At 41.9% G+C, this 288,358-nt stretch overlaps 1 protein-coding gene across 17 annotated transcripts; it reads right to left on the reverse strand.

Annotated features, from left to right (window-relative positions):
• Positions 1 to 22,324: 22,324 nt before the first annotated feature.
• On the reverse strand, positions 22,325 to 240,935 carry EYA1 (EYA transcriptional coactivator and phosphatase 1). Of its 17 annotated transcripts, none has more exons than XM_069220338.1 (18): positions 240,370 to 240,935; positions 215,857 to 215,906; positions 214,224 to 214,351; positions 190,953 to 191,027; positions 179,063 to 179,129; positions 176,630 to 176,772; positions 171,691 to 171,813; positions 155,103 to 155,185; positions 147,425 to 147,611; positions 132,739 to 132,878; positions 132,244 to 132,327; positions 109,481 to 109,570; positions 80,422 to 80,480; positions 80,137 to 80,297; positions 71,485 to 71,599; positions 70,759 to 70,880; positions 41,898 to 41,998; positions 22,325 to 25,697 (listed from the first exon to the last, which is right to left on the reverse strand). In XM_069220338.1, exons 3-18 carry the CDS (start codon positions 214,345 to 214,347, stop codon positions 25,617 to 25,619), a joined length of 1,755 nt encoding a protein of 584 aa, XP_069076439.1. In that variant the 5' UTR covers positions 214,348 to 214,351; positions 215,857 to 215,906; positions 240,370 to 240,935; the 3' UTR covers positions 22,325 to 25,616. The 17 variants fall into 17 exon arrangements, with proteins under 17 accessions (XP_069076439.1, XP_069076437.1, XP_069076434.1 ...); XM_069220336.1 differs by having other exon boundaries at positions 132,739 to 132,881; XM_069220333.1 differs by having other exon boundaries at positions 171,691 to 171,828.
• Positions 240,936 to 288,358: the final 47,423 nt, after the last annotated feature.

The following is a 288,358-nucleotide window of genomic DNA, read 5'->3' on the forward strand; positions in this document are numbered from 1 at the left end:
TGTGGCTGCTCCATGTTTGGTGCAACCCATGCGTCAGGTCTTCCAATGGGAAGCCTTTCAGCCGCTGGCTCCTGCACCATTGGCACATCACTGTCCTCCTCTAAAACAGGCCCTTCATCAGCACTGAGAGTGGCTTCATCATCAGATGATTCATCTCTGACAGAAAATTCACTTCCAGAATCCTGCACTTCCTCCTCTGCCTCAGATGCAGAGTCAGTCTCATATTCATGGTCAGAAGATGACTCAAAAAGCACACTAACAACCTGCTGAGCGGTCATCCTACGGCTGGCCATGATCCTTCCTACTAAAATTAACTGGACAAATACACCACCAACAACCAGCACTGTGTAAGATAAGTAACAAAGTATAGGTTTATCACTAAGAATTATAAACTCAAAAACTATACTGCTCACTTGCCTGAAAAAGCTTGACTCACCAGCAACTACTCTGCACAGCCACAGCAATCACCAACGATATCCCACTAAAAAGAGAAAAAAAAAAGCAAATTAGACATAAGACAACACAATAATCATTGTGCATAACTCTAAGGACAATTTCACACACAATCCTGCATTCAGTACACCACCTACAAACATGTCATTCATGCATTGCAACAATACTCACTTGGAGTAAATTTATTTACTTACCTAAAACATGCAACTACGCAAACCGCAGGACAACTACTGCCAAAACTGCAACAAGCCACAGCAAAGTCAGCAAAAGCTTAGAACTAAAACAAAAAGGAGAAAAACTGTTATTATCATAAAAGTAAATACTTCGCCAGTTGACAAACACTCCGCCACTAACCATTTTTTCATTTTCCCGAGTCTAGTCTTCTCTGCTTGGGGGAAGATGGGCCTAAAAAAAAAATAGGCCAATCTACCCCCAAGGGGAGGGGGCAGAAATCACCCAGATTACATTGCACCCTTTGGGGGGGGGGCGACCCTTGCCCAAGGTGCCACACCCCCACACAAAGCACACACACACATACATAGTATCCCTGGCGCTATGGGGATTCTGCCCCCCTTGGGGACAGAAAGGCCTAAAAAATAGGCATATCTGCCCCCTAGGGGGGCAGAACTGCCCAAAAATACATGTGGGACCCTGGGGGCGACCCTTGCCCAAGGGGCCACCCCCCAACACAAAAAATAAAAATCAACAATAAAATCCCTGGTGTCTAGTGGCTTTCTGCCCCCCTTGGGGGCAGATCGGCCTAAAAATAGGGCCAATCTGCCCCCAAGGGGGGCAGAAACGACAATAAATACATTGCGCCCCTTGGGGGAGCGACCCTTGCCCAAGGGGCCACCCCCCAACACAAAGCACACATACATACATACTATTTCTGGCGCTATTGGGATTCTGCCCCCCTTGGGGGCAGAAAGGCCTAAAAAAAATAGGCCTCTCTGCCCCCAAGGGGGGCAGAACTGCCCAAAAATACATGAGGGCCCCTGGGGGCGACCCTTGCCCAAGGGGCCGCCCCCCAACACAAAAAATACACATCAACAATAAAATCCCTGGTGTCTAGTGGCTTTCTGCCCCCCTTGGGGGCAGATCGGCCTAAAAATAGGGCCAATCTGCCCCCAAGGGGGGCAGAAACGACAATAAATACATTGCGCCCCTGGGGGGAGCGACCCTTGCCCAAGGGGCCACCCCCCAACACAAAGCACACATACATACATACTATTTCTGGCGCTATTGGGATTCTGCCCCCCTTGGGGGCAGAAAGGCCTAAAAAAAATAGGCCTCTCTGCCCCCAAGGGGGGCAGAACTGCCCAAAAATACATGAGGGCCCCTGGGGGCGACCCTTGCCCAAGGGGCCGCCCCCCAACACAAAAAATACACATCAACAATAAAATCCCTAGTGTCTAGTGGCTTTCTGCCCCCCTTGGGGGCAGATCGGCCTAAAAATAGGGCTAATCTGCCCCCAAGGGGGGCAGAAACGACAATAAATACATTGCGCCCCTGGGGGGAGCGACCCTTGCCCAAGGGGCCACCCCCCAACACAAAGCACACATACATACATACTATTTCTGGCGCTATTGGGATTCTGCCCCCCTTGGGGGCAGAAAGGCCTAAAAAAAATAGGCCTCTCTGCCCCCAAGGGGGGCAGAACTGCCCAAGAATACATGAGGGCCCCTGGGGGCGACCCTTGCCCAAGGGGCCGCCCCCCAACACAAAAAATACACATCAACAATAAAATCCCTGGTGTCTAGTGGCTTTCTGCCCCCCTTGGGGGCAGATCGGCCTAAAAATAGGGCCAATCTGCCCCCAGGGAGGGCAGAAACGACGTAAAATACATTTGCCCCCAAAGGGGAGCGACCCTTGCCAAAGGGGCCGCCCCCCAACACAAAAAATACAAATCAACAATAAAATCCCTGGTGTCTAGTGGCTTTCTGCCCCCCTTGGGGGCAGATCGGCCTAAAAATAGGGCCAATCTGCCCCCAGGGGGGGCAGAAACGACGTAAATTACATGTGCCCCCAAAGGGGAGCGACCCTTGCCCAAGGGGCCGCCCCCCAACACAAAAAATACACAGCAACAATAAAATCCCTGGTGTCTAGTGGCTTTCTGCCCCCCTTGGGGGCAGATCGGCCTAAAAATAGGGCCAATCTGCCCCCAGGGGGGGCAGAAACGACGTAAAAAGCATGTGCCCCCAAAGGGGAGCGACCCTTGCCCAAGGGGTCGCTCCCCTACACTAATATTCACTCACACACACACACATACAGAAATCCCTGGTGTCTAGTGGGCATTCCTGCTGCCCGATCGCATCGCGATCGGGCAGCAGGAATGCTCAAAGAGACATCGAGGGAAAGGAAAACCCTTTCCTTTCCCTCGATGCCTCTCTGAGAGCACCCCCACCCCGCACGAAGGTGAAATACTCACCTTCTCCCTTGACGCGCTGGAAGCAAATGGCTTCCAGCGCGTCATTCCCCGTTTCCATGAAATCAGCGCGCGATCGCGCGCTGACGTCATGGGGGGGGCGGGGGGGGTGGGCGTGAAAGGGGAAGGGATTCCCCTTTCAGCCCTGGCCTGGGGGTGTTGGGGGGCAGCCCTCGGGGGAAGCGCTAGCGCTTCCCCCGACTGCCAGTCCCTGGACGTAATGGTTACGTCCATGGCGCCACACGGGCGCTGCCATGGACGTAACCATTACGTCCGTGGCGGGGAAGGGGTTAAAGACATTTTCTAAGCCACATGTATTTTCTGAACTATTGGGACAAAATACCTTCCTTCACTCTCTCCCCAGTGCACACAATGTGCCTTCTGTTTCCATGTAGAAACCCTGTTTCACAAGACCACCTGTCTCGAATTACCGCTTCAGTCTTACCACCTTGTTTGCCGTGGATCCCAACTATCCAAGTACCGTGTCGCTATTGACCTGTTGTACAATTTGTAAAATGAATTCATGCAATGGGCTACAGTGCATAACACACTTTTCATCCGGAATGCCTGTAACTAGCATGTGAGAGTCTGTTTCTAGATACCAAACATGGTTCCAATAATACATGGCAAAGACTATTGAAGTTGGAGTCCACTGCTAATGTATGCTCTATGTACAATGCGCAGCAATTTGCTTCTGAGGTGCAATATTTTAAATTCAAGCACTGAAAGGTAAACATTCACGTTTGACGTAGTTTAAAACCACATTTTGATCAAAATATGAACAGACATGATTTTTTTAAGGACAAAAGATAAAACAAATAACTGCACTGTGAAATAAGTCACAAATTAGTGTATTTGACAATAAATATGTTCGACTTATTTTCCTAACAGGCTCTCTGGCAGAGAGGCTTGTGCTTTTGAAAACTTCAACAGAAACTGCTGCTCCAGTTATGTAGTTTGTTGTATTACTAGCCAGAATTTCCTTATATATTTAATTTCAATCCTGCTATGGATTCAAATTCCATTAGAAAATGCTTCACTCACTTCATGGGTGCCAGCACCATTAAAGGAGGAACTTCCTGTCTAACAGTTGTGATTGTCTCCAGCTGTATATGAGCCCTCCAGCTCATCTTACAGTCCACTTTAGGAGAGAGTAAACCTACGTATCTGAGAAATATACATGTTAATCGTTTTCAATGCATTAATGTAACATTTTACCATCAGAAGGATGCATTATTAATGCCTCAGTCATTCATACATTTTAGCCCTCCTACTTGCACAGTAATCAATTGCATCTTCTAGGGAAAACATTCCAAACTCCCTGCTCTTTCAACTCCGGTAGGCCCTTATCTACCAGCATCAAATGTTAGTCAGTTGCATTATATGGAACAGTTCATGGTTTTAATTAAGACACACGACGAGGGAGAACAGGTAAGTGTCTTTATTAACAACCTAGCCATAAACTGATTCCCACCTGTCACTCCTCTACAATCTATGATCTCTACAGCATCATAAGATTCTAGGACAGACTCCTATGATGCACAGGTCTTCTTACACAATATCACACATCTCCCTTCTTTACAACAAATAATAATACCTTTGAAACAACCACGATGATACATGTTCATTCTATGCAATAAGAATACAACTACATACTCTAAAATTACATACTATAAAAATCTAATAATGATGCCTTGAATCATTTACAAATGATATACAAATGAATGTAGACAACAGTTTAAAAATCTAACAAATATATTCTTTATTGACATATGCATCTTAATAGACTGGTCTCCTATGTATCCTGGTTATTCTCATTGCCACACCCTTCATTTTTCTCTCTTACATGTTTTCCTACATTATCTCTCAACCCATCATCTCTAGACCCATCACAATTGAGTACAAAACATTATGGGGGTCATTCCAACCCTGGCGGTCAATGACCGCCGGGTTGGAGGACCGTGGGAGCACCGCCGACAGGCCGGCGGTGCTCCCAAGGGCATTCCGACCGCGGCGGTAAAGCCGCGGTCGGACCGGCAACACTGGCGGTCTCCCGCCAGTGTACCGCCGCCCTTTGGAATCCTCCAAGGCGGCGCAGCTAGCTGCGCCGCCGAGGGGATTCCGACCCCCCCTACCGCCATCCAGTTCCCGGCGGTCCGCCCGCCGGGAACCGGATGGCGGTAGGGGGGGTCGCGGGGCCCCTGGGGGCCCCTGCAGTGCCCATGCCACTGGCATGGGCACTGCAGGGGCCCCCGTAAGAGGGCCCCTACAAGTATTTCACTGTCTGCTTGGCAGACAGTGAAATACGCGACGGGTGCAACAGCACCCGTCGCACCTTCCCACTCCGCCGGCTCGAATACGAGCCGGCATCCTCGTGGGAAGGGAGTTTTTCCCTGGGCTGGCGGGCGGTCTTTTGGCGACCGCCCGCCAGCCCAGGGAAAAACTTAGAATACCCTCTGCGGTCTTTCGACCGCGGAGCGGTATTTCGGAGGGGGGAACTCTGGCGGACGGCCTCCGCCGCCCGTCAGGGTCAGAATGACCCCCTATGTTTTTTTTCTCCATATTTTGAGCATTAGTAAACCTTGACCATTGGGCACACCCAACGGGAGCTCTTAGTTTCACTGAATCTCCAACTTGAACATCCAACTCGTTGACATTTTTTTAATCAAAATAGACCTTTCGCCTATATTGCAAAACCTTTTCATGCTCCTTCCAGGCACCTATTCCCTGCTTTTTCACACCTTTTCTACAGTTTCTCCACCCAGGACATTACACTGTTTTAGAAGTCCCATCCTTGAATAATTAAAATGGACTTTTACCCATGGAAGAATGCTTGGTCATACGATAGGCAGAAATCCTAATTTGTAACTTCTCTCTCCAATTAAGACTGTTCATGTTAGCAAGCTGGATTCCTTTTTACAAAGTTCTTATACAGCCTTAGATCCCGCGATATACGGTATACCGGCCATTAAAGGCCCACTCAAGGGTTAAAGGTCTGAGCCAAAGGCAGGACTATAATTGCCAGTATAGACCAGGACTTAGCGTGCTTTAATTGCTGGTATAGCCCAGCTACAAAGGGCTATAAGGCTATTAGAACATTCCACCACTAAAGCGTAGAATGTTCTAACAAATGAAACAAAGTCCTTACGGAGCCTGAGGGGATTTTAATCCCCTCTGGCTCTGTGAGGCCTTTGTTCACAGCTGTTGCTGTGAATAAAGAACATTGGAATGTTGACGTTCCAGGGCTTTTACTTTTACCAGCCAGCAAAAGCCCAGAGCACTCCATTGTCTCCAATGGAGCTCCCAACATTCCAGTGTTCTAATTATCCTTACAACAGCACCATTTGTTTTAGTGTGATAAATCAAAATTCTCTTTTAGAGAAAACCCTTCCCAGAAAATAATATCTCAATTTCAAAAGAACAAAATTGAGGCCCGTTGTCTGAGAAAAATCACTTGAGAAATCATTCTCTCTTAAGCACCTCCTCCCCCCACCTCACCCCAGAGGAAGAAATATCCTGCACACATGCCACTTCAACCCATCTTGAAGAAAGCTCCAGCAACACTATGATACATGGCTACTATGTTCTCCCCTAAAGGGTCCAACTATACCTATAGCAGGTGCCTGCATACCATACGCACCTGTTTAGTAGTTACAATTTTATCATTATTTTTTAATTCTCAACAGTCGCGAACCATCCTATATTATCCACCTGGATAGCCATCCCTGGTCATCAAAAGCCCACACACAAACTTTCTTTGGTCTTGCTTATAAGTGGCCAAGATGAGCTTGTGTTATCAATTTACCCCTCACACTCAGTGGTGGCACCAACTAAGTGTCTCTTAGCACCATACTTCTGTCCACTGACAACTCATGTTTATCCATACTCCTTGGTTATTCCAGCATACTGAAACAATCATCCTCACACCTTGCCATCACCTCCATTAACTCTGAATTCTTAGACATCTCATCCTTCCACTCCTCTGTTATTACCCTCAATGTGACCTTAAAGACATTGACTTCCTCCACCTCCACAAATTTGTTCTGAAAATCCTTCACCTCTGCTTCATTAACTAGTATCAACAGATAATCAATATTCTTGCATTGCTATCACCCATCTTTGAATTCTTGATTAAATGGAATCTAAAGCTTTCTTCATATAAACCTCCTTTAATGGGTTATGGTCTGAACAAACCTTACATTTGGTACATCAAATACATTTTTTGAAATGTTTAATGCCCAGAATATGGCCAGTGACTCTTTTTCAATCAAGGAGTAATTCATTTCTGATCCACACATACAACTGGATGACATGCTATCAAGCACTCAACTCCATCTCTTTCTTGAGAAAGGACCAACCCAAACCTTTAGATGTATCATCCGTTACTATCAGGGTCTCCTCACCCAGAACATATGCCAGTAAACACAAGGCCTCCTTCAACTCCATCTTGAGTCCCTCAAAGTCCTCCAGACATTCTTGACTCAACTTGAATTCCACATTCTTCTCAACCAGAGATCTCAACTGCACCAATTTATTTGCATAGTTTCTTATAAACTTTCCACAACACTCAACTATTCCCACAAACAACATTACAACTTCCCTAGAGAAAGGTTCTTTCAGTCCTACAATTGTTTCAATCAATCCATTCTTTGGTGCAATCTCTTTCTCAGAAATGTCATGTTCCAAATAAGTCACTCTATGTACATTAAACTTACATTTCTAGTTTTTAACACGTGCTCACTCACTTATGATATTCACTCACTGTGCTTCCATTGATTAATATGTTATCTTAGTAGCACTTCAAGACTCTGGACATTATGACCCTCATTTCAACATTGGCGGTATCGACTGCCTACCACCGCTGCGACGGACGTCAACACACTGCCGCTGTGGCTACCAGCCGTCTACCGGTATCATGACCGGCAACAGTATTCCGCCAGAATGGCGGTGGACGGCGGCAAGGCAGTGCTGCTGACAGCAGCACCGCCACGCCAGCAAAACACTGCCAACCGTTTCAGGAGCAAGGTTACGAGCTGGCGGTGTTTTGCTGGTGGACGCTGCTGCTGACAGCAGCACCACAGACCATCTCCAGCTGGAGGACCCCCTGCAAGCAGGTAAGTAGGCTTCTCAGACCGGAGAGGGGGCTGGGGAGTGTTGTGTGTATGTGGGTGTGTGTGTGTGTGTATGTAGTGGTATGTGTGCATGCAGGTGTGAGTCGCGTAGGATGCATGCATGAATGAGTGATTGTGAGTGTTGTGTGTTGTGAATGCATGTGTGTGACAAGGTATGCTGGTGTGTGTTGCGGTGTGTGCATATGTATGTGAGCATGCATGGGTGGTGGTGGGTATGCGTGTGTGCATGTGTGTATATGGGTGCATATGTGTGTGTGAATATGTGTGGGGAGGCAGGAGCGGGAGGGGGAAGGTGGGGGAGGACTCTGGGGAGGGAAGGGGGCCGGGGGAGACTCATATCAGTGCCAGGGAAGGGATTCCCTGGCACTGATAGTGCCTCCGCCATGGTTTTCGTGGTGGTATGTTTGTCACGAAAACCATGGCGGTAGGCCAGGTCGTAATCCCAAGGGTGGGATTGTGGCGCCCGCCGGGCTGGAGACCAAAGTCTCCAGCCCTGCGCCCGTTACCACCCTGGCGGCCAGGGTCGTAATCCCAAGGGTGGGATGGTGGCGCCCGCTTGGCTGGAGACCAAAGTCTCCAGCCCAGCGCCCGTTACCACCCTGGCGGTAGGCGTGTTAAAGTGGCGGTTTTGGATGGCGGTAACCGCCATGGTCAAAATCCAGTTTTTTTTTACCGCCGGCCTGTTGGAGGTATTACCGCTGCTTTAACACCGACCGCCTTGTTGTAATGAGGGCCAATATGTTGAAAAACACAAGGCAGCAGAAACAAGCCCAAAGGGTATTCTCTTAAACTTGCAGTCTCCCATAAGTATTATAAATTACGTAAACTCTTGCAAGTTAGAGTCTAATTAAAGTTGGTGATATGCCGCTGCCAGATCTAAATTTGAAAAAGATTTTGCACCATCCAGTTTTGATTAGATTTCATCTATGTTGGGTAATAGAGACTGATCTACTATCACCTTCCTATTCAATGCTCTTACATCTACACATTACCGTATACTCTCATTAACCTTCTTAGCAACAACTATGGACGCAAGCCACTCTGTAGCTTCAACTGGCTCAAGTCACTCCAAAGTCCATTCCTTTTTGTAATTCAGATTCAACACATCCCTGTATGCTAATTTCAATTCATCTGACTTTTGCTGCTATAGGTGTGGCATCTCTCTTAAGCTTATTGTGGTATTTATATCCTTTTAAAGATTCTTGCCTGGTTGCTTATACTCCTTAACAAAATTTGTAGTAGATGGTCTCACTTCTTGTATCTGAACCTGAGGATTGAAATTAGGGTTCAGCATTACACACTGGTGTTTCTGATAAGGCCAACCTAATATCTTGTCTCCATTTTTTGGTAGGTACACTTTCCCCACCATGTACTTATTTTCCACTTCTATGCATGCCTCAAAGAACCCAAACATTTTATTCAGTTCTCCTTCATACCCTCCAGGTTGCACATCCATGTTTCTCAACTTGACCTTGTTCTGAAATTTTTCATCAAGTCTTAGAAATAATAGTTGAATGAGAACAAAAGTCAAATTTCAGAAGAATTTCCTTATCATCAACCCTCATCATCCTGCTTGGATGATCATCATTTTTTCCATTTATCTGGAAAATGATTGATTGGGACACCTCTTTCTTCTTTTCCTTTCTTCCTGCACCATTTGAAATAATTGCCCTTTCCCACTACTGTACAATAAGAATTTAAAGCAGGGCATTCTCTAGCATTTGCGCTATGTCCACTCATACCACTCTTGAAACAGTCGCCTGTAAATTTACTTCTCATATCTTTATTTACAACTTCACTTTTAACCTCACATACAACCTCTTCAACTTTCTCAGGTTGTGACAATTTCTTCTCCTCTCTCTGTTCAACTCACTTACACATATTAATATGTGCATGACTCTTTTTGCTATTATTAATACTTCTTTGGCCATGAATAACCACAACTTTTAGTATCAAGTAAAATGTTTTTTTCTTATATTAACAATGCTAAGGTCACAGAAATTCATCTCAACACTAAATGGTACAAGTAAAGAAACATCACAGGCTGACCAAACCTCCTAAAGAATTTCAATTTAAACAAAGCAATAAGAAGGATAATTTCAATAGGGAAAACACTAATCAATAGCAACAATATATGAGTAAGAGAAATAACATCCATTTGTTCAACAATGGAGTGATGATATCAGATCATAGGTATATGCAGAACACCTCACTAGCTTCAGATTAGCATTATCATGCTGGGCATCATACAAACGTTTTAGTAACACTAATTTAGGAAACATCTATCAAAACTGCAGCAGTATTAGAACAGAGGCAGTTAGTACCTGAAAAACAAAAGACAAATAATGCACAGATCATTTATTTTTACCTATCCCTAAGGAATCAGCAATACAACTTCAGCTTCATCAGGGGGACCTCAGCGTCAGCATCAGGACAGGAACAGGAACAGGGAAAGGGGAATGGTTTAGAATTTGGACTATAAGATCCCTAAACCATGAGAGCATTATTTCAGCACTGAACAGGCAAAGTAAACTTGGAAAATAATAAAGTACCAGAATGTCAGTAAACTATGTGATAAGGCATGAAGTGACTAACATAGTAAAAAACAAAGAATGGCTTTGTAAGAAAAATATCAAAGAATGGCAAAGAATGACATACAGTTTTTCAGTGCACCAACATTAAATTAAAACTACTACACATTTGGTATTGTTCACAAGCATCAGGCAGAGAAAGAAAATCCAATTACAAAAACATTAGATATCAGCATTGTAATAGAAGAGATACCATAAGAATTGGCAAAGTTTTGATTCGTTCTTCTCCATTTACATAACTCCAAACTATACTAAATGTATCTTCCCATTCTTCCTTCTGTCTACGATCAGTAGGCCATTTTGTTTGGCACTTTCCAAGAAAGTTTCTGCTAGACAGTGGTTACAAAGATGTGGAAACATTCTTGTGCTGCATCATTTTCCTCAAAATAAATACATTTCATTAATACATTCACTGAACAAGTTTATGACTTGAACAAAAGAAGTTTGTTATACAACGGACATGAGCTCACACAATTGATACTTTAGCTAGAACATTGGCAGTTAGATAACTTCTCGCTGTGGCCTCATCTGCCTGAGGCCCAGCAGAAAACAATAAATCCTCATATTTTTTCAGATATTAAACTTTAACAGGAAAACACTCTTAAAGAGACATGGTTCTTAATACAACATTAGTACATTGTTTTCAAAGTGCCTGTGCAGGCCTTGCACTCAGTGGTGGCCAATAAAGAAGGCACATGTTGTGTCACACATTAATTTCAATGTTAATACATTATTATATATATTCAACAAATGCAAAAATAATTATTAATGTTAATGTAATCGCTCACAACATCACATAACATCAAATTCTTCAACTGATCTGGCTTGTTTTTATTACAATCTGCAGATAGACAGATATGGCAGATAGGTCTGGTAACAACCCATAAAAGCATGCGGAGTAGGAAGATTTTTCTACCTCCAATCGAGCCTGTTCTCCACCAACTTGCTTGTTTCTAGGTCTGATAGGCATTACAGCCTACACCACCAGGGTCAGCTCCTCCACTGATAAATAGTATCAAACAACTTCATAGCGGGGAGCCCGGCTGCTCACTACACTCCGCCCAGTTCCTTCACTTCAATTGCTCATCACCTCCAGCGCCATACAGCTTAGGGGCTCCTGCTAGGTTTTCTCACAATAGCTCCTCATCTCTTGCTACCTGAGGTATGTATCTCCATGTTGAGGTGTTCCTCTGTTAGGGAAGACATCCCATCCCTGTCACCAGTTTAACAAAGTGCCCCACAAGAAGATACACGGCTAGGAAGAACAGGTAAGTGCCTTTACCTGAGCCATAAACTGATTTGCCACTGTCACTCGTCTACATTCCATGATCTCAACAGCATCATACGATTCAAGGAGATGTCTCACCTTATCACCTCAATTTATGATTTTTCCCAATTTATTATTTTTATGTTTTCATTTATTGTTTTTGTATGACACTGAAAGTGCTTTATGGTGTTGATATGTAGCTACCTGGAGAGTGTATAGACATCGAATGTCATGTCAGGATCTATAACATTTTTGTTATTATCCTTCTGACTGATAAATTCAGCCATTCACTAGCTGCTGGAGCAATGTGATTTACTTTCGAAGTTTGAAAATAGAACTGTAAACCTCTAAATAATAAATAACCAGTTTAGGGTCTCCCTTGGTGGACTTTTGGACAAACTGATCAATTACCCTAGTGATTTGAATAGGCAATTCGCCACAGAAGGAAATAAATATATTTAAAAAATATTGTTGTAGCTGTACTTAAACAATTGAGTGTGTTTCTTATTTTTGAAGTGTGCGCCTACAGTCAGGCTTAGCAGCTGCAACCTCGTCTTGATTCATTTCAATCTTGGTGTTATGGTACTTGAAGTCACCAGTTTTCAATCACTGCATTTTTTCATTTTAGTTCAGGGGAGTATATCATCTAGGTAAACTGACATGCATGCATCAGATTTTTTCAAATGGCAAGTGCCAGTGCTAAGCGATTGAGTGGTGCCAGGAAGCAATCACTTTTGTCAGTAGGTGCATTATACACAAAGTAGACATGAGAAAAAATAAACATTAACTCGGCAAAGCAGTCCCTCTTCCGTCACCCTCCAGCTTCGGTCTCTATCAGTTTATTTGGTCCTCTTCTAGAAAGTTTGGATTTGCATTTATTTCCTTTTTGATAACCTTCGTGCAAATAATCACTACTATATTTTCAAAGGTTTTATATTCCTATCATATAGAACGAAACAATAGGGTTTACTCGCACATATTTAAATATAATTAATATTCGCATGAGGATTCACTTAAATTAATGAAGTCCCATATGGTATCAAAACCTCACAAGTTCTTCGAAGCCTTGTGAGGCAGGTAAGAAATAATGGCAGCATATACATGTGAAAGACATCCGTTAGAGTTGTTTTTGTTTTTTTCTATTGCATTTTTCAATAACAGATAACATTCAGGGTATTGTGGCGTATTAGATATTATATTTTCATCAACACTGCACATAATGGGTTATGGAGGATGCACATCCATATGTTAGCAAAGCAGAGTCGCAGACCAGAATTATACTAGCAGTTATTGCTGCATATAGAACATAAATGTAACAATAACAATTAACTTAACGGGATAAGGCAATCATTTATCAATTTTTGAAGAAGGAAGCCATCACCAAGAGTACTTATAGCTCTTTTCTGTAAACATTGTGGATCAGTTTAAGAAGTTAAACACATACAATAGCGCATTTACCCACGTAACAAGGGGAGCAATTTGGGGTAGACTGTTTGTCAGTTGTGGTCTCGCATGAAGGGGGGCCATGAGCTATCATCCTTGATCAGTGGTGGCTGGTGAAATTAAAGTGTTGAGCCAGAAACAACTGAGAAATACTGTCTCAAACAACCCCTGATTCTTTACAATCACAAGCCCAGGTGTGCAGGACTTCTTTATATCGTGCTTTATGTTAGTCATTTCTAAGTGCTGTAAATAACAGATGTTACTAATCTCAAATAGAATTGTACTCAATGCATAACCAACTAATGCTGATTTGGCCTTGCGTTGATTCCAAATCATGATCTCCCATGTCACACCAGATGTAAGCAGTGCCTTTTCTAACTTCTTGCTGCTGTTTCTAAGAAGTAGGTAGGTTTTATGCAGTGATGGGGGGGCTCCCTTTCGGTAATGTGACAAACACTGATCTTCTACAACAAACGTTTTCCTTTCTTGTCATTTAGTGAACGATGCATCTGAGCAGGTTTCACGTGTTTCATGCACAATTGCCAGATACTCTGACATCATGTGTGACACCTTCAACCAGTTCTGTATCTTTAGCTAAAAAGCAAGTTGCATTCTGGGACGTGTAGCTTCACATTTCAACATTACAAGTATAGTATTCAGAATTCACAACATGCAAAGTGACAATCATGACATGGGGCTCATTGTCAGCTGTGCAGCTATGTATGAATGCAGGGATCAGGCAAATTGGCCCCTTTGTAAAGGATATCGTTTTGAGGGTAACACAGCAGCATGTATCTCGAAATTGGAAAACGTGCAGCGTCAACAACATGACAGTAGTGCACAGATGCAGTTGTTAATTCAAAAACCTAGAAAGATCAGACCATGATGATTCTTGTAATGCATTAATTACTGCCACTTTTATGATGCCCCCTTTCCCGCTACAGCCTGCCAAAAGCCTTACTGACTACAGCACTGTCAGTGTACAAACATCACATCAATAAGGTTGAGATTAAATAAGCAGCATCACTTGCATGAGGCCCAGTTTCTTCTGTTATGAGACTGCTGTCAAATTGTTGCAGTATGCAGTTGTGACGCACGGGGAGGGGGCGGGGATGGGAGGCACATGAAAAACATTTAAAAAGAATCAATTTTAAAAAACTTACCTTCGCTCCGCGCGCCCCTCCTCTGTCTCCTCATGGCTGCAGGCACCAGCTCTCAGCCTGCCCTGTGGCCATTCCTGACGCTGCTTAAGGCAGCGTCAGGATTGTCTGGGAGTGCCTAGCCAGGGCACTCCCAGGTAGACTTGGAGCCTGTGCTGGCTCTCTCCAGCCCAGCAACCGTGTTGCTGGGCTAGAGAGAGCCCTGTGCGCATGTGTGTTTGGCCGGCCTGAGACGACCAGCCAAGCATACATGCGCAGTGAGGAGAGTGCACAGTGCACTCCCCTCACTACTCGTCACCCCATATGCCCCACCCTTTAACAAGGAAAGGATAATAAACCTAGTTTATTATCCTTTCCTTGTTAAAGATTTGCAGTAGTTGCTGCTGGCGGGGGCGATGCACCTCCTCCCAAGCGGAGGAGCTGCAACTGGCAGTATGTCACACAGAGTAACTTGTGGGCAGACTCCCTTTCGAAGGAAAATGTCCCACTCTGATAGGCTGGGTGTAGTTCTGGTGACCTGGGGTCTAACACAAAGGGCTTTGACATGCAACCCCTGAAGATGTTTATATTTTATCAACACCACTTACAAATATGGCACTGCTTATCATCATGGGAATGGAGGGCTGTTAAAAGGAAATCCCTGTGTAATGATGGCATAGCTACGCCTAAGAAATTCCATACAGACGCACATGCGCAAGAATGATAGGAGTATGAGTGCCTGGCTGCCTGACCCTCAGTCAGACCTTGGAGTAAGGGTTAGAAATCCAGGCACTTATATACTGCAGAACCTTGCATTTATAATTAAACAAACCTCAAAGGGAGCCTGCAGACAACAGGGGGCAGTCCCAAAACCCTAATACAGAAGCCCCTGCTGTCCTTGATAATAGATTTCAGTCAGTATTCTACCCCATCCCGGCGATAGTAGGCACTTGCAAAGAATGTTCATTGCCCTCGATGTCTCCCCAAATGAGCACCTTGCGGTGTCATTGCTGTATGCTGTAGGTGGGGAGATGGCTTTATAGCAGTACGTCATTGAAAGCTTTGCAAGTTTTAGTGTCAGACCAAGAGATCTGCTATTATTTTATGTTTCCTGGCATGGCGAAAAACATCCAGTGTGCCATCTCACACGTGTTTAGTGCTGCGTATCCTATTAGCTGTGTAAGATACAATGTGAGTGTCGACCAGTAGTGGGACAAAGAAGGACACAACAACAGCATGTGCATGAGGTTAGCTCCTTTATCTCTATTGCATCATGCAGGTAGCATGCATCCACATTTGGAAATAATTCATTTATTTTTATTGATGAAAGATAGGCCCTTTGCAGAATTTCGAATTTTATGAATTAAAACCTGGTATTTGTGGATTTTTCTCAGTGATTTGTCAGGATTCTCTCCCCTTCCTTGTCACGGAATGCCCTGCCCAACCCCATCTTCTATCTGCTTCATAAGGTCGTGAGAGGGGTGTGCGTGTGTTCTCCTATAGCTTTGGCCACCCAGCTGACTAGTCTACTCTTGTTTCCTGTAATATGGAGATATTGTAGGAGGGAGGGTGCTTGTGGTTCAGCAGCTGTTATGTTGCAGTAAACATGGAGGGAGTGAGACACTGCTCTGTAAGATAAGAATTGACCCTCCTGTATACCAAATTGAAAAAACCATTCATTAGTGTTAAGAAGTTGACTGGTGCACTTCCACGTTTTTCAACATTGAGACACTCTTCAGAGAGTGGGCCTTCTCCATAAAGATAAATTTAGTTTTGAGCATACGTTTTTGACCATATGTAACTTTTTTAGTCCAGCCATGAATCTGCAAGAGGATTCCTGGCAGATGCAAATGTATTTATGAATGCTGATTTCTCTCCTAAAAGTGTGCAGGAATGTGGACCCCCTTTCCACCCTGGACATGTTTTGTGATTTAAACCAGAAAAGGCTGGAATAACTGCCCTTCAAGGATTTACCTGGGTGAAGGAAAAATGTTTTTAAATGAAAACAAAGGAATAGTTTGCAAATGCATAATGGGTTCCATTTTCCCATGCAGGTTTTTCTTCAAAGGTGATCTCCATATAAAGGGAATATATTTACATTATTATACATTAACGTAGTGCTTATATATATTTTTAAAATAATTATTTATATGTTTTCCTATATTTTCATAGGGAGATCTCCTTTATGGTTGATGGGTATCTCCACCTGCATGTAGAACATTACTTGTCATAATTGTACACTCATAAATCCTGTTGTAGGATGATCCAACCCATGATTTGAGGAAGTGTACATCTAAGTGTAAATTTACATTCAGGAGTGGTGTATATCAAACAAGTATAGAACTACTCATAGGTGAAGTAGTAAATATAAATGTGACTAAATATACGTGTGATATTAACCTTTGTGAAAAGGTCTCTCAGGGTTAAATCAAGCATATAACTACAGTTAATAAATCATTGTCATAACAGTACTGCTAATTGACAAAGAAAAATTACTTTACCACAAATAATCTAAAATTTACCAGAAATTAGAGACAATAAAAGTATACATAATTTACAGGGGGAGGTTTAGGGACGGGAGTTAGTCACTTCCAAGTGTAGACTATTCCCTATTTTTTTAAGTGATAAGACAAAGTCAAAGCATATCTATTTTAGGCCATTCTAACGATGAAGAGTACACTCTCATTTTTTTCTTCCAAATACATGGGTATTGTCTAGAGTGGTGAGCTACTGTTGTTTTTACACCACCCATATCATTTCCACCTCATCTGAAATAATTATAGCCCCAACAACCTTGGTTGTGCACAGTACCCTGAATGGAAAAAATGCAGCGTTACTCCACTGCACATGGCTGGTTGAGAGGTGCTGCCCCACTGGTGTACATGTTCTGGGAAGCAGATGTGCTGTTCCGAACCCAGGACAGCTGCCTCCACTGACATAGTTCCATACAGGTGCCTGCCTTTAAATCTAAAGGACAGGCCTGCATAGGCCAAGCTATACAGAGGGTGCACTCACATGCTATGCAAACCACACCACCCAAAAAAGTAAATTGCTCACTATAGGTAGCAAAGTTGATCCTTCTCAATGGTTTGCAATGAACAACCACCAATGCAATTTCCTCTAGCATCAAGCTATCCCAAGAGTTTTGTACTTGTAAATACTGATCTCAGGCATGATACCAACCCAGTTTGCCTAATGTAGTCAATTTGTCTGTGGCCACATGTATTCTCAAATAAACCAAAGTGAAAACTGTAGCGCCAACATAAAAGCACATATACGGGGAGGAAGCCACATTTCTCCTGATACACTGTAGGGGACCGGGGTCACAAAGCCGCTCTTTGTAGTGCTGGGGTAGAGATACTTCCCTGAGCTCTAATTGTCCAGTGTCAGTTATTCCTGTACAACTCCTCACCCTTCCCCATTCTCTGCAAGATTTCCTGTATAAATAGGTGTCTCCATCACCACTTAACAAGAATCAGAGGGCCTCTTCCTTCAAATTGATGTCAAGGTAGAGCTTCCTGGAAGAAAGTAGGACACCAAGTTCCTGTTCTGGAAATGGCAAAGGGGAATTGGAAGTCAGCAAATGCAAACTAGGACCTCAGATAACTTACTCTGCCACTATTCCTAAAGAACTGGTCAATGACAAATCCTGGCACACTGAGTGTGGGTTTATCCTTCATACTTAAGCAGTGTTTGCTGACATAGATTGTTTACTCCATAGGTAAAGTCTTGGGACTAGATAGACAGGTCTTCCAGACTGGTCAAGTCACAGTCTTTGTCCTTTAGTATTAGCAAGGAGGAAGGGTGACACAGAAAGCTCTCTATCGGGGAGCCAACAATAAAAGCATAAAAGAGTACATTTTTCAGTACAGAGCTACCTCCCAATCTGTTGGGGGGTTACACCTCTAAGACAGAATGGCACAGGAAGAGGCTAGCTACACTTCTAAAGGGCGTTCTACCTCCTGCCCCCAACATCCTCAATAGCCTAGAATCACAGTTAATGGAAGCCAGTTGATATTAATTTTAAAGCTTTCAAAATAAAGTAGCCATCTAAAACAACTGTTAACGGCTGACCAGGACTTCCATGTGATTTGAGGTCCACTGCAATGGAATGGAGATCAGCCACATGAAGATGGTGAACTAAGTCAAATATTTTATTTTGGGAATTAAACTTAAGGTCCAAATCTTCCTGTGGGGCAAGGTCCAAGGATGTGGCCAGAGTGGATTCCATGAAGTGAGATACATCATTGTTGAGCTCCCATTGATGCCATTTGGTTTGGCACCAAAAGCGCTGAGAGGGACAAACTTGAACTTCGTAGCCACTGAAGCCAATTTATGAATAGATTTGGCCCTCATCCAGGTTCAAGATTTTACCTTCAGATTGAGACACTCTTTGGAAATCAAATCCTCCAGTGAGGCAAGCCTGAAAGCAGTAGTCGACCAGATACCTTCACTGTGAGGTTCTGCTGAACCAGTGTTCAGTGTGCAACAAGTTCCAAATGGGACAAATCTGGTTTTCATGCCCATCTTGTGAGCGACCTGTCAAAATAGTCTAAGTCCTAACTTTTTCCAAATGCTGGAAAAGTTTCTACTGTCTAACCCTGAAGACTCTAGCTCCTCAGGGTAAGCAAATTAGAACCAGGTCTCTCTTCAGCCAGTGAGGGCCATCTTAGAATTAGGAGTCTTTTTTGGATCATTGAAGCAGCCAAACTGGAGGCTTACAACTTAACCCATTGATGGAGGTTCCATGCCCTTGGACAATGAGTCAGGAGTCTTTTTCCTATCAGAGCCTTATTCCTAAGGTAGAGTCTACACAGGTTCATGGATGTTCTGATGAGATGGTGGGTGAAGATTTATTTATCCTGTGCACTAGCAAGTGATTGGAAGAGTTCTACCACTCAGTATTAACTATTTTCTCATAGTCTCTCTTCTTCCTTTTGCAGAATTTCCTCTTAATATTATTGTATAATTACCAAGGAACCCCTGTTTTTTTGTGGCACAGCCCAGTTGTCACCAGGCAGGCCTGCTGTCTTCAGCACCTTTGTCACTCCCTATTAAGATTAGCCCTCTGCCTATTTGAAAGGGCTGAAAATGGTTATCTGTCTGCCACCCACCCCCCCAAATTGTGGTGGGAGCCTGGCTGACTGGGTCACAGGAATGAATAGAGGAAGCTCTTCCAGACAACTCTAAGTCAAAAGAGTTAAAGCTAAAGTTGCCATTTTTCTGCCAACTGTTCCTGATCACTCCAGAATAACTTATTGCTGCTAGGTGGTCAGCAGGCAATACAGTTAATACTTCTTGGGATCAGAGGCAAGTTATTGTCTTCAGAGCCGGAGTTGTTAACTCTCCCAGCTAAGGATATGGATTCCAGCTCTGGAGGTGCAATGAGTGAGAGAACTGGGTGTGAGCATTTCTGTATCTGGCAACCTAAAATACATTTTTACAAAGTTACTTTTCCACTTAGTTTATCACAATTCAGACTTCACTATTAACTCAGAATTTGAAAATTAAGAAGGAAATAGCATTTTACCTGCATTTTCTCCAGTGGAGATGGGAAATAAAGAATTTTAATCCCATTTAGGCCTGTTTACAGACAATCCTAGCAAGGACTTCACAGTGAAATGGCCTTGGGATTTATTTCACTGGCATATCATACTAAACGTTACTTTTGTTGTGATCTAGCTTGAACTATAACACACTGCCTTCTAGGCTCACAATGTATGTGTGTACGAATGCATGTATGTATGTATGCATGTATGTATGTTGTGTATGGATAAATGTATGCACATATGTATGTACGTATGTATGTATTTGTGTGGTATTTTTACAGTGTAAACCTTGAGAAGAGGCAGCAGAGTAAATTGTAGGGTCAAAGATAAACCCAAAATTAACAATTGATAGGAGGGGTAGCTGGGTGTGGATCATTCTGCATTGTGATGTAGTGTTCTTTAAAGAGGTGAACCTTCAAATCTTTCCTACATTGGAGCAGAATCTGGGTGGTCCAGCACCAGGCCATTAGCAAATGTATTAATTTTTAGCACAATTCAGTGCAGCAGCCAAAGTTGCTATGACCAATGGTACTTGTGCTGATCCTTGCAAGTTACACTCAAATAATGCCTGCTTTATGGAAAGTGCCACAAAGCAGCCTACCGAGCTATTTACACCCTCGAAAAGGAGATATTTCCAGAGCAAAGTACATATTCCATTTTAAAGTGAATATCCTAGCAAGAGCTTGCACCACTGTCACTGTGCATGATTTTGCCCTGGTACAAACCCTTAGAAAAATCTGGTCCACCTTGTCAAAGTCAGTTCTGAGTCAGGGTGTAAACTTTGAGGTAAATTGAAACAATGACTGAATCTCTGAGTGTAATTGAATCAAGAAAGTAGGCCCTGGAGACACACTGAGCTCTAGCAATATCTCTGGAGCAGTGCATGGCACTATAGTGAACAAGGTTTCAGAAAATGACAGGAAATTGTCACCCTGTTACAACCCATAAATTAGGGTGATGTCAGCATCTCTCATGCTGACCAGTAAAATTGTATTCCAACGTGTTTCTGGACAGAACACTCTCAGAAGACCCTACTCCTGTCACCAAGCAAATAACTGCCTGAGAGGCAGATGTTCAGGTATGAAGTCTAATTCCAGTCTCTTCTTTGAGGTTTGCTTTGACCTGAAATAAACAAGACACTGGGAGGGAGATTTACAAACATTTTGTGCTGGGTTAGCGTCAAGATGTTAACCAGCCCACAATATGTTTTTTACTAATTTACTTTCCAGTGCAAAACTCGTTTGGTGCTGGAAAGTACCCTAAAAGTAATGCAAAGCAGTGCAAAGCACTTCTTTATGTTACTTAACACCAAGAGGGTGCTACAGGGGTGTTCCCATGCAACCACCCATGCCTTTTGCTGTGAAGCCATACCTATAACCAATAGTAGACAGGGGTTTGCACCAAAGTTAACACCTTTTAAAAGCAAGAATTAAAAGGAGAAATGTTTTCAGCACACATACAACATTTGAAAAGTTTTAATGTGTCTCTGAGCATAGTATTTTGTGCTGGGAGGGTAGCCTTCCAGTACAAAACCCATGCTAGACTCACGCACACACACTTGCACTATGGTGCAAAGGTGTGTGTATAGCACACAGCAGCTAAAATTAGTACCAGCATTAGGGAGGGGAGGAGAAAGCCATATCTCTGTAAATATAGTGCTCTCCTACACCCTCCCTGTCATGAAGTGCAGTGCAGCATTTTTCGATGATGCACTGCACTGCGTGATTACTTGGTAAATCTGGGCCTTATTCTGCCAAGCAAAACTTCAAAACCGAGAGACCTAAAGAGTGGTTACTGAAATGTTCACACATAAAAGAGTAAAGGTGCCTAAGAGGCTCACTACACTAGATTCCTTAGGATCAAATTTATTGTGGCTTTAAGTGGACCAGGGAATATGTGACAAGAGGAGAACATCTGAATTATATACAAAATGATGCCACAATTTTAAAATGCTATGTCTCAGTAGGGGCACTGACTACAAGGACATACATGTACATAGGAACACAGAATAATAGTATTTTTAAAAATGCATCTTCAACAATTGTTTAACAACGCTAAAGAAAAGTTTAAATAAGGAAGGCTACTGAGAAAGAAAACTGGGAAAATTGAATATTGAACAGATTTTACAGTTCACTTCTAAGTAGCTTGCACATGTGGCCCTGTGCAATATTGAGGAACCTTGAGCCTCTGTCTAAAGACATAAGATGACAGCAAAGTAAGAACAAATAAATATATTTTTTTTGTAAAAGAGAAAGACCAGTGACATTTTACAGCCAATGCATATTATCTAGAGGGTTTTATAGATAATGCATATTAGCAAAAATCAAGAAAAGTATTGTGTGATAATTCTCAAATATCTTTTATTAATTTACACACAAACTGAATGAAGAAATATTATTATGTACATGTGTGGATGCAACATACTTTTTTTCACAATCAGGCCAAGATAAACTGCTGTTGTGTATTTTTACAGTCTCCAATTCACTATATACATTGTAAAAATGCAAAATAAAACCCCAAATAATTGGTTATATGGACAGTGCTTTGCTTGAAGAAAAGTAGAGAAATCATTTGAGTGTTTGAGATGGAGTAAGACGTTTCACATTCACAAATGACCAATTAGCAGCAACATCAATCACTCATCACAGAGAGCAGTAATGTTAAACCACTGCTTTCCTTTTGTAGGTGTGTGAACGCTAGAACTGAGGGGCATATTTACTATAAATTGGCATAGGGCAGCACCACAAGTCTTTTTGCTGTGCAGCCCTATGCCAATCTGAAAGGGCAGGAATGCACCGTATTTGCGAGATATAGTGCATTCCTGACCTTTTAGCCAGTATACAATTTGGTGCCTAGCGCCAATGCAGGCACCCTTGCACCATGGTGCATTGTTGCCAGGACTGTTTTTGTGCTGGAAGGGGCATGTTCCCGCACATGAAAAATCCATAGAGGCTTTTTACTCTGTGTGGTGCAGAATGAAACACACATAGAAAGAGGAAAAAAACAAAGAGAATTAAAGATATCTCTCCTTGTTACACCTCCCCTGGGGGGGGGTGGCATTCGTTTTTGCCACATTCCCAGGGTTGCAGAGCCCTTGTAAATCTGGGAATGCATCAAAACCCATAGATGTTGCAAGTGAAAACCCACTGCATCGCCATTGGAATGCCTCCCTGATGCAGTCTAAGGCAACGCAGTGACTTGTGTTGCGTTGCCTTACACCATATCTACCAGGCCATGAAAAGCCATGTGAAGTGGCTTTGTGTAGCCTTGAAGATATGAGGCTGCACTCTGCACTGCCAGAGCACCACAAAAAGTGATGCACCTGCGGCCCAAGGGGCTTCTAAATATGCCCCTGAATGTACATGCAAAATGGTTAAGAATGAGTGGAATTGTCTCATAGCTATTTGCATTGGCATTAACAATAGGATTCAAAACCCAAGTAAAAGATCACATTCACAAAATACCTGACCAATATTAGTAATCTGTTTTCAAGTTTGTTAAAGGCTTCATTTGGTGTTTGAGGTTTGTCCTGTGTTGAGGAAAATAGAGATGCATACATTGCAGTACTGTTCAAATTATATAATGTGATTTTACTTGTACAATTTTATTTTCGCAGGAAACAGAAAGCGGTAAACGAGCCAACAGATTAACAGGGTAAGCTGAGTCATAGCTGAACCAAGGGTCTAGCTTGGCTCTTAGAGCCCATGCACACAATGAGCCATGAAAATGTCTGCCATGGAAATCATATGACAAGCATCATGTAAAATGTAATAAAGTATCTTCAAAATTCCAAAAAGTGTATTTCTTTAACATGCGGAAGCTTTGTCATTAATACATCTCATTATAGCATGGCACTAAAAAGTACTTCTTAAAGGTGATAGTTTTTAAACATGAACTTAGAATAATTTCTTCCCCAGCCCCCCATTTAGGTGACAATGCTATTAGTGAACTAAGAGGCAAGACAATTAGCATGTGAACCCTGTGTGTGGCTCAGACTGTAATAGATAGTGCAACAATATAGCCTATTAAATGAAACACAATAGGTTTACGTAAAACTGCTATGCTGAAGTCACATATTTGAAGGTGCTTTCATTTATGATAGTGAGGAAAAAGGAGGATCAGTAAATAAAATATTTGCCGCCGATCACAGACTTTTGTTATGGGGGCTGCGATTAATTCAGGTTTTCTGGTCTCACTTTTTACAAATCAGCCACTAAATGGGTTTCTCTTTGCATTTCTTTTTATCTCAAATGTCAATGCTTTGTTTTTACCTGTTTGTGCACAATGATAGACCGAGTGTGGAAGGCCTAGGGTAGAAGGTCAAAGCCATGTGAAAGATGTGTTTTTTTATGGGCTCAAGGTTTCAACAGGACCTCAAGCTGGGCCAGGCTTCAGGCTCGAGCCTGGTTCAAGCTTTCAGTGCCTCGCACACCTTTAAGAACAGGGATTGCAGTACAAGTACAGTATATCTTTCTTTAAATAGGTTTTCTAATCTTCAACTCAAGAAGCCGCTTTATAATAAAAAATATAAGTTCTATCATCTACATTCTTTCTGTAGGAAATGATGTTTATTCAAGGCCTGTTTCTTTTTTTCAAGTAGCTATAGTACATAGGCTTTAATATAAAAAAGTAAATGTCTCAAAGGGCTCCTCAACTAATCTAAGAGGTCACTCATTCATGTATAGTGGGGCATCTTCAAACGATGCATTTTATCCAGAAGATCTGCGCAAAAAAGCATTTGAAAAAGAACAAAAAGGAAATCATTATTGACATTTGACTTCCGATTTTGGTCTTAACAAATGCATCTTAAAAAACTTGTATCTACATATTTATACCTAACACTTTTTTAAGGCACAGCACAATATTGTGCAAATGTTGCCTCTTCCACTTCACCTAACAAGGCGCAATGCTCTTAACTAAACAGTAGGTAAAATAATGAGCAATTATTACAAATTTACATAAAAATTCTTCCTGTACATGATTGTCTCAGTGATGTACACATTTTGTTTAAATTAGGCATTACTTTAGGCTTCTTTTCACGATGTGCTAAAGATCAGTCTATTGTTGATGAGTCCCGGTGAAGGCCAGTAAACGCCAATATGTACCATCCTGTTGAACTTCATTTAGTATGCCTTGGAACAGTCTGTTCATAAATAAGTAAAGGTGAAGGCTGGGCGCGATAAATGAAAAAATAAATTTTTACAAGAACATTTAAAGAGGTTGTTTTTTTCTTCTTTATGTCTTAGTGATCAGTGTGCAATCAGGCTTGCTGTGTTGAAGGACTTGTCCTGATTGATGGAAATCCCAAAAATATGGAGAGCATGTGCAAGTCCGTCCTTTCTTCACAGGTGTGAACCTTTTCTGGGGTTATTTGGTAAAGACGGGCACTGAATTCTTCGGCTGCCTCGTTTTCTTCTACTTCACAGTACAGGAGTCAACAGCTGCTCTGATGCAGGCTCCTCCATTTACTGAAAAGTCAAAGGTTAAGACAAATTGCAGCAGTATGTCAACATGCTGTTTAAGTTCAGTAGTCCAATGCTGACAGCAGACAAAAGGCGTACTGTACATAGTCCAGGGGCAGGGGAAGGTTATGTGGATTCAAAGTGCTTCAAAGCTGCTATAAGTACTCCAATTCTAAGGCGTGATGTAGGGCCATGAGGTCAGAGTGGCTTGAGATCCTCCAAAAAGGCATAGAATGCTGTCAACATAAAACAGAAAAAACGATTAAATGCCGTTGGAAATCCTGTGCACTATTTATATTAAAAGACATGCATGTAGATGAAGAAGGAGGTTCTGATTTATTGTATACAAAACCATTCACATTAAAAAACAGTATCAAGAGGATGTTCATCTTTGCAGGAAGGAGTGCAGCTGGATAAAGCATTGTAATACCCCAAAAAATCATTTATTGTGTGTTACTACATGCTACAAAGAACACCTAGGCATAAAATCTTTTACAATCATTGTTTTGCGTGACACTCAGCTGTTCCCTATAGCCCAAAGGCAAGTCAGCATGTCTACCTTAAGATTTATACTGGAGGTGCAGATTCAGTACAAATTCCTACATACAAATAACCGCATAAGGGTCAGCCTGTAAGATATATTCCATGAAACACAAGGTGCATTGAAAACACAACACAAGATACATGTAAGTATATCAGCAATAGACCACTTGAACAGTTGCTTGCCTTTGGTTTCACTTGGCATAAGGATTTGGTGCATACTCTTTACGTATTTATAACATTCAGCCAAACCCTAGGGTTATTTGCACTGTTCTAACCCAGACATACTCACTTTGAAAGAATTAAGAGGTGATGGACCGTCAGTACAAAAGAGTTTTGGTGCTGCACGAGGGTCAACTTTTCACACCAAAAATCTTAAATGCTGGAAAATTGGTAAATTCTGCATTCTGGACTACTTGACCCGGCAAAGTATTGCTTTGCTTCTTATGAGTAACCACAAAATCTTTAAATTGGTCTGGACCAAAATGTGCAGATACCGATCCAGTTTCTTCACATTCTCAAGGGAGTATTTCTACAATATTCAATGGGTTAATTCAATGGAAATATGTCAATCAATTTTTAAGCTGCATATGCTTCCACTCTGAAAGCATGTACAGAGGGGTAGAGGCTGCTGTGCGAGAGACGCTCAGGGTCTGTCACCAAAGGCAGTGGAGATATTTAGCTTCAATATAAGTAGCAATCCTTTTTAAAATCAGGCGGGGATGTCATACACAAAATCTGTCAATGCATCCTGTGTCATGTGGATGGAATCTGTGCATGAGCACCATAAAATTTGCCTTTGGTATAAGGCTTGCATGCCTGTTGCAGAGGCAGATCAGACAGGTCTGCAGCCCAAATGTACAGAGTGATGGTAAACCTGCCACTTGTGCTGGAGCAATGCACTCAGTGGCATACAAATATACAATATGAAAGAAAGTGTGCGTCCTTCCAGCAAAAGCTGGATTTCTTGTGTAATTGGACATCTGGCACTGATTTCCAGGTTATCTCCAGGTATTACCACTGTAAGTCTTGGTTAATTACTAGAGACTCTTGGAAGTGCGCAAAGACAAGTAAACTGATTATTCCTCTCTACCTTGCCAGATAATCAGGTGCTAGGGCTACATGTTAATAAATGAGTCGTCAAATGTAGCGTGTAAGTATAGAAATTACACTGTAACTTGAGTAAAGGTATACTAGAGCCAGTTAGTTTTAGCCTTTTAAGTTGTAAGTGTACGTCTGTGCTTTATTGCTTCTTGTTACCAACAGTGCAAAAGGGATTTCCTTAAGGAGTAAAGCTTGATGGTGTCTGGAGTGTCTGCAAGTAAGGACTGTGTAGGTGGGCAGGCTGCCTTAGTATCCAGAGAGATGGACAACCGAGTAAGAGCAGATGACCCCAAGAAGCATCAACGTGTAAGAATGAATACCCCGACCTCATGACAAGCCAATAGTCATCAAACACTGCCAGAGGCACTGCATTATCATTCATTCTCTGAAGTCACCACTATCAAAGAATGCCGGGAAGGTGGGTCAGTGAGCTCAATGTGGTGTTCTGGAGGTCATGAGACTGCGAGGCCGACTCAGCTTTCTATTCTTTGAGCTCAGCAAAGCCAGTTCCATGCACTGAAAATTAGCAAGGTGTGTTACTTACAGCACTTGATGGCAGAAGTGCAATATTTAGCACTGTTTTAAAAACATCGAGTTTTGTTACAACATTATTCTCTGCCTCTGAGACTACACCTATGAAAAGGCTGAATGAATTAAGCATTACAATGGGTCTATAACCTCCCTTTCCTGTTTCTTGAACCTTCATTTTTTGCTCTCTTTTGGTAATCACGCTAGTAAATCTTAGAAAAATAAACGTGTATTATGGCACATCTCACTAGGCAGGGCCCATCTGGCAGCCCAGAATGCCTTGGGTCTGGAGTGCTTGCTCAGGTGCGGGACTGGGCGCTGGCAGATGGCTCTTTGCTGATAAAAGTCTCCTTAACTATGTTTATTTTTTCAAGCCTTTCCAGTTTGACTGATAGACAAGAGTGCACTCTCTTACTCTAATGTATTTTCCTTGCCCATCTTTTCTTATTTTCAACGGTACTAGCAGCTGTTTAGCAATCAAAAACATACATACATAACAAGCATTTGCATTGCAGTGGGTCTCGCGTTTGCTCGAATTAGAGCTGTTTGCGTTGTAAATCCCTAACTGGACTTTTCTTGCCACATAAATTGAAAATGAAAAGTAAAACAGGTAACGAAAGCGAGCCTATTCAAAGCGCCAGACCATCTATAAGCATGACGGAGAAGAGACGCAAAAGGAAAAAGAAGTTCACTCGCCGTCAAACGTATGGGCAAACCTGCAATTATCCATGTAACAAGGTCGATGGCTAAGGCAGTAACAAAACAGTCCCAAAGAGGGACAACCGTAAAGCATTTACCAATCATAACAAAGGTTTTTTTGAAAGGCAAGCCCATGAACGAGTTATAGTGACGGGCTTGCAGTGGGTGTGGTTAAAAGCCCACAGATAGATTACAGAAGACCAGAGTGCTTGCACACTCGACCTAAAAATTACAGGGAATGCCCCTTCATCTAGGTTAGAGGTTAATTATGGTACATGCCATCTTTGAGGAGGCATTAACCTAAGAATGACTTTGTGCTGCAAAAGAAAACACTTTTCCATGGAGAATATCACTCAATGAGAATTAGCCGCAGAAATAATGTTAAAAGGGGCAGATTGTAATAACTGTAATCCTTTTTGTGATGTGCCCCATCAGAGTGATGGAAAACACTATGGGGGTCATTCCGACCCTGGCGGTAAATACCGCCAGGGCCGGGGACCGCGGGAGCACCGCCAACAGGCTGGCGGTGCTCCCTTGGGCATTCTGACCGCGGCGGTTCGGCCGCGGTCAGAACAGGAAAACCGGCGGTCTCCCGCCGGTTTTCCGCTGCCCTGGAAATCCCCCATGGCGGCGCAGCAAGGATTCCGACCCCCTCACCGCCATCCTGTTCCTGGCGGTTCCGCCCGCCAGGAACAGGATGGCGGGGAGGGGTGTTGTGGGGCCCCTGGGGGCCCCACTTTGTATTTCAGTGTCTGCATTGCAGACACTGAAATACGCGACGGGTGCCACTGCACCCGTCGCACATCCTCCACTCCGCCGGCTCCATTCGGAGCCGGCATCCTCATGGAGGGCTGTTTCCCACTGGGCTGGCGGGCGGCCTTTTGGCGGTTGCCCGCCGGCCCAGTGGGAAACCCAGAATGACCGCCGCGGTCTTTTGACCGCGGTACGGTCTTCTGGCGGTTCCCTCCAGGCCCACCGGGGTCAGAATGACCTCCTATATGGCTAGGCTCAATCACAACACCATGTGTGTCTAGCGTCTTCCATGTGACCCACTCAGTTTAAAAATATATATTTTTATTGGTTTTCAGAAATATAAAAAGAAGGTACAGTTAACAGTGGAGCATGGTGGAAATACAGCTTTTCATACTGGACCAAGGCGGCATATGCCATTTGGTGAGTAACATGTAAGTCCAACACATAAGTACAGTGAGGGCAATAGCTGAAGCTGTTATGTATGTGTATGCACCTGTTGAACTATAGTAGCCAAAGGTTTGACAAGTGAACTGGGAGAGAGGTAAACGTATGAGGGGAATTGGAGGGGTATGGCTGAATTCGTCTGAAAAAAAGAGAGTACAGAAGCAACAGGAGGCAGGTCTTCCAGTGAGGAGAGAATAATAAAGCATGGAATAAATATGCAAGGATGAGGGGCTAACAGTGGATATTGGCGGGCAGGTAGTGTGCACCAGATTTTTAGGGAGGGAGGTCATCATTCCCAGTGAGTTGCAAAAACTGTGAGAAAAGGGTATCCCAGTGACGGGAAATTGATTGTTTGCGAAGACTCAGGATTTCTCCACAGGTGAGGGTGCCTTCTTCTGCTGCTACCGTACCAGGCTTTAAAAGGGGTAGTTTTAGGGATCACCAGTGCAGGGTCAGGGTTCGTTTGGCAAGGAGAAGCACTAGGGAGGTGAAACATGAGTGTATTTTATGTGGTTTGCGTTGTGTGAAAATACCAAGTGAGCACGCCTTCCATGTGTTGTTATCGGTGAGCTCCGTAACTTGACGTAATATGTTGTGTATCTTTCCCTAGAAATGGTGCAGGGTTGGGCAGGACCAGATCATGTGTTGTAAATCTGAGCTGGTAGCCTGGCATCAGGGACAGCCTGCGCCTGCCTGTGGGCAGAATTGGTTTATTTGGGCTGGGGTGAGGTATGTGTGATGCAACATGAAGAATTGTACGTTTTTAAAGCGAGAGTTATGGGATACCTGTTGAGGGAATTTTAAGGCAATCACTCCTTATCTTGTAGTGTGCACCCAAATTCTTCCTCCCACCTATGGCGGAGGGCATCTAGGGAAAGCCTATTTAATTTGTGAATGGCTTTATAGAGCCAGGTAATGAGATAGCAGCTGGGGCCCATCTAAAACATAGTCTGCAGTACTGGGTGAAGTGGAGGCTTTGTCTCCGCAGCTTTTCAGAGGGTATGATATGAATGGGTGAGTCAATGGTGAAAGAGGAATTGCCCTGGGGTAAATCATAGTCTGTTACTAACTGATCAAATGAGAGGAACTGCCCATTGAGATAAAGATCTCCAACTGTGGGGATTGAGCGTTCTATCCAGGGGGAGAGGTCGTGTCATGAGTATGACCCAGGGAATTTAGGGAGGCCAACCAAGGGCAGTACAGGAGCGTACACAGTTGTTTTTTTGGATATGGTATGTATTCGAGCCATGCAGGCTCGGGCTACTGCTACTTGTATAGGTGGCAAGGAAAGGGGTGCTGTTCCGCGAAGGAGGAGACAATGTATCACTGGGGAGGGCAGTACACCATCCTTTGCAGGTCTGCCCAACGTATCTCTTACCTGACCAGTGCAACAGCCATTGTAACAGCACCGCAAGAATGTACGCTTCAAATGAGAGGGCACCTAACCCTCCCCGGTGCATCGGGAGCTGTAATTTGCAGATTGCTACTCAATGTTTTCCGTTGCCGCACAGAAGATCGCCCAACAATGAGTCTGTCTCTTTGAAGAATCAGTGGGGTGGGATTACAGGAAGGTTAGTAAAATGATAAAACAGACAAGGTAATATAATTATTTTTGCCAGAGCAATTTTGCCTATTGGGACCCTGTAATGCCACTCAAAGTTTCCCATCAAATATGTCTTAAAGAGTATGGGAGAGACAGACCGCCAAAAGAGCGAGTAGCTGCTTCCTGCCAATGTAGAGGGATATTGCCTAAGTGTATGGATCCTAGTGGTTGGTCAGGGTGAAGTGGGTGTATTGCTACTTTATCACAGTTGACTCAGAATCCAGCAGCTTCTGCGAAATCATGCAGTGTAGCGTGAAGTGGGGTAAGGTCAGATGTGATTTCTTTTAAATAGATGAGGAGATCGTCGGCATATAGGGATGCCTTGTGTGTCCTGTACTCCAGGAGTATCCCCAGTCAGCTCCCTCGTGGTGCAAGCATAATGCGAGGGGCTCTATCTCAAGAGCAAAGAGCAATAATGAGAGGGGGAAGCCCTGTCTGGTTCCCCTGCTCACTCGGAATGAGTCGAAGACAAGGAGTTCTAGGAGGACCCAGAAAGTCGAGTTGGTGTAGAGGAGTCAAGTGTATCCAAGAAGCCATGGACTGAGTTCAAGCTGGGTTACGACCTAGAAAAGGTAGTCCCACATCAATGACTCATCTGCCTTCTCAAGGTCCAATATAAAACAAGCCGCCCATGGGTAGCGTCCCCTAACCCAATCCTGTATGTGAAACAACAGGCAAATATTTTGTGATGAGCTTCTTTCAGGGACAAATGCATTCTGGTGTATATGAATGATATCTGGGAGTATCTGAGAATAAGGTTCTGCTAGTATTGTGCCCAGTAACCGACAGCATGGGGGTCGCCCAGCGGAGATCTATGAAGTGGGCATCGTGATCTCAAATCAGTCTGCCTAGATAGTTGGGAGTGATGTATAAGAAGAGTTAATGAGATCGAGCACAGGTAGTGATCAAGGTGCACGTGGAGCTCGTGGGGTATAGAGTAGAATAAATAGAGTTTGTTAGTGGGATTGTGTAGGTGCCAGATGTCCACCATTGCTGGGTCCAATTGTAAGTGTGCTGTTTCTGCATAAGGAGGGGAACTGGGAAGGAGGGGTGGGTCCTTCTGAGATGGGGATCTAGAGCACAATTGGAATCGCCACCCAGTATCCAAGGGAATGCAGTTTTATGAGCGAGCATGGAGGACAGGGTGTCTGCTTGACCTGAGTTAGGAAAGAACACACTGCAAAGGAGTAGGGGTGGCCACTGAGGCATCCCTTCAGGGGAACATAGTGGCTGTCAGCATCTATGGTGGTGTCTAGGACCTGGTCTGGGATAATGGGTCTGATCCAGATCAGAACCCCACAGCCATATGCTAAATAGGTAGTGGCATAAATGTGTCATCTCCAGTACCTGCACAAAGAGTATCCCTAGCCTTTGGTGACGTGGGTCTCTTGTAAGAGGACTATATGTGCATGTTGTCTTTTGACATAGGAGTATACCACACATCTGTTATGGGCAGTGTGCATTCCGCACACATTCAGTGTAAGCAGGCGGAGCCCGTCATAAGATCTATGCATTTTGAGTGGGCTATACATAGGAATCACTGGGAGGGGGGCTTTTTGCTTTGCTCATCATAAGCGTGATCCCCCTTACTGGATGTGAGTGGAGTTGGTACTGAGGATCTGCAGTATTTTGGATGGAGTATAGGGGTAGGGCTGGGTGAGGAATCCTCTGAAACTGGGTAAGTAGAACAGGTGGGGCCTACTGTAACTACAGTACACACAAACAACATCATGATTGAAAACTTTAAAAGTGTGGGGGAGCGAACAACTATTGAGATGTCTTGCCAGGTTGAGAGTGCCTAGATGCAAGAATTATGAAGGCCCGTGGGACCCACTGTGAGTAACGGAGAGGTGAGAAAATTGCATGCGAGGAAAGTGTACTTGGTCTGGGTATGTTAAGTTTGATGCACCGAGGGTCCACGGGGACTCCATCCAGGTGGGCCCAAATAGGTTGTTGCATCATGTTGTCGAGGCAATGTATCATTAGAGTGAATTTGATAGACCTGGGCCAGTTGGGAGAGCTCAGCTGAGAGTCCTCTGATGGGAGGGCATCATCATCAGTTGTGAAAAGATGGAGCCCTCTTTCATCGTCAGTAATGACATTGTTAGGTACAATATATACTGCTGTTCGCAGGGCTCATCATTTGTCTTCAATGAACCTGTTCAAGATTGAGGGTTGTCACTGTATATGATCATTGGGTACTTCCGAATGTCAGTTAGGTTGCGTTTCATCCGTCTTGATTTAGGCAGGCACAAGAGAGTTTTATTGTGGGCTACCAGTGGGGGACCATAATGATTGTCTGCCCAGTCTAAGGCTTCCTTTGGGTTGTTGAAAAACAGCATGGTGTAATTCGCAATGACCTTCAAGTGAGCAAGGAAAAGGAGTGAGTACATGGCTCCCTGCTGGTGTAGACGGCATTTAACCCCCAGAAAGGATTAACTTTGCTATTGAACTTCTGTAGTATAATCGGGAAAAAGCATCACCACCTTATCCTTCACCTTGAGTGGCCTCGCATTGCAACTCAGACTTGAAATGAAGGAGTTTTGCAAGCATAGGTCTGGGAGGAGCTCCTAGGAGGGAGCAACGGGCAGGCACTCAATGTGCCATCTCCAACGTGAAAAACGGAGTGAGGTCCAAGGCTGAGATGGAGGACTTGAACCAAGTCTCTATGTGCCAGATGGGGTCTCGGCCTTCAACCTCCTCTGGCAGGCCCAGTATATGCATGTTGCTTCTGCGGGCTCTGCCCTCAATGTCATCAGCCCTGTCCTCTAGCTGGTGGACCCGGTCTTGCAGTTCACGGACTGGTTGTCAGTCACAATGGGCTAAAGGGTGGCTAGCTGTTTCTCCCCGTCTGTCACCTTGTCAGTGACTTTGTGATTAACATTGTGGAGGAAGCTGAGGTTGGTGGCTAGAGCACTCAAGCGTGTCTCCATCAAAACTTGCGAGTGCTCTGTGGAGGCCAGCACCAAGTCTAGTTTGTCTGTCGTGGGTGCCAGTTCAAAGGGGCCTCCGAGGGGGGCAGTCAGGAATGGCACTTGGTGGAGAGTTTGGTGTCTGGGTCTGGCCCGGCGTGGTCACTGGGGCCGACCTGAGTCTGCCTATGCCGTGTGATATCAAGGATATTTGTATCAGGGGCATGTAGGTAGGCAAAGAGGGGCAGGGATGCACCTTGGTGTCGAAAGTCCAGATTGTAGGAGTGGGTGTCCAGGCATTACCCTCAGGGGGAGATCGTAAGTCGCATTGAGCGACCCTTTGTGCATGTGCAAAACCTTCCTACCCGCGCCAAGATTAGCGTTGTCATGCATGGCAGTGAGAAGAACCCCCCACAAGCAGGGAAGAGTGATTGGTGGTAGAATGGGAAGCCTCAGTTAGTATGCAGGTTACCTCCTTGAGGAATTACCTAGCTCATGTGGTGTGCAGGCAACAGGGGAATTAGAAGTCACAAAGAACCAAAGTGACAGGGGGACACCAAGTCACAGTCAGAAGCAGGAGTGCGGGGAGGTTGCCAGTGAGTCCTCAGAGGCAGCCCCACCATAAGGCACAGAAAGAAGTGCCACCAGTGGTGGTAGATGAGGTGGGGGGCAGGCGGTGTCTTGCAAAGCCCAAAGAGCTTTAGAACAACTTGTCACAGGTATCTCGATCACAAGCTCCAGGTGCGTCCTTCAGTGTCTGCAATGGCTCAGCACCTTACAAGGTAAAAGTTGGATCTAAGGCTCAGATGATATGAGAGAGCTCTCGGGTCCCACTCCGTGGCTCTGTCTCACAGGCAGAGAAGAGTAGAGTGGCCACTAGAATTGAGTGGTACGGTGGGCAGTGCGCAGGGTCTTCATGATGATGTAGGACCAGTAATTTTAGCGAGGAGCCCTGGTCACGCATGCGTCCCAAAGTGAATGCTGAAGGTGGGGACCAGGGGCCTGCGCAGGCAGGAGTCAACTGGCAGAGTCAAGAAGAGGCAGTCCCAGTGTGAGTTGAACTTTGGCGGGCCCTCTAAGGGCTGTGGCCACGGTGTTCGTGTGATATGCGATGTCCCTCCTGGTGCATTCCGACAGGATATGCAAAGCGAGCTGTGATGGGCCCAATGTGGTGGGAGAGACCCAGCAGTGGAAGTAGGTTGGCGTGGGGCTAACACTTGGGGGCACTCCCTCTGCGGCTCACCTGTGGTACACATGCCACATTTGGGCCTCAAGGAGTCCTTTGCTGCAATCTGTTACTCTGGGGTGCGGTCCATGAGGGGGCTGAAGTGAGGGGTCACTGGGGCGGGCTGCAGTAGTTTTGATGAGTAGGAGCAGGGCGTTACATCACCCTGAGCTCCACTGCTGGCAACTGAGCCCTGGCCCATTTAGCCTGACCGCAAGCAGGCCCCGTCATCTGCAAATTTGTTTATACCACTCACGGGGGCCGTGACAGGACAGCGGTGAGGGGCGCAATTGACAGCTGGGGCTTCAGGTAGCTGTGGGCATCCCTGATGACTGCCAAGCGGGGCTCCAGGGCAGGATGGATTATGATGTGCAGGCTGGCAGACAGAGCTTCAGTAACTCAGGTCCGCCATCTTGGCTGGCTCAGCCACACCCCTGTGACCCACTCAGTTGTTTGCGCTGTGTTGGGTGTCACAATCAGGCACAGTTGAAAGAATCAGGTCGCAAGGATTTATATCAATCTGACCTCGTCAATATTCTTGAGGCAAGTTTCCTTCGGTGAGCCCTTCTGAACCAATACAACTGCAGAGGCAGAGGATACAAGATAGTACCAATTTTATCTTTAGTGCTCTACAGTGTAGTGAATGGAATAGACAACATTTTAACGTGTCCAAGCATTTTTTGGGGGGGCAGTTTTATATAGCGCACACTCGATCCGAAGTTATTGGAGCACTTTACATGAGCACCAGTTACCTTACACAAGGACACATTTATTTTTGATGGCACAGGGAGATTAAGTGATTTGCCCAGAATCACAGGATGTTGAGCCAATGCCGAGACTTGAACCTGGTTCCCCAGCTCTAAAGTCACCAGCCCACAATCTCTCCCAGTGCCTCAGCACAGGGTTTAAAGCCACTCAGAATACCTCTCACCTCTATTTAGTGTTTTTTTTTCTCTTTATTGGACTGCTTTGTCTTTATTTCCGCTCTACTTATACAGCTATCTTCAATGGGTACATACTAATATGTGGTGCTCAAGAAATACTTCACAACCTACGATTACGCTGATTTTGAGGGAAACGCTACAAAACGTGCTATAAACCCTGCGTTTGGGGAAAAGCAGGATAACAACTTGTATTATTTTTGTCACATGGGCTTAACACGAGTAAATGTTCTTCAGGTTTCAGCAAAGTGTGTAGCATCCAGCAGATACACCGCAGCATTGAGTAGGTACAATTCTAGCTCGGTTAAAGATAACTTGGCCACCCGACTCCCACAACGCCTACATGATCGTCCGGATTTTCATCTGTTTCGTGCAACCCTTTTAGTTTTGATCTATGAACTTGAACATTCTATGAAAAGCAAGCTAACTGTGAAAAACACTCAAAACATGATTCTCACTTGCTCGACAACTTTCTCCCTCCATCTGCATGTGTGGTTTTACTTTAAATGTACGGGGCAGTCCATCAGTGTAGGAAGTTGGCTCTGTATGTGCTATTTCAAAGTAAGGAATAGCATGCACAGAGTTCAAGGGTTCCCCTTAGAGGTAAAATAGTGGTAAAAATAGATAATACTAATGCTCTATTTTGTGGTAGTGTGGTCGAGCAGTAGGCTTATCCAAGGAGTAGTGTTAAGCATTTGTTGTACATACACAAGACAATAAATGAGGTACACACACTCAGAGACAAATCCAGCCAATAGGTTTTTATATAGAAAAATATCTTTTCTTAGTTTATTTTAAGAACCACAGGTTCAAATTCTACATGTAATATCTCATTCGAAAGGTATTGCAGGTAAGTACTTTAGGAACTTCAAATCATCAAAATTGCATGTATACTTTTCAAGTTATTGACAAATAGCTGTTTTAAAAGTGGACACAGTGCAATTTTCACAGTTCCTGGGGGAGGTAAGTTTTTGTTAGTTTTACCAGGTAAGTAGGACACTTACAGGGTTCAGTTCTTGGTCCAAGGTAGCCCACCGTTGGGGGTTCAGAGCAACCCCAAAGTCACCACACCAGCAGCTCAGGGCCGGTCAGGTGCAGAGTTCAAAGTGGTGCCCAAAACACATAGGCTAGAATGGAGAGAAGGGGGTGCCCCGGTTCCGGTCTGCTTGCAGGTAAGTACCCGCGTCTTCGGAGGGCAGACCAGGGGGGTTTTGTAGGGCACCGGGGGGGACACAAGCCCACACAGAAATTTCACCCTCAGCGGCGCGGGGGCGGCCGGGTGCAGTGTAGAAACAAGCGTCGGGTTCGCAATGTTAGTCTATGAGAGATCTCGGGATCTCTTCAGCGCTGCAGGCAGGCAAGGGGGGGATTCCTCGGGGAAACCTCCACTTGGGTAAGGGAGAGGGACTCCTGGGGGTCACTTCTCCGGTGAAAGTCCGGTCCTTCGGGTCCTGGGGGCTGCGGATGCAGGGTCTCTCCCAGGCGTCGGGACTTTAGGTTCAAGGAGTCGCGGTCAGGGGAAGCCTCGGGATTCCCTCTGCAGGCGGTGCTGTGGGGGCTCAGGGGGGACAGGTTTTGGTACTCACAGTATCAGAGTAGTCCTGGGGTCCCTCCTGAGGCGTCGGATCTCCACCAGCCGAGTCGGGGTCGCCGGGTGCAGTGTTGCAAGTCTCACGCTTCTTGCGGGGAGCTTGCAGGGTTCTTTAAAGCTGCTGGAAACAAAGTTGCAGCTTTTCTTGGAGCAGGTCCGCTGTCCTCGGGAGTTTCTTGTCTTTTCGAAGCAGGGGCAGTCCTCAGAGGATGTCGAGGTCGCTGGTCCCTTCGGAAGGCGTCGCTGGAGCAGGATCTTTGGAAGGCAGGAGACAGGCCGGTGAGTTTCTGGAGCCAAGGCAGTTGTGGTCTTCTGGTCTTCCGCTGCAGGGGTTTTCAGCTGGGCAGTCCTTCTTCTTGTTGCAGGAATCTAATTTTCTAGGGTTCAGGGTAGCCCTTAAATACTAAATTTAAGGGCGTGTTTAGGTCTGGGGGGTTAGTAGCCAATGGCTACTAGCCCTGAGGGTGGGTACACCCTCTTTGTGCCTCCTCCCAAGGGGAGGGGGTCACAATCCTAACCCTATTGGGGGAATCCTCCATCTGCAAGATGGAGGATTTCTAAAAGTTGGAGTCACTTCAGCTCAGGACACCTTAGGGGCTGTCCTGACTGGCCAGTGACTCCTCCTTGTTGCTTTCTTTGTTCCCTCCAGCCTTGCCGCCAAAAGTGGGGGCCGTGGCCGGAGGGGGCGGGCAACTCCACTAAGCTGCAGTGCCCTGCTGGGCTGTGACAAAGGGGTGAGCCTTTGAGGCTCACCGCCAGGTGTTACAGCTCCTGCCTGGGGGAGGTGTTCGCATCTCCACCCAGTGCAGGCTTTGTTACTGGCCTCAGAGTGACAAAGGCACTCTCCCCATGGGGCCAGCAACATGTCTCTGGTGTGGCAGGCAGCCTACACAGACAGTCGGTTAAGTTTCAGGGGGCACCTCTAAGGTGCCCTCTGGGGTGTGTTTTGCAATAAAATGTACACTGGCATCAGTGTGCATTTATTGTGCTGAGAAGTTTGATACCAAACTTCCCAGTTTTCAGTGTAGCCATTATGGTGCTGTGGAGTTCGTGTAAAACAGACTCCCAGACCATATACTCTTATGGCTACCCTGCACTTACAATGTCTAAGGTTTTGTTTAGACACTGTAGGGGCACAGTGCTCATGCACTGGTACCCTCACCTATGGTATAGTGCACCCTGCCTTAGGGCTGTAAGGCCTGCTAGAGGGGTGTCTTACCTATACTGCATAGGCAGTGAGAGGCTGGCATGGCACCCTGAGGGGAGTGCCATGTCGACTTACTCATTTTGTTCTCACTAGCACACACAGGCTTGTAAGCAGTGTGTCTGTGCTGAGTGAGGGGTCTCTAGGGTGGCATAAGACATGCTGCAGCCCTTAGAGACCTTCCTTGGCATCAGGGCCCTTGGTACTAGAAGTACCAGTTACAAGGGACTTATCTGAATGCCAGGGTGTGCCAATTGTGGATACAATGGTACATTTTAGGTGAAGGAACACTGGTGCTGGGGCCTGGTTAGCAGGGTCCCAGCACTCTTCTCAGTCAAGTCAGCATCAGTATCAGGCAAAAAGTGGGGGGTAACTGCAACAGGGAGCCATTTCTTTACAATCAGTGAAGAAAATTATGCTGAGTACCTCTTATTCGAAATACACTCCAAGTACAAACCAAGTTCTATCACTTACTTAAAACAGTTATGTTTAATTAAATGCGATGCAAAATTCCTAATCCACAAAGCAAGTTGTGGCCAATTTTCACAACAATGCTATCTGGTTAAGAGTTCGTATTGGAAATGCTGATACTTCCCCATGAAGGGTACAATGAAAAATTTTCACATTTTAATATCACATTTGCTGCAAATGGAGAGAGGTCAATACCAACGCTATGTGACACTAACTTTTTTAGGTCAGCTGGATTTACATCTGTCAGTGACCTGCCTAACTGGATAGTGTCATGTATCACTCATTGTGTGAGTAAAGGTAGTTAGATGCAGAATTTGCAGCTGCATTGTGCATAATTTGGAACTGTTTAACATCACACTTAAATCACACATTGAATGCTGATGCGGGTACTTTGGGAAACAATTTACACACATAATCTGCAATAGAGCACAATGCAGTGTCAGATATGCATAGGAAGCTGAAAGAAACTCTTCAGTACACTACTGTGGAAGGTTTAGACTGATTCAGAAAAATAAAACAGCAAACAATTGCAAGTTAATGTTTAAAAATCAAACTAAACTTTATAAGTACATACAACGAATATTTAAATACATGCATCTCTGCCCACGCCATAAACACAGGAGAAACTAGCCATAGTGATATAATTGGATGGGCCACACAAACGTCAATGAAGCAAGAAGAACTAAAATAACAGCAAAGAAAAAGAAGGCCGCAGTCACACTTTAGATCGTTTGCACTACTGCTACAACAGACAAGCGAGACCGCAAGATCCTGAAGTATCCCCCGGGAAAACTGAAAGATGTTGATAAACACATTATTTTCTGCGTTCCAAATGTTGTGCTAAAGACTACATATATACTACTGTATAAAAAGTGACAACAACCCCATTATGAGTGGCCTCTTCTTTCTGATGGGGTCGGTAACCCAAGCCCTACTCGAATTAGGGGATTCACAGGACTACCACAGAACGGTTTTGTTTTACCTTTACTCCCTGCTAACTCAGCTGTCCACCAAAGATATTGGTATTAGTAATTCTGGGGGTGAAGGAGAAGACTAACTAGGGTCAAATGAGGGCATAATGAAGGCCAAACTGTCTTCCCTGTTACCACTTGTACAGTTATCTTCCCATATATAGGCATTTTCAGTCTATGAGAATCACAGAAAAGGAAAGCAATTGAGACATTGATCCAGTGAATGTCTCCGATTTCATGAAGTCAAAAAGTTAAAGAGCTGATATCAAGGCATAATTGTGTGGAGTGTGTATGGACAGTGACTGCTATTTCTTCATATGCATAGTGAAGCTATTTTACTCCGGTAAGACAACAAACCTAACATATTGTGGTCATTATATCCTATGGAACTCGTAATACGGCTGGTGGTATATCCGTCACTTTACCGTCACTTTTGGGACGGATTAACACCTCCTCCAAAGTTGTAATAACCGCCTATGTGTCATAAGTTTCCTCCTATGGTTTGCATACTTTGTAAAGTACTGACTATGTAACATGAAGTGTGTTGCACACTCATGCTCACCCCGGAAACCAATCTGTTCTTTCTGTTTGTTGGAATTACTTCATGTATGTTCCCATGGTGGGAGTCACACCTGAAAAATGTTTTTAGTATCCACACAGTTCCAACTTTGTAGGTGTTGGAAACATTTTACACAACCACTGCATGCTCCTTCCCTACGATCACCTTCATTTTATTCCCACCTCATACTACATACATTACTGCAAATAATCGGTCATGTGACTGGATTTCCAATGAAGTAGGTGATACTTGAAATCGAAAAAAAAGTTCAAATTGTAATTTTGGGAATCAGACTTTGGAAATTCAAAAGCCAAATTCATATTTTTGCACACCTGCGTTGAACTGTTGTGTATAAAAGGCTTGCAAATTGGACTCACAGTGCCCTGTTTCACTATGTGGTACTCTTTGAATTGTTTCTTCCCAAATTCAACACCTACGTCCTCCTACAGCTAAAATACCTTCTGACATGTTTTTTTTTTTTTAAATAAAAAATATGTCAGTGATCCGTTCTTAGTAAATCAAATGCATATCAACATTATCAAGGCAGTCAACACAAAGGAAGTGTCTGTCAACTGTATTATAAAGCATTTTGCATACATCAAGTAAAAATAATCAAAAGCAACAAAAAGATACATGGGAAATAAAAACGTAAGCCCGCCTTCACTCAAGCACAGTCAGCTTTGAGCTCATCAAGCCACTAAAATGTAAGATGCTGATATGTCTCTGAGATATCTACAATAGAAATGTATATGGAAAATATATATAGAATTCATTTTAGTCAAGACTATTTGAATATTTTTGGTGACTGCATTTTTATGATGAGTGACTTGACCGTGTACAGCCCACTTCATAACTAAAGTAAGACAACTTAAGACAAGAAAAAACAATTACCTTTTTTGCTCCCTGTTCTTCTTCCACCCCATCACCTATAACAACGTAAACCACTTTTCTTCCAAATCTTTGAATTATTCGTTCAAAGCAACTTTCCTTTCCTGAAAAGAAATGTGACAATTTAAAAGGACAACCCATTTCACTGGTAAAAAACTTTGTTGATGACTATAATGTGTACATGATTATTGGCTTCTTCAGTTCAGGTACCCTCATTGCAAAATTCACTATCTCTCTTGCCTTGACTTATTGTTGTACTAGGGATAACTATACCACATATCTGTTCCTTGGTAATTGATTGCTTCTCACCACACTCATTCATTTCATAATTGGACAACACATATTTAAAACAGAGATTGTGTGATGTATTACATAGCATGGTAAAAAGTTTTGTTGAACAAGCATGCAATTTCAATTTTGTTTGATAGCAACCCATTAAGCACGAATCCTATAAACATTTGCTGTACAAAGCTGTGGCAAGGTCCATCATTGATTTGTATGTCCCATGTTGGTACAATTTGTAATTAGTTTTTTGGTATAGCATTCCCTACTGCAATTCTGCCATTTCTAAGCACTGTAAATAAGATATGTTACTATGACATACTCATGGTATTCAATTTACCTACCTTTGGGAGAATGGACACTTGGGCTGGCCTTGCTGGGATGCAAACTCCAACTTTCTGATAACCGCTTTGCTCCAGGAGCCGAGGTTCAGCACATTGAGCTACACCTACAGCTTAATTTGCTCTCCTTGGATAGGCTGCTCTATGTTTCCCTTAACTCGATGCCTCTATTTGGAAAGATGTGTTTTAAGTTGGAATGTAGTGAGAACTTCATGAAACTTTCCATCACTCTACACTTCTGCTGATTCCAAGCAGGTTATGTTATGGCAGAGCATAAGGAACGACCCTCCCTTGGAATGGCATGGCCTTCTTCAGCACTAGACAGCCAGTTAATGGACACACTAAGGGCCAGATGTCTCAAGCTCTTTTACCAGACACAAACAGCCTATTGGGTCGTTTGCAAATGGTAAAAAGCTTTTTGCCATGTACCATTTCTATTTTGCGAGTAAGTATCCTGTCACTGACTCACAAAATAGGGGTTGTGACTCCTATTAAGAAGAGGCATGCCAAGGGCGTCCCTTAGTATCATAGAGTCACAGGGCCATGCATGATTGTTTTGTGACCATGAATGCAAGCACCAAACAATCGCAGTTAACCTATTTGCAAACGGAGAGGGTCCCTAAAAGACCCCTTCCCCTTTGTAAAAGGTGGTGCAAACATGTTTTCAGAGCTGTCAGTGGTCCCAGGGACCACTGCCTACTCTGAATAAATGAAATTGAAAATGTTTCATTTTTATTTTTCCTTAAAGAAAATGGGCTGCATTTTTAAAAAATTGCTTTATTTAAAAAGTAGTCACAGACACGGGGTCTGCTGACATGAGCAGATCACCATCCCTGTGAGTGTAGCCATTCCCAAATCAGTCTCAGATTGCGACCTGCCTCATGAATATAAATGAAGCAGGTCTCTTGCGGCCTATTTGGGAATCGCAAAGTGTTAAATACACTGTTGTACATAGCAGTTTGCGATTTCCTAATAGTGAATCGCAAATATTCACTCTTAGGAAATCACAAACCTTAAGCTACATACATCTGGCCCTTGGTGAACATCTTAGCATTCTATAAGTAGGCATCCACTGCAGTGTGTGGGCATCTGAAACTTAGGCACAACGCTATACAGAAGGAATTGGTAACATGAGCCGTTCCTTAGGCATGTGTTCATTGTTCAAGTACACATTAGTTTGGCCACTTATATGAGTACAACCGAAGTAATAAGCTTTATACTGGCTTTTAAAGGGTGGGTATGTTTCCCAATCTTCCACTTTGTTGTTTAGTGGAATGTGATTGCCAACTCATTCCATTTGCTGCATAACGTTTATTAAGGATACATCCACTGTTTGCAATCAGTTGAGACTATACATACGTCCTTTTAAGTGTCAGTTCAGCACCCGCCAACGTACAACTGTACTGTTTGGCAGCTACCCTCAGCTGACAATATGTCAATACACACTATGAGATAGGGGTTTTCACTCATTTTACTGGGACATTCATAGCTACCTCTTCTATAGTAAACAGCAACAATGGGTGACAGTTAGTGAATCCTTCTCTTTATCTAGACCTCGTTGCATGAACAATGGCCCTATCTATCCTACCTTAAAAAATGAAAAGCCACACACACTGTTTAGTAATGCCTGCTATTTAATAAGCATGAATCTGAAAGTGCATGATCACAAGTTGTACTTGATTTCTCACTACAGTTAAAGTAAACTTTGCATTCCACTGGTGTCATCTAAATACAGGGCACGTAGTCCTCAATTTGTTGCTCTTAATTTGTGAATGGCATCACCCTTAGTCTCACAACACCATATGGGAATAATCTTAATCATGAAAAGAATGTGTGTTCATCAACTTTCATTGGTTGGCCAGCCTTTTCATGTAGTGCTTGAGCGAGAGAACGAGTGAATGCACCAAAACACAAACGTGGGTAAGTAGAAAGGTCGAATTCAAAAATGAAAAGGCTAGAAACTTTAACAGGTTACCTGCTATTGATACTCTAGCATGAAACACGCAGAAAGGTACACAAGTCTGAGTAATTTATTGTGACCTTTTGGTTTCAAATAACCCTGACATATAGTGCACTGCACTCACATATCACTGCAAACCACTGTATGCACTGGCATATGTGCTCTAAGGAGCCTTCACTGTTACTTGAGGGGATTGCAGACCCTGTGTTAAAGCTGAATACTTTGATGGAAATTCTCTAGGAATGTAATCAGTAGAGGGGTTCAGAATATGTGTCAGGGAATCACTTGTTCCTAAGCCCATTCATACTACATACCTACATGGATGTTGTAATATTCTTAGGCGCTTTGGTCAGAAACTAGTGGTGGCACCCAGAGGAGCTCCTAACCCTTTGCCAAAGACGAGCCTGTGCTGTCTGGTCACAGATATAGCTAAGATGGGGCAATGCTGTGTGCTATGATGCGTCCTCCGATGCCCATCATAGCAGGACAAGAAGGTCAGCAGTATTCACTAACAAAGAGGATCTCACACTGCTCCTCTCATTAACTGAAGAGCACTGGAAGACATACATATAATGTACATCTACTGTAAAGAACAGCTTTGTAAACAATGGGTACCAAGCACGTATCTGATGATACTCAGCAGCGTCATCAGATTTATTTTTACATACTCTAGTGTGCCAATAATATGTAGGTCAGTTGTATTGTTCTGTACTGCAGCATTTATATAGCATTTTTTACCGCTACATAAGGCACTAAAGCACTTGCTTACATGAGTAGCAAGCTACACCAAGTAGGAAGTGTGGTTGGAATGATGCTGGTTTTGATCCTCTGTGGGAAGTATTTCCAGCTGTGAGTGATGACCACTGAGGCTCGGTTATCGTGTTATGAGACACAGTGCATAGCAGCGTGTTGGACGATGCAGTGTGAGAGATAGACATGCAGCTTTATAGTTTTCACTATGCTGGTGGCTTTAAACAGCTCTGCAGGTACCTTTATGGTGTTTCATATGATAAAGTGTGCTTAGCTGGTTACTGCATTGGGGTGTTGCTTTGCCTGTAAGCCCAGAATAGTGACAGTATCTTTCTTCAAGATGTCAAACCATGTGATTGTATGATGGGACAACGAATGCTGGAACCAGACATGCCTGAACAACGCGGTCGGAACAACAACCATGTTGTTTCCATGCATGCCTTTATCACGCATGCTTTTACAATTACTTTTCATTGTAAAAGCATGCCTAGTAAAGGCATGTGTGGGAATGGCATGTGTGGTTCTAGCATGCCACCCCACCACCCATCCTAAAAACAATACAACCCTGACCCCCCACCCCAGCCCTAACACACTACTACCCTGCCGCATCCCTAAAAACAAAACTAACCGGCCCCCCACCCGGCCCCTAAAAACAAAATTAACCTGACCCCCAACCCCTAAAACCAAAACTACCCCAACCCCGGCCCTTAAAAACCAAACTACCCCGACTCCCACCCCTAAAAACTACCCCAACCCTGTCCCAGCCCCACTTACCTACCCTGACCCCCACACCTAAAAAACAAACTACCCACGGCCCTACTAACCAAACTATCCCCACCCCTAAAAATTAACCCCCAACCCTGCCCTAGCCCCACTTACCTGACCGCTTCTCTCCCAATGCATTCTCCCTTTTTCTCTGCCTTAACCACGCATATGCGTTGTTCAGAACATGCGTGGTTAAGGCAGGGAAAAAGGGAGTCATTGTTCATGCAAGCATGCTTACACTTGCGTTGTTAACGTATGCATTGTTCCGGACTCGTTCCAGACGTTTCCCCACAATGTCTGTGTGTGAAAATACATCTGAGCCAGTTAAGGTGTCTAGAAAATGCAACATTTTAGTTGTCTATTAGCAGTGTGTGTTTGACAATGTAGATCAGCGAATTTTTGTCCTAGCTGCAATTTACAGCACAGAAGGCTTCGGAAAAGCGATAATTTCTTTGAGCCTTGTCATAGCAAGGCTGGGTTTATACTTTATTAATGAACTGCAATATGTACATGCAACGTTTGGACAGCTGGAACATATGCAATGGTATTCATGCTAAGCAGCCAATAATCTCGTGCATATTTCACCGATTTCCTAAGAAAAACTAAAACAAAAGTGACTGGCACATAAAAGAGCATCTTCGGCATAGTGGCAATTATTGAAATCATGGCACAAAAAAATTCTTCACAGTTTCCTCACAACCAAACACTTACCATCTTTATAGAGAGGGGGTCCCGATTTGTGGAAATTACAACTATTTTCACAAACTGTACCGAAATATTACAAATTTTAACTAGGAGGATACCACTTGGGGTTTCTTACGTGGTAAAATTAGTTTAGTCAGGAGGCCCTTGGCCTGGTAGCCAGTGCAATTTGGCTCATCAATCTAAACGTCTCACTACTAATACATGCAAAAGAGTTATGCGGTTATTTCATTTCAGGGCAACTTTTGGTGCCGAGAAAACAGCATTGTTGTGTAAAGTTTTCGACAATATTTCAACATCGCAGCAAATAAAAGCGTCCTTTAAGAGCTTGTTTCCCACAGTTATTGGTACTGTGGTTATGAATAAATACGACACCAGTGGGACATTACAGCTAATTGCCAGTAGAATAAAATACAATAGAAGTTAAAAGACGAGCCGATAATCGTTGCATCTTAGAATAGAATTGCTTAGACGTTAAAGTAATGTATGCATTCCAGTGCAACTTTCTATATTCTTCGATCAGCAGATGTATTGATATATATATATATATATATATATATGTGTGTGTGTATATATAATATAATTATATATATATTATATTATATTATATATTATATATAACATGATGTAATATTATATTACATATAATATAATATTAATAATATAAATATAAATAAACGATAAATGCTATATTATGTATTATAATATTACATATTATAATATATTATATTATAATATATATTATTATATAATATATATATATTATATTATATATAGTATATATTATATGTGATAATATAATATATTATATATAATAAAATATTAATAATGAAATACAAATATTATAAATAAATTATACATGATATAATATATATATGTGTGTATATAATATATTATAAATAATATAAATAATATATTAAATATAATATATTATAAATAATATATTATAAATACTATATAATACTAATAATATAATATATTGTATATAATAGTATATATTATATATTCTAATAAATATTATATTATAATGTATTTTATTATATTATAATATATATATATATATTATATATATTATATTATGTATTATATATTATATATATTATATATAAATATATAAGATATATATGTATTGATTTATATATCTATCTATCTATCTATCTATCTATCTATATATATGTATATATATATAGATAGACATAGAGATTGATATTTGATATACATTCGTTCATCAGCAGATGTATTGGTGCATCTAAGAAAAAGACTGGACCCCCGCTGCAGGGGCTAGAAGTTCAGTCAAAGTCCATCAAATCAATCACCAGTGACAGATTCCAGAGTAGGTATCATCTCATGCTTTGAACGATCATGGGATCAACTTCTAGCCATCACCACATCGCAACAGATAAAGATGCAGCACACACTGGATGCCATAGTATGTTTCCTTGACTGATCTGCCATCCACATTAATAGATTACCCATGTTTTGCAAAATGATCTCTTTTACAATTATCACAGGATGGTTAGCATCTTTCAAAGGCTGTTTGTGTTGATCATACATTCTGACTTCGCCCATCAGTGGTAGAGTTAGAAGATACTTGCATGATCGGAAGAAAAAAACACTACAACATGTGAAGAATAATCCCTCTTTTATAGTGACCATAAGCATTTCTACAGAAACAAACTCACAAGAACAAGTAGACAGAAAGTGCAATACAAGACTTAGAGGGCAATTCCTTAGATAATTCGGGCCTCATCTGCACAGTGAAGATCTTTGCAGAACTAGTTCTGAGGCAAGATAAAAACACCCATAAATGAATGAAATAGGAACTATGGGTACAAACTGTCTCTTTGCCTAGAACAGCAATGTAGTTGCACTTGTCCTAGATCCGGGATGTGGAGGTATGCTCTGACGGAAGACAATGCACAAGGTCTTTGTTCGTGAATGTGTATCTTATAACCTGAGGAATGCAGTTGTAGTTATCACAGCTGCATAGCAAGCCTAGTAATGAATATACAAAAGCGAGACTATTATCAATTTCCTGCTGATTAGTTTGCCTTCATCCTCCTGTTTTCTGAACCAATTTTTGTTGGCTTTTAGGACTCTGCATACTTTACCACTGTTAACCAGTGCTTAAGTGCTTGTGCTCTGTCCCTAGTGTAACATTGGCTTCCACCCTGTTGGCATATTTAATTTACTTGTAAGTCTGTAGTGAATGGTACTACATGTGCCCAGGGCCTTTAAATTAAAGGCTACTAGTGGGCAGCACTGATTGTGCCACCCACTTATGTAGCCTTAGAAATGTATCAGGCCTGCCATTGCAGCCTGTGTGTGCAGGTTTAATCTGAGATTTTGCCTTTTGCCAGGCCTAAACCTTCCTTTTTAGTAAATATATGTCACCCCTAGGGTAGCCCCTAAACAGCATACAGGGCATGGTGCAGTGCATTTAAAAATTTGAACATGTAGTTTTCAGAAAATTCTACATTTAGAAAGTTGGCATTTTCCGCTCCCATTTTGTGCCTGTAGTCTGTATCCCAGATCACATGTGTAGGTGTAGCAGGCAGCTGGTCTTTTGGTATTGCTCCCAGAAAGCGAGACAAAGGGGGAAAATGTGTTGGCAGTATGGTCCATCTCTGACTTGATGGGGGGCGGCGGTGTCACCTACCACACTTGCACATCACAAAGACTCTCCCTCAGCATCCTCACAAAGGATTTCATGCTAGTGTTTTATGCCTCCAGAAAAGCTGGGGCCAGGGCAGGGAAGCAAGAAGTTCCAGACACCTCTGTAGGGGAAGGACTCTAGAAACAGCTCTCACTTCAAAGCTAGCACCATGTATAAATATTGGCAGATCTCAGACCCTCAGAGGCAACTCTTCAGTACACCCTGGACCCGTGGAAGACTCAGAAGGACTGCTATGCTGCAAGACGAACTGCTACTCAGCTCCCCTGCTACTATGCTGTCCTGCCGCCTGAGTGAGAAGGGCTGAGTCTGCACCCTGAACTCAAAGGGCCAGTTGGCTGGCCTCCTAATCAGTGCCTCAGGGACAGAAAAAACTCCAACCACCTCAAAACATGCACCAGAACTCTGGCTGCTGTGAGCCCTACCCCCCAGTGTTGCCATCCCAATCCTGGAACTTTGAAAGTGGACTTGAAGGTTCTTTGCCAGCACAGCGGTACTCTGATGGAGCACAATGCATCACGATGGAGCACGATGCATTACCTCGCACCTTTATGTTGGAAATGCTGCTGCATCCCCAACACAGGACCCTGCAGCTGTTTGGAACCGCCACTGCATAATGTATCCTCGATACAGGACCCTGCATCACAGCCCATATCTCCTTCAAATGACCACTGCATGATGCGTTGTCAATGCATGACATTACATCGCAGCCTGTAGCTCACTGGAACTGCCACTGTGCAACGCATGCTTAATGTGGGACCTTGCTATGCTCCGCAAACAGGATTTCAGGTACTTTGTTCAGAGGGTCTAACTTGGGCCCTGTATCTGGCCTGTGTTCCATCTTGGTCTGCCTGAACTTGGGAACTTTGTCCCAGCCTGGCATGATCAGATATCCCCAGTTGACACTTTTGTTCCGGCCTGGCGTGACCAAATAACCACAGTTGGCACTTTGTACATTTAGGTACCTTTTTTAACTGAATCTTTAAAATCGCATGTCTCTGGTTCTGCTGGTTGGATTTTTGTCATTTTGGTGTCAAATAATTTATGTTTTACTATATTTTTCTAAGTTGATGTGTGATATCTTCTAGTGATGTGTTTCCACTTTATCACTGTTTGAAGTGCTGCATAAATGCGTTACAAATAGCCTCTAAGTTAAGCCTGACTGTGATGTACCGAAATACCACACGGTTAGGCAGAGGTTAATTTTGTGTCTGCTTGTGTTTCATCCCAACAACAATTGTGGTTGTTGCTTGAATAGAGTTTCATCCCCCACAAACATTAGCCCAATTTCCTACAGTAGGCCTCTGTCAGAGTAGACTGGTACCTGAAAACAAAAGGACAACTCTTACTGGGAAGGTTCTCAGCATTTTGGGGAAGGAAGATTTTGTTTCCATCTTGTAGAAGGAAACTTAGACAAATATTGTCAAGAAATGGCCATATGTAGCAAGAGGGCAGTCCCGTACCTGCAATGTACACATACATAGATAATGACTCGGATGAACGATGGTTGCTTTGTACATCATTTAAATGAATATAGATTGCCAGTAGGTCACAAATTATCAGATTGAAACTATTTCTCCAGTGGGAGGCTTATTTGCCTGATTTGCATCCAGTATTCCGATCAAGCACGCCATTTCCTTATGGCTGCAAATATGCATTTGCTCCTGCTGAGAAATAATGCTCCTGCTAATGTTTGTGGTAGCTCTTGAAGCTTTGGATTTTTTAAAAAGTTTTCTTCAGAACTCATCCAAAATATATACAAATGCACTGAATTAATCAATGTTTTGAGATCGCTATTTCTCCTCCGATTCTCTCTTATAAGAAGAGGCTAGCTTGTTCTTCTTTGCTGTAAAAACCTCAAAACATTTGTGCTGCAATATACAGTGAGCCACAAAACAAAGAGCATGATTATAGTCCTAACAAAATTATTGTCAAAATTGAAAATAAGGGCGAGCTATATGGTATGGGTTTTAAGAGGCGTATTTGCTGCCCGACTGCTTGGAACACATAATGGAGACAACTGCAATTGCAGTTTATTTTATACTCTCCTGCCTCTGGGACACATTCAGCATATTCTACTACATTTTTCTATGTGTATCCTCCAGCATCTAGGCGATATAACCCCATTGTTGGGATTTTGCCACACGTGAGTGATTTAGAACTGAATGTGTACGTGTCCTTAGTAATCTTCTTGAGAACGAAGCTCTATTGGATCACCTGGCAGGCTTCAGGACATAGACACAGCAGAACTGGTTAAGCTGGGACCAGGCATCACGCTCACGTCCCCAAAAACCTTTACACCAGCACAAGATTTTATTTATGAATAGATTTGTTTCATGGGTACCACCACAGGCAAAAAAATTCAGATTACGATATTATTTCATTCAAACTGCCATTCCATAAGAGTCTTGTGACAAAACTCATCTCTTTTATCATTCTCAACTTTCACAACAAGAATTAGTCCTTTCATAAATTTGGGGTTGAATTACTTCAATTCCTCAAATATATCTTAACAAAATACTACTGTAAAGCTCAGGGGAAGGACACTCCACTTAAACCCACTCCGGCATAGAAGGAGGGTCGGGTACCAAATAAGTCATGTGCTGATGGCATTACAATTCATTTGTACATATCCTTAAATGTCCTACATATGTTTAAGTTTTTTTTTAAAGTACTTTGTGGACTTGGAGCACTTGGTGCTAAGATTAAGAAATGCTGGGCTAGATGTTTCAAGCTCCTGGTATGCATTTCTTAAACAGCAAATTTTCAGAAATCGCTACTTAAGAAATGCACAATGGGATGTATGAAAATCGTGATTCAGTAATAGCGATTTCTTCGAATTTGCAATCGCTATTAGTGAATCGCAAGTGGGGAATGGGACTCCATTCAGTCCTATGGGCCTACAGGCCCATACGTGCAAATGGTTTTGCATTTCCAAACTTGAAAATTCATGTTAGGAATTCGCAAATAAGGTAATGCAAATCCCAGGGTGCTGGGGGACTAAGGCCCCTTTTGATGCACCCCAAAAAAATATTTGTGGACATGTAAAGTGCACAATGCCCTTTTAAAAAGCATTTTTAATGCATTTTTAAAAATCGCACATGCTTACCACAAACCTTCAATTCGTGGTAATTGCATTTCCCAAATGCCAAATTTGCATTTAGGAAATACCTGATACTTGTGCACTGGTAATCGCAAATAGGTATTCCCTATTTGCAATTCCCTATTTAGGGAATCGCAATTTGTGATTCCCTAAATGGAGTCGCAATTTCAGGGAATCGCTATTTTAGCAATTCATGAAATTGCACTACGAATGCCTTTCATACATTCTGAAAGGCGATTTTGCATTCGCAAATGGTGGAATTTCACGATTCGCATCGTTTGTGAATGCTAAATCCTTTGTTACACCTAGGCCGTGAAGTGTTCCCTAGCATTGTTTTTTATCACAGTTCTACTTCATATAATGAAAGACACTTCTTTGGGAAATTCAGGAAGACAAGGTGGTGACGGTGAGTATGCTACTAGGCATCACCCACATGAGTTTACACTGCCTTGTCGTCATGAAGTATTCACTTCACCAAAATGTTAATTCAGAAAACAAATTCAGAGGAAAAACTGCAGGTTGTATTTGTAATTTCATACATAAAATCCCTTTCAATTAAATCTCATTTAAATAAAACAACACAGAGATAATTTTCTCATACTATGTTGGTTTATCTGTTTACTTTCTCAAATGAAACACTGCTATTTCAAGTTTCAGACTGTTGTGAAATCCAGCCATGTGTTTTACCTCACACAGGGTTCATTTTATTGACACAACCAATATACATCTGACTCAAGACAAGGACATAACAGATGAATCTAAAATTCACTCCTTCCTTTATTATGAGTCACTGTAGAAACATCAGAGCACGTATGTTGTGTTCATGTTCCAAAAGTTCCAACAGGTGATGTACAGCATGGTTTTGCGCTCTTTTGAATTTGGAAATTGATTTTCTTGAGTAGGCCAACATAGAGGATTTTGCAATAATGAAGTAGGTCTTAGTCACAGTGAGTACTAAAGCAGTTTTGTGAGAAAGCAAAATGAAATAAGAAAGCCTCCAAGCAGAATTATGTGGTGTAATTCAGATATTGAGGTAGCACTTATTTGGATTTTGAGGATGACATGCTATCAATCGTTATGCCAAGTTTTTCATTTTTTATCTCTTGATGTTGGTGTGATTTCAGGGATTCATGCTAAATCATAATCAGTGGAGTATTGGATTGACAGGCGTACAATTAGGATTTCTATTTCCTTGCTGTTTAGGCACAACTCATTTTTCTGTTCTGGGGTGAATGCACTTTAGGCAATCCAACTCAGTCAGAAGGATGCCATAGTCATCTTAAAGTTTGTGATAGAGTTGGTGTCATTCATGTGCCTATAATAGCCATTAGTGTGGGAGTCCATGATGTTTGAAACTGGAGAATTGGTTCCAGCGCCTTGGGGTAACATGATGTTACAAATCTGATAATAAAAAGACCCAGCTTGAGCAATTAGGTACAGTGATGGTGAAAGGGGTTAAACCAATAAAATACTGTGTTGCTGAGGGATGGCAAATGTGACAGGCTGTGGAAGAGACAGTGGTCAATGGTATCAAATGTGGCAGAGGTGTAATAAAATCAGGCATGGGATATGTCCAAGTTCCCGATAGTGAGTAGTCCTTCATTGATATTCAGTAGTATTGGCTCTGTGTTGCTGAAAGGTTTTAAATTAATTTGATAGTTGCTGAGAAAGCTGTTCAAGTATGAGGATAGATGTGAAGTGACGGTAGCTGTAGGGGTCTTTGCACATCAAGATATGACTGAAAAAAGGAAAGTAGCTAGAAAGGATGTCAGGGATCAGTGAACGTTTCTTTAGGATAGATTTATTGTTAGTGTGCTTGTGAGCTAAGGGTGTATCCTCTCTAGAGGTTAGACTGGGTATGAGAAGCAACATTGCAGTGAGACCCAGGTTATCCACATTAGCATTAAGATGCATCCCATAACATGAAGACATTTTTGAAGGACCTCAGAATTTTTTCTCATGTTATCTTCAGTGATTGAGGGAACACAAGAGATGTATAGAATAGATGGTTTCTGGTGTTTGTATCCATGCTATAATCTGTAGTGTGGTGGCAGTTATGTTTTCTATTGAGGCAGTAATTGTGCTGGTGAAGTAGTAAATTAGTTTATTGTAAGGTTTTATTGAGAGCATCATGAGCTTGGTGGTATTCTATTGGACAACTTAGTCTTAGAGCAAGGAATTAACTATTAGTTATACTGCCTGTCAGGAAGAAGAAAGTCAGTGTGTCTGGATTTTCTCTGGTGTTTCTAAATGGGGATCTTGTTAATCAAGAACGCAAGATGTTCCTACCACAATAAAAATGTCCTCTCTAAAGGGTCCCATTGCTTGTAAAAACGATTATGAGGGTGTTATAAATATATGTTTTCAAATTGACTGCATCTAAATGACGTTTTTGTGTTGTTATATTGCCTCATTTTGGAGAAGGAGAAAAAATATGTTATCCAGCAGTGAGTAGATGTTTAGTTGCTCGACCGTGGGCAAAGAGTGACTTAGTGCTGACTTGTTCTGAAATGTATTGGCTACGTCACTATCCTTGTTAATGTGATAACAGCATGAAGAAATCATGTTCCAATCAACGTCAGCCAAAACTGGGACAAAACATAATGCCACTGCAACTCTCCATTTTGGTATGGCAGCAAACGCGTGAGACATAACGCATGGCCTCATCTCATGGTTGTCAATGCTTCACATTATGAAATGCCTGGCAAAGGCAGCTGTTTAAAGCTTGGTGGATTGCCATCGATATTAATTCTTGAGCAGTTAGAACTCTGACTTCGCCAAGGCACATGCGTGATGCTTTTCAAAAATATGTTTTTGTTATTAAAACAAATATTTTTATTTCGTGGCTCTTGGTTTTAACACGAAGTTTAAAACAGCTAAATGTTGTGCCAAAAATGTAGATGTTCTGATAGAAACAATTCAAGCATGCAGTCAAGTACGTTTAAAACAGTAATGCTAAGAGAATAATATGTTTGACAAGCTCTGAAAATGTTTGCCTTGTTGTTGTTTCAAGTAATTAACTTCTGTCCATATTTCCATTCTTTGACAGCAATTTCCTTTCATAACCAAAGCAAAATGAAACACCTGTGCATCATGATTTATACTGTAATATTCACGACAGTAACATATATGTTCATTATAAAAACAGATTTATACGTTCCAGCCAAGAAGCCTTTATTATTAAACAATATAATTTTCTATATTTTTCGAAAACAAGTCGTGAATTTTGTTCCCATTAACCCGCTCTGTAACTCCCCAAAACTCATACGTGAAGAAGTGTGCATTTAGAAATATTCATCAAAACAAATGAAAACAAATTCACTTGTGAACATTAAACCCAGTTTAGAGAGTGGATAATGTGCCGCCTTCTAGGTCAGAGCTCTAATGTAAATAATTCCGATAAACGTACTTGTACAGCTTTGTAGCACTAACATTATAGCACAAGGCGTTAGTGTTTCATTTAGATGTCATCAATGAAGTTATATGAGATGTCATCAGTAACTCATCTATAAGGCCATTTAACATATCATATAGGTATATTTCATTGGCTTTTAGGTTTTTGTCGCCATAACTTCACTTTTACAGTGTTTGGTCAGTGAATTTGTAAGGATTTTTTTTAGTTTACATTACTTTTTTTATTGACAGTTCCCTGCACCAGTACTGCCGCCATAGTTTCCTGTAGGGGTTAGTTATTGGGCCTGCCAGATTAACTGAATTTACGCGAAACCAAGGAAAGACACTTCTCATTTGAAAAATAATATTGGAAAACGTAGTTCAAAAATATGCTGCAATTGTTTTGTTTTTGAATATCGTTTTAATTTATTTAGCAAGGTTCAATACAACTACAGTATTCAACAAACTTCAATAAAGGCGGAGTACAGGACATTTACAAGTGCTACAGTAATTAAAGATACATTATAGACATTTGCGAAGTAACAGTGCTTGGGAGTGTTAGCAGTGCCATTAAGTTAATCCACTCCCCTTTTGTCCCAGGCCTTCACGACTCAAACATTTGGTCCCCATGTCCTCTTGAGTAGTTTTATGACTCTAGGTCTGGCACTTCATCTATCAGACCAAGCCCGTAGTAGCTGAGCCACCGTCCCCATATCCTGCGGAACTTCCTTGGACAACACCTGTTGGCCTATGTAACATTCTCTGCCGCCATGTAGAGGTCCATCCACCTCTTCCATTCTTGCAGGGTAGGTCTGTGACCCCCCAACTTCTTCGCTATATCTCGTTTTGCCACCACCTGGCCTAGTGCACTAAAAAGTAATTGGAAGCGTGAGACATCTATATCGTTCGGGATCCCTAGCAATGCACAGGCAGGTTCAGCTGGGAATGTTACCTCAAGCACTCTGCCCAGTTCACTCAGGATCGCCGTACAGTACTCCTGGATAAGAGGGCGATGCCATAGAGTGTGTAAAAAATCCCCTCTGTCAACCTTACATATCGGTGAAGCCGCCCTGTCCATCGTGTGCAGTTTAGCCCTGTCGTAGTACATGCTGTGGAGGATTTTATATTGGACTAAGCGTAACCAGGATTTGATGGCCACCTCTTTGGGATGAATGAGTGCCGCCTCCCAAATTATGTCATCTAGTTCACCTATGTCCCTCATACAGCAGTCCATGAGGTTTGTCAGATTATCGGGTATGGTATTATTCAGAGTTCGGTAGGTGAGCGATATGGCCCCCTTGGTGAGTTCCTCCTGTAATCCCCTCCCGTACAGTGGGGCATACTCCGAAATTTCACTGTTGAATAGACCTTCAGTGATCCAGGCATGTTTTAGTTGCACATATTTAAGGAATTGTGACATATGTAGTTGGTACCCAGAGCTGAGAGTCGTCAGCGACTTGATTTCTCCATTTTCCAGGATATCCCCAACAATGGAAATCCCAATCATGTCCCTTGCCTTAAAGTCCTGTAGTTTGTTAATTTCACTAAGCGATGAAGCCCTCCAGATCAGTGACGCCCTCATGAACCTCCGGGCCCATCCCATTCTTCGTGTCACTCTTTCCCAGACCACCAATGTCACTTAGGTGGTGGGGAGCTTACTCCGCGACCCTCTGGTTCCATATAGGTAGGAGTGCTTCACAAGAGTGCCCTACTCTAGTTTATATGTTGGGTGGTCTTGTGGTGCAAATATCCAGTTGTTGATCAGGATTAAGTGTGTCACCCAGTAGTAGGCCTCTATATCAGGAAAGGCTATTCCACTATTATAGGGGTTACCCTGCAGGGTTTTCAGTGCTATCCTTGGGTGTCTACCATGCCACAAGAAAGTTCTGACAATTCCCTCGATATGTATAAATATTTCTTTTGGCAGTGGGAAATATGTATTTTGCAAAACATATAGAAGGTGTGGCCCTGTAATCATCTTAAAAAGGGCTGCATGCCATAGGGGCAATAGTGGCAAATCTTTCCATCTATCTGTGTCGCTCTGGAATCTGGACACCACCCTCCCCAGATTGTGGCAATAACAGGTGTCGCTATTGGATGTTATGAAGATGCCCAGTTATTAGAAGCCAAGAGTGATCGTTAGGTCTGTCGGCAGAGGGGGCCATTCCTGTATCAGCCATGAAGAAAATATGGTAGATTTATCCCAATTTATTTTATAGCAGGAACACAGGCCATAGTTTTCCAATATGTGCAATAGCGTGGGGATGGTAGTTGAGGGTTCAGTAATGTATAACAGGATGTTGTGGGTGTATAGGGATATTTTTTCCCCTACGTCCTCTGTCTCTGTGGCTCAGAAGCCATGGACGTCTGGATGCAGCCTGATCTGGCACACTAGGGGATCCACTGTGAGAGGGGGAAAAAGGCATCCTTGTTGAGTCCCCTGGTTAATGGAGAACTCTGGGAATTGCACCCAGTCAATAAAACTGCTGCCTTTGGATCTCAATATGGAATTGATATCAAATGTCTGAATTTAGGTCCAAAGCCAAACTTGACTAACGTGCTTCCCAGGAAGGGCCAATGTACAGCATCAAACATTTTTTCAGCATCCAGTGACAGAATTATGTTGGGCGAAGTTCTGAGTGCCACCTCCAATTATGGGTGTGCCAGTTGGGTTGAACACCAAGGCATAAACCCAGACTGGTCTCTATGTATGTGGGGTGTTATGACATGCAGCAACGGTGTTGCCAGTACTTTGGCTAGGATTTTGACCTTAATATGAAGCAGTGATATTGGGTGGTAGGATGCACACCTATCACGTGCTTTCCCTCCCTTTAGTATAACTGTTATGGTGGCAGTGCGAATGTCTGGGGGTAGCATATCAGTCTGGTTTATATAGGTAAAAAGGTTTAGCAGATGGGGACCCAGGATGTCAAGGTATTGTTTGAAGAGCTCAGCGGGAATGCCTTTGGGCCCTGGGGTCTTCCTCATCTTAAGTTTAGAAACCGCAGTCTCGACCTCAGTGAGCCTTAAATCACCCTCAAGGGCCTCGATCTCAGCTGACATCAAAACAGGAGTTAAGGTGTTATTTAAATATTGAGTGATGGCTTCTTGGTCACTTGATGGGCAAGCCTCTTAGAGGGCTATATAGTAAGTTGCAAATGTCTGGGCTATCTGGGCATCTGTAGTGTGTGTAATTCCTGTATCATCCCTGATATCGCTGACCCATCTAGCCTCCAGTTCTTTTTTACTTATCCAGGCCAGAAGCTTCCAGGCCTTAACCCCTACTTCATATAATCTATGCAGGGTCATTAACCTTTGCTATCTAGCTGTGTCTTGGGTTAGGTCACGTCATTCTGTGTGCAAGCCCCCCAGGGTGAAGCCCCCTAGTTGCCACAGTAGAAGGGGATTCAGTGAGGCAATCCACTTCTCCTTTAACCTAAGGATCTGACGTTCTAGGTGCTCCTGCTCTGCCACTTCTTACCTCTTTCTTTGGACTACCAGATTTTGTGCCCTATACCTTAGGGCGTTTTTGTATGGTTCCCATAGTGCTATGTTTGAGTCGACTGAGCCCTCATTTTCCTCAAAATAGAGTTGAGTGTCAGCCCGAAGGCCCTTGTCCACTTCTTTGTTTCAAAGTTCCCTGCATTCAATTTCCACTCCTGACCTAGAGCATATATTGCAATATTTATTCATCCCAAATTACGGTGCAGTAAAGCTTCCTGCTATAACTGAAGTATATAATAATGCATAGTCTGTTTTTTAATTGCTTTACATATGCATACCTATTAAGCCAGTTGACGGAAGTGTTTCCACCTAAATGGCTTAATGGCTAATTCTATACCAGAAAAATAGATAAATGTACTGCACCACCAATGGATTTGAGCTTGCGATTGGCAAAGATGCAGCTGGATTAGATGCCCAATTCAGATATCCACTAAAATATACCTTTAAAGTCAAGTAATAAATGATCCATTACACACAGCATTACAATCTTTGCCAAAGGAGTAATTTCAACCCCAGATGTTATCCTGAGCTGCATTAAAAATCCTGACCAAAATAGCTCCAAATACACCCTGTTGCAAGCATTTGAACTATATTTGCATCTAATGGTCCACAAAGCAGATAGGAATAATCAGAATGAAGTCCCTGGATGCAGAAATTCCTGCAAGTGTAATAGATAAACTTTTAAAGTATTGCACTTTTAATTTAGCAGTAGTGATAAGCCTATGTCTGCCAATTACTGAGTTCAAAAATAGTTCGGTATCCAATGGACAACTTACTTACCTTTGGTAATGCCCTATCTGGTAGAGACAATATCCAGTTGCAGATTCCTTACCTTAGAATGTCCCCAGGCATCAGTCTGAATCCTGAGATTTTTCTCAACAGTACCCCTGCACACCGTTAGGTGGCATCAATCAGCTCTGCGTCCATCATCGGCGGCGTCCGCACCATTATGACGTTGCGTATCCTATATAGGTGCCATCCCGGTATGCTGATGTCAGTTTTTTTTCACGACTTTCCATGCCAGAAGCGCAGAGCCATGAAGAACACTGATCACTGGTGTGTCAAACCTAGGGCCCTGAAAGGAAGTCTCTATCCCTAGAAATCAGTTTACAGAGTAAGGAGGATGGGTGGGTCAGTAAGGAAGCTGCAACTAAATACTGTCTCTACCAGATAAGGCATTACCAAAGGTAAGTAACTTGTCCATCTGATAGAGACATCTAGATGCAGATTCCTTACCTTAGAATAGATACTTAAGCAATACCATCCCCTGAGGCGGGTCAAAGAACTAAGACATTATTAGAAAGTCCTGTGGGACTGAAGGAGCAAAGTGCCCATCCCTACAGACCTGAGTGTTCAGGCAGTCGTGTTTGGTAAAGGTGTGCAGAGATACCCACGTTGCTGCCTGACAGATGTCAAGGACTGAAACTTTGCGTGGTAACGCAGTCTTGCAACTTTTGCTCTGGTAGAATGAGCATGCAAACCCTCAGGAGGTTGCTTCTTAGCCAGTGCGTAGCACATTTTAATGCAGAGTATGCCCCATCTGGAGATGGCTCTCTTCTACACAACCTGACCTTTCTTCACACCCACATAATCAACAAAGAGTAGGTCATCTACCCGAAACTCTTCTGTATGATCCAGGTAGAATGCCAATGCTCTTTTTGGGTTTAGGCGGAAGAGTCTTTCCTCTTCCTTTCAAGGATACGGGGGTACATAAAAAGTAGACAAGGTGATGGATTGGCCTACATGGAAGGGCGTAACCACTTTTGGTAGAAAGGAAGCCCAAGTGCAGAGCATCACTTTGTCAGGATAGATGGAAAGGTAAGGTGGCTTAGATGAGAATGCCTACACCTCACTCATCCTGCGAGCAAATGTGATGGCCACAAGGAGGGCTGTCTTCAGAGTAAGAAGCCAGAGACAACCATTGTGGAGAAGCTCGAAAGGAGTGCACATCAGAAATATTAAAACTAAATTCAAGTCCTATTAGGGCATAATGAATGCCGATGGAGGAAACATGTGAGTAAGGCCTTTAAGGAACCTATTTACAATTGGAGACTTTTAACAAGGAAGGTTGATCAGGCAACCACCAAAAAGCAGTAATGGCAGACGGATAACCTTTGAGCGTGCCCATAGCAGACCCCTGCTGGGCCAGAGAAAGAATACACAAAAAAACCTCAGAAAGAGAGGCAAAAAGGGGGTCAACAGGCTTGTCTGTGGACGATGCCACAAATTTCTTCTGATGACAGGAGTATACCATTTTGGTGGAGGGACGCCTGGCTGTCAAGATTACATTACAGACCTTGGGCGGAAAGTCAAAAGCTGTCAACTGCCGCCACTCAGTCTCCACTTAAGAAGCCGGATACTGGACAGGTTTGAGTGCAGAACCCTCCCCTGCTGCTGCAACAGAAGATCCTCTCGAAGGGGCAGGGGCAGGGTCTGTTTGGAGGATCGATGCCCCCCTCCCACCCAGGAAGGATTTTCATGAAACTCAAAATGTCAAATGTAGGATAACCACATTAGGGTCTGTCACGTATGGTGCACATATGGTAAACCATGCAAACCTTACTAGAAAATCAATAATTTGTTAACTTTCCTCGTAACTTTGCCCCAACCCTGTTTGATCTGCATGAAAAAACAGCCAGCAAAATTTAATGCAGGTTCATTAGAGAACAACAAAGATATTAGCATATGAATGTGTGTGTTGTTGTACCCCTCTTTTAACTTTGTTGACATTGATAGATCTGCATAAAATCTGCATAGAATCTGACACACCAAACATACTAAATATCTGTAAACTTATATGGGGATTTGTTAGATTATGCTACAGTTACTACCACATTAACATTTTGATCCAATTTAACTTCTTCCCTTGGCAAATCTACACAAATATAAAAGTACCAAGGTTAAACTAAACATGTTAAGCATCGGTCAAATGTTCTGCTAATTTGTCAGTTCTAAAGCCATAGGTAATTTTAAAAAATCAACTTTCAAGATATCTATTTTTGATTTACAGTTCAGCTCAATTTAGGAACACTTTTCTAAGGCTAATTGCTCAAACACTACCCCAAACCAACCAAAGGCAATTCTGTGAGAAGCTTTCTAATTTAATCCTAAATTTAGTGTAATTTCATTCAACCTTATTTTTTTTTCCTGTACCAGAAAACAAACAATCCTATGGTATTTAAAACAGGAGATGTCACTTTTTGACCCATACCTTTATTTTACCCTTTCCCCCACTTTAACAGATATTCATAAAACGTGCCATGTGAAAGCCAAATTGAATGAACATTTTCATTGATTTATATATTACCTACTGGCAGTCACCAGCAAGTAGTTATGTTGAGGACCTAGTTTATATAGAAAAAGTGTTTTTTTACTTGCCTATATCTTTAGTGACAGTTGACAAAGCTTCATAAAATTATCCCCAAACACTGTCTGGAAAGTTTCAGGGTGATCCACTAAACAGGGGCCGAGAAAAAGGGAGGATCAAAAAAGTTGTTTCCCATGTTAATTCCCATAGGGATTTTGAACAGGAATGGTGCCCGAAGTACTGGACAGAATTACACCAAGTTTGGCAGAAAGGTAGCTCCTGGTCCGGAAAGCACCTTTTTTGTTATTTGGTGTAAATCCCTTTAGTACTTTAAATGCAAACCTCAGGTGGGCCAGGTCCTGGGGCACTGAAATTTTGAATGTGGGGGTGTGTCCCCCCGCAGCCCAGTGGACAGCCACCTCCCCGGAGCTAATGCTTTTTAAAATGTTGGGGGTCACCCAGCCCCCCAAAACCCCACAGACTTCCACCTCCCCGGAGCTAATGCTGTTTTAATAGGGGAGATGCCCATCCCCCCTTTGCCCCGGGGACCGCCATCTCACTGGGGCTAATGTTTTTTTAAATGCTGGGGGGCTGCTTGGCCACCCCACAGACCCAGGAACCCCACCTCCTTGGGGAGCAATTAGAAATAAAATGAAGGGGGGTGCCGACCCCACTCTGAAGCTCAGGGACCACCACCTCCCCAGGACTCAATTTAGATAATGAAGGGGGTCTGTTATAGATCCCCAGCCCCATGGACCACCACCTACCCGGGGCTATTTAAGTTGGAGGGGGGCCATGTGGCCCCCCTCGTGAAGCCAGTAATAGCCCTGGGGACCACCACACCCCAGGGCCGGCTCCTGCTATGTTCTGGAATGCCCATTCCAGGGACATAGCTGTTTGCTCTGACTTGATGGAAGCTGGCAGCTCCCGCTAAGCCAGAACAAACACTCCAGTTCCAGCAAGTGAGAGCTGTCAAACTGCTCTCATTTTCTGGTAGTGGAGGTTTCCTCTGTTTCCCTGCCTACATACATGCAGGCAGGGAAACAGAGGAAACAATTGTTCTCACAGAGAGGGAGCTACATGTGCAGCAGCTCCCTCTATGTGACAGCAATGCTGGGGATGATGTTCCCGGGGCCTAATGTGGCTCCCCTTCGTACAAAAAGAAATAAAATGTTTACGCAGGGCCCTGGGGGATGGGGTCTATGGGGCCCAGATAGGCCTGGAGGAGGGGGGCCACGTTCCCCCATCCCTGAAAAAAGAAAATGTTAGAAGGCCAGGCCTCGGGGGATGAGGTCCCCGGGGCTGAGATAGACCAGGGTGTGGGGCCATGCGGCCTCTTCCCCCCAAAAAATAAATATGTTAATGCTGGGCCCTGGGGGATGGGTCCCCAGGGCCTAAGTCAGCCATGCGGCCCCCATTTCCTAAAAATATATTTTAGAAGGTTTGGACCCGGAGGATGGGGTCCCAGGGGCCAAGTGGGCCAAGGTATCTGGGTCGCCTGGCCCCCTTCCTTCATTTATTGAAGGCCAGGGCCCAGGGGCCATGCACATCTCGACCCAACTCCCACTGGACAGGGTCAAAGGTCATGCGCAGTGTCGTGTTGGGTGGTTAGGGGCCCTGCGGCCAATCTTATTGCGCACAGCCAACTTTCATGCACACTGTAAGGATAGGTGGGTATAGGGGTGGCCGCAGGGCCTGGCCTGTGGTTTGATTAATGTATAGTAATGAAAATTACTTTACGTTGAAAAAACATAGACATTCACTGGACAAAACAAAGGTTACAGGAAAGTTCTAGTGAAGAAATAGAATTTTTTTTAAACATAGAAATTCAATCAAAAAACAAAGGTTACAGGGATGTTATAGTTAGGCTCCCATTTTAAACGTAAAAACCCATAGAAATTCACATGTTATAATTAGAGTTATCTCAAGTAACTATAACTTGTGCCTTAAGGTAACTAAAACTCACGCCCTCGCCAAAATTGACAAAAAAACTGTGCATGGCAGGGGCGCTAGTTTTATATATATATATATATATATATATATATATATATATATATATTTGAGATACAGATTCACAATTTTGCATTCTTACCTTCTGTTTGCTGACTTCGTTTTTGCTGGCTTTGGGACTTTGGGCAGTTTATCACTGCTCACCAGTGCTAAAGTGCATGTGGTATTTCACTAAAACATGATACTGTTGTCTTATCCACAACTGGCAAATCTAATTTACTTATAAGTCCCTAGTAAAGTGCACTACATGTGCCCAGGTCCTGTAAATCTAATGCTACTAGTGGGCCTGCAGCACTGATTGTACCACCCATGCTAGAAACCATTTAAACATAGCTCAGACCTGTCATTGTAAATCCTGTGTGTACAGTTTTAAACTGTCATGTTAACCTGGCAAGTTAACCCACTTGCTAGGCCTAAAACAGCCTTTTTAATACACATAAGTCACCCCGAAGGTAAGCCCTGGACAGCCCCAAGGGCAGGGTGCAGTGTATTTAGAAAGTTGAACATGCACTTTTAAGTTAAGACAACTGTTAAATGTGTGTTTCACTACTGCAAGGTATATTTCTCCCATATATAACACTGGGATTACCAATTATTTTTTATAAGTGCCATTTCCAATTGGAAAGAGATGGGACACTCCCAAGTTTGCTGTCTCTGGAATAACAATGTAAAATCACAACTTATGATGAAGTCAGTTTTTAAATTGTAATTCTGAAGATGGTATTTTTCAAAAGTTGGCATTTTCTTACCTTAAATCATCTAGTGCCTTCTGCCTGTCTCTGAATACACATCTGGGTGGGTGACAGATGGGCTCTTGCCCACTCACTCCAGACAGCCACACACATAAGGAACTTAGGTGTGACTCAGTGGCCATCTGCATGTTGATGGCCCATCCTGGGCAAGAGGGAAGGGAGGAGCTGACACTGACACCTGAATGGGCTGTGTCTTGAGCCCTCACAAAGGGCTGCATAACCCCCTGTAGTGTGTCTAGAGACAGGGAGGAAGTGCAGGGACTGTGTGCCCTTCAAATGCCTCTCTTTGAAGTGTCCCCCACTTCAAAAACTCCCCTGGGAATAAAAGCTGGAGTTCTAACCCTACCAAATCAATGCCTTTCTGGACCCTAGGACATTCTGCCAAGAAAAAGGACTGCTGGGCTGCTGAAGTGACAGCTACTCTGTTGGACTTTTATGGGCTCCTGCTCTGCTGTGCCTGCCCTGCAGCTTGTTGCCCTCTTGCCTGGGAGTGATAAGGGCTAGACCTGCATCTCTTCATCCCCAGAAACAAAGTGACTCAAAGGGCTTGCTAGCTTGCCTCATTTTCTGACTTCTCGGAAACACCAAAGACTTCACTTCATCTGGGCAACAGCACCTGGACTTTGGTTGCTGTAGGTCTTGCCCTGCCAAGTGGTGCCAATCCAGTCAATGCAAGTGGGTATAAAGTGCTGCAACTGTAAAACTCATGCTTCACTGTCGCTACACCACCAATTTATGCTTCTAAGCACTATATTAGCAGATATTCTTTAAAAATTCATATCTCGACTTCTACTTATTGGATTTGTGTTGTTTTTGGTCTTACTTTGTCCATTAAATTAAGCTCTAGTTTTGTAACCTGGTGTGGTTTTGTTTTATTGTGGTATTTTCACTGTTTTAAGTGTTGTACGCATACTTTACACATTGCCTCCTAAGTTAAGCCTGCTTGTCTGTGCCAAGCTACCGAAGGATGAGCACAGGTTAATTTATGGTATGTTAACTGATTTACCCTTATTAGGATTGTGATTCCATACTTGGACAGGGTGCACACCTCTCCCAACTAGAGGCTCAGTTTCTAACAGATAGATAGATAGATAGATAGATAGATAGATAGATAGATAGATAGATAGAGAGAGAGAGATAGACATGACATACAATGCTGGAGAAAATAAATGTGGCTTAATTACAATAACCAATTATTTGACAAAGGGAATCCAATTCTGGAAATGGTTAAATGGTCAATTCTGTGTGATTTTACATCATTGCAAGAAGGATTTAGGCCCTCATTATGACTTCAGCGGTCTTGGTGCTGGCGGTATGCTTGGCCCCCTTTTATGACTTTTTCGCTGGCCCAGCACATGGGCAGTGCAGGGGCTCCCAGGGGCACCCCGAGTCCCCCTTACCGCCAGCCTTTCCATGGCGGTGTTTACCGCCATGGAAAGGCTAGCGGTTGGGGACTCATAATCCCCAGGGCAGCGCTGACCTGGGGATTATAACCACCCAGCTGAATCCTCTCGGTATACTGGAGGGACCAGCGGTATGACCGTGGCGAATGAGTCATGGTCATAATACGATGCCGGAACAGGACAACAGCGAAAGTGCGTCCTTCATCCTCCTGGACCTCTCAACCACATTCGACACCATCTGCCACATTACCCTACACACACACCTCAGCAATGCACGAATCTGCGACAGAGCCCTGGACTGGATCACCTCCTTTCTCACCAGCAGAACTCAGGGAGTCCGCCTCCCTCCATTCCACTCTGAAGCCACCAAAATCATCAGCGGCATACCCCAAGGTTCGTCCCTCAGCCCCACCCTCTTCAACATCTACATGGCTCCGCTCGCTAACATCATCTGATCTCACATCCTCAACATCATCTCATATGCCGCTGACACCCAGCTGATCCTCTCCCTCACCAAGGACACAGCCAAGACCAACCTCCACGAAAGAATGAAGGCCATTGCCAAATGGATGAAGAACAGCTGCCTCAAACTCAATTCCGACAAGACTGAGGTCCTCATCTTTGGCTCCACCCCCTCTGCATGGGATGACCCATGGTGGCCTACCACACTCAGATCCGCTCCGACTCCCACAGCCACGCACGCAACCTAGGATTCATCCTGGACTCCTCACTATCCTTGACCCGGCAAGTCAATGCCATCTCCTCCTCCTGCTTCAACACCCTCTGCATGCTCCGAAAGATCTGCAAATGGATCCCATGGAAAAAAGAGGAACAATCGCCCAAGCCCTCGTAAGAAGCAAACGGGACTACGGCAATGCCCTCTACGCAGGAACCACGGGCAAACTCCAGAAAAGTCTGCAATGCATCCAGAACACCTCCGCACACCTCATCCCGGACACCCCCCACCACTGCCACTTCACAGGCCACCTGAGAGACCTGCACTGGCTCCCCGTCAACAGGAGAACCACCTTCAAACTCCTCACCCACATTCACAAGGCACTGCACAGCACCAGACCAGAACACCTCAACAGACGGCTCTCCTTCTACACCCTGACCCGACAGCTCCACTCCGCTGACCTCGCACTCGCAAACGTCCCACGTATCCACAGAACTACAACCGACAGCATATCATCATCGCATCTCGCCTCTTCCCACCCACCTGCATCAGACCAAGGACCTCCTTACCTTCAGGAGACTTCTCAAGACTTGGCTGTTCGAGCAGTAGTATCACCCCCCCACCTACCCCTTCAGTGCCTTGAGACCCTCACGGGTGAGTAGTGCGCTCCTCTAAACCTAGATTGATTGATTGATTGATTGTGACAGGTTTCGTTAAATTGTATAGCAAGGAAAGGAAAACTAAGTGGCACTTTCTTTGGTAGTATTATTTTGAATCATTTCAGCTACAAATATGTTTGTTGAAAGCTGGATATTATGCAACAAATTATGTAGCAAGTGTGATAGATCCATACTTATACAGCTAATGCCATAGCACAGAATCCCATAATTCCATTTGCCCTGACTATTGTTGATTGTTTTATCAAAACTCTATTTACAAAAGATAAATATTCTAGTTCCAGTCATGTCCATTGTTAGCTGCACCTTCATGAAAGCAACTTCAACCATCTCTTCCTTCTACAGACAGAATATGTTTTTAACAACACAAGGAGAGTTTTGTTTTCTCTATTACCTTGGTCCACACCACTGGAATAGACTGCCTTTTTACATTTGAACTTGCTTGGACTTTGCCTGTTTCAAAACGCTTCTTAAGATCTGGCTCTTCTTAATCTCTGTCTCCTCTCTTCTACTTATTTTGCACTCTAGCTTTGAGACACCCCTTTGGGGTGATTTGTTGTGTAATACTAAGTGTTTCTAATATATAACATGAACGTATACCTTCCTAATTACACCATTAACTTATTTTTACCTGCAGGCCACCAAGCAGTATTTCACTCACTGTTATACTTGGCATCCTTGATGTGTTATTACCCCAAACATATAGCCTTCACTTCATGATTTTTCCTGAACTCATTTTTATTAGAATGAGGACTCTGTGCACTTTACCCCTCCTATCCTGTGTGAAAGTGCGTGTGCTCTCCCCTTTAAACATGGTATAATTATCCTTCACTTAATTGGCACATATAATTTACTTGTAAGCCCTTAGTACATGGTACTAGAAACACCCAAGGCCAGTAAATTAAATGCTACTAGTGTGCTGCAGCACTTATTGTGCCATCAACTAAAGTAGCCTGTAACAACATGACTCAGGTCTGCCACTACAGAAGTGCAGTTCTAAACTTCTATTCCAATGTGGCAAAATAGAGCTTTTTGTTATGCCTAAATTTTCATTTTTTCAAACTTGTAAGCAACCCCTAAGGTAGGCCGCTAAGGCATTTAAAAAGTAAGACATGCGTGTTTCAGTTTTATAGGTCCTGGCAGTGAAAAACTCCTTCGTCATTTTCTACTGTTGTAAAAGCCTATCTTTCTCATCTTTCTCATAGACACTGGATTGCCTTATTACACATACTAAGTGCTAACTTCATATTAACAGATAGAGATATGCTGTTTACACTTAAATGATTTGCAATTTACAAGCCTCTTTAGTGTCAAAGTCAGCTTATAAGTTACAATTTTGAAAGTGCCACTGAAAACTTGGCATTTTCTTGTTCAAATCAACAGTGTCTTTCTGCAAGTGTCCCTTGTTATCTGTCAAAGCCTCTGCTGTTGGGGTTTGTGTATTGCTTCCAGACAGTGAGACAAATGCAACCTAGTTGTGAATGGAGAGGGTCTTCCTGGCAGAATGGCCGAGGAGGAGCTGCCCCACCCCGTCCTGATTACATTGCCAAGGGTCCTACCTGCAGCATACAGAAAGGAATCTCACGCCAGGCCTGCCCTGTCTTTTGTCACCTTAGACAGCTTGAAAGCAGTACCAAGGGAAGAGGAGGGGCAGAACAGAACCAGTTTGGGGGTAAGTCAGTGAACTTCCCCATACAAATGTTGGTACCAATAAAAAAATAGGACCTTTGGAACCACTCGTCATAACACTCGTGGATCAGTAGAAGATTCAGAAGAAGGACTGGCCTGCTGCCAGAAGGGCTGCCTTGCTGTCTGAAGAAATAGGATTGGACCTACTTGCCTTGATTCTAAACTACCCAGAGCTAACATCCTGTGTGAGCTCCTGGAACACACCAAGATTCTGGAGGTCTCCTTGCAACTGCCCAGCTGATCAGCACTGGGAAGAATCCCCCCGGGCCCCAAACTAGAACTAGCAAATGACCTAATGTTTCACTAATACTTTATACAAACAATTTTTATCAGTTCGCTTGTGGGTGCCATTAAGGGACAAGAATTAGTCGTAGAAACAAAAGAGAGAAGCAACTCTTGAGACATCTAATCCCTGATTGGTGCTATTTAAAAATGATCTTTATCACACTGTTAGGGATCCAATCATTTCCACTGTTGTTCCTGGTTGTTTTTTCATAATGCAGAGCTTTATAGTTTTTATTACATATCTAATCGTGGCTTGCCCCATTCGCACATTAGCAATTTGATAACAGCCAATCAATGATGTGCAAAGGAGAAATAAAATCCTTTGAGGACAATTTTTATATATTATACTTACCTGCCGATATTTTGATCCTTGATATCTTGGTCACGAAATTAATATAACTTAATATTTAATACATGATATTCTGTAACTACACAGTAAATGGGTGCATTGACAAATAGGCAGTTGACGTTTGAGAATTCATGTGAACAAATAATTAGTTCTGTGCAGCTGAGCACTGAAACATGAAAATAAGTAGTGTGTCATTTCTTCACAGCAGAAACATTTAATTACAAGTGGCAATGGCTACTCACCTATTTTTGTTGCACTATAAATATTTTCAATTGGAAAAACAATCCCTAATCCATACAGCAAAACTTTTGCCAAGGCCGGGATAAGCTGTGTTGTTGTGACTAGTATATTCACACAGTTTGCCCTGTTAATAAACAAATTGATAGTTAAATATGCATACGGTATAGTCGTTTTGCTTGAAAAGTAAAATCAGTGGGCCATATGCAACATGCAAGTCTTAACACACAATTGTGCATTGAGCAAATGCACACTAACATCCCAGTTCATAAGGAGACTTAGCAATTGTGCATAAAAATGTCTCTAACTGTAGTTTTCAGCATATGTGAAATTTTAAATTGGAAAATTAGTGTTATTTCCACCGTTTCACCACATGGTGATTGGTAAAGTGCTTTGGCACAAGATCACAGCACTACTTATAGCATTCAACGTTCTGTATTCTGCCACACTGCAAAGCCCATGCCTTTAGACATACCAATAAACAATAAAAGCGAGCATTGGACAACTCCCCAATAATGGTGGAATGGCAGCACTTGTCTGCGCAGCCTACATATGAAAAATCACACTAATCCCGATGTCAATCTGAATGTGGAATGTTTATCTGGAAGCTATATGTGTGCACTAAGTTCAATTTAGTTGTGCAAAACATGTATGAATTAGACCAATTAAGTTCGTACAATGCTTGCTTTTTCTCTTATTTTACAAAAGTACGCATAAACTTGTTTATTTACCTAGAATGAATCAGTGTTAGTGCTTTAAGTGCTAACGTTAACCACGAATCTGTAAGAGCCTCTATTTCTGCTCTTAGCTGCAACCATGCTTCTCTTTTTGCAGGACCAAGCAGACCTGTGGAGAATTTAAAAAAAGGCATAGTTACTGATGCATTGCTTAGGTTAGGGTTAGTTTAACACAGTCAGGCGAGCATACATGTACCAAACTTTGAAATTAGGATTAAAATGTGTTTTTATTGAAAATTAATTCAGATATGATATTATTAGGGCCCAGTGTTAATAATACTAATTGTGCATACCACCTTTTTATCTGTATAACAAATCTGATTGTGAAAAGACCCTTTCTCTAAAATAAAGGTTGCATTAGGAGGACAATCAAAGGTGCCTGGGAATTGATTAAAGAAATATGGTAAATGTTTGACATTTTGTTGTAACCATTAAAGATAGTAAATACAAAAATATAGTCCTGCAATATTGATTGGAGCTACCATGTTGAGAAATAATATGTTTAATTGACGATTTCTAAATTAGATTTTATCAAACAGCTCACAAATATAGCACAATACAAGACACACATTCATTTGAGAATGACTGAATCTCATACAATGTTGATAAACATTTTTTGGAGAACATAAACTCTTCATTTGCAACAAGCATAAACTCTTAATTTGCAACATTGCAAATATACACCAGGTTTCTTGCCTCGTCATTATATGTATAAAATTATTACTACTAAAGCATTTACCCAAATATTGAGTAGAATTGGTGCACTTGCCCAGCATGATTGGCAAAGGAAGAAGCATTTGCTGTCATAACTTCAGTGGCTGTCCTTAGGGTGAAGGGGCCTTTCCCCTCCCCACTGTTTGACCCCTATAAAGAGTGTATGTCGGGCTGAGCAAAGGCCACCATGACAGACATTCTTTATTTTCAGCTCAGGCAGTCAGGACTTAGACATTTGCTAAATGTTCAGGTGCCTGGCTTTCTGAGCTGTACTTTGTCCGGCTGAAGATGTCACAGCCCTGCGAGCATGACATCTTCAGCCTGGCAAAGTGTCTCAAGACACTCCCCTCTCGTGATGAGGGGAAGCATTACTGATACCCTCAGACCTTGGAGCTCCAGTTTTAAACTCTGAAGTGCCCAGGGCCAAGTTTCTATCACTGGCAACTCGTCACGTAGTGAGGTGGGGGCAGCAATCTCACAGACCCCATCCCCCACTGTGGTGAGGTAGGGACTGATGTCTCCCTTCACAGAATGACCAAATGTCAGCCAATAAGAGGCGGCAGCAGTCACAAGCCTCCTAGAACATCCGAGGCTTTCCTCCCCAAGACACTGCAGAAGGTAAGCTGCATGTGTTATATATTTTAATGTTTTTTTGCATGCGTGTATGTATGAATGTACGTGAATTTGTGAGTGTGTGCTGTGAATGTGTGTGTGTGTGCTTGTGGATGTATGAATGTATTTGTATTTGTGAGTGTGTGCTGTGAATGGGTGCATGAGTGTGTTTTCAGATGGAGGCTGTATTTATGCGTGATTGGCAATGCATGGGGTGAAAGTGAGTTTACATGTAGATGAGTGAGTGTGTGTGTGTGCGTGTGTGTGTGAGATTCTGCTTGAATTATTGACAGCCAGAGATGACCACTGGAAAACTTAAAGCTGTGGCTTAAGTATGATATAGCCTAAAGGCATACCATGATAGCCAAGAGGTGGCACATTGCTACATTGCCTCTGAGGTGCGTGGTATATTGAAAGAGTCTCATACTGTGGATGAGAGCCAGCCATTTTGACTGATTCTTTGAAAAAAAAAAACTGAAATCTACTTCTGTAGCGTCACTCCTGCACTGCACTTTAAGTCAATGTCAAACATTTTGACTTCACAGAAAATTCTAAGAGTAGTCCCAGGAATCAGTGACCTTCCAAACATTTCAGAAGTAGCTCTGGAAAAAAAAGTACAATGTAGAAGGCAGCCTATGGTGTAAGCTTTTTCACATGTGTAAATGTAATATATGTGCATGTGTAATTATGGGTTGTATGATACAACCACGCATGCCTGAACCACGCATGCCTAAACAACGTGGTTTACATAATGACTGCATCTTTACCATGCATGCTTTACCATGCATGCCTTTACAACAACTTTCTTTGTAAAAGTATGATTGGTAAAGGAGTATGCATGGTAAATTGCACACCGCATCCCCCCCTCTGTGCCTAACACCTGATACTCCAGTCCTGCAATCCACCTCGCCCAACTCTTAAAACCACCCCTTTCCCCTGCCCTGAATCCTAAAACTCAGCCTCAGTCTTTAAAACTACCCCTTCCCCTCCCCTTGCCCTAAGGCCTAAAACTCTGCTTCCTGTCAAATACTCCCCTGAGCCCTAAAACTCCAATCCCTGAAAACCTCCTCTTACCCCCCCACCCTGAGCCCTAAAACTGACCCTGCCATTAAAACTACCCTGACTCCCCACACTAAGCCCAAAAACCGACCCCGCCCTGCCCCTAAAACTACCCATTCCCCTCCCTCACCCAAGACCTAAAACCATGGCCACAGCTAAAAACTACCCCGACTCCAGCCCTCCCACCCTCAGTCCTAAAACTGACCCCCACCCCTTAAAACTGCCCCTTCACCCACCACGCCCAGAGCCCTAAAACCCAGCCCCACCTCTTAAAACTACCCTGAACCCCCTGCCCTGAGCCCCAACACACTGCTTCCCTGCCAAGAAAACAACCCCAGCCTCCCTGCCCTGAGTCCTAAAACTGACCCCACCTATAAAAACTACTCCCCAAAAAACCCGGACACAGCCCCACTCACCTCTCCCAATCCTTCCTGTTCTTGAGCCGACCATTCGCACAACTAGACCGCTCTCTGCCTTAACCATGCATATGTGTGGTTAAGGCATATGCATGGTTAAAGCAGACTCCAGGAGGAGTCGTGGTTCAGGCAAGCATTGTTCTGTTTGCGGGGAAATAGCAAACGTTGCTCAGCCCGCGTTGTAAAGGTTGTTTACCATAAATATGCAGCTCACTTACACTTGCACTAATTAACACTATTTTCTGTATCTCTGTGGGACAAATATTTGTACTCCATAGAGAATTTTGCACTTCCACTATGTTGGGGGGTGCTCCCTTCCCCATCCTACCCTACATAGAGGTTTACCTGTAATTCTGACAGGAATACATCTCCAATCATATTGAGATTAAGAATGTGCCTTCCAAAGGTTTGTGAATTCTCTCATACTAGCCCATTTATGGGTCTGCCTAGCTACGTAGGCAGGCATCTCCACCATGACCCTCGCCCAAACCCACTACATCAAATTACACTCTAACCAGTGCTTGAAATGGAAAAATAGAAGTGCAGGTACTCTGTATCAGAGTACCTGCTTGTTTCTGAGAAGTGCTGGTACTCTCCAATTAAAAGTATTATGTTTATCTTGGGAAGTGTAGGTACTCTCCCTCTGAAAATAAAAAAAAGTGCCTGTACTCAGCACCGGACAGTACGGGCCCATTTAAAGCACTGACTATAACATTGTCCAATTTGTGTGAGTACATTCCTATCATAGATCAGACAGGACAACGAGCAGAGGAGGGGGGCTGGCCATTCTTTGTAGATCGGATCTCACCTGGACCTGGACGGTTAAGAGCACTACTTCAGATGTATGTGAAACGATGGGTTTTAAACTTCTCTACGGCAATTCCGTTATTTCCGAAGGCCTCTTAATTTACCGTCCCCCGGGTCCCCTCCCTAAGTTCCTTTTGGAATGTACTGATTTGCTGGAACCTCTTGTTATGGCCTCGAAAGCAATCATATTAGGAGATTTTAACATTCATTTTGATGACAGGAGTAACCCGTTGGTCACCGAATTTCTCAATCTCATGGCTTCTTTAGATTGGGTTCTAAAGGATGGTCCGGCTACCTATATAGCTGGTCATACCCTCGACTGGATTTTTACTCGTCCAGAGGAAGATTTAAAGCTCACTACTGCCCCACTAAATTGGACAGACCTTGCACTTTTGACCTTTAAGTTTACTGAGAAACAATCTCTTTCTATACACATACCTCCAAGTAGACCACTAAGACAATGGAAAACCATCAAGGCCAAAACCCTGGAAACAGCATTAAAACTCAGCTGGATGGATCCTAAATTGTCTGTCTTACCGCCACTGGCTGGCTTTAACCAGGGAATCACTCTGGCAATTGACTCACTAGCCCCTCTGAAGGCTTATGCACCACGCATAGGCAAAAAAACCCAGCCAACCTTGGTTTTCCCAGGACCTTAAAATACTCCAGAGAAAATACAGACAGCAGGAGGCCGCTGGAGACTCAACTCTGGAGCCAGCGAGAAATTTCATTTAAAATTAGCTTTAAATAATTATAAGGAGGCTTGTTTCAGAGCTAAAGCAGACTACTTCACGCTAAAAATTAGAAAAGCTACTAACTCTCCTAGAGAATTATTTAGAGTGATTAATGCTCTGACCACCCCCCCCCCCTGTAAGACAAAGCTGGAGAACTCTCAAGATCTCTGCAATAAAATAGCAAAGTTCTTTGAAAGTAAAATTTAAAATATTTACTCCAGCTTTATTTCAGACAAGTCTCAGGGGCACCCCCCTCTCACCGACATGTCGGCATTGCTTGCTTCCACCTTACCTAGCGCTACGCTCAATAATGGTAGCTTACTTCCTAAATTTAATGCACCATCCCAAAACATAATTTGCAAATTGCTTCAGGAATGTAAATCTGGTTCTCCGCTAGATCCCTACCCTCCGACTATCCTGCAAGTGGTTCCGGAGTTGGTGGCAACTGCACTGGTCCCCATATTTCAGGAGGTCCTCACTTCCAGTATTTACCCTTCTGCCTGGAAAGAAACTATCATTATTCCCCTAAAGAAGAAGGAAACGGGGAAACACAATGATTTGACTAATCTTCCCCTCATAGCCTTGCTCCCTTTTCTGGCCAAAATGTTTGAAAACTACATTAACAGAGAATTGGTCAGCTTTTTGTCGGACTCAGAGGGGCTCGATCTCTCTCAACATGGATTACGTAAATTTCATAGTACGGAATCTGCCCTCAACTCCTCTTCAGACACTATTCGTAGGCTGGTTGATGAGGGTCAGGGGGTCTTTTTGGTCCTGTTGGAGCTATCTGCAGCATTTGACACCATTGCTCCCCACATTTTGCTCGAACGCCTACATCAGGTAGGCATCAGGGATCAAGCCCTGAAGCTTATTGAATCCTTTCTCACTAACAGGTGGTCCACGGTAAGCTGTGGAGATTTTATATCCCCTGCTTACCTTTTGCCCTGTGGGGTCCCTCAGGGCTCGTCGCTTAGCCCCACTTTATTTAACATCTATGTGGCTCCCCGGGCAGCACTAATACGCTCGTTTGGCTTCATCCCTACCTCATACGCGGATGATACGCAACTTATCATCTCAATAAACAAAGACGCAGAGGTAGTTGCTGCCCGTTTCAACGCTTGTAAGTTGGCAGTTAGCAACTGGATGAAGACTAATTGGCTAAAACTAAATTGGGATAAGACCGAGGTTCTTTGCTTTGGGATAAGTAGGGCACAATGGTCCCCCAACTGGTGGCTTAAAGAGTGTGGCACTCTGCCTCTCAGACCTGGTTCCACGTCTAGGAATCTAGGATTTCTCTTTGATGATCATTTATCTTTTCAAGCTCAGGTTAACCAGACCACAAAATCCTGTTTGTGGATTTTGAGGAAATTGAAGAAAGTTTTTCCTTATCTTTTAAAAGAATGGAGAATTACGGCCACTCTGGCCCTTGTTCTGTCCAGATTGGATTATGGCAATTCTCTCTTACTCAATTTGTATAAAGGATCTCTAAAAAAACTTCAGCTGATGCAGAACACGGCGGCCAGACTAATATTGAATTTGCCACAATCAGCCTCTGCTACGGAGAGCCTTAGGAATCTGCATTGGCTTCCGATAGCCCAGAGGATCTCTTTTAAGGCACTCTGTATTGTACATAAGGCCACCCACGGGATCGGTTCCAAGTACTTGACGACCAATTTACAGTGGCACCAACCGGCACGCCTGCTGCGCTCTGCCAGCACCTTTCAAATTTTTGTCCCCCGTACCAAGAAAGTGAAGTGGGGGGACAAAGCTTTTACTGTCGCCGCGGCTAGGATCCGGAACTCTCTTCCGCTCAAACTCAGGAAAGAGCACAATTATCTTGTCTTCAGGAAACGGATTAAGACCTGGCTCTTTCTTCAATAGCCGGATCTCTTCTCTTTCTCTATAGATAGTACATTGCCTCACCTTAGTTAGCGCTTCGATGCCCTCGGGCCGGAGTGCGCTCTATAAATACTCCATACATACATACATACATTCATTTGCAAGTATGCATTTACACTATGTAAATACCACAAACAGTATACAGTTGGGCATATATGGACCCATGAGTTCTGTTTAATTGTGCAAAAATGCCTCTATCAATTGGGATTATTGGGGAGTAGGTCAGATAGAAAGAAATAGTCAACTGTAAGCATTGTTGTAAGGTTAGAGAGTTGACTCAGCACTAACACGACTTGGACATCAAGGCATAAATAAAGCAATAGATAGGAAAGCTGATTATTTTGGGTGGGGATAGACACATTTTGAAAGCACTATAGAATAAATGGTGGTCATCAAATTTTAGAGGCACTTAGTGATAAAGACACTAAGATGAGCCTTGTTAAAATGGAGAAGTTCAATCCTCAGTTGAATCTTGGAAAGGTAGCAGCACAACATTTCTTGTAGAACCATTGGTATTATTTATAGGGAGCACAGTGTACAATATAAGCTCATTGGGCTTGAAAGAGATTAGGCTGGTCACTGGTAGTGGAGCACCAAGAATGAGTACACCGGTATAATTAAGGTGTGATAGAACAAGACCTGCTGTGGAGGTGGAACCCCAATGTGAGAATCCTAGATAAGGAAGTGTTCATATGAGGAGTCTTAGGATAAAGATGTGGGGTTCAAAACTTAATTTATCAACAGTTCCATTAGCTATTTAGTATACAAAACATAATATCTCGCTATGGGGCCAGACAGAAAAAACAGAACAGTGCCTCAATTGTACCACCATGGAAAATGAGTTATGATACAAGATGGAAGGCCATTCTCCCAGGGAGGTGTGGCTCATGGGAGGCAAAGATATGTACTTTAAAGTGGCACCCTCCCACAGACTGCAACGAAGGAGGATAGTGCAAGTTGAAATTGGGGTTTGGATTATTGTATTGTAAATCCCAATCCATATATGCTATGTTGGCTGACAATATAGAAAGTTGGTATCTGTACCCCATACTGAGCCATGAAATGGTGAGTAAAGCTATGGGTAGCATGCAGCTAATCTCGTTAATGTTCTTCTGTATTAGGGCCTGGTAAGTGCCTTAAGAGAATATTAACTGGCTGATTATCTGCATAGGTCATATGTATCTATAGGCATACATTTGACATGTTCAGCCATTGAAATATTGATATTTTCTGAGCTCCATGATGAGGTTAAAGTCCCATGTCTTATCTCAGATAAAGTCTGCTTTTTACCATAGTAAAAAAATACAGTGGATAAAACAGAATTAAGAACTTGAGTGACAGACTTAGGGCCTCCTTATGAGTTTGTGGGTCCCACCGTGGACCAACAAACTTGTGGGGAGGACACCACTGCCACAGCGGTGATGCCCCCCTCGAGCATATTACAATGCTTCTGCGGGCTGACCGGTGGGAACATTGTAGTATGCGGTCCCTGTTGGGCCGCCCAGCGGGAACAGTGCTAAAGTATTGGTCTTGGCTCCTTTAAGGGAGCCGAGGCCAGTATTGTAGCACTTCAGCACCCTCGGAATGTGCACTGTCTGCATAGCAGTCAGTGCGCTTTCTGATGATGCAGCAGGGGGGCTCCCAGTGCATGGGCACCCTGGTTGCCCCGGCACTGGCTTTCCACCTGCCTTTCTATGGCTGGGTAACCGCCATGGAAAGGCTGGCAGAAAGCTGAGTTTGACGCCACCCTGGGTGAGTACAACACAGACAGCCGACAGCCCCTGGGGAACAATGTTTCTGGCAGGGACGGCGGTCCCCTGGTGGGTCTGCCTGCCATGGTTGTAATGTGGCAGCTCCACTGCCTGAATTGCGGCAGTCCGTCCGTCACCGCGAATGTACCATTCCTCAGACCGCCACAGTCATAAATGAGGCCCTTTGTCTGATGAACCTCAGTTACATCAGCCTAATTAGGAGTTAGAAGATGCGGACTCATGTAGCAGAGCTGATGCTTCTGTATTAAACCCTTTAAGAACTGCCTATTGTGCATCCCAACATCAATGACAGGAGGTGCAAGTTTCCAAGACGGGAGGAAACAGAAGGAAGCTCCTGGAATGTCCTTTTCTGCTACAGGAGAAAACATCACCAAAAGAAAGCAGCTAATATCATGCCTGTCAGTTGATAAATTTACATTGCCCACTCTGCTCCTCTAATTGCGAGAGGCAAGTATTTGTGAAGTACTAGAGCACTTACAAATATTGTTTCATATTTTTTTTTAAATCTGCAAAACCATTCACATCAAACCTAGCAGTTTTTATTTAAATACTTTTCACCCTTGTGATAACCTTTGACTTAATGACCACATACTACAATATACATTTCACAAAAAAATTGCACTAATTACTTGCCTCCAACATTGTTTTTGTAGGTGTTATACATTTCTTTTACTCGTCTGTACCGGAAAGCGAGTTTTCTCATCCAGTCCACACCTCCCCTAACACCGGTTGCCAAACACAGGTTTGCACTTGTCGCTGCTGCAGGAAAGCCATCAGTCCCAAAGTTGTATGTGCTGGTTTCATTAGACAAAAGGAAAAAAAGTAAGTTGCTATAAACAATTATTTTTAAAAAATTGCGATTGAATTAAGACAAATGTTACTTCTGAATGAAACTAATATTTGGGTTTGTTTGCTTACCTCAAATCCTGACCATTGTCATCTGACGAAACATCATCAATATGAACCTGGTCACATTCCTACAGGAGAGACAAAGGGATTCCGTGATACTTTTGAAATTCAGCTTTTAAGCAAACATGCATATAATCGCCTTTCAGTGGGAACCTTTAGATTATGCAAAGCTGTCAATTTGGCCAGAGCTAGCCCTGGTTTCAAGCCGATAGTACTATGCGTGTTCGAAGCTGCAGTTCTGGCATGCTTAGTGCTGTTCCTTGGAAAACCGCACTAACAGTAAGGCACCCTCTTGACAGGGCATGAGTTGACAGCCATGTTTATGACCCTAGGAGGCAGCCTCGCCATCTCCAGTCTCACTACCCCCTGCTTCTAATCTTGCGGTGTAAAAGAAATGTGTCTTGTCACAATAGACCTCTGTGATATGAGATTTCCCTGAGAGCACACTTAAGTGTTTGAAACGGAAAGTGATTGAAAACAATTAGCATATGTGTTCCATAAAGGCTTCTCCAGCCTTTCCAGGTACTTCAAAATATCGCCCGTCTGGGCTGCGCCCGTCAGCGCGCCACATAACCGAATCCAGACATTTTGGGAAATGTAACATGCGACAAAAATTAAACCCGATGCAACCGCCAATGAAATTATGACCTCTGATTGCTGTCGAGCCACACACCAACACAGCCGGAGGGCAGTGTTCCCGGGGAGCGCAGCGAAGAAATCTGTTCCTCGTTTGCCTCTCATTGAAGACTTGTATTTATTTTGTCTTCCTTCGAGAAAGCAGCATGCGCAGACTTTGCAAATGCCAAACAAAAATAGGCAAACCAAACATTGGTGGCCCTATGCGAAGGCGTTTTTTTTACAGCTTTGCTACTACACGTTCAGAAAATAAATAGTATGTTGTTGTGCGTTGCCATATTGACCACTAAAAATGCACTCCAGTTAGCATATTTTTGTTGGGAATGTGGAATAAAAACACACTTTTTTCATTTCATTTGCTTCTATTTTGTAAAAGAATTTTCAAACACCATTGTGCTCGGCGCTCACAGGGATAACATTTCAATACTAGATGACAAAGAACATCACGTGCATACTCAGGAAGCCTATTCATACACTCACATTTATCTATAGGGAACCGTTTACCACGTCACAATGAAAGAAAATGTAAGATTTTTCGTGTCATAAAGAATGTTGAAAATTGTAGAACACTCTCATGAGCTAGAAACAAAATATTTGGGGTAAAATCAGGAGATTATGTAGCATATGACGGATTAACTAGTAAATGTGTCAAATCTATAGTTAGCCAGAAAAAGTAGCATTCTCATAATTGCACCATTCTAGTGGCACTGGTTGTAGGATTTGAGTACCCACAACATGGCTTTGAGGCTGTTACCTTATGCTAGGACAGAGGGAAAGAAGGCATTAGACAGATTCATGAAGCAAAACAAATGGGGAGGAAGGCCATAAATCAGTGCTGTTCACCAGTCATGTCCATGGTCAAGAGAAACAGAGACTTCCTGCCATTTGATTTAGAGACCAGTGCAACCATTTATTTGCGCTATTTTTCTCAATTTAGAGGAATTATATGTAAATGTATTAATTTTGGTTTAGGCCGCTGAGATTTGGAAAACCTATTTATATTTTTAAAAGGAGAATGTTCTGGAGCTCAAGTCAATTACTGTCACAGAATCAATGGCTTTGTTATAAATTGGACAGCACACTTCTGATTAAAATTGAGAACTGAAGCAGTTCATGGTGCACTGAAAGAATCTTACGAACAGAGGAGATATCTTGATGCATTATGTAGCCAACGTAGAGAATGTATTGCCACAGACTCATACACTTGCTCCCTCCCATTATGTTAATATCATAAAAGATTTATAAAAAAAAAGCTTCATTAGGCATGATATTATTATTAAAATAAAATGATGATAATTTGAGAGACTAGTATTACAAAACTGTACTTTCGATATCTGTTATTGAAGTTAAATTTCTATTATTCATCATATGAAAAAAGAAACACTCCACAAATTCTCTGTTTTTAATCAGCTCGCAATCTCTGTCCTAAGCACAACATCATAATGCACTCTAAAGCATGAATATAGTGTGTAACGCAAGTCCATTTTAAAAATGTTCTGTGTATGAACACATTAAGTCTTGGGTCTAAATGTTATAGAACATGGTTTGGCCCAATGACGAGCAAAAGTTTTTCACAATGTTATATGCTAATGACAATTTATTTCTGTCCTTTTTTTGGAATTTCATCTTTTTGGAGAACTACTGCAGAAAAATGTGGTAATTAAACATTTTTGCTAACAATTTAAACAGTGGCTACGGAGAAATGATTAATTCTTAGTACCAGCAAATATTAATATCTAAATAATAGGAAAAATGCAGGGACTTTAAAAATAATGCCACAAAACAAAATGTGTACAGAGCACATTATAAACTGGATTGCATTGGTATTAATAGGCAGGTGTTACAATGAGGTACAATCCAGAGGTTGGTGTTTATATTAACTTCCAATGAGCAATTCTAGGAATATGGCACAAAACATTCAGGTATCTGCGTATGTTGAAAATATCAGGTCTGGGCATCAAAACTTTACAAAAGTTCAAAGAGGTAGAAGTGGGAGAAATCAAAAGCAATGCAGTTAGTGTTTTCATATTTCAAACTAATGTTCACAGCCCGTGACTACTGAGTGAATGGTGTGTTTCTACAATCTTTCAGAACATGGCACGCTTACATTTTTAAAAGTTACCAGGAGAAGGAGAAAACATGTGGAAATGAAGGCTAGAATGTACATCCTAGATACATAGGTAAACATAGCCAGCAAGTCATAGAATATGGCTATAGTTGTATATAGTGTTTAGTGTTTGGTCAGGCCTGACCTAAATCCCATGCCCATTCGGGGTAGAGGGCAGAGAAAATTAGAGATAAATACTACCATGAAAATATTAAATCTAATGTAGATATAATGAACATTGTAAAAATACTGAAAAGCAGACACCGAGATAAGCTGGTTGAAAAGCCAAAAAGTTGAAGAGGGTCATAACAGGAGGACGACAGAGGAAGTAAAATAAAATAGCTGCCAGAAATCCTGATGTAAACCTTGGCCTTTTATATAATCTTTGCAGCTATTGGTCAGAAGAAGACACTAAGAAACACAAATAAATACAAAGAGAACCATCCACGATGTTCCGGTTAATAAACTGTAGGGTGGAGGGTGTGTAAAGTGACTTTGATATTTCCATCTGTGGCAGTTGCAGGACTTGGGTTCAAGTATCACATGTTGGCGTTAAGTGTTGGTAAAGTGTTGAGTTGGTACTGAGTTGGTAAAGTTATAAGTATTGACAGAACGGCAGTCAAAACAATAAAAAAAATTCAATGAACATACCCAGACCTGGGTGTACTTTCTGGATAAAATCGGAGGGAGGGAAAATCATGTTTCCGAAAACGTGTATAAATGGTACCGATGCTCCTGATGCACTGCTTGGCATTATTCAAATCGTAAAGGAAAAAAAACATTGAAAATCTTGTATATTTGCATTCAGTTTGCTCAAATTTATCGCCTTAAAAATTCGTACTTCCTTCAAAAGAAAAGTAAGTAGTTAACTCTGATTGCCCCATAGAGCGGACTTCAGCTTTTTAAATGTATAGCATATCAATTTGGATGAAGCTTTCTAATGGCTGTAAAAATAAAATGGAACAAAAAGTAGAGGTTTTGAAAAGTATGCACAAACATAAACAATCCTGACAATATTGCAGACATCCCGGAGCAGGCTTTTCGCTCTACTTCTTGGATTTGCAAGGAAAGTGGGTGAAGATAGAAGTGCAAGGAAACTCAAAACAGCTGCTCCCTAACAGAATTAAAATCATGACCCCCAACCTCTGCTCTTAAACATCCATTTTCCAGCCATCCCTCTCCCAGCAAGCAGCAAGATCCAAGGAGGAAAAGACTTTGACCTTGTAACCTCCTCTGCCTCTCCTGAGGTCCAACGCTAAGATAAGAGGAAAATAAAGTAGTTGTGGCCTCAGCCGATGGCTGCAAATGTAATATTTGAAAACTCATTGTGTCATTCGAGGGTAAAGTTCAGGGAACCTTGAAGTCCGTTGTTATTTAAATGATATTTGGGATCCAAAGAGAAATATCACACTCCCTTTAGGTTTAGCACTGATATCCTTACGTATAATTTTGTTTATCTAAACTGCAAATCATCATAAAAGCTTCGACTCATAGCGTACACTAACTTGTGATCAGTGCCACAAAAATGTGCTTAGCTTCTAAAGGGCCACGTCCTGGGATTGATCTAAAAATATCATGTGAAAAAGCTAGCATAACTGACTGGCGCCAGAGCTCTTTAGGAGAGTTAGACGAACAACCCATGCAATGAAAATACTGCTCCACTTTAATCAAACATCGTTCAAACGTAGAGGTTTACGTATTTAACTGTAAGCAATCTTTAAAAAAAACGAGCTCTTAATATGGGGAAGCAAAAAAAATGCACTACGAAGGTGAATAATACACTTGTGCATTGTGTTCGACCTCCTTTCGAGTGTTCCCACAGCTACCTGGGTACATAAGGACGTTCTAAGTAAAAGTGATAAAAAATGTCAGTTCATTCGGGAAAAATCAACATTCTAATTGAAGTCTCAAAATTACCCCATAACAGGCTCTTAATTAATCTATTGTGCCCGGCCTTTTCAAACATCTTGTGTTTGCTTTTCTCTGTATGGATAGTTTTAGCGTCTTTGTTCAATTGTAGATGCGATTATCAGGAGCATTGCTCATTATCTCAGCTTTGCATAATTAAGTGTCAACAAGTTTCAAGTCTTCAAATCATACAATCCTGTCATTAGTGAACTTGAAGTTCGGGCACTGGCCGATTGGTGGTTGACAACGAGACCGATTGCAAAGCAATTTTCTTTCTCTAATGCCACTCACAAACATTTTTAAATGAAAGTCCCATGGCTTTAGCTGGAACACACACACGCAATTCAAAACACGCAATTATTTTGACTTTCTATAGTTGAGGCTGTTGCATGCAGCATCCATGCTTGATTTGAATACTGATGTGTTTTAAAATTGTACCAAAATTCGACCAATTTGGACGAAACTCATAGACTTAAGTGAAGCCATTAAATAAATAAATTAATGAATAAAAACTACTGTGCTGGTTGATATATTCAATTGTTATAGGAGCGGAGTGTAAAAAAAACATTGGCACTCAAAAGTGTTGGGCTGAATGTTTTTCTATTTTTATTCCTATGGATGTTCATTCTACACATTTTTGAGAAAGATGGTATGTACAAATTATCTCCTAGTTGTGGCAGAAAGAATACAAGAAAACTTACAATTCGTTCAAACGTTATACAAAGATAGAGATGGCTAGTAATCAGCCATGCACAGGGATAAGCAATTATACTGAAACACTACCCTCCCACATAATGTGAATTAAGTGTAGAAGTCTGCAAAGCAATGATATTTTACTGGTTTTAATTACACATTTTATTTCATTGAAGCTCCCCCTCCCCCAACTTCACAGATGTTATATTTTGCAGGGTTCGATCTGCTTGTTTTGAATCAGTGTGTATGCCCCACTCATGAACTGTTCTTTATGCCTGTAAAGAGATATGTACTTTAGTAATAACACAACCTTTTCTATACTGACAAGCAACATAAAGTAAGCACGTAGGGGGTCTATCACACAGTCTGCATCATAAATAACTACGTACAGGAGCATACTCAATACAGAGTACCTCACCCGTTTCTGTTCATTGCACAGTGCACTGTATTCTGTGCTAGCAAATAGACACTTGAGTAGTAGCACAAATGTCATATTGTTATTCTGAATGTTTGGACACCCTTGACATTGAAGGAAGGATTGCAATAACTGACTGCATCCTCCACAAAGGGGCTTGTGGTATTCACATTCAACAATTTTGGCCCTTACAAATGTGTCTTCTGCCCCCTAGAACATAGCATATCTTTATGGTTACCCAAGTGCACTCTTAATATACATGGAAATTCAGAGAGCAGGAGCAGGCTTGAAGCTTTATTTGATCCTGTACAATCCAGAACTGCACCAGTGTAAAGGAATGCATTTTAATGGGGCTCCATCAGCTACAATAATGTAGAACTGCCCTGAGTCAAGAGGTTTTTGTTCTGGATAACCAAGGAGGTAAAAAGCATTGCAGAGAAGGGGAATTGTGATACAGAAAACAGCCTTAATATATGATCATAAAAAATAGAGCCGGTAATTCAGAAATGCATTATCACTTTAAGTAAGAGTAGTGTTTTTTTAGGCTTTGGCTTCTCTCCCCTCAAAATCATTAAACTGATTAAGATTTTCAGAATACCCATAACATGTAATCATTTTAATTGGCAACTTCTGGAAAAATTACTAGTTATTCAGAAAACTTGATAAAATTAAAAAATGGGTCAGACTGACCAGCTAAGCCCTACTGATTTGGGTGCATGAAGTTAGCCTATTAGCTTACCATTCCACTAATAGGCACTTAAATGATGAATAACTTGGAATGGTCTGATTTAGCAACTAGTTCAGCCACTCACACTATTTTGCTGAGCATATCAGTGAACAAATGAGGGTCCAAGTCAAAAATGGGCCCTCCGTTATAGTCTGAAGAAGGCACCATGTCAAGTAAAATGTTTTTGGGTTTTAGCAGGGCAGATGGATTCATCACACTATTATTTTTATGGAATTAATAAGTCATTCTTATCCATGAAAAAAAGCAGTTGCATCTTTTTGATGAGTTCTAAAACGTGCAAAATGGGAACAAGTAACCAACAACAGCTAGCTATCCATTGCCTAGAAAGTGGTCAATTTTGTTTGAATAATGACTTTTCAGTGTGAGACCAATACTGTTTCCTCTTTCTATGAACCCATTCCTAACTTAAGACATACTTGACTTGTTCTGTTTTTATTTGCACTGGGACAGAAAACAAAGAGGTATGTTTTAACATAATGTAATAGTACTGTGACAGTACAACAGACAGTGTCAAATTTCATATGGAGGGCATAGAGTTTGAAGAACACAATGCTTGACATGGCACTTTGATGAAAATTTGTAAATCCAAAGTAGTTTTTTTTAAAGGGATATGTGATACCTGAAGGAAATACTGTTCATTTGCTTGCATTGTACATTAGAGAGGAGGACTGATTATCTAATGATTTCCAATTGAAAGTTGGCTATTAAAGTTTAAATGTAGGCACATACATTTCAGGGTGTTCATTACAGGGCGGGAAGCTTTGCACATTCATTTTATCTAATGGGCAATACATATAATTTGTGTTTTTGGCAAACTGATTTTAAAATATTGAATTATCCATTGTTTAAAACATGTGTGCCAAATGTATGCACAGTCAGTCACAAACTGAGTTATACAATTATAACACCTAATGGTTTGTGAATGAGTGTGTAATTGTGATTTAACCTTTGTACTAATAGTTCTCATTGAAAATTGATCATTTGCAGGGGTCAGTCACAAACTAGTCTGCCTATGAATTAGGCTGTTCACAATTTTCAATCCCATGTGACTTGCTGCTAATTCAGGGATGACGTCTTGCCAAAGCCAACAAACCTCTAGTCCTGAAACTGCATTTCCAATCAGGAAAGATTTTTTACAAAGCAGCACCTGTTCATTAAAGGGAAAGATGATGTTTTAACAAAAATGTTTCCTTTTGGGTAATACATTCAGGGAACAGACAGTGGTTCTCAAGACCACTGTCCATCCCCCGGGCCACCAGCATTGTTCCCAAAAAGGAAGCTATCCCCATGGGGACAGCTTCTCATTTATGAATCAGGTATCACTGCAATTTAACAATCGGTGGCTGATGAATGGTTTGCACACCATTGCTTCATACCTTTCTGACCCACAGAAAGGAGGGTGAGAGTACTTTCATTCCCCATCCTGTTTGCAATAGGGAAAGAAATGGAATAGCCTTTTGTGAGACCACAAATGGGCTTCTGTACAGTGTCCCTCCTGAGGAATAAGGATAATTTAGTGAATTGTAAGGTATGAAACGCTAAAAGGGGTTTGTACATTTGGCTCATGGTATGCTATTAATAAGTAATACGTTAACGTTGTAAAAGTTTTTTGTATATAAAAAAATACAAACACATTGGGTTTAATATGGACAATGACTGACAGACTTACCACACATCTTTATAGCACATTTAGATCTTCCACCACAACTACAATCTAGCAGTCACAAAGCATTTATGAATTTCCCTTTATCATAGTTATTTCTACCACTTCCCAAATATCAGTACAGATGGTATGACAATGGAGACGCACAAGATTCAGTTGTAAGACCATGATCCCTCTAATTATTGCCCTATGAAGAGGCATATCCTAAGCAGAAAGTTTTCTGCATTGGTGATTGTGCAAGGGCATCTATTGATGCTGAAGGAGTAAATATGAGGACGTTGGGACGGGAACCATGACACTACATACAGCCTTGAATGCTTTGGCTGCCTATGGCCCTGGCCTGGGGGTCGTTTTGGGCCTCTTGTGCACCAGTGTGCATAGTGAGAAAAAAAGAAGGACTTACTTGGGCTCTCTTCTCTTAGGGGGTCCTCATTGCCAGGCAGTGGCCTTACTCTCTGCCTCCGATGACGTCGCACTGCAGCCCAGCTATGGGCCACACAGCACAAGCGCAGACTGTCTGCATCTGTGCTGTGTGGCCCATTACTGGGCTGCAGTGTGTACGCAGTGCACTCCGCTGCACTGGCAGGGCTAGCAGAGTTTTGGACAAACTCAGTGCCCAAATCTCCATTAGCTCTGCCAGCAGAACTGAGCCCACCCCTTTCTTTTTTTTGGAAACTTTATTTCAGATTCCTCAAACGACGTTAAAGTTATTAACAAAACAATAAACCCTCTTCCTATGAAAAGTCTAACGGCAGAGAAAATGAGGGGGTCTAAAAACACTTTTCCCCCATTCTATGTCCATGGTATTTTTCAAATTTTAAACATGACTACAGCCCGAGCCACTGAACGGAATTACACCAAATTGTGCACAAAGCTAGATCTTGGGCCAGAAAGTATGCTTTTTATAATTTTGTGTAAATCCTTTAAATAGTTTTCGAGTTATTTAAGGTTAAAAAATATAGACAGATGTGGATCCTCCACAGATCCACCTGTAGAGGATCCACAGATCTGGGGGAAAAGTAAGGCCCTGATTGATTGGTCACAACCTGGCAGGTAAGATGTGGCCACCATTTTGTTTCTAACATCAGCTGGGGGGGTGGAAAAACAAAAGTGCAAAAACACATAAAGGATCAGGCTACAGATATCCCAACCCCATGGGACACATGACGGGTTAGGGTCCCCTCATAGGCAAAAAATTGGCAACATTTCTTTCAGCCGATCTGTGGTTCCACTGGGCACCACCATGCACAGTTTTCTCATCAATAACTTTATTATACATTTTCCAATTATATTATCAATAATGACATAAAAGATGTCATGACTGATGTAATATGTGGGGTAATTAACAGTGCATGACAAGGGCATGAGTTATAAATTAAATACTTGTTTTAACCATAAGTATAACTGCTGAATTTCTATGGTTATGTATGAGTAAATTCAGGACCTAACTATAACGCCCCGTAACCTTTGTTTTTTTCAGTGAATATATACATATATATGTATGTGTGTGTGTGTGTATATATATATGTATATATATGCATATGTACATATATATATATATATACACACACATAAACACACACACACAGTGATGAACAATTGGAGAGATCATTTCATGTGTCCATGTGACGTGTGTATATGGAGTTCATTACAAAAAAGAAATCCAGTAGTAACTGTTAGTTTATGTATCATAATGGTTGAGTACAGCACTACGCTTTACTCAAATGTAAGATTTAATAAAGAACTGTGGGACTAGGTTTGTGACAGTGTGCTCCCTCCTTAATGAGGTGCCACAGGCAACATCACCGTTTGTCTAAACAGAGGTTAGCAGCATGTCTGGAGAATTATGCATGAAGAAATGTGTTGCAGCTGGAAAGACGTATGTTGTCTGTGGTGCCACAATACCCTGAGGTGGAATTTAATAGACCTCTAGGGACAACTATTTGAACATTATGGAAATAAAAAATGGACACACCTTGTTGATGAACCAGACAAATACTGATTTGAATAGTTGGTCTATTTTGTTCCAATTTACTGTGAAGCATCTCAGCATCGACTTTGTCTAACAATCATGAAGGGCAATTTAAAGGTTGAAAAACATTGGCTTTCTAAAGGAAGCACATGGCTTAAATACTTCTGTCCCATAGACATTAATAATATGTTGTTCATTCTAATCTTAAATTAAGATATTAGGTAATTTGAAATATTTATTTTTTCTCTGCGCAGAGGCAATCACAATCACGACAGGCACACATATCTGCTGTACTTAAGTGCCATCACAGTTTCAAAACAGATATAGTATAACATGAAGTCCGGTACATGATTATTCTCATTGCGGACATGTACAGTGATAAGACCAAGATCACTTGGATGTAACAGCATTCCAAATCTCCTGCTTCCAGCTAAAAGCTCTTTTCGACATTTCTTTAGTTTGCCTAAATCACCGTGAGAAAATGAACACCGTGCTGTCAAGAAATCATTTCAATACCTCGTTTGAGAAAGCAAGGGTGGAAAAGAAGAAACTTCCCGAACCAGCAATTTTCATGTATTCTTTACCTCAGCTGGTCCATTGAGAGCAGCTGGAACCTTGCCAGCTCACAAGCAATGATCAGTACATTCTCTGTCTTCACAAATCTGTCATTAGGCAATTACTTCCAGTGCTTTGTTTTCAAGGCGGAACAAAGGAGAAATTCGGCCATATCGCTGTGAGAACCAGTACAGCATTGAATAAAGAATGAACTGCAGCCATTTATTATAAGGACAATTAGGCTGATGCTCAATTACTCAGAGTGTTCAGGATTCACAAAGTTTATTTAGCCTACCCTGCGGGATGCCAAAACACGAAAGAGGTGTAAGGCATGTATGGTTGACGTCTATTTCGTCCAGGTGTATTCTTGTAGAAGTGGATTCACCATGTAGTCATTAATTCTGGAATGCATAAAATACTCCTAGGCACTGAGGAGATCCATGTATATTCTCCTCACTCATAAGACACACAGGGATACATTTAGGCAATCTGCGAGTTACAGAACTTATGAGAGAACTGTAAGGTGTTCTCATAGGCATTCAGTTTATGCCTGGTTTCAACCAATTGCTGTTAAATCATGGAAGTGTGAGTAAGGCTTTTCCACAGGACACATTCATAGACAGAAAAAAACTCTGTGAACTTTGCCTTTGATATCTATCTCAGAAACTTGTGGTAATGCAGATATCTTATTAGTTGCTCTATTCGTGCAGGTTTAGAAGGTGCTCAGTTAATAAGTGCCACACAGACACCAAAATGGCAGCAGTTAATTTTAGACAACCTTTTTTTCTTCATTCATAATCTTCAACTTGGCCACAGCTAAAAATATATGAATACAATTGTATGTATGTCTACATTAAGACTCCTTCTCCTAAAGTGAGCTCCTTAAAATCACAACATAACTTGTGCTGTATGGGACAGATATACTAAGATTTGCTCTGTGCGCAATGGGCCAGATGTACTAAGCTTTGTTCTGTGCGCTAACGGCCCGAATCGCAGAATTGGGCAGTTTGTGAACAGAAAAAAGCATTTTGGGATGTACAAATGCTATTTTGTGATTTGGTAGTATATTACCGAATGACAAAATTGGTCTGCGAGTAGGTATTAGGAATGGGCCTGTCAAAGACGTCCCTTCCTAATAGCGAATTGCAGGGGGATGTAGAAGTGTTTTGCGGCCAGGAATGCGGTTGCAAAACATTCATAGTTACTGCCGACTTCAAGTTGGTGGTAGGCAATTCACATATGGGAAGGGGTCCCAAGGGACCCTTTCGTCTCTGTGAATGTGGGTTCAAACATTTTTTAAGAGCAGGAAGCCATCCCACTGACCACGTTAAGGATAATGGGCTGCATTACAAAAAAAATGCTTTATTTAAAAAGCAATCACAGACATGGTGGGCTGATGACCTCTGCAAGCCACCATCGCTGGGATTGTAGCCATTCACAGTGGGCCACAACTTGCGACCTGCCTCATGAATATTGATTGGGCAGGTCCATTTTGCAATTTCCTAATAGCGAATCGCTAACATTCGCTATTAGGAAAGCGCAAACCTACTATTTAGTACCTCTGGCACTATGTGTTTAAGTTTGGTGTATTCTTCCTTTGATTTCTCTGGTTTAAGTATCTTTATTTTTGAAGGAGATATGCAAAGTTGTAATGTTGTTGGTAAACTAATACACAAACATTTTTTACTGTCCAGTTACGTGGTTCTGATGAGAGCAAAACTGAATGCTGTTTGGCTATTATGCCTGGCTGCATTCTATAGACTCTACTGCGTTGAACTTTAGAATATGAATAGTGCTTTCCTATCTCTTAGCTGCACACAGCTAAATACACCTATTTTTTAGTCTGGGATAAAAGCTGTATATAAAACACTACTAATCTAAACGAAAGTCTGTCTGTAAATGTAACCTTCACAATTAGGTTTTCACCACTTTTGCTCGGTTTTATTTCACTAGTTTTTTTGATTACTATTAAATGTAGGCTGAGTGAAGTTACAGGAAGGCATTCTGCAAATATATGAAACAAGCTTCAGCTGCAGCAACCAATATGGTTTTTCTGCAAGCTAAGGCTCTGGTGCTTTTCTCCAAGGAGCAGTTGAGTCTAAAGTAGTCCCTAAACAACCAAACGTTCATCACGGGAAGCTACATTTGCGATGAATCCGTGCGAAAAGGCAAAGCTTCCAGTTCACAGGTTCTCCACAGTGCCAGTCAATTGGCAGAACCTGTCATCCCTGTCTGCCGTGCACTTTGTGACCTCCTCATTTCTACCGCTTTCCCACAACAATTATTCTGTGCAGAAGCAAAAAGGTGCAGATTACCTGTGGGCCAGGAACAGGATGTAGTGAACAAAGGGAGTTCTTAAATCCACTTCATTCCATCGGACTATTTGCGCATGAACAGCCAAGAAATTAAAAGCGGCCTTGCAGGGCTTGAAAAACAGCTTCCCAAACGACACTGAGCTCCTGTATGTTTATCAGTTGCACCCTTCATGGTTCAGTTCTTGTTAGTATGACTGTTGTATGCTTTATACTCCAACATTACAATTGTGGCTGTGGTGAAAAAGAGGACCATGGAAAATGTGCATTTTCACATAAAGTGAGATCTGTTATCTACTCCCTTTTCCTCCCTGAAGTAAGATCTAGTCTACAGAACATAATACGTATCCTGTTATTTTAAATTCTAGATATTATTAGTATTGGTCAGGTGTTGGCCTCTTGGATACAAATCACTTTTATGAAATATTTTTGGACCAAGCACCAGACATCTGAGGATATAAGCAAGGACTCATGTGGACCGTTGTATGTAAACACATTTTTAGAAATACTAAATGGAAATGTTTTCAAATATCTTAGTTAATCTCTTTGTCAGGGACATTGATTAAGCCGTGCTTACAGTGTGGGTGAAAATAGAGGTCACCACAGGTCTTAAATAATTGTGTGAGACTTGTTCTTGTTCGGTTGCCTTTCACCCTTTATTGACTAACAAGAGGTGTATGTTGATTCTTCCTGGTCTGCTTTGTACCCCAAAGCTCAGGTTTAATTGTTGATTTGTTCCATTTCTCATCTTCTGTGCATGCCCAAAGTGGGAGCTCTACTGTTTACTTTTTTCACTAACCCCAAATCTGCCTCATTACTTACTGGACCGTAATGGAAACGTTTGGCATTTATAAAGACTATCATATGCTTTAAAGACCACTAAGCATTTTGTAGAAATGTTTACAAAAGCTGATTTAATATTTTAGTCGCACACTTTCGGTTACACTCATAAAATGTTTAGACAACCAAGAAGAAACGATTATGTAACTAGATGTTGGCTTGAATTCTTTGTCTTAGTGGGTTTTTATTGGATTTTAAATCAGGTTCCTGCTTACTTTCTGAATAAACAAGTACAACATGTTCATAGCAATATATTTAATAACATTCCTAATTCTGCCTAGTTCTACAATGCTAGTCCACAAAACCCACCCCTTCAGAATACTGTCAATAAATTAGTACTGTATTGCTGGCAAGGCAAAGTGGGTCCAGGACGCCATCTGAACACAGACATTCGAAACAAAATAGCCAGCTGCACTAAAAATCTTAAGCTTGCAGTTGACATGTTTCATCAATAAACCATATAAGGATGACACTGGCACAGACCCTGGTCTGCTGAATCAGTTGAGGTGATTCATGATGAATTCATCTTATTTGAACTTTCCACCAATTAAATGTTATCTATTCATTAAGGTTTAGTATACACCTCAACTTGCTTTACTCTGACTTACAACCATTGAGCAGTTACAACCATCATAAAGCACCATTTTGTAACTAACCCAAAAAACAGTGTGAGTTAGTGCTCATGAAGACTTTGAGTCTGAGTGTTAGAGATAATGAAGACATTGAGTCTCAATGTCATTTGTTTGAAAGTCTAACCAGTGCTAATTTAAACCTATTTTCTTATGCCAATAGTTTTAAAGATGTATCCATTGCCTTCCTTTTCTTATAATATACACAGTTAGCTTTACTCTTGTGCGTGCAATTAAATATGTAAAAACATAAATATTTGGGCCTATTTTTGAAAAAAAAAACTCCTCTATCCTAGTTTGCATACAATCTAATCCACCCAACATTAAACATAGCATACACTTTCTTTCACTTATCTGCCAACACTTTTTGAAGTCAGTGTAAACATTATTACTTTTTTAATTTATAAAATTCTTTATTATTTTCTTTTTTGACATGCTAGCTTTTATATTAATATCTAAAAATATATGAATGGGTCAACGATAGCCAGAAAAGTGAATGTAGAACACTGCATTTTTGGACAAAGTTTCCTTGCGGAGATTAACTTTCTGGAGGACAAGGGGGATATTGTGAAACAAGAATGGGTGAAATAAGTCTAAAAACTGGTATTATCAAAACAACTTTCCCTGATGCTGTGTTATCACCACTGGGATAAGACGTCATTAGATGATATTATCAAGAGAAATCCATTCAGTACACTGATGGATCCTTTGTCTTTACGCTCACATTGATCCAGACTCCAATTAGATTCCGAAAAGTTTCTGAAGCTTTTCCCATAAAATGGTCACAGGGTTATATTGTTCACTAATCAGTTAGTTTTATGTGCTAAGAAAAGAAAACAGAGTTGAGGATATAGCTAAACTATGTAGAAGTGCTTCTTGATAGACATTGTTTCCTCATCAGCTTAAGGCAGATACAGAAGTGTGTACGCTGGAAGTGGTTTGATGCTGAGTGGATAATCTCTGCTGTAGTAGATACCAATACCTTTGTGAAAGGATGTTTGAAGACAACTGCTTTGAAGACATGATGTGAAATGCCTTTATGTTATGGTTTTGCATGTGTTGGTTGCGAGGAATGGGAGGCTACACATATTATGTAAATACTAGAGAACATTAACAGAGAAGGTCCCTACTTCTGCAGTCTGATGTGTTTGGTTTGATGTTAGATTAAAAGGCAGTAATGAAACAGGTGGAGTGGCCTGGTTTATTTGCCACATTCCCATGTTTTTTTGGTTTAAATTACCTTTTATTTGACGAAAACGACATGTAGTAGGAATGGTGGACAGGCGTACAACAAGCACTTGGGCAAGTATTTCCTCTAAATTGAGATGTAAGAGAAATGTTGGAAACTACTGTATGAACTGCATGCAGGTGGTGTAATGTCGTCAGATTGTTAAAATGCTAGCATTCAAATCCGGAAACAACACTTCATTAGAAGAACTACAAAGACGCCCCCATCAGTATGCATATAAGTACAAACATGTATGTTAATGTTAGGCTGACAATTCAATGAGCATGACCCAGATAAGCAAAATTGTGGGAATCTAAGAAGCACAAACTGGAACAACGTATATGCTATGTCCAAGGAGAGGAGTGACCAGGGGTAAAGCCCTTATCAATTTAAAATCTGCTGGGATCAGATCGAAATATATGCTTGGCTCTCACAATATGATAAATACCAGGGCTCCTTCAGAATAAACTTGCTTGTCTCTCAAATCCCTTGCTTTCATTTCTGAAGGTAAAGGAAAAGGTCATGAATTTTTCTTCATCTGAATATGCATGCCATCACTGGCCTAGACAGTCAATTGGGAGAAGTTACCATATGGCAGTGTTTATGGTCACTGTAATACCTTTGTGTGTGAACATAGCAGAGACTGGATGATATCTAAACAGAAAGGATTATGTAAAGGTTCAGTGAGGAGATGACAAACCTTTTCGCATAGTCCACTGGGGAAGAAATCTGTTGTCATGTGTTCTCTATGGACAAAGCACCAGAAAACCACTGCAGGAACACCCCCATCTTCATCTTCTGGTCCTAAAACCATATATAACAGTTTGCTCAATCATGCTAGAGCAAATGGCTTCAGTGCTAGCACCAATTAAAGTGTAATGGGTGTGAAAGTGTGATGAGTGGCCTGCATGGCACGACAAGTCAGTATTACCTGTGTGTTAGATTGTTGAGTTCTGTCTATGGATCCAGTGTCAGTAAGTACTGTATCATAAAAGCAGACATTGACTACACGGCACAATGTTTCTCAATTGTGCCATTGACAATGTATAGAAAACACTGGACAATTGCATAGACGGTCCTTGAACAATTAAATGAGCATCAGTGGCACTGCATTAGGTGTGTGAAGCTACATCTCAAATGCTGCAGCATATTTGGGGTTGACTTCAGGACGTTTTCTCAAACTGAGATATGAGATGTGAAGGAGTATTACCCTCAAACTGTTGACATCTTGAGTAATGTACAGTGAGCACCACAGCTTCCACTAGTCCCCTGCTTAAGGTCATGTGGCACAAAAACTACAATATATTCATTTCAAAAGTGGTGAAATCCCTAGTTAGGAATCAGTTAAACTAACATTGTTCAAGTGGTGGTTCAAAATCCCTTCACATCTTCAGGTTGAGTCAAACAAAGGCCTATTTTAGATTATTCTTCTGCAGGTACTGGAAGCTTTGAACTGGGCATGACCTTTTCCTGATAAACTTGTACCACATTTAAATGGCTGATCAATAATTACAAAATGTTCCAAAGGCCCATCCAGTACAGTTAGTATGTTCATATTACCCATGTGTAACGCAACATCTAATTTTTCTAATAGGCAATTTAGACAGCAACACAAAAGACAAGGGTAAACAGGAGATGCATTCTCTACTCTTAACACATTAAAACACCAGAGTGTTGTGCAGAAGAGTAATCGCTTTCTCATTGGACTACATAGAAAATGCTCATTTCCGATCATTGGCAGCTGCAAAAAGGTCAGATTATGCCAAGACGTAACACAGTTACAAGAAAATATACTTTCAGTGCGTACTTCATAAGCACAGAATTGCAAACTTGATACTATATATTACAATACAGAGCTTGTCTTCGTTCTTCTCAAACTAGGTTACAGGTACGATGACCGTATCCGCATTGCCACAAAATCAAAAGAAAACACTTTCATGAGAGATTCTCCATTTCCTATGTATGTAAGACCACACCACACCACATAAAAGACTTCTTAGCTTTCTTTCATATTGGCCCATATGTAAAGTGCCATTGTTATGGCAAAATGCAGATGACTCCCACATACAGCACCATTGTTGTGGGAGAATCCATATTGCCTTGTATGTAAAGCACTATTGCAATACCAGAATCTATATTTCTTTGGCTTTTGTAAAGCACTGCTGCATGCAAGCATGCATATCATCCCAGTTTGTATAGCCAGAATCCACATTTGTCCAATAATGCACAGCACCACAATCATGATAGGAACTAAATTCCCCCAATATGTAAAGCATCTTTTTAATATAAACACTGATGCCTCTTCTCTCCTCATCTTCCTCTCTCAGGCCTGGGCAACAAATGGTACCGATGGCTTTGACTTTGTTTACTTGGATATCCAGAATCCATCACAAATGTAGACGCAGACCACACTTCCATCAACCTTTACAATGTTTCAATCATTACTCTAGTGGGGAGACTCAGCAAGACTTGTGCTCTAGGTCTCACTGTTGAGGGGGGGGGGGGCATTGGCTGGAAGTTGTAGCTAGTCAGAGCCTAAGAATTATCTGATTATGGATCACGGTAGACTTCCACCCTGAAAAGCAACTCACTACCTTGTAGAGCGTGGGGAAATGCCAGAATATCTAAATGACTACTCTGGCCTTAACAAACAGTTAACACCGTGAACTGAAATCTAAAAGCTAAAAATTGTTAGTAGTTTTGGTGGCTTTTGAACACAAGTCTTTCTTTTAAAATGAACAATCTTTTAATGAAAGGACTGATTTATTTTAGAAACGACTGAATTGCTAAATGTGTCCCATTAATAGGCTTGATTTTCCACACCTGAATTTGTAAATGTAGCTATAGTATTAATGTTGTCAATAATCTTACTGTCCTATAGTTGAGCATTCGCAAAATAGTTTCGATTAACACCTAAAAGAACAGCAGTAATTATCAAATCGGAAAACTCCAGTGCAGTTCATCAAAAAGCAATACATGCAGCATGCGGGATGTTTTCCACAATTTCTTAAATTAAGCAACTTACAGAAAACCAGGAACCCGATTAGATTCATTTGCAACAGTTTGCAGATTTTATCGTTTAATGGGCAAAGCTGTTTGTTAACTGAAGCAAACCAATTCAGTACAGCACGGTAACCTTCTGTGGCTGTTCCTTGCCCATCTCCGGCAAATGACTACATGAAAATTAACATCAACTTTATTAACAGTTTCTCTATACTGCCATGCATTGATGTGCAAGCAATATCCGATTAAAATAAAGAATTACATTAAGTTCACAGATGTAAATCATTAATTGAATTTCTTACACTAAAGGAGCCAATAGAGCTTTGTAAAACTTGTAATAAATATACAATATACAATGAAAACAATATACAACAAATACATTTCTGTAAAGACATTTATGTTTTGTATAAAGTTTTCATTTACTCAACATAATTTGTTAAACTCCTCTTGCTAAGAAACGGCAGGAATTTTCCATCTTTAAGCTGATATTTTGTCTGTATGTTTTTTTTGCACATGAAAAGAAAAGAAAATATAGGACAGATGTTGGGCTAACCACATTTAAAGCCTGTCATACGTTGGCATTTTCTCATGATTTTGGCTCATCTGTTAAATAAGGTGCATTTCGCTTAATTTTGAAAATGGAAACATCAGGAAATATTTAAAGGCCAATTGCTACCAATTAACTTTGATCAGCAAAAGTTGTATTCGAATCTTTCAGAATCCATCGCCTGTCTGAAATAACACATATTTCCAAAACCCAAGAAAACAGCATGCTCATGATTAATGCCTGTTGGCAGCCCTACCACAAGCTTGCTAGCAGTCAGATGTAAAATAAGCAGCTGTCTATATTCAGTGGGTGTTAAATGTGACGACTTCTACTTTTTATACATGCAAACTATGAAAGCAAGTGGCTGTATAACTAGTGGTAAGTCAATCGAGGATTATTGTACGAATCACTTAGAATGAATAGGCCATCTAAAAACACTAATCAGTCTCCATTAGAAGACCTCCAAACAGGCTTCATGTTTGACCCCGAGCACCGCAGCATTTCAAATGTGTACAGGCACACAGTTCAAATAGGACACAAATTAGTAATAATCACATGATTTAACATCTTGCAAATTTTTCAGTAGCCCATATAAAAAGAGGTGGCGATTTTGGGCCAGGTGCTCACTGTACAAAACGGCTCAAATAGCAATTGGAACAGAAGTGGCACTTTTACTGACAGTCTTAAAAAAGAGGCCAATGATTGAATGATCATGGGTTTAAAGTAGATATTGTCCCTCTTAATCAGATTCCAGGCACACGGAATTTAGAACAATCTTTCAGTACTTTGAATGAGTTGGTATTCTATAGCTATGATCTAGCCCCTTACACAACTCTTAAATACACACAAATGAATTCTGAAGGGATTTTGAGGAAAATATACATTCTACAAATATAATTATACACTTTAAATAGAAACTAATGTGCAGACACAATCATGAAGTGTCAAATTAACCAAGGACAAAACATCTACTGCAGCTTTAGAAATATTAAACCCAGGTTATCTTTTTTTAGGTTTGTAAGCAATAGAAAACAAGCATTTGCAATGCAATGGGTCTTGTGTTTGCTCCAGTTAGAGCTGTTAACATTGTAAATTCCTAACTGGACTTTTCTTCCCAATTAAATTGAAAATTAAAAGTAAAACAGTTGACATAAGTGAGCCAATTCAAAGTGCCAAGGCCACCAGGCGTATGAGTGCGAAGGAGAGAGACCAAATGAAAAAGACGCTCGCAGTCAAACATATCGGCAATCATGCAATTATCCATGTAACAGGGTTGATGTCCAAGGCAGTAACTAAACCGCCCCAAGGAGGGACATACGTAAAGCATTTACCAATGATAACAAAGGATTTTTGAAAGGCAAGCCCATGAATGAGTGATAGAGATGGGCATGTGTTGCACGTGGTTAATAGCCCACAGATAGATTACAACAGGTCAGAGCGCTTGCGAGCTTGATCTAAAAAGTACATTCACAGATTGATACAAAAAGTATTTCATATTTCTTTCCTTTACTTCTCATCAAAACATGTTCTACCCCATATGCACATTCTTTTAGGATACAACCACAAAAGCCAGTACCTGTAGAAAAACGATTTGCATTTCTACATTTAATAAGATCACAAAGCAATTATTTTTTTACACATATTTTCCGATGTATTCGGATTTCTAGGCTGACTAATTTGTCCTACATATGGGTGTGGGGAACCAGAAAGGGAAGTGCTAGTCAAAAATTCACTTTAATGTTCAAAGCCTTTTTTGGAAAAAGTGTACTTTTTTCTTTGCTTGAACTGTACACTTTTCCGTGACCACGAATTCAATGCCTCCTGATCTATTTTTTGTGTTGATTAGTTAGAAGTTAACGTACCCTACTGTTCGACTGTAGTCAGTGGTTTGGGAACATACAACGAAGTGTTAGCTACACAGGTTTCGACACAAAACCAAGAGTAATATTTCACCTGCCCTTTCGTATGCTGATCTAGTACAGTCTTTCGAGGTCAACAGAATCGGGACTTTGTTCATAAATATTTCATTCGGAGCTGAGATGGAGGAGGCGTCTACGGAGAGTAATAATGCATGTCTTGGTTGCCTCGTTCTGATGAATATGAAACATTTTAGTAGCTGTACTGTAGGAACATTGATGAGTGGTGTAAATGTGTAACTCTGTTGCAAATGTTCCATGTGTAAATTGTCATAAGAAACTATTTACCATCTCTCAATCCCACCCGTGTGCAGAAGATGACCTTGAGCTAGTTTTCAATGAAAGCACACTGTTTACATCACATACACGTGCTTGTAGAACTATTTCACCACTTGGTCCAGCAAGTCACATAAAGCCATAAGGAAAATGGAGTTCTAAGCTTCAAATGTTTGAAGAACCATCACTGCGGTACCAGGAAAGACATAATGGAACATATTATAGTAATGAACGCAGTACTAACCACCGATTTGGCAATGCGTACACCGTATGTATCTACTGACAGTCCTAAAGGCCCCAATTCAGTAGCATGTTTAGTATTCCTCCAATGAACAGAAATAAACATGCACAAAACGTACACCAGAAAGAGTGCGTTTATTTCAATTGTCATCTATTACACTAACAACATAACTCAGTTTGGCACCTTAAAGCCATCAAACAGTGCGTGTGGTCTACACGTCATCCGTGCCAATGGACAATGAATATCAGTAAATCAAATAGAATCTCAGCAAAAACTCTGACCATAAAACTTTACCTTAATGTAATATCTTAATTAAAACAAAATAATAGTGGTGTTTGCTATTCATTAACTTGTCCAGTTACTCTATCAGTGTATGTGCCCAAGACCATTTTATAGGAACTTGCACACAGCCCACTTATGTGCTTGTGCAAGGCTGCAGAGCAGTAAATGTAGGAAGTTGGCTCTGTATGCACTATTTCAAAGTAAGGAATAGTATGCACAGAATCCAAGGGTTCCCCTTAGAGGTAAGATAGTGGCAAAAAGAGATAATACTAATGCTCTATTTTGTGGTAGTGTGGTCGAGCAGTAGGCTTATCAAAGGAGTAGTGTTAAGCATTTGTTGTACATACACACAGGCAATAAATGAGGAACGCACACTCAGAGACAAATCCAGCCAATAGGTTTTGTTATAGAAAAATATATTTTCTTAGTTTATTTTAAGAACCACAGGTTCAAATTCTACATGTAATATCTCATTTGAAAGGTATTGCAGGTAAGTACTTTAGGAACTTTGAATAATTACAGTAGCATATATACTTTTCACATAAAACACAAATAGCTGTTTTAAAAGTGGACACAGTGCAATTTTGACAGTTCCTGGGGGAGGTAAGTTATTGTTAGTTTTAGCAGGTAAGTAAATCACTTACAAGTCTCAGGTTTGGGTCCAAGGTAGCCCACCATTGGGGGTACAGAGCAACCCCAAAGTTACCACACCAGCAGCTCAGGGCCGGTCAGGTGCAGAGGTCAAAGAGGTGCCCAAAACGCATAGGCTGCAATGGAGAGAAGGGGGGTGTCCCGGTTCCAGTCTGCCAGCAGGTAAGTACCCGCGTCTTCGGAGGGCAGACCAGGGGGGGGTTTTGTAGGGCACCGGGGGGGACACAAGTTCACACAAAAAGTACACCCTCAGCGGCACTGGGGCGGCCGGGTGCAGTGTAGAAACAAGCGTCGGGTTTTCAATGGTTCCCTATGAGAGATCAAGGGATCTTTTCAGCGTTGCAGGCAGGCAAGGGGGGGGCTCCTCGGGGTAGCCACCACCTGGGCAAGGGAGGGCTTCCTGGGGGTCACTCCTGCACAGGAGTTCCGTTCCTTTAGGTGCTGGGGGCTGCGGGTGCAGGGTCTTTTCCAGCCGTCGGGAAATGGAGTTCAGGCAGTCGCGGTCAGGGGGAGCCTCGGGATTCCCTCTGCAGGCGTCGCTGTAGGGGCTCAGGGGGGACAACTTTGGTTACTCACGGACTCAGAGTCGCCGGAGGGTCCTCCCTGAGGTGTTGGTTCTCCACCAGTCGAGTCGGGGTCGCCGGGTGCAGTGTTGCAAGTCTCACGCTTCTTGCGGGGAGTTGCAGGGGTTTTTAAAGCTGCTCCTTGAAACAAAGTTGCCTTTCTTTTGGAGCAGTGCCGCTGTCCTCGGGAGTTTCTTGGTCTCTTGGAAGTAGGGCAGTCCTCTGAGGATTCAGAGGTCGCTGGTCCTGGAGAAAGCGTTGCTGGAGCAGGGTTCTTTAGAAGGCAGGAGACAGGCCGGTAGGACTGGGGCCAAAGCAGTTGGTGTCTTCTTTCTTCTTCTGCATGGGTTTTCAGCTCAGCAGTCTTCTTCTTCGGTAAGTTGCAGGAATCTAAATCTTTAGGTTCAGGGAAGCCCTTAAATACTAAATTTAAGGGCGTGTTTAGGTCTGGGGGGTTAGTAGCCAATGGCTACTAGCCCTGAGGGTGGGTACACCCTCTTTGTGCCTCCTCCCTGAGGGGAGGGGGGCACATCCCTAATCCTATTGGGGGAATCCTCCATCTGCAAGATGGAGGATTTCTAAAAGTCAGAGTCACCTCAACTCAGGACACCTTAGGGGCTGTCCTGACTGGCCAGTGACTCCTCCTTGTTATTCTCATTATTTCTCCTGGACTTGCCGCCAAAAGTGGGGGCTGTGTCCAGGGGGCGGGCATCTCCACTAGCTGGAGTGCCCTGAGGCATTGTAACACGAAGCTTGAGCCTTTGAAGCTCACTGCTAGGTGTTACAGTTCCTGCAGGGGGGAGGTGTGAAGCACCTCCACCCAGAGCAGGCTTTGTTTCTGTCCTCAGAGAGCACAAAGGCTCTCACCGCATGAGGTCAGACACTCGTCTCTCAGCAGCAGGCTGGCACAGACCAGTCAGTCCTGCACTGAACAATTGGGTAAAATACAGGGGGTATCTCTAAGATGCCCTCTGTGTGCATTTTTTAATAAATCCAACACTGGCATCAGTGTGGGTTTATTATTCTGAGAAGTTTCATACCAAACTTCCCAGTATTCAGTGTAGCCATTATGGAGCTGTGGAGTTCGTTTTTGACAGACTCCCAGACCATATACTCTTATGGCTACCCTGCACTTACAATGTCTAAGGTTTTGCTTAGACACTGTAGGGGCATAGTGCTCATGCACTGGTGCCCTCACCTATGGTATAATGCACCCTGCCTTAGGGCTGTAAGGCCTACTAGAGGGGTGACTTATCTATACTGCATAGGCAGTGTGAGGTTGGCATGGCACCCTGAGGGGAGTGCCATGTTGACTTACTCGTTTTGTTCTCATCAGCACACACAAGCTGGCAAGCAGTGTGTCTGTGCTGAGTGAGGGGTCCCCAGCGTGGCATAAGATATGCTGCAGCCCTTAGAGACCTTCCCTGACATCAGGGCCCTTGGTACCAGGGGTACCAGTTACAAGGGACTTACCTGGGTGCCAGGGTGTGTCAATTGTGGAATCAAAAGTACATTTTTAGGTGAAAGAACACTGGTGCTGGGGCCTGGTTAGCAGGGTCCCAGCACACTTCTCAGTCAAGTCAGCATCAGTATCAGGCAAAAAGTGGGGGGTAACTGCAACAGGGAGCCATTTCTTTACAAGTATCATGAAATGAACATGAGCTTTTTATATGAAAGGAAATTACTATGATTCCAGCAATAAGGCAAACAACCTATGGTGGCACTGCTATAATTGCTACTGACAATATATTTTCATTTATTACATTTGGAGCTGATTGAATCACTCCATGTGGCATTTCCATCCCTTCACAGTGCATCTTTCTAAATACAGCATATATTACCTGGAGGCTACATAAGGGCGGCTGATATGGTTGTGTTGATAGTATGAGGCTGTTTATTTTTAGTATCAGCATCACCATTCCAGACAGTAAGGCATGTGTTGCAGTGCTCTTTACCTCTAGGAAAGGTGAAAGCATACAGAAGATCTAACAGCATATCGACAACACCAAGTGCCCTTACTCTCTTACGCACCCACCTGACCCATAGAAATCCACAATTCTCTGCCTTTACAACTTTATCTCTCACAGAACTCACTAAAATACTCAAAGTCTTCAAAACAACTTCTTATAAAGATGATGTCTTACGCCCCTCTATCATCAAAGCTCTCTCTGCGGGCCCTTTCTCAGTCTCTACTCACCAATGTCAGTGACTCTCTCTCTCTCAAGGAATCTTTTGAGAAGTTTTCAAGACAGTTAAGTGGGAAGATTGCCCCACTCCTAAAAAACGTACATGTACATTGCCAACTACCGGTCCATCCATCACCTACCATTCATCAGCAAGATCCTTAAAAAATCAGTCTGTGTTCAACTCCAAGATCACACAAGATCACATCAATGGGTTTCATGCTAACATCTTCAACATCTGCATCAAGCTGCTTAGTGCTCTACCCATAGAAAAAGGCACTGATTCACCAATATGCTAATTACACCCAATAATACTTGAACGTCTCCTCTCCTTCAGACATCTAATGCCTCAAGTACTCCTGCAAATGATCCAGACCTGGATGTCCAGTGACTACCTGAAGTTCAACCTAACCAAGACAGAATTCCTCTTATTTGCCAACAACAGCAAACAAGAAACTATACAAACCTGATTCAAAAACATAAGCCTTAACAGCATTAAAACCCAATATTCACCAAATGCCAAGTCACTTGATTTCACCATGAATACCAGCCTCACCCTAAAGGAATTCTTTGCCATAAAAACAAAGAAAACTTCATACCAGCTCTTATGTCTAAAGAAACTAAAACATTTCAGCAAGAAAGTGGTTTCAGAACTACTGTTCAAGCACTCATACTCTTCATGGGCCTCCCACCCTCAACCTGTGCTCACCCCTCAAGTCCTATGCTCTTTTAATTCATCTTGGCAACCTGGCTGCATGAGTACAATCAGCTCGGGTATGTGTGCCACAATCACTGCCTGTAGGGACTGGCAGCTCTTCGTTTTCCACAAGCAACTCCTGTTTTTAGTGCCACTTATTATTCCAAAAACATTTTCAAGCATTCTGCAATATTTTCCAGGCAGCGACTACATCATGGCTAAGTGCATTCTTCCTTTCCTGATGAGTCAACTGTGTTTTCCTCACTACCTCCGTATTTCCTTGGTGTTAGACTTGAAATCCTTGGTGTGGTAGTCCCCTGCTAACCAGTGGTAAAGTGCTTGTGATCGCTCCGTAAAACACTTAATCTACTTATAAGTCCTTAGTAAATAGCACTACATGTACCCAGAGCCTTCAAATAAAAGGTTACCTGTGGGCTGCAGCCCTCATTATGCCACCCACTAAAGAAAAACTGCAAAACATGTCTCAGGCAGAGCTTGATTTGAGCCGGTGGGGGTCACAAGCACTAATTTCTGGGTCCAGCACTTACTTTTTTGAATCAGACATTTATCAAAAGCAACAGAGGGAAAACACACAAAGTATAAAGACGGAGGAAGAGGAAGATGGAAAACCCAGGGAGTGATTTAAGAGTCATAAGGTGGATTTAAGACTGCGCATCCATGGTATTCTGTGCACAGCATTTAATTGTACTATGTGCTTTTGACCAGAGCTTTGGGCACTGGCACACATTCGTCTACAAATTAAGCACTAGTCTCAGGCCTTAAAATGCAGGCTGTGGTGCAGAAATAAACTCTCATTTCGACATGCAAAATAAACATTTTGTCAGGCCTAAACCTTCCTTTTTATTACTTAAAAGTCATTTTTAAGGTAGGCCCTGAAGACTCATATGGCAGCGTACCTGGTATTCAAAAAGTAGGACGTGTTTGTACGTTTTACATGTCTTGTTTTCACAACTGTAAGGCTATCTCCCCCACAGACTAACACTGGATTAGCTTATTACACTTAAGGAGTGCTAACTTCAGTTTGGAGTCAGATACAGAAGTGCTTCTTTCCACACAAATGAACTGGAATTTTAAATCCTCATTAATGGTTAAGTCAGATTTTAGTTACTATTCTCAAAATGACACTTTCAGAAACTTGGCATTTTAATTTCCAAACCAACTGTGCCTTTCTGTCAGTGTCCTGGTTTACACAACTGCAAACAGCTCGCCAGTTGGGTTGTGTATTCTTTCCAGACATGGGGATAAAAGAGGCTTAGGTGTGAGAGGAGTGGTTCTTCTGGACAGAATGGTTGAGGAAGAGCTGCACCCTGCCCTGATTGCTCTTCAAATGGCCTCCTCTGCATCACACACAAAGGAGCTCTTCATGCTTTTAGGCACTATGTTCACCTAAATGTTTGAAAAATAATTTCTCAGTTTTATCTATTATATTGTTGTTGTTTTTATGTGATTTTATTTATAAAACATTACTCTGTTTTTCTGAATTGGTTAGGGTTTTTTTTTTGTGTTGTGTAAATGCTTTACACATTTGCCTCTAGGTTAAGCCTGCTTACTTTTGTGTCAAGCTACCAAAGGGTTAAGCACTGGTTTACTTAGTGACTTTTGTGGTTCACTCTGACCAGGTTTGTGTTTATTATTTGATGGGGGCTCCCACCCCATCAAATAAAAAGCCAATTTCTTACATTTCATATTTATTTCTAAAGAAAAGGTTACTAGTTTGGTCATCAACAGGGCCTCTCCACCATCTAGTTTCTCATTAGAGCAACAAAATGCCTATTTTTTGTTTTGTATTATTTTTATTTGCTAGAGCAAACAATATAACTTAAAGCATGCATGTTATAACACCAGAGCAATAAATAGCACAAAATGTAAAAAAATGTAAATACAATTTTTTTTTATAAAGTGCAAAGTAACAGTGAAAAAAACACACACTCTGGGGAGCATAATACAACTGTTACAAACATAAAACTAATGATAATCAAGTGAGAAGCAATGTATTAAATCATCAAGGATCTGAGCTACCTTAAACACTTGGCTTGTACACCTCCAAAGGAGATCCTATTATTTGGTGCATCTGCGAACATTCTAATAACAAGTTTGCTTTAGTCACAAAGTCCAGCACCTGTCAACAACCTTCTAGATTGACCTGTAGTTGTATGGTTCAGATCCTCCCTCTAATAGCATGGTTCCCCATTACCTTTAACAAATCTTCATATGTAAACTCAATCCCATTAACAAACACAGGCTTTTTCTCCAAAGAACCCTGCTGTGTCAAATGTCCACTTCACGGTATTATACTAGTACCTGCCCTCAGCAAGACTTTCCCTTCCTCTCATCCGACACACAGAAACACATGGGCAGACCCTACTTTTCCGTAGATAAACAGGAACACTCAAAAAATGGCCTGTTACTATCTCCTGCCATTTTTGTTCTATACATGGTAACCGGCTGCCCATGAAATGCCCACAAGATGCACAGTGGCATCCTGTCAGGCCACACGTATTCCAAAATTATTTTGCAGGATGCCTCAGCTCGTATGCTCCACTGACTAAGTCCCAGAGTCCAATACAATCAGTTACTGAGAAGGACATATGCAAAATTCATGAGCACGCTCAGGTTCTCAGGTGATAAGTCCCCGGAGTGGGGTGGAAAAGAAAAAAAACGTGCTCACCACTACTCACAGAGCACACAATCCATCATTCAATATTTAATGCTCTGTGCAGAGTATCAGACTTCAGTGCTTGCTGCTGATATTGATAGATATGCAGTTTAAAAGGTGCGTGTGCTACTTTTACACATTTTGTATGCATGCACCGTTGAGTATTGCTATTTAAAAGACTCTACCAGTGCTCTCATCTGCCTCCAATGTAGTAATTTACAAGGAGTTACAAAGTGCGCAGTCCATGTTCATCGCACTGCCAGTGCCATGGTTACCAGCTTAAAGTATGGGAGTTCAGCAAGTCAATCAAAGCAAGTTTTACTTACTTCTAAGTCATTAAAAAACAGATGCGTGTCAGCCAAATTGAATATCATCTCTTCCATTCGAAGGCCAAGGGAAACAGAAGAAGGGGGGTCCTTAGGAAAGAAATAAGAGATTTCAGTAAGTGGATTTATTGTCGGTATAAAAATGTTTAAGTGGAAACACAAACTGTGAAGCACTGTCATAGGTCCTTTCAAGCATATATGGTAATGAATTAGGAAACAGGGCTAAAGGTTGTAACACACCAATATACTTGTCTCAAACATCTTACATTTACATTTTCCTTTCCTGTCAATTTTATTGAAGTGACAACGTTTCTGAAACATCAGAGCAAGTCCCAAAACCCAAGTCCCTATAGTACAAACTCATCGAAATATCACAAATACCTATTTTATGGCCCAGGAATACAGGTTCTGTCAGAAGTGTTATATCTGTAACATCAGTGCTCCACGACGTTCTCTGCTGCAGGCACAGAGCTATCTTACTAATCAAACTGGAGCTTATAGCACTTTATAAAGCAGCTAGAACATTAATAAAGTGTTTCCAAATGAGCACAAGCTTGATGTTGAACCTCATGATGCCCGAGAGCGATTTCAACTCTACAGTTCTAAGATGTTATGATGGTGTTATAGTTTAATGCATTCTGAAGAGTTTTATACTTGATGGAAGAAATCAGCAGTGTCATTCTCCTTAAGTACAGTACAAGAGTTTCTAAAAGAAGAGGAAAGAGAATGTAAGTGTTTCGGAGTGGTTGTAAATAATGGTTCATTCTAAGTTTGTAACTGAGAGAGATTGTTGAAGGTGCTGATTTGTGAATGCCAGAATGTTGGAATTTTGGTCAGAAATCTTACTGCTAAGCAGATGGAAAATATGAATTGTTCTCATGGAGGATGCAATACCTCAAAGAATGAATAAATAATGTAACTAGGTAATATTTGAGAGGAATGGAAGGAATGGTCTCCTGGTCTTGGGTTAGGATAAGTTAAAAATAATATGTGAAAAATAAAAATGCAATATTGTATTACTTTAAAAAAAATCACACAATAAATGTCATATTATCAATATTAAGAGCAACGATTCAATGACTGTTTATGACCAGAAAATGTGTATGCTAATAAGGGGGAATGTCATTCAGGATGGAAATCTGACCTCCGAATCAAAAGGACTAATTCTTTACTTTTCTCTGTGTGCTATGAGAGCTGCAGAAGAGATATATGACTTGTTTTAAATTTTTTTTTTTTTTTAACTAGTATTTTTGTGTGCTTTAGTGGGGGCGAAATGCACTGCCATCAATTAAATAATAAGAATTGTGGATCAATAAGAAGAATAAAATAGGTTTTAAAACTTCGACTTGATACCTTTTTATAGAGATAGTCTCATTTTAGAACGAATTAACTTAAATTGTGATAAACTTGGTTTCTTGAGTGCACCCTATTATTGAATTCTCATCGCGGTGCCTCTGGAGCCCCTTCCATAACGGCCTCTGAAGTTTCCCCCATCATTCAAATTGGCCTGGCAGGCAACACTCTGAAACACCATCGAAATGCTGATCTTTTCTGTGCTTTATTTTGCACCTTCAGCTAGCACACTAGCAGTGAAATTTTGAAGTGGATCGTATTGCTATTAGAGAAAGTTGGTGGGATTGTAAGCATAGGGTATGCATCCTTGCTGAAGATCCCAAAAAATGTAATTCTGCCAGTGCTGCCAACTACAAAGTGGTGGCTTTATATCTGCACTGTTCATAAAGTTACATCTCTTTGAGATTTACAAAGGCCAAGAATTATGCAACAAAATCAATGAAACCTTTTTTCCAGTTATTGAATGTTCAATGGCCCGTAGGAATTTTTAATGAAATGCCTACCCATGCACCCCCTGAAGATATTATAGTGCTAAGGAATTTATCACAACCGTGATTTGCACTTACTCTAGCATTGTACCACTAGGTGTAGTTGCACAAAAACTTAAAAAATGCTGGTTTTGTGAGTGTTCACCAGGTTCCCAGTCGCCATCCCCCTGATCCTCCCACGGCACCTCAATGTTCCTTTTTCCTCATCCAGCACTTACATCTAGGGAAAACCTTTCATGGTTAGAAAATCGAGGTGCAAGTGTGTCAACAAAACTAGAATCTACATTTTTGCTTGCAGATGACTCTTTTGTGCACCCAAATAGACCTTAGATGTTTAGAACATGTTATGAACATTTTTTGCACTGGGCATTAGCATTTAAAATGGGGAGTTATAAATCGGTCTCCTTTCTGATTCATGCTTTCTTTGTTATTTTATTTTTGTTTTATGTACTCATTTGTAAAGTGTTGTCACCCGCAGGCAGGCATCCAGGCCTTATACCTGCAGAAAGACACCCTTAACAAAAGTAGTGAGGGAGGCAACATCAGAAAAAAGAATGAAGACCTAAGTAGAGCAACAAAAAAGGAAAAGCTGTCTAAAATTTCACTTTTTTTCTAATTGAGCTTCAGAAACCTTCCCTCCACCTAATCTTGGAAAACTGTCAAGTAGTTCTTAAGGGACAATGACTCAGTAAATGTAAATTGGAGAAGGATCTTCATATCGTCCACATATTACAACATGTGAAATTCAAAGCTCCTACTCAGTTCTCTCAGAGTCTAAACATATATTTTGAAAAGTGTAGAGGAGAGATTAGAACCTTTAGGAAATTAACATCAGATGGGCTACCCCTTACAGCAGAATGTGGGTAGAGACACTGTTTGCAAGCGATCATGGGAGAACAAAATGAACTATGTTAGGGCTGATTCAGGTAGGACGATCTTGTTAAGGTGGCTGATTATCATAGAATGATCCACTATATAAAATATAACCGACACGTCCAGCACCAAGAGGCCAGCAGGGAACCATGATCTTTGGAGTTGTGAATTAAACCAGAGCATCCTTAGTTTTGTGGCCTGTCAGGAAGCTCTTTAGTCCAGTTCAGGGAGTAGTGGATTTCAAGGGTTTGTGCGAGCAATACAAATGCCCCATGTTTGCAGTAAAGGCTGGGAGAAGAGAGATGGGTCTAATTTTCTGATGATCCTCGAGTTTGAGGCCAGCTTTTTGGAGCATTTTTGTCTTCTTTTTTCATTTTTTTATTACAGAAGTTAGAAATGCATTGGAAGTTAAAAGAGATGCTTATGACCTGACATAGAATTGGCAAGGTTCATCCGGAAAACCTTTTTATTGAAGTCTGAGAGACCCTGACCCAGTGAAATATGGAGAAGAGTTTTGGTATTCAGAGAGTGGAAAACAGTCATCCCAACTGTTGAAACAGGGCCATTAGTCCTGGAGGAAAGGATATCATCAAGTAGGTCTAGAATTTTAGTAGAGAAAAGAAGGCAGGGCCTTTCATAGCACTTGAAGATAGCAAGGGGGCAAATCAGACTTTCTCGTGATGGGAAATAAATCTAATCTATATATGGATTGCTTATGAAACCTGACCTACAAAAAGGTGCACAGGCACTGAAGTAATATAAGTAATTTGAACAGACATAGTTTTACTACACAGTGAATGGTGCAGCAATGTATTGCTCACCTATGAAAAACACCGACTAGATCTTTGTAATTTATCAGAAAAAGGGAGACTTCATTAATGTTATGAGTCAATTAAATGTAGAAGGATAACAACAACTGCAAATAACCTATTGATTAGATATTTCATTTAAACTTGAATGCTTATATTGTACAGACAGGAGAGGTAATAAAGACTGCAATATATTAATGATAATTAATGCCTGGATATTTGTTTCTTAATATGGTTTAGACACATGGAATATAAAGAATTGTTTGTAAGGCACACCCGAAGCCAAGCAATATTACGTGTGATTTTAGGTAGGCACATGTGTGAAGCTAACAAACAATGTGAACAAGCATTTACAATGCATCGGGTCTCGCGTTTGCTCGTGTTAGAGCCGATCGCGTTGTAAACTCCTAACCCGACTTTTCACCTATCGGGCAAAAGTGCATTTATGCATGTAACCCGAAAAAGTGAAATCAAGTAGGTAAAGTGCTCGACTTCTGCCAAGCGAGATCGGGCTCCTAAATTAGAGAAAAAAAGTCCACGAGCTCGATGGAAAACAGCGAGCCTCGCATGTTTTCTGTACTTGGTCGCTGCGCTCGAGGAGGGCTTGCCACCGGAAAAGGCATGCCATATGCGTGCCTTCGACTAATGAAAGCAAGCAGATTTAATTAGGGAAGCCCACGAACCAATAAAAAGCACTGACGTGAAGTTGACAGGGCTCCGAGCCCTTTTATAAATACAAAAGAGTCTCCCTGCTATACGCATGCGTGAGCGCATGCAAAGCAGGCTCGACCCTAAAAAGGAGGAGGCAAAACAGAATACTGAGTTTACATAAAGAAATTCAAAACACTTAGTTGAGTGCACAAAGACATCAGAGGCTTAGCTATGTTCAGTTCGCCAGCTGCAGGAGCACCAAGGCCCTGGGACATGAAGGTCTCATTGCATGGGCGACTTTTACTGTCCAGGGAGGATAGACGATCCCATTTTCCTTACCTGCATTAGGGCACTTGGCAGCCTTGCTACAACACTGGCATATATATATATATATATATATATATATATATATATATATATATATATATATATATATTACACATCTTTCCGAGGGATTCCCTAATTGCTTTTACCTTCCTTGTGTAGCAGGTTTGCATTGTGGAAAATCTGCAGATCTAGGATTCTGGTTTCTTATCTGAACAATTTCACAGTTATTTTTTTGTATTTGCTAAATTATTAACTATAAGAAGACGTTAGGGTTTTAAAATAAAGGAGTGCTTCATGAACTTCCCACATTAGTTGCACAGATTCATGCCTAGGTGCTTTAAGTGTAAGATTAGAAGTGCAAATGAGTGCGGGGTATTTATTCTACAAATGTGTGAAAACCTACAAAAACAGGAAATAGCACTGCCCACTCCCTGGTGTTTTCATTGTAACAACTACTTATTCTTTCCAAGTAGCACTCATGACCGTAGATAAATAAGCGCATCTTGTGATTTACCGCTGTCGTATTTCACATCTGTACGGCTAAAAATACGTAGATCTTGACGTTCTATTACAGCATTTGAGCTTGCAACTTTATCATAGAAAAGGTTTTCTGACACGATCCTGAAGGCCGGGGGAAGGACTGCTTCACTGCCACACTCATAGCCTGAGTACTAGTCGTGAATAGGCATGCTTACACGTTTCTTCTTCTTAGGAGGATAGAATGAGAGCGACTTGTGTTACACATCACAACGCAAAGCACCATAAATTAAAACAAATAATTTAAAGTATATAACGAGAAAAAAACAAATGAGGCTTTTTAATTTGTAGAACTGTGAAGTGTTCTCTATGCCTTGTTCAAAAATCCGATGTGAAGCATGCATTCTTTACTATCAATCCGGAATTGTCGCACAAAATGACGTTTCCCACTGTTAAATTACACAGGATGAGTATAGGTCACATTCTGACTGCAAAATTCCACACACAGTGTGTGTTAATGAAATGTATGTGGGACTCAAGTGTTTACCCAAGTAGTACATGAAATCTTTACATTTTTATGCGTAATTTCTAGGGAGCGTTTGTGTATAAATATTGAGCGAGGAAGATTACCTGAAGTGTGTGCATTCAGGTGGGAATTCTGTTCATGGGTGTGCTTGAGAGGTGACTGTGAGAGAAGAGCCTGTTTATATTTCTAAATGTGCACGTGGTCCGATAGACACTCCTCCCACACAACATGCGATAGACACTCCTCCCACACAACATGCGATAGACACTCCTCCCACACAACATGTGATAGACACTCCTCCCACACAACATGCGATAGACACTCCTCCCACACAACATGCGATAGACACTCCTCCCACACAACATGCGATAGACACTCCTCCCACACAACATGCGATAGACACTCCTCCCACACAACATGTGATAGACACTCCTCCCACACAACATGCGATAGACACTCCTCCCACACAACATGTGATAGACACTCCTCCCACACAACATGCGATAGACACTCCTCCCACACAACATGCGATAGACACTCCTCCCACACAACATGCGATAGACACTCCTCCCACACAACATGCGATAGACACTCCTCCCACACAACATGCGATAGACACTCCTCCCACACAACATGCGATAGACACTCCTCCCACACATGCAAAGCAGTTCTGTGCTCCTATACATTTCTTTGTATGCTTTTGACCGACTTTCATTTGAGGAAAAAATGAATGTTATTAACCGCATTGCCATTGTCTCCTATCTAACCGGACACACCACATGGCTGCATAGTGAAACCTTGTGCGCAGTGGCATGAGGAAGAACAAAAAGTCGACCATCTTGCAGGGCTAGGAGTTGGACAGCAGAGTGTACATTGTATAGAAGAGTGTTTACCTCTCTAGCAAAAGGAAAGTGACCGCTCCGAACCACCACGAAACCAGAGGCCCAACATACCACCTCCCTATTGTAGTCACACTGTAACACACAGAACTCACACTGCAGTTCACAGCACTGGGGTGAGAGTATATCTCCCCCTCCTACGCCCCAGCAGCGAGCTTCCTGTCACAACGACTCTACCTCCATCCTTCAAACACCCACCCCATTTACCAGAAGTCAGAATTCAGCAACGCAAATGGATACAAGGTCATCAGGGGCCTCAGCTGAATCAGCATGTGTTCACAATAGAAATATAACAACCTAGATATGAGTTTAACACGCACATTGCAAAATACAGGATCTAAGATTTAGAAGTAAAGCATCTCTGTGCATATCAACTTTAAGACGACCTTAAACACATACAAGCTTTATTTTTTTTAAATGGTATTGCTTTTAAAATCTGCTTAATTGTTAAACCAATACAAATATATGATTACATAGTTTGTTTGTGTGAGGACTAATTATATAATCAGGATCCAGAAAGAACTCTTCTCTAGAGAAGAAATAAAATAAGTGAACTTAAACTATCTGTTAAAGGTCAGCTTCTACTTTTAAAACATTGTGTACATTTTTCTGAATTGGTATCTCAATGCCTCTTGTAAAAACAGACCAGAAATTTATTTCTAAAACAGAAAATTTAATTAAGACCATTGCCCTAACCAGGGTAAGGTGACTATCTCAGCTACAACAAAATCAGCCTGTACAGTCCAGACAACCCGTACACGCAGGACATTTGCCATGGTGCTGAGGTTTAAGGGGAGTAAAATGCCACCTCCCCAAAGGTGGAAAATGCACTTGCACCTGCTCTGCTTGCGAAGTACTGTGAAAGAAGTTACAAGTGGGAGCGCAGCAGCCATACCATGAGCAGCCATCATTTGAATAAAGAAGCCTAAAAGATGTGCCAAAGGAAAATTAGTAATAATAGTTTCAAATTATAAATCAGGAAGCACTTAAGAGAAGCTGTGCTACAGCAATGTGAATGTCTCAAAATGTAGGGGCACTAAGTATTTTTGTAATAAAGAACCCATGAAAATGTGTATATGTATGCAGAGTACCTATGTAGCATGAAGCTAGCTGGGAATCAATGACGCTTTTCCTAGTTAGCTTTTCTCAGACTGTAATCCTTCATACAGTGCTACAAATGATAAAAAGAGACAAGTCATGCTTGCTCTACACATCAAACCCTAAATTAAAATATGCTTCTGGCTGTTTTTCGTTTTGCAAAATAACGTGTGGTCTACCGCTGAGGTGGAGTAGCGGGGAGAGTACTAAATGTGGTTACCTCACAAGCGTCTGCCATACATCAAGCCCTTGCATCCATAAGTGTTTGTTAATTGAAGTTTTCTCTACATTTTTCATGCACAATCAACAATCACCACTCCTGGTTTTAGAATCAAATAAGCAAGAGAGCTAGTTATGTTCCTAAAATGTGTTATTCTTGTAAAAAACACAAGAATATTAAAGTTACAAAGCGCATGCACAGGAAATCATCAAAGTTAAGGATGCTAACGCTTGAATGTATATTTGTTTTCCACTTCCACATGAGAATACACATTTAATCTCACTTTATGAGTCCTAACTCCACATTAGGGTGTGCTTTCGAACAGTGAAACTATGGATGGAAATTAATTGTTTATTGTGGAATTTGCAAAATAGGATCCCTTCATGCCTGTTTGTAAGGGCTTTGTGGGAACAATTCATATTCCTGCACATTTGTTGATGTCTTGACTGCTACATTGAACATGCATATTGTGAACAAGCAGACACAGTTAGGTTACAGTAGAACAGAAGCAGAGCAAAGTTTCTCCAAAATTCAGACGCATTTTGGAAAATGATGCTCATAAAGAGGCGGTAACCGGTAAGGCACTTTTACCATTTGTCAAACACTGTCAATTCATGTTTGAGATATACATCAATAGAAGAGTGTTACACCAAAACAAATACATGTGTACAAACATCAAGGGAGGTAATTGGCTCAAAAGCATATTAAATGCTGAAAAGATTATACCTACTTGCAAGTCGCCCCAGGATTTTGTGGCTTTTGGTGGCAAAATTTGAGGCCACAAGTTTCCAAAGTTGAGGCCCAAAATCTCAAAATTTGCAGTATGTTTGTGGTAGGCAGAGCGTGTGCCTGCCACAAACATACTACAGGGCCTCTGCTATGGCACTGCTGGAGACTGTGCTATGTCACATCTGTAACCTTGCAGAGTCTCCAGTACCACAGCGCCTCGGATTGGAGGCTGTCTGATGCCACAGAGTGCAGAACGAAAAATAAAAACGGCAATTCCTGACATCAGACAACCTGCTTTCCTTGGAGGGGGCACAGGAGTGGGGAGGGGTCATAGGAGTATTGTGGAGGGATTCGGAAGAGTCATGGGAGGAGGGGAACCAGAGAGGTTTCGCAAAAGTGGGGGATGACAGAGGAGAGAGAATGTGGCTAATGCTCTTGGTTCATATTTGTGTATATATATATGTATATACAGTATATATATATATATATATATATATATATATATATACATATATTTACACACACACACACATTACCTACACAGGTAGTTATAGTTAGGACCATGTGTCCATTGAAAAAGCATTTTCTGACTTGCCTATATCTCTGTCACTGTTTGACACATCTTCATGAACATTTCTGAAAAAAGTGTTCCTATGAATTTTGTTATACATGGGTAAGGGTGATCCGTCAAACGAGGGCCGAGAAAAAGGGTGGGGTGGGGGGGTGTCAAAAATCGTGCATTTCCCTTTATAAATCCAATAGGGATTTTAGACACGACTGTAGCCTGAACTTATGGATGCAATTATACCAAATTTGGCAGAAAGGTAGCTCTTGGTCCAGAAAGACTGTTTCTTGTTATTTGATGTAAATCCGTTCAGTACCTTTTGAAATATTAAAAGAAAACTAAATATAGATATCTAGAGGAGCGAAGGGTTCACAAATATTAACATGCTTGTGCAGGGAAATGCAGAGCTCTGATTGGCTGCCAACACTTCAACCAGGAAGTGTTGGCTGGCAGTCATCTTGGGACTTGGCTTCAGCTGGGTCCTACAAAATAGGCTAAAACTAAAAAAAAATCAAAGGGACAGGGTAGGGTTTCCCTTGACCCCTTAGCACTGGTTCTGGGGTCCCATATGGATCCCCCCTGGGCAAAAAGGCATTTAAAAAAAAATGTTTGCACCCCATTTGCGGTGGTTCCGTGAATTTGCAGAAAAAACAAAAGCGCTGGCTTCTGCACTCTTTTTCGAGAAGCCCCCGGGAGGGCCTGGTCCCAGGAGCATGTGAAAATGAAGGAGGGGGCACACGGGTCCCCCCTCCTAGGGTACTTTGATGCCCTGGGAGCTGCCGCCTCCCTGGGCTTATTTATAATGAATATGGGGGGCACACACCCCCTCCCACAGCCTTGGGGACCGCCACCTCACCAGGGCTTTAATCTAATATAATGTGGGGGGCGGTGTGGGCCCCCCACCTACAGTCCTGTGGACCCCCTTCTTCCTGGGGCTTCAATCAATACAATGCCGAGGGCCATGCACCCACCCCACAACCCCAGGGACTGTCACCTCTCAGGGGCTTTAATCTAATATAATGCAGGGGCTGTGCGCCCCCCACGCAACCCCAGGTACCACCACCTCCCCAGGGCTAATAGCAGACTAAGGGGGTCATTCCGACCTTGGCGGGTGGCTACCGCCGCCCGCCAGGCGGAAACCGCCATGCGGCCGCCAATTCGGTCGCACTCACGCGGCCCCCATTCTGACATTCCTGCTGGGCCGGCGGGCGCAAACCAAGTTTGCGCCTGCCGGCCCAGTGGGAATGAGGCCGCAACACAGAAGCCGGCTCCGAATGGAGCCGGCGGTGTTGCGGCCGTGCGACGGGTGCAGTTGCTCCCGTCGCGCTTTTCACTGTCTGCTAGGCAGACAGTGAAAAGCTGGCCGGGGCCCTGTTAGGGGGCCCCTGCACTGCCCATGCCAGCGGCATGGGCAGTGCAGTGGCCCCCAGGGGCCCCTGGATACCCCTTACCGCCAGCCTCTTCCTGGCGGTGAAAACTGCCAGAAACAGGCTGGCGGTAAGGGGGTCATAATCCCCAGGGCAGTGCTGCAAGCAGCGCTGCCCTGGCGGATTATCGCTGCCGGGGCAGAAATGGCGGAAAACTTTACTGCCGCGGTCAGAATGGGGAAGAAAGCACCGCCAGCCTGTTGGCGGTGCTTTCAGTCATACTAGCCCTGGCGGTCTCGGACCGCCAGGGTCAGAATGACCCCCTAAATGTGGGGGGCACCAATACAGCCCTGGGGACCGCTACATCCCTGGGGCTAATAATGTGAGGGGGCCCGCCTTCCCCCCACCCCCCGCAGCCCCAGGGACCATCACTTCCCCTGGACAAATTAAATGATTGGAGGAGGGCCGCCCTCAAAAAGCCATAGATGGCTTTGACAGCTCCTGCCAAGTCAGAGGAAACACTTCCCTTTCTGCATGTGAGAGCTGTCAAACAGCGCTCACCTGCAGAAAGTGAAGTTTTCATCGGTTTCCCTGCACTCAAATATGCGTGCAAGAAAACAGATTAAAACATTACTCCGACAAGAAGGGAGCTGCTATTTAAAGCAGCTCGCTGCTTGTGGGAGCAATGCTGGCTTCTGCAAGACACAGCAGGGAGCAGGCTAGGACTGCGGGGCCTTGAGGCTCTCCTGCGGTCATGTCACTCTCTCTCTCTTCCATCCAATAATCACATTAGGATAGAAGAAAGCCAGAGATTGTCATTGCAATGGTCTCTCCATAATATGGCTTCAAAGAGTCATACTAGCAAGATGTTTGATACAAATGTTAAAGTTGCGTTTGGAAGCAGAGCAGAACAGAGTCACTTCTGGCCTAACAGTCAAGGTCTTGTGCGGTCATTGACAAAAATGTTTTTCTTTTCAATTTGTTCCTAAACATCTCATTCTAAGTATATCATTCATTAAAGCCTAAGTCGCTCTCCCTCTCAATCTCTCACTTTCTCTCCCTCTCAGAATTAGGTGGTTAGGGGGGTTGCCCACAGGAACTGGCTGCTGTGCACGGCGTATGGTAATGAAAATTACTTTCCATTAAAAATACTGTAGAAATTCCCTGAAAAAAACAAAGGTTATAGGGATGTTATAGTTAGGAAACAGAATTAAAAAAACAGGAATTCACTTAAAAGAGAACATAGGTTATAGGGACGTTATAGTTGGATTCAAACTTACTCGTACAAAAGCTAAGGAATTCATCAGTTATAGTTATTTCAAGTAACTATAACTCAGGCCCTAAGAAAACTCTATATATATATAAAAAATAGGTGACACAAGGAGGGAGGTTCCGGATGAACCACATTAGGTCCAAGCGGTAAGAGTTGCATGTTAATTGCACAGGACTGGGTTCTCTGCATTTCAAAGGCAGATGGCAGAGGAAGTTAACACCTCTGCTGCCTGCTAGCCTGTTGCTTCACCCTCCTTTTACTGTTTCAGAAGCAGCCAGAGGCAGTAAAGAGAGGGTCAGTTATCTTTATCCAACTATGCAGGCACTTTGTAAAAATCACAGGGTTTAAAAAAAAAAACACAATCTTGCCATTCTATTGCAAATCACTAAATCGCATTATCCTGGGGTGGGTCTGACTTGGTTTCTTAAATGCATTTCCTCGTGCAGGAGTGAGATTGAATTGCACTGCAAGTGAAGCCGTACTTCAGAGCAGGAGTATGAAATGGCCAACTCAGATTATATGCATACACTGAATGCTGCTGTTTGTGAATGGTGAGCAGAGCACTGATGTATAATGGACTTTTAATAAGGTCTATACATAACAATTTAAAGTGGATGCATGTGGAAACAAAGACATCACGTGGAGAGGACTGAATGATATAATGGAATATTTATTACAAAGCCATGCTATAACCTCGCTGTATGCTCTGAATAAGGAGGCCAAAAATTACAATTCTGCAAATACTTATGAGAGGAGGGTCAACGGATGGATTCTGGAGTTACAGTACTAAGTAGTTAGGCAAGAACACAGTGGTGGGTGCTTGTTACACACTTCTAATATATGAAGAGTGTGACGACGTGCCCTTTCAATTCAAGCATATGTGGTAGCATATATTGTTGAAGTGAGAAAAGTAAGAAATCAAGTTAAGTCTGAAGTTGGGTCTTAGCATGGTCTCTCATCCCTGTACCTGATACTTGCACATGACACTGATGTACCTACTGCACAGACAAGCCACACCCAGTACGGCCCAGCTAGGCTTGTGCTAAGCAAGTATATATTAAAAAATTAAATTAATACATTTAAAACATTTCATCCAAATTACAAAAAAACAATGGTTTTACTCTTATTTCTCAGATATCATCGAACCCCTCTTATAGAAGTCTAAATATTTTTGTCCCAGGTGGAAAAACAGAAGGTGTAATATCAAGTTCAGAGGGCATGAGCTAGTGGTGAAAATGATAGTACTGTATATGAGGCGCCCCTCTTTAACATAATATGTGTATTTGTAAAGCACATGTTAACTCCTTGGGGCATGGGCGGTGCCGAATAACACATGTTTATTGTTACTCAAATGAGTGGTAGTTATTGTGCCAATCCTGGCAGGACTAAATTGAATGGGCGAGTCGCGATTTTAATCTGTGACCACGAGGGCAAGCACAGATAATGTAAGTAAATGCATTTGGCCACTGAACCTCCAAAGTAATTGTCAAGAAACAGAAAATCACTCTGTGTGCTCTTTATGTTAGTGCACACAGAATTCTAGCTCGTAAGGAATGGGACGATGAACTGTTAGTTCAGGAATTCTTGGCTCTTATCAAGCCCTGGAATCAAATGTGTGTTACCTATTATTTATATTTGCAAGTCTAGCCGCAGATCCATATATTACCAAAGGATACATTTTACTGCTGCCCACCCATGTAGAGAGAACAAATCTATAGCTTGTTATTAACATATAAGACACTCAAGCGCACTAAAGAAATTGCCATACTAATGTGCTCCTTACAGAACTAATAAATTCAAAGAGCTGCGGTTAGCAAATGCTTTGCAGATGTCTGTCTTGTTTTGATTTATATTGTGTTTTCAGCATTTTCTTTTTGAAAAATTGAATAAAAATGAATATATTTTTATGTCACATTCAGTCACCCAAAGTATTTGTATACATTACACGGTAGAAGCTGGGTTGAAAGCATTTATTTTTTCATCTGGAAGAAAGTAATTGAATTTCTGTTGCTAGTTCAGTGCTGTAATGTCCTCTTGCTTTGCACGTTGAAGAAAAAGGTATTGAAGACTGTCCGCATTTTTCCTAAAATGTTATGTTGGCAAAAAATATGCAAGTCAGAACTGCAACAGTTTCATAAGCTTCCCTTTTTCCCCACATCCATCACGTTAATGACCTTTCAGCAGGATTCCCGAGCTTCCCGAACACGTCGGCGGATTCACGCTGCTCAAAGTCGCCCTGATCTAACAGCAAAGAAGAGCTACAAAGATTAACAGATGCAACCACTCACTCTCTGAATTTTCAGGCACTGGTGCACTCAATCACATTTTTAAATATTATATTCAAAGTTAGGCATTCTGCCTGGAACAACTCATAGTTGTAAACTACAGATGACTCAAACGTTCAATCGTCCCTTCTCACAATTTGGACTGGATGAATGTTTTTCCTTAAAGTATGGATTCACTTATGTTAACGTTTTAATGCCTTTTTTGAGAGAATGTACTCATTCACCCGTGGCTAAATAGTTTTGTTTGAAAAGAGGGTGGTTTGATGGAGGCAAGTCCACTAGATTTTCTTTGGGTTATTTCAGCCATCTAACTCTTATTATAACTCTTTGCAGCTGAACATATTTGAGCTCTTGGTGGTCCCAAAAAGAGAATAAGGTTGAATGTTCATTACCCTTTTAACATCTGTTAAAAGAGAACATGTCCATTACCAGTAGTTCTGCCAAAGGTGCAGCACCTCTGCGCCGATATCTGGCAATTTCCCATGTTTGACCTGCTTTTAGGTACGACCCAAAGATGCCTCTTAAGTTTGTCTCTCTCCTGGTGGTCTTTCATATTCACACTGCTTACAATTAGTTTCCCCGATAGTGAATGTAGTAAGAGGCATGTGTAATCATTATGCACCACATGCATGTGTAACTTTTCCAGTGATGCCTGCTGCGCTAGGCACATGAGAAATATAATTGTTTGGTAGTTTCATAGCAAACCTCATATACTACGTCCCATAACAAACCTCATATACTACGTCCTTAACATTGTTCGTAGATGGTCATCTAGGATCAGTCTAACGCACATAATAAACAATATCAAAATGAAACAGATATTCGGAGCACCTTCGACACTGTAAATCTCCTCCTGGAAGAGGCTGTGCTATAATTAGATTGCTGGCTTGAGAGTACACCAGGCAAATGTAAAAAAATATACTCCATCACTTCTGCATACAGTCAGTTTCCAAGTCTCACCGAGTTCGTGGAAACAGAACTAAGGAACCCTAAAAATGTTCAGATATGTGTGATGGTAGGATTGCCAGGTCCAAGTCAGCCACTATATCAGGAAATTGTTAAGTTGCATCATAGCACTAGGTACTGAATATTTCTCTAATGTAAAACGTAATTTTTGGCATCAATAGTGTTTATACTTTTGATTTGTAAAGTGCAAAGATATATATTTTTTATTTAAAGAGAGGAAGCAGGTAGACCATGGAAGTTTCCCAATAAAAAAGGTCCAAGGTGTGATTCATTATAACTGTGTTTCAGAAGCAAGCTATAAGGGACTGATGTAAAAATGGTACAAGGAGTAGAAGCAGAAGATGGCCAAGAACAATGAGGATGCTGGCATTAGGGAATCCGAGAGTGACTGGATTTAGATCTCGGTGAACACCACATGATGAACTCAGAGTGATAAGCAAGCCTCGCTTCTCCACTGTACTGTGTATTCTCTGTAGGTAGTTCTATTCTACTGAGTTTTCCCTCCCATGTCCCTCTTTCATTGCACGTACAGACCTCTTTGTGTCCATTATACAGAGATGGTTGTGACTGCTGAGGCAGCAGATGAAATTTAGCAGTGAATTTATCTGCCGTGATATATATCCTGATAATTCACATTATGCAACTATATTGATACAAAGCTATATATGCAAAGATTAGTGTTATAGCTTTAATGGGTGGATATGTACTTATTCTTAGCTGGAAAGATAGTTGCTAGTTGAGTTGGTAACATGTAGACCATTCAGTTTTGGTATGAGCCTAATCACTAAGGCTTCCAAGGTCTTCCCTAGTAAGGGAAGACCTCCCTGCTAGTCAAGCAAATAAAACACTGGCGAATTGTTATATTTGGGAGTGATGTTCTTTGACATACATTTTAATAAACCACTCTGTTCTTCTCTTTGATATTGTAAAATGTTCACATTGAAGAAGGAGGGGAGCTATTCTTGCAGTAAAATCAAAGGTGATCAGATCAGGCATGTCTTACTCCACAATCTTATGGATAGTCTATTCACTTTGTTGGATCAACTGGAACAGTGTGAAATTAACAGAGGTAAGCACAAAATTATTTTAAATTGACTTATTTATATGCTCTACCATTCGTCGTAATCCTTTATGAATGATTCCTCACAGAATGTGCCACGTTCAGATGCTTATAGCTACAAGCTCCATCTATAACTTGCCTTTTTTCATTTTCTTCATGGTTGAGGGCAGTTTCGAGGGTGACTAATAGTGTATGCCCATAGCTATGGTATGCCTGGGGAGGGTAGCAGTGCTGTTCATGTTACAAGTACATGTTGTAAACGTGCAGTAACTCTGGCCTTATGTGCAGCTAAGAACAACCTTTACCACTCTGTCTCTGCTTCCCAAAAGCACGTGGCTCTTTCATGTCTTTGCTGTTGCTTAAGTAACCAAATCTCAATTCATTTTGCCTTTTTCATCACCAGAAGTTATTCAAAATCTCAAAATGTCATCCTAAATAAAGGTCTTCTACCTAAAATGTATTGCCCAGAAAGTAGATATTGTAAAATGCCTGCAAGATTGTTCATAATTCTGCAATACAATTCTGTCCTAGGAGTACACTTTTATACACAGTGCATTTGCTGTTCCTAGTAGGCAATTAAAAACGATAGCTGCCGCTCAATTGAGAACGTTCAGTCTTATAATAGATTAAGAGCGCATTTTCTGCATGACTGCACAGATTTACATGGGCCATGTTTTCTTATTTGTAAACGAAAATAAACTGGAAGATAGAATTCATAATAAAATGCATGCCTAATTAAACATCTGTTAGAAAGCATTCCACGTAGAAAGTAAGCAAGAGCCAAAAGTGTACCCTGCACTGACAGTTTATCCACCTGTCTCGTTCGTCAGTGGCATCATCAGGGTGTCAACGCTTCCCCAGCGTCCAAGGCCCAATCGCCAGACAGCTGCCTCGAACCATCAGGTTAATGAGGCCACGCTCACCATGAGGACATTTAACTTTAATGATAACCAACGCTGGCTGACAGAATTGTTCAGCTATTTTTAGCAGTTATTTCAAATGAAGTTCGAATCATTAACTGTATTAAACCTTACTTTCTTCTTCTGAATCTGTGTATTTTGGCTAAGTTATGTTCTATCAAATCAAACAAACTTAAGTCATACATAGAAACAATTTATATTCTGCTTTGCGAAAAGGAAAAGGACTGCTTTCCTTTCCCTGTATGAATACCATTTGTTCTATTTGTATCTCGTGAGTAGCACATTCTCCGAGGGGGACAAAGGTCCAGTCTCTTCTAACTGAGCTACGAGTGGTGAGAGTAAAGCACAAAATAGTGAAAAATGGAAAAATATTTATTTTAATTATTTTACTTGAGCTATTCATACACCATACACCTGGCTTCAAAATATAACAGAGAAATGCATCAGAAGACATTTACAACAGTGCTTATTAAGTATGATAACAGGATGGAAAGGTGTCAGTGGTAACTCAGTGACTCTGACAGGAATTGGAAGAAGGCAGGAAGGAGTAAGGGAGCAAGTGAGAGGCAGACGAATCTTAGGTGAAGTGTGTTGCACAAAGTTGGGTATACTTGAGAGCGGACTCCTGAGCAGCAGTATTGGAATTAGGTGCCTTCAAAACTGTTTTTTTTAAATAACGTCCCAAAAACCGGAGGCCCATATTTTTGGGGCATTAGGGAAGAGCAGCAAAAACTATCCAGAGAAGCGTTTTCCTCTTTGTGTACTGCAGAATGCAGCTCACCTGCAAAGAGGAAAAAATGAGAAGAAATGAAAATATATTTCCGTGATACACCTGTTTTGGGAGGGGTAAGTTTTTGGTGCTGCCCCAGGTTTATATGATTAAGTAAATCTGGGGCAGTGTCAAAATCCATGGGTTTTGCATGGGAAAACCCACCACACGACCCATGGAACGCCTCCCTGGTGCAGAGTAAGGCAACGCAGCAACTTGCACTGCTTTGTCTTAGTGGATATCTATGAGTCATGCACATGTAAAATCATGCAAAGTGGCTTTAGGTGGCTTCATAGACATGGTTGAGAGGCTAGTGCCACTGGAGCCTCAAAACAAGTGATGCTCCATCAGCACAAGCCTCTTCTTAATATGCCCCTTAATGCGTAGTGAACCCTTAAGAATCTACAGAATGGACAATAAACACGACAGCAACTGTTCTATCTCAGCTGGTAGAACAACACTTTGGGTTCTTACATACTTGACATTGAATAAAGCACACGAATATCTGTAAAATGGCCTTGATTTTGCAAAGGTTGTGCATTTTATGTGTCATGATGAGTAGGAGCATGCACAAGGCTAAATACGTAACTGTATTTCATGAGACCACCTGCCCTTTTTTAATCTCGAAGAGAATTGAAAGCTTTCAGTCTTTCTAAAAATCCTGGCAGAGTATCTGTCAGTCCATTGATTTTTAGCATTGTTTGATCATTATAATGTTGAGCCTGGGTGCTCCCTTGTCTTGGTGACGACCTCTGGTTCAGAATAACCTATTGCCAAAACATGCAATAATTTCCTTCTAGGAGACCCATGGAAGCTTTTCTCCCGTACAAATCTAAGCACTTCAACAACAGGATTGTGCCTACATACAGTGTTTTAAATAACTACTCCTAGCACCTCCTGGGTTTAATGTTATGCCAATATTTAGTAGCGAAGAGAAAAAACATTGTGTTCAAGAATATCTTCTATGAAAATTGTATTGTGCTGCATTATTGGCTTCATTACTTGCAAAAGTAAAGTTAATTCTGCTTTTATGCTTGCATCTTACATCTTTGCTTACTGTTTAATTTGTCCATTTGGAAAAGCAAATATATCTATTTGGTCAGCCATGATGATTTTTTAAATAAAATGTTGAAGCATGATTCTGGGCATGTGGAAAGCCTTTATGGTAGTAGCATCATCAGTCTGATAGAAAGGTTGAATATGATGAGCAAAGACCATTACTTATACTTAATTGATAACCATTACATATACACGGTATAAACAGAGATAACAAAGATATGGTACACAAGGCACAAAAGATAAAAATGTATGCATTCTGGCCTTTACATTTAGAGATTAAAAGAGATACCTTATGGCTTACAAACGTGAAATCTTCATACCTCAATTATTAAAATCTTAGGAATAAGTGAGTGCCATAACAAAGCATGGTAGAAAATACTTAGGAGAGGTGCTAGTTGCAAATAAAAATACTGTTAAGAGTTCTGTCTTTAGGACCAGCCTGCACATAACTGATATGTTAGCAAGTCCAGCCACACACATGCTACCCAGAAACAATGAAGAAAACAAATTTCACACACACACACTTAAGAATGTTATATCCGGTTATGCTGTTTGTTTCTTGACAAAGGATCCATAAGCCTTACAAACTGCATTTTACCGTTCTCATAGCAAGTGAAAACATTTAATAAAGCAATAAATGGTTATTTAAAATTGGGGCACTCCCTGTACTTGTGTTCTAGGCTACTTTGAAAATAAGAGTGAGGACAATGTGACTAAAGCTACATTACCTGTTTTAATTTTAATCTGATGGAAGGATGAGTGTAAGACATGCAAATACTTCCCAATCCAACTGTTGCCACTTATGTATCATCTTTTACTTGCGGCTGGATACAAATTATAGAATTATAACTATTTTTAAAAGAGAATTGTGATTGTCTACCAACTTCAAACAGTTCACCAACACAGCTGGTAAATGGCAACTGTAAAAACTGTGAACACTTCTAAACCAAAACAACTTTTCTATGCCAATTATATACCCAGTAACATAAAAACTTAATTGTTGCAGTTCAATTATTTTTTATTGTTAAGTAGATATGGCACAAACTCCTAATCAGACACTGATGGCATGCTATAAAGTAAATTTAGCAGAAATGTGTACAAAGAAACACGTCATAGAACTGAATAAACCACAGAATGGGAGACACTAAATAGAAAAAATAAATACCTTATCAAATAAAATGAAACCATTCAAAAATGCCGGAATACGACAAAACAAGAGCTAGGGTCAGCTGAGGTTTTATAAATATATAATAATGATTTTAAGAAAAAAGAATAAACAGTTAATAGCAACCTCATGCAACAGCCAATTTTTCCAAGCCTGCTTTTGAAATTAGGACTGATAAAAATCTGAAATTGCTTAATAGTAATATGTATAGCACTTGCACACGTGTAGCACTAGGGCTATGTTGAAAGAGCATTTCCTCATTTGCATAGGGGCAGGGCAGGGAATCACTTTGTGCATCTGCCTATGACCTAATATGAGTACGGTTGCAAAAGAAAACAGACCCTTAGGAGGTGTACTGACAGTGTGCCACAAAAAGATGGTGCTTTTTTTGTGTGCTGCAAGAGGGCAGCCTCGGGAAGGGGGATAGGGGGTATTCATGCACCCCCAAAAATCCACCTGCAAGTGGGCGCAGTCACTTACTGCAGAGAGAGCTCTGTGTCCCCTCTTCTAAAGCCTACGCAGCTTCCTCATGCACTGTGAAACACAGAGCTGCTTATGTAAGCAGCCACCCCATATTTCACTCAATGCACTGCACCAGGGCAGCAACGTGTTCATAGATACCCAAGGGCAGAGCATTCATGATATGATAGGTTGCACTGTTCTGGTCTGGTCTAGACACCCCTTTTGAAGGGATACCTCGCTCAGTCTGGACAGTGCCCCCATTCTGTAACTGGGGCCAATATTGTTAGCAGTATTATGTTTAACCTGCAGCAGTAGGTGCCAATAAATACTAATTCTGAAAAAGAGTTGCTCTGTATGTATGCCCTCATTTCCCATTTTTGCATGTCGAGGTTAAGTTAGATGTTCAAAATGTTTGTGGATCAGGCTCTTCAGAATGATCACCTAAACTTTGTATTATGATTTACAGCCAGCAGTGGGCATTATGCATATCACTTTTGTCATTGTTTTTAGATTGGCCTAGTAGGGATGACTACTAGGCTAGCATACATCTTTTACAGATCGCACCCAGTCTGGTTTACTTTAGAAACACTATAAATATTTTTCATAGCTTGCCTGTTTAATAATTGAACTGTCATTTAGAAATCATCCACAATGAATAAATGCTTGAGATATTCTAAAATCCATCCCTTTTTTTCAGTTGACTTGCTTTTCTCCTTCCTGTGTTTGCACATACCTTGAAGTCCATGTTAGCATTTTCAGAATTAGTAGTAATTAAAACGAAATGTAAAATTACAGAACACTATTAATCATAAAGCTCAACACAGTATTTGGAAATGATCTGCATATTAGATTCATTACCTAACGCAGGTGACTGTCTTGAATTGGAGATAAACTCAACATTACAGTTTCAGTCAAAATATTTACATCAATTTGATTACACAGTAAGATAGCACTTTGCTGAAGCTGAAGAATTCTATTGTACACACTGGAATAGGACGAGCCTGGTTATAAAATGGCTCATTTAAACTGGGTAATGTAATGGAAAACTATTGTACAATGCTATATTTCTATCTGTATTACTTGCCTCATTATATTTATAACATCAAATCTGCTTATTTTTAATGCAAATCCAATTTATATCAATTAATGTATTTGTATACATAATTTACCTCACTAACATATTCACTGAACTAAAAGTATGCTATTGTTTCTTGCTATTGCCGGTAGAATCACATTATCATTATTATAATATAGACTCTCATTTTTTTTAAAATAAACTGTTTTGGTTTTATCTCTTTTTAAGAGTAAATATTCGTTTGAACCACTTTATGAATGAAGAAGTAACTTCCAATTATCTGATTTTACATGAATGTGAATATGGTAATGCCACTGCCCCTTCAGCTTGAGTGTTTCTGCACATGTGGAACATGAAGCAGAACTGACATTTTTTTTTACTAATGTTAAGTGTGATATGAATTATTCCATTCTCATACAATACTAACTTTTAGAAAATCTTTTGTCTGTCCATGTTGTAGACATCAGTCCATTCAGGCATCATGGCAGGCGTAAACCATGTGTAGAGTGATCTCGGCCATGAGTGGGCTTCTTCTCAATATAAGTGTCACAAACAGGATACCATTTTGATCCCAATAAGAAATTTGAAGAAACAATCCTCCATATTGCCTGGGTTTGGGCCACAGGATTGCATTTCTTACTAAACTCTACTCTTGATAGAAAATACAGACGCAACATCATCCACCGCTCAAACCTCCCCCTCCTTAGTTAGATACACATTACTATTGCATAACACTAGAGAAAGAGATGACACTGAAATTGGTTTTCTTTAGATACTTTTGTAACTCAGGGTGTTTTTTGGAAGCTGCCTCCCAAACCGTTAACCCATAAAATATCACTGTAACATAAATATTTCAATTGTAACTAAAAACTCTGAAGACATAATTCATTGCACAGAAAGAAAGAAATGCTTAACAAAATATGCTACTATTCAATATTAGCTGTGTAGAGCTTTAAATTTGCTTCTGCTCCACAATGAAAAATCTGTTACCACTTTTTGGTGAATATTATTTAGTAACATCATTCTCTCTGAATAGCGTACACAACAATATAATTCCTTTTAATATCACTATTTTGTTGATAACACTTAGAACATTTAATAAATTAATCAGAATCTTGTCTCCAAAGAAATTACTATTAAATTCCTTAGAAAACACAAAAACATATACTTTTTATACTGTAAACAAAGTGCAGAAGAAATAGTATTGATTTCTTCTTTGAGATTACTTTGAATTCATTCATCTAGTGTGAAAAGTAAGTAAAATAAAAACAATTTTGATACATTAAAATGTCAAATACAAGGCTTTGCAAACAGTATAAATCATTGCTCTTTTAATGTGTCACTCACTCGCCCATATCGGTTAGCATAGGATCCTGTAAGCAAGGAATGGAAAACGATGATAGTTTCATCCAAATCCCAAATGAATACTCTCTGCAGGAAAGGAGAGACCAGAATCAATATTTGTCTCTCTGCATGAGGATAGGTGATCCTTCTATTAATCAATTGACGAGCAAATAGAGTAAACATGTCTTACTATTAAAACAATTATTTCTGCATCATTTCCACTAGGATTTTCACACTGAACCATATCAGAGGCATACAATCAGTTGTCACCTTTTTAGCAAATTACATGCAAACAAAATTGAAGTTTAATGCAATGAGGGCTGAACTTGTCTTTATAGAACCCCTACCGCCTCCCACAATCTGTCAAAAATATATAGCAATGAAAATGCAGCTTTTGCCAGAGATACCAAAGAACCCAGTTTGGCAAACTGATTAACAATGGGCGTACATTTTGGATGTAATTATCGCTTATAACGACTTTGGTTCAGCTTATAGTACCTCAAGGTCAGAGTCAGGAGGTGGTGAAGGGTTGTTGTTCCTTCTTCCTCGGCCACGTGATTTTCCATCTGAAGTGCGACGCAATCGATCTGAATCTGAATCTTTAATGGGCGTTGATGGACTGTGAATTGTACTGTACTCTGCTTTGAGATAAATGAAAACACTGTTTCACGTCTTTAAGGAAAACAACTTAAAATAGCATTTTAACTTTACAGTTAGTTGTTCTGTAGTTTACTTTGCAAATGTATAATACACTGCATATGCATATCGTGCAGAATAACATGAAAATAATGCATACAGCACCACAAAGTCTTTCCAATCAGAACTGCTAGTGCGCAACACATATTTTCAATTTCTGAGAACAAACTATCCAGACATTTTGAGCTATATTGACTAAGGTAGGAGTTTACTTGTGTAACCTAGGCCAGGCTTAGTTTGCATAGTTTAGAAATCTTTCTTCAATACTCAGCTCTACGTTTTTGCATTGACAGGTTTTTTATATTTCAATGTATTTGAGGTACAGCATGAAACTCGCATATACTGTTTATTTGCACCTATTTTTCTAACTCTGCTTGTGCTTACTGTAGACAATGTATACAAAGAACATGCAAAGATTTAGAATATTCTGCTACCATTTATTATGTGTATGGTATTTTTTGTGCAGGATACCACCTTCTACACTACATATGTGGGAATGTGGTAGACATGCATTTGCCACACCTTTTTCTGTAGCTAGACCTGTACCACTCAGGCTTACAGTGATTAATTTGGGCCAGTGGTTACAGCTGAGGTTTATCAGCACTCATTTGTGTGGACCTGCATTTATATGTCCTCAACAGCCTTTGATGCAGATAGTTAGCTATATCCACTACCAGACCTCTGCATAATGTACGATGCTTTACTCACAGATATCAAGTGAGAGGACTCACTGTCGCAATACATGCAATCCACTAATTAACTTTGACACCTCCCTTGTCTTTAGTCAGGCTAACAAAGCATAATTGTCCTGTTTTAACTCTCCGAAAGGAGCCCATGGCATAGTGTGGGAGGTGCTTGTAGTGAAGTAGCTATAAATGTGCAAATGACCCACCTTGGAGGCTTCAATGCCTCCCCCTTTGGGACATAGGGTGATCACAACATGTGTACTGGATATAAAAAGGCAAAGCCAGGAGCAGATTTTTAATAAAACATGTAAACTCATTACAGTAAATGAACTGTCTAAATAGAAACTTGCCTATGCATTGAATAAGTCACCTGAAAATGGGCTTTGGCAACATAGTGTAGATTATAAGCCTCATACCTTTGCTTATAAGAAGGACCCTTACATGCCAAAGATGCTAAGTATATGAATGCACAAGTTGATATATTTTTAATAGGAACTGAACATATATCTGACATAATCAAAACAGATTTCACGGTGAGCAGGCAGAGAGCATCACGTTATAATGTAACATGCAAAAGATAGGAAAGGGTATATTAAAGAGATATACCTTAAAGAAACTGCAGAACTATTTAAATTAGGAGATGAATTAACTATAATTATTTGCAACCAATATGCTTTTTTCACAACAAAGTAAAAACAAGTCAAGAAAAGTGACAATACTTCCTGCCACAGAAGAGTATAAATCAGCACAAAATATTAACAATGAAATAGAAAACACTTTCAAAGTGAATACGTCATTAATCTATCAACCTCCTTCAGCCGTATTACATAATTCAAATAAAAATACTTACTCATAAATGCCTCTCATTACCAAATGATCTATTTAACATTAATAAAAGGCATGATGGGTTCATCACTGAAACAATTATAGACAACAATAATCTCTAGAAAACAGTCAGTAAATCTCACAATTTTGTTTAAGATGCCTGAGAAAATGAATGAAAGTTACCAGGAGTACTTATTAGTTCAGTTGCTTTGTAAGGCAGCATGTGATAATTCAAAGCGCTGTTCACATGCAATTCCTGAAGCTAGAGTCCAATTGTAAATGAGGGATGAGCTTCATCTGATATTCCACACCCTCTGCCAACAGTTCTAGGATGAGCTATTATGAATAGTTCTGTTTAAGGAATTTTCTGAAGGGCAGACAGCTGGGTTCTGCCCTCAAAGGTGGTGCAGAATACTCTTGTTTTAAGCCTTCAACTCTTAGCAATCTACCTACATGTTTTAGTAAAATAGATTAGACATTCCGCAATACAGATATGAAGTAATAGGGACAGAGCCTGCTCAGATCAATGTTTCACATCAATGTTTCAGATGATCATTTAACATTGGCCATGGCAACGATGCTGCGCAGATTCTGTTAGAAATTTGCGCTCATTGACAACACTAACAGACTTCTAACTTAAAAAGTTTGCGGGGTGGCAATGGCAAACGCAAGACTGATATAACACCTTTTGAATCAAGACAGAAGAGATGACACTGAGTAGTACTTCAAGATTAGGGGCCACAGGTATTATGAATTTTGGTATGTATGAATTTAAATTTCCGATTCGATAACATGTTACCGAAATGCAATTTGGAATTGTGAATACATACCGATTTGGTATTAGAAAGGGGCGTGTTCAGGGCATCCCTTCCTAATACTGAATCGCAGCAGTATGTAAGAATGTTTTAGGACTGAAAGTGTGGTCAGAAAAAAAAACATGCACCCAGGTATTTAAAGTCAGAGGTAACCCATTCACAAATGGGAAGGAGTCCCCTTCCTACTCTTAAAAAACTAAAAGAAAAGATTTCATTTTTCTTTATTAATTGCAGCCCATTTTCCTTTAAGGAAAATGGGCTGCATTTAAACAAAAGATTGCTTTATTCAAAAGCAATCACTCACTCCAGCAGGCCACCATCCTTATGATTTGTGCATTTCCTATTGGGTTGCAAATTGCAATCCGCCTCATTAATATTAATGAGGTACGTCGATTTGCGACCCATTAGGAAACGTTAAATGAAACTCATGGAGTTTCATTTATTAGAATATTGATTACCTAATTGTGATTTGCAGAATAACGCAATTAGGTAATCGCTAAGTCTAATAATGATATATTTGATCCTTGGTTCCTATTCCTCAATCACTACCCTCTGTGTGCACTTGCCTCTGTGCTTCAAAATTACTGCTTTGTACCAGTCACATTCATAAAAGGTTTGATCTGCTTTAGACACACCAAATACATTTTTGTTTGACACAAACCTATTTTAATAACATCAATTTTATCTATTTCAGAAACTTGCCAGGTACTTACTAAATAATTCAATAAGGGCAGATTGGCAAAGACAACAGTAAAAAGTCACACATTTGGTTCATTTCTATGAGTACAACGTGTTTCACATATGCATATGCAGAATTGTCAACCGGTGAACATGTGGAAATGTGATTCACGTGCATTTTTATAATTTCCTTATTTAAATGTTCTTCTAAGGGAAAACTCCTTCACTACACAAAAACAAGTTTCCTTACACACCTTGGGAATTTCATATCCGTTCTTGCCCTGTAAAAGGACATACTCATGCCCTAAACAGGAGTCCATTTACAAGTCTTTCACTGTGTAATCTACCTGCATTGGGTAGTGAATACTCTGAAACGTATGTCTGAGGGCATGCACTGACCTTTTCACATGGACGAACCAAGAAAAACTCACAAACCTGCCAAACGAAAATCTTTGGGAATCATAGCTATAACAATAATTACTGATAGGGAGGGTTTTATTTAAAGACATGTAAATCACAGCTTGAGGTCAAGGAATTGCTTTTGCTTTCTCTAGTGGTATTTGAGTTTCAGCATTGTTTTTAACAATATGTTACTAGAATAATTTTCACAAAACGTTCTGGTAACAATATGCCCAGTTGCTATCAACTAGCATCTACTTAGATGGTTTCACCATCACTGTGATGAGCCTACAAGTTATGAAAACTATGGTACTAATGTAAACCAGGGATGTGTAATTAGAAGAGTTACTGGCTTGCTAATGGGAATGCAAAATTGTACATTTGGAGAGGGCCACAAAACTACCTTCTTAATAAATATTAATTTTGCAAATTGCAGCTTGTGACCTTCTGCGATTAGGGTTAAATGCATGGATGGAGGCCTGCAAAGGACAGCAGCCTCCTGGTCACTGCATTTACATTCCCAAATGGAAAACTCTTTTTTAAAGACCAGCCAATGTCTAGTAAAGAAACCGGTGATGCTTTAAAAAAAAAAAAAATACTGTGTGAGAAAACATTGTGGACTGTAGACGTGGTCCTCTGTACTTATGTCTGCAATCCCTGCGCCTGCCATTATGATTTCAAAAGGAGAAAATGCCCCACAGGGATAGCTTTATCTTTGCAAATCAGATATCACATCTTTGAGGTGTTGGTATCTGATCAATGGTTTTTAAACTGAATTGCAGTCACAAACGATTTATACATTTGACTTTGAATCATACATAGGAGGGAGGAGCCCTTTTCACATCCCCTTCTATTTGTGGTTTATACAAGGGCGTTTTTAAATTAGAAAAAGGTATTTTGAAGTCACAAACCCTTTGATTTTGATATTCACTACCCTTGCAACTGCTAAAGGCCTTTGAACATCAGGACCCTAATTTTACTTTTGTATACCTATATATTAACTTAACCTGTCTCATCACCCACTCACTAGTCAAACAAAATACTAGATTTGACTTGTCCCATAGATCTTTTATTTAAATTAACATTGAGAAGCGTTTATATATTACTATCAATCTTGATTTGAAATTTGGCCCAACTAAACCAAGAAAAAATATTGTTCACATAAAAGGATTAGTTAGTTTCAAACAAGAACAAATATTTCACCCTGACAGGCAGCAGTACACTTTCTGCTGACAACAAGATGATAAGGTGATTGTATTATTTAAGATAATATAGTTCCCAAGTCTGAACAATTATTGTAGGCCTAAAAGAACCTTATGAGCAGACAGTTATAAAATGCTGACCCACTCATCCGCGCATTGTAACCACAGAAAAAGGCAATGCATTCTCCAAATTGGCAACAAAGTATTGAAATGCTTGCATGACGCCAAAGAAGGTAACCATATTTATTGAGGCAAAAACTCAAAGTGGAAGGCCTTCATTCTTTAATCTAGCACCAAAGTGGTACAATAATTCCCTGACGTCAAAGAAGATAACTATATTTATTGAATCAAAAGTAATTGAAATAAGATTCTTAATACATTTTTATTTTATTTTAACACATATGGGGCTCTTATCAAAAAGACGTGATTGAAATAACAATTTTACTTCTAGTCAGTACCCATCCAATGCACTGTACTCTTAACTGCAAGTTCAGAATGTTTTACTGAGGACCTAATTTAGTCTCTGGAGGACGGAATACCGCTCATCAGTTTGGCAGAGGACTTGGCAGGAAACTTTACATCCGTCACCCTGATTGACAGGAATCTGTCCTATTTAGAGATGGCCTTTGGGCCCAGCAGTCATCTTTGTATATTGAAAGGAACTGCCGGGACAGCGGTTCCATTAAAGGTATAAAATGTTTGGTGCGCAAGCGACGTCGGTTTTTAGGGCCACTCACCAAACTTTTAACATTCTTTGCTCTTCAAAACCAAGTTAATACATTTCCAAAGTGGGAGTATTCGTCAACTGGGAAAAAAAAACTAAGACCCCCACACCCTGTGAATTCACTCCCAGGGTGTGAGGGTCATGTTTTTCTGTCTCTCACTGACCGTGACAGACACAAAAAGAAGACTACCCACTCTAATGAAGTGGACAGTGACATGGCTTTGCTGCAACGGCCCACACTCTGTCAGGCCATCAGATGTAGCTTTCCAATGACAGAGTCAACAGGAGTTCTGTCAATGGAAAGCTGACGGTCCTCCAGGTCCTAAATAGGGCGGGAAGGATATCAGTTGGGTAGGCAGGGTTTTCTTGTCATATTTGTGACAGTACCCTGTCCTACAAACTCTAAATCAACCCCACAGTCCTGAATTTTACACAGTGTTTTCTATCTTGTGCAGTGTTACCACCTTGTGAGTCTTCTACTCCACAATAATCAGGAGAGGACACTAGACCAAAAAGAGGATAGAAAATTCAAAGTTCCTCGAAACATCTCTATAGAAATCCCAAAATCGGATTAAAGAGAGATTTTACATATTTAGTACATGCCAACCAAATAAAAACTGAAGCCATTACGCCTTTTCACAGTAATAATTGCTTCACTGAGAAAGATCTAAATATTTGTAAAGGTAGCTCCATGATCTAAAATGTTTCTGTATTTGGGTTTTAATGGTGGAATGAATATGTTCCAGACTATCTCTCTTAATTACTTAATTTCACTAGTTCTCAATTATCGATAATCATGTAGGGCCCAATTCACAAAGGTAAACTTAGACTACTGGTCTAAGTTAGATCAACAGTCTAAGTTTACTACTTTTTGGTAGTAAAAGGTACGTTACGAGTAGTATCTTTACGTCCACACCCGGTGTGTACTCTCTGCCCCCCGAATCAAATCTCCGCATTAGGGGCAAATCTCCACCATGAGTGCAGAGATTCTTAACCGAGTGCTCTACGTGGGTCAAAGATTCAATGAATGACTGGAAGAGTAGCATGGATGTGAGAGATGAAGTGAACCTATGCTGGTACCTGAATCAGCTGCTGGTATTTCATATCTTCATTTTGAATAGGTAAGCATTACATGGTTACTTCCTGGTGTTCTGCTGTGTTGTGCTTCCACTACCGAAATATATTTTGCTGCCTATTGGAGTTGTAATAAAAATTTAAAAAACAGCGAAACTGGAAAGCACAAGTGAAGATTTATTGAATAAGACACCAAGTATAACCCATAGTTTAAGATAGAGTCTTCCAGTTAGTGAATTATTCATGACAGGAAGCATCAAGACAATTATTGCAAACAAAGAAATAATTACATCCAATGTGTCCATTTACTAAGGCACATAGTGAATCTAAATTTAAAAACACAAGTCAAAAATGTTCGTTAATTTGTTGGTAGTTCTCCCTATGAGAACTACTTAGAACAGTATTTCTATCATTTTATTAACTTTAAGCCTCCAAGAGATAAGCTGTTTTCAAGCATCTATTTCTGAGGGAAGGCACTGGAGACCAGGTACAAATTGGATCTGGGATGCTGAAACCCATGTACTTGACGTGTAAACGCTGTTAAGTACATCAGACAGCACTTGTAGGTAAAAGAAGATTATTTAGGCCAACTGAAGAATTTCGTGGTAGGTTCTCTTTAAGTTGGGGGCACGTCTGGTCCGTGCCATAAGGGGCTGTCTAGAAAGTAAAGCAGCTGCAAATACAGGCCTCTCGTTGCTAAGTGAGCCACAGCACAGATGGAACTCATTACTACTCAGGGTTCTTTTGAGCCTTGTACACCAAATGGTTTATTATTTGGGCAATAAAAAAGCCTCTGCACTGCTTTCAGATTTGGTACCAGCCTGTCTGCCGGATGCACAATTTAACACTTTGGTGTGCCGGGCTCATTTTCTGAAAGTTGCATCAACTGCCACATTTTCCTTTTAATCCCGTAGTTTACACAGAGCAGAAATCTGTCATGTGTCATTTCAATAAACTAATGTTCTCTTATAAACAAAAGGCCATCACCTTGACCGAGCCAAATGCAATGTATTAATTCTGCTCTTGGTTTAACAATGTTCATTGTTAACCTTCACAGAAACTAAGGAACCACTGTGCACCAGAGGGCGGACATTTGATTTCCCCTGCACACATCCCTTCCTGTCTGTTTCTTATCATGCTTCATGAACATTAAAGGCTTTTCATTGTTTTTCATTTATGTAATCTGGGAAATCTTGAGAGATACTCCCTGCAACTGATCTTGACATGTGGAGCCCTTTTGGCTGCAGAAAGTTTGTAAAACACTATTAAACATGGGGTAAAACAGATAATTTGTACCAGAAGGTAATGTGGTCGTAGGAAAAGCATGCTTCTTTATGGGACAGACCACAGTGACTTTGTAGGATTTGAGTTTTGAAATTAATGCAGACTTGAATGCAAATGGAAATCACAAGCGATGCAAATGGGGTGGTAAGAGTGTAGGACTGGTGGGTTTTTTTCAACAATGGGCTTCCGTATCAGTACAATAACCAGACAGTTTGTTCATGCACAGTACTTTGAAGTACCCACAAGGAGACATGAAGCGAAAGGTAAAACTTCATATTAAAAAAAAGGTGGAAATTCAAAAAGACAAACTAGCGATTTCTTAAGTAGTAAGAATTGCTAGATCGCATTCTAACTTAGGGGCTGATTTAGAGCTTGGCTGATGGAGTTACTTTGTCCCAAACGTGACGAATATCCCGTACACCATATTACAATTACATTATAGCCTATGAAGATTGTAATTCGGCAGACAGAATATCTGTCACGTATGTGATGAGGTAACCCATCCACCAAACTCTAAATCAGGCCCCTTAGATCGACTGAGTTCAGTCATGCATGTCCTGGGAACTTTCATATTTTTTCACGGTTGTGTGATAGGGCAGCTACATGACTTGCCCAAGATCACATGACTAAGTGACAACTGAACTTTGACCTGAAGCGAAAACGTGAAATGGCACACATGGCGACTTAATGAATAGTTGAGACTATTTGCAAATTCACTTCAAGGTCCTAACAAGAAAGCCAAGAACACTCTATGTTTAATATTATTATATGGTTCAAAATACTCTGTCTACTAAATATTTCACTATATTAAATCATTCCATTTTGCATATGGCTTCATCAAATGTGGAAGACTTATATGTTTCCTAGAATCCTTACGGTTTATGAAGTCAGACTCTATATGCGAATAGTTTCTTGTTATTATATACTAGATCACTAGATATGTCCATCAAATCTTATGGTTTTAGGATGAACTACATAATATCAGATTGTCAGTATATGATAGTTAGGAAATGCATTATGTACTCAAATCTATTGCTTTGTGCTGTACAAAGTTACGGTTTTAATTAAATGAAATAAACATGTCTGTCTTACACCGTCAATATGTAAGGACTCCTCACTGACAAATTTACATTGGGCTGAGTTGGTGATCAAAAGGTTCAGGGTAGTGGACTTCTCATGTCTGCTTGTAAAGGTTCTATGCATTTCTAAAGAAAAGCACATTTAAATAAATGTGCCTGGAGCATCAAACGGTTTCCTTATTTTTATAATGAATGCAATTCCCCAGGAGATGTATTCATGTCAAAAAAGCCTGCAGTCCATTTATTTCCATGTTTCTCCTTTTCTGTGGAGGCCTACATGTCCCCTTTCTCTCCCCTCTCCCCCTACTCTTGTTTCCATCTTCCATCTTCTTAGCTCTTAGCTCATCCGGACTGTTCCATTCCCTTCTCCCTCAACCATTTTTTATGCTTTACCCTTCCTCTGTCCCTTCCCTCATCCTAAACTCTCTACACCCCACCTATATGTTAGTACCTCCACCCTTGTCTATACCTTTGTTTCTCTAACTATTGCTTTGCACCCTGTGCCTCTAACCCTATCTATATCCTATCACTCCCTCATAACTGTACTCTAGTAATTCTGCTCCTACTTATATCACAGTACCCTAATCCCTACCTAAACCCAAATAGTTACCACTGCCAATACACTTTTATTACAACCTCTTCTTAAGCCATATAAATTGTACTCTTACTTACACCTCCATACTTCTATCACTACCCATATCGCAGTCCATTTTCCAGTGTCTATACAGCAGTACTTTCAACCCCAACTTTCCCCCAGAATATCTACCCCTACATATACCAGAGTTCATTAACCCATGCCTCTAACCAGGAGCACATGCTCATATCTATACCATAGAACCTTTTCCCCTATCTATACCATAATACCTGTACCTATGCCTATACCCTTGAACATTTACAATTACCTATAGTCTAGTATCTTTCCCCTCTTCTTTTGTTTAATCCTGCCAACTGTCTCCTTACTTGTTTTCCTATGTCATTTTCTTGTCCCTCTTGGGGCCCTTGCCTGGTATTTTGTTGCTAAATGTCTTCAGTTTCTAGGAAAAATGTGTGTTCCTTTATTTGGACCTTCCCAAAGTGGCCTTTTACAAGCCTTTAGTCAGGCTGTTGTTCTTCAATTTGGATTTTATGTGAAATGATGTATAGCTATCTGTAAAACTGCGCATCTGTAACTAAGAATGCAGTAATGTGGTGCCTTGAAATCTAGATATATGGTATCTTTATCTGAGAGGCAGTGTAAAGCCAAAAAGTCAGTCATATTGCCATTTTTAAAAATTCAGGCTGAAAATAAGCAAGGTGGCATAGTACTGGGTTCTTTGTGACTTTAACAAAAGTATGCAGGTAGCCCTACATGGAAGACATTTCAGTAGTCCAACCAAAACATTTGCTAAGGATAAATGAAATTTTGTGGTGGTTCTGCAAGAGAGAGGTGGCTCTTAAAGGTTGTTGTAAATGGTGAAATCTGCTCCTTGTCAATGTCAGTTATTTCAGGAGTCAAAGTAAGTTTATTTTCGAAGATGGGGCACATGTTTTGTGACTTCTGCACTACCCCAAGAGCTACTGGTGGTGGGTAGGGTGTTCACATCTAAATTTAGTAAAATCAGAGATGAAGGGCCTACAGGTTATATAGGCAGGATCTGTATGTTATGGCTTTGGAGGCAAAACCAGTTTCTATGTTTGAAATCATGTATATTGTTGAGACATTTTCTCATTTAATTTCATTTTCCAGATCCCTCTTTCAACAGGAGGTAATTTGGAGGGTAGTTTGTGTGCCTGTGTTGTCCTCCACCGTAGAAATCAAATACTCATTTAAGGACTAGCAGGGGAGGGGCTTCCACAGTTAAAAAGAGTGAATTTGGATAGGATGGCGCCTAGCCAATGATCTGCATTGTCAGAGGACTATGAAGGATTTCAAACAGGCAAGGTGGTCTCGCCCACTCAAGCGACCACTGCGAGCCAGGTAAATGCTAAGGGTGCAGTTTCAATTTCAGCAAAGGCTCTTGAATTTTACTTGCTTGTGTTCAGTTCCACCATTTGCTGGCTTCAATAGCATTACAAGACCTCAATATGTAGTATACCAATTAATAGGAAATTACTCAAAATATACAATACATTTTTGCCAGATATTGTTCAAAGCATTTTTCGCACAGATTTTAAAATATCGAAAGCTAAAAGGTGCACGTCACACACTAAGATATTGCGACTCTATTGACTGACAGGCCATTTCTTCCCTCGCTACTAAAACTCAGATGATATATGTGTGACAGAATGCTGTGCTAGTCATCTGTTCCGCTTCCCATGAGTTCCTCAAAAGCGTCAGAGAAAGTTCTGAGGCTAGAAACATGTTTTATTTATTGATCTATGGGTAATAAAGTAGTTGTTAATGGGTTTCTTGCTACCAGAAGCAAACGACTGAAAATCCAAAACTGCCATTTTTGATTTGTTATAAATTTCTTAGCCGGAGGGTTTTATGATTTCTTGAGAAAACATACAAAGGCTCAAAGTTGTATTACAAAAGGAGTCCTCAAAGAACAAAGTAGACAGGAAAAGAAGCAAACCCTTCAAACTATGTAGGTAGGCTGTAAAATGAATAGTTTAGTTTAGTTTTAAGGATTTATAAAGCGCGTAGTGACCCAAAGGCATCCCAGCGCTAAACCTAAACTGACCAGTGCTAGCAATAGGAGAATTCAGAGAGCTACCTACAGAAAAGAATGGTCTTAAGTTTTTTTCTAAAAAGCAGTTCTGAGTGTTCATGACGGAGTTCAGAGGGAAGATCATTCCAGAGACGAGCGGCCTTGGTGGAGAAGGAGTTGGCCCCCCAGGCTCTCTTAGACCGCAAGATGGTCACAAGTCGAGAGGAGGAGGACCTTAGACTTCGAGAGGGGACATAAAGATATAGCCGCTTTCTTAAGAACATTGGACCCTTATCTTGCAGGGCTCTGTGAACAGTGCATAGGGTCTTGAAATAAATACGCTGCTTAATAGGGAGCCAGTGAAGTATGGAAAAAGCAGGCTTAGCGGATAAATGTCTGGGAAGATTGACAAGAAGCCTGGCAGCTGCGTTCTGGACTGTTTGCAGCCTTTTTATGACATAAGCCGGGGCGCTAAGAAAAAGTGAGTTCCCATAGTCCAGACGGGAAAGGATCAGAGTTTGAACAAGGATTCTTCTGGCCATAGGGGGAAGAAGATTAAAGATTTTCCTAAGGACTCTTAAAATGCCAAAGCATGTAGAGGAAACTCTTTTTGCTTGATAATCCATGGTCAGGCGAGAATCCACCCAAAAACCAAGGCTTTTTACCTGGTCCTTGGGAGGAGGAAGATTGTTGAAGGCCTCAGAGTATAGTGAAAGGGGAGGGGCTGGGGGGGCATTGCCTAGTACAATGACTTCTGACTTTCCATCATTAAATTTAAGCTTAGACTGGATCATCCAAACTCCAATGTCTTTCATACAACACGAAAGGTTGGCCGCCGACGAATCCCCAGAACTAGATAGTGACACCACAAGTTGAGTATCGTCGGCATAGGTGACCAAAGACAGATTAAAGCCTGCATCACACTTAGTGAGTCGTGAAATATAATTGCAGCAAAGAAGGGACATGTTACACTTAGAAGTTTTGACTGCTTAAAACATTTATGAACAAACACAACGAAATAAAACATAATTACAAGTTTAGCTCCTAAACCTTCCCTAGTGCATAATGTAAAAATGTCGGTTTATCGAGTTGAGGTAAACAGAGCATCCATTTTGTGTACGTAAATGAACATGTTTATGCTTTTAGAAACACTTTTTTGCAAACCAAAAGCTTATTAAGACAATATATAAATGGTAAATTTCTCAAAGATTGTGCTCAAGTGCCTACAACATCTATTTGTCATCAAGTGGAAGAGTTCAGGCCGTAATTATTACATACACTCCATCGTGTGTGGAATCCCCATACCTGTGAAGTTCCAATTCACGTATACCTCACTAAGGCGTAAAGAGATAAACGGACGGCCTCTCAACTCAATGACTATTCAGAGCGAGATTTCTCAATGCAAAACTAACTACAGAGTGCCACTACTGCACACCTGCAACATTGAAGAGCTGCGAGGCAACTTTCTTTCCGAAATGGCTGCCCATATCTTGCCATCTTGATAAAGTCACACCCTTCGGTGCACAATGCATGCTATATTGCTCTCATGGAATTATCTGAACCCTAAAATCTAAACCTGTTTCTTCTTTCCTTCGTTTAGCCCCACACTGCGTGCCAAACCGTAACGGAAATTAACCAAAGCTTATAAAATGTGGTAGGCCAAACATAGAAAAAGGGTTTAGCAATTCCATGCATGCCAACATTTCAACACTACATAGAGGGAGATTTTGAAAAAGTAAATTGGGGGACTTTATTTTGACCATTGAAATATTTCGAAGCACAAGCAATTTTAGATGGGTGACTGCTAAAATAAAGCCATTTGTGGCTAGAAAAAATTGGAAGTCTCCCACCTGAATCGGGTCTGTTGGCATGTATGCAATTATGTGTCCTCACTAAGGCCCTCATTCCATGGGCCACTGTAATACCGATTTCAGCCCAAACATGAGTCAGAACTGGGATATGTAGTGCAAACAGTGAGACAACAAAGCACTGTTTCCTAACAAAAAAAAATCACCAGGTAATCACTGGGGACTTTGTGCATGTAAAAAATTAATTAGGAGTGGCGGCTCCTCCGCAATGGCAAAAAAGTGTCGCCCCACTGGCTCAAAGCCAGTAGCTGGAAAATAAAACAATATTTTATTATTGTTTTATTTTTCAGCTGCTGGCTGAGCCAGCGTGTGCAGGGAGGGAAGGGGCTGGGCCAGGGCAGTGGGGACGAGGAGTGGAGTAGTGGTAAGCACCTAAGTGCACGTCTGCTTGGACAGCTGTTTTAGGTAGGCCAAACAGACATGCACACATAGGTTTCTTCAACCCAGCTGTATTTGACAGCCAGGTTAGAGAAGCAGCACACACTTCCTGTGCCTGAGCGAGCAGTAAACCAGCCCTCTCAGGCCAATCCCCGCACTGCCTTTATGCTTGGTAATAGCATGAGAGCAGCATAGGAATTGCATCAGGACTCTCTGATGCCATCCCAGGGACTGCTGGGACAGGAAGAAGAGGAGCACGAGGCAGCCGGCAGCACCAGATAAGTGTTTTTATTTTTTTTAATGTTAAAACTCCCCCTCCAACTCACCCTACATTTCCCCCACCCGCCCCACCACTCGTCTGCAGCTGTCCATTAGGCTGTGTTTTGAGCTCGAACAGAGGAATACATGCTGTATTATCAAGTTTACCTCAATTCCGACAAACTGCACTCCATAAGTACTGAACACTGCTGGTTCTTCATTTGCCAGGAGCTCTATCACCTCCCCAAATCATATGCCATTCTCAAAAGGAGCCTGCGAGGACATTAGGGTCCACTTGCTGGTACTCCCACTGTAACCTGATTAGTTTGTTGTGCAATTGTCAATCCCTTGTACACCATTAATATTGCCAGTTCCGTACAACATGGCATTCTCATCCATTACTTACTTATTGGGTAATCCTGAACAGCAGGAAAACCATACCTTAATTATATTCAATACATGGATGCATTATCAACATTGAAACAACCTGAATTTAGTGCTGATTTGAATGTTAGTTTCTAGCAAAATACAGTGCATTTCAGGCACAAGAAATATATCCAGGAGGACTTATAAAATACAGGCAATTACCTGCAGAAGGGTCTGTGACTGCTTGACTTGCAATCCCAGATGGTGGTTCCTGGAGCTGATAGGTCGCTGTCGTGGAAGGTGTCGTCGGGCTGGTGTTATTGCTGCTCATGTAATGTGAGGGATATGGTGAGTTATTGTAATATTGCGCATACTGACCCTGGCCAAAGTTGGGATATGAAGGATATTCCTGCCGTACAAAAAGCAATAGAAGAGCTTTGAAGCATCATGCTACTTCCTTCTATACATTCCAAAACATAAATGCAAACATAGAGGCATTCAATTACTGTGTGTATGATTCTTGCACAATTCTACATACAGAAAATATTCACAGTTATAAAAGTTTAAAAATACTTTTAACATAATTGAAAAAGCTGAAACACAATTATCTTTCCATAAACATAATTTCTGATCTTCATAATCTTGAGGTCACAATCAGTGGATTAGCTAGAATACTCGGTGCTGCATCAAAAAAAAGTAATCAGCTCATTCTAACGTTAACCTTGTGTCCTGTTTAGGGGCCATCAGTGTAGTGTTCTAGATATTTGAGAGTGGTAAACCTTAGTGGGGTGATACCTAACATCTTATGGTGCTGGAAATTAAATAAAAAAAAGACTTTCAATGTAATAGTGCAAGAGAGAAAAATGTTTCCCTATTAAGGTCTACAAGCTAGACTCCCCTTTTACATCTCACAAAACTTCTTCAGGGTTTTTCTGTTTCCCCCTAGCCTTTTGCCTTGAGACCTCCTGTTTTTGCTCACTTCATTTTTGCTGGCCTTAGGGCTCTGCACATTTGACCACTGCTACCCAGTGCTAAAATGACCATTTTCTCTACTCACAACATGATTACATTGGTTTATACCCCATTGGCATTTTTAATTTACTTATAAGTCCCTAGTAATGTGTACTAAATATGGCAAGGGCCTGTAAATTAAATGCTACTAGTGGGCCTGCAGCACTCATTATGCCACCCATTTAAGCTATAATTTATATAGGTCTCAGGCCTGCTTATGCCACACCTAAGTGAGCAGTTTAAACTGCTATTTTGACCTGGCAAAATAAAACTTTTGCTAGGCCCAAACTTTCTCTTTTAATACACATACATCACCCATACGGTAGGCCCTGGACAGCCCTAAGGGCAAGATGAACTGAATTTTAAAGTTGGACATGTATTTTTATATTTTACATGTCCTGGGAGTATAAAAACCCCTACATTTACTTTTCACAACTGCAAGGCCTATCTCTCCTACAAGATAACATTGGAATTGCCTTATGACATTTTATACGTATAATTTCCAAATGGGAAGAGATGATTGATTCATGTTTGGCGTCTCTTGAATTTTTATTTAAAATTTTAACTGATGGTGAATTCAAATTTAAATTACAAGTGTGAAAATGCCACTTTTAGAAGTTTTTTTGCCTTAGCCAGTTGATGTCTGCATTCTGTCTTTGGTCACATGACTGGCTGCAGTTGGCAGTTGAACTTTGTGTATTCATCCGTGACAGCCACAACCAAAAGGAGCTTAGGTGTGACTGGTACTCTCTTACACCAACATTGGCTGAGACTTGTCTTCACACAAAGGACTGCATGCCCCCTCTAGTTAGTCTGGAACCAGAGCAAGGAAGGAAGGGCATCTGTGCACTTCAAAGGCATGCCTCTAGAAGTTTTTTGCCACTTCAAAGACACAACTGTATATCAAAGGAGGACGTTAGACACCACCACTTCAGTACACCTCTGGACCTGTGGATATTCTGTCAGGAATTAGGACTGCTGTACTGCAGCAAGGACTGCAACTCTGCAGTACTGTTGCTCTGAAGGAACTACTATCCTGCTGTGCTGACCTGCTTCCCTCTTGCTGGGTGAGAAGAACAAGGCCTACATCTCTTGAGCCCAGAACCAAGAGTGACTCCAAGAGCTAGTTGACTGGCCTCCTAACCAGAAGTCTCAGGGACATAACAGGCTTCCAACAACATTGCATTTGCACCTGATCCCTGCCATCTGTGAGTCTCCCTGCCAAGTGGTGCCACCCCAGTCCTAGACCATTGGAAGGGGGCCTAAGGTGCTCTGCCAGCCTTTGTGGATCCAGCAGCACTGAAGCATCTCCTCTGCTGCGAAGCAAAAACCAGAGCAGAACCGGCGTATCGTCACATTGCATGCATCAAAATTAATGAAGAAGACATGCATTGCATCATAGCTTGATGCCGCATCAGAACCGGCGGTGGGTGATGCATACCCGGCGCAAGCCCTCGCATCTCTTATAGATGACACCCACTATGATGATGCCAGACTCCACATTGCAGCCTCACAGCTTTTTGGAACCAACTGCATGCCGCATCCCCAGCACCAGACTTCGCATTGCAAGCCCCATAGATAGGGTCCTCAGCATATACGCAACAGGACCTCGCACCACCAGGACCTCACACTGCTGCCTCGCTAATCTCGGAACTGATGCATTGTCTCAGTCTCTGTTTTTTGTTGTTTTGGTCTTGTTTTATTTATTAAATTAAGCTCTAGATTTCTAATCTGGTGTGGGATCCCTTTTGTGTGATGTGTATCAGTTTCACTGTTTGAAACACATTGCCTCTAAGTTAAGCCTGACTGCTCTATGTCACGCTACCAGGAGGTGAACACAGGTTAACTTGGAGTTCACTTGTGTCTTACCCTGACTAGGATTTTGGTTGCTGCTTGACTTGGGCTCACACTGCAGTCACACAGTAGCCCAGTTTCTAACAGTTTCCATCCTACATTGAAAACATATATAGAAAAGCTTTGGATGTAAATTCCCACCAGGGTATGCTCGCTTAAAAGCATCAACAGTTTTAATCAAAAGTTTGAGGTGTCTATTTTCAAGATGACTATCAATAAAAATGCATTTATCATTCACAGGTATTTCATAGTCATAGATATGAGCAGCAGTGTTAGGGACTAATAAGTGTCATGTAACTGATATGCTTTGAAAGTAACAAAGCTAAAAGGGCAGCTAGCCGAATACAGAATATTAAAAGTTGGGAAAACATATACTCCGCAATGAGCAGTAGAATCTGATTTTTCCTGATGGTGATCAATGCACCACATAACACCATACCATATGTTGATCAAGAAGTTTCATCTCAGTTTTTGGGTACAAACAGATTGTATGGGCCACTTGCCATGCAAGGTTGATTTTCAGTATGGTGAAGGAATTGGGTAGCACTAGGAGGCAGTTATAACTAATACATTGTCTCATGCCTTAATATAGCCACCCTGACATCATTGATGTGGCCTCTTTCTCTGAATCATGTGATCTTAGATAGCAGCTAGAGACTATCATTCGACCATACTCATTTAATTTGCCATTTTCTGAAACACAGTACCTCTGTCATTTTCTCTCAGTCCCTCATCATGAGTGGCCACCTTATTCCATTGAGAAGGAGAATGGGAGATGCTGTATCAGAATTATGAGATATGCAGGCACACCACTCAACTGTTCACTTTCACATGAAGATTCAACAGCCAAACTCATGTGAGGAAATTCCGAGCTACAATAAGGAATTGGACCTAGAATTACTGATTTGCCCGTTAACTCCTAGTTTCTAAAGAGACCTCAGGGTCTAACTTGTAATTGTCTGGACTTCCCTGAGTCCAGTGTTGCCAGTACCCCAAGCACTAATCCTTCTGGGGAGGAGGAAATATCAGACTGTTTCCAGTGTCACTCATAATTAGGGCTTAATGTCCATCTTGGTCTTTGCTCTCATATATTATAATTATATGTACTACACTCTGTTTACCCCATTCCTTCATTCTGAATTGTGTAACTGATTTTACCCTCTTTGTTCCTGATAGCAGACTGCAGACTGTGACTCTCCCCTGACATGTCTTCTTTCAATGGCTATAGTGGCTTTATTATTTTACTGAAGGCATCCAAACATTCAACCAACATTTTCTTTAGACATTCCTATTAATTCCTCCATCAACAAATAGCCTTATTGCTCTAAAGCTGCCATCCTCTACCAATTTTCAGTTTTCTAACTAAGCTTTACATATGCTCTTCTTAAGTGACCCTACATCACAACCATCTCTTGTGTGTAATTAAGCAAGCTGTTAGTAGCGCAGAAAATACTTCTAAAAACACCCTCAGTAATGAAGGAAGAATCTAATTTGTCCCCATTACCTTAACTAGCAACAGTCTCTGGATACAGTCTGCTGTTCCCATCCTTAAATGGACTAATGTCAACTTTTTAAAATATGTAATAGTGATAGTCAAGGACAGTCGTACAATAGTGGCAGCTTCAGTCATCACACCAGAAATTCTTGTGTATGGGTGTAGAAGTAGGTGAGCGGACAAATTAAAATGGAGAGCCGAGCCTGACCTTAGTCAGGAATCTGTCTGGGCTCTAACAGCCCATGCACAAGCTGAGCCCTGAAAATAGTTGCCATCTAAATTATGCAACAAACATAATTTGAAAATATGATAAAAAATGTATTTCTTTAACGTGCAGAAGTGTTTCACTTAAAAACATCAGATTGTGTTTTTTACAATGAACATCCTAAAATCTTGTGATGAAAGGTGTGATAATGAAGAAGAAAGTGGCTTTATAAAATAAAATATTAGCTCAGGATCACACAATTTGGTCAAGCACGGAAGCCAGGATTGGTCCCAGGCATTCAGGTTTCATTTTATGTAACTCACCCACTAGACAGCTACCTCTTTGTCTCCTTTTTAACACTAAATGTTTATGTTTTTTAATTCTAGGTGCATCTTTTAGTGTGAGTGGAAAACGCAAGCCACCATATAGCTTAGACCATTTTGGGCTCAAGGGTCCAAGAGGAGCTCAAACTGATCCAGGCCCAAGGCCAAACTGGCTATCAGGTGTATTGGTGGACTGGCAGCTTGGAGCCATGTTTGCTGCAGTGGAACTGGTTTTGTTACTGGGGTCCTGATCCTCTCCCTCACCAACGACCCAGCCACCCCCAGAACCAACCTGCACGAAGGGATGAAAGACGTAGCCGAGTGGATGATGAACAGCCGCCTGAAACTGAACTCAGACAAGACGGAAGTCCTCATCCTTGGATCATCACCCTCTGCCTGGGACGACTCCTGGTGGCCCCCTGCCCTGGGCAGCGCACCCAAACCAACGGACCACGCACGCAACCTGGGCTTCATCCTGGACTCCTCCCTCTCGATGACCAGACAAGTCAACGCCGTCTCATCATCATGCTTCAACATCCTACGCATGCTCCGAAAGATCTTCCGATGGATCCCCACCGAAACCAGGAAGACGGTCACCCAGGCACTCGTCACCAGCCGACTGGACTACGGTAACACCCTCTACACTGGAACCACGGCCAAACTACAGAAAAGACTCCAACGCATCCAGAACGCCTCCGCACGCCTCATCCTTGACATCCCCCGTCACAGCCACATCTCCGGACACTTGAGAGACTTGCACTGGCTCCCCATCAGCAAGAGAATCACGTTCCGTCTCCTCACCCACGCACACAAGGCCCTCCACGACCTGGGCCCCAGGTACCTCAACAACCGCCTGACCTTCTACACTCCCACCCGCCAGCTACGATCGACCAGCCACGCCCTTGCCGCCGTGCCACGCATTAGAAAAGCCACCATAGGAGGAAGATCCTTTTCCTACCTGGCAGCCAAGACTTGGAACTCCCTCCCCATCCACCTCCGCCTGACCCAAGACCACCTCTCCTTCAGGAAGCAACTCAAGACCTGGCTGTTCGAGCAGTAGCGGTCCCCCCTCCCCCAGCGCCTTGAGACCCTCCGGGTGAGTAGCGCGCTATACAAATTTCTTGATTGATTGATACTTGCAGCACTTCTAAATTAAAAAAAATCAAAAACAAATGGTTTGAGAGTTTTCTCAAAGCCATTTGTTTTTGCAGTGTTTATTTAGAAGTGTGTCCCGCGGGTGCCCAGCAACAAAAGCCCAGCCCCCATAGCAGTGAAACCGTCCCCCACCCTGCCAGTCCACTGAGATGCACAGTAGACAGTAGTGCCTTGGCAGGCATCTGGCTCGAACCGTGCTCCAGCCTTAACAGGCTTGGCCACTTCTTTATGAGTGTATGTGGCATGTAGGTATGTATGTGTGTGGTATTTGTGTAGCATAAACCTAGCCAAAAGTCAGCAGAACACTGCAGAGGGTTGAAACAAATGATAAAGTACAAAAGTGACTGGAGGGCAAATTGAGAGTAGAGGTGGTCTTGGGATGACCACTTTCCTCATGGTCATTAGAGACACTTTTGCCAGTCCTGTTCTTTTGTTTCTTAGCCTAATGATTCTGGGTGTGGTAGTCATGTTTTGTTTCCATTGAATTAAATAGACTAACACACGCACACATACACAGACACACACAAACACACCTAAACATGATTCATAGGTAAAACATTCAGCACGGTGTCCATGATCACCTGTTGTGATGCAATGACTTGTTAATTCATTGTGATATAGTGTTCTTTAAAGAGATATGTCTTCAGATTTTTAATTATGATGTATGCAGTGAAAGCACCACATGCACACAATGTCTGGAAGCACATACATCAAATCTCCAGTTCTGTGCTGTACTATACAATAGACAGCTGTACTTCCATAGCTTGTGACTGTCAGTGTCCATTTACCTGATGTTCACATAACTGGAGAAGAAGTGCAATTCAATTCAAACTGTACTAAGTACAATTTCAAAAGCATATTGTGCAAATAATGCATGCATTGTAAACTTGGTGAAAGCGCAATTCCAATAACTAGATGTGCTTGTGCTCTCTACTACTGTGAGCTTTAATGTTATAAATGTTATAAAATTGTTGAAATGATGGATGTGCAATGTCTGCCATATAAAGGGCTAAATTTGAGCTGGTGGTTGCAGGGTGGTGCCCACCAACACTCATTGTGTGGTCCCAAATCCTAGCTTTCATTCATCAAACCTTGACCCAAAACAAGAGTGAATAAGACAGATAATGGGGAGAGGAGGAGGAACAAAATGATACAATAATGATAAGTGGAAAAAACAGAGATGAAAAAAGAACTTGTAAAAGAGATAAAGTGGCAAGGGTTGTATTGTGATGGATGAAAGAGACATGAGATTGAATGAAAACTAAACCGCCTTGGTATTCTTCAAACCTGACACTCAGAAGAACCATTTGCGGACCTCTGAGAAAAACATTGAGCACAGGCATTTATAATCTTACAAATTAAGCACTGGGTATATACAATCAACCCTGAAACTGTAGACGAGTAACTTCAGAACAACTAGCATGTTTTTTTTTTTCCTGTCCCTTCAGTTTGTTGGTCTTTATGCAGGTAACTTGGATAATGAAGGAAGAACCCTCTCCATCCTAATTCCTAAAATCTGGAACTGACATCCGAAGACTTTAGGTTGGGACGTTCAGCTGTCTCAAGTTTATAGCGCTACGCAACAACGGAATGGAATACAAAACCTGAACGCTTCAGTAAACTACAGAAGTTCCTACAATCTTGGATATTAGGAAAACATCACAGTAACCAGAAACTAGATTAAAAATAACAAAATCACAATTTGCTGATTATGTTGCATAAAATGAAGTTGAAGTTTTTTAATCTGAAGAGAAGTTTAGCAAAAAGCCTTAGCTAAGGGAAAAAGGAATAAAGGGAAAGGGAAAAAGGGTAAAGCGTTTCATGCATTTGAAATCCACATTTGTAAAGCGAATGTACCTGCTGGGAACTATTAAATCCACTCGAATTTGTAAGAGAATTGCTCCCTGCGTATAGTCCAGAAGTTGTTGTAAAATTACTTCCTGAAAAGAAATGGAAAATGTTCTGAATTAAACACCAATTACTGTATGGAACTACTTCCCATTGTAGGAGACCGTCAAGGCTTGCAGAGTTAATTCCTTTTCCACTTCACTAGGTGTTGGTCTTTAAAAAGGCAAGGAAAATAAAAGCTGACCTCGCTTAAAAACCCTTCCTCTCTCTGCCCTACGGGTGGCAGAGGGTAACCTGTGCCATGCAACAGTTGGCCAAAGTGTGATTTTTTTTTCGCATTCCACTGCATGCAGACGCAGACACTCAAACACACCACACCCACAACAAACTTGCTTGCAAACGCAGGAACGCTAACAAGCACACATACAGAACCCGTAAACGCACAATTACGGTGACTAAAGATGGCCCTATTATTACCACGTCTTAGCTTACAAGGCTGGTAGATAAATCAGGGTAATAAGTTTTTCATGTACGTATATGGTTTGTGCCATTTCTGCAATATGGCAAAGGGCGGCAATGATTTCTACATATGTAATCTTGAAATTTACGGTTTATATGAAATGCATCATGCTATAAAACGGTACCAGTTTTTAAGTACATTTAAAAATTTTAAACTGTCTTCGCAGTATGGACCCTATAAATGACGGGATGAAATATTCAACTTCGAAACGGATTAAGCCACATCGTTTTGTCATGAATTCACATATCTATCCTTTTTTTTAATTAGAAATGATTAAATGTTGAGCTCTTAAAGCTATGACATAATAAATGGTACTTTTTATAGCAGGTGGGCAGATCTCACAAAACGAGCTTTGTTTTAACCAAGGTGAAATGCTATTTATCACTATGTCCGATACTGTAAGGTGTGCCGTTTTGATCCATATAATTTTTTTACTTTGCCACTTTCTGGCAGCAGCAACGATTCATGACCATATTTTGCTAGAAAAAAACGAAGATGCTTGCTTGCCAATTGGCTGTATATACATTGCACAGCAGCGGTCGCCACTCTTTAACTATGTGCAAGTAAAGATAAAAGGTCCAAACCCTCCTTTTAAATATGAATATCAACCCCTAAGTAAGCCTTAATGCCAAATAGGGCAGGATGTGTGCTATTTAAAAGTAAGACATGCAGAGGTTTAATCCAAAACATGCTCTTAGAACCCTAAATACTATTTTCATTGTACCAGGATTAGGTGTTACATAGGAAAGCACTGGGAGTTAACATTAAACTTTAAGGTGTTATCTATCCTAGGGTCCTGGTAATGAGTTAATTCTTGGACATTTAAAATATTTATTACAAATCCAATTCAATAGTACTGTCAGATTTGCACTCAATATTTTACAAAAGGTACTTTTAAAAAGTCACCTTTTGTCTGCCTAAAGCTTTTAGAAAACCATTTGCTTGAGCTTCCAATTGTATTGTATTGTATTGTATTGTAATAGTATTTATATAGCGCTTACTACCCCTGACAAGGCATCAAAGCACTTTTTGGCAAGTAGCACGCTACTCCGGAACCCAAAAGGAATTAGTAGTGGATTAGTATAGGGAAATAAGAGTAAAGTATTAGTATTATCATGAGTTAGTTTTAGCAGAGGATATGTAAGTTTGTTAGTTGGATTGACTAGAGTAATGGAGGGACAGCGGAGGGAAGAATCCAGAGGTGTTAATTGAGAGTTTATAGTAATAAGAAGAGGCTTGGGATGAGTAAAGAAGAGATGTAGGAGGGAAGAGTCTGTGGAAAGAGTTAGGGAGATCATAGTAACAGGAAGGGTTCTGGATGAGTCAAAGGTGACATACATGAGGCAGAATATAGTAGGGTTGTTTGTGAGATCATGGTAGTAAACTGAGGTTTGGGGTGAGTTAGATGTGGTAGAGGAGGAAAAGAGCTTAGGCAGGGTTATTTTGGAGTTGAAAGTAGTAGAATGGGTTTGGGATGAGTCAGAGTGGGGATGGAGGATACATTGATAGAGACATAGGGTGATGGGGAGACAGAGTAAAGCTTACAATAGTGTACATTTATACATTTTGTCATTTATTTATTTAATTTATATAAATATATATAATGTTTTATTAATATGTTTATTTTATTTATTTATTAATACATATTATTAACTAATTTATTTATCAATTGAATGTTATTTATAGATTTTATTTTATTTATTTTTATTTAATTTTTCTCTAGTACAGTAGGACTAGAGTAGTAGAAATATAAATACATAGTAAGGGAATATATGTGAAAGGAATATAATAATGGGTATAATAATATGAGAAGAAAAGTAGTATTGCATAAACACAGATATAATATTTGTAATATTTGAAGTTAATTAATAAGTGTACTTTTCTAACATTAATTTATCTTTCCTCAATTTTTTAATAGTGAAATGCTTATAATAATAAAACATTTGATCAGTGTTATATAAAAATGAAAGCAGGGATTCATAAGTATCTAATATACCCACTTATCTAGGAGATATGCAATGACCTATGAAAATGTTAAGCATAAAATAATATACACATATATATACATATACACTCCTAGGGTGCCCTAACCGTTTTAAGAATTGACAACTTGGCAAGATTAACAATTGGGAAATGCTCCAGACTTCTTTTGTTTCCTCAAGGAACAGGATACTGTTATTTGGTGTTTTACATATACGGGTTGGCCCCTGTACAATATCTGCTGATGCATGAGTTAACATCTTATTGTACAAGTTACTTACCTTTGGTATACGTTCTTCTCTGCAGCAGCAAATCTGACTCAGCAGGCCAATACAAACCAAAATCTGATGATGTTGAACCCTCTTCGGCTAGAGTATGCAGCCTTGCTCCACTGAAGGAATCTGGCTTCCAGAAAAGATTTCAAGACCAAAGGGAAAATTCTTCATGCTGTCCGATGCAGAACAGCATGCAATCAAAGTCATCAAATACCTTGGTGCAAACTCAAGACTTTTTAGGGTCGAGCCTGCGTCGCATGCGCTTGCGCATGCGTTTCACTAGCGAGACGCTTTAGGAATTAAAAAGGGCTTGGAGCCCCGTCCACGTCACGTCAGTGTCTTTCATTGGTTCATGGGCTTGCCTGTTAGAATGTGCTTGATTTCATTAATAGAAGGCATGCATACGTCATGCCTTTTCTGGTGCTTAGCCCTCCTCGAGCGCATCGACCAAGTACAGAAAACATACGAGGCTTGCTGTTTTCCGTCCGGTTCGTGAACTACTTTTTCTCTATTTTCGCAGTGCGATCTCGCTTGGCAGAAGTCGAGTGCTTTGCATAATATCGACCCTGTTACACAGTTAATTGCACTTTTTCCGGTTACGTACATGGTTTATGTGGCAAGAAAAGTTTGGTTAGGAGTTTACAACGCTATTAGCTCTAACACGAGCAAACGCGAGGCCCGTTGCATTGCAAACGCTTGTTCAGCTTTGTGTTTTTCCCACCTTCATTGATGGCTTATCATTTTTGTGTCTTTTTCTTAATTACCATATTTTCTATTTTTATAAATTCGAATATTTGTAAGGCAACACATTTTTTTCAGCCTCTTCAACTTGAAGGGGAGACTTGTTATTAATTCGAAACTTTCTGTTCTTAAGGTGTCTGCTCTTTCCTTCTTTAAGAGAGGTCTTATATGACTGATTTTAAGAAACTCTGGTAATGAGCCTTTTTGAGGGGAATCGTTTGTGCTATTTAACCATTTTGGTGAGCTCTTGAAGTAATACCAGTTATATTAATAAATTATGAACTCTGTTTTGAATGTCATGAGATTTTTTCAAATACTTGAACATTTTTCAAGAGGATTAAGAAAAAGCTATAATGGATAAAACGGTTCCTTCCATAAAAGACAAACAGGGACACAAAAAAGGTTTCTTAATAAGATGCATTCCTGCATGTCATAAGTAACGGTGTCTGCAAGAGAAACACTTGTGGGCTAAGACAAGTTACAAACAATGAGTTAACTATGCCTATAATCAGGTATGGCTTGTGCTTTCCTTTTTCTTGCAATAGTTTTGCTGTTAATGTTGGTTATGGAGCCGAGTTTAAATCACTGCTTACACATGCAGTGGAAAATTAACTTTTTTTAAATTCACTTCAGGATTTAATATTTTACATTCTAGCTTGTCCCTTGTAACTGCAGAAACGTATGAGCCCTCTTTAAGATGGTCTGCCTGGGAGCACCCTGGCTGGGCGTTCCCAGCCAATACTAATGCTGCTCTGAGCAGCGTCCAGATTGGCCGGAGGGCAGGCTGGGAGCCTGTGCCTGCAGCAGAGAAGAGGATGTAGCGGTGCAGCAGAGGCGATCAAGGTAAGTGTTTCTTTATGTTTGTATTAATTTAACTTTTATCCCCCCTGCACACCGCCCATCCCCTTCTGCACGCTGCAAGCCGCGACTGCCTGCTATCACTATTAGGACTGCTGGCAATTATAGTCTTACGATATCACTACTGGTAGGACGATTACAACTGCTACTGATGCTACCACCATTCCTTCTTAGTTCTCTTTAACTACTTCTTATGCTATTGGCATTAATGATGGCTCCACCAGCACTGTTATTACCAGCAGTGTCAACAGAGAGAGTGTTCGACGTTATCGCAGGGATGTACACGCAATCGCTCTGCACAGCTCGTGGAAAGTACCTCTTGCCCCTACAACAACTGGCTCTCCCCCCTTCCTAGGCCCTCCCCTGCTGGCCCCCCCCCCCTCGGTCTGAATCCTCCGGTACTGCCTCAGCTCCTATCTTACTCTCTCTCTCCATGTATCTTGTTTCTTGAATAACTTCGCACATGTTGAATACACCTCGTGTGTAAATACACAACTCTCAAGACCCAATTCGGGTAATTGTGCACACACACTGGATTTGCAGAATGTGCATACGTAATAATTACATGTATAATGTATGTTGAAACATAATGTAACCTCTTGTATTTCATTTCAATGTTGCCAGGTGGCTGGTAAAACAATAAAAACATATTTAAAAAAAAAAAAACTGAGAGAGTGTTGGGGGTGGTCTGTACTATCTAAGAGAAACAGGCAGGAGTAGAAAGTAATATTTCCCTGCTGGTGGATGCTTTCTTTTGACACTGGTGCAGAAATGGAGAACAATTTTAGAATCCAATTTTGTCTCCTTCGGTTATGTGGTAGAGCCCACGTAGAACAAAAAATACCCAGAAATAATTTGGATAAAGGTGAAACGAACTATAACAAAATATGTAACTAGTGCAAATTGTCGTTAAAACAGTATTAAAGGTCTCGTAAAAGGAGATACATAATTAATCCTTGCAAATGTACATAACACGAAGTAGGTAAACACTGCCACTGTTTTTCTTCAAGACATCCCGACCTCTGATCTACTCAGAATTCCCCGTTCCATGTGTTACTCTGCATGACACGTCTTTACCATAAACAAGAGTCCTGACTAGAATGTAAATTCTCACAATAGCATGCTTTCTGACCATGTCATTATTCTTTTTTTCTTTTTTCTTAAACGTGGCAGAGATGTAAATAAGCATGGCCAACTCCATTTTTCGCAGCTAGGAAACTCGGCAGTTCGTATTCGGGATGTCAAATTTTTCATGGGATAGTTGCATGAATTTCCTTGTTTTTTATTTGAATTTTGAGTTTTATTTTAACAAAATTATACAAGGAGAGAAAAAAATATATCAGATGAGGGTCAATTAGGGATGTAATGTAAATTGCAGTATTCCACTTCTATCAGTGCTTTACAGAATTTGCCTCCTTTGCCGTTCTTTTGTAGAGAGATAATCATTGCTGCCATGACCTTGACCGTTATAACTGCAATGCACCATGTGACCATTACGCAACTGAGAGCAGGAGTCCCGAAATATTTCGCTTTGAACCACAATCTTAAAACGCATCGCCACAGACTCTGTCATTGGCTGTTCTCGAGAGACTGGAAGCACATTCTTTATATTTTTTTTGCAACTGTCACAACGAGTGCTCAATATCATGATTTTTTTAGGTGAAAAAATTGTGTATGAAAAGAGGATGTGTCCAATAAACCAAGTGCTCTATGGTAGGCCTGCAATCACTGTTCTTCCAACAGGGGCACCGAAATTTGTCTGCAGTTCAACAAAAAGCAGATATCTACATGCAGTGCTTAATTTAATAAAGAATCAGTGCTATTGTCGAAAGCTCTGCCCAGACAACCACAGCTGGTGCTAATAAATGTCTTGAATCCACCTAATGCCCCTAATCCACCTAGAGAAAAATCCCTGCTCCTTTATCTCTCTTTTCTGCAGGTTCCTGCTTTCTCCCTTTGTGAGGATTTTTTAGGTCGGGCTTTCGACCTCTTGTATATACTTTAGTATATGGAACAAGCTTTCAACCTGTCATCGTATATATACTTTAGTATATACTGCTGGGAGGGCTTAAACTCAGCCGAGGCTTTTCATTTGTTTGTTTCAGTGGAATTTAAAAATCCTTGCTTGCTAGTGGTCACTTCTGCCTCTTCGTCCTTCCTTTTATCTTTGTTCTCTCCCACCAGAGCAAGGTGTAAGTACTGTATCATTACGCTTTGGGACTTTTTTTATTTCTTCCCTGCTCGTGTTACACTGGGGGTGTGTGTTCAGCTGTGACACCCGTATTCTTATTGCATTTTAACTCTCACCCTTTCCTTCCCCTATTGTTGCTGCCATTCGCCCCCCCACCTCATGCTTAGTTGTTTTTTGCCCTGATACTTGTGCTGCTTTATGCATGGCTCCCGCTTGTTTTTTGGTTTTGCTCCACTCATGTACGGGTCTCGGATTAAGACACACCCTTGTTTGCCATTGCTCCCGCTACTCATCCCTGCTCGGACGTCATTCCATCATTAGACTCTGTGTAGGAGTGGGGCATTCAGCAACTGTGGATTCCCCTTCTTGGCTGCCACTTCCCACCATAGGTAGGCAAACAGTACAGTGGCTCCAAGTGCTCTGCCACTCACACGGAGCCAGCCATAGAGCTGGGGGGGCTCTAAGTGGTGAGACCACGCCTGCTAAGTCTCTGCCACACCTTGTCTGCATAACAACCAGCTCCAGAGAGAAACACACAACTGTGCATCTATCTCTGCGCATCAGCAAGGCTTTCGCCCGAGATGTGCCATTTTAACATCGGGCAAACATAACACTCTCTTACTAATGAGCTCATAGAGTCTGCCTTAAAATTAAATGTTCACTCTGACCCCAAAAATAGTGACCTACAGGCGCAGGCTCGTGGTTGGAAGTGCGCACGTCATGTTATGCATTTGGAATGTAAGATTCTGCCTTGCCAGTAAACAGCCTGATTTGAACACAGAGTTTGGGCAACAAGAAGAGATGCACCCACCAACTGGTTTGTTGCAGTCACTTGTGTTTTCAATCCAGCCATTCAACTATCCCAGAGTCCCCACTGCTTCACCCTCGTATCCCGGATAGGTACAGTTAAATTGTTGATGTTCCTACTATGGCAGGAGAATGCAACCCCCTCCTTGAGTAGTCCTGTAGCCCACACCACCTGTCTAGAAGATCCCCTGGGATTACGGCCCTACCCAGCAGTACTGTTGACCATTCATATCATCTGTATAGCATATTCCACTGTTTGTACAGTCCAAAGCACTTTCAAATACTGGGTGCTACTCTGAAAGGTGTTAGAATTAGACCTCAAGATCAAATGAGCTGAAATAGAGTTCTGTGTCAGGCAGCATTTGCCCATCCATAATCACACATTCTGGGGGTCATTCTGACCCTGGCGGTAAAAACCGTCAGGGCCAACGACCGTGGGAGCACCGCCAACAGGCTGGCGGTGCTCCCATGGGCATTCTAACCGCGGCGGTACAGCCGCGGCCAGAAACGGAAAACCGGCAGTGTACCGCTGGTTTACCGCTGCCCTGGGGAATCCTCCACGGCGGCGCAGCTTGCTGCGCCGCCATGGGGATTCCGAGCCCCATACCGCCATCCTGTTCCTGGCGGATTTGGCCGCCAGGAAGAGAATGGCGGTATGGGGTGTCGTGGGGCCCCTGGGGGCCCCTGCAGTGGCCATGCCAATGGCATGGGCACTGCAGGGGCCCCCGTAACAGGGCCCCACAAAGATTTTCAGTGTCTGCCATGCAGACACTGAAAATCGCGACGGGTGCAACTGCACCCGTCGCACCCCTTCCACTCCGCCGGCTCCATTCGGAGCCGGCATCCTCATGGAAGGGTGTTTCCCGCTGGGCTGGCGGGCGGCCTTCTGGCGGTCGCCCGCCAGCCCAGCGGGAAACCCAGAATACCTGCGACGGTCTTTTGACCGTGCAGCGGTATTCTGGCGGGCCCCGCCAGGCCGGCGGCTACTGCCGCCGGCCAGGGTCGGAATGAGGCCCTCTGTCTGCCCATGCGAAAATTCTCAATCTCGTGGTTCTTCCCTTCCAGCAGATAGAACGTGTTCCGAATCTTGTTCGTAATTCTTAACAGGTTTTACCTGATCTAAGGCCTGACCTATCATTACTGTTAAACCACTACCTACTCTGAAAAAATATTTTCGCTTCCATTCACAAAGAAGAGGGGTTACAGTGTGGACCCCTTCCAATTTGGAAATAGGTTACCACCTGTTTGAAAATTGGAGGTAACTGCAATTGTTTTGCGACCGCAATTGTGGTCACAAAACAATCATCGATGCCACTGTGACTCGCAATTAGGAAGGGATATTCTAATTGTGAGTCGTAAACCCTATTTTGCGAGTCAGTATTCGCATGCCAGCTCATAAAATAGGGATGGTACATTGGAATAGGTCATTTTGTGGTCCCAAAATGCACAATTCGCCTTTTTGTGACTACAAAACCACACCATACATCAGGCCCTTAGTTCCTGTATCTGCCAAACTAGGAATGTATAGAACTGGGTAAGATTGGCGACTAATTTACTGGACATTTACGTCTTCACTGCACCACTGAGTTGTCACTCTTTCATGCTAAAACTCTAAGACTGCTAATAATGCAATTTTTAAGTTGTGCAACTGACAACTTTAAGCTTCAATTAAATTGTCAATTATGCATCAAAACATAAAGATCCTCTTTCACAAAACTTTTTTCTGACCATAATTGTCCCACATGATGTTCTATAGTTGACATTACTATCAAAGAATCACGATTTGTGGATTTTGTTTTGTAACCACGAGTTTCACTAAATACAGTGGAAAATCTGCCAGACTAGTGGACATTCCACATTGCTAGCAGTAATCAACAAAGGGTTGGAAAAAAAATATTTCCATGAGTGTGTAAAGGGGCCACCAGTAGAAACGAGAGGCACGCTCAAAAAGCCAAATAATTTGGGACAAAAACAAACATTTCCAATACATTTGTTTAGCCCTGAATACTAATGTCAAGTTAATTCTATAAGATGACTGACTAAGTCTGCATTTATGGTGAAAAAGTGAAACGAACATCACCACTGCCATTTTTAGGGGTGGAAGTGGAAAGGATTTCTTGCCCAGTAAAAATATTTTTTGCAAGGAGAACAAAACGGCGAGTTTTATCTTCTTATGCAGTGCAAGCAATAGTGGCGAGCTATATAAATGGCAATGCAATAACATTTCTTCAAAGCACCAGTGACTGAGGTCAATCAGGAAACAGGTGTATGCTGCATATGTCTGATTTTTGGTGGTAGGCTTTAAATTTTTTGTGACTTTCAGATTTAAAGCTTTTTTGTGACTGTAGCCCAAAACTACTGAAATAGCACACACCCTTCATTTCAGGAAGTGTTGCAATTAAGCTACAATTTGCAATTTAATGATTTATATGTGCAAACAAAATGAAGAACAGAAGTGGGCTCCGTGGCAACGCACATTCCTTCTTACTCAACAGACATCCCTGCCTCTTGGGAGTTCCTACATGCTGCTGTGTGGGCCACTTTGGCATTTGGCGTTAAGGCACTGAAAGCCTTTTATTTGACATTTCCATTTATGTTTCTGAGATGAATAATGCTAGCATTAAAAGCGTAGTAAAACTCGGCAGCATGAGGCCTGTCATACAGGGAATAAAGAAGTCTCCATTTTTCACACACAAAAAAAAATCGCGGTGAAGTTAAACGTGATTAAAAAAACAACAAATTTGCAGGTCAAGGGACCAGCAAGGAATGGACAAGGATTTATGAGGAATGTTGGACTTTTCACAAAGAATGTTGATACCTGCGGGTCTAGTCTGCCCTGCCCCAGGGCAGAACTCTTTCCAAGCCCCTGTCCTCTCAATTGGGTGCTGCTCCGGGTCGAGAAGGGGAGGAGAGGGTTACCTCTTGGTTCTGGCTTTGCAAGAGAGAAACATTCCCGGGCTTCAGTCCCAAATGCCACTGACAGCCTGTGTGATCTATTCCTGATCTGGCCACTTACTTCCCTGTCTCGCTTAAGTCAGCTGTAATTGGTTAGCACTTGGTATCTGGCTGCTCCAGCAAGCAGCACTAAACACAACACATTGATTAATTGTAGATTTGCTACACGGGCCCATTTGCTCCCCGCCATGAGCCTCTTTGCCATGGGCCGAATCTATCACCAGGGAAGGATATTCTCTGCAAAAGTCAGTGCAACTCTCTAGGGGGGCGGAGGGAGCCTTGAAGTCGATGACAGCCAGATGGACTCTTTAAAACCGTAGCGGTTCCCTCTTGCTTTTACTGCCTTGTTTAAAAACACTTTGCAAGCCCTTTCCAGTTGTCTGTCACTGCTTTTCTGTCCAGCACACGTCATGAAACCGCACAGTAAAAGGCGCTTTTACAAATGTCTTTTAAAACGTACTGCACGTTATGTTCCATTGTTTACCTTAATCTTCACGGAAAGGAAAACATGTTAGCCTCCGATTTAAACAAGGGCTGCGAGGGCTGTACCCGGTGCAGCCCTGCTTTCAGAGCGACCTCTAGGAGGCTTGCCTTTCCCCATCATCATGTTTGTGTTATCGTTAACTACCTCGCCCCTTAACCAGTACAGGAGGGGAACCCAAAGCTTACAACTGGCGTCCAAGAACAGCCATATGGGTGACACTACGGGAAAGAAGAAATTTCAACACCACCTGAGAAAGCACCAGTATCCTTGTTTTAGGACGTTATATAGCCGTACCGAGAGAAATCCAGAACTCGGATGGCCACTTTACGTAACAAAAAGGCAGCCAGGAGGCAATTTAAAACACCAGGCTTTATTGGGTATAGAGAACAGAGTCCGAATTCTCTCTGTAAAGTCAGTTTAGTGATTTCGAGTACGATTTCATACTCTTTCACTTCTTTTATTAAATGAGTCTGAAGAGGGCTGTTTAAATTTGTACTAACACTACACTATCACTATGCGTTTTCAGGAGATCACTGTGAACGTACTGTGTGTAACGCTAGTGAAGTCAACCAGTGATATCTTAACGATTTTGAGGGCCCTGGGTAAAACGTATTTTGGGGGCCCTTGTTCGGAATAGTTTTGAATAAATGAGCCAGTTTCAGCTCTTTCACACCCTCTTTGACCAGGTTACTGATAGTGCACAGACACAACTGTCCAAATTCTAAATGGCTACATCGACTATTTAGTGATAGTGATGTGTGTTTTCAATACTGTAACACAGCAGTGGCTCAGTAATATTACTGCAAATTATCTCTGTGACCCCTCTCCCATTTCTCATATGTGATGTCCTATTGTGAAACTTTTTTTACGGATGTTGGATGAAACAAACAACATCTGTCTGCAAAATCTATGTAATAGACTCTCGAATATCACCCTCATTAAAAAAATAAATTAAAAGAAAATAGTGTTTAAAATCTGTTTAAGAATTGGGCAAGGTAATCAGGGCAAGACTCTTCAGAACAAAGCTGGCTCTTTGAGGGGGGGAGGGGATGGGCTGGAGCCCTGGGCCAGAGCCCACTTTGTCATGCCTTAAAACATCTCTGAACTCAACTTGTTGACTTACCTTTCAAATGATGGAAAACTGAAGGTGGCATTTTGACCTCCTGACGTTATCCGAGGTGAAAGGTATGTCTATGTTTTGATCAAAGAGTACACTCATTTTTTTAACTTTTGTGTTAGAGCTGAGACTGTTCTCTAATTAGTGAGTTAGGGATATGGAAGTGCTTGGTTTATGGTATCACCTGTCATTCTGTTATAGGGCAACTGAGTCATAGATTGTGGTCCTTTACCAAGCAATAAGCAGAGCAGAAAGTTATAGACTTTGGCCAACCAATGCATTCTTGACTCAATGGACTTGAGTCCGTTTTTCAATGAATAGCCTGACTCAAATTGCACCCCTTGATGACAGGAGGAAGGTGGGAGGAATTTGAAAGACAAGTAGAGGATGCTACAGTTAAATCCACATGACCAAAACAGGATCTCTCTTTTGACCCTGGTTGTTGGTGGATGGTATTATTAATTCAAAACCAGGTATCATCGACAAACTGAAATTGTATGTATTCCATTTACAGAGACACACCTAACCTCTTTGTTGAGGTGTTACAGCTTTGTGTCAACCACGTGGTTTTCATATATACCCTTTATCTGCAGATCACACTAGTGAGTGGGCACAGCTAAATATTAATATTACAACTAATATGGAATTGGTAGGACTTTGTTCACTCATCAAGCACTGATTTAGACTAATAGGCAGAAGACTACCTTGGATGTTACAAATGGCTGCAGCCATTCTAACATTTTGTACTAGGCTATAAAAAGGTGCACAGTCTCAACATAATTTTCCTTTGAACAAAAGCTACAGACAAGTCGAAAAGTCTTTCAATTTCCCTTAGCTATGACTAAGATCTTCCAGTAAATGTACCCTAAAATTTGTATGTACAGGTTCTGTTCAATGAAAGGGATAACACCTCAACTACTTGAAATCGAAGAAGGTAACTTCAAAACCTAATTTGAATCGTTACAATCACAATATTTTTAGGATTTTGCTAATTAATACATTGCTTACTTGAGAGTGTTCTCCCTACTTTTATTGTTTGAAGTGTGGACACTTCCCCAGAAGTAAACAACACAAGTCTAGGCGAGGTATGTTTTTAAAACACTCAATGAAGGCAGCAGAATTATTAACAGCCTAACCCATTATTGCTGAGGTATTGCTGAATGATATTGTGATAAATTCAGAAAACATTTAGAAAAGAACCACAATGTAGTGCACCTGAAGAAATAAGTTTGCTGCCACAATATGCAACCACATGTTCTACTACCAATCAAACCTTGGGTACATTGTATTCTTAGACAGCTTTGACCTCTCTAAATGAAATATAATTATAAAGGTATTGTCTTGTCAGCTAGAGAACCAGATATTGAATCTTCATACAATCTTCATCCAACGGGGCCAATTCACAAAGGTAAATTTACACATGCACATTTACTCTTGCGCCAAGGCATAATGTACACTTTTTTGCTATTCACCATTTCCAAGAGTAGGTTTACATTTAAGCATAAATGTACCTGTCTCCACCTCCTGGTCGAGACTCCGACAGCAGAATTTACAAGTGTAAAGTTATGATGACTAGTAACTTTTACTAAGTAAGGGGAGTGCTCCACAAGAGGCAAAGAACTCCATGCGGGAAAGTACAGGAACAATTATTTAAATTTATTATTCCATAAAACACTTTTATTTCACAATATAACATAAATTAAAATATTTATGATAAACATAAATTCTTTTAAAGCTAAATGTAGAAATAATGTAATTTTTTTGAGTTTTTTACCAAAATGTTTATGTTAAATTGAATTTATTTTTTAAATTGTTTATTACATTTTAACATGGTAAATATGTAATAATGACATATTTTTAACATCAAATTATAATTTTGTTAATTTAGCATGATTTCATATGGGATGTTACTTTAAGTGATTGCCTCCATTATTGTCTATAGAAGTGTGTTGCAGTACATGAGAATGGCCATGTGTGTTACTTGATTTGCTCAAAGCCTGGCAGTTCTACGCTTTCTACTGTCTTGTCAACTTTAGGGCTGTAGTAACTTTAGAAGTATAGTTTATAACTAGCAATGGGCTTACTCTATTGTGGGTGAGTGTTTTGTAGTAGCCTATCCCTTCCAAAATCTCTCCTTACTCTCTCTATAAATTCCACCCATTTTGTAATATATTTGTAATAGATATTCCCCATTTTCCACCACTCTCTCTGGTCCCTCCACACTTTCTACTAAGCACTAAACTTACATGTATGTAAATTTCCCTACAGAGAATACAGAAAAAGTGGAGGTGTGGATCACTAGCCATAGTTTGCGAACTGCTTTTGTAGCCGATATTAATAATGTACCACTTTACCTACTACCAAATGCAATTTACAAATTGGGCCCAATCACTGTACACGACTTCATTCATGCATACATGATAACTCATAAAGCCCCTTGTGATTTCCAAGAGTTTTAACACTGGCACAATTCTGATATCTACACTGGAACTGAATGGTGTAAGACTGGTTGGGTTCTTTTCTTGCTCGAGAACAGCCTTAAGATGAATCAATATGGAGCTAAAATCAGGATTATTTGTCTTTTCTGTCAATGAAAATCATATGTTCAATGTTATTTGTTGCTAGCACTCAAGACTCCCAATGACTTATAAATTGTCAGAAATCAACCCTTTAGCATGAACTAATATTGTGCCCTGGTCCTTCAAGGTGAGCCTGCTAAAATAGTAATATTCTCATACACACATTGGGCTTGGAGATTTGAGATAAAGAGAACCAGAAAGGAGACAAGTCTTCCCTACTGGCATGCTCTCGCTTGCTTATGAATAATGCATTTTCAGTGCTTAACATGGTCTAACATCACTCAAATGTCTTTGTAAGTCGATGCTTGTGACAAAACTTCACTTTACAGAAGCAAACCATCAATGTGAAAATCAACGCAAGCTGAAAAGGTGCTGTATTGGAAATAGTTTAGTTTTGAAATGAGAAAAAATGATGGTAGTAACATATGTATTGTGATATGTATTCATGTTTAGAAAAGGAACAGCCAATAGCAAAACAGTATCTCTCAATATTATTATTATCAAAGTATTATAAAAACTAATATACCCAAAATGTTATATGTTTTATTGAAGATATTTGACCGAAATTTCAGAGTAAAAAACATAAAGAATTGTGTTAACATTTCACAAATGCCTTTCAATCATGCACTCTCAAATTAAGATGGGACCTAAATAATATTAAGAAATATCTATGCTAAAAATTAACAATAGCTTCCCAGTAATGATGAGGTGCAAGTCTGTAAACACCATCTGTATTAGGACATGTAAACACAAGAACCTTCATGCATTTTCTCTGCTAGCTCAGAGATATATTAACCAGAATGACACACAGAATCTCTGGTCAGATGGTCACTCACAATGCAGCTCAAACGTACGGCATAAGGTCAAGGTAAACAAGATCAAGGAGCAGTATCAATCCATTCCAAACTTTGCAAAATAAAACCTGTTCATCTGTTTGCAGGTGGTTGCAATATAATAATATATGCCTCAAAGCATCGGACAAACATTCACTGTTCTATAAACTAAATGTTTTCCTACGGAACTGAAGCTACAGCCCAAAAACAACTTTACAGACTTGCGGTGTACTGAGGCATATGAAACTATATTTTAAGCTACTTTAGAAAACACAGTCAATTAATACCTTACACTAACATAAACAGTTTACAAGACATTACATTTTTATGAACACTGATAATGTAGCTTCACAAATCGGGGAACATATAAAGAAAACGATTATAATATAATTATTATCTCACCAGGTAAAACAAAAGTATTCACATTTCCTTGGTTTCACTTTTATTATAATGTCTCTCATTTGGCTTCATACCCATATTAATTATTGGGCAGTCACAATAAATATGTTTGTATGTCCTTGCTACAGTTATCTCAATGGAGCTGAATTATTATGTCACTGGGCTGTTAAAAGCTTTCAAAACGTCAGGATACATTGGGCCAGAGACAATTTGCAAGTAAGTGCAATATTCTGTAGTTTGAGAACTGGCAACTCTGCAGAAACGTGTATGTTTTATCTTGCACTCCATTTTTATAGTCCAAATAAAGGTTTCACAAGATACATCATATATAATTTCTATTTTCTTGGACACATACTGGGACGATCAGACTTTGTCTCAAGAAAACAGAATGTGCTCTTTGGTAAGAGGACCAGCTTCCACCAATTAGTTAACCAGCTTCATTGATAAGGAAGGTGGTCATATAAAAGATGACACTTGCATATCTCACTATATGGTAAAATTGTGAGGCACTGAAATGCAGATCCTTCTTCATTACTTTCCACGGGATGCCAAACGGACACATAACCAACAGACCATAAAAATCTCTGCTTTTAATGTTACCTCAAACAGTAGTTTCTAAAAATCCTTTCATAATCAAAAGCCACCTATGATATCTGGTCTCCCCAAAACTCTACTACAAAAATACAAATATGTTTCTGAATATTGTTTTATTGCTTGCTCACTGTTATTTCTGTGTCATTATCTCTCTGCATGTGATCTTGACGGATTAAATTAAGAACCTAAATAATTTCAAATATTTAACACAAAACCCTGAAGCATTAAATATACATATTTGTTTGTACATACACCAATACCAACCTTGCATTTGGTAGCTATAGGGAGCCTGGCCGGGTGGCGGTGTACTGAAGGTCGTCCCATAGCTGAGAAATCCAGTCTGTCCAGGAGACTGTGACTGAGATAGTCCACCTTCTGTCTTGATGCCTGCCCACAATGTACCTAAATCAGTTAGTGATATCAGATCCATTTGATTATATGTAAACATAGACATACATCATATCAAATATCAATTTGATTGTCAGATTTGTATAATTAGATGTACATTCATTTGGTTAGCAAACATTTCCAAACATTATATAGAGACTTCTGTGTTCTATTCTTTCCACTACAAAATGTAAATTTGAGTAAAATGTCCTCACAACAAAGGAAAGTGGATAAACATACCAAATAGTCAAACTAAATATTAAGGACAATTTCAGAATAGCAAACAACATATTTTGTAAAACAAGAAGTTCAGAACAGATAAATAAAATCAGATTTGAAATTCAGTAGGTGATTCTACTTCTATGACTACGCATTGAGTCCTCATATATTGATTCATGATTTGTAATTGTCCATCAATTCATGCAGACAGAGTGGAAATCCCATATTAAATCAGGAGTAGATAAACATTCTTGTTTAGTGTTGTCAGGAGATAACTGTCCATATGATGTAGGGTACTGATCCTTACTTGTTAAGGTAGTGTGAAAAAATAATCTAATAAAATAAACCAGATCAGGCATACATTGCTTAAGTGTATGGCACAATGGTGCTCACCCTGTCATAATGTTATCTCTAGCTTAATAGTGGAAATACTTGGCACATGTAGACATCCCTGGTGAATAATACTGTCAGCTCAGAAAAGAGAGGGGCCTGGGTTTGTAAATGAACATACATAATGTTTATGCTAGTGTATAACTTAGACACAAGTCTCTACAAAGCCCATGATGGAACCATCTGTGTCCAACTCTCTACAAAACAAAGGTATCACCAATGTCAAATCTGTTACATTTGTAAACGTGTGCTCACAAATGAGAATGCACTTAACAAATGGCACCAAATGCCACAGCAATCCAATATAGTTACTTTGTATGCATGACATGCAATTTCATGCAATTTCAGTTTCAGTCAAGGCACATAACATTCAGGTACTTACCAATACTATGTTTCACAGACATTTTGAAAGGTAAAAATAGTGCACCAATTTCACTTAATTTAAAGTTTTGGTGAAAGAATTTATTTAGAGCGACATTTTTAATTAATTGCATGTCCTATGCTTTTGTAATATGAGAGTAAAATAAATGTACCTTTCAGGTACAATGTGAAAATGTGCACTTTTTGCTCCCTGAAGTAAATGCCTTTCTTTATTATGTAATGTTTATACCAGCTAGATTTCTGGAATCCTTAAGATGGAGATGTGCAGGGCCATCAAAGCTTTAATAAATTTAAATTATTACAACATACATTTCAGACATTCCGGGGCTTCACAAAAATATACAAGTGTATATGGAAATCTGCCTCTCTAAGTATACCTCACCTCCATCATGGATCAACTACAAGTTAGCCAATTCATAAGAGTGTGCATTTTTACCGGTAACTTTGTAAGGTGTTTCCATGTTCTTATAAAATATATTTTCAAAGTGAAGAATACCTTTTTTCAACACTTCCATGAATCATGGTTGTGTTCCATAACCACTATATGGCATGAAAGTATGTTCAATTCTTAGTTCACCATAAAAGCCTTATGTATGCCAGTAATGTTCTAACTTTGTGTGTTAAACGTGTTGCATGGCCAACTCCCCCTTACTGTTCTTATCTTCAAGCAAGGGCTAATGACTGTGAAAAAACAGCATTAATGGAATATTTTCCCTGTCATATGTGGAGTTCGGAAGAAAACATGAATCTGTGGATCATGTATGGAATCTGTGAATCTAAATTCAACTACCCTGAACCTTGTTGCACCATTATGTTTGTGACTTGGAACCCAAATTTGTTAGGTTGTTACAGTTATGACACACCCTCTCTTTTAGGAGAGTCTGTCCTGCCACTGAATGTATTTTTTCCTATTTTAAGGTCCCAGGAGTATAATCTGGAAAAAGAAGAATTGTCCATCAGACCTAGGTAATTAACTTCTTGATTTCTACTGATCCCTTAATTACTTATGTTACACATGTGTCTTCCAGAACACCTAACAAGATTCCTGTGCTGCCTCCTTTCAACTGATCCACTGCAGAGGTACTCTAAGGACCTGTACATCTCTGCATGTGCTCTCCCCTTATTGTAGTTTACATTCTGTGCCAGAAGGTTACCCATGGAGGCAATTAAAACATCTCTCTCCTTAAAGGTAGTGCTCCTCGGCCTTATAAATTGCACTTCTTCTAAAACTGTCCATTTTCTCCATTTACTAAAGGAAGAGGGCCGTTCTGAATATAGATTTAATTTGTTGCACATCCCTTGGACTTTACAATATTTCACACCCTCCTCCTGTTTATGTGCCATCTTTCAATTTTTAAGCACACCCAGGATCCCAAAGTTTAGCGCCCTAGCCTTAGTCCACAAAACTACTACATAAGCTTGAAAGTGCTTTGTTTTTGTCAGAACTAGCACTGGGCAAAAATGCACTGTATACCACTCCCCCTTGGCTATGATGCCAAATGTGAATCATCTAAGGAAATCTGAAGCCACCATGCCAGGGGGACAACTGCCTGGTATTTCCTTTCTGTAGTACCACTTCAGATTTTGTTATGAAGGGTTGTTTTTTGTGAATGCTAAACACTTTGTCTCAGCTTTAGCTTTCATTTCAGTGTCTGCAGTGCTTAGGTTTTGTGCCCTTGAAATTTGTTATTGGTCCTAATGCTTCAGGTTGCTTTTTGAAGGGCCTTCCAGAATTACACCTAAACCTGTATGCAGTGCTCTAAGTGTGTTTAATAGTTCACTGTTTTTAAAATAAACCTTAAATGAGATATCATAAAATCCCACTGTGGGGGACATAAGATAGGAATGCATTTTGTGTGATGGAAGTGGTTTGGTGAGTGAGTGATCATGCTGTATGATAATGTGTGGACATGTGATTTTACTCCATATACCACAAGGGGTGGGTGATATACATGCTCTTTCAAGATAAGATTCAATTATCAAGATCTGTATGAATAATCAGGATATTGAATTCATGAATGTTTCAGTATTCAACAACCATATGTTGTTTATAAAACTGTACATTTTGCTTGATTATTGTTCCGTAGATGTGTTTTTTTTTAATTGACCACTGGGGAAGAAATAACATTTGGTCCTGAGGAAGGTGGTTGATTTTCCTAGAGATCACTGAAACGTTGATTGAAGCATAATCTACCACTCATTGGTTGCTATGTATAAGGGAGGAGGCATATGTGCAATTAATGGTGTATAAAATAGATATGCCTGTATACAGAAAATGGCTGTGTTTGTCTACGAATATTTCCCCTGAAAATTGTATACAAAGTGTAATTTTATTGTTTTAATACACAATGGTTTTATGTATGGAAAATAATTCTGTATTCAATGACATATAGTAAGTCAGTTATTTTTGTAGGACTCGTGTGGTAGATGTTTGTATTTTTGCTCAATACTGAATGAATGGTGAGAGTACTGAGTGTGAGTTTTTTAATACCTTTGAAATAAGAGATGTCTTGGATCATTTTGAAGGTATTCTACAGTATGCATTGGCACAGATTTGCTCTTTTTGTTAACAGAATCCTCTCATTTTGCCGTGATACCTAATCCTAAAAATAACTATGAAATGTGTTGTCATGCTCCTTCTCCTTTGAAACATAATGCACAGGAACTAGCTATTTTCCAGAGCATTTAATAATCTTTTTTATGGTAGGGATGTCTTTTATGGTCATGTGTGCCAAATTCTCCACAACTACAGAAGGGGGAGTTCTCATTTCTCATTGTTTCCTGGACAGGTGCATTAATGTATACTTTCCAGCAGGTTACATTTTCGTTATCTGTTTCAATTTAAATAATATCCATGCGATACATATATAGCGTTCGTGGATCGTATTCACTTTAATGGAGAACAGTAACTAAAATAGCTGGGTGCATGTCAGAATACAGAATGGAGAAATATTGTGATTCCATAATGTCATTGCCAAAATAGTGACAACCAAAATATCAAGGGGACAGGTATTCTTAACGTCCCTTCCCATCCACATATTTTGAAGATATGCATGTAGACACATAGACAGGGTACATATGTAAGGATTCAAGTATAGTTAATCTACACTGATCTATAGTTACGTTGGTGATATTGTGGTTGCCATATTTCTGCAAAAATATTGAGGTATCACAATATTTTGAAATTAATATTCATGAACTTTACCAACAGAGGTTTTGAATTGCATTAAGTTGTTATGACTAGGGATTTTCATTGGATATTCTACCTAGCATGGTTTACAAACTTAGTTTATGTAATTTGTTTAAGAAATAGGCACAATAAAGAGTGAGGAGTTTTGATGATCCAGGAATATATCGACATTTTGTAGGAAAGGAAAACTCTGTATCACAACATAATTATATTTTGTTATTAATGAATCAGCCCAATCATAGAATAGAAGTAACACAATGCACGAATGCATTCAAACATTTTCTGGCAGCTTTCAAAGGTGTTGTTCATTTTGTCCTTCCAGACTATTCTGGGAGCTAATTGAATTGATCTCAAGAATGCAAAAGATGTGTCACTGTAAATGGTGATTTCAGACAAAAGACCAGGTTAAAGGTACCAAGTGTTATGTGCGCAATATAAAAAATGGTGAGCATTTGTTTCTAGTTAAACAATCATTCTAACATAAACAGACATAAATAACAGAACTAAGACCTATAACTACGGAGCTAAAAAGCACAAGTTGCACTATTTTTGACAGACAAATTCTAGCACACACTCGAGGCCTAACCAAATGTTCATTATGCTACTCAATATTTGTGAATTATTTTGAAAGCTTACCATAAGGGGGAATACCATAAGGTTGGCCGGGTTGTGGATAAGTTGCATAAGCCGTTGCTTGTTGCATTCCTGTTGTAAACTGTGTCTGCCCATATGCAGCCATGGGTTGTGCTGATGGGGTGGGAAGTATATGTGGATATGCTCTGCTATTTGCCCAAAACAAATAAATAAGTAAAGAAAAGGGCAATCATTATTATTATGTTTAATACCAAGTATAAAATCATGCAATAAGTGTACTGACGAATTGACTCAAAATTCATACATAAATGCATAAAAATAACAATCACTATCCTTTATGTACAACAATTAGTTTTAAATATTTCAAGTTTAGTATGGGGAAAGAAAGAATTAATTTGAAGTTCTAAAATGATTTGAAATATTGCATTGAGTAACGTTGACGTGTACACAATTATGATGTGGGAAAAATTAACAGTAGATAGGAAAGAGAAATTAGTACAGTGGAGGGCTCGGTGGAAGTGGATCATGACGTGAACATGGACGTTTGGTAGCCACATAGATGAAATGAGGATTATAAATCGAGTAGCATGTAAATGACTATGAACGGTTCAAGGATAATATAAACAAAACAAGTTTGAAAGTTGTAATGTAGTAGACTCCGTGTCAGGTAGCTTGCGAGAGCAAACACAATTAAGATGATGTAATACTGAGGCTGGGCATGACAAATTAGAGCAAAAGAATTTCTGCAGTGCTTTGATTTAGGACAAGAAATATGTTATATGCTAATATGAAATGAGGATCTGTATAATGCTAAACCTGCAGGTATTCAAGAGCTCAAAACTAGAGTATACTTCGCAGAGTATTTGAAATGGATATGTTTCCTGGTGTTTCTCAAAATAGAGTATATTAATGTCAGCTTGCATTCCAGAGAATAGGCTGTTCCACAACATTGGGTCCACATCTAATAATATTTTCTTATTTGCTCATCCACAAACTCACTAACTCACTCACTCATTAACTCAACCATCAACTTGGTGTTATTAATTGTGAATTTCCATGGAAAGGAGTGGTCACCTTTTCTAATGATTTGCTCAGGAATTGAACAATGATACCCAGATAATTGTTCTGCTTAATAGAAATTGCTAGCATTAATGGTGGTTACTTGTGTTGAAATATCTAGAAGGCAAAAATGAGCACAGAGGATGTTGCTGGTGATTTAGCAGTGACGGCACAATTGAAGAGATTCATAGGAGGTGATCTGGCTGAGAGAAGTGATGAATCGTTTGTTTTTCATTAGTGTGTGATGTTGAGACAGGTGTATCAGTAGTTTTTAAACCAAAAAAATAGTATAAACATGGTAGAAGAGAGAGGCAGTTAAAGGGTTGGCTTACAACTCCTATTCAAAAGCAATCAGAAAATTTCAGTGGAAAGAATAGGTTGCAAAGACCTATTAGTAGATCATGTGGCAGCTGCTACAGACGGAGAACCGCAAGATTTACCTTGCCTGGAGCAACCACAGAGCATGGTTTACTCAAGAAAAGCACTACCTATTTGTGTTTTCAGACTCTGTTTTTGGAAGAAACCCCAATGAGTAGAAGGTATTGACAGTGATGTGAGAGGTAAAGCATTAGACAATTGCCTGGTGAAATAGTGTTACGAGGATATCCATTTTCCTTTGCAATCTGATAGCTTTTTGGTTTTGGCTGTAATCATAAGCAGAGGGCATGGATAAGAGATGAAGAAGCGCCACAATCTGGGTCACTGTCTATTATTGTAAATACAGATAAGCAAAAGGGTGGTTCCAGATTCACTAGGAGCTTTGTTGTTTAGAGTATCTAAGTCATGGTAGAACCTATATCAATGTGCTATACATAGCACGAGGAAACCATTAACCTTGAAAAAAAAGAAAGCTCCTATGTACTAGACACATTTGCACAGGAAAGTGAAATCCATTTAGACAACCATGCTTCCAGTTAATTCTTTACAGGAATGCATCAAGTTGTCATCCATACAAACAAAGAATATGTTCACTGAAGCATGGTTGGCAAATAGGAGTTCGCCAGCAAATGATGTGAAAATATGATGGAGGTAAAAGAAAGTTGGGAAACCCCATGGGCGAGATACAAATAGATTTTGAAGAATGTGAATGAATTTATGTGGAGGGAATTAACAGAGTCAAATATTATTGAAATATATGCTTTTTAACAAACATCGCAGTTCTGCTTTGCCATAACATTCTCTACACCACATATTGAAGTTTTTCACTTTTTTGGAAAGGGACACTGCTTTCTAAGGTGATGCAGTTTTACATTCATCTCTCCAGAACAAATTCAATAGAAACTTCAGACACCCTTTACAACAACTCACACACTTGTCATACGATTAAAAGATAGGGCAGCCTGAATATCTAGGAGAGGCTGTATGAAAGCGCTTTGTTTTCATATAACTTTTAAAAGGTAAAGGAAAAACTCTTACTTGGAAGGATAGATCTGTGGTGAGAACGGGTGGGTTTGTCTTGGGCTGAAGCCACTGCTTCCAATCACTGCAAAGGAAAAAAAGAATGCACATCACAGCATAAACAAGGATATGAGAACAGAATATTGTTTGCTCAAAAAATTCCTAAGTTAATTCAGGTTTACAGCAATTGCTTTTTTAAAATCGTCTCAGCGTCTACTCGGAGCAGAGCCCGAGAATTAAAAAGCATGCAATTGATAGATTTGAAACCACACATTCCAAACATTAACGCAGGGCAGGATTCTTTGTAAAACTAACATTTTCCTTTTCTAAGCATAATCAGACAAAACAATTAAACAATATCAGAAAACGTTTTCCAGAAACTGCAAAAATGTATGTTGTTGAAAAAAATAAGTGACGAGAGTACATGAGCGATTATTGTACAGTCGCCTGCGTTCAAGTCACAACTAAATTGGGCTGCTGCTTTTAATCATCACTGGAAATGTAGAAAAGAAAGATACCAAAAACACAAGGGTTTTGGCAACTGAAAATGTTGTAGCTTTTCAAGCTTAACTCAACATTTCATCAATCCTACTTCAATAGCTTTGAAACTGCTAGACATTCTCCTGGGATCTCTAGTTCCATGGATGTCCCATCCAGGAAAGGTAACACAACACCATATTAATGATGAGACTGAGGTCTGCCTGTTTACAAGGCTTTTTCCCTGCGTGTGCACTGGAATAAAACGTGTGCTTTTCTTTGGAGAGGAAAAGCATGATAAGGAAGCAATTTCTAGTTGGGACATATATCTAAAGTCAGCTCTGTCTTGCGGAACTAGAAAACCTGGAGGCAGCTACTGTGGAAATATGATTAGATTAAGACCCTATAGAACTGCAAAAGTACGTTTCACACTTGAGACTTATGGAAAAACATGTATAGTGACTTACCATGCAGTAATAATGACAGCCAAGTGAGGATTATCTCTAATTTTTGCTGAAGGTATAATTATTTCAAGGTTGTACTTTATGATATTTAAGGGAGTGTTGTAGGATATATATATATATATGTATTTCTGTGGTGGCATTATGAAGAAAGGACCGAATTCAGAAATGCAAAATTCAGAAATTCAAAATGTTTTGAGTATTTAAGTGTATCCTACGTCACAAAAAGACACTCACTATTATAATTTCCACATCCTGATTCACACGTTCATGAGCAGTTTTATTTTGTAACAGTATAGGGCACTTACAACATAAGCAGTAGCATGCCACTATAATGGCAGATTTATTGCTGCAAATTCATAATCGGGGCAGTAAAATGAGTTTCGCTGGGTTGGATATATAAAATGCATGGAACAAACACAATCCTATCAACCTACAGTTACTCACACACATATGCCACACTTTGGTGTACCAATGCAACTCCCATGGGTTTTGACGCATTCCCAGAGTTACAAGAACTTGTAATCCTAAGAATGTGCAAAAAGCTTACGCCTTCCCAGGGAAGGCACAATGAGAAGAAATATCTTTATTTCTCCTTTGTTTTTCCTCTTTCTATGTGTGCTATAATGTGCAGCACAAATAGAATAATGAAGATACCTCCCAGGATCGCCCCTTCCCACAGAATAGCAATCCTGCATGCAATGCATGCACCATTGCACCAAGGTGGGCACTCAGCCCATTGTATGCCAGGGCAGAGGGAAAGGGCAGGAATTCACCATATGTCTTAAATACAGTGCATTCCTGACCTTTCCCAGTGACACAGAGCAGCAAGGTGATTTTCTGCGCTGCACTACTCCATTTTGCCATAAGTATGCAACTTATTGTTCTAACAGCAAACATGTCACAATATGCGTTTGCTTATTTTTTCCCAGTGCCAAAACCATTATGTATTATGAACCAGAGCAACATTTGCTTACTCAATGCCTTATTACCGAAACAGCAAAAATTATGCAAATTGGAATTCTTTAAATTCCCTCGATGCATAATGCATGTAATATGTCTCCAAACCTGGAACTGGACTTACTGTATACAATATTGTAGCCTCTGACATGTCTAAAATTAGTTGAAAAGTTATATGATTATTTTACTCTAAGTAGTTCTCTCATTTTTAGTTACCTTATTTCTTCCTATCTTGCTTTTCACTCTTAACCCTATCAGTGCGTGTGTCGGCCAATGGCACACACCCTCCCTGGTGTGGGCCATGACCACTGGCCTACACCAGGTAGGGGTTTTAAAAATCCCTCGGGAGACATGGTAGAGCTTCCACATCTCCCACCATCCATCTGTGATGTCAGTGTGCAGTTATGTCACAAACCCTCATAGGAGTGGCCATCGAGAGCAGGTAGATAGAATTTAGGTAGCAATAACAATGGTCAAGATCATTCTTGTGATTACGTTCCTGCTAGAGAAAGAAACTGAACTTTTGTCTAGTGGTATTTTTGATGCCATAAAGTAGCACAGAAGGTTTAAATGCCTGCTGCAAAGAACAGATCTGTATTTTATGTGAATACTATTCTCTGCACTTTAAAACAAATGAAATTTATGTGCGAAGTGGGACTATGGAGAGATGAAGGGCAATTTTACTGTGTGGTAGTGAGGGAATTCAAGGAGGAGGTCACGGGAGGGGGAGCGGCAGAAAAGCATGTCACACTAGGCACCACCAGTGCTAAAGGCTGTGATGATGGGTATGTGGCAAGGTGAAGTAATAGTATGTATTTTTTGTTTTTTCAGTTTCTTCAGAGAACCTGCTGATTGAGACAAGAAGTGAAGGTAAGGTGACTGACATTTGCTGTTGCACACATCACACACCATATCTGCCTTCTACGTAGGCTAGTGTTTCAGAGGGACGGTTTAGCCAGTAGCAGAGATGGCTTCTCGTTGGATGACTGATGCTAAGGCCATAACTCAGCTTATGGAGGACAGCTCTGAGGCAAGATCAGAGACTGAGACAGCAACTGAGGCAGAGGACAATAAAGCAGAATCTGGGAATGATTTTTTTGTGGGCGAAGTCCTATCTGATGACTCCTCTTCCAGTGATTCTAATGGAGATGATGACAGTTGTGTTGTCCCTTCACAAGCACAGGCTGTGCAGCTGGACAACAGTGGGTTAGCCCAACCCAGAGAGCAGCTGTGTGCGGCGGCAAGCACAGACAGAGTGCTCTCTTGGGAAGCCCCCAATTTAGTTTAGCCCCAAATTCCCCCTTTTACTTGTGACACTGGTTGTAAAGTCAATACGGGCAACTTTTTGCCAGTCAGCTCTGTCTATCTCTTTTTGGATGTTGACTTACTTCAGTAAATTGTGCAGCAAACAAATTTGCGTGCCGAACAATTTCAGAGGGAGCATGGAGGCACTCTAAGGGCCCGTTCTACAACACACCAGTGTACTCCCACTTTACTGGCAGAGTTTAAGATATTTTTCGGCCTTTCGCTCAAAATGGGGAACTTACCTTGCAGTCCTACTGGACAATTCACATGGTTTGGGTAACCCCCATCTTCGCACCGTACATAAGCAGAGATAATTTTTTGCTATTGCAGTGCATGCTGCATTTCATTGACAATTCCGCTGCATTGCCCCGAGACAATCCAGACCATGGCAGGTTGTTCAAAATTTGGCCTATAGTGGAACATTTGTCTGCCAGGTTTCCAGAGATTTATACTCCTGGAAAGAATATTGCAGTTGTTGAGTTCTTGATCCTGTACAAAGGGCAGCAGCTGTTTGGGCAGTACATTGTGAGTAAAAGAGCTTGCTATGGCATGAAGCTCTACATGCTTTGTGAGAGCTCTTCTGGTAAAGTGTACAGCTTGAGAGTGGATAGAGGGAAGGACTCCATGCTAAACAATGAAGTTTGCCCTCCCACGTTAGATGGCCACTGGGAAGACTGTATGGGTGCTTGTCCAGCCACTCCTTCACAAAGGTTGTAACCTTTATGTGAACAATTTCTTTACAGGAGTAGAGCTGTTCAGTGAGCTCTGCAAAACTGACACTGTGTCCTGAGGTACAGTTCATTGTAACCACAAAGGATTCCTGCAGGAGCTTGTTTGCAAGAAGCTTCAGAAATCCCAGAGTATTGTGGTGAGTTCCAAAGAACTGTTCACAGTCAAGTTCTCAGATAGGTGTGATGTATATGTGCTCACGACAATTCACTATGAGAGCACTTCCCTCATCATGGTTTTGGGTCTAATGGCCGAAGTCCACAAGCCCACCTGTACACTTGATTACAATAAGTACATGGGCGGAGTGGACAAGAACGACCACGTTCTTCAACCATACAATGCATGTCATAAAACTTGCATTTAATAAAAAAAACTGTTCACCCATCTGATCCAGATGGCAACATGCAATGTCAGGGAATCACAGGAAGAGTTGTGTCTTTCCTTTACTTCCAGTTGTCTGTTATTAAAAGCATCATTGCTGCTACAGAAGCAGCAGCCTTCACTTTATATGTCCTGAGGGATGTGGTAAGGATGCAGGAGAGACACTTTACTGATTGCATTCCTAAAACACCCAAAAAGGATTGTCCATGTTGTCACTGTAAAGTGTGCTCGAAGCATGGAAAGCATACTTGCTTTATGGTGTATCATGCAAAGGCAGAGTTCTGGGAAATCAACTGAGGTGGAGCTGCCCTTGGGTAAAGCTTTCAGTAGCCGTGCATGAATACCGAACGTCCATGGGCCACTGCTTCATAATGCAAGCACCTACAATATTTTAGTTCACCTACTTCAGGAAATCATGGACTTTCTTATGGCTTGCTTGACACCTTTATCCACTATTAGAACGTGGTAGATGTTCTAATAAATTAACATGCATTATACCCCCCACACTGCACATAGTACTGGACACATATTTGCCACATTGTCACAGTGTCCTGTGGTGTCTGAATGTGATGGACCCTTGTCTGGAAGTGGTAAGTTAATGTGAGTGCAATGATCAGTTGAATTGGGCCCGTGGCCGACGTTATGAAAGTGTTTTGTGTTGTGCGTGAATGGTGTGTGAATGGACCATAACACAGTTAGTGCCATAAAGAGGTTTCATGGCTCACCTTCAGAAAGCTTGGCTTCCAGATTCAGATACTTTGATAAGTATTTATGCTTTGAAACCAGAATTTCCGGAGGTGCTAAAACCAACCAGTGTAAGTGATGGATTAAGTTTAATATACTATTACTGGGGGAGTTCAAGGGTGAGGAACTATTTTTATCAGGAAACTTTGCGGAATTCTGGGTGGAAGGAAGTTTGAGGCTTCAGTTAGATTCCAGAACTTTCCACCACCGAAATATGAGGAAAAAGTGTTTTTTTGCCAAATTGTGAGGTTTGCAAAGGATTCTGGCTTGCAGAACCTGGTGACAGCCCTATAAGTCAGCCGATCCTGGATTTCTCTGGGTGTCTAGTTTTAAAAAATGTACAGGTTTGCTAGATTCCCCTAAGTGCCAGCTGAGCTAGAGTAAAAAACCCACAGCTAGGCACTTTGCAAAAAATGCGTCAGTTTTCAGTGTGAAAATGTGATGTGTCCATGCTGCATTTTGGGACACTTCCTGTCGTGGGCAGTAGGTCTAACCATACAAGTGAGATACCATTTTTATTGGGAGACTTGGGGGAACACAGAATAGAAGAATAAATGTTGTTACCAATTGTCTTTCTCTGCTTTTGCGCCTTCCAAAAGTGAGACAGTGTGTAAGAAAGAAGTAATTTTGAGAAATGGCCTGGTGATTCACATGCTAGTACGGGACCCCCAAATTCAGAGATGTGCAAATAACCGCTGCTTCAAGATCAGTGTGACCATGCACTATTAAATAAGCAGTAAACTGTCATTACCTCCCGTCCCTCCCTCGCCTTCCTTTAAACCAATGAGGCTTCCTGCCTCCCACTAGACCCTCCCCTTCCCTTTTAAAACCCCCCCCACCCCTACCCCCTCCTGTTCTTTTTGTCTAGCCCACGCTAGACTTTCCCTTTTCACTTACCTTCACGGCGGGGCCTGGAGGTCATCGTTGGATGCACTCCTCAGGAAGCGGAGCTCCGCGAGGTGTGCTTCGGCCGGGCGCGTCTTTTCTGAGCAGGCGGGGCTGCTCGTAAGACGCGTCCTGGGAGGCGGCTGACGGGGTCAGCCGGCTCTTGGTGGCTGGGGCGTTCAGTTCCGGTTTTTCTTCGCCGCGGAGGGATGCCGAAGAGTGTTTTTGGGTTTCTGTGCGGGTAAGACGGGCGTTCTGCCCGCATTTTGACTGTAATTCTTGTTTTATCCTTTATTTGGATTGGTTCTGGGATATTGTTCCTGGGCCCTGTATATTTTATCTGTGGATGAGATCGTGCCTACAGATTCAGTTAATGGCCGGAATCCAGGTGCTAGAGCTCAGTGGCAAGGTCAAGTACCTTTGGTGCAGCAGGTTACCTGTGTACAGTGGTACGACTCCCGCCTACACCCTTAAAATTTCTTATGAGGATTATTTCTTCTTCCTCCTCAAAGGAGGGTGGTGCTGATGGCATTTCCACTCCTGGGAGCCCCCTGATTCAGGGTGGTGGTGCTGCGCCCATCATGTCCAGGGAGGAGGTGCAGGAGATGTTCGAGGGGGCTGTTTCCAGAGCTCTTCATGCGGGGATGGCCTGGCCTAGTGGGGCTAGGGCTACCCATTCTCCTGCAATTGCAGGGAAGTCCTCCTCTGAGAGTGTGGGAGGGGATGCTCCATCTACGTCCTCTGGGGGTGATTTTGGCTCCAGGAAGGTGATGTGGGTTGTGATGGCACATGTAAGGGTTTCCTGTGTTTAGTCCTGCCAACGCTGGCTCTCACTTATTTCCACGATATCAGACGCTGTCTGAATTTTCCATGCCTTTTCGGGGACCTGTGAAGGATATGGTGTTTTGGGAGTGGAGGATGTGGATATGGCTCAGGTTCCACGGTTCATTCAGATACGTTCTTTACTTTAGGGTGAGGAGGTATGGCCTCCCTCGGTCCTCCTGGATTCACGTTTGGCTACCCTGATTGGCAAAACAGCTGTCAATCCGGAGGATTGTGTGCCTGCTGATGCCACGGCCCGTAGGGTGGACTCAGGGCTTAAGAGGGCTTTTTGCGGCTGAGAATCTGGCTCCGAGGGCAGGTATTTCTTCGGCTTCTGCGGCCCAGTCGTTGGTGCAGGACTTGGATGAACTGGCAGTGGCTGTTCAGGATGGGGCAGAGTGTTCGGAGCTCCTGGCTGATATGGGGCAGCGGCCTGGTTGTTGGCAGATGTGTCTTCAGATGTGGTCCGTACTTCGGCTCTGGCTTCTGGGGCTTTGATTGGGGCTCGTAGGTCCCTCTGGTTGCGTTCCTGGAAGGCTGATCCAGGGGAGAAGGCGGCCTTGTTGAGACTGCCGTTTGAAGGCCGTAACCTATTTGGTGGGCAATTGCCGTCCATGCTTTCCAAGGCATTTAAGGAGAGGAAGCATGCCTTACCTTATAAAGGGGGTTCTTCTTCGGGTGAAGGGTGGAAGAAGCATTCCAGATCTTCTCCTACTAGGGTTGCTAAATCCTTTTCATTCAGGAAACGACGTTTTCAGTCGCGTTTTTCGCCTAAGAAGTCTGCTCCTGCGACCCGGGGTGGTTTCAAGAAGGGGTCCTGACAATCACTGTGGGCCTGGCAGAGGGCCGGTTGGGAGAAGACTGAGTCACTTTCTGTCAGCTTGGGAGGACAGTGTAAACGATCATTGGGTAATAGACATTGTGACCAATGGTTATGTCATAGATTTTGTTGTGGTTCCTCCAGATTCAGGGGTACGTCCCACACCTCTGCCTTCAGGGGGGTCACGGAGAAGAGCATTGTTGAACGGAGTGCGAGGCTTACTGGTCAAAGGGGCCATTTCCCGCGTTCCGCTAGACGAACGGGGTCAGGGCACTTATTCGGTCTTGTTTCTTGTACAGAAAGTTTCAGGGGGATTTCGGCCTGTGCTCAATCTAAAGGAGGTGAATACCTGGATCAGGACAGTGCATTTCCGCATGCTGTCCATTCAGACTATTTTTCCATTGGTCAGACGAGGGGACTTTCTGGTGTCACTGGATCTGCAGGATGCTTACCTACACGTGCCTGGGGCAAGATCCTCTCAAAAGTTCCTGAGGTTTGCTGTGGATCGGGTGCACTGTCCGTTTTGTGTTCTGCCGTTCGGCCGCCAGACTTCTCCTCAGATTTTTACTACGGTACTGGCCCCCCTGGTGGCTTTGATACATTCAGAAGGGGTGTTTACTCATCCATATCTGGACGACATTTGCTCCGTTCTACCTCGCAGGCCCTATTTCGGAAGCAGGTTGCCCAAGTTCTGGTGTCCGGCAGAACCACGGTTTTTTTAATCAACGGGGGGCTGTCGGTTTAGTCCCATCCCAGGATCTGGTTTTTCTGGGGTCTCAGTTTCGGACTCTTCTTGGCTTGGTGGCAGTGTCAGTGAAGAAATTTGAGGTGCTCCGGTCCATGGTGTGGATGGTTGTGGTACAGACGGCCCTCCGTGCTTTTCTATGATTGCGGCTGCAAGGTCATTTGGTGGTTCTGCAGTGCTTGTTCGGGCAACGTAGTGGCCAGGGCTTATGTCATACTTCATGGGGGGACCTGGTCTAGGGCTTTGTTCGGTCTGGCCTGGAAGATTTTTGTGTGGGCTCAGGAGTGGGTTTCTGCTCTCAGGGCTGCATACGTTCAGGCATTGTGTTACTTCCTCTCAACTTTTCTCCATCCAGAGTTCACTGTTTCTTCATCTGGTTCGGCTCTGGGGTCTTCCAATGCTGGATGTGTTCGCGTCCGAGAAAAACGCGTAGCTCGGTCACTTCGGCTCCCGGTTTTCGGTGTCCCCAAGCCTGGGAGGTGGACGGGATGTCGTGTCCTTGGCCGAGGGGCCTTTTGTATGCGCTCCCGCCGTTTCAGCTACTCAGGCCTTTGCTGTTAAGGGTGCGGCTTCTGGGGGCCAGTGTTGTCCTGATTGCTCCCCATTGGCCTAGGGCGAATTGGTTCCCATTGCTGCGGCTGAGGGCATCCGGTCGGATGTGGCCTCTTCCTCTGTGTCCGTCTCCCCTGGAGTTTCCCGGCCTCTCGTTGAGGTCTTAGGGGAGGTTACACTTGACTGCCTGGGAATGGCCCACCGAGGTTTGACGGGTCTGGGGGTGCCAGTGGCTTTAAGTTCTACTTTACTGGGTTCCAGGCGGCGTTCCACTTTACTTTCTTAGGGTAGGCTGTGGTAGGTTTTTTTCTTCTTGATGCTTGAGGCATGTATTGGATCCTACCGGCACGTCTCTCTTTGATGTGAAGCAGGTCTTGCAGGACGGTGCACAGTTGAGGTTGTCTGGGGTGTCTCTGCTGGTACAGTGGGCGGCTATTAAGGCATTTTGAGGTCCGTGGCGCAGCCTTCCGTTTAAGGGTCGTTTGTTGCCGGGATTTTTTCAGGGGCTTTTTCATTTGTTTCCTCGCCCTGTACGTTCTTTTCCTTCAGGGGATCTTTCTTTGGTATTGGAGGTTTTAATGGATTATCCTTTTGAACCTCTGGGGGACTGTGTTTACGTCTTCTTTCCTTAAGGACGTTCTTTTTGGTGGCCATTGCTTCGGCTCGCCGTTTAGTAGAATTGGGGGCCTTGGCCTGTTCCTTTCCTTTTTGGGAAGTTTTTCCGGATCGGGTGGTTCTGGTTCCGGTACCTTCTTTTATCCCGAAAGTCAATTCTTCTTTTCATGCTCGCCAGGAGGTCATCCTTCCTTCCTTTTGTCCGAATCCCGCTTTGGTGGAGGTGGTTCGTTTGCTTTTGTTGGATGTACGCAGGGCTTTGTTGGAGTGCCTGAGGGTGGTGGCTCCTTTCCGTAAGGGTGATTCGCTTTTTGTAAATTTTGGGCCGGCCCGTAGCGGAGATGCCTTCCACGGCTTCCTTGAGTCGGGGGGTGAGATCATTGATTCTGTTTGTTTTTTTCCTTGATGGGGGTTGTTCCTCATCAAGGGGTTTGGGGTCGTTCTACCAGGGGTATGGCGGCTTGGGTGGCAGAGTCTCAGGGGATTTCAGTGGTGGAAGTTTGCAGGGCCGCCACTTGGGCCTCGCCTTTGGCGTTCGTTCGGCATTCTGGCCGGTCGGACTTGGGTTGTTTGGAGTCGGTATTGGTTCACCGGGTCTTATCCTCTATGAAGTCTTAGGGGTGGGGTTTTGGTGGCCTTTGTGCATGATATTGAACTTCTTGCAACTTAGTGTCCGTCTCCTGTGTGCTTCTTGCTATGTCTCATTGGTTTAAAGGAAGGCGAGGGAGGGACGGGAGGTAATGCGTCCATTTTCTTGCGATAATGGCATTACTCCTAGTCCTACTCCCTCGCCTTCCTTTCCGTTCCCTCCCGCCCTCCCGGTACGGACTGTCTGAGTTGCTGCTTGGGCTTGGTTTTTGTACAGGAGGGGGTAGGGGTGGGGGGGGGTTTTAAAAGGGAAGGGGAGGGTCTAGTGGGAGGCAGGAAGCCTCATTGGTTTAAAGGAAGGCGAGGGAGTAGGACTAGGAGTAATGCCATTATCGCAAGAAAATGGACGCAAAACCACATTGCTATGTCAATTTTTGCAAGGATTAATTATGACGTTTGATTTTTTTGTTGAAGGCAAATAGGTTGAAGGTAAAGAGGTTGGATATGGTTTTTCAATCCATTTTTCCATATTTTTCCTGATGCAAAAATCTTTCTGTAATATAAAGTGGAACTACAGCTTTATGTACATTGTTTTAGGGTTGAACTTTAATTAATTAGTAATGATACTAATTCTAAATGTCTTTCCTTCCTTAAGATATTCAGTTTTTTGCAGTTTTTTTATACTTATGATTGCCATTATAATACATGGAATTGTATTCTACAATTCTTGTATTAAAAAGCAGTTTTTAATATCTTTATAATCAGCGACTTCTGACGTATGCAGTCACCGCTTCTGACACACACAGGCACCATAAGTTTCAGATCTGAACTATAATGGCTTATTACAGTCGAGTTCAGAGTCACTATGCCTGCTGCCAGATGTAGAAGAAGAGAGGAATACCAGGTTAGGTCATGGAGCATTATTAGAGCAGCTGTTTAAAGCAAGGAAAGGGAAAAAAATATTTTCTTTTTTCTGCTATGTGTTTTTTTTTACCTCTAGAGTTCCAAGCAGATAGTAGATATTTATGGTAACATGTTTATTTTTTGTACCCGTTGGGGAATTATAGAAACAAATCTGTCTGCATTTTTCTGCTGTGTCTTTGTTTTTTAAACTAACTTCTGTTCAACTGCTTATAATATCTTTTTTTAACAACTAGCTAACATTTTTTAATGTGTTATATTTTGCAAAAGTGATTCTATTTTTATTCTTGTTGATTCCAAACATATTCTCTCTTTCATAAGAAAAATCTATGCACCAAAGCTTGAAGTAGTTTGTGGGAAATGTGATGGTATGACCATTTATCATTAGGGATAAAGTACCTCATACCGTACATGATATAAATATTGAAAGTAACTTTGGAGTTCCCTAACATTATAAAGGAACTCAGCTTTTAGCCTCCTTCCTCTATATGGCAAAGGACCTCCTTGGTGACATGCAATATCCTTAAAAGATACTGCAAAGGGCACTTTATCAATATATACTTGGGAGCAGGGAGATAACAAATTTTAGTTATCCAAGTTTGACGAATCATGTGCCTAACTCTTAAGTGAGCCTTGTGTCAGGGTGTGGATTCAGGTGAACCCTGAAGAGATCATTTTCTTCCTCCCAGTTCGGCATGCCAGAAAACACATGCAACACTGCTCTCAAAATAGGTAACACTGCATGGAGATATGTTGATGTATATTTAGATAACCTTACATACTAGATTTATCAACTATGTGTTGCATGTTTCAGATATGAATTTTAATATATATGCTCCCATATTCTAGAGGAAGCACCCACAAACTAAACTCATATGAGAAAAGAATGTCAATGATTCTTACCTGTTCCTGAGAAATTGTCTAACGTTTCCTCTGTTGACCTGGAAATCTCACTGCTGCTCATTGGTTCTGTTTTCACTAAAAATATTAGATATATGTGTGTTAGTGTAGAATGTGTGTCCTTTCTAAGCACTAAATGTACTATATTTTAGCATTAACTAAAATCCATATACACCTTTTAAACCTTCCATGATCAAATGTACATTCTTGAAAAGACTCAATGACTTCAGTGATTTGCTCATAAATGAAGCAAAGAAAGTTGGATGCTTAGTTTTCTTAAGTAAAATAAGGTGCTCACCCATAATTACAAATGATTTATTGACCCCAATGATCCTTTTCACTGCTCCTGCAAGATTTGTTCTATGCCCAACAGCACTTTCTAGTTTCCATCTGAAGTGGTCTTCATTCATCTGATGCGAGTCAGGCTTATCTTTAATCCCTGGAGAAGCATTGTTGCATACCACTACAAGAACACAAAATTTACTACTGAAACAACTGGCCTATTTTACAAACTTCCCAAGAAGCTGTCAGCAGTTCCAAATGTCTGCAGGTTTCTAGCACATTCTTTTAACCTGTGCCACAAAATTAGAGTCCTCATTTTGATGACATTCCTGCTTTAGGCAAGGAAGAATCTTAAGAAAAATCAATCCTCCCTATTTTACATGAGCAAGTTTCTAAGATGCTAGAAATCTTTTTCTGAAGAGTTGAGAACACAAAGTGACCCTACCCTTAAGTAGGAGTCATATTTTTGGAAATAGTTTTTGTTATTAGTTGTAAGTAGTAAATGAGAGGCTAGAAATTATCCTCGGTAGTGTCAATAGATTATGTATGTTCCAACAATTGTAAAACGGGGATTAAAACAGAGAGAGTGAATGATAGAGGACAAGGCAGATAATGACAGTGCCTCATAGAGACTACATCTATGGGCAACAGCATTGTACATGCTGTAGATGTAAGCAACCAATGTTAAGCTATGTTTTGATTTGCTTTTAGAAAAAAGGTGTCTCCCTATATATAACTGCTTTCTTCTAATAATGTAATGGTGGACGTGTAGAACTACAGGGGATTGGTATATTCTTACTATGGAATAGAAAATAATTCACATCTCTAAAAGAAAAACAGAGGCATACTTTGATTGTTTCCCTGACTGCGGTGAAGACAAATGGCTGCTGTGAACAACTGCTAATTGACTGTTCCTAGACTATTACATCTTTTTGCTGGTTATTGGTAGATGCCTCTGCACCTAGCATCACCAAGGTGTGTCTCCACTCTCTGAGTGAGAAACAGAATCCCATCTCCTCTCTTGTATACATGCACCAAATTCATTTAACATTAAGGGCCCTACTTTGAGTCTGGCGGTCACAAGACCGTCAGACTTGCACTGGCAGTCTGACCATCACATTACGTCCATAGTGGTCGAACCCCCAAAAGACCGCCATCTACGCCAGGATCTTTGATCCTGACAGGATGACGGTGGTCGTAGTTGTAATCAGCCATGGTGCGTTGAAGTCAGAGCTGCCGTGCTGATTAAAACCATGTTCTCTGTCAGAATTTTCATGGCGGTTCAACCGCCATGAAAATGCTTGTGGAGAAAAAGAGCAGGGGTCACAGGGGCCATGACATTGGCAGTGCAGAGGCCACCCTCTTCAGCACAGTTGGAATGCACACTGTCTGCTATGCTAGGGAGGCAACAGCATTGGACTCAGCTCTATGTGGAGTGGAGTCCAATGCTGCAGCATGTTTTCCATTTGGCTGACCGGCGGAAACCTAGATTTCTGCCAGTCAGTCCAGTGGAAAACTCATAATAGGGCGGATGGGAGGCCTACCAGTACCTTGGCGGTCTCCTCATGTGTAGTTTGGCAGTCGGGTTTTCTGACCGCCAAACTCGTAATCAGCCCTTAAAAATGGAAGTGACCAGTCACTTGGATTACAGCATATGAAGGCTGTGCTTGTGTGTGCGGCATAAAGGAAGAGGCCTGGGGAAATTGTCAAGCCGAAGAGCTCAGAAAAGCTCTGATTCAACAGTTAGGGACATTACAAAATCTTTGCGTTCAATGTAAATGCATCAGGTTACTACAGCTTAGTTACCAAAGAGGTCGTCTTCCAACCATAAAAGTCACACTGTATCATGAATATAAGGGGCAAGGTTAAATGTTACTCTAAATTACTTGATATTCCGTCAGGTAATATCTTGCAAGATGGTCCAGTAAATTAAACTCTCACTGCTGGTGTGATATAAGACATACAGGTGACAAGTTTCAATTCCAGCTTAGCTAGTTAGCCCAGTCTTTCGTCTTTCATCTTTCCAATAGCAATACACTGTGAACAGCTAAACTGGCTAATAGTAACACCTGTTTTTCACGGGATTTAAAAATGGCAGAAGTGCACCATTAAGTGCCAAATGAAAAATGACTTATTATTACTATTTGTCATTATTTTTTTATTTCGGCTGTTACATTTGCTGAAGCAGGGTTGCTTCTAGGCCAAGCGAATACTTTGCGTATGCATGGGTTCCACCAGCGGTGTCACTAGATTTGCTCCTTGATTTGACACAACTGGATGAAAAATTACAAAATATCAAATGATAAAAGGGAATATGCAAGAGAAAATAGAGAAGAAATTGTGGTTGCCCTAGTTTATAAAATAGGCATCTCTTTGTACAATCAGTACACACATAAATTAAAATGTATTCTGTATCAAAGCATACACACGGTGCATCGTATACACACAAAAAACTGTGGACCATGATTTTTAATGAATTGCGATGAATTATTTGAAATGATAAAAGCAAAAAATAAATACAGATTACACAAGAGGTGTGTTGTATAACATGGCAAAGAGCACAGAGCTGGGATAAATGCACCAGCCCAGAGAATGATAAAGTGGAGAAAAAAACACCACACCATATATTACAGGGATACTGCAAGTCACTGGGAAGTTCCATGACTATATAGAGAAATGAGCCCTAAAGCTGATGTTCTTTATAAGGTCGTTCAGCTCCGAGGAGGAGTTGCCAAAATGTCACACCCCTCCTGCCAGCGTTACACTTAAATAACTCTAGTGGCATCGTTTGAATGCTGTCTACAGATACTTCCTCCAGAACACACTAAATTTTTATGATGTTCTCCTTCATGATCAATGACTCTCAAGGACCTTTGTAGGAACATTATCTACTTATTCCGCAGACAAAAAAAAATGTATTTTTTCCTAAGGCTCAGCAACATACCCTAAAACAGAAATGTACTGAAAGCTCCATGTTTCAAACCCAGAATCAGAAAATACTAAGCCTTGTTGCTGTGAAGCAGACTTTTAGTGTAGCAAGCATTCTTTTGACTTTGGTTTAGTCTCTGAAACATATCTTTATTTCCCTTTGTTGTTTTATAATAGACACACATAAGGACTTTAAAATAGAGGTCAAATAGTTATGTGCACCCTACCGTCATTATAGACGAATCTGTTCTTTTTAAAGTCTCCGGATACACCAGAATAAGTTGTTCATGGTAGGAAAAAATCATAACTAAGTGAATGAAAATATTTTAGGGGTCTTTAACGAAGTATAAAGTTTTAAAGCTGAGATGATTTTAGACAGCAGTGTAAGACGTTCAAGAGAATCAAAGATGAGTGTCATTCATACCAGTTATTCTGTTTCACAGTGATGTTTCAGGACATGCCTTGTAGAATGTAGAGGTTACCTTTTTCTCTCCTAGCCTAGCAAATCTAAAGTTGATTTTCTGACCTAGCTTTACATTTTCTTTTAAACAATTATTGTTTTTCCTTCCTATAAAGAGTCAGCTGTGGTAACTAAAAGCAGCCCAGCCCACACTTTCTTGCTGTCTCTTTATTTTCTGTCTCTTTACTTCCAATATCTCTATTTCTCTCTCGCTCTTTTTTCTTTTTTCTCTCTCTTTTTGACTGCTTTGCCTCCTGCCATAAACCCCGAGGAGCCAGCCGTTGTCCTTCAAAAACGGGCCTCCAATGGATCCAGCTTGCTCTTCCTCCTCCTGGCAAAATGCCTGGTACAATAAATGATCAGTCTATCCCTGTATTCCTGGTTTCATTTTCAGTGACTATTCTGATGCTAGAATGCACCAAAACATTCAGCACATTGACTGATTCAATCATTAGGAAAGTATGTTTCTATTAAAACAAGCATCAATCTGTTTAAAAGCAAGTATCCAGTTGGGTATCTTCCTCTGGGATATGGACTACTGGAAAATGTACTTCCTTTTCATATTATTTCAGTTACTCATTCATTGGTGGGGTTTTCAAGAACGAGACATGATGAGTTGCACCATACCTGAGCACTTTCATCTATGGTTACAGCTAACTAGGAGCAAGAAGGATGCAACTGAAATAATTACATTAAATAATGATTGTTCAAGAGTTAACATTAATAATTCAGAAGGATTTCTTTGAACGTTTCGGAGGTATGGCATGGGGCAGAATATTGGATAGAAAGCCAAGTCAGTCCTTGCGCATTGCCTGTGGCACCAGCCCAGCTGCATGGAAACTCATGTTTCATATTTCTTTGAATAATTCAGTTTTTACTATTTTTCTCAAGATCAGATATTTTGAAGGGGCTTCTAGAGGTGGAGAGAGAATATGCTATAAATTTGGTCTTTTATGCCTGGGTTCTGTGCCCATATATTAAGTCAAGAACTTGATAGATCAGAGGTCCTTGTTGAAACCATATTGAGAGGGTAGCTTAAGAAAGTGCCCTTGGTCCCTGTTCCAAATAAACTGTTGAATATTGTGTAGGATTGTGAACTTGTCCCTTTATGTTGTCAGGTGCCAGAGGAGTGTTTACTGTGCAGGTTAATGTGGCTCTTTTTCTGAATAAAGGCTAGCCTAGCTGCTTGATTTTTCATCTTCTGCAGTTGTGTACCAGGTTATTTTGTGTGCCTTTTCTCAAGCATTATTCCAATAAAAAAGTATGATGTGGCTATCTTCACCTGAGTGTTTCTTATGAGGAGCACAGCGGTTTTTGAAGCGTTACAATTGGACGTTAGTATCGTCCATTACTGTGTTGATTTTGGAAGAGAAAGAAGTTGAATTTAGTATCCAAGGTTTGGACAATATGTGTGGACGTAGGCACTAATCCGAGGGAGATAAATCATTTGATGTGAGTGGGTGCATTGAGGTCTAGGTCACCAAGACCAAGTGAATATGTTTAGCCACTGTTGCAGCACAGAATGCTTTCTGTTGAGAAGCAATAACAGTAATTCATCCAGTTGATGATGTAGGCCTTATTTAATTGTTATTTTTACAATAAAAGGATGGATATGTGCATTGCTCATAGAATCTGAACGTCAAGCTGATAGTACTTGATAGAATCAATCACTGGACCTATGTAAATGTTAAAAAAAGAAGTGTGACAGTGATGATTCCTTGAATATGTCATGGAGGACCACCTGGTATATTGGTGTATTCTAAAGCATTCTTCACTATTATTCGCTCATGATGCATATGAAACCGGAAAAATGAGGAACTATTAAAAAAGATTAGGAACTTCAGTACATCCGATTTGCTACAAACAATATTTAAAGGAATGCATATACAGCCGAAATAAGAACTACAAAGAATAGCAAACAAAATCTTCAGGAGACGATATGGGATATAAAAAAGGAATGGTCGTCGGGTGGACTTGATATTTCAGAACAGTTATAGGATGTTGATTTAGTTGCTGCTCTCGAGGATCTCTTAAAATGAAAATTGGCATCCATAGTTATATGCAGTAAATCAGCCTTATTGTGTATTAGTTATACTAATTAGATGTAGTTCAGGATGCAACAATTGCTGAAGGCGCTTATTCAAAGAAAGTAACACACTACATATATTTGCAAATTGCCCTTTGCTAACTGCATGTTGGCAGAAACATCTGTCTGGTAGAAAACTGCCCAATTTCTAAAATCATATCCAGACAAACATATACAAATAGTAGACATATTAGGAATATTTGGGTTTAAATTTGACTTTCTTAGTAACACACATATGGGGTCATTACGAGTCTGGCGGTCCCATGGTGGCAGCCACATTATGACCATGGAGGAGATGCCACAGTCAGACTACCGACACTCCCAGACTGTCTGGTTGCGGTAGATTCACATCCTCAGGGTGGCGCTGCTTGCTCCCTGGGGATTAGGAGTCCCCATCTGCCAGCCTTTCCATGGCGGTTAATGGAATGGGGAACTCGGGGCCTCTGGGGGTTCCTTGACTGCCCATACACTTCCCATACACTCGGCATGGGCAGTGTAGGGGCCCCTATGAACAGCCCCATCATGCATTTCACTGCCCGAATTACTGGCAGTGGAATGAGCAACGGGTGTTGCTGCACCCGCTGCACCGCCACATTGGCCCTGGCTCCATTAGGAGCCAGCGTCAATGTTAAAGCCCTACGGTGAAGTCCTCTGAATGTCCCCCATAGTGTAATCCCACAAATACAAAAACCTATGGGTTCAGGCTTTAAAGGAAGTAGAAACAAATTTAAACATACGGCAACACTACAATAAATGGTTGGGAGAAAATAAGAGAGGGGATGGTAATTATGAGGTATGATCCTCAATGAGTAGGAGGAAAAGAGGGATCCTAACATCATCTTGGAGACTGTTTACAAATGATTGTAATTTTTAGGGTCTGTGATAGATTTGCCTCTTGAGCATCCAGCTCCAAAAATGGGACAGTACACTGGCCTGTGTTTGTGAATCCAGAAACCATTGAACATGCTGCTTTTATTATTGTCCCTGTGGTTGTGGGTCTTTTGATCAAGGGCTGTATACTGAGGAGGCCTCTGAATCCTTGACTTCTGTCTTACCAACAGGTGAATAAGAACTTGCTCACTAGCTGCTGTAGTCCTGCTGGTGAACTAGACAGAGTGAGACAGTGATCTAAGAGGACCTTATTGCCACCACCAATGGTGGCACCCTAATTAATGTGTTTTTTCAATGTACTAAAAATAAAAATGCTCTGTGTAAAAGGGGTCTTTTTGTCTCAAAGGCAAAATCCATGAGATGTATATAAATGATAATGCAATTCATGTTAAGCAACTTGCTCAAAACGTATTGCCACCAGAATGTAGTAATTTATTGCTTCATTGCATGATCTCAAAAGCATAAACATTTAAGAAATTCAAAGTTACACAAGGAATGTGATAGTGCTAGTTGTGACTGGATTTCCGAATACAAAGACTTTCTCTTAGCAAAATCAGAGACAGAAAGTAACGATGTTATAACACCTTAAGTGTTCATTTTTCTACTGTACAAATATATAGCTATTTTGAATGTATTTTTAGTAAATGAAACATCTGCATTTTTGACTGCCATTGAAGTCAATAGCACTTTCGTGCAGACACTACACTTGGCATCCAAAAAAAAAATAACAGCAACGGCATACTGCACCCAATTGACGTAAAATCAGTGTTTAATTTGTAAAAAATAATAATAATAATAAGTGCCAGGGCCCTCGTCAGGGGGCTACTGCAGCTTGCACCACCCATTGCCCCGCCAGCATTGCCAAAGGACAGTACCAAACACCTCTACTACTCATCACACACCTCCAAGTGTGAAAATGCAGATTATTCCAGGCCCCCACAGGAATAAAAAAAGGCTTGGGTGGCAGATAATAGTAATATCTAATGTATGTTGAATTAATTAAATTAAAGCTAACGTTTTACAAAAATGCATAGAAGGTGGAATTCAGTAATAAGGAATATGAACTTCCACTTGATCTCTTGGCGAGAGTTTAGCTGTGACATCACCTCTCTCTCGTCTGTACTTCGAAAAAGCATTCGCTGCTCAGCTGCATCAATTTATAATACAAGGAAGCCTGGATTCCCGATTAAAAACCTGTGTCTAATTTTCTTATTACAGCCTAGTTGTGACAACACGAGTCACCAAAAATAAGAATATGACATAGCATGTCAACTGTAATAACTATTGTAGATGAGCTGTGATATCACAACGCCGGCTGTAAGAGTCAGCAGACAGTGTCCTGAACCAGAATTACAAGTCGAGAAACAAAATTCCCCGTGCTGTTTAAATAATGAAAACAAGAACTCGTTTTTCACCTATTTTGAATTGGCATCCCGAAATGGAGATTCTTTAGGAGAACGTATCCATTTATGTCAGCATGTTTACTTTTGCAGGGCTATAGTTCATTACCGGAATAAATAGCAATGTTGACAGGGATTTAAACTGAATAGCATATAACATTTTTTGCTACAAAGTAATAGCTGTATCAAGGTGAGATTATTTACACATACTGATTCACCGTACTTGCCACATATTTGCAACCATGCTCATTTGTGTGAAAGAGCAAGAGACCAAGGATTAAAGATTTCTGGGGGAAGGTTCGAGATGTGACAATGAGTTCTAAGAAGTAAAATACCATCTGGTGTATGTTAAAAGGATAACGAAAGTCACCTCAGACTTCCATGACCTTATAAAGAAACTTAGACTTTGGGCTCATTTCGGTAACTAGCAACATCCTTATAATGTACAGTAGACAGTAGGTTATTCCATCTATCACCGTTAAGTTGTGGCATCACGATACTGGTGGCCAGACCAGTAGACAGTTCAAACTGCAACATTCTGAGCAGAACACCATCTGCAACTTTAACGATTGTATGGATGGTTAGCATTTCAGCTCTCTTGGGTCAGAAATTCAGTGACTGAAAACGAAATCACTGGTTTAAGAATAGAAATGTATGACTACATCTTTATTTCGTGCTGTGTTGTGATTCTCTACCGGAGGGGAATGAAATGTATTTGCATTTTACTTTATTTTTAAGCAACAAAGTCAAATAACACTTAAAGTGCCTGCACTACTTAAAATGATTGCATTTCAAGCTGATACATTGTCTTCCTACATGTGCGCAGCCTGACATTTCTTACATTCATGGGGTCAAGACACCAAAGACCATATTTAAAGATTGGTGGACAAAAAGTGAATCAACAGTCTGCCTCCATACTGCAAGTGCCTTAGGCTATAATGTACTTGTAATATAGCAGACAGGACATCAGCCGCATTTGTGATGAGTATTCTGACCATCAAACCTCTAAATAATGACCCAAGTATTAATGGTTGTAAGTCATGAATCAACAGTTCTATAATTAACTCAGAGTAGCTGTGTGTTTGCCTATTTACCAAACTAATTGGGTAGTTCCCAGATAAAACCACTTTAAGGGACATTTGTGGACAATACCAACAATTCTTCAGTTGTGGTACAGCATCTATACATCTAATATTCATTTTCCAGGAAACATGTTCTCCAAATCTTGCTCACATTATCCACCATGGTGAAGAGTGTGAACTGGATAAAGAAGAGGAGATGCTGAATGGGACAAATGATGAATTCGTTCTCCCCCTTGCAATACTCAAACCTAGCATTGCCACCTTTCCTCATTTAACTCATCCCTCCTGAGCCATCAATATATTAAGTGAGAAGGTTGCTTCAGCATGTTCGATTCTTGTGTTATTTCCATTACAATACAAGCAAATTCCAAAACATTTGTTCACATTTATTGGTTAAAGGGAAAACCTGGAGAATGTAAAATCTCAAACCAATCTGTTATTCTACTAGACACAAAACCTCTCAATGCTGCTTCTTATGTCTTCTCTGGGTCATATCCCAACACTTCAAGGGGTCCCTTAGCACGAATTAGCAAATATCTATTCAGGCATCTGATTTTTTATGGGAGAGTTGATCATATTCGACTTTAATCTACTCAAAAGAGGTGAGAGTGGAATACATGGCATGGAGGAGAACATGCGTGCTTCTATACGTTCCCATCTTTGTGTTATATTTTAGACAAGGCTCTGCGTATACTGTACTAGGCTCATGCAGTAAATACAGTGTCCGTCTGATGTGAAATAAAGCTGGAAAATAAGAGCATGGTTCCTTGTCTATTTTAAAAGCCAGATATTTACACAATTTAATTAGAATTCTGCTTCTTCTTTGGTACCATTCCATAAGTTATTGCAATTTAAACCTGGTGGCTTTAATTAGTTTTTATAAAAAAATATAACAATTGTACTGATGCTTGTGCTATATTTTCAGTTGTAAGACCTATGATCCAAAGTAGCTCTTTTCAGCTCTTCAAAGCCCCTATAAGCTATGACACAAGATTATTCATAGTATTTAATTTACTGGGGCCAACCAAATATGCCCATATTCATGGATTATATAGTTTTTTTAATGTAGGGAATATTTCTCTGGGGTGCTATCCGGCTACATGGAATTGTACTGCAACGGAGTATGTAACTCAATAGACATCTGCCAACTAATGCGATTTCAAAGAGAATGAAATTATGATATCATTTGAAGAACATCCCTTCCTGAGACAAGATCACGCCCTTCATCAAGGTGCCAAAGATAACATTCTGTTAAGAAAATGATTTAGGGGATGAGACGCCTTCTTTATGCAAGACAAATGGCAGCTCATCAGTGGAGGTTGGCAGGACAATATTTCAGAGCATAACTATCAGTTAAACATATACGGACTCCCTATCAGGGATATTAGGATATCTAATTTCTGGGTTAATATGGTGTTTTAGGATGCACCCAAGCAGCTGGTAATTTTGATAGAGTGGAGGGGCCAAAAGACACCATGCTTAGTTTGAAAAAAGCAGGTTTCAACTACGACGGAGGGTCTCAGGTCCATTGCTCTGAAACATCAATACATTTTGAAAGCAACATGTTAAAAGCACTTTGCTATGTACCACATACAGCAAATTGTTAATTACATGCATATACTGTATAAATAATTATAACCTATGTTATCTGTTCATAAAATCTGAATACGTAGACACTGGTGTATATTGAAATTTAAGCTACCTTGTAAATAAACTGTAGTATTTAGCTTTGGTGTACACCTGAATGGAATTTATTATCAAATGACTTAACTTGGCTTTTCTCAAAGTCTTTTAAGCCTATGCAGTAATACAACATAGACTATTTGCCAAAATCAGTTATAAGAAATGCTATGTATTTAAGTAAGGGATCGGACTATAAATTCATTTTAAACGATTAAAACAGATAAAAACTGGCATTTTATGATGTTTTTACAATATTTTTTGGCCTGTAATATATCAGCATTATTACTCACCTAAAACATTATCAACAAATTCGGGACTGGTTTTAAAGCCTGAAACGTGCAGATCTGATCTTTTGTAAACATAACCCCTATTGCATGTGGGGGTTATTTTTCTTGCACATTTGATTAACATGTATTTATACAAAGCTTTCCATTTGCTGGAAAGAAAATATATGAAGTATAAATATACATAAACTGTCCATGGAAAATGAAGAACTTTGAGAAGTGTGTCAGAGAAGTTGTATATTTTGCTCCTTTAGCCCTATCTGTGAGGTAAATTATAAATTAAATGTGCTACCTTTGAAATCTCACAGTTGTGTTTTTTAAAAGACCTTATCATAGAAAAGACGCATTGAACTTAATTAATCCAGTGGGCAATGTGCTGACCTGAACTTCACTTTGACCAAGCAGCACCACCACAGGGATGGTGCATCTTAGAGCGTGACAATTTGTGTAAATATTGCTGTGTTGTATATTTGCTAACTTGAAAAACAGGAATTCACATCCTTCAGTTCAGGCTCTTCTAAAAGATGAAAGATCTAACTTGTGTTGTGATTCTAACACAGGGCAGATAGTCCTTATAACTGATACATGTAATGTTACTTCAAAATATATGATTCATTTTCAGAAAGATGTGATTGTACACAAGGCTCAACGTAATAAGATGCTTATAGACTGGACACAACTATGGTACTGATGATAATTGAAGAAGCTAACACTCCATAAAACCACCTCAAGCAAGTGTTCTGTGAAAACAGTAAAGCTCAGTTGTCAATGCTTACATAAAAAGGCATCAGGGCCCATATTTCACATAGTGCCCAGCGACACAAAAGGCATTTGGCCCCCGATTTGTCCCCAGGAACTTCAGTGTTGCTGTGGCGGCTGCAGTTGCCTGCCAGATTTCTTTTATAATGTGGACTATGCCCCTTCAAAATGTGAAGCAGTGCAATACCAAGGGGTCATTTACACAAATGCATGGGGCATGGCTCCATGTAAATGAGGGAACATCTTGGCCCTTTTGCTTAACCATATAACCAATGCATATGCAGAGGCAAACAAGCCATAGTGAGTTGCATTACGTGTCTGTCACGGATGAGGTGGGGCAGAGTCAGTGCACCTCCGCCCCTACAGATACCCCTTGGGAAGGTGGGCTATTGGTAAAAGGGACCTTGAGAATTCCTTTGCAAGTAGGTACAGTCACTCACAGCACCTATCTTTAGGGGGATCCCTGCCCTAATTTGAAAATGTGTCAGGGTCCAGTGGCAGGAAAAGACAGAGACACAGTTTTAAACTTAAACTCTGTCTTTAATGCATGCAGTCTCCACAGCATGAACTGTAAGAGTTTGCTCCTGCACTAGGGAGAGGTTATTGTTTCCAAAATGTGGTGCATTGTCCTTATCTGCACCAGGCATTCATAAGTGAGAGTGTGCACCCAGCACACAGAGGGACAGTGCAACCCATATCACATTTTCTAATTCATATGATTTTCAATTTATCTAAAAGGCATACAGGTTGCCAACTGCACCTGCACTATCAAACCATTTTTAAAGAACAATTCAAGAAGGCATGGAGGTGGACTTCGTTTCAGATAGGTAGACATTTATTATAAGCCTGCAAATCTGCAGAGAGAGCATACTTTATATATCTATCATTTTATCATTTATGTTCACTGGAAGAAGTATAATACAACTGAAAAAATATATAAGGCACTAACACTACTAGTCTTATGGAACGAACACTAACTCACCAAACCCCAAAACATATTTCCATTTATGTGCATTAACTATGAAATAGAAGGATAATTTGGCATGTCTAGTTTGAGTGGAATATTGGACATATTGTCCATATTTAGAAAATTATTTTCACATCCAAGAGGAACTTCAGTGACCCAAAACCTCAAGTTATAAGAATAAAGTCTCGTTTTGTGGTCCCAACGTGTGACTTTAAGCTTGTGAATATGGATTGACTCTCTGGGCCCTAGGTGTGGCTAGAGACACACCTGCTCAGTACCGGGGTACCCTCCCAGGTGACAGTGCATTGTACAAATCTGTGTAACATAACATTTAGCATTACACCAATAAGGGGAAATACTACATGGGAGAACACTTCCTACCAGGGTCGGGTTTTGGGAGCTCCAGGACTGGAACTAAGTAAGTTGGAGCACATACAATTGTGCAGATCTGTGGTTATTCACAACCATTTGGCAGACATCTCCCAGCCCTGAACCCAGTCTGAGATTTACTTTTGTGAACATTTTAATTCATAGTCAGGTTGGCAATGAGGAGGTAACATCCTCAGAGCTAGTGTTGTTTTTAAGGAAGGGTTTCCCCAAGTGATAAAAATATTTCCCCATGGAGGAAACAAAATGTAATTGTTACATTTACACAAGCCAAAATGATTTTGATTTGGATTAACCTGGAATTTAAGAACTATTCCCTGGAACTGTGATTGTTGCAGCTCGCCATGATACTCCTGGAAATCTGTATGAGTTCTAAAAAGAGTCAGAAAATCCGAATGTAGCTCTAGGTCGACAGCACTACATTTCAGATGTTTTTGATAATCTGCCCATTATGTGACAAAGGGAAATCGCCCAATTGCCAATACAGGAGGTTTATCATCTTCAACATATTGGAAGCACCTCTAAGGTGGGTAATCCCTTATCTACGTTTATTCAAATAACACATTTCATTGATGTTTTATTGTGTTATTCCAACAGTCTTGATAATTTAAAAATGCATCATATAAAGCACTCAAAAGCAAAAAAGTAAGGGCCTCATTTAGACTTTAGCTTACAGGTTGCTCATCACAAAGGAGACGGATATCCTGTCTGCCTTATTACAAGTGCATTATATTGTATGTTGGTTGTGTTAAGGTGGACGCTATATTCGCCACATTTGTGATGGAGTACCAGTCTGCCAAAATCTAAATCTGGCCCTAATTGTGTGTCTTTGAAAGCAAATATAAGAGCATTGTCAATTTTACTGAGATTCTAATGTTCTTTAGCTAACAAACGTACCACCTTTCCTGAAATACAAATTTATAAAATGTATAACATTATCGTGGGCTGTTCTACAAGCCAAAACTAAATTCAGTAAAGTACACAGAAGAACATTTATTACTCTGTATACTTTCCCAAATGAATGGTATTCACAAAATTAAGCCATAAAATTAAGTCTACTAGAAGACCTATTTCTACATGCCCCCTACACCCACACAAAAAAGGTAGTGTCCACAAGTACATGAAAATATAATGAATTACTATAACATGACACGTAACATGATGCTCCTAAACTGTTCATACTACTGCATATGTTATGTTTTCTTAAATTTCCATTTACAATGTGTATTTGCCTGCATGGAAGCAAATGGGAAATCAACCAAACCTAAGAAAGTTCAAACACCAGGCAATTATGACATTAGGAAGCATAATTACACTCCACATCCAGCGCTCTAACCTTTTCTGCTTTTGCTGAGTGTCATATTGGAGCCAGACCCCTGCCTATTCCAGCAAGATGCAGACCAGTTCATTTAAGAGGAAAGCGAAATTCATTGATGAGCCAATAGACACTGTAGTTAACTATGTAGGTAACAACTAGGACAAGCTATATGGTCTAACTCCACATATTCTCAGTTGGGAAGAAAAGCAGGCCATTTGGAAGTCACCAATAAGGTGAATGCATTGGAAACAAAGGTGCTCCTTGGAAAGCATTAAGAAAAAAGGGCAAGATGAGACAAGGCAAGCAAAGGATATATTTGCCAGGGTGGATGTAACAGAAGCTGTGCCTATTGGAAGCCCTGTTTCACACCTTCTTTTCTCACTCATTACCTGAGTAAAAAGATCTAATGATCCACACACATATGCATACAAAAAGCAACATAAGCACATCTGTAAAGTATCTCATTGACATTAACCAAACTTCAGGCATGCACAGTAACATGGACGGGAAGTAGCAGCCACTCCTGTGTGGCGGGACCACAACCATCACTAACACAACAGCTCAGCATCATCCCTAAGCCAATTATGTGTAACAGCAAAGTCTGTCCTACCCACACACCAGATGCATGTCCCACAAGACATGTTAACTATTAACTAAAATGTCTTACAGCCATGTGTGTCTCTATGCCCACATCCTACATGACATAGAGTGAACGCACTAAATAAAAATATTCCAACATGGATTCACATTTATTCTGTCATTTTAATCATTGCAGACTTTATGTTGCTAGTCACTCAGTCACTGACCACTACCACTACATGTGCTATATTGCCCTGCATGTTATTCAATGAGAACGTGCCATTAAGACCAGGTAGAAGACATAACCTAGTAAGCCTCTGAATATATACACAAGTACACATCAGTGCATTTCTGAGACTATGAAATGTGATCTACATGTACATATCGATGTTGTCTGCCCACTTACTAAGTAATGCAAAATGTCGCATACAGCTGTGAATGGGGGAGTCCTCAACGGTGTCATGATGACCTCGTTTGTTTCTAAATCTTAGGTTCGCACTAAGCAACTATGTGTCTCACATAGAACACCAATTGCATCATCCACTGAAGTCAGTCTTCCAAGCCTAATCCAACCAGGAAACCAAGTTAGATGGACATGCATACAAACTTTAGATACAAATTTACATTAAAGATATGCACTATATACATGACACATACCTTAGTCTATGTATGTTATACGTTGCCTTTTGTAATGTATGTTCACATTGCCATGGACATGGTATATATGCATAATGACTTCTCATAAAGCAATGCATAGACAATGATATGATTCAATGTTCATTATTTATATGCCTCTGAGAAGAGCCAACCAGATATAAGACTCAGATTAAGTGTGAAGCCACAGGTTTGCATCTCCTTCTTTAAGTACCCCCTCCGCATTATTTAAGAGGTATGTTGTGAAACACTTAACATTAGGAGGCCAAAACTATTTGCACTAACTCACAGAAAATGTGAGTTGACTTTTCCTACTTTTTCCTGTTTAGCAACATTCCCTGGAATATGACTGATAAACTGTGCCAGGGACTGCTGTCCGGATGTATATGTGCAGATGTTAAAGAAAGATCCTATTCCCACTGTGCAGAGTTCTTCGTAGCAGAGAAAATATTCCTCTTTGCAAACATTGATATTTTTCTCCACAGGGAGTTCATTTTTCCCTTTCAGAAAGCACTTCACCTACACTCCCAGAAAATCTGTGAGCGATCCTTTCTTTTTCCCTCTCCGAAAGAAATGTTAATCGAATCCTTGGCTGAAGTAAATGTATTATTCTTTCCAAAGTGGAAAAGAGAGGGAGACGAGTTTGGTAATGCCCACAAGCATTTAAGTTTGTGGGCTGGGCACTACTGAAAATCTAAGGTAAACCACTTCTTGAAATACCCACTTCCCACCCTTTGAATGAGACTTAGAGCTACCAAGATTTCCACACAGGTAGCAGAGATCTCTGCCCCATAAACAGATTAACACTACCAGAATATTTCTTTAGATTCCTTCCGGGCATAAAAAGTTTACACTTGGCTATAAACTTACATTGAAGGGCACACGTATTATGATTTTAGGGTTCTATTTTATCAATGACTCAAATTACTGAAAAAATTATTAAAAATATGCTAAAGTCATGAAATTGAAAGTAAAATATAATCCTGCACAATAGATTTGACAGATTCCTAAAGTATTCCAACAAATAAATGCCTGAGTCATTACCAATGATGGTGAACCATGTGTTCAATCAAAAACGGCTGCAACCTTTTTTGTCTCACCAATGACAATACATGTGACCCACTAAGACATGTTATTTGCAAAAAATCTGATTATTAGACATACATTCATGTATGGTTTGCTGGAGAACAATGATCATTACAAAGATTCTACTTAGGATAGCAACTGGGAATTAATATAAAAAGCCTAGCTAGTTAGATTTTATATCATTGCATAAATTGAACTCTTTTTACTCTGGTCCTGGTTAAATACTTTTGTTCATGACTCCTACAATGTAAAAACATGTCATAAACCACATACGCAGACAAGCGATAAGTCATATGCAATTTACTACAACAGAGGCAAGAGATAAACATCATGACCCACTTGAGGCACCATCCCTTGTGAGTTATTTCCACTTGGCAATTCAGAAGCACAAAATCCTCTGCATCTATTTGCTTCAGAATTGATCATTCCACTTATATATGAATTCAAGGACATAGAGCCCTTGCTTTCATATCAATCATTTGCAAAAACATATGGCTGGCAGTGGTACTCCAACCTTATCACTAATATAAATGTGCATGACAACATGTTTAGGAGCACGTTTGCTACATATAATCTTTAATAGGGGATCTAGTTGTTGGCAGTAATACCCCATCCCCTTACCTTGCATTTAATTTAGTATGATCAATTAATATAATGGTGATGTGAAATTTGATGTCACCAGTTATGTCATTAAAAATGTAATTTGTTGTGTTATCTGCTACTAGGGCCTCTTCCAAATCTGGAGAGCTGACAATATGGGGGAGGAGTCGGAGGGCCATCACTCAGGTTCTTGGCATCTCGCCCAGGACCGAAGGTGGGATGCAGCCAAGGATTAGTTGTCTGGTGCTGCCCCAGAACCACTTTAGGGGTTGTGTGGGTCAACCCCGCCACTTGTAAAGGGGCCACGCAGCGACAAGAGGGTCTATTTGCTCCTGCTCTCAGCTGCCTAGGATCCCACTGGGATCCTGACACCCCCACCTCAGCACTGAGGCCTCAGCACAGTGGGGCTAGCAGCCCCTCCTCGACACTCAGCCCTCTGGGGACTGCAAAGGCTGAGCTAGCTCTGTTTTTACCTACCCACCATCCCCAGAGCAAGGGGGCCAGGCAGGGCATATGGGGGTGTGGTCTTGGGGAGTGAGGGGCATATATAAACTTTTTCTCCCTTTCCAGAAACTGTTAGGACATCAGTGGATATGGGATTGTAATGTCATATATAACATCTTTGTTCTTCTAAAATTCAATGTATGTGGATTTGTCATATTTATTCAGGTTGGCGGGTGAGATCATGATTGGTGGTGACTCTTCAGGTCCCTTTACAGCATTCTTTTTACACCAAATTAGAATCAGTGTCCCTGGACAATCCAAGGGGTGCTGGCAGCAAGTTGAAAGGAAGTAGCAGTGGTGCGGGTGTTGGGAGTGGCCACTGACACGTGATCCTTACCTATCAACCATTGGCACAGACACAGTTAGTGCAAGCTAACGCAGGCCGCCGTGGGGGGGCGAGGAACTGAGGTGTAGGGGGTGCCCGAGGTAGGTATCCTAAGGGCAGCTACGCCCCCTGCACAAAGGCTCCTGAGGTAGGAGAGCTCCTGGTACAGGAGATGGAAGGTGGGGTCCTCCTTCATTAACCCTGCACCTTACTGTAAACTTATTTTTAGGAAATGGCATTTTTTGTGTGCATGTATTTCTCATGAAGTTGGTTAGGGCTTACCGTGCCCACATATTGCTCAAGCAGCATTTTATTTCTCAAGATTTATGAAGGTGTAGATATGATTCACGAATCACAAACTAGCCAATGTGATAAATCTGATTGACTGAAGTTTTTTTTATGATCAGGTTCAAACGATCACTAATTAAACAATTAAGCTATATAGAAACTGTTTTTTTTTTCATTTTTCTAAAATACTGAGCAGATTTATATAAAACCAAGCAAAGGGGTTAAGCTAGACCTAGCTTTATCTTCATGTCTTATTTTGTGTAAACGTTTGTCAGCACTATTGTGCTTTACAAGAAAGACAAAGTCGAGTGGATTTTGAATGATAAATTAAAATTTGTGGGCAACCTTGCAGAAAATCCCTCTCCTAATCAATCTCCATAAAACTACATTATCACTTTCAGGTGCCAGTTACTTTTTGAAAAGCTTCGTGTAGATGTATCACAAGTGGACAAAGTTACTATGATTACAAAAATTACAATTATAAGAACTGACTATGTAGTAACCATCTCAAGCATAAAGAGTACCCTTGAACAACAGGAACATAGATTGGCAAATCATTATGAAACTTCACAATAAAAGCATGCTGCATTTTATTTGATCATGTGCAGTTTTGTTTGATTTGTCAAGTGTGTGAAAAGTGAAAGAAGGTTGTATATGAAATCTCAATGCTGGTCACTTGCCAAAGGGCAGGCACGAAAATAATCTACCGAATGCCACTAGGTGCGACGTGCACAGAGAGGAAACCTCCTTCTGTGATTTTTTTTTAAATAGTTGTCTTTCTGTTTGGCACTGATGCTGTAGGTTTAAATAAAACATTGATTTCATTCTGGGCTTGAACCTTGAAAGGTTCACTGACATCTACAAACATATTTAGAAATAGTCAGAAGATATGGATGTTTAGAACTGTAAACACTTCAAATACTTTGAATAAAGTCCTTGACCTTTGCCCTGCATGAAATGAAAACTTAGTCTGAGGGGTGGAAGCCATGTGTTTAACCGCCACTGGAGATTGTTCATACAACAGGGTAAAACATTTCTCATTTACCCCAGTAAGTGTGTCCTTCCCGTTCCAACCTTCACCATCTTAAAAAAAAAAATTGTGGACTCCCAAAATTTGAAGACTTCTAGGCAGCATTGGAGGACTTGATATATTTCCACAATCACTCCCTGACAAAGGAACTTACGATATATTATATACATGACTTTTTTAAGGCACATACAAGTGTACGAAGACTCTTAGAAAACCATTGATAAAACGTATGTTAAGGAACGTTATGGATAGATTTACAAACTAACATCTTCTGAAATTGGCCTTTTGTGGTAAGTACCAGAACTATATTGCCTCTATAGTCAGGACATAATGAAAATAGTCATGAATTTTAGGATTTTTTTTTTTGCAGAGGTGGTGACCATAACTAGACAACGTAAGAAGATTGTTTAGTTTTTAGATATAATTATAAAGTTCCTTAACTTGTATTTATTCACTAAACAATCATGCAAGCAAACATGAACTCATGTATTCACCTATGTCATCACCGTGAATAATAATAATAATAATAAGAAGAAGAATAAGAATAAGAATAATACGTGTATACTGTTTGCTGGGTTTTTTGCGTTAAATATCACAACAGTTGCTGCCAACCACAGTGTATGATTCCCTTATAATAAGGCTTTATTTTATTTTTTATTACAACTAAAGAAACCCAGTTCTATATTGTATTTTGCAAGTCCTCCAATGCCCTGATAAATAAATTACTAGGTGTGAACTAACACTGTATTCTGCTTCTCTGAGGTTGTAGTCGTTCATATGCTTTAAATATTGACCTAATAAGTCAGGTACCTTTACACTTCTACTTTCTCAGGACAGTTCTTGGTTACATCAAGTTACCACAATGTTTTCGTATTTTCCCACCAGTTCAACTTTCAGTCCTGCGGTGATTTAACTCCAGCTTTTGTAAGAAGTTTCATGTTACTCTCCTGGTCTCATGCTCTCCTTTTTTGTTCTTTTGAATTGAATAGGTCATTAACAACTCGTCATGGAAAGCACAGGAAAGTGTGTCAGTATGTTTACAAACTATGCCTCAAAGGCAAACTTTTTGGTAAAATTAGCGGAATTCGTTATAAATTACGTTTTCAAGGCAAGGTCAGTTTGTCTTCCACATTTCATGTTTTTCTAGATTAGATTCTTTAAATTCTGGGCATCAAGATCATAAAAGTAATAATGTATGCAATATTTTAGTAAACAGCACAAATTACTTTGACCTGCTTCGATAATTTAAAATCCAATGCCTGTTTAAACTTGTACAACGTTGACATATTTGTATTAGATGTCATATGAATTCTGCTTCCTGAACTGAATTTTTGAACTGTCACAGAGGGACCTTTGATCTTGTCCATTTGAAATACATATATTTGTGCATGTTTTCATCCTTCCACTACGCCAAAGGCTAAAAATGTTGTGAATCAACCCCAACAATAGAGAATGAGAACCCTTCACAGACCTACTTTGTCAATGGCTCTTTGAGTAATATAGTAACCTTCTTTCCCATTGTTTTTCATGGATTTCTGATGTGTGTACAGTCATTATGCTCATAGGTTCATGGCATGGGAATCTCTTACTGCCTGCTATGGACAAGACTGTCCACACAGCACCCAGTGAGTCACCCCCTCTCTTTACCTGCTGTGACTCTTACAAGAATTCCTTAAGATTCTCCTGTTTCACCATCATACATCGGTGTCGTCACTGCCTGCATGTTAATGCTTCAATGATGTAAGCTGCTATTCTGAGTAAATTTGGTATTCGGGCTTTAGAAATTATGAATAATAAAACAGAGTGGACATGTCTGGGATCCAGAACATTATCATTTGAGCTAAAACAAGCAAGCTCTGATCTCAGCTCCCACATTTCATTTTGAATACATCTCCCTACAGCAACAAAAGGCAACTTCTGTTGTATAGGGGTTCACTGTTGACATCTACAAACTGCAAATTATATTTGTGCATGAGGGTTCTTTTTGACAGAACACATAGTGAATTGTGTAGGTTTACACAAAAGCTATCTTTCAATGTCACCTTGTCACTTTAATGGAGTGAAGTAGACATTCACAAAATTTGTTTAAAATGGGTGCAGAGATGATTTTCAGTTGTAAAACATCAATAGAATTTTTAAAAAGTCAATTCTGAAATATACATGTGTGAATTTTTCTTCATTTAAATAAGCCAAAGTCTGTTTCTCATCCCTGTATTTATTTTGAAGGACACAGTGCAGTCAAAAAGATGAGTTTATGTATCTCCAGTGAATTGAAAAACAACTATTTATACTGATATTTGAGTGGTACAGTCTTTAACAGATGTTTATATGATACTGAACTTTCCCTTCAATGTGTTCCCAACATTTACTCTATTGCTGGAGCTGACTGTGCCATGATATTGTGATATTCTGTAAAATGACAGCAATATGAAACAAAGGTTCGTTTTCTACAACTCTTCAAAGACTATGTAGATTGTGTGATTGCAAAACATTTGCAAATATTGAAAGAAAATGTGCTTTGTTTCTATGAAAACTGCACACATCGGATTGCATTTTCATCCTAAATAACATTATCCGTCCAAAAAGAAGGCATTTTAGAAACGATAAGCATACAAAATATCTACCCTCACCTAAGGCGTTACCTCCGAAGGCAGATAATTTACCAAAAAACAGAGCACGTTTAGGTCTGTCCTCAAAGAGTAGCCTTTGCTGCTTTCTGGAGTTGCATTTCTGGGCTGTAGACAGAGACACTGGTATTTTATGGCTGGAGAGTAACCCACCGAACAATCATTTTAAATCTGCAAATAGGTACATGAAAGCAGTGGATTTCATGTAGTCTAGCGGTCTAAAAGGGTGTGTTTTGAAAATGGGTGTTGTAACAGGCCACATATGATAAAAATCAAAGCACTCCATTGTATGTATGACAACTGGTCTGTTTCTGACTTGAAACGATTGACCACCTAGTTATCAGTTAATAGATGAGAAATGGGCAGCCTGATTCGAATGCGTGGCAGATCGAGACCCACGTGACTGTGGCGGATGTGTCCTAGTATTGACCATCTGTACCTCCAAGAGAAAATATGGGAGCTGAGCATTCCTTGGATATGTCACCCAGTGGGACAGGTTGCTAGCCCCTGAAGCTTACCTGTGGAGGTAGTTTGTGAGCCACATCATTGAGAGAGGAGACACATCACGCAAAAATGTGTTAAAATGAAGGCACTGAGACTGGCACAGGTCTTGTCCACTCCCGGACACATCCCAGCAGAAGGGCAATGTACAAATAATACAGAAAGTTGATCAAATGCTCCCTGATGGCAAAAACGACGATTAAACGCTGCCCTTGGTTTAATCTTCCTCACTGTAAATTAAACAGGCTGCGTGGATTTCACCAGGCGAGCAGGGAATATTTAATATGCTTTACATAACTGTGTGACACAAACAAGCCCAACAAGCAGCGCAGATGTGGCTGAAAGCAAATCACATGAATTAAACAACCAAGGTCATTTCGAAAGCTTGCATCCCAGGTAATAAATGCAGAACGTTTCCCGCAGTGAAATATTGCGAATATTAATGAGAGCTTCCACAGTGGACACCCACCGCAGGTGCCTGGGAGCCCCTCGCCGAACACCTCACGCAGCGGCAGCACCTCACTCTCACCCTAGGCCGCAGTAGGCCACTCACCTTCGGTGCCATTCGGTGTCATGGGATTAGTACATATATGGGAGTTCTCGAGAGAGGAACTGCTGGGCGACTCGCTGCTACCACTCAGTCGGCTATGCGGGCTGGCTAGATCCTGCATTTCCATAGACCTGGGCAGAAGAAGAGCCGCGTCAGTCTTGTCACACATGCACGCGACGCGCACACAAACCTGAGGCCCAAGAACATTTTAGAATGGGTACAAAAACACAGCAGATGTTTGGCGTCCACGTTTGCATGAATCAATAGTGTTTTGTATTACTTTTAAAAGGTGTAGCGTGGTTGTCAACATTGACTCATGTGCCACCTACAGATTATTTAAAACGTAGTATAAGACATAGATAGATAGATAGATAGATAGATAGATAGATAGATAGATAGATAGATAGATAGATAGATTTCTGAACGCTATTCTTCTTTGCTCTATTTATTTTACACAAGGTGGTGCTGCGAGGGGAGGGACTTAGTGCAACAACCACCAGTAACAAAAAGCATTGCGCATGAGGCCCTGCCTTCTAATACAACTGCCTCTGAAAGGCTCAGCTAAGCAAACACAGCACTTGAAGGCATTGTTGAGGCCTGTGGCCCACTGACAGCCCACGATGAGACGCTCCTGGCGCATGTGTTTACCCTGGCAAACTACTTAATTGTTCCTCTGTTTCCGTTGAAACAAATGCAGCATTAAAACATTATTGTGTTTGCTTTGTGGATTATATAAAGCGTGCCGAATTGAAAAGGGATAAGGGCGGCAGCAGAGAGGGGATGCATGTAAGCATTAGATGGCCTTAGCACTGCGCTGCACAGCTGTCACTGGGCTACAGGCGGCACAAGGCGACGCAGGCTCCCACCAGAGGGCTGCTGTGTCCTCGCACAGACCAGCTACCATGCTGCCATTAAGCACTTATAGGATCAGCAGCGACTAAATCCGCCGGACGTTGCAAAGGGCGCTGCGGTTCACAGACAGCCTGCAAATGGCGCAGCCTGGAGCGTGTGTGCCTCACACGTATGGTCATTCGCAGGTCCGCCCTGCTCATTACCTTCGATTATGCGGTACCTGGTACCTGGTACCTGGGCGGAAGTAGCAACTACCATAATGTTCGAAAACAGCATTTTCCACTACGGACTTTTCTGAACTGTACTGCTCTTATGCTGATGAATATATTCAGCCACAGAAAAAGTTTGTTGTGAGAGTAATTTTACACGTTTACTTTAAGTCTGTTCACCAACTGCCTTTATAGGCTCACTCACACACTGCCACATGGCATCTAATGTGTTTATAACCAGGAAAAAAAATTGGTCTAATAATGCGAGCATTTTGACTCGCTGAATCCACACAATAAAACTGAGTCTGTGCGCTTAAAGAAAAAAAAAACGATAGCATCCAAACGTACTCCTTTCTATCTACCGTGGAAGGCTGAAAAGCTAAGTGGGTTCTAAAAGGATTTAAACGGACACCGTGCTCCTCCACTGAGATGTTTAGCCATTGGAACAACTTTATATTAACCGCTTCGAGGCGCAAACCATCACTGTATTTCTAGGAGTGTGGCTGCGAGGCAGCATGCGCGGAGCAGCGTCACTCAGAGAACATACTCGACTACACGAGCAGATGGGTCCTTACCTGCAGCTCGAAGAAACAGCAGCATCTGAACTGTCTGGAGACGTGTCCGCCTGCGATTTAAAAAATAAAAAAAGCTCAAGGTCGCTTAAGGTACTCCTCCAGAGGACCAGGGTTAAGAAGGAACAAGGGCTGCGTGCGCGCGGGGCCCAAGTGGCCTGAAAGTAGATGAACAGCGGTGCGCAGGCCCGGCCCCGGTGCAGGGCACATTGTCTTTAAGTGGAGGTTGGATCTGCGGCTTCTGTCTGCAGGTCTGCCCCCTCCTCCTCCCCAGGCCAGGGGGGAGGAATGACAGGGCCCGTGATTCATCGCTGGCCTATGACAGCTGCAAACTGCATTACCCCTCCCCCCGACCCCCATGCAAAGCTGCGCGGCTGAGGTGCTTACAAGGTGCCTTCAGACGGCTCTCTTCACAGGTTACGGCGAGGCGGACCGGGAAGGACGCCCCGATGCCGGGACCCCTCGCCACCTGCCCACGGCGCCGGGACCCCTCCCTCGGACTCTTTTCAGCTCTTACATCTTCAATGCGCAGCGCACCGCTCTTTATTTCATTTTGATGCGTTTTGTGTCCCGTATACCCATCTAAATGCCTTTAGGGGTTCTGCATGTTTAATTGTGTTACCCCAGTGTCTCCAATCTGGTTGAATATTGCGTAAATGTAACTTTATGCGTAATTCGTTATATCGTTCATTCGGTCTGTGTTCGCACGATAAGTACTTCGAACACTTCACTAAAACAAACTTACACATACATACGTGTAAATGGTGAGGAAGAGGAGGGGCCATTGGGGCGGGGGGGAGGCCTAAAACTAGTCCTGCACGTGTTTGACTTTATAAAATGGCAGAAACCACGCTGCAGTCGCCGGACCAAGCAATGTGGCGCTTTCTCGTATTTAAAATAATCAGATTGTTTTGGGTCAGAGATGCAATGCTTGACCACGAGACTCTGTATTTTATAACAGTCAGACAATAACAATACAAACCCCCCTTCTTATCAATAGTAACTCAAAGCACAAGGTATGTAGCGTTTCTGTGAGAAGCGGATGAGTAGGGTCAGCAGTTCAATGGCCCTCGTCACTTTACAGGCAAGTGGGACCTAGGGGTTTTTAGGGCAGGTATGTCCTTTCTCTTTTTCTGTGGCCGCAGGCAACTCACAGGTGCACAAAGAATGGAGTTCTGGTTCTTGTGACTTGTTTGCCCCACACAGGGGAGTAGCTTCAGGGGAGGGGTGTGTGGGGTGGTATTTTCTGATAAGCAGTTGCGTACAGGTGCTTTCAGCCGGGTATTGTGAGATGTCTGTCGCATTTCATCAGGAATTTTTACAAACCACAGACAAAAACACAAACACACTCTCTCTGCTTTGAAAGTCATAAAAAATAATGGTTATTTAACAAAATATTGTGTTTTCTCACTTAGTACTCCTAGCAATCCGAATTTCCGCTGCCCCTTAGGCCCCTCTCATGCACCCTGCTTGTTGAATAAATGTTTTCACACATTATATGCCAGTTCGACTGTCGGAAAAATCTGAAGCTCACTCTCCTCTCCCTCCTCTATCCCCCCTCCAAATCTTACTGACCAAGCTGTGCCCCTACCCATAAAGCATGTGGTCACCCCGCTTTACACTCAATGTACTGAAGAGGCGATGGACTATGAAGCTCTAGTGCCGAAATTGCAGAATGTGGAAATCTAACTTAACAATGTAATTCTAGAGAATCGTGTGATCTTGAGCACTTTGGGCTTCTCCCTCGACTTCAGCTGGCGTATAAAAATGAGGGGCGTCCAGAAGCCATTAACACACTCTATATAAATACTGACTTATTCTTCGTCTTTTCTCTGAGTTCCCGACTGGCTCACATATTCCCGCAGTGATATGACCTCCCCCCGCGGCTACCACGTATTGCCAGCAGGTGACAAAGACCAGGTGGGGAAAGACTGCTGCTGCTGGCCTAAAAGCACAAACACGCTGCTCTGCGGAGGGCATGCATTGTCTACAGGGCTGCATTAGAAGCTTTGATGTCCCCTCCCATTCAACCTGAACGGACTCCTCTTTGAGGCTCACACAACAAAGCAGGGGGAGATCAAGCATTTTAAGTGCCATCCACACCAGCCAAGCAGACCTCACTTGAGACATTTCGAAATGCGTTGGTTCAGCTTTTAACAAAATCGTCCTATTGAGAAAACTGACTCTTTATTCGGCACCTAACGCCAGGCAACACCAACACGGTCAGAATACAAAGGAATACTGAGAATTTTCCAATTTTGCAATCATGTGGTACCTGCAATACTATTTTTAGATTTCTATATATAAAGAAACACTCATAGGCCCTGCTTTCCTTTATTCACCCCCTGAATCAGCTGACTTTTAGAGCCCTATAAAGACATTGTAAGCTTATAGTGCATGTTTATCTTTAAATTATAGACTTTTCACTAATTGTCCTTTAATTAAGTTATATCAAACTGCCCATACGAAAGGCACCCTCCTATTGCTCTTCAGAGTTAGACATGGACAGATTGGCTCTGTGCAATAGGCTCTAACTTTACTTTTTATATGAGGAAAAGATTCATACTTTGTGTGTGTGCCTGTGTTTTCATAATGTGCTATTCATGGGAATCATGACTTTCTGATGAATTATAGTTTCTAATTTATTGCAATGTTATAAACTTCATACATTGTTTATTTACATCAACAAGGAAACTAGTTTTCAAAATTATCTTTAATGCAAAAAATTGTACATTGTGCAATAGTGTCATGGTATCATCGGTTATGGTCACATGGCACTCACTGGGAAATTCGACACCCATGTTCTGCATACAACGTTGACCTTTGTTACATGAAAAAATCTTAAAATGTCCAATAGTTTCTTATGCGTATGCTTTGCACAAGTGACATTAACATTTGCCAAGGATTTCAAAGTAAAAAAAACTTTCTAAACTCTAAATGATTTTTTAAATGTGGAATTCTGGATTGAACTCTAGCCAAAATGAACTGCTCAAAAACGTCTGCAACAATTTTCACCACACTTCAGATGCATTTCAACCTACTTTGACTTCATGTTCACCTTTCATGGGTGACACATGGTCAAGCAAGTTGCAACTATCACTCTAAATATGATAAACTATGTTTACATGAAACAATCAAATGCATATTTGGTGAGCACCTGGAAAGAGTATTCCAGAAAAAAATCATAAATTAATGTTCAGATACCACTGAGTAATCAAATGCTAATGACTGTATGACAGAGTATGAAGTCGTCCTTGAAGACACGATCGGAAGAGAAAGGCTGTCCTTATGTATGAATATTTAAGACACCAAGAATCTTTTTAGAACAACATAATTATCATTATATTAATAATGCACTTGATAATAATAGGTCACAAAGAGCAGACGAAAATTAGCAAATAGATGTTTGGTCAACTCAGTGAACATTAATTGCCCTAAGTAAATTAGGTGCACTTTTCCTGATCCTGCTCAGAGTGTCAGGCCAGCATATTTCACGGAATCAGTGCTCATAGCTGCTTGATTATGGCTGGGTATATCGAACTCTGAATATAGAAGGGAAAGAATATCAATACAGCAATATTGAGGCACACAATATTGAAAGGTAAGTGCACAGAGGGAGGTAAGGATTTACTATTCTTAACTCCACAGCTACGTTTTTTGAATATATATACATGGTGGTGTCTTTTTATATTTTTCTTGAATAGAAGCAATAAAACTCTCCTGGAGTGCAATCAAATCAATTTTTTGGCAATTGTTGGTGTTGGAGATTGTGGAGGAATGGTCCTTTCCTCACGCTTGCACCCGTGAAATCTGCGCGCCATAAGGTGGACCTTTGGATGGTGTAATATATATATATATATATATGTATATATATATATATATATACCAAGGTACCTATATGTGGAGTTAGGTATATAAATTGTATAGAAACTTGCCTTTCCATATTCTGACCCTCATTGTTTTTTTAACAATATTCTATCTTGTTGATATTTAGGATCTGATATTCCCAGTCAGGCCTTGCTGATTTAGAATACCTTTACGTATGGTCAGGCAAAGGGAAAACAGCTTTATTGATTCCACTGGATTTGTCAGCTGTCTTTGACACTACAATCCCATACAATTTACAAAGCAAGTCTAGGGGGCAGTGTCCTAAAGTGGGTCAGCTCTTTCCTACAAAACAGATCTCCATCCCTTATCCCTGGCAGCTTTTAACTGACCCGGAAAAAGCTGCAGTTGGCATCACACAGGGCTCATCTATTATCCCCACTCTACTCACCATCTATGTAGAATCACTTGTGACACTAATATGCTTATTTGATTTTACTTTCTACGGTTATACAGATGATACAGAACTGGTTATGAGGGTCAGTGGTGATTTGGTTGACGAAAAGGTTCGTAACTTTATGTCTGGCACAGGATGAGAGAAAACACACTCCAGCTCAACACCAAGGAGACAGAAGTCTTGGTAGAAGGCAACAACTCATATATCTGGTCTAATTCACAGTACCAGGCCATTGGGGGACATGCAGCTGAGAAAGTCAATAATTTGGGCATCCTATTTAACTTTAAGATATCTTTGATAGCTGAATGTGCTAGGGTCACAACTGCCTGTTTTATGGTGATAGAAACTGAGGAAAGTTCTTCTTCTTTTACCTGTCAACTGCCACAAAAATATTGTACAGGAAGATATGGTAGCTCCCGATATTGCATAATGACAATTTGGTGTGTGTAGGATTAACCAAACACCTTTTAGCCAGATGCCAGATTGATCACAATATGGCACCCAGGTTGATCCTTTGACTTAGTGGGAAATACTTAATTTTTCACCACTCAGTAGGTCTTCATTTCTGGCAAGCAAGGCCTTTTTACGACAAAAGACCTATCTTTCTTCAGGAAAAAAATTGTCAGGAAAAAAATCAACCACTAAGACGTTAAGTACAGAATGAGAAAGAGATGGAGTAAACTGAAGAAACAATAATAGAATGAGAGAGAGGACCAACAGGTGTTTGTTTGAGAAAAAGGTTAGAAAGAGATAAAAAAAAAAACAAAGGCTGAGAATGGGAGATGAAGAACGGAAGACATAGAGGTAAGATAAAGAGAAAATAACACAGAAAAAAGGAGAGGGATGCAGAACGATAAAAAAGAGGGGTGAAGGAATAAGAGGCAGCACAAGAGATGTTGAAAGATCTGGGGAAAGTGAAGGAGAGAACGTGAGCAGGTGAAATAGGGGTTGTGAAAGAGAGAAAAGAGAGAGATGAATAAAGTCAGGGTGGGAAAAATAAATATTGAAAATGATGGACAGAGGAAATATCAGTGTAAGAGAGAAATAATGTAAGTAAGAGAGCAGGAAAGAGACAGCCATTGAGACACAGAGGGACAGACATACTGAAGGATTAGGAGCAGTAGTGTCATAGAAGGGCCAGGAAGGTAGAAAGAGAAAGAGAAAGAGAGAGACATAGAAAAGAATGAGGAAAAAGGAGGAGGGGTGGTGGCATGGTCAATCTGATTAAACACAAAACAGAGGCTCAGTTCTACTAGTCTAGAGTCATGCATAGCAAAAATTAACAGGAACTGACATTATACAACCAACAAAGTCTATCAAATGAAGATATAGCAGCTAAAATGTAGGCCAGACTCCATAAATTATAGATAGCCTGGGAAAGTCAAGATATCTCCCACTGGGAGGTGCAGATACACAATTCCATGGTCACATGCATAGACTAGTTCCCTACATCCCAGAGAAATACCTTTACACATGTGAAGAATTTGCAGCTTAGAAAGCCACTCACGAGGTACATAAGTGGTACAACATGGAAAGCCAGCAAGTTCAGACTTTACACCCAGTGTGACAGAAGAGAAACGGACAGAAGCGGAATAGAAACTGAGCATCTTTCCTTTTTCCACCCAGGATACAAAATTATGCCAAAATATACCTACTGAATATCTCTGAAAAAAAAATGCTTTGGAAGACAAAGTGAAGAAACTCTATGCATCATATTAAGACAGCATACAGAGGAGAGTGGAGACTAGCCACATTCAAGATGACTGCTTCCCGAGAAGATCGATTGGCTGATGCCCTCGCAATGCCCATCACTGCCTTCTGGGGACCCCTGTAGCCTGACAGGGAGTTGGAGAAGCATAGGAGAAGAAGCTTTAAGCCCTCCCCAGCTACGTGCTGTTTATCATAGCATCATGAGGAGTACCGGGCTCTACTGCCTGAGAATCAGAGCAAATCCAAGGAAAGGATGTTGTGTTAGGATGGAGGCTCAGGTGATGTGTTGGAATTAAGCTTCCACTGAGACCTGACCCTGGAGCTGCCTCTGGTGAGGAGAGAATGATTGACTAAACCGGTGAGACTCAGCAGCCATATCCTGACTGAATCACAGACGCAACTTGAGACTCCTCTGTTAGCTGTGTCTTGGTGAGGGAACATGGCCAACAGGCTAAAGAGCAGTCAGGATTGGTTACCCTGTAGACTGCCTACGTCACACCCTTGTAAGCACTGTGGATAAGGACCAGTGAAGTGAAACCAAGACATATGAAAGCACTGAAAGCTCTCATATCTCTGATGATAGTTTAGACCCTGCCTTGACTATTGATAACCATCGGAGTGCACTTTTTCCTAGTGAGAGAGGCCTGTTCCCACTATGACAGAACAGTGGGAAGAGGTGTCTTTTTAGAACAGCGCATGACGAACCACCATGCCTTTCTCTACCATGTGGTGAGACAATACCTAAGTTGTCAGTGTCAGATCAATACTTCCTACTAAGCATTGCTTTGAATTAAATTATACAGCAGGGGAAGGCCAAATTATGTGGCAAGGTTGAGTAAATTATGTAGCAAGAAAAGACAATGTGGCAGCATAATGTGGCACATTTTATTATAATAGTATGTCATTATTTTGTCATTTTTACAGTTAACACTGGCATTGATTGCACCTCATTATTTCCACTTTGACACTCAAATATAGCAATAAGTGACAGAAAGGTAACCAGTCAAGCTTTACAAAGGGTTTTACCCTGTGCAGCAACATGTGTAGCAGCGCGTCCAGTACCTTTTGAACCTTTTGAGCTAGAATCATTTTTTAAATTAAAATCTGCAGCTTGTGCAGTAGATCGTGGATAATGTGGCAAATGCAGCAAATCTATAAGTATGTGAAAAATTAATTGGCTGTACAAACACATAATTTCAGTGCCCCTGAGTAAAAGACAAGACTGAGTCTAAAAAATGGAATAGAAAAAAGGTGGTCAGTTCTGCCTTAAAAGTACTCCCGTTCATATCTCCTCAGATTATTCTCTTGGTAAAAACATAAAACAGAAACTATTGGAGTCCTGGAACCAGCAACCATGCTGATTATAATGGAAAAAAAAAATAGGAAATACGTAGAACCTGATGTGCTGGAAGATTTCCAGGACACTTTAGACCATTCACCCATGGGTAAAGTCCTTGGATCCCCTAGAAGAGATCAGGACCATCAGAGTCAATCTCATGCCACCTCTTGGATCCTCTCCTCTAGTGAGTTCTCGAGTTCAGCCACAGAAAAAATCTGCCATCAGAAATCTAGGGATATGATTTGATGACAAGTTGTCTTTTGAAGCCCAGATCAGGAAATTGGCAGCAGGATGTTTTGGTATTTTAAGAGATAACAGAAAGTTAATGGGGATACCCCCTAAAGAACCATTGTTTAGGCTTTAGTAACGTTTCACCTTGACTATGGAAATGCACTTTATCTGGGTATTTCTCAGTCCTTGCTCAGAAGACTTCAGAATGTCAAAAATGTTGCTGCCTGTCTTCTGTTGTGGTTTCACATTTTCTGGCTAAACTTCATTGGCTTATAAAAAAGGGTTACATTTCACGCTTTGTGTCTTGCATATCCAGATTTCGACTATAAGGGCCAGAGCTTGCTACGTCTTTTGGTTCAACCTTATATACTAGCAAGATCTCTAGGATCATCAATTGCTCTTTTAGCAGTGATGGCCCAAATTTCCTAAAAGCATAAGTTGGGCCCTGTCCTTTTCTTCTTTGACAACTTAACTGTGGAATCTTCTTCCTCCTAAGATTAATAGCTCCTCTGATTAATTCAGAGCATGAATGGTAAAATCTTGTCTGCCTTCTTTCTTTTCTATTGCTGCGATGTTCTGTTTGGTAGCCTTGCACTTTACCGTGAACTAATGAGAACAAAATAGAATACTTTGGGGGCAATGAATAGAGAAACATCCAGATGCTCAGACAGGAAACTCCTACACAAAGCCATTGAAACGTAGCTAAGGATAAAGGCACATCTGCCTCTCCCATGAAGTCAGAGGCTTCCATTGTCGCAAGCACGGACACACCTCTCATCTGCCACCTGATATCTTTGTCTCACATAGAATCTTGCCCAATACCCATTCTTTCTTGCTGTTGTTTTAAACGACTGTAACAGCATTGTATAGTAAAGATAATTAATGTTGTATCATAATCCTCCAAATAATGTAGGTCTTTCTGTGATCTGCATTTATTCCTTCTTTTCTCGTATATTTTGTTAGAGACACTTTATTTAGGATAGCCTGGATATCAGACTGCAGGGAAACAATGATTAGTGCACCCCCTGTGGGTTGGATTTGGAACAAGTGCCCTCTCTGCTGTCCTCCCACTATTGAGGAGTCACACCCCAAAGGATCCCTCTCAGCAGCCTTCCTATGGCATGTGGCAGATAGACAGTGTGGCTAAAGTTCAGCCTGCAGTCTATCTCATATGAGTGGGTCTGCTCCACACAGTTCCACACACAGTTCTACTGTCCCATGTAGGACCTGGATATCCCTCTTTGACAGCATATTTACCACCGTTCCTAATTACAGTGGGATACCTCCCAGTCTCTGCATCCTTGTTTACTAAGCTTCACCTTTTATCTGTATGATCTTTCTAAGGGTTGTTTTGCACTCTCCAACACATACTCAGCCTTCCCTGCAAAACGCACAAACCCCTTATTATGCTCCACTTAAACTCTCTCTGTTTGAACGAAACACATCCACCAATTTTCTCCCAACTTATGCTGGGACACATGTAGTCTACCATCTCAGCATTGATCAAGTTCACTGGTGAATGTGAATAGATTATCCCTCTCTATTAGGAGAAAAAGTTCTGACACTGCTTGGATTACAAACACCACGAGGTGGTACTTATGCATGGCAACACACCTCTCTCAGAAGGAACCTGCTAAACCTACACTAGATTGGGTAGGGCGAATGGTCAGTAGAAGGCAATCCCACTCCTTTGAAAATCTGTCCAGAACATCATCCAGAAGTTCGAAGAAATGAGAAGTAGTGATACCTATCTGGAAATTTCTTCTCCACAAAACCCCTTAAATGTTGACAGACACAAATGACAGCTACATTTTTTGCCAAGTTGAATATGCCAGAAGAGGGTTGTCTGGTGGCTGTATTTCTGCACCTTATTCCAGTAAAAGGATGTTCTTCTCACAATTGTCCAAACGGTTTGTTAATTTGCCTTACATGATTACAATAGGAGGGTGTGGATGGACTCTGTCATTGGATTCTTTCGTAGACCAGCCGATCAGTAAGTGTAATGGTAATGACAGATTCATGACATATAGGAGATTAGCGTTTATCAATATTGGGGTTTAACTCACACCCTGGAAAATAATTTTTCTTTCTTCTATCCTGGACATCGAGCCTCCTTAAGTCTTGACTGTTCGCTCATAAATGTCTCCCTCCTAGAAAGGGATCTCAAATCAATTCCCATGCAATGGAGTTTGGATGTGGGCCATTCCTTAATCCTATCAACCAATCAAGGATGCAAATGGACAAATACAAACTTCCAGTAGGGCAGTGGATTCTTAAGTCACGAAAACAAATCCCCGGTGACCTCAGCTCACCACCTCTGGGCTGCCAAAAAGTCTACATGTGGAGGGCAATTTATGTGAGACCCTGCCATGGCAACACCAAAAAAGAACAATTACAGCTGGAAAAATTGCTTAGATCACTAAGCACTAGCTACCAATCACCCACCTGCATTGAGCCAACAATTTGAAACTGCAAAATTTCCCCTTAACTCTCTTTACAGAGCAAAAGTAGAAACAGCATTTGTAAAACCAACATGAAATGGAGACATGAGCATGGGAAGGAAGGTGAGGCACTGTTGCCTGCCCAACTCAGACAAAGTGAAGCACAAAGGGCAACTGAGTCATACACAGTCTTGGTAGAAAGCTGCTGAAGAGTTTCCCCTTACTACAATTGTCTATGTGAATCATAAATACCTACCAAGGCTTTAGAGGCAAAATGTTTTTTAGAATCTCTGGTCGTACCCTCATTAAATTCTGAAGGGAGTGTGTCACTTGATGAGGCAATCACTTTTGATGAAACAACATCAGCCATTTCTGACCTACCCCCCTGTAAATTCCCTAGTGGAGATGGGTTTATTGACAAATTGTACAAATAAGCGAGGACCTGCTACCCCCGCCCCCACGTTCTATATGGTGTTCAACAATGCAGAGGAATCTGGAACTCATTTCTAATATGCCCCCGATATCAATTATCCGAGATTAGCAAAAAAGCATCTTAAGTGTAGCGGCTACCACCCAATTGCTCTGATTAATGATGATATGATATGAACCCTTGCTTGCCATTTGTGGGATTCAAGAGCACTTCCTCAGCATTCACTAGTGATCTCAATAGTTGGGGAGAAAGCATGCAACAATTTCAAGGGGGACCATCTAGTCCACCTGTTGAATAAGTTCAGATCAGGCAAGGACTTCAGCTACATAGTGTTATGGTTTTGTAACTCTCTTAAGGCCCAGATTAAGTGTGGAGGCTTCTGGTAATAAATTACCCCAGTGTGAAGCAGGCTAGTTTAGAGTTACCCTTGTTCCCTCTCCTCACTCGGGATTCCCTAACCACTGTGATGAGGGCATCAGGTGACATTCAGGGATTCCCCACCTCTTTCCACCAGAACCAGTTTTCTTATAAGCAGAAGACATCCTCCTAACAATCATATCCCCTTCAATAACCCTGCTTGTGGTGATGTAATTGATTCAATCTTTGTTAGAGTTCTCTGGATGTAAAGTAAATACATGGAAATTAAAGGCACTGTCCATACCTCACACTGCAAAAGCCAGTTTGGGAGCCTATAAACTATGATGGGTACTGAAGGGCCTAAAGCGTCTTGATATTTTTGTCAACAGAGGACTTGCAGACATTATAGAAGCCAATTCTAATACTTTTGGGAAAAAAGGCAGAATGATTATACTAGGTCGTCACAACTCAATAATTCCATGTGGGGTCATATGCAGATATGTTTTTGGGATGTTTCATTTGCAGATATAAAAAATACATCCTATCCAGGGTCAGTTCTGTTTTCAAGGCATTCCTTTGTAAACGGATAAGACATAGGCTAACATTACTTAAAGTACATGTTCACTGGACTGCCAGCAGTCTGCAACTGCCTCAAATGGATTCATATTATCTAGCTCCCCTGATGTCCCAGTTGGCCTATCTTTAGTATAGGTTATCTTCTCTCTGCAATGGATTGCATAGAAGAAACAGATATGGACAGTGAGTGAAGGACTGTGTGCTGTATATTCACACAAAGCATTACCAGTACCTACGGATAACCCTGTGCTCTGATCTAAGGTAATTTCCTGGAAACATGCACATACATAGCTCAAGGTAGACCCCTTCTTTGTCAATTCAGCCCCCATACGGCCAATGAGAGTATTTTATTAGGTACGATCAAAGTATAGTATGACCAGCAGACCTCTAGAAGGACTTTGAGCTTGGAACAATTGAGTATTAATGGTATCCTCAAACTCTTTCGCACCTTGTGAACAGAATTAGGCCTAGACAGTACCCATCACTGGCAAAATTGCCAGCTATCACAATGTTTGAACAAATCGGGCTCCTCCCGTATTCAGCTACAGTAATCCCCTATTATCAAACATTTAAAAGTTTGGGGCGGCTATCGAATTTTTCTTAGATTATGTAATGCATTTATAGATAGCCTTTTATCTGAACCATGTCCTAAATATTTGTGACAGTGAATGTTATGAATTCACAGTTCTGAGGATGACTAGGACTCATTGCTTTTTTAATGTGACAGAGCTCTCAGGGAGGTTAGACTCAAATGTTGATTAACTTTTGTTCGACACACAATTTCGGTCAATGGGTCTTCTATCAGCGGGATAGTGATTCTGCCTTCAGCATAGTTGGCATTATTGCCTAATGTAGTGGTTCTAGGTATATCGTGAACTTGTCCAGCCACAAACATAGATAGCAGTGGCCAGACTGGCGTTAGCAGAACTATTAAGAGCAGCCGCCGGTGAATGTTCAGTAAATAAAGTCACGGGCAACTGGAAATATACTTCCAGATATGCAAGCCTTTCCTACGACCACTGACTGTTGCTCAAACAGATGACACTGGCTCACGGTTGTGTGGTTCACTGCTGTTTTCATTTTAAGACTGACACATGCTACATATCAAGCCACCCCATAGAGTCACGCTCACAAGTCCAACAGATAACTCATATTAATGGTATTTATGTACCTTGTAGAGTGTTATAGACTTATAAAATTGTGAGCATTTTTAACATTTCATACAAGAGTCTGGGGATTGTTTCTACATAACCTCCAATTCTGGATTTTTTTACCCATTGTGGAAATACTGGAGACAGACAGAAACAATTGATGGATAATCAGAGACAATGTGATCAACTCTTTTGGTGTATGGTGATAATTTTGCCCTATGCCTTACAGTTTGAAATCTCTCTGAATTTGCTATAGTTGATAACATAAATCCCTCTCCCCACTATCCATCCCTTAGCTACCCTCCCTACAACCTTGGATGTTTATTACCCTAGACTAGTCACTTGATTTCGGTTTCTCTCCTCGATGGACATTAAACTGCTGTTGACTTTCTTTCCTGCAGCTTTCTCAGAAGGGCGCTGTTGCAACTGCAAAGCGTGCATTGTAACCTCCTTTATTAAGATTTGTTAATCCGTGCGCCTTATTACTATGGATGCCACTGTCTTCGTTCAACTAAGAAAATAAAATGAACAAATGATATATAAAAGGGAACCTAGAGCGACAACAGAAATGGCTGACTGACAGTTGACACTCTGCCATTATTCTATACATAAAATGTGATGTTAAGAATTTCTACCAAACGTTAAGGGTTCTGGTAGCATCGTATCCATAAAGCTGAAGGCCAGGTCGTTTGTAAATATCACCCGACCCCTGACTTTTTTTTTTACAATTGCTGCTTCTTCCTAATGCTTCCTCTATTGTCTTCTCCCTCTCAACAAATGGTGCTTCTGCAACTTGCTGCTAAGAAAGTGGCACTTTTTCTTCTTTAGGATGGGTACATGCATTGAAAGCCAACCAACACTGCACATGCGCTTTCAAATCTAAAAAGTCTTGACGCATCAAAGAAAATGCAGACCTTTTTGCGAGGAGTAAGGTGTTGTCTGACTCTCAAAATAGACCACGGACTCGCACACCTTTAACAAAGTTGATTTTACCACGGGGGTCCCTTTTATATTTTGTTACCAGTTCACCTCGAGGTTAATTGCTCTGAGTTTTTTTTTTTATTATTATTTTTAATCAGCTGCCAAATTTCATGTTGGTTTATGGTTGGGAAAACTAGGCAGCTGACTACACCTTTCCAAGATGGCGCCAGTAGTCCCTTGTCTAGTTGTCATGTCCCATAAGTACTGGGGCCATCTTAGAAGTTTTTTTGGAGAATTCTTGCACTTTCACCCACAGTCAGCACTATTTTAGTTCTTTGTAGTCTGCCGCCTAAAACTTGGGCCACAGGCTGCAGGATACAAGAGTTTTGTTTTTTTAATTTTTGATGGGGCCCCTTAAGGCTGCTACCACTGTGACCAGGGAGTCTGAGTCTCCTTTCCAATCCCCCATATGTAGCCTCAGATGTTTTTTTCTCTATTCTGTCAGAAGGGCCCATAATAGCTGCCACGTTTCTCATGTCCTTGCATGATGTGCTGATCCAGACCATTTTTTTTTTTTTTTAACTCTGGGACTTGTAGTCCTGTTTTATAATGTAATAAACAAAACTACAAGTCCCAGAATCCAAAGAAAAAAGCTGGACTGGAGCAGCACATCACACATGAACCTGGGAAATATGGCAGGGCTGGAATATACCCTGCATACTTTAATAGCAAATGCAAGCTGATCAATGTTCTCGAGGTCTGAGGCTCTACGTTTTATCCACAGACCAGAAGTGGTCGACAGGAGGAGAAAGTGCAGCTTGACCAATTGAAGTCCTTAATTTTTTTTAAAATATACGTAATCCACAAATGGCCACAAACTCAGCCTGCAAAAGTCCATGAAGTAAAAAAGAAATGGTAGCGATGTACAGTAGTGTTATCCCTTTCAAGCTGCACATGACTGTATGCAAAGTGGGGGTTGATTACAAAAAAGTAGCTAAAAACTGAATTATGCTTTTCACTGAAATGGTCTAGTTATGATATACAATGAACACAGCTCACGCCATGTACAAAAATGTTCAAACAGCACTGGAAAAAGGGTAACAAAGCAATAGGTAAACATGGTGGACAAAGTGAGATATGACATGCATTGTATAACTCACAATTTTGTGGTTTGCATGTTTGAGCCTATACCAAAACGTAGTTTTTTTTTTTACTTTTTCACTGCTAATTACCCACAAATTATGGCACTCATGACATCTTTGATACCATAATTGATAATGTAATTTCAGTTCCTTTCTGGATAGTTTCAAGATCATCTGTCATGCAGTGTCTGAGGAAAAGAGGGTCCCAAAACGCAATTTTCCTATGCAATTTGTCCAGTGGAAAATTGAACAGTGATATTGTGTAAACAGCTGAATGGAATTACACCACATTTAGTAGAAAACTAACTTTTGGCCCAGAAAGTGTGCAGGTTGTGATTTGGTGTTATTCTGTTCTGTAGTTTTTGAGAAATTAAGGTTAAAAAACTTTGTATACGTGGACAGATAGGATTGCGGGAGGCTCGTGAGAGTCACACAATTACAAAACTTCAAATAATAAAGTAATCGGATTGTTCAAGAGGGCTTTTTCTTCCCATCCATCGCTTTGCTCCAGAGGGAGCAAAAGGCTCCTGTGAACTGGTTTGGGAGCTTGCACTCTGATTGGTTGGCCGCAATATATAGAGAAATGTTGTGGATTTCATTTCAGGAAACAGGGACTCTCAACATGTCCTGGACTTTAAAAAAAAAAAAGAAATAAGGGGCAAGATCGGGGTACCCTGACCCCTTGGATCTTATGGGGGAGTCCCAGTGGGACCCCCCTGTGGCCAAATTTTAAAAAATATTATGTGGGAGTTTCATCCCAGGGGTGTTCTATGGGAGTCAGCGTAGCCCCGGGGCTCTTGCAGGAGTCCGACAAGAATGCAAGGGCCTCGCTGCCTTTCGTAAGAGTCTTGCAGGATCAGCTAGCTCCTGCTGACAATCAGGATGGTTGCTAGTTGGGGAGCTGACAGGGCCGTGGGTCCCTTGGACCTCCCCTCGTAGCTCCAAACAATACGTGCAGTTGCTGGGTGCCTCATGTGGGTTCAGTGCATCCAAAAAAACACCAATAAAATGAAAAAGCAGCATCAATTTAAAATAAAGCAGAGTAGTCGCTCATTTTGTATTCACTGCTCCCGTCCCAGGAGCACCTCATAATACCCCACAGAGCTTTTTATATGTATTGTTTGTTCCTCATGGAGCTCCAGTAGGGGACGGGGGCACAACCAACAACTTATTTAAATGTTTTGGGGGGCTGCAGGAAGCTCAGGAGACCCCCAGGAAAGTTTAAAGAAAACTAACCGTAAGGCTCCTGGGTCTTTGAATACATGACTCCAGGAGAGCTACCATCATTTTCGAAGGACTCTGAGCTAGAGCTGTATGATCTTCAGTTGGAGTGTGGAGACCCTTTCTGATTGGCCCTATGCCTGCATTATGTGGCCAGAAGAGTGTTATAGAAAGAAGCAAACATATGTTTATGGGTCCTATGCCTACATTATGTGGCCAGAAGAGTGCTAAAGAAAGACTCAAACATATGTTTATGGTAAATTTGATTACAAGTGCTTTATTTAAAATATTTTAGTAACAATTACTATTATTGAACATTGTAATGTGTGCATGGATAAGGAATGCACTGGGAGGATTATGGTTGATTAAGTTGGTTTTATTGTTAAATTATGATATGGCTGATCTATTAATGTGGTTACCTTTTGACAAAGCCACGAGGTCTGTCTTTTTTTAAAAGACATGCACAACACGGTATTGGCATAGTTTAGTCATAAAATCTTATTTTATGTTTAAAAAAATGAAATTCACTGAAAAAATGAAAAGTTAAAGTGATGTTATAGTTACGTTTAGTAATAACAGTTTACATTATATTTTTTTTAAACTCAGAAATTCATTGAGGAAAAGAAATGTTTAAGTAACTTTATAGTCAGGTGGAAACGTCATTCAGAAATGTAACACTTTTAACTCAAAAACACTGACATTTATCAGTTATAGTTAACTGAAGTAATTATAACTTCCACCCTTGCCATGCACTGCTTATAAGCACAATTATTACTTCATTTGTGACATGTTCTATGACATCATTGAAAAACATCAATGATGACATCTAACACTAGATCATTTATGACTTCACTGCACTTTCAGCTTGAGTTTTTTCAATGAATTTCTGAGGTTTTTTAATGTGATGCAGCATGTTAATACCATACTGAACAATAAAATCAATTTAACATTTGTTTTTTAGTGAATATATATGTATATTGTTGAGTAATGTATTAAGATCTTAGCTAGTGTTAAAAATCAGAAACTGACTAAAAAAAACAAAGATTAAAATGATAAAGATAATGTTTAAAAAACAAAAAACACTGGCATTTACAAATTACAGTTTACTAAGCTAACTATAACTTGCACCCCCATTCAAATGCTCAACCCATAATATTGTCCCTTTTTTAAGAAAAAAAAATACATTTTATGAGTGATGTAATATATGAGGTCATAAGAAGTGCATGACTGGGAATGCAATATGTGAGATCATAAGCAGGGCATGGCTGGGGCAACCTATGGTTAGCTCGAAAACTACAACTTGTGACATAAGCTAATATCTTATTACCATACCTAACTATAGTATCACTTTAACCTTTGCTTTTGTTCATATTTAAACTTTAGCATACAACCAAGCCCCTGGAAAACCTATAGAAAGCCACATGGCTTTGCATGACCTATGGATGTGCGTAGCTGGGGATTGACTGCAGAACCTGGCCTCCATCCAACTCTGCAGTGTGCTGCTAACCCCCTTGCTACACACAGCAATCATCCAAGAACGGGGACCAAACCCTGAGGCGGCTGGCCACATAAACCATAAACCTATATTGTCTTCTTTTTCAGAACATAGGAACTGAGTACTGTAATTTTGGCTGCAACATTTTCTTCAGCGTAACAGACAGCCAATCAGATTGCATGGTTCTAATGTAACAAATAGACTGTGGGGGGAAATCCATCAGCCAATCAAAAGGCCTTTTTTTCAGTACTGCAGGGCTCCCGAATGTCCAACTGTCCAGTTACGCTTTACTTTTTAACCCCTCCGTGCCCAACCCAAGCCCCTATTTGAATGTCAATTTCTGGAATACAGGTAAAGAGATATACATTAAATCACAAAAAACATGCTTTCTTATTACAGTTCTAGCTTTATGCCAAATTTAGTGTAATTTCATTCAGGCATTTTTTCTGTATCGGACAGCAAAGTTGCCTGAGGAAATTAGTTTGGGAAATTAATATTTTGGGATTCCACCTTTTTCTCTGCCCTGGCTTGATTGGTCACTGCAAAACGTGCTATGAAGGAAGCGAGCGAGGGGAATTTACTTTGTTACTGGATAATTTTAATCAGATTCGTCAAACAGTACCACAGTTATTAGAAAAACAAAAAAACATTCTTTAAAATTAGCCTTACTATGGAATCTTTTACTAAGCTATACCGCTACAGTGGTGAATGGAACTGTGTTTTATTCTATATATATTTTTTTTCACTTAAGCCCACAAAGTAATCGCGCTCAAACAGTGAAGGTACAAAATAATGTCTTTATTCACCACAACCTCCTTTAAGATGTGTTTCAGCCCAGCCGGGTCTTGGTCCCATGACATTCAGTTACGTGTATAGATATATTAGTGCAATAAGTGAATGGATGTAGTTGATGGGCAACCATGTACAGCCAATCAGTTTGAAACCACGCCCTCACTCATCAGTGGAGGGCAAACATCCTCCCAGAGACCTTTTTTGGCTTCCATCCATATACAAGCTCTTCAATTAATTCTCACGTAACTCTATTAGAATCCACAACCCTATGAAAACACATACTGAAGTGGGTCAAAACGAGTTGAAACAACCAGAAAATTGGAGAAAAACAGACTCAAGTCTGACAAGTGAATAACAGCTAAATGACTGAGACAGTACATAGAAATTATGATACAGCTTCAAGTCCGTCCCTGAACTTCACAAGGCAGGGTTCACCGTCATTCACTTGTAGCAGATGACTTATGTCAAGATGCATTTCAGTGAGTGTTTGCGTGTGTGGATGCATTCTTGGTCTGTATGTGTGTGAGCCTGTCTGTCTCTTTATGGGTGCTTGTGTCTACGAACATGTGTGTACCTCCGTGTACGTACGTTTTTTCCTGTAGGTAGGTTGGTGTGTGTGTGTGTGTGTGTGCACTGTGTGTTGGTAGCCAAGCATGCATTCAAAAATGGTAGCTACATTGATGCGCCTCTGCATATGCCTATGCATGTACGCATTCAGATACATAGGCATATTCATACGCAAACACATTCATATATGTGCAAGTATACAGACCGTATGTGTGTGTCTGTCTGTCTCTTCATGGGTGCTAGTGTCTACGAATGTGCGTGTACCTCCGTGTATGTACGTTTTTGTCGGTAGATAGGTAGGTAGGGTGGAGGTGGTGGTGTGTGTGTGTGTGTGTGTGCTGGTAGCCAAGCATGCATTCAAGTATAGTAGCTACATCGATGCTCCTCTGCATACGCCTATGCATGTACACATTCAGATACATAGGTATATTCATGCGCAAACACATGCATATATGTGAAGTATTTTGGTTTATTTTGCCGTATACAGCACCTCGTGGCATCTGCTGAAATACTCACACAAACCTACATGTCATCATGTTATCTTAGTTATCTAATGCTGTCATTCTTGTTATTTCACTCTCATTCGGCCCCTACGTCATTTCGCTATATTTTGTTAAAATTCTTTCAGACACATACATCCTCACGGGCGTTTCAGTCACATTTACATTTGTCATGAATTCATACGTATGTATGCAATACAAGCAGCCAATAATGAATTCATATGCTGAATTATAAATGCGTGCTCGAGGGTATGGTTTGTGCATAGCTACCATGTGCTTGCTATGTCACCCTTATTTTCATTGGGTGTCCTGCACGCGTTTCCTCTGTGTCCGGTGGATCACGCAAACATGTGTTCCGAGTTTGCCTAATTAAAAAGACGACGTTTTAATCAAAATAACTCTAAAACAACTAATCCTCACTTAGGCTGGTCAGCTGAATCCACAAAGTGGCGCAAGAAAAATAAATCCGCGCTCAAGAATGCGAAAGCAGACAACAATTAGAGACAGATGTGGGTGAAATTAGTCACAGTGTACAAAATGCTACACTTCACGTGCTTTCGGTTTTTTATGGGACTGTGGTCGAAAATGACACTAGCGTAGAAAAACAAACGGGTGGGAGTCTCTCGAAAAGCGCACCTCTGCTCAGGGCTCCCCTCAGGTGCCCCTGCTTCATGATGGGAGTCCACCAGTGCCCTACAACCTTAATAAGATAGGTGTCAAGTCACCTGACGACACAACAGTGCCCTCGCAGTACAGCACATGTGCGCCCAGATTTCCAGCTCCAAGAAACGCTGCTGTGATTTACGGCATTGCAGGGCCGCCACATGGCATATACTTCAAACGGCACGTTCAGTACACCCAGCCCTCTCTCTGGCATCTGTCACTTTCACAAAGTGCCACTACCTTTCGTGCTTTCATTCCAGCGCACCTTGAACCTTTTTGTGGAGGTGGGGGGCACATAAACTGCCCAGGTGTTGGTTACATGCACAAGAACACTGAATTACACGTTTAAGATCTGCCATTTTGCTCTATTTTACGCTTGTTGTTGCAACTTAGATTAATTTTGATAGTTACAAATTCTGCTAAACTGCACCGAGGTGCTGTTTACTTACCAATTTATTACATACGTGCCATTTTGTCCAATAGTAATGTGCTGTTTCAGCAATTATGTGTTGGAGGAGTGGTATTTAAAATGTGTGAGTGGCACTAATTTGCACCAAAGTGCTACTTTGGACAATACTACACGGGCGCTGTTTTTGTTCCCTTTCTTTGTTATTTCTTCTAAAATTGTGCATTGGCGGAAGGTATAACCTTTAAGGGTGATGCTAATTTGCATCAAACTATTATTCAGTGCCATTTTACAGCATTATATGGCCGTTTTCATTTTTCTCCATTCATTTTTGCAGCAGCCAGTGCGGTTTCGTGGCAGCAATAACCAAAGTTTGTGTTTTGTCAAATAATTCACGTTGTTCACAGAACGTTAAACCGTATTAAGAGCACACACCGGGGCCGCAGTAAAGTGAAGAAAGGCCTCAGGCAGTCTTTACCTAAACCCAAAAAGCAGTAAGAACAATGTATAATTAGTTAATGAGGTCTTTAAACTGGCCTTTCTCTAATTAAAAGTCTAATTCCTCGCAGATGGGGCCGGTGAGGTACAATTTGTCTCCCTCTCGTTGGCCTGCAGCTGACAGGGGCCGAGAAGGGCCAGGTTAAATCTGTGACCAGGGCGCTCTTGCCCGCCAATGACTTCCAGAAGGGCGGCCGGCTCTGAGAGCCTCACACGGGGCTCCGGGAAGACGCTTTATCACCCTCTGCCGCCGCAGAGCTCGCGCTGCGACCCAAACCCCGCCGCTTCGGTACCGTTTATTACTAATCAGAAACATCTGAGAAGACGTCGCGCGCCGAGCCAGAAAGTTAATATTGTTTTGCGAAAAGTAAACTGCAAATGCGAGAAGCACTTTCACTCGGCGCGGGGAACAAATAAAATCGAGGTGCTTGTCTAAATTCTGGATTTCGAAATATATGTTTTTTGCCTCGCCGGCCACTTTTTTAATTACATGACTATAATTTTATACACGTGCCTTCAGGCGAAACGACCTTTTGTAAAGCGAAAGTTGCACTCGCGGTCAAATAATCAAGAATGTTTCTTTAAGCCAGGTTTGCGATGCTTAAAACTACATTTTCAACGATCTGGGTGAAAATACCTTTTTTTCGATTGGAAAGATATTTGTGTATTAATGTGTTTGTCTGTTTTAAATTCATCACAGAAAATGTTTAAATTACATCCGAAAAAAACTCTCATCAAAATACTTAAAATAGTCAACCCAACCAGACTCTCCAACAAACACCAGGGTCGATCCGCTGCAAGATTACGCACGGTGTTCTAATTAGTCTCCACATATAGAATTAAACCGCGGTCAAACCTGCGCACTGCTTTTTTCGTTGTAGATTCTCGCTCATAAAAATAAAATGCGCAGAATAATAAAAACTGTTAAATCCGAATTGTATATCTGTTAAAACTGATGGGATGAAGAATTTAAATGGCTATATTTCTAAGTTAAACACTTTAGTTACATAAAAAAACACGCCTTTCCAATCACCGAGTGACATGTAGATGAAAAGTAGGATGGGCTCGCGAGACAAAAAGCTCACATGATGCCTCATCTACAACGAAATGCATTTTAGCCAAGTGCACAGTGCTGCAGAAAGTGCTACCGGACTTTGGTGCCCAGGTATTTAGGGGGGACTGGCCCCTTCACGCAACAATTGTTGTGTTTACACAACAGAGCTGCCGGTTGCTCAGTCAGTTGTTGTCAAGGATTGTTTGGGTTTAGAAACCGGTTCTGCGGCACTTCAAGAGAGGGAGAAGGCTGCGGCCTGTCAGCGCTGCTCGTCTCCCCACCCCCTCTCTCTCCCACCCCCAGACCGCAGCAGTCCACATGTACGAGAAGAGGGGTGCAGGCCACATGCAAGAGAAGTGTGCCAACCGCGTACTTCGGGAGAGGGGGCAGCTCCATTGCTCCAGGATAAGGGGCAGGACACATACACCAGGAGAGTGGGCTAGGACACATGCAAGAGAGAACGGGGGAGACCACATTAAAGATGAGTAGGGTGCAAACCACAGGCTGCAAGCGAAGGCGCAGGACACATTCTTCAGTAAAGAGGTGCACGCCACACCATATTAGTGAAGTCCACAGGAACGGGACAAGGCGGCAGACGACATAAACCAAAACATGTGAGCAGGCCACATACACCCGAGAGGGGTGAGAACCACGTGCACCAAAGAAGGGGTGCCGGTGACATTATTCAGTAGAGAGGTCCAAGCTGAATGCCACTCGAGATGGGTGCAATCCACGTGAGTGGTGGAGGCCACATGCACCAGGAGAGGTGTGGAGGCCACATGCACCAGGAAAAGTGTGGAGTTCACATTCACCAGGAGAGGTGTAGAGGCCACATACACCAGGAGGCCAAGTGAACCAGGTAAACTGTGGAGGCCACATGCACCAGGAGAGCTGTGACGGCCATGTGCACCAGGAGGGGTGTGCAGGCCACATGCACCAAAAGAGGTGTGGAGGCCACATGCCCCATGTGTGGGGCCAGATGCACCAGGAGAGGAGGAGAGGTGTGGAGGCCACATACACCAGGAGAGGTGTGGAGGTCACATGCACCAGGGGAGGTGTGGAAGTCTATCTGGGAACTCGCGCGGTGATTGGTATCGAATTGCCTCACCCGAGTCCATCTATATATTTTTACTTGGGAGAGTCCTCCTTGCTTAAATTAACTGTATATGTTTATACCAGTGTCCAAAAACAATATACTACATCTGGATTTAATCAAACCAGTGTGCAACTGGGTAAGTGTCATTTTCACTAGGTACTTTTCTGAAAGGCAAAAGAGACCACCATTAATTTGATGAGTTAATAAAAACTAGGGGAAATGTACAAATTACGTGTTTATAATGATACCCCAATCATGATTTAAAATACCTCATGCGATATTGATTCATACTAATTCGCATTATATTTTCCGTTTATTATTTTCTAGTGTGACAGAGTGGGCCCCGCTGTCACGTAGTGCAACTGTGCGCGTTTATTCTGTACACGTTTGAGCACTCCTGATGGGGCTTTTCGCGTTTCAAAAAATCAGATATCTGCAGCAAAAGGATTTCCTCTTTCCCCGAGTCCCTAAAAAATATTCACCAATTGCCGCCTAATCGTCTTCTTCTCTGAGGCCTGTTGCACACTCACTCTTCCTGCCACACACCAGGTAAAGGGCTAAAGAACTGTCAAAATACAAAGCTCAGTGAGTGAGTTCGGGAGGAGGGGCGAGCGATAAGTTTAACAGCGCTGTGTCACAGACCTAACTACTTCAAAGTGCTGAAATAGGCCAGCTACAGCACCTTCAGCAGCAATCTTGTGTAGCCTTGCAAACTACATCTGAGTAGCATATTCTAGCAGAGAGTAGGAAATTCTAGTGTCAGCTTTTATGTTGTACTTGCTGAGGGGCGCACCTCTGAGAAATAATTGTAGGGGCATTTATGGGTTTTGTGGAGAAGTACATTAATCTCATCCATTGCTTTAGACCCCTTTAGAAACATCAGTGTGAGGTGGAGAAATCTTCCCCAAAAGGGCCACAGAAGGCCTCTTTGTGTTGCCACATGGTGGGGCAGGAAAGGGATAAGGTGCCCGGGTTTGCATTTGTACCATCTTTGTGTGAAAGCAGGGGTTTTAGTCTCAGATCTATGCACTGTCTATGAGGTGGTCTGTAATACCTTTCATTGAACCAAAAGAACGAATGCACAGCGCTCTCTCCATTAATAAACCTCTAGGCGCTGGTCTGATAAATCTAAATATTGTTCAGTTATCGATAATAAGGCTGTTTGAAGACCATACACTCACTATGTGTGTCAACAGAAGGGCCATGCGTGAAGTCAGAAGTTAACATGCTATCCTATCCCAGCTCTGCGCGTATCCTGTCAGTGTCAACCAGATAAAATCACTTCTATCTAGAAAGCACAGCACGCGCTCTGGATATAAAAATGGAGCACACTATACATGCAGCAGTGCACGTGCGATCTGTCCGGCAGCACAGTATGCATGTTACACGTGGAGTGACCTTCAACACAATACATATGCAATCTAGCCTGCAGCACCGCACGCATGCACCATGTGGTGTGTCCTGCAGCAGCAGCCGTGTTAGGGCCAGCATCAGTAAGTCTCCAAGTGAACGCAAAGTGAGCCTCTTAAAAGCTGTAAACATCTTGAAAGGGGGCGAGGGCCCCCCTGGCAGCTGCGAACCCCGCGGCCCTGCTGTCAGCCCTGTTGTAAGCCCTCTCTGCGCTGCAGCCAGGCGGGTACTCACAGTGATCGGGTTGCTGCCCAGCCGAATCGACCGGAATGGGTTTCCCTCTCAGGTTCGGCTTCAGCGGCGCCTCATTCTTCTCATTGTTTTATTCCCAGATAAAGTGCGCTCCCGAGCGCCGGGGAAGTGACAGGGTCCGCCTCCAGAGGAAGAGCAGGAGTGCTCCGCGCTGTGACAGACCGAGGATCCTCCGCAGCCCAGGGGCTCCTGTCCGGCCTGGTCAGCTTCCAGCCTGCGCGTGAGGCTCGGGCTGCTTCCACCGGTGGGAGCTCGCCGCGGCTCGTGCTGCACTCTGAAGAGAGCTCGGGCTGCCTCGGCTCGCGCCAGCCACGCAGTACAGCGCTCTGCTCACAGCTCGGCGTTCGCCAGCCCTTGGCAGCTCCAGCAGGCCAGATAAGCATCTACCACCGGGAGACAACAGAGGGGAAGAAGCTCCTGCACGCCGAGATGTTTGCGGATTCTCGCAGCAAATCTGCCCCGCAGCCCAAGGCTTTCTCGCGGTGTTGTCGCTGCAAACCACAGCCTCGCTGTGCTCTTTACCTTATTGGTTTAACAGTCACGCGCCAGAGCACTGCAGTCCGTCCGCCTCGAGGATGCAGAGTGAGGTTTTATGCAGATGAGCAGGGCAGGAGCTGAACTCGAGCACATGCAGCCAAGCGCCGCGTGAGCCACGGCACCTGTACGCATGGCACCCTGTCAGCGTAGCACCCTGGCTGCCCCGTACCTGCTACCTACAGGACCTAGTCAGCATAGCACAATACCTGCCCCGCACCTACGCCTCCAACACTTCGTCAGCCACACAGCACCTTCTCAGTGCAGCATTTGTCAGTCTCCAAGCAAGGTGTCAGTCTTAGCGCACTGTCATCCCCAGGACTTGTCAGAATAGCATCTTGGCTGCCCTCACCCAGTCACCCACAGCACCATGGTTGGCACACACCTGCCCTCACAACATCCTGCTAGCCACAGCATCTCTCAGTAACAACATCCTGTCGGCATAGCACTTTGACTGCAGCGCATCCAGTCACCGACAGCACCCTGTTAGCAGCACCCTGGATTCCCGAAACCTGTACACACCACACCCTGTCAGCCACAGTACCTGTCAGCGGAACACCTCGACTGTTCCGCACCCAGTCACCAACAACACCCTGTCAGCACAATACCCTGGTTGCCCACCACCTGTAAACACAACACACTGCGAGTCACAGCACCTGTCAGTAACAGTTCCCTGTCAGCTTCCAATCATTTTGTCAGCCTGACAGCCTCCAAGCACTGTCAACCCTGCACCTTTCAATACCACACCCTGCCATCGCCCCAAGCACCATTTTAACCACAGCACCACGCCAGTCTGCAATCATGTCAGTGTCCAAGTATAGTGTGGCCACAGCACCATTGTCATCCTCTAAGCCGGCTTTCAGCTACCCACACCTCAGTCCCCTACTTACCAGTCTCATCAGCAGGGGAGCACCAGAACTCGGTGAGCCCCAGCCTCGGACAGACTGCCATGCCCAGGGGACCCTTCCAACCACAGCACCCTGTTATCCCCGTACCTGCCAGTTCCCACACCCTGTCATCCTATTGTCACGTAAGTAGCAGTTATTGTCAGCCCTGCAAGCCCCAGGCACCACGCCAGCTTCGGTGCACTATGCCAGCTAAAGCACCCTTGCAGCACCGAACCTGTCAGTTCCTGCACTCAATGAAACTCTATTTACCGCATAATTACGTGAGCACCTTCACCCATTTACCCTGGCAGCCACAGCACCTTTTCATCTTCCAAGCACCCTGTTAGTCACAGTGCTCTCTGGGCCTCCAAGGATCCTATCAGGCTCAAGCACCATGTTTGCACTGCTTGTGTCAGGTCTGTCGGCTTCAGGAACACGTGAACAGCCTTACCCTCATAGTCCCAGGCACCTTATCAGCCACAGCACCTTGTCAACACCAAACATTCTGTCGGGCCAAAAAAAAACCTGTTAGATGAGTACTAGTCCGTCAACACACCCTGACAATCCAGGCACCAAACGGCCCCCGCTTCCTGTCAGCAGAACTACTCTGTCAGTCTCACAACCCCGCATGTTCCAAGGGTCATGCCAATCCTCAGTTCTCTTGTTAGGCAAAACACCATTGTCAGTGTAGGGACCCTGCTGGGACCAACACACTGAGTCACCACACACACTGTCCATTTGTAAGGTTTATGTCAACCTTTAAGTACCTTATTAGGCAAGCGAGTGTACCCCGTCATCCCCAACATCCGGTGTACATTAAGTGAAAAAAAATAATCTTGTCATTCCCAAACATCTATTTACCGGACCCACACGCCAGCCCCAAACCACAGCCTCAGCACCAGTGCCCTGTCAGCGCCACCACCCTGTGAGGCCCGAGGTTCCTGTGTGCCATAAGCACCCTGTCAGCAGTCAACTTCAAATCTGCCCCTGTGCCCTAGATATCATCCGCTGTGCATTCTGTCAGCATGCTGTCAGTCGACACCAAAATAGCTATTAATAAGTATTTTATTCAATATGTATTCTATAAGGAGCACACACGCAGAGAAGCTACAAATCAATTCATTAAACTGGTTTTAGCACCCGACGAATTGAACTCCATCGTTCAGGGGGCTTAACATTGCGCATGCGCAAACTAGCTGCATTTTAGAGGCACCACCTTTCGAAACTACCATTGCAGTCGTGGAGGCAAATGAAATTAGCCTTGGAACAGCCGAAATATGCATGGAAGCAAATGATATTAGCCTTGGAATAGGCGAAGTCTGCGACTGAATTTTTTTTTTTTTAATCAAGATATAAGTACAAAGCTATACGCACCCGCTCTTTAAAAATTGCCCTCCAGAAGGAGCAGGGCTATATGAACTGTGACTCGTTGGGCCTGTATACTTTTTGAGGTTTGAAGACTTGCAGATTGTAAGATTCTTAAACCAAACCAGTTGGAAATTTACAGTTGGACATTTACAAGTTGTGGCATATGGGAATTTTGGCATCAGACTATATAAGTAAAGAGGAAAAATACGGACAATTCTTCTTAAGTATCAGTCGCTCTTGAAATGGGTCCCTGCTGACTCGGGCCCCTCCCTGGGATACAATTCTGCCAATCCTGGTATTTTATTTGACAATTCATTGATTCCAGATGTATCAGTTCGATTGATTGAAATTAACTGATCAAAGACTTCAATTCCCAGAATGCACTGATTTGATAAATAAAAACTAAGGACTGGAAGCCAAGTGTTGCGGATCCAATACATAGAGTCTTCTGGTAACCCTAGACGTACACAGAGCCGGCTTCATTACACACCATTTACCCAAAGCCGGATGTGAATGGAACTTCCGCCATTACAGGTGGTTAGATATTCAAAAATGAAATTGCTGTTTGGGAGTGCGTCCTTCAATAAGAAGCAACATATCTATCTGCTTGTTAAAGAAGCCTCCAGAGGGCGGAAGACCTTGCACCAATTCACCCACATTCGAACTTAGGCCCGTATTTATACTTTTTTTGCGCCGCATTTGCGTCGTTTTTTGACGCAAAAACGGCGCAAACTTGCAAAATGCCATTGTATTTTGTACGTTTGCGCCGTTTTGCGTCAAAAAGCGGCGCAAATGCGGCGCTAAAAAAAGTATAAATACGGGCTTAATCCTTTACCGCTGGAAAAAAACAACAGGCTTGTGTCGGGTGCTAACACTAAAGCAATGCCGAATAACACAATCACATATCATATTTGTTACTGCTTGTCGTGTTGGCACACACTAATTATTTATTCACCAGTTGGGGGATTTTGTTTTGTCTTTATGTGTGTTCAAACTGAATGCATATAAATAATAACAAAACAGTGTTTTGAAAAACTGAAGCATATAGAAAAACGTTATTTTTGCTTCAGCACAATGTCCAGTTTAAAATCTGAAAATTCCGGTTTCATTCGGGCCGCTGCTTTCACATCTTAACGAAATTGTTTACATAAAATATAAACTAGCTCTCGTGGGTGGCGTGCATGTAGTAAATTGAATCACATAATTTTGGTTTAGTTTTCACCATTTTGTATACCCGCATTGGTGTATTTGATAATATAATGCAACCTTGTATTACTTTTCGTGATATTTGTACATCGAGTGTTCGGAACTTGCTTGATCTTGACGCCTTGTGTAGGCTTCGACTTGAAGAATATGTTCTTTAAATTTAATAACTAATGCTATTATTGTATTCACTAATAGCAATCGAAAACGCGTTATTATAGTGTAGGTGACTTCGGCACAGAATGATGTTTTAGGTCACCAAATGACAAATCACTGAAGAGGAAAGAAAGAGAAGAAATACTGTCGCTCACATATGGAGCATGCTATGAAGTGTTTACTTCGTACTGCAAAGGGTAGGGAGGGGCAAGTGGGCCTTAAACTGCTATCAATGTTGTAAAAGACCGAGCAGCTGGATGGGTACTGCCCGTTTTCTGGTTGCAGCATAAGGGAAGATGAATTAAACACCAGACACAAGCAACCAACAGCAAACAACAACATGTCTATATGTTTGTGGGCAGAAACACAAGCAATGGCACATACAGACAGTCTGACATTTATGCAGTCTCCTACGGTGGTTAGCGAATGCCAAATGTGGGGTGACCCTTTGAACCGTGCTGTAGCAGGAGGAAAGCAAATGTGAATCTACAACAGCAGGCCAATGAATGAAGAGGGCTGGCTGAAAGCTTCAATTAGTACATATTATATGCATACTTTTAGTTAAATCGAGAGGTGGTGACTACCGCCAGACCTAAAAAAGGCGCAGTCTCCTGCGCACATTTGACAGTTTCAGTGTCGTTTTTCACAACTCCTTTGAGGTCAAATGTTTTTATTAAACGGAAACCCGTAATCTTACAGAATCGGGGATTGCAACACACGGTAAACACTTAAAGACACACGTTCATCTATGTTATCCCGCAAAACCTGTTTCCCAAAACAATAAACACATCCAGGGAATGTAGAGAAACCATCGACGTCACTTGAAATATAGTTTGCATAGCGTGCTACTGAAAGGCCTGGAATGCCACCCCACACCAAACTCAAGCACCATACTGATTTGGCGAACTTTTCAGCCCATTTAACAGCTTTTGTTGGTGAAAGTCTATTTATTTACACGACACATTTAAATGTTAACGTGCTGTCCATCAACCATGTTTCCAAAAGGCTCACACAAATGTTTTCATGCCCCACGAGGTGGCCTTGCTTCCAACTTAGCATTATTTTTAACACTATCAACCAAATGGATTGCGCATCCCTCGTTTCAAACGGTATCCTGGTTATTTTTAGAGACAGTTCACATTAAATTTGAGCAGTTACTCCCCAACACGCCTCTAAAAATAATCAGGTATTTTAGTAGGCGCACACCGTGGCACCACGAACAGACCGTTCATGCAATCCATCCTCCACTGGGGACTCAGAGAAAAAAAAGTTGGAGGCGGCAGGGAGAACATGTTTGCTGACTCTGCGCGCACATATCCTGAACATTCACGTATCTCGCTCTGCCGTGCATTTGTTTGTTTTCTTTTACGTGGGTAAACAGCTCAGAAGAACATTTTTCTAAGCAACAGTCCCCACTGTGCTTGAAACTAGCGAGCAGTTTGAGATTTTCAATCGCACCGAAATGTGAAAAGTTAATCAAAAGCAAACAACTCACGGCCAACAAAGAAAACTGGCAGAACACTATGATAACATAAAACCAGATCGAAAATACTGTAATTATTTCATTTTCGTGATCAGGCAATATAAAAAAAAAACAGGATCCCGGTGTTCAGCACGTTCTCATATCTGAAGAGCTGAAGTGAAGTATGTAACATCGCTGTCGGATCTCCAGTAGCTGCTGCTAGATCCGCGTGGGATCCTCTGGTGCAGATAGCATCTTCCTGGGCCACCGAGCAGGTTTTATCTTACACCGACAAGGGTTGCCTAGCAACAGATCCCAGCCACCGAGGAGGGCGTTGAACGAACTGCGTCCCAATGCCACTGCTGCCTTACAAGAGAAGACACAAGCTGCAGTAATTACAAACAGAAGGAAATGTCACCACTCCAAGCTGCAGAGGCACCGTTTTATCTGGGAAAGGAAGGTGTGCAAACTCAACAACAAAACAACTCGCTCAAGTCTTTCACTAAAGCACCACAGAGGCCAACAGCAACTATAGGACACGCTTCAGGGAAGACACTATACTTTGTATACAAATTCAACTGATGCTTATACGGGAATGTGCTGCAACAGATAATGGTCATTTTATTACTAAATAGTACCCCTGTAAGTACAGCCCGTTACACATTGTCTAGTTTACAGTTTTATATAGTGAGGACTTTGCTCAAGGACATCACAGCGCATTACATGAGCACCAGATTACGTTACAGAAGGTCAAACTATTTTTTTTGTAGGCACAGGGACATTAAATGACTTGCTCAGAATCGCACATTCCTGATCTGACTCCGGACTCGAACCTGGTTCCCCAATCCCAACCCGGCAGGCCTGGCCGTAGGACACTGATTATAACTACGTCAGTGTTACGTCACGGCTGATGCTGACAGTCGGGTAAGTGTAATCCCAGATCTGTAAATATTGAACAAAAAGGCTGTTAGCTATCTTATTCTGCGCAGAGGCGTCTGTCATCCTCTCCTCAAGAGTGGTTCTTACGTCATGGACCATGGTCTGTGCAAGGCATGCCCCGCATCAGAAGACAGAGCTTCATTCTGGGGAGCGGTGGCACACGATACCCCCGGCAGTCGTCTGTTCATTTACACCCCACTCCCCACCCCCACACCACGTCCCCTAGTTCGGCTGGTTCTTCTCAGCCAGAGAGGGCTTCAAAGCAGGAAGTGCGGACACCCCGGCACCCACGGGGACACTGGCTGTGCATTCACTCTCCGCCTGCACGTCTGCATGGATTTGTATGAGGGCAAAGGCTGCCAGGGGTGGAGCCGGGACAGTCACGGCCTTGGCCCCCTCCTTAGCGAGCTGCCTTGAAAATAAATGAAGAGTGGAGCTTCGGGACTGGAGACAGATCACATGCATTGATCACACAATGCATGGATACTTATTCATTTGTATCATGTCCATTCACTGCAAGGATAACATTTACCACTGTTAATCACACCTTTAAAAAGAAACAACTTTTTTTTCTTTCCCTTTTACAATCAAAGACACAGATATTCCAATGTTTATTATTTAGGCATTGCAAACATCGTGCAAATTTAGTTTACTAATTGTTTTTTAGACAGATGCAAAATCTTTATGTAACATGCAATATAACAGCTCCTGCTTTCTACATTCCCATTCACGAAAGGAGAAAACCAGCCTTTGCCCCACTAAACACCCGCCTACTTTATGCAATCCGGTCCCATGTATTAAATATTCGTGGAGGAGAAGACTGGGCAACAACATTCAGCACTAGCAGGGTGACAGCCAGTCCTTTTGGAGGGAAATTTGTGACTCTTAGTATGAGTGAACGTGACACATATTTGCAAAATATTGTTCACGCTTCTAAACACATATGTTGCTACGTTTTCTTTGTAAGTAATTCGCCCTAATGCCGATTCAATTGGGAGCACGTTTTCTGTGTGTAAAAGATATTTAAAATATCACACAGCTGGTGTATTAGCAGTGGTTCAACAATTCAAGTGCTCTACAAGTGTGACGTAAGCATTCTTAATCTTTGCCTTTAGTGCAGTGATTTTTAACATGTCCTCCTGGGACCACTGGGGGTCTGTGATACAGGGTGCGACTGCTTAGAAAATTAAATAATATTAACATATTAATTAAGTGTATGTGAATCAATACAAATATATTTTTATTTTTTAATATATTTGTTTATGAATTAAATGTCACATTTCATAATTTGAGTTTTTGTTTCACAAGTGCTTATTTCTGTATGTTTGGGAATTGCGATTCAAACTATCGAAATTGCTCAGGCCAGAGTCCTCGGCTTCCAGTAATGACCCAGCGAAGGTCCCCAGATTCCTGTAATGATTAAGTGGGGGGTCCACAGAAGTCAAAGGGATAAGACACTGCTTTAGTGTTTTATTGACCAGACTGTCAAGGAACATGTACCTTCGACATCTGAGACCTGCAAGTAAACATTTGCCTATACTGCAGTTTGTGAAACACATCTGTTAAAAATAATTTTGCCACTCTATGCATGTATGAGCACAGAAATTTAAATTAACAAAATTACTTGAAGGTCTAAGGCCCAGTTCTGGATCTTGGAATCTTGGCGGCTGTAGTCCACATCTTAAAGCCTAAGTTTTTTTTTAGGATAGAGAGCCAGTGGAGCTCTTTGATGTGTGAGGTGATGTGTGTTGGGTGGGAGCCTGAGTGTGAGTCCAGCCACTGCATTTTGTGTGACCTGAGAGCTTCTGAGCAGTAGGCAGTGATGGAGACATACAGTGCAATGGCTATGTCAAGATAGCTGGTGATAAGGGCCTTGGTGAAGGTTCTGCATGTGTTGAAAGGATGTCATTTGAAGATTTTTCAGGGAATCGTTAGGGGGTAGAAACAGGATTAAATAAATAACCATGTTCACCTAGTGAGTCATTAAAGATTTGGTTGTTCATCACTGTGTCCAGGTTCTTGCTTGATTGACCAGGCAGGGTGTTGGTTTGAGATCTGCTGGGAACAAGGTAGAGCTCAATAGGTAAGTATACCACTTCCTTTTATCTGTGTCATGATTGTGTCCCTTGCATCATGAATCCCTTGCATCATGTGTCCCTTGCATCATGAAACTGTGCCACTTAATTTGCCAAACTTGTATACAATTTGAGAGAGGTAGTAATGGTCAGATAAAATGCACCTCCTATGTAATGTCCACAAGTAAGTCATATCAAGTAGACAGCTCAAAATGGTGCTCAATGGTCAAATGCCCTACTACCTTGAGGCAAAGAATTTGACAAACATATAAAATATATATGCAATACACAAGAAATTCAGCTAGGACCACAGCACTCATAACACAAACATTTGTGAATACAAAAATAGAACTCTGATGTAAGAGCTATGAGGTATCAAGTACAGTAATCCTCACAATGTTCATAAAGTGATTTATTCGGATCGGCAAGTAATAGCGATATAAATGTGTTCTAGTACAGCCAACACAGTGACTTTTTCAAGGCTGTAAGAAATATGAAATACATAAATGATAGAAAAGTAGTAAAAAGGGAATAGTAAAAATAATAATAATGAACGAATATAGTGAAAAATAATCTGCATCCGATAAGTAGTAAACAATTACATAGATAGCCTTATCTAAAGTGATAGGGGAAACAGACACGACAATGGCGAATAAGCATATCTTAAATATTCTTTGAGAGACTTGTTGGAAATAGAAAGATATATACAAATGAAAACTCTTAAGAAAACAGTATATAAATGACCAACAGGTCTTAATAGAAGAGGAAAACATCACCAAACCATGTGAGACAGAGCCAGCAAGAGTAGGGACGAGTAGTAAGGGGTGTGTAGACAGAGAATTGTTGGAAAAAAACCACCCAAGGATAGTGGAGACACAAACAGAGGTGTCCAAAGTAAAAACCTTCCTAGACTGTAGATGAGAATATATGTAATTACAACAAATTACATCTTTCTTAATGATGCCCAGAGAACTATAATTCTGATCATAAAGACTAGCAAAGGATGTCATTTTAAATTTCAGTTACTTACATTAGTTAAAACACATAAAAAGTGTCCCTAATCTTTTAAAGGGTCTTTTGATGTAATGGTGTGAAGACAACTCTTGACAAATATAAAACTCCCAGGAAACTGAAAAATCTGTGAGCGAAAGATGTATGAGAAAGTCGGCCTGCTAATTTGTGAAGTGAATGTTTATATGCTCATATACATTTACAAGGCTGTTCAAGACTTCCCCACAAATCCAATCACCCCCTTCACCTACAGAGGTTAACACTGGTGTTTAGGGAATAAAAGATGCAAAAGCGATAAGTAGTGTGTGGTCAGGTGAGAAATCACATACTTCTTTCGGGCTCCACAAGTTCAGGTCAGCCCCCAAAGGTATACCTTTGATTTTCAAATCTAACTGGTCTTGACAGTCTGTGTTGACTTTCAGACAGGTGGTCTTCATCCAGCTGGTGACTTTATACATGCATAAGGTGAAATTAATCTGGGTTATGGATGTTCTTTCAGACAGAGAAAGTATGAGATGGGTGTTGTTGTCATAGGAGATGATGTCGATTCTGCGGGATCGATGATGTTGGTGAGGGGGACCATGTAGGCATTGAACAGCGTGGGACAGAGAGATGATCCTTGGGGTACTCCGTGGATGCCAGGCTCACTCATTGGGTGCATCCAGTAAATAAGAAGCTGATCCAACAGAAAGCGAGGCTTCGCATGCCGACTGCATGGAGGCCTTGAATGAAGATGGGGTGGGAGACAGGGTTGAAGGTGGCAAATAGGTTAAGTAGTATGAAAATTGCAGTGTCTCCTCTTCTAATCAGTTGGATGTCATCCATGGTGGGAATGAGGGCAGCCTTAGGGCGGTGTTTGGGCCTAAGTCCAGTTTCAGTGGGGTCACGGTGGTGGTTGTTGTTCAGGTGGTTGGAAAGTAGTTTGTTGATGGCTTTTCCCAGGACTTTCGTAGCATAGGGCCGTAAGGAGATCAGTCAGTAGTTAACCAGCATCTTAGGGTCTGCTGAGAGTTTCTACAGAAGAGGGAGTATGGTGGCACGTTTTCAAACATCCAGGAAGGTAGCTGTGCCGATGGATTTGTTAAACATCCAGTTTAAGGCTGTGTAGATGGGGTCCAGTCCATTGGTGAAGCTGACATGTGGCTAGAGATGCGATGGAGCTCCTGAATGAAATGATTGCATGGTCACTGCTATTTCTGCTGTGGTGATGATGGGTCAGTAGCTCTTGATGGTGTATAGGGGGATTTGTCTAGTCAGAAAGCCGGGCCATCAGGTGGAAGACGTGAAATCCTTTACAATGATGAAGACTTCTTTGACATAGTTTGTGCTGTTTTTGATGCATTTGGTCAGAACTGACCTTTTGGTGAATTTGCCTTTCTGGTGGTAGAACCTGAGGGCTGACTTGTAGATGCTTTGTTAGTTTCATCATGAGCCTGCCACCATCTGCATTTGAGTTGTTTGTAGTGGCTTTGGTGAGTCGAATTTCATTCATGTTCCAGCTCACTTGCAGCCTGGTCATGGTGGCAGTGGTTGGTTTGAGTGGATTGAGTTGTTGGCATAGGAGGTGACTCAGTTAAACTTGGTGATGAAACAAAAGAGGTTGTCATGGTGTAGTGGTCGTTGGGCTTGAAACCCTGAGGAGCATATTTCTTTAAGAATACTGTTCCAGCTTCTTTGGGTGGTTTTAGGAGGTGCTGCTCCACACCAGTGGGACATGAGCAGATCAAAGTTGATGCGTGGCAGGTTTGTCCTGGCACGGGTGCTTGTCTACCAAGATATTGTTGAAGTTGGTAAAAATGGGTTAAAGGAGATGCCTGGCAACTTGGGTGGGGTCTCTGACTTGTTGGGTGAGTCACAGTGTCTTCAGGTCGCCTAGAGGGTTGTTGGTGTTTTAGATCAGAGAGGTCCTCCAGGTGGTAGTTGAGGTCCCAGAGGAGGATGGGGCTGGAGTTCAGTATTCGGCAGTGGGGGGGTGGAGAGTGGTGGCGATGAATGAAATCTGAGATGGAGTTGGTGAAGTCAGATCGATGGCTGGTAGATTTTTAGGTTTTAGGTTTTGCTTGCACAGCCCTTGTGCTGTGCTTGCTTGCACAGCCCTTGTGCTGTGCTTGTGAAGTGTTTTGAAATTCAAGAGTATTTCAAAAGACGTTTAAACCCATCCCTTACTTACCTGAACTCACCATTTGTTTGTTCCAACTTCACTTTAATTTAGATGCTTCTATTTGGCCAGCACATCATCTGCTTTCACTTTCTGCTCTGCTTTGCCATCCATGCCATTGTACGGAGTCTAGACCAAGTACACCTTCTGGTCACTGACTGCTGGTCAGTGTCCTTCCACTGACCACGTGCTTCACACGGTACTTTAAAAAAAACATTTTTATAAATGAAGCCTCTAGGAATGCACATCTGCAGTCCATCTGCTCAAGCGTGCTGTATCACTTTTTGTAATACCTGTGCACGCTTTTTACCACCAACACTGCTGATATCAAATTGTAATACCGAGGAGCCCACAGTGGTGAACAGTGTCTCTCATTCCTCATTTTTCCCATGTTGCCCATAAGAAGTGGACACGCAAGATGCTGTGCTTTACTACGGACATTGCGGGCCCTGCAGGAAAATGTATTATTGAACATGACAATGAGCACCAGGCTCTCCTTATGGAACCTAGGTTCACTGTATTTGTAACAGCTTTTAGCTGCTGTTGTGCTCCACCCACCCTCCTCCGTGGTATTTTTCTTGGTGGGTTTACTTTTCCCCAAGACGCCTGTTGGAAACTGGATTATTGGTAAGGGCAGGTAAGTACCTACACTTAGCAACAGGTCACTAACCTTATCTTAGGTCCAGTTAGGTCTCAATAAATTAAACCCAGCTCAACCCTTATTAGCTTGTCAACGAGCGACAAGGTTTAACTTATGAGACAAGTGTGTAAAGCATTTAAGAATCACACAACAGTAAATAAGCAAAACACTAAACACAATAAAAATCCAACACCAATTCATACAAATAGATTATGTTTTTATCTTTAAAATGACATTAAAACAATTAAAATCGGATAAGGGGAACCAGAGATATGAATTTTTAAAGAATTAATGTTTTCTAGCACATAGAAGCAACTAGCGCTCAAAGGGTCCAGACTTCAGTCCACCCATGAGATAACACTGTCACACTTACTTTCAGAAGTGTTTCTTGATTCAGTAAAGTAGTCCACAGCACCAGCCAAGGGTTCAGAGGCTCTGGTGTGCCTCTTGGGGTCTGAGACAACCACTCCCACAATGCACCTCCCCAACTTATGGAGTTGCTCCAAACATCTCCAAACTTCTGGATTTTATTCCAGAGGTCCTTTTTGGGCCCTTGAAGTGTCCACAACTTGATCCAAGGTTCCAGAAGATCTGAGTTGCTCCTTGGGTGTTGGGACTACAGTTCCCAGAATGCACCTGGTCAGAATCCTCAAATGGCCACTGGACACTGGTCAGCTGGGCTCTGCTTGAGGGACTTGATGCAGGGGACTCTGGGCAGCTCCTTTGCACCTGTAGCAAACAGGAAGCCCCTCCTTGAACTGGTTGAAGCCAGGCAAAGTTCTTCTTGTGGTGGAGCCCAAGTGTGCAGCTGGTGCAGTCCTTCAAAGTAGAGTGTCCAGGTGTAGGTCTGGGGTCCAGCAGGGCAGTCCTTCTTCTCCTGATGTTCTTCCTTTTAGGGATCTGAGGTGTGGGTGCATCTCTGCCATATTTATCCTTGCTCCTGGGCTTAAAACAGGGGGGGTCCTGGTTCTACAATTAGGTGCAGGGTCATTTCCCCTGTGATTACCACTTCCTGGGAAGTGTGGCAAAAATCAATCCCAGGGAGCAACATTCCTCAAAAATCCATCATGGCTGAAACTGATTTTTGGAGGTTACATCTAGCTGAGCCCACCCACTTGTGTGGCTAAAAATGTTAAACACACCTTTCTCCTGCCCTCTCCTATCTAATCAGGGGGGCACTTAATTGTTTGGGTTTGCAGGATGTGAGGGAGGTGCTGGGTTGCTCCAAATGTCCTTCCCTGCCTTTGACGACCAGTTTGGCAGACAGCCCCCCTTTAATGCTTTTCCATCTGCTGGGGGAAGTTCTCCTCCCCCAGGCACATCTCTTTGTTTTCAGCCCAGGCTACTTCACACCTCATCAAGGCAGCCTGGCCTGGCTGCCCGAGGCTGGCCAATCAAAGCAGAGCACTACAGGGCTGAAGTTGGCAACTTTTTAGGTAGAGTTTAAAACTCTTTACCTGAACAAATTATATTAAATCCAACAATTGTAAGTTGTGGGATTTATTATAACAATTAATTTGATACCAAAACTGAGTTGTCTGACCCTTTAGGGGACTTTGGGCCAGATGTAGTAAACATTTTGCACGTCACAAACAGCAAATGTTGCTGTTTGCGACGTGCAAAAAGCACATCGCGATGCCCAAACCCCGTTTTGCGATTTGGTAACCTGGTTACCGAATCGCAAAACGGGACTGCGAGTCGCAATTAGGAAGGAGTGTTCCCTTCCTAATTGCAAGTCGCAGCACGATGTTGTATTGTTTTGTGACCGCGGTCGCAAAAAAATCGCAGTTAGCACCCATTTGAAATGGGTGCTAACCCATTCGCAAAAGGGAAGAGGTCCCCATGGGACTCCTTCCCCTTTGTAAATGGCATTAAAAACCACTGCCTGCTCTGAAAAAATGAAACAAAAACGTTAGATTTTTTATTTTTGTAATGCATCTCGTTTTCCTTTAAGGAAAATGGGCTGCATTACAAAAAAAAACCTGCTTTATTTAAAAACAGTCACAGACATGGTGGTCTGCTGTCTCCAGCAGGCCACCATCCCTGTGAGTGCCGTGATTCCCTGCGAATCACAGATGGTGTCAGGGACACCATCCAACATTCTGAATTGCGACTCGCAAATTGTGAGTCGGTCTGACTCGCAATTTGCGAGTCGCAATTCAGAATGTACCTACATCTGTCCCTTAATAAATTAAAATAAAGTCTCTCCTTTCTAGCCTACGGAGGCTATTCACTACAATGAGGGAAAAACGAATTTGGCTCTTTTACCACACCAGGGCTTCTAAAGCTATTTTTATAAGGTCCCTGCTTATAGTTACATGGCACCCAGCTCAAAGGGGCACATAAGGCACACCTTAGGGGTGACATCTATGTAAAAATAAGATAGTTTAAGACTTTGGAAGTACTTTTAATTCCAAAGTCGAATTTGCACATAACTTTAACTTAAAAGCAGCCAGCAAGGCAGGTCTGCCTTTAAAACGACACTAGGCACCTCAGCAGTGTACCTATTGGTGCACTACCTATGCTGGGGTGCCTAAACCAACATGTCCTAACTTATACTAGGGACTTATAGATAGGTTGACATAGCCAATTATAATTAGCCTAATTTGCATACTTATTTTATACAGAGCACAGGCCCTGGGACTGGTTAGCAGTGCCCAGGGCACTGTCAGAGTGAGGAAAGCACCAGCAAAAAATGCAAAAATGGTGGCAAAAAGTTAAGGGGCCTCTGCAATCAGCCCTGTTTTCTCACACAACCCCCCCCCCCCCCCCCCCCCCCCAGCCCACATGCCCAGGACACTCAGCCCAACCCTGGGAGAGTCTTCCTGGCTTGTCAGGTGAGGAAGACACCAAAGAAAACTGTCTGTCAGTTTTGCAGGTCCTATTCTGCCTTACAACCTCCTGTCATGGTCACTCCCTATAGATAGTGAACCTATCCCCACATTGAAAGGACACATCTTAAACTGAAACCTCCCTCTAGGGGGGTCTTCCTCCTCTCTCTCTGCCAACTTGGGTAGGGAGTTGCCCACATACCCTATCCCTAACTTTGCTAGGGCAACACCTAGCTTACTGTGAGAAACTGGGGCTGATTGCAGAGGCCCCCTAACCTTTTGCCCCCATTTTCCACTTTATGCTGGTGTTTTCCTGACTCTGATGGTGCCCTGGGTACTGCTAACCAGTCCCAGGGCCTGTGCTCTGTATAAAATGGATATGCAAATTAGGCTAATTATAATTGGCTAAGTTAACCTACCTATAAGTCCCTAGTATATGGTAGGGCATGTAGGTTTAGGGACCACAGCATAGGTGGTGCACACCTAGGTGCATTGCTGAGGTGCCCAGTGTCATTTTAAAAGCAAGCCTGCCTTGCTGGCTGCTTTTAAATTAAAGTTATATGCAAATTCGACTTTGGAATTAAAGGTACTTCCAAAGTCTTAAACTACCTTATTTTTACATATAAGTCACCCCTAAGGTGTGCCCTATGTGCCCCTAGGGCTGGGTGCCATGTAACTATAAGCAGGGACTTTATAAAAATAGATTTATAAGCCCTGGTGAGGTAAAAACAGCCAAATTCGTTTTTCCCTCATTGAAGTAAATGGCCTTCAAAGGCTAGAATGGGCAGACTTTATTTTAAATTTTAAAGTCTCCTTAAATGTTACATACCAAGAATTTGGTATCAAATTGATTGTTATAATAAATCCCACAACTTCCAGTTGTTGGATTTAATATAACTAGTGCAGGTAAAAAGTTTAGACTTTACTTAAAAAGTTGCCAATTTCAGCTCTACATTCTTTTTGCTGCTGTGCTCTGATTGGCCAGCCTGCAGCAGCTTCTGCCAGGCCACTTTAATGAGGTGTGAAGTGGCCTGGCTTCACACAAAGGAATGTGCTTGGGGGAGAGAATCTCCCCTCAGCAGATGGTGAGGCAGGAAGGGGGAGGGCTGCCAAACTGGTCTTCAAAGGCAGAGAAGGACATCTGGAGCACCCAGCAACACCCCCACATCCTGCAACCCCAGACAGCTAGGTGCCCCCTGGATTAGATTAGGAGAGGGCAGGAGAGGGGTGTGTTTATGATTTTTAGCCACACCAGTGGGTGGGCTCAGCCAGATCTCTCCTCCAAAAATCAGATTCATCCATTTTGGATTTTTAGAGACTGTTGCCTTCTGGGATGGATTTTTGCCACACTTCCCAGGAAGTGGTCATCACAGGGGGACGACCCTGTCCCTGATTGGAGAACCAGGGCCCCCCTGCTTTTCACCCAGGAGCAAGGATAAAACTGGCAGACCTGCACCCACGCCTCAGATCCCCACCAAATTTCAAGAAGAAAGAACTACAAGGAGAAGAAGGACTGTCCTGCTGGACCCCTGGCCTGCACCTGGACCCTGCACTCAGAAAGACTGCACCAGCTGCACACTTGGGCTTCACCACAAGAAGGACTTTGCCTGGCTTCCACTGGTTCAAGGAGGGACTCCCTGTTTGCTACAGGTGAAAAATTGCTATCCAGAGTCCCCTGCACCAACTCCTGAAAAAGTGACCAGCTGACCACTGTCCAGTGGCCAAAAAGGAGTTTGCGCCAGGTGCATTCTGGGAGTTGAAGTCCGCACTTCCCAAGGACCATCACAGAACTTCTGGACCCTTGGGGTAAGCTGTGGACCCCAAAAGAACCTTAAATGAACATCTGGGTGAAGCCCCAGAAGTTTGGAAAAGATTGGAGAATTTTTAGAAAAAAGCTCCATAAAGTGACCGACCCGACGCGGAAATTCTAGCCGGCTTGCCTCAACCGCGACCCGGCCTGACTTCGTGGTTCGTCCCGGTAAAGAAAAACATCCGAAAAAGAGACTAAGTCCGAACGTAAAAAGTTGACCGGGACCTTCCAGCCATCGTATCCGAGAAGGGCTCCACGGACGTCGGATCAAGATCCAGGTTTACCCCGGTCGAAGGATTTTCATCTCGAAAAAACGACTAAGTCCGAAGGTAAAAATCACCACCGAGGAAACCGACTTTGCGTATCCGGACAAGGGCTCCAGGAGGTCGGATCCAATTGGCAGGTTCGTCCCGGGGAAGAAAAACATCAAAAAAGAGACTAAGTCAGAAGGTAACTTTTTAACCGAGGCCTCCCGCGACTTGTAGCCGAGCAGGGCTCCATCGCGGTCGGCCTGAAAGTTTGACTTTGCCCCGGTCCTGGTGCAACCAGATGACCCGATTGGCGCTTTTTGTTTCTAAGCGCTAGAAAATAATAATACTTTAAAAATTCATATCTCCGGTTCCCCTGAACCGATTTTAATCGTTTTTGTGTCATTTTAAAGATAAAAATATAAGCTATTTTTATAAATTGGTTTTGGATTTTTAAACTGTTTCCTGTGTTTTATTTAATTACTGTTTTGTGATATTTGAATGCTTTACACTTTGTCTCCTAAGTTAAGCCTTGACGCTCGATGCCAAGCTACCAAGGGTAGAGCTGGGATTAATTTACTGAGACCTAACTGTACTTTTGTGGAGGTTTGTGGCTTGTTGCTAGGTGTAGGTACCTACCTGCCCTACCAATAACCCATTTTCCAACACTTACCCATAGAGGTCACCCAACACTTGAGCAACCCCACCCTGACCAACAGGGTCAGGGGGCCTAACTTGCTTTTGGCCCTGGGGTCTGCCTCCAAGGCCAAGTGCAGTGCTACCAGGAAGGCTAGCACCCAGCAGAGGCTACTGACAGCTGTCAGCACCCAGAACCACACCCTATGCTCTCCACGGACAGGTGGGTGCGCTGCTTTAGGGGCAACTGTGGGGTCCTGGCACCCCTCTTGCTGTTTAGAGTGAGGGGCTACCACGTCCTATGGCAGACACCCTCCTTCCACTCTCCCTTCTGTCATTGAAGGGACTACACCCTGACTACTCAGGACTTCCTTAGGGTCAGGTCAGACCTCACTAGAGCCAACTCTGGACTCCACCTTTACTGGGGCAGAAGGCCTTGCGCTCACTGGAGCTCTCTTTAAGAGTGGCCTACTCTTCCTTTTCTTCTTCCTTTTTCTTGGGGACCCCTGTCTCCTAACTGTAGGGACTGGCACCACAGGACTTTAGGTTGGAAGGGCGCCCTGGGCGACCACCCAACCTGGGACCATACTCACCTCATTGCCCAGGATACAATCCATGGGGAGGCCAGCACTGACTACTACCCAAAACCAGTCAGGGATACCCTCCCTCTCTTAGAGCACTATGGCTATAGGTTTGGAGGTGCTCTCCCCTGTGGCTAGCCTGACTTTCCTGGGACATACATTTCTGGGGTCACCAACCGTTTACTCACTATGGTGTGACTGTCACAGGTGTCTCTCAGGCCAGTGGTAGGGATCACATTCACCTGAATGGGGTTAAAGTGCCTACTCCCACCCTCAGGGAACACCAGCTTACCATCTGGTCCTGTCTCCCAGCCCAATGCTATAAGGACCTCATCATCTGAGGAGTCCTCCTCCATGGTTACACTGGACAGCCCAGTTGTTAGAAATGGGGTCTTTGTTTGGAAGTCAGGTTACCCCCCATCCAAGCAAGGACCCTCAATGTAGTCAGGGTAAAGGAGAATTACCCTTAGTTAATCCACGCTCATCCCCTTGGTAGTTTGGCACAAGCAGCTGGCTTAACTTCAGAGTCTAGGTATAAAGTATTTGTACCAACACACACAGTAACTCAGTAAAAACACTACAAAATGACACAACACAGGTTTAGAAAAATAGGTAATATATATCTAAACAAAACAAGACCAAAATGAGAAAAAATCCACCAAACAAGTCAAGTTATGAATTAAAAAGCAAGAGAGGGTCTCAAATCCTTAGACTACAGTGCTAACACTGTTAGCGTGAAAAAGTACCTGGGTTGCGTCAAAATAACACCACACAGGCGAGTGTGCTTCGAAAAAGGACAGCGATGCTCAATTTCTCACTCGCAAGTGAGACCGTGCATCGTTCGTCCTCCAGTCGGGTCAGCGTGCGTCGTTTTTACTCTCTGCAGGAGAGCAATGCATCGATCCGGGCAAATACCAGGGTCCGGGAATGCTTTGCGTCGAAAATCCTGCCACACGGTATGAGCAAAACCACTCTATGTGGGTTGCGACGTTATCAGCCTCCGTCAGCAGGTGTTGCGCATCGTTTCTCCAGCTGCGTGCATCGATCTTCCAGCAGCGATGCAGGCAGAGCGTTGATTTCAGCGGGGAAGGTGGCAGCGCGTCATTTCTCAGCCGCGTCTCAGAAGGTGCATCAACATTTTCCCCGTACTGCAGTCTGTGTGTGGATTTTAAGTCTTGGTCTACCAGCTTCACCTTCCAAGGCCTCAGGAACTGGATAGGGCACCACTTGGCAGGGCAGGAGCCTCAGCAGAGAGTCCAGGTTTTGTCAGGAGAAGTCTTCGATGGCCCTGAGACTTCAAGAAACAGGAGGCAAGCTCAGGGTAAGCCATTGGAGATTTCTTCACAAGCAGGAATGCACAACAAAGTCCAGTCTTTGTCGCCTTGCACAGGCAGAAGCAGCAGCTGCAGGATAGCTCCACAAAGCACAGTCACAGGCAGGGCAGCGCTTCTCCTCAGCTCTTCAGCTCTTCTCCAGGCAGCGGTTCCTCTCGACGTCCAGAAGTGATCTAATTTTCAGGGGTTTGGGTGCCCTTCTTATACCCATTTCTGCCATTGAAGTAGACATACTTCAAAAGAAAGTCTCTCTTGTTTGTGAAGTCCTGCCTTGCCCAGGCTGGGCCACAGACACACACCAGGAGGCTGGAGACTGCATTGTGTCCAATTATTGCCCACTTCTCCTTCTCTAGGGCCAACTTCTCTGCCTCCAAACTATGAGACACACACCAGGAGGTTGGAGACTGCATTGTGTGAGGGCAGGCACAGCCCTTTCAAGTGTAAGTGACCACTCCTCCCCACCCTCCTAGCACAGATGGCTCATCAGGATATGCAGGCTACACCCCAGCTCCCTTTGTGTCACTGTCTAAAGAGGGGTGCAAACAGCCCAACTGTCAAACTGACCCAGACAGGAAATCTACAAACAGGCAGAGTTACAGAATGGTTTAACCCCTTCGCTGCCAGGCCTTTTCCCCCTCCTGTGCCAGGCCTTTTTTTGCCTATTTGGGGCAGTTCGCGCTTAGGCCCTCATAACTTTTTGTCCACATAAGCTAACCAAGCCAAATTTGCGTCCTTTTTTTCCAACATCCTAGGGATTGTAGAGGTACCCAGACTTTGTGGGTTCCCCTGAAGGAGGCCAAGAAATTAGCCAAAATACAGTGAAATTTTTTTTTGTAAATGGGAAAAAGTGGCTGCAGAAGAAGGCTTTTTCCCCTGAAAATGGCATCAACAAAGGGTTTGCGGTGCTAAACTCAGCAGCTTCCCAGCTTTCAGGAACAGGCAGACTTGAATCAGAAAACCCAATTTTTCAACACAATTTTAGCATTTTACTGGTACATACCCCGTTTTTGCAATTTTTTGTGCTTTCAGCCTCCTTCCAGTCACTGACAGAAATGGGCATGAAACCAATACTGGATCCCTGAAACCTAAACATTTCTGAAAAGTAGACAAAATTCTGAATTCAGCAAGGGGTCATTTGTGTAGATCCTACAAGGGTTTCCTACAGAAAATAACAACTGAAAAAGAAAAATATTGAAATTGAGGTGAAAAAAACATCAATTTTTCTCTACGTTTTACTCTGTAACTTTTACCTGCAATGTCAGATTATCGAAAGCAATATACCGTTATGTCTGCTGGACTCCTCTGGTTGTGGGGATATATAGGGCTTGTAGGTTCATCAAGAACCCTCGGTACCCAGAGCCAATAAATGAGCTGCACCCTGCAGTGCATTTTCATTCTATACCAGGTATACAGCAATTTTTTTGCTGAAATATAAAGAGTAAAAAATAGCTATCAAGAAAACCTTTGTATTTCCAAAAAGGGCATAAGATAAGGTGTTGAGGAGCAGTGGTTATTTGCACATCTCTGAATTCCAGGGTGACCATACTAGCATGTGAATTACAGGGCATTTCTCAAATAGATGTCTTTTTTACACACTCTCCTATATTTGGAAGGAACAAATGTAGAGAAAGACAAGGGGCAATAACACTTGTTTTGCTAATCTATGTTCCCTCAAGTCTCCTGATAAAAATGATACCTCACTTGTGTGGGTAGGCCTAGCGCCCGCGACAGGAAATGCCCCAAAACGCAACGTGGACACATCCCATTTTTTTTAAAGAAAACAGAGGTGTTTTTTGCAAAGTGCCTACCTGTAGATTTTGGCCTCTAGCTCAGCCGGCACCTAGGGAAACCTACCAAACCTGCGCATTTTTTAAAACTAGAGACCTAGGGGAATCCAAGATGGGGTGACTTGTGGGGCTCGGACCAGGTTCTGTTACCCAGAATCCTTTGCAAACCTCAAAATTTGGCTAAAAAAACACATGTTCCTCACATTTCTGTGGCAGAAAGTTCTGGAATCTGAGAGGAGCCACAAATTTCTTTCCACCCAGCGTTCCCCCAAGTCTCTCGATTAAAATGATACCTCACTTGTGTGGGTAGGCCTAGCGCCCGCGACAGGAAATGTCCCAAAGCGCAACGTGGACACATCCCATTTTTTTTAAAGAAAACAGAGGTATTTTTTGCAAAGTGCCGACCTGTAGATTTTGGCCTCTAGCTCAGCCGGCACGTAGGGAAACCTACCAAACCTGTGCATTTTTTAAAACTAGAGACCTAGGGGAATCCAAGATGGGGTGACGTTTGGGGCTCTGACCAGGTTCTGTTACCCAGAATCCTTTGCAAACCTCAAAATTTGGCTAAAAAAACACATGTTCCTCACATTTCTGTGGCAGAAAGTTCTGGAATCTGAGAGGAGCCACAAATTTTCTTCCACCCAGCGTTCCTCCAAGTCTCTCGATAAAAATGATACCTCACTTGTGTGGGTAGGCCTAGCGCCCGTGACAGGAAATGCCCCAAAGCGCAACGTGGACACATCCAATTTTTTGAAAGAAAACAGAGGTGTTTTTTGCAAAGTGCCTACCTGTAGATTTTGGCCTCTAGCTCAGCCGGCACGTAGGGAAACCTACCAAACCTGTGCATTTTTGAAAACTAGAGACCTAGGGGAATCCAAGATGGGGTGACTTGTGGGGGTCTGACCAGGTTCTGTTACCCAGAATCCTTTGCAAACCTCAAAATTTGGCTAAAAAAACACATGTTCCTCACATTTCTGTGGCAGAAAGTTCTAGAATCTGAGAGGAGCCACAAATTTCCTTCCACCCAGCGTTCCCCCAAGTCTCCTGATAAAAATGATACCTCACTTGTGTGGGTAGGACTAGCGCCCACGAAAGGAAATGGCCCAAAACACAACGTGGACACATCACATTTTTTCATAGAAAACAGTGCCTACCTGTGGATTTTGGCCTCTAGCTCAGCCGGCACCTAGGGAAACCTACCAAACCTGCGCATTTTTTAAAACTAGAGACCTAGGGGAATCCAAGATGGGGTGACTTGCGGGGCTCTGACCAGGTTATGTTACCCAGAATCCTTTGCAAACATCAACATTTGGCCAAAAAAATACTTTTTCCTCTCATTTCGGTGACAGAAAGTTCTGGAATCTGAGAGGAGCCACAAATTTCCTTCCACCCAGCGTTCCCCTAAGTCTCTCGATAAAAATGGTACCTCACTTCTGTGGGTAGGCCTAGCGCCCACGAAAGGAAATGGCCCAAAACACAACGTGCACACAACATATTTTTTCACAGAAAACAGAAGTGTTTTTTGCAAAGTGCCTACCTGTGGATTTTGGCCTCTAGCTCAGCCGGCCCCAGGGGGGGACAGAAATGCCCTAAAATAAATTTGCCTGATGGGTCGCTACCCATCTCTAAAAAAACAAACAAACAAAAAAAAAACACAAAAAAAAATTTGCCCTGGCGCCCAGAGGTTTCTGCCCCCCCTGGGGGCAGAAATGGCCTAAAATAATCCCCCCCCCCAGGGAGCGACCCTTGCCTAAGGGGTCGCTCCCCTTGCGTGAAATTCACGCAAAGAAAAAACTCCCTGGTGTCTAGTGGTTTCTGCCCCCCTTGGGGGCAGATTGGCCTCATCAAAATAGGCCAATCTGCCCCCAAGGGGGGGCAGAAATGGCCTAATTATAATTTGCCACCTAGGGGAGCGACCCTTGCCTAAGGGGTCGCTCCCCACCTAAAAAATAAAAAAAACATAACAAAAAAAAAAAAAAATCCCTGGTGCCTAGAGGTTTGTGCCCCCAGGGGGGACAGAAAAGGCCTTCCTGAAAAATGCCCCCCCCGGGAGCGACCCTTGCCCAATGGGTCACTCCCTTATGTCACTTTCTAAAAGAAAAAAAAAAATCCCTCGTGTCTAGTGGGGTTTCAAAAGCCGGATTGCAAGCAATCCGGCTTTTGAAACCCTGGGAGAGACTTCAAAGGGAAGGAAATACATTTCCTTCCCTTTGAAGCCCCTCCGGGCCTCCCCCAGTGATTGAAAGAGAAATGCTTTGCATTTCTCTTTCAATCGCGCTGGAAGCAGAGCTCACGCGCTGACGTCACAGGCGGGGTGGGGGTGGAAGGGGAAGGTCTTCCCCTTCCATCCCCGCCTTGGGGGGGGAGAGGGGTGCACAGGGGGTGGGGCGCGCTTGACCTCGTCCAAGGCACACACGCTTGACCTCGTCCAGGGCACCGAACCGGTTAAATTAGAAAATGCCTACTTTCTAAAAGTGGCATTTTCAAACACACAATCTCAAAAACAACTTTACTAAAAGATGTATTTTTAAATTGTGAGCTCAGAGAGCCCAAACTCCACATGGCTATCTGCTCACACAGGGAATCTAAGCTTTAATCATTTTTAAAGGCAGTCCCCATGTTAACCTATGAGAGGGATAGGCTTTGCAACAGTGAAAAACAAATTTGTCAGTATTTCACTATCAGGACATATAAAACACATTAGTATATGTCCTACCTTAAACATACACTGCACCCTGCCCCTGGGGCTACCTAGGAACTACCTTAGAGGTGTTTTACATGAAAGAAAAGGGAAGGTTTAGGCCTAGCAAGTAGGTACACTTGGCAAGTGGAACTGGCAGTTAAAAGTTGCACACACAGACACTGCACTGCAGGTCTGAGCCATGTTTACAGGGCTACTAATGTGGGTGGCACAACCAGTGCTGCACGCCTACTAATAGCATTTGATTTACAGGCCCTGGGCACCTCTAGTGCAATGTAATAGTAAATCAAATATGCCAATCATGGAAATCCAATTACACATACATTTTACATAGGAGCACTTGCACGTTAGCACTGGGTACCAGTGGTAAAGTGCCCAGAGTAACAAAAACAGCAAAAACAGAGTCCAGCACCCATAAACAACCAGGGAAACAGAGGCAAAAAGTTAGGGGAGACCACGCCAAGGATGCCAAGTCTAACACCAGTGCTAACCACTTTCTTTGGGCAGGCTGCATCTCCCCTGAAGTGTCCTGTCTACTGACATTAAAAGCAAGCCTTACTGTCTAAGAGCTTTTTCAACACTGGGTCTCCATGCCTCTGTTTGTCAGAGTGAGAGTGGGATTTACTCCCCTGTTCCTTAGGGTTCTGGGGTACAGCGAGAGTCTATGTGGTGGGCCTACCACTGCTCTTCTTAGGTTTTTGAGGACCTGACCCCACCTTCTTGGAGTCTCCCTCCTGGCATTTGACAACCACCTTGGTTCTCAACCACTCATCAGCTGCCTCCTCCAGCTCTCTGGGATTGGTTAGCTTAGAGCCCACTAGATGCTGGCGTAACCTTTCTTGGATACAATTGGTCAAGACGTGCTCTCTCATGACCAAATTGTATAACCCCTCATGAGTATTTACTTTGTTACTGTGTATCCAGCCCTCCAGTGCCTTAAGTGAGGTGTCTACAAAGTTAACCCAAGACTATGTATTGACCTTCTGGGTGTCCCTGAACTTCATCCTCTTCTGCTCTGGGGTCAGACCAAACATCTTCGTTAAGCACTTCTTCCTCCTGGGGTATGAATCTGCCTCCTCCCCACTTAAGGTTAGAAGCCTATTCCTCCCAGAATTGGGGACCAACTCCCATAGAAGTGAACCCAAGTATTGTGGCCTAACTCTTCTCATTTAGAGTGCCCTCTCAAGGGCCTCCAACCACTTTTCTATGTCATCCCCCTCTACATAAGCAGAAACCACCCCTTTGGGTAGCCCGGGACAAAACCCCCCACCCATGGACACCTCACCTTTTCTGTTGCTGCCACCATCTCTCTGTTCAATTCTTGCCCACTTCTCCTTCTCTAGGGCCAACTTCTCTACCTCCAAACTATGTGGGCTACCTGGGCCTCAATTTCCCTTTCCCTGAGGTCCAGTTCTGCTTCCTCTTGGTCTGATGCCATAGACCCTCCGCTCCCACTAGCTCTGGATGGGGACCTATCTGCTAAGATTACAGTGAGGCAATCATCCCCCTCCTCCTGGAGGTTGGACAAGACATCTTCCCTCTCACTTCCTACCTCTGAAGATTTCTCTGTCTTTCTGCGCTACCCAGGCTTCAAGGGACTTGACCATCACAGCCTTCCTAAGGTTGGTAGTAGCAAGTAATCCCCTCTTTCTATACAACACCCTAAGCTCAGCTGCTGTAAGTGTGGGTAGGCTAGCCAGATCAAGCTCCATTGTCTCCCTTAAGTTTTGTGTCACTTAAGGAAAACTTTGGCATCAATTGATCAGAACAATTTAGAAAAATCAAAAATGAAGTAATTAAAAAATGAGTCCACATTTGAACAATCAAAATTACTTTTGCTCTAGGTCAACTTAGAGGACTTTTAACTTATTTCACTTAAAACTGTAGTGTGATGTTAAACACAAGTACTGGATCACACCACCAAAAAATGCTGGAAAATTGATTATTGGTAAGGGCAGGTAAGTACCTACACTTTGCAATAGGCCACTAACCTCCTCTTAGGTCCAGTTAGGTCTCAATAAATTAAACACAGCTCAACCCTTGTAGTTTGGCAACGAGCGACAAGGCTTAATTTAGGAGACAAGTGTGTAAAGCATTTAAAAATCACAAAACAGTAAATAAGTAAAACACAAAACACAATAAAAATCCAACACCAATTTATAAAAATAGATTATATTTCTATCTTTAAAATGACACCAAAACTATTAAAACCGGTAAGGGGAACCGGCGATATGAATTTTTAAAGAATTAATGTTTTCTAACGCATATAAGCAACTAGCCCTCAAAGGGTTAGAAAAGGTCACACTGGAAAGGAATAAAGCCCAGAGTTCAGGCCACCCACGAGGTAACACTGTCACACTTACTTTCAGAAGTGTTTCTTGATTCAGTAAAGTAGTCCATAGGACTAGCCAAGGGTTCAGAGGCTCTGGTTTGCCTCTTGGGGTCTGGGACTACAACTCCCACAATGCATCTCTTCAACTTATGGAGTTGCTCCTAATGTCTCCAAACGTATGGATCTTCTTCCAGAGGTCCTTTTTGTGTCCTTAAAGTGTCAACAACTTGATCCAAGTTTCCATAAGCTCTGAGTTCCTCCTTGGGAGTTGGGACTACAATTTCTAGAATGCACCTGATCAGAATCCTCAAATGGCCATTGGACGCTGGTCAGCTGGGCTCTGCTTGAGGACTTGATGCACGGGACTCTGGGCAGCTCCTTTGTACCTGTAGCAAACAGGGAGCCCGTCCTTGAACCAGTTGAAGCCAGGTAAAGTCCTTCTTGATGTGGATCCCAAGTGTGCAGCTTGTGCAATCCTTCCGAATGCATGGTCCAGGTGCAGGTCTGGGGTCCAGCAGGGCAGTCCTTCTTCTCCTGATGTTCTTCCTTGTAGGTATCTGATAGGGATCTGAGGTTTGGGTACAGCTGTGCCATGTGTATCCTTGCTCCTGGGTGGAAAACAGGGGGGTCCTGGTTCTCCAATCAGGTGCAGAGTCCTTCTCCCTGTGATGACAATTTCCTGGGAAGTGTGGCAAAAATCAGTCCCAGGGAGCAACATTCCACAAAAATCCATCATGGCTGAAACTGATTTTTGGAGGTTACATCTGGCTGAGCCCACCCACTGGTGTGGCTACAAATCTTAAACACACCCTTCTCCTGCCCTCTTCTATTCTAATCAGGGGGGGCACCTAAATGTCTGGGTTTGCAGGATGTGAGAGAAGTGCTGGGTTGCTCCAAATGTTCTTCCCTGCCTTTAAAGACCAGTTTGGCAGCCCTCTCCCCTTCCTGCTTCTCCATCTGCTGGGGGACATTCTCCAGCCCCAGGTACATCTCTTTGTGTTCATCCCAGGCTACTTCACACCTCATGAAGACAGCCTGGAACAGGCTGCCCGAGGCTGGCTAATCAGAGCAAAGGCTGAATTTGGCAACTTTTTAGGTAAAGTTTAAAACTATTTACTGGAGCATGTCATATTAAATCCAACAATTGTAAGTGGTGGGATTTATTATAAAAATTAATTTGATACCAAACTCAAGTCATTTAACACTTAACGGGACTTTATAACTTAAAATAAAGTCTCTCCGTTCTAGTCTACAGAGACCATTCGCTACAATGAGGGAAAAACAAATCTGGATCTTTTACCTCACCAGGGCTTATAAAACTATTTTTATAAGGTCCCTGCCTATAGTTACATGGCACCCAGCCTGAAGGGGCACTTAGGGGTGACTTATATATACAAATAAGATAGTTTAAGACTTTGGAAGTACTTTTAATTCCAAAGTCAAATTTGCATATAACTTTAATTTAAAAGCAGCCAGCAAGGCAGGCCTGCCTTTAAAATGACACTGGGCACCTCAGCAGTGCACCTATGGGTGCCCTATCTATGCTGAGGTCCCTAAACGTACGTGCCCTACCATATACTAGAGACTTATAGGTAGGTTGGCACAGCCAATTGTAATTAACCTAATTTGCATGCTTATTTTATACAGAGCATGGGCCCTGTGACTGTTAGCAGTACCAGGGGCACCATCAGAGTAAGGAAAACTCCAGCCAAAAGTGAAAAATGCTAGTAAAAAGTTAGGGGGCCTCTGCAATCAGCCCTATTTTCTCACACCGCCCTTGTATGTCTGTGAATACTTTCCAATGCAGCGGTACGAGAGGGTTATGCTGAGGAGCCCGTGGTGGTGAGCAGTGTCTCTCAGTCCCCATCTTCCCATGTTGCCTGTGAGCAGCAGGTGTGATGTGTCCCGTGCTTTGCCATGGACAACGCAGGCGCTGCAGGCCAATGCGAGATAGAGCATGAAAAGTGACCACCAGGTGCTCTTTAGGGAACTGTATTTGTAACACTCTACCTCCGTTACTGTGCGGCGCTCACATTGTCTTCAGTGCTAGAGGTGCCTTTGACTGTGAGCAGAAATGTTACCCTGTTGATACTAATGACCATAGCTGCAGTGGGGGAGGGGTCGGTTGGGACTGCAGTGCGTGTGTTCACTCTCGCTGTTTTACTAAGAATGTGTGCATAATCTGGGTGACATACTTTGTGGTCTGATGCTCCATAGTACCATTTGCGCACAGTTAACGGTATGCCAGCATTGTTTAGTGTGCACACACACTGGCTGTAATACTAGTAGTGTTGTATATGTGCACCTACTCTGGGTATAGCAGCAACATGTGTGCATTTTCTGGCTGCGGTGCTATCACAGGGTCGGCCTGAAACGCAGGAAGTTGTCCTGGCTTCTTGTCCGCTTTGTCTTTTGAGGTAGGGGTCTTCATGTAAACAATATTTCATCCCTCGTACTTTGCCCGATTTGGCAGTTCTTATTGAGTCGGCCCATAGTAAACGTGCATGTCTACTTGTTGCCACACTCTCGTTTGTGCTGTTTTGTGTGTATGAAAACACCATGGATGCTACAATCCTGCCTTCACATGTGCTGTGGGTCTGCAGCCTCGGTTCTCTTTCTGTGTAAATGCCCGTCCTTAAGTAATATGTAAGCACAAGAGTGCGTACACTACGTATAAATCAATGTTCTCGTGTTTGTGGAAAACCAGTTCCACCTCGGTGCTAATCATTAGAGATTTGTGCCTGAGATGCTTTTCAAACGCAACCTTTTGTAAGGACAGCGACCGTCACAGAAGAGACTGTCCCACCTGGCAGTGTGATTCACTCACAGGAAATGTACCCCTGCTATGTGCTCTGCACAGTGAAAGCTGCGCCACAGCCGCTGTTTGTTAAAATACACATTTAAGGATGTTACAGAGGAACACAGAAGAAAGTGTACCAGTGCACTGCTGAAAATAAACCAGAGGTAACAGTCAGTAATAAAAGGACACAGAATTAACTATGATGAAGCAGTACTGTTACCTATACATTTTATTTTTAAAGCGTACCGACCCTTTACTCAACGGTTATAGCACGAAAAGCTGTTTCAGGACAGGTGTGATTAATCTAGTCCAACAGAGGATGCGCGCGCAGAAAAACTTTCTTAACTCTTTAAATTATAGCTTTTTCTTATTTAGATTTTCTCCATCATGGAGGCTAGGCTCAGGCTTGTGTTAAAGAGCGAGGAGGACCTTGTAAAACAGTGATGTAACAAAGCATGATGGGCCCCCCTTTAAATACCCATATCTCATGGATACTAATAGCCTTCGGTTGTAAGGGGGCGCCGTAGGTACCACTTCCAGGGTGCAGTCCAAGGCTTTTCCCTTGTGCCCTTGCACTAATCTTCTCATGTGAAAACAGTGAATGCGATCTCATGCAACTGTAACTTTGTTCCCTGGGGAGGGAGGGGTAGAGGTTTATTAACTTTGATGAAATGTGGTGCATTGCTGATTAGATGCCGGTTGGCACCAATAGCAGGAAAAACACCTTAACACCAAATCACTTAAGCATTAATTATTCACACAATGAAAGCTGCAGTTTTCAAATCTATCTACCAAGTATCCTCCGCACTTTTTTAGGTTTCTCCTGCACAGCGCTTTCCGTTATGTCATCCAGCCCCCGCACTCCTCCCATTCAACGGTATATTACCAGGTACCCCCACCCTCCTCGCACTTTGTGCTATGTTTCACACCCTCGTGTTGCTTGACCCACACACCCGTACTGTTTTAATATCTATTGCACAGCAGCACAGGCTGCTATGCAACATGGCATAAAGGAAACAAAAAAACTCTATGACATAGTCAATGCTGGCCATGTCATTGAGCCTTGCAACACGTAAACATTGACAAAGGCAAGATATTTCCCATAAGTGAAAACTATTGCCTTTGCTAGTGGTTGTTTGATATTGTTAGAAACTGGGTCTCTAGTTGCAGAGGTATGCACCCGGTCCAAGTAAGGACCACATTCCTAGCCAGAGTAAGTCAGATATACACTCTAAATTAAACTGTGCTCAAGCTCTGGTGTTGTGTAGCCATTTTAGTTATAGCTCCATGCATATTATTTTAGCACACTAGCCTGCCACTGTGCACTTTAACCTAGATGTATGTTATTCAGCTTTGATTATTATTTTAACAATTGCCACATTTGCGGTCTTGTTTTATTGCTCTCTATCTAGCTGTTCTCCCTCTTAGGCCAGCACTGTGTTCTTAAAGAAGCACTCTGTGCTTCTCTCAAGGCTACAGTAAGATAGGTTGCCAGTAAACGTGGTAAACGTTTTGTCTCTGGTATTCATAGAAACACACACAATCTTACGTACGGACATTTTCTCAGAACATCAGCTGTTTTATTATAAAAACACTTCCCTGTCCCATACACGTTAGAGGGCGATTCCAGCCAGATGACCACAACTGTATGCTGATTGCTGAACGCTTCGCTGCAGCTGCTTATGCAGACTTACTGCACATTTACTGGCACATGGCCTAAGAGCCCAGGGAGGTCCAGTGACATTTGTTGTTGATGCACACGCAGCTTATAGAACAGAACTTTTTTATTCTTGGGTCACATTTTCAGCAGTTGATGGGAACACAAAGACATTTCATCACTATGCACCTGCAAACGTACCTGCACTATGCAGAGCATATACATATTTAGAAATACCTCTATCTTATCAAGAACATAATAATTGGCTTGATGGCACACTTCCCCACACAATCTTACACATTAGGTTAGGTCCTCTATGTAATGGAGGTCCTACCTGGCCTTTATTGGCCACATATACACCTCACCCTGCTGCAGCGAACCTAACGGCAGCTGAAGTCCGTCGCTTATGTGCTGAGCTGATGGCAATATACAGACGTTTAGTACAGTTTGTAATGCAAACATTAAACACAAACCCAGCACGTTCTGCTCCGGTACAACCACATCCAGTAACGCCAGGCATTAACCCTGCGACTGTACATTCGATCATGGGTAAAGTACATGGCAAACAAGAAGAAATTCCATTTTGGTTAGCTCAAAAAATAAATGCACTGGAAGCAGTATTTCCCCATATGGGACTTCAGGATAAACACAGAATACTAACTATGTGCTTGCCATTTGGGATGGTTCCCACAGTAGATAACTGTAATACACGGGGCATGGTATTTGCCACGCTCTATAGAAAACGCACATGGTACATTGACTCGCCAATATACCGGAAGTGTTGAAACAAATTCAAGATGAATACAGGGCTGCCCCAGCCCTAGACTTGGGGATGCAATTAATGGGAAACTTTGCCACAGTATCCTCAATTATTTTAAGGAACCTCAGCAGTGGGCATGCTGCTCTGGGACGTTCTTCCACAGGATCAAGAACGCGAGCTGCCAAAGATTACCGCGGAGCCCTAGTCTAGCATTTGTCGAGATAGTCTGGGGGCCAGACCAACAAAACCACAATTTAATCTAATAAAGATTCTACCAAGCAAGCTCCTGAGGGTATTAAGAAACGCTGGGATAAAAAACAACAAACTCCTAAAAAAGAAAGGGGAGAATAAATATAGTCTCAGAAATAGAGATAATATAAAAACACCTGATAGATATCAATATATCGATACCCACCAATGTCGTTCCTTACAGGACTAATCGGAAAAACGGAGTGAGAGAGGCAGGCGGTCAGAGCGGAGAGCTGAGTACGTGAAACCGAGGCAGGAATCACAACACTCAACAGAAGTTTCTGTTAAAAAAGAAGATAAACTTCCCCAACAAAAACCCCAATTCAAAAAGAAAAAAGTGGCAGCGGTTGGAGTTCGGCATGCCACTCAAGAAGGGGGCTCTCTTGAAGAACAAGAAGTGGGCACAAGCGCTATTAGATGGAGTGACAGAGGTCACAATAGTTTGCCAGAATCTTCTACAGCATCTGGAGGTGAAAGCAACTGATGACTTCCTACAAGCAGAAACTCCAGACATGCGTGTCTCCATGCCTGATGGGGTGTACAAAGTAAGTTACAGTTAGAAGGAGATATTGAGTGCACAATAGATGCAATTTTTTGTGATCACTTCGTAAACCTATATGATATTTTTCTGACTGAACAGGATTGGCCACCTAAATTTGTCTGTACTTGCCCGTATGGGGAAGATGTTATTAAAACTTCTCTCTCACCCCTTGTTCCCGAGGAGCTCGCAGAATCCTACGCCATCGATTGGGCATTGGCGCAGGCATCCATGTTATATCACAACCACGTAGGATGGGACAAGGATTCACCCTACCATGTAATCCCTATTAAAAATGAACCCCAACCTCAACCCCAATATCCAATAAAACATGATGCTAAAGCACCCGTGAGGGAAATCCTCACACAGTTGGAGTACCAGGGCATAATCAAACCCTATGTCTTACCCATGAATAGTACATTGTTCTCAGTAGCTAAACCGAACATTCGTACAGAATAGTCTTAGAAAACAGACATTTAAACAGTCATAAACGCACATATGCTAAACAAATCTCACATAGCACAGCACTTATGAACAACATAGTGTGTAAAATATACAAAACAACACTGGACATTTCCAATGTTTTCTTCTGCCAAAATATAGCACCTGAGAGTAGAGACTTAACAAGTTTCAGCGCACTAGGCTCCCAGTAAAAATTCTGTCGTTTACCCCAGGGGTACAAGAACAGTCTAGGACTCTTCGTGGCTCGTGTGACTTCAATATTGCATGACATAGACCCTGGAGCATTGTCCTATGTTGATGATATTTACCTCACGGATGATGAATTGCTGCAACAAATAAGACAATAGCCCGCATTGTCCTGTTTCTTGGATATGAGCTATCAAGTGAAGGAAAGAACCTAGCGCCACAATTCTTGGAAAAATTAGCACAGTTACTACCTCCAAATACCATTAAAAAACTCCAATCTCTATTGGGTTTCCTAATTTTTGGCAGAACTTACATTCCTGATTATGAATCACGCATAAAACTTTTATGGGCCAGATGTATCAAGCTCCCATTTTGCATTACTTAAATAGCGAATTTTAAGAAATCGACATTTAAGCAATGCAAAATGGGATGTATCGAAATTGCGAGTCGGTAATAGCAATTTTTTTTTAAAGTCGCAAACACAATTTCCGAGTTGCAAATACCAAATCGCAAAAAAATAGCGAATCGTTATTTGAAAATCGCAAATTGCGAAAACGCAAACTGGAACAGCCTGATGACATCACAACCAGGCAGTGAGTCAGCCCATGCTGTTTCCAGAAGCCACATCCACAGGAGCAGGCAGAGAGACACAGCCCAGCACCTGGGAGGCAGCCTTGTGATCCATTCAGGACCAAACAGCAACACGGCCAATGATGGGAATGTGAAGGAGAAAGGAGGCAGGATCTGCAAGCTTACATTCAGTGAGCAGGAATTGGATGTGCTCACTGAGGAGGCGTTCAGGAACCATGACAAACTGGGAAGAACTCACTCCAGGTACCTGAAAGTGAGAAGAAGAAACTGTGGACAGACATCCAGACCAAAATATGCTCAGTGGGTGTTGCACAGCGCTCTGTTGAGGAGATATGCAAGCCATGGTACGACTTGCGTTCCCATGCCAAAGAGAGGGTAGCCAGCAGGCTAAAGGATGCAAGGAGCACCGGAGGAGGAACACTCACCCAGACACCGTCCACACCAATGGAAGACATGGCGGAGTCCACACTGCTTCCTGAAGCTGTCAGTGGTGTCAATGACATTGACACCTCAGGGACACCCAACACCAGCAAAAGTAAGGGCAGTAATGATGGGTATCCCAATATGTGCATGTACGAATTCCCCCTAAAAATGAGCTATTAGCTCGATGCAGCGTGATAAGTAGCCCATGCCACATCTTACATTCAACACACCAATGCCTTATGGAAGTGGTAGTCTACACCCCTAAAGTGCAAATACCACATAAATAGAAAGATAGTGTTCAGCTACAAAGAGAAACAACACAAAAGACTCATAGTGATATGATGTTAGTGTACATTTAATACTATTGTGCAACATTTTGCAAAATATTCATAAATCACATGCTGCACATTTGTCAGGGAGACCAGATCCTCGGGGCCTGCGCACGTTCCCAACATGTCCACCACTAGACAGCTCCAAAGCACCGATACAAATATCACAGAGCCTGAGAGAGTCCAAATGGGGGAAAAGGGAATTAGATAGGGAACAGCTGGGAAGGAGACCTGTAGGAAGCAAAAGGTTAAACAACACAATATCAAGATATAATCACATTGAGTTTCATAAAAAGCTCTCTGTTGAATCTAGGGTTCAATAATACCCGAAACATGAAATAACACTCTGTTGAATCTAGGGTTCCATGATGCTCGGAACATGAAATAACACTCTGTTGAATCTAGGTTCCAATGATGCTCAGAACATGAAATAACACGCTGTTGAATCTAGGGTTCAATGATGCTTGGAACATGAAATAACACTTAGACTGAAGGAACATGAATGGCCTAGAACTAGACTCTAACTAGTCCTCAAGAAACCTAGGTACCTGGAAAAAATCAAGAATGGGTTAATACAATGTTTCATATGAGCTTTTCATGAAATGTCACATAATGTCCAGAAATACAAGAACCTTCTAGAATGCTGTTTCAGAAAAAACACTGCATTTTTAACATGAGGACAAAACAATCTGAAACGTTCCCTGGAAAACAATTGGAATTGTACTAGGGACTTAATATGCACAAAGAACGTCACATTTTGAATTTATCATCTTCACAGGAAATCCATAGGCCCAGAATAAATGTGTGTACTTCAACAAACATTACACATCAAAGTTTTTACTTGCCATGAAATGATCGCGCAAACTGTTGCCGATCTGAACACTGAGTTTTACATACAGGAAATTAATCGCTCACACTGCCGATTCTAACAAGAATATGTAAATGCCATGAAATGATCGCGCAAGCCTTTGCCAATCTGAACACCAAGGTTTTACATGCGGTAAATGAATCGCACTCACTGCCGATTCTAACAAGAATATGCAAATGCCATGAAATGATTACGCAAGACCTTGCTGATCTGAACACCAAGATTTACATCAGAGCAATGATTTGCATACTCTGAAAGTTTCACGAGTAGGCACAAAACTCAACAGTTTTTTAGAACGGGGTCAGGGGCCCAGCCCGACCTCCGTCTTACCACCCTGCTCAAGGATCACCAAGATAATGCGGGGCAGGCCTGGAACGTCAAGGTAGGCCTCCGGGACAGGCGCTCAGGAAATTGCTGCTGCTGTGCACCGGGACCTCTGAATAGTGAGCAGGTGGAGCTGGGCTGGCTCCCTTATATAGAGTCTGGCCCAGCCCAAAAACCACACCCAGTCATGATGCAAAGAAAGCTTCTAGGAGGTCCTAGAAAGGGACCACACCCTAACACACTCAGTCAGTCTGCAGCAATACCTTACAAATGAACAGACTCCCCTCTCCCAAACGTGCTCTAGGACCTAATTTGTCTGGGTTTAGGCATTGAAAATGCCCCACTAATCGTGGAGCATGAATGTCAGAAGCGGAGACCCATGAGTTACTCTCAGGACTGTAACGTTTCCAAGAGAGCTGCAGTTTATAGGTTATTGGGTTGCCTTGTTGAAAGACGGTGTAAGGATCTGTGAACTTGGGACTAAACACGTGTCTTTTCTTGAAGTCAATATGTTGTGTAGAAAGCCACATTCTATCACCTGTTTTATATTGAAGTCCTTCACAGTGTTTCTTGCTGTGATGCGCTGCATGCTTTTGTCTGCCTTTATTGCATTGCGATAACACTCTACCACTCGTTCTATATGAAGCACATGCAACTGCACCAATACCTTACAAATGAACAGTTATTGCAAACATCATTAATAGTGTTTTTCAAGATTAAAGTCTGCAATGCAAAAGGTTAACAAACTGCATATAAGCACAATGCATGAATTATGCTCTTGCATAAAGACTGGGTTTTTGCATTTTAGTCGCCCGTACAGCGTGCACTGTCCTGATGTTGACAGTTGTCGCTGTAGATGTCCCGGGCCCTGCCGCAGCAGAAGGTGGAAATGTGGGGGATAGCGAAACACAGCCACAGTCCGACTCAAACACCAGTGAGACCTTCATTATTGCACCAACTAGACGCAGTGCAAGAGTGTTACCTCTCCCAGAGTACATCCTGGCTCTGATGAAATGCCCACACCACCCCCAGAGGCTAGATTCACAGGAAGACAGCAGTCCCTGCCCCAGCGTCAGTCCACTCCCCTCAGAAGGTGTCGCGATGCAGACAGACAGTGCACTGATGAAGGAGAGGGCCCATCACTTTTTGGTGGCTTTGAAGCTTCCATGCTGAAAGTGCAGTGCCTGCAACGCAAACACATGAGGTCAATGCACAGGCAGTTGGTGTCTCACAATGACAACATGGGAGTACTGCACAAGCAGTTGGATGCACTCAATGAGAACATGGGATCAATGCACAAGCAGTTGGAGTCTCTGAATGAAAACATGTGCAAGCTGCATGAGGGACAGCACACTTCAGTAGAAAACACAAAGGAGATGCCAAACACCATTAGGGAACTCTGCACTGAGATTCAGCAGGAGAGTGTCAGCCACCGCAGGCGCCATCACCAATTGATGGGAAGGTTGGATGGGTTCTGCAGATTTGTCCATCGGCTCGCTAGCTCAACTGCCTTGATATCATGATGTGCTGTGGGCATACAGGTGGAGATGGCACATTGCAGTCGGGAAATTGTGCAGGGATTGGTGCAAACCACAAATGTTCTGGATGCAATGCTGACAGCACGGAGTGGTACAAACAGCGAACTGGGTGGTGGGGATAGTGAGGAGCTCTCTAGCCTCAGCAGTCTCACAGCCCTTGTGATGGATCCTAGGCGTTGCAGTACCAGACACAGTACTGTCTTGGAACCCACTACAAGAGGTGTCAGCGACGCCACTGAGCACTCAAGTAGGGGGGTGGACGTAGGAAGTAATTTTGATGGGTGCAGGGGACTAGCTTAACATGTAGCAATACAGTTATACTATTATGCTCATAGTGTGACAACGTTACTCGCACCTGTTTGTCTATAGTGCATTGCTATGTCCTATTCACAAATATGTTACCTGAAGTCAAGGTAATAAAGATGCTACCTACAGCAATACATATGATTGACATAGTATTGTCATTACTTACATCAGAAATGGTTGCACATGATGTCAGCACATCTTTGTCTGCCCTCTGCTGCACTGCTGCTGTCTACTGTGTGAGGGGTGGTAAGGGATCACCATCCTCATCTGAGTCTGGCTCGGTGGGTTCCACAGGTATTCTCCTTGTTGTTGCATTGTTGTGCAACATAACACATGTAGCCATGATTTTGCAGGTTGTTTCAGGGCTAATTTGTAGTGCTACACTACTATTGTGGATGCACCTGAAGTGGCTCTTCAGCAGTTCAAAGGTCCTCTCCACAACAGTGCGGGTTGTCTTGTGAGAAGCATTGTACCTCCTCTGGGCTGGCGTTGCAGGACTCAGGTAGGGTGTCAGTATAAAGGACACACTGCGTAGGCACTGTTTCCTGGAATGAAATGAGAGTGAAATGAGTACTTGTTATATCTTCCGTCACGTTTACATCAATGCAACATTGTCAACTGTTACATTACCCGGCAGATATCCTTCATCAAACTCCCCAACTAGTAGTCTGGTGTAAATTTCACTGTGGCAAAAGATGTAGGAGTCATGTGTGCTACCTGAATATCTGGCCACACAATCGATAATGATGTTTGAGGCATTGCTAATTACTTGTATGTTCATGGAATGTGAATTTTTGCAATTCTGATAAACGTACTCTGTGGCCGATGGTGGACAGATAGCTACATGTGTCCCATCGATGGCACCTATGACATGTGGCAATCTGGTAGAAATCGATTTTTGTCTGTTGTAATTCCTGTGGGGTGTTGGGGAATCTTATGTGCTGTTGAATTTTGCTCAGCATGGCACTGAGAAATCCATTAAAAAATCATGATAGGGCACTCCGTGAGACCCTTCCTGCTGCTACTATAACCCCTTGATAGCTCCCTGAGGCTAATAGGTGCAGGCAGCATAATACCTGCACATGGGTGGGTATACTATTGGTCCTGTGTGTTGTGTGCTGCAATATGGGTTGTAGATCAGCAAACAGATCAAGTATCATGGCTGAGCTTAACCTGTACTTCTCATATATCTCCTCCTCTGTCTGGTCGAAAAGGGTTATGCGCTCCTTCCTCCTCCTCCTCCCGCTCCTCAAACCTGCCATGATCCTCATCCTCCTCGCCATCACGTAGAGAGCAGCCATTTTTTAATAGGGCTGAGTCATTCTGGGCCTCTTTATATAGGTTGCACCTGGTTACCACGTGATTTCAATTTGTGGTAAATTTCATGTGCAAAAGGCCATTCTGCGAATATTTGCTATTTGCGATTTTTTGATGCATAGCATTGCGAGCCGGAATTAGCGTGTCGTAAACTGCGTCTCGCAAACAGCGACATTGCAGATCGGCATATACAAATCGCAAATCTAGGTCGCAATTTGCATTACGCAAATAACAATTCGCTAAATCATGTTGCTATTTGCGATACACAGTTTGCGACACGTAAATTCATGTCGCAGTCGCAAGGAATCGCTAATTTAGCGATTCCTTATATTTACACTGCGAATGCCTTTCATATATTGTGAAAGGCATTTTTGAATTCGCAAACGGTCGAATTTTGCGATTCGCACTGTTTGCGAATGTAAAAAAGCTTGATACATCTGGCCCTATATGACTTAATACGTTCTGACTTTTCAAGTAAATTTTGGACAGTTCAACACACGCATTCTCAGAGCTTTGCAAACAGACATGCTTGCAGCACAACACTTACACACAAGGAACAAGAAAACACATCTGGTTATCAGAGTTATTGCTGGTACAATTGGTTTCACCTATGTAACTTTCAATGGGGGTAAAACAGTCCCGATAGCATATAAATCACATTTATACTCAGCAGCAGAACAACGCCTTGCTCCCACTGAGAAAATTCTCACTGCTGTTCAGATGTCTGTCATTAAAGAAACCTCTAGCCCAAGGCAAACACATTATTGTGGTCTTTCCAATTCCAGCCCTTGAGGCTGTTAACAAAGCCAGCATTCCTAATGCTAAAGCTTTATATCCAGGTTGGATTCAATGGGCAATGTCTTTGAGAGCCACTGATGTAGACTACATTTTTGACCCAAAATTACAAACTCAAGAATTTTTGCAATATAAACTAGAATAACCAGTTCCTGCAAATACACTGCCTATTGATCAGTATCAGAGTCATGTACACCGAAGGCTCAGCGCAACCTGCAATTGGCACGAAACATCAATCCTCGGCTGCTTGCACAGTCGTAAGTGATATATGGAGGATAATACATTTTGGGCCAGATGTAGCAAAAATCCAATTTGCGAGTTGCAAATTGCGAGTCCTTCCGACTCGCAATTTGCAACTCGCAAATTGGTATGCAGAACGGTGTCTCAGACACCGTCTGCGAGTCAGTATGGGGTCGCAAAGACCCACCTCATTAATATTAATGAGGTGGGTCGCAAATTGCGGCCCCATACCGACTATGGGCACTCGCAAACATGGAGGCCTGCTTTAGTAAGCAGACCTCCATGTTCGTGACTGCTTATAAATAAAGCAGTTTTTTTTTTTAAGTGTAGCCCGTTTTCCTTAAAGGAAAACGAGCTGCACTTAAAAAAAAAATCCGAAACCTTTAGTTTCGGTATTTTTTCAGGGCAGGTAGTGGTCCCTTGGACCACTACCTGCCCTGAAAAAATAATTTGTGGTCCATTCACAAAGGGGAAGGGGTCCCATGGGGACCCCTTCCAATTTGCGAGTGGGTTACCATCCACTTCAAGTGGATGGTAACTGCGACACCATTTGCGACCGCATATGCGGTCGCAAATGGTATTGCATACCACTGCGAATCGCAAATAGGAAGGGGACACCCCTTCCTATTTGCGATTCTGAAATGCATTTTGCGAGTCGGTCCAGACTCACAAAATGCATTTCTGCATAGGAAACACGCATTTGCGAGTCACAAACGGCAAATTTTGCCGTTTGTGAGTCGCAAAGTGTTTCCTGCATCTGGCCCCTAGTCCCCAACATATGTTCATGCAAACCCTAGGGGATTGCACAGCACAACTAGCAGAGCTAAAGGCTCTGGTAATGGCACTGGAACATACGGATCCTGCACAGTTAACACTGATTGTTTGTGATTCGTACTACTGTGACCAGTCCTTCAGTAAATACCTGCATTATTGGCATCAGAATGGGTTCAGAGATTCTAAATGCAACACCATTAAACAAAGACTTCCGTGGGGGAAAGTAGCAGATCTGAAGGAAACACTACCAAACGTCCATGTTGTAAAATCAATTGGACACCAGTGCGTTGGAATACACATTGCTGGAAACACACTGGCTGATGAAGCCGCAAAGTAGGCAGTAGCTATGGCCACTGTTGCTGCAGTAACCCTCTTAGGTGCGAAACCAGACAATGACATATGGGCTGCCATGAAAGCTACGGCTGAAGGTACGTCCCATCCAAAAGCATTTCCTGCTAAATATTCCTACCGAATGGGAGGCTGCCTAAATGCTGAGGTAAAAATACCAGGTGTAGGTGTTTGAGCAATTCCCAACAAAGATGTAAGGTCAGAGTTAATTAAAGCAGCGCATGAGGGATAGCATCTGCCCATGCTGGTGTGGCGGCCACAATATCATTGTTGCAAGCACGGTATTGGTGGCCAGGTCTGTACAAACAGGCCAAGGAGTATGTCCTTTGCTGTGACATCTGCCAACAAATTAAGGTATCCCCTGTTTAACGCCCACCGCTTGATTTCCAACAAACCATCGCAATGTGTGTACATGGACCATTGTGGTCCCCTAACACTGGATAGTGCACACAAATACAGTCTAGTCACTGTTGACTCTTGCTCCTGCTCCAGATTTCTATGGGTGTGGCCACAACGCTCGGCTGACACTTGGACTGTTATAAAAGATTTGCGAGTCTTTATCAGTACATATGCAGTTGTGGCTTTCCACTCGGGCCAGGGTCCTGCTTTCGCCTCAAGTGCATTCAGGGATGCCATGGACTCATTAGGGGTCCAACTTCATTACTCATCTCCATTTCATCCCAAGAGAAATAGTGTTGTGGAGAGACTAACCAGTGATTTAAAGCAGTCCTTAGCCGCCAGAGTTTTAGGTACGGGTCGTAGTTGGCTTGACCACCTGTATGGAGTCCAGAGAGCACTTAACAACCTGCCTAGAAGGTCCCGTACTTCATATGAGTGCCTGTTTGAAACTCAAATGTATGTTCCAGATCTTGATGGTCCTGGCGTGGGGGCGGCAGAAACACCCTTTGACATAAATGAACGTGTCACTGTCTTACAGGAATTACAACAGTTCCGTGACGACAACGCTTCTGTCAGCGCTGCCTCCACAGGAATTAAGGATGTACCAGTAACACCTACTGACTGGATTTCTTAAGTTGGGGATCTAGTATGTGAAAAGGTCACTGTGAAAAAGGAGTTAGGTCCTTCTTATCATTCACCGGTCCCAGTCTTCGGAATACACAGTACCAGAACTGTCATTCTACCACTGTTGGCTGGTGCTAAAGAAAACCGCTTTGTATTTATCGACGATGTCAGATTACACCATGTGGCCGATCCTGCACAGCAGACCAAAAGGAACAGCCAGTAGTTCCTGAATCCTTCTCACTACTGGTCAAGAAGTCCCTTTACAAGTTGTAAGCAGCAACACTGACACCTCTCCGAGCTTGGGTGGGGTGGAAAATGATCTTGCATTAGTTCCACTGACATCTGTTTAAAAAAACAATATAGAAATAATTGAACGATTTGACACAACTTCAACACAGACGGATGGCGTAATTTATTTTGAACAACAGCGGGAATCCCCCTCCATTTCTCCATTTACAAACACGGCTTCAGTTTTTGCACAAACTGCTTCTGGATACTTTGCCGACGTCAGCGATAACATTTTGGACTCATTCGTCTCATCTACATCTGAAATGTCAAAAACACGTAATCTGATAAACTGGCTTAAAGCAACTTACTTTATTCTCCCATGGAACTATCTGTGGCTTACGTTAGCTGTATTAGCTTTCCTTCTTTGGACTGGTTTTGTCATAACATTCGTTTTGTTAATGCATGGTCATTTTCTTCCTGAAATTCAACAGCTGAACTGGTAGATGAGGTCCTAAAACCACATTTTTCTTCTCATAAGGCCCACAGGGACTTGTCTTTTGTGAATATTTCCGCGATATCAATTCCTGATGGGATTGTTTGGGATAAAGTAACATTTGATATATACGGCCCTACGGAGGTCATTCAAATACCATATGTGTTTAAACTGTCAATGAACGATGTAATAATACCCGAGTTGTTTCTGATGACTGGGATGTGGAAACAGTTGATTCTATGATGACTGAATTGCAGTATTATACTGTATTTGAAAGTGAAGATGTTTATCAATCTAAAAAGAATTATGGTGATATGTTTTGCTATAATTATTATGGACACCATTTTAGCCACAGAGCAAGTACCACAAAGACTATTTTTAATTACACACAACGGGAACATTGTCCAACTCCACCATAAAGGGACTTTTAAAACGTATACTGAAAAGTTTGCATATTTTTCTGGGCAAAATGTTAAAAATGCTGAGTCATAATATTTTAAATTGCCATCAATGGAAAATGTACACATATTATTGACAGATAGAAATTGTATTTGTTTGGATTCCTTTGTTTCCCGGTTGACTATAGAAGGCTATGAATTTTGGCTGAAGTCAATTGACTTAAAAAGTGTGTAACACAAAATTACAAATGAGGGGATGGAAGCTTTATTCAGAGCATGCCAGATACCTGTTCAAATGATATTTTCAAATGAAACTGTACAACAAACAAGTTGTTTAGGCTTAGCAAAGATTAAGGAATTGAACGCTCCTAGTATTCCTGCACCTGCAAAAGTTTATAAATGATAAAAGTATATCAATGCAACTGAAGATCTGCTCAATGAATGGGTCCAGAATGGCACGTATAATGCTTCACTGTCACATCCTGGCTGGTGGTTATTGTGGCCAATGGTTGTCACAAACATTTTATTAACTCCGCGGGGGGTTTAGAACTAGAAGGCCAGACCCTCGCTATGTATCATCTGAACATGTGGATATAGTAACAATATACAGTGTAGGGAAAATTATGTCAGCAATTGTTGAAGAGTCCATCACTAGATGCAGTTAGAGAACACCGCAGTTTCCTGTGTAATAACACTTCCTATTAGGCCCCAGAAAACAACGCAGAAAGTGCTTCATATATGAAGTATATAATGAAATTTGGCAGCTTTCCCAACAAGAATCTGCTGCCCGGTTTAGGCAAATAGACCAGGAAAATTTACAGAAGGCAGTAGCTGTTGTAGATAATGGGATTAATACCCTGTCCAGCCCGTAACAGCAGCAAATTGGTTTGTTATCTGAAGGGAGCTCCAGTCCCCTTGATTAGACCTGCGATCTAAGTGTTTTCAAATGGCAGCTAAGGTCTCCTTAATAGTCAAGGCTATTGTGGGATGCGAGCCGGAATAGTTTGTGTTGTTTCAGTCTCTAAGACTGTTACATGCTGGAGGAACATACTTTTTCCTCCCACTGGGCGAAAAGAGGTAGATGACATTTAGCCCCATATTGCTACTTCTAATGTGAATTTTGACAAGTTGAGCAGACTCAAGGCTTTATTGTTCCAAAAACATGTGGCGTTCACATCTGCACGTGAGACATATGCACCCAGGTGGCTAGGTCATTAGCTGAGATACAGTCCCTTTTAAGTACCAACTTTCTGAGACACTTTGGTGAACTTGTGGGACGAATATTTAATGTGTCCAGTACTACTGAAATCGCAAACTTTTTTACAGCTGTTTGTTCTGGTTTCATTCACACCTTCTCCTCCATATTCGGTTTAATACCATCAGCCATCCACTAAATATTCTCCAGTATTTTCGGGGGATTTCTAATTACTTTGGCTACAATGGGTGGCCTTTTGCTATTGCTACTTTTTCTGCGCAATGGCTGTCCAGTCACATCAAGGAGGAATGAAAGCGCTCCCACCAGTGCAGCTGTGTCGTGAACGCATGATGCAGTACTTTGGAGCAACACTCCTGGAGCAATTGGAGTGTGACTGGTCTCTGTCATTCAGGCAGGTTTTGCATCGTGTGCAGCCCATGTTTCGGTGCCTCTGGTGCTCATTCGATCATGCACTGAAAGTTTGTTTTTCTACACAGCGCTTGCTTTCATTGGACGCTGATCTGTTGATGTCCTCGCTGAGGGTTCACTACCGGGCATGCACATTGAGGGTGCGTTTGCTACGGGAAGCTGCTTATGAGTTGCCCTCCTTGGAGGATGCGGCTCTGAACTCATTGATGGGCACACCACAGAATTCTGCTGCCTTGGCTGAAGCTCAGGCTATGGAACACAACTGCTCCTTGGTCCTTCTTGGCGATGCATTTCCAACTTTAACACCTGCTGAAGTGGAAGAGTTCCTATATTCAAATGTCCCGGATTCTTTTGGGAACCTCAAAAATGACTCTGACTCTTGAAATTCGGCCTTTTTACACCACATGTTAACATTTTAAATTGTCCTTTTATATATGCTCAAGTGTCCTTTTAACTTGTCATTATTGAGATTTACAAATATATATATATATATATATATATATATATATATATATATATATATATATATATATATATATATATATATATATATATATATATATCTTAGGTTGAGTTTTAGTAGATTTATACATAATTAGGCCTTGAACCACCTTCAACTGGCAAGGGGAAAGTGTTGTGTAGCCATTTTAGTTATACCTCCATGCACGTTATTTTAGCACACTAAGCCTGCCACTGTGCACTTTAACCTAGATATATTTAATTCAGCTTTGTTTATTATTTTAACAATAGCCACATTTGCGGTCTTGTTTTATCTCTCTCTATCTAGCTGTTCTCTGCTTAGGCCAGCACTGTGTTCTTAAACAAGCACTCTGTGCTTCTCTCAAGGCTACAGTAAGATAGGTTGCAGGTAAAGGTTTTGTCTCTGGTATTCAAAGAAACACACACATCCTTACGTTGGGACATTTTCTCAGAACATCAGCTGTTTTTTTTATAAAAACACTTCCCTGTCCCATACATGTTAGAGGGAGATTCCAGCCAGATGACCACGACTGTATGCTGATTGCTGAATGCTTCCCTACAGCTGCTTATGCAGACTTCAGGCCTTTGCACAGGTATGGGGGATGGTGATTTCCCAGGGGAACCTGAAGGGCAGAACCAGAGCTTAACATGCTGTGCTCTAATATAGCCTAGATAGGAATTAGTCTATTGACTCTAGTGACAATTTGGTAGCGTTATTTCTATGCTTTACTCTCCTTGTCACATTTTTATGCTTGTTGGGCTTTATCGTCCTGGTTATTGCAGTACACGCTTTATTGTCTAAGATGTAGTCGCTTCATTAAAACCTTATTGAAACATATACTGCCTCTGCTTGTCATTGTATATGTGAGAATAAGGGAACTGAGAGAAACGGATGAGATCTGAGTGACCACGATTTCCCTGAAGAGTCAATTGTATCATGCGTTTGGCTGTCCAATCATCCTGCTCTTTTGTACAGACGAGGCACTGCTAATTAGCTGGAGCAAAACTCGGATTGGGGAGACAGTTGTCACCTGTAGTGGGTTAAGTTGCAGTCTCCCACACCGCAGGTGATTCTGCCGCTCAAATCCAGTAGTCTCATTAGATTAATGAGAGCCTACGTGACACTGGTAGCTTTGAACAGAGCAGTCAGGCTCAACTTAGGAGGCAACATGTAGGGTACTTGTACAACACTTGGTTACAGTAACACAGTGCAAAACACCACAGAAGACTCCAAACCAGTTTAGAAAAATATTATTATATTACAATATAGAGTATTTATCAGAGTAAAATACAACCAAATCAACAAGAATTCAATAAATAGATCTCAAGTTATGAATATTTAAGTAAAGGTATGCAATCACGGTGCTAAGAACGAACTAGCATCAATCAGGTCCTTTCGGCAATGTCGGAGAAGGTGTCAAGGATTTTCATAATGTCAAAGTGTCAAAACAGTACCCCCCAAAGTATTACAGTTACAATGTAACAAGCTGATTTGGGTTTAACTGGTCTGTTTTTAGGCAGCCCGTGTGAACGCAGGTCGGTGTGCACATTACCTTTCCTTGGGCATCCGCTATGTAGTGGCGATCCGCACTGGAAACCGTTGACTGAAGCCCTAAAAAATAAAGCTCTATCATCAGTTTGGTGGTTGAAACAATTCAGTAGTAAATATGGGGGTCCTTCCCTCCAGCCGGTTATTTCTGCCTTTAATGCAATGATACGTCCCCAGTTCCAATATGGGGTGGAAGCTTTAACATTTTCTGGGAAACTAAATTGGAGACAGAAGAAAGCATTTGCGTAAAGCGTATGCTCTCACTGCCCCCCTCAAGTATGGTTCAAGCTATAAGAGCAGAATGTCAAATGACGGCATGGACTTACCAGGGACTACAAGCTGCACTGAAGTTTTGGCTAAGTATAAGAGATGAAGGGATTTGTAAGATAGCAAGATTGTGTAAAAAAGAAATAACAATAAGTGAGTTACATTGGGCGTTACAACTGAGAGGACTGTTAGAAAAGATTTGTGTCATCTTAGGCTTACCCGGCAATCAGTGGTGTGGTGCACAAATTCCGAAACTCAATCTATCAATAATGGTGAAGGAAAGAGCAAGAGAAATAGATCTGAAGTACTTAGAGAGTAAAATATCAACTCAGGCTATGGTAGTAGGATGGATGAATCCGGAAAACGTTCCCTATATAGAGGCTCTACCCAACCCAAGATTAAGAGACTCAGTACTACAGTTTTGAATTGGGTTGAACCCAGGCTATAGGGATCCCAAAGTAAAAGCATTTCTTAAGGATACCCAGGGCCTATGTACATGCGGCTTACAGCAGAAATATACCATGCAACACCTATTTTTGAATTGCCACTGGTTTTTAGAAGTGCGTAAGAAGTTTTTAAAGCCAATTTTTAAGGAATATAATATTACTAACCGGGACCAAGCGCTTAGGTTACTTATTGACATGAGATTTTTAAATGTAACATGTGCACTGGGCCTATTTTTAAATGGCCTAAGAGGGGTTTTAAGTGGAC

Source organism: Pleurodeles waltl, chromosome 2_2 (assembly GCF_031143425.1).
Source record: "Pleurodeles waltl isolate 20211129_DDA chromosome 2_2, aPleWal1.hap1.20221129, whole genome shotgun sequence".
NCBI classification, from domain to species: Eukaryota; Metazoa; Chordata; class Amphibia; order Caudata; family Salamandridae; genus Pleurodeles; species Pleurodeles waltl.

What these genes read in the sequence shown, in the direction of transcription:
- EYA1 (XM_069220330.1), bottom strand. Translation starts at nt 214,347, where the DNA reads ATGGAAATGCAGGATCTAGCCAGCCCGCATAGCCGACTGAGTGGTAGC. An exon ending in GATTTAATAGTTCCCAGCAG is followed by an intron (nt 147,612 to 155,102) that starts GTACATTCGCTT and finishes TTTGTACGGCAG; the next exon opens with GAATATCCTTCATATCCCAA. An exon ending in CTAACACTGATTCATTCTAG is followed by an intron (nt 70,881 to 71,484) that starts GTAAATAAACAA and finishes GTTTATTAACAG; the next exon opens with GGCAAACTGTGTGAATATAC.